The 288,358-nt window shown below is 34.5% G+C and overlaps 3 protein-coding genes across 16 annotated transcripts; 2 read left to right on the top strand and 1 right to left on the bottom strand.

Annotated features, from left to right (window-relative positions):
* Nucleotides 1–12,252: 12,252 nt before the first annotated feature.
* LOC123558177 (armadillo repeat-containing protein 3-like) lies at nt 12,253–45,360 on the bottom strand. Of its 12 annotated transcripts, XM_053542855.1 has the most exons (26): nt 45,231–45,360; nt 42,587–42,656; nt 41,894–42,011; nt 40,849–40,974; nt 39,730–39,801; nt 37,373–37,548; nt 36,779–36,905; nt 36,335–36,474; nt 35,883–36,027; nt 31,847–31,879; nt 31,075–31,191; nt 30,566–30,718; nt 30,020–30,128; nt 28,068–28,244; nt 27,767–27,839; nt 27,307–27,443; nt 26,636–26,760; nt 26,098–26,236; nt 25,615–25,722; nt 24,613–24,627; nt 22,226–22,237; nt 19,836–20,045; nt 18,004–18,166; nt 17,202–17,297; nt 15,548–15,580; nt 12,253–14,597 (listed from the first exon to the last, which is right to left on the bottom strand). In XM_053542855.1, the coding sequence occupies exons 2-26, from the start codon at nt 42,632–42,634 to the stop codon at nt 14,487–14,489; spliced, it is 2,763 nt and encodes a 920-aa protein (XP_053398830.1). In that variant the 5' UTR covers nt 42,635–42,656; nt 45,231–45,360; the 3' UTR covers nt 12,253–14,486. The 12 variants fall into 12 exon arrangements, with proteins under 12 accessions (XP_053398830.1, XP_053398833.1, XP_053398824.1 ...); XM_053542858.1 differs by lacking the exon at nt 22,226–22,237; XM_053542849.1 differs by lacking the exons at nt 22,226–22,237; nt 24,613–24,627 and adding an exon at nt 23,714–23,764.
* A 22,066-nt stretch (nt 45,361–67,426) lies between these two features.
* LOC123556589 (uncharacterized) lies at nt 67,427–239,106 on the top strand. 2 transcript variants are annotated; one of them, XM_045347419.2, is made up of 21 exons: nt 67,427–67,616; nt 86,382–86,464; nt 89,743–89,853; nt 100,697–100,802; nt 106,875–109,445; nt 133,379–135,067; nt 146,035–146,062; nt 210,349–210,420; nt 221,394–221,475; nt 227,621–227,681; nt 229,900–231,031; nt 232,413–232,686; nt 232,980–233,398; nt 233,662–233,787; nt 234,078–234,208; nt 234,650–234,847; nt 235,084–235,221; nt 235,487–235,650; nt 236,140–236,265; nt 238,307–238,483; nt 238,935–239,106. In XM_045347419.2, the coding sequence occupies exons 4-21, from the start codon at nt 100,743–100,745 to the stop codon at nt 239,047–239,049; spliced, it is 7,563 nt and encodes a 2,520-aa protein (XP_045203354.2). In that variant the 5' UTR covers nt 67,427–67,616; nt 86,382–86,464; nt 89,743–89,853; nt 100,697–100,742; the 3' UTR covers nt 239,050–239,106. The 2 variants fall into 2 exon arrangements, with proteins under 2 accessions (XP_045203354.2, XP_045203355.2); XM_045347420.2 differs by lacking the exons at nt 67,427–67,616; nt 86,382–86,464; nt 89,743–89,853 and adding an exon at nt 95,820–95,973.
* Nucleotides 239,107–261,532: 22,426 nt separating this feature from the next.
* Nucleotides 261,533–283,084, top strand: LOC123556588 (alpha-N-acetylgalactosaminidase-like). Of its 2 annotated transcripts, none has more exons than XM_045347416.2 (9): nt 261,533–261,678; nt 266,209–266,385; nt 269,388–269,562; nt 272,677–272,854; nt 275,711–275,796; nt 278,108–278,183; nt 279,633–279,718; nt 280,712–280,909; nt 281,326–283,084. In XM_045347416.2, the coding sequence occupies exons 2-9, from the start codon at nt 266,228–266,230 to the stop codon at nt 281,596–281,598; spliced, it is 1,230 nt and encodes a 409-aa protein (XP_045203351.1). In that variant the 5' UTR covers nt 261,533–261,678; nt 266,209–266,227; the 3' UTR covers nt 281,599–283,084. The 2 variants fall into 2 exon arrangements, with proteins under 2 accessions (XP_045203351.1, XP_045203352.1); XM_045347417.2 differs by having other exon boundaries at nt 261,640–261,795.
* Nucleotides 283,085–288,358: the final 5,274 nt, after the last annotated feature.

Here is a 288,358-nt window from a genome sequence, read left to right as displayed (position 1 = left end):
CATTATTTAACAGCAAAATATCCAACTTATTTGTTTGTTAGTGCTGCAACAATGTTATTCTGCGACCTCTTTACATTTTATCAGCGTAGAATTGTTTACAAAGCGTCCAGAAAACACCGATCAGCCAATTGAATGGTCCTGTGATTTTTCCGATAAATTGCAACCTGTTCTGCAGTAATGTATAACCAGGCAGTTGTCTAGCAGTTAAAGTCGCGTACCAGTTCTAGTAATAAGGAAAATGCGATATGCAAGCGACTTTTTATCAATTGGGTATTAGGAATTTTAATTGCGTTTCAGTACGCACGCTGTATGAATTCAATTGGATTTTCTGCAATCTTAATTGCGGAAATACGCAAATATGCAGCTTAGCTGGAGCTCTGACATTGACCCAGAACAGTAGATTTTTTTTGCAGGGTTGACAGATTTATATCATTTTTGATACACGGGTGTAACATCATCAAATATAGGACAAGTTCGACTTTGACATTGGCTTACTTCTGTGACAAAGCTGTATTGAGGTGGTATAATTCGTCACTCCTGTGACATTTCTAGTTTTGAATAATTTGGGAGGTCTATGAAAGAGCAAACTTTCATAAAAAAATTTCAGTGATAGGAAACCTGTAGAAATTCTCTTTAATTCATTTGATGTTTTTAATATATATTTTGTTTGTGCTATAAATGTTTAAAAAAAATATGACTTAAAAAATTATGGTATATTGAAAATATGCATTGTTTAAAGCTTAATTTTGTGTCAGCCAGAGAGTTAATCCATGTAGCAAAATTATTTTTACCTAGTTTTACATTTTGCATAGCCTTATTTAGATAAATGTCAAAAATGGATATGTAAATTTCAAATACTTTTAAAGATATGGTATCTGAATACATGTATGTAATGGTCACCATTTTCATGTATATATTTTCTGTCTTTGTTGTTTCATATTGTTGGAAAAGTAGATAATACTTACTAGTACATGTATATTGTTAAACTTGTTGAAATTATGTCTTGCAGGTAAATAGTAATAGACATGTCGTGCTTAATGCCATCTGAATAAATAGTTCTGACCATTTTCAAGCAAGCTATATAACTTGTATATGTTTCTTTACATGCCTCCTAAAGTCACCAGCTGATAGTTTTGATGACAGCACGTCTACAGTTCAATACTAAATTTTGCAGGACTTAAGTCAAAAATTGAGAAAAAACAATTTTGAAGTACATTCTTGTTGTCATGTAATAAAGCACTTATTGAATGACCTGAAGGTCAATAGCCAAAAGTATTAGCCTCCGGACCTCTGGCAATAGTTTTGACTGTTGACTGGCAAGCCATTTGTTAAGTGTAACTTGCATGGCCTTCGAAATAGATTTGTTCTCTCACATTTCAATTTAAGCTTGAATAACTTTTCTGATATATAACTCCATTTTTAGCTCACCTGTCACAAAGTGACAAGGTGAGCTTTTGTGATCGCCCGGTGTCCGTCGTCCGTCCGTGCGTCAGTGCGTGCATCCGTAAACTTTTGCTTGTGACCACTCTAGAGGTCACAAGTTCATGGGATCTTTATGAAAGTTGGTCAGAATGTTTATCTTGATAATATCTAGGTCAAGTTTGAAACTGGGTCACGTGCCATCAAAAACTAGGTCAGTAGGTCTAAAAATAGAAAAACCTTGTGACCTCTCTAGAGGCCATATATTTCACAAGATCTTCATGAAAATTGGTCAGAATGTTTATCTTGATAATATCTAGGTCAAGTTTGAAACTGGGTCACGTGCCGTCAAAAACTAGGTCAGTAGGTCTAAAAATAGAAAAACCTTGTGACCTCCCTAGAGGCCATATATTTCACAAGATCTTCATAAAAATTGGTCAGAATGTTCACCTTGATGATATCTAGGTCAAGTTCGAAACTGGGTCATGTGCTGTCAAAATCTAGGTCAGTAGGTCTAAAAATAGAAAAACCTTGTGACCTCTCTAGAGGCCATATATTTCACAAGATCTTCATGAAATTGGTCAGAATGCGTCTTGATGATATCTAGGTCAGGTTCAAAACTAGGTCACGTGCCGTCAAAAACTAGGTCAGTAGGTCTAAAAATAGAAAAACCTTGTGACCTCTCTAAAGGCCATATTTTTCATGGGATCTGTATGAAAATTGGTCTGAATGTTCATCTTGATGATATCTAGGTCAAGTTCGAAACAGGGTCATGTGCGGTCAAAAACTAGGTCAGTAGGTCTAAAAATAGAAAAACCTTGTGACCTCTCTAGAGGCCATACTTGTGAATGGATCTCCATAAAAATTGGTCAGAATGTTTACCTTGATGATATCTAGGCCAGATTTGAAACTGGGTCACGTGCCTTCAAAAACTAGGTCAGTAGGTCAAATAATAAAAAAACCTTTGACCTCTCTAGAGGCCATACTTTTCATGGGATCTGTATGAAAGTTGGTCTGACTGTTCATCTTGATGATATCTAGATCAAGTTTGAAACTGGGTCAACTGCGTTCAAAAACTAGGTCAGTAGGTCTAAAATTATTAAAATCTTTTGACCTCTCTAGAGGCCATATTTTCCAATGAATCTTCATGAAAATTAATCTGAATGTTCACCTTGATGATATCTAGGTCAGGTTCGAAACTGGGTCACGTGCGGTCAAAAACTAGGCCAGTAGGTATAAAAATGAAAAACCTTGTGACCTCTCTAAAGGCCATATTTTTCATGAGATCTTCATGAAAATTAGTGAGAATGTTCACCTTGATGATATCTAGATAAAGTTCAAAACAGGGTCACGTACCTTCGAAAACTAGGTCAATAGGTCAAATAATAGAAAAACCTTATGACCTCTCTAGAGACCATATTTTTCAATGGATCTTCATGAAAATTGGTCAGAATTTTTATCTTGTTTATCTAAATGAATACACCTTAGCAGCTTCTAATGAGATTGGTTTGAACAATCGTATCATTTGGTACTCAGGTGAGCGACACAGGGCCATGATGGCCCTCTTGTTTAAAGCTTACCAGTTAGTCTATCATTGCATGTTCTCTCAAAGTGTTGTATATACATTGTTTATGTCACATAACACTAGTCGCTGCATAATATTGTTAAGTACTGTACATTTAAGGACATTTCATAGAATATTTTTCTACAGACGGATTTTTAAAAAAATTACACTTGACTACTTTGACATTTACTCTTGTCAGTTTCAACAATCATTAGGTTATGTCACTATGCTTGTTAGCTCACCTGTCATGTAGTGACAGGGTGAGCTTTTGTTATCGCCCTTCGTCTGTCGTCCATCCGTCCGTCCACAATTTTTTGTGAACAGGATAGAGACCACATTTTGCAAGCAATTTTGATCAAACTTGTACAAAACTTGTATTGGCATGATATCTCGGTTCCTTTCAAAAATTGGCCAGATCCCATCATGGGTTCTAGAGTTATTGCCCCTTAAAGGGCCAGCAATTGCTATGGTTTCATTTATGATTTTATTTTAACCAAACTTGTACACAACTTGTATCACCATAAGATCTTGGTTCCTTTCTTGAACTGGCCAGATCCCATTATGGGTTCCAGAGTTATGGCTCCTGAAAGGGTCAAAATTAACTATTTTGACATTGTCAGCTTTATTTATTTGATTTTTACCAAATTTGCACACAACTTGTATCACCATAAGATCTTGGTTCCTTTCATGATCTGGCCAGATTCCGTTATGGGTTCCAGAGTTATGGCCCCTGAAAGGGCCAGAATTAGCTATTTTGACCTTGTCTGCACAATAGCAGCTTCATTTATGATTTGAATTTAATCAAACTTGCACAAAACTTGTGTCACCATAAGATCTGGTTTCCTTTTTTGAACTGGCCAGATCCCATTATGGGTTCTAGAGTTATGACCCCTGTAAAGGCCAAAATTAGCTATTTTGACCTTGTCTTCACAATAGCAGCTTTATTTATGATTTGACTTTAACCAAACTTGCACACAACTTGTATCGCCAGAAGGTCTTGGTTCCTTTCTTGAACTGGCCAGATTCCTTTATGGGTTCCAGAGTTATGGCCCCTGATAGGGCCAGAATTAGCTATTTTGACCTTGTCTGCACAAGAGCAGCTTCATTATTGATTTGAATTTAATCAGACTTGCACAAAACTTGTGTCACCATACGATCTTGGTCCTTTCTTGAACCAGCCAGATCCCATAATTGGTTCCAGAGTTATGGCCCCTGAAAGGGCCAAAATTAGCTATTTTGACATCTGCACAATAGCTGCTTTATTTATAATTTGATTTTAACCAAACTTGCACACCACTTGTATCACCGTAAGATCTCGATTCCTTTTTATACGCCCAAAGGGCTGTATTATGTTATTGCCTCAGTGTCTGTCCGCCTGTCTTTCTGTTGGTTAGCAATTTCCCTTCCGCTCTGTAACTCTTGAACCCCTTGAAGGATTTCAAAGAAACCCAACACAAATGTTCACCTTATCGAAACGACATGCAAAGCGCATGTTTCGGATGGCTCACTTCAAGGTCAAGGTCACACTTAGGGGTCAAAGGTCATGTGACTTTGTTTTGTTTGTATATTGCTCTGCATTTGCATTGCATTGCAGTGCTCTTGTTTTTATTTGGCAGATCTTTCTTTTGTTTACTTACAATATTTTTTAAGCCCCCAGCATCTACTGATGCGGGAGGCATATAGTGATCATCCTGTCCGTCTGTTTGTTCGTTCGTCCATCCGTACGAGGTTAACCAAATTGGACCGTTTCATCTAGCATCAATACCCCTTACTAGAATGACTTGATACTAATGCAGATGTAACCTGTGACCATTCCTTATCTTCAGACATCACCTGACCTCAGTTTGACCTTGACCTTGACCTCATTTTGTACTTAGGTTGCTTTATATGGGCCATCTCTTGGTTAACCAAATGGGACCGTTTCGTCTAGCATCAATAACGCTTACAAGAATGAATGATACTAATACAGATGTAACCTGTGACCATTCCTCATCTTCAAACATCACCTGACCTCAGTTTGACCTTGACCTCATTTTGGACTTGGGTTGCTTTATATGGGCCATCTCTTGGTTAACCAAATGGGACCATTCCGTCTAGCATTAATACCGCTTTAATACCACTTACAAGAATGAAATGATACTAATACAGATGTAACCTGTGACCATTCCTCATCTTCAAACATCACCAGGCCTCAGTTTAACCTTGACCTCGTTTTGGACTTTTGTTGCTTTGTATCGACAAGGATGCCACCAGGGACTTCAAGCGTTTATTGAACGCAGCTCCTTGTTTTTTTAATTACTTCCCTTTTATCTTACTATAAATGCTTATTTAGTAACTTTTTTATTATTGGCTGTAGGGAAAAACTGAGAGCACTTTTCGGTGGTACAACATGGATTGTACTTCCAATTTTTAGGTGTATTTTGACATATCTGTACCTTGTAAGAATTTTTTTTTCTTCATGGTTAAATTTCTTCCCTTTGTTGTTCCTGTCCTTTGGACTTAGATATTTTTTCTGAGGACTTAGATTTATTTTAATTTCTTCCCTTTGTTATTCCTGTCCTTTGGGCTTCATCAGTCAAAATTTTGCACCTATCCTTGTCTGATGTGATCCTCCAAGCATGAAACTACTGGCCTAATTTGAAAATAATTTTATTTGAAGTAACTTTAAGTAAATTTCAACTGTATTTTCTCATAATTCTTTTGATAGATCTTGATTATGATTTTTGACCTTCTTGTCCTTAAGTGCAATGATAACAGGTGAGCGATATAGGGCCATTATGGCCCTATTGTTTTTAAGGTATAGACAGCATAAATGAACAACCAGTTAGAAATAGAAATTGATATTCAATATAATAGGCAAAATATGGATTTAAATTAATGGCTAAAATGCTTAAAATTTTTAAATTTACTGACAGTTTTTTAACTTATTTTTGTACTAAAAATGTAAGAAAACTTGCTCATTCTTTATCACAACTTTTTTTCCAACAGATAACTTTTTTACTATATAAGTAGCTTACATTATTATACAAAACAGAACAAAAACATAAAAATCATGGGTATTCGTGCTTTTTTCTGAGTAAATATTTGGATAAAAAACTCAGATATAGTAATATTTCAACAAATATTTTTCTTTTGCTTATTTCTGATAGACTATATTGTTAAAATTTAATATAATTGTCAATACATATATTTAATATAGATACATTCATAAAGTTTAACTATAGCATGCATTTATCTTGCAAAAATAATAAACAGTATTTTCATTTAAATACAGACACCTTTGTTTTTCATTGCATTTGCCTTACATAGAAAGAGGCTTTTTAGCTCACCTGAGCAATGCTCAGGTGAGTTTTTCTGATCGCTCGATGTCCGACGTCTGTCTGTCTGTCGTCTGTCACCTTAAGCTTGTGTATGCGATAAATGCTGTATTTTTCAACTGATCTTCATGAAATTTGGTCAGAATGATAACATTGATGAAATCTAGGCCGAGTTCGAAAATGGATCATCTGGGGTCAAAAACTAGGTCACTAGGTCAAATCAAAGAAAAACCTTGCGTATGTGATAAAGGCTGTATTTTTCAATTAATCTTCATGAATTTTGGTCAGAATGATTATCTTGATGAATTCTAGGCCGAGTTCGAAAAGGGGTCATCTGGGTCAAAAACTAGGTCTCTAGGTCAAATCAAGGAAAAACGTTATGTATGCGATAGAGGCTGTATTTTTCAATTGAGGTTCATGAATTTTGGTCAGAATGATTACCTTGATGAAATCTAGGTCAGGTTCGAATATGGGTAATCTGGGTTCAAAAAATAGGTCACTAGGTCAAATCAAAGGAAAAGGTTGTATATGCTATAGAGGCTGTATTTTTCAATTGATCTTCCTGAAATTAAGTCAAAATGATAAACTTTATGAAATCTAGGCAGAGTTTGAAAATGGGTCATCTTGGGTCAAAAAGTAGGTCACTAGGTCAAATCAAAGAAAAACCTGTATGCAATAGAGGCTGTATTTTTCAATTGATCTTCATGAAATTTGGTCAGAATGATTGCATTGATGAAATCTAGGTCAGGTTTGAATATGGATCATTTGGGGTTAAAAATTAGGTCACTAGGTCAAATCAAAGAAAAACCTTGTGTTTGCGATAGAGGCTAATTGTTTTCAACTGATCTTCATGAAATTTTGTCAGAATAATAGCCTTGATGAAGTCAAGGTCAAGTCCGAATATGGGGTATGCTAGAATTCCTGTATTGAGATGGGTGAATTTTTTCCCAGTGATAGAATTTCTTCAAACTTTGGATATTGAAGGACAGTCATCTAAGAAACAAAAATATGCAATAAAAGTCATGTCACCAGTATTTAAAAAGAGTTATCTGCCCTTGAAAATGGCAGTTTTAAACAACACACATGCCTAAGAATCTAAGATGTGGTTAAATTTGCAAATTGGATATTTTAACCATCCTGCATGACTATGCTTTATTTGATATAGAAATTTATGCCCGCCAGTATGCAATGGAGATGTAGAAAAGAATATAAAAAAAATATATGTAGTATTTTTGCTGGGATCAATTTCTTGGCAATAAAACTAGCTAACATTAAACCTTCATCAATATATGAGAAGCCGATCAAAAAAATATGTAAGCTTATTAGGCTTGTTTGGATAAAAGTGGAATTCATTAATCCCCTGTCACGAGTGGTGGTAGTACTGGCGCCAGACCAGAAAGAAAATGCCTCTGTACATGTTATACCCTACCCCTAGGTATTCTATAAGAACCATGGTCATGAAGGGGAAAATATACTAACCCGTTTCAATCGCGTATTTCATACCTAAAACACGCAGTTCGGTAAATGTGTACTATGGATATCAAACAAGTGGTAATTTATCTTCCATTGTGTACTGGTCGCATTTCTCCAATACTTCTTATCTTACAAAAACAACGCGTAGTTTATAGTTTTTTCAACGTTGCACAAAAAACTAGCTTGACCTTCCCTGGTAAAGTTCCGTTCTAGATTACAAAACCATTCTGATTGGTTGTTGTGAAAATGTCTGTCAGTCGTCATTTTACTACACGTGTTCGCTAATATGTGAAAATGCAGCATAAATGTGCAAAATGAATAAATAAACAGAACAGATGTAGACCAATGTATGATTTCAAATTAAAAATCATATACAAGATGAATTTCATTCATCATTTCGAGTTTTAGTGTAAAATTGTGATTTTTTTTAAATTCTGTTTTTGTTTGTTTACGTTTCGCCTAACATGTGCACACTGTTGTGACCTCTAGACCGGATGTTCACGCAAGTTTTTTCTGTAACGTTGACGAAAGCATAAAATTTGTTGATAACCTCAGCAATATGGAATATTGCACGTTGGAAGATAAATTATCGCTTGTTCAATGTACTAGGTACCCATTCACCAAACTGCGCGTTTAAGTTGAGAAATGTACGATTGAAACGGGTTAGTATATTTTCCCGTTCATGACCGTGGTTCTTATAGAATACCTAGGGATAGGGTATAACATGTAAGAGGCATTTTCTTTCTGGTCGGCGCCAGTGGGTGGTAGGTTATAGGAATGGTCACCGTCCATCCATCTTTCCGTCTTCTGTCCTTCCGTCTGTCCATAACATTTTGTGTCTGCTCTGTATCTCCTAAACGCCTTGAAGGATTTTCATGAAACTTAGTCAAATGATCACTTCATCAAGATGATGTGCAGAACTCAACCATGTTGGCTCAAGGTCAAAGTTACAATTTAAGGTCAAAGATTAGAGCTCTGTATCTTCAAAACCCCTTGAAGGATTTTCATGAAACTTGGAACAAATGATCACCTCATCAAGACGATGTGCAGCACTCACGAGTCAGCCATGTCGGCTCAAGGTCAAAGTTACAATTTAAGGTTTGAGCTTTGTATCTCCAAAACCGCTTGAAGGATTTTCATTAAATTTACAGACTGTGTGTATGGAAACTGATGAAATTACATTTATTCTCAAAACAGCATCTTGAAATTAATTGGTTTTTTACAATATGCATTAATTAAGGTCAATTGTGAGTTTCAGCCATTTTTCTTGACTTTGATTTTTAAGCATTTTCAGAAAAATCAAAGTCGACAGAAATGACTGAAAGTTACAATAATTATTGACCTTTATTTATGCATACCATAAGTAACTCAACTAATTTCAAGTTGCGATTTTGAATCTAAATACGATTTTAGCAGTTTTTAAACACTTGATCTGTAAATTCATAAGATTGAAAAATCTGTAAATTATAGATAAATTTTACAGATAATCTGTAAATTATAGATTTACAGATAATCTGTAAATTATAAATTTACAGATAATCTGTAAATTATAGATTTACAGATAATCTGTAAATATACCACTTTCCTAGACCTGGTTAAGAGCTTAATTCTTCACATGCCATCTAAGCCAATTTTTAGCTCACCTGTCACAAAGTGACAAGGTGAGCTTTTGTGATCGAGCGGTGTCCACCGTCCAGCCATGCGTCCGTCCATTAACGTTCGCTTTTGACCACTCTAGAGGTCACATTTTTCATGGGATCTTTATGGAAGTTGGTCAGTATGTTCATTTTGATGATATCTAGGTCAGGTTCTAAACTTGGTCACGTGCGGTCAAAAACTAGGTCAGTAGGTCTAAAAATAGAAAAACCTTGTGACCTCTCTAGAGGCCATATTTTTCATGAGATCTTCATGAAAATTGGTGAGAATGTTCACCTTGATGATATCTAGATCAAGTTGGAAACTGGGTCATGTACGGTCAAAAACTAGGTCAGTAGGTCTAAAAATATAAAAACCTTGAGACCTCTCTACAGGCCGTATTTTTCAATCGATCTTCATGAAAATTGGTCAGAATGTTTACCCTAATGCTATCTAGTTTTAAACTGGGTCACATGCTGTCAAAAACTAAGTCAGTAGGTCAAATAATAGAAAAACCTTGTGACCTCTAGAGGCCATATTTTTCAAGTTGGTCTAAATATTCATCTTGATGATATCTAGGTCAAGTTTGAAACTGGGTCATGTTCGGTCCAAAACTAGGTCAGTAGGTCTAAAAATAGAAAAACCTTGTGACTCTCTAGAGGCCATATCTTTCAATGGATCTTCATGAAAATTGGTCAGAATTTTCAACTTGATGATATTTAGGTCAAGTTCAAAACTGGGTCAACTGTGGTCCAAAACTAGATCAGTAGGTCTAAAAATAGAAAAACCTTGTGACCTCTCTAGAGGCCATATCTTTCAATGGATCTTCATGAAAATTGGTCATAATGTTCATCTTGATGATATCTAGGTAAAGTTCGAAACTGAGTCAGGTGCGGTCAAAAACTAGGTCAGTAGGTCTAAAAATGGAAAAACCTTGTGACCTCTCTAGAGGCCATACTTTTCAATGGATCTTCATGAAAATTGGTCAGAATGTTGATTTTCAATGAAACTTAGCCACAATGAACTGGGTTTCGTGTGGACAGGTGAGCGATTCAGGACCAACATGGTCCTCTTGTTCAGATATATTAGCAGACTGAGAGCCAAAATTAGAAAAAAAACCTTTAAATAACTTATAAAAAATCTGTTTCATTTATAATCTGTTTCCTTTATCTTCAGCAAACTTGATCTATATTATCTGTGCATGGACCTCTCTCAACTCTCCAGCTTGACCCCTTTTAGGATCTGCCAGAGCTAAAAACAGAAAATCCTTAAATTGATTACTTGTGAACCATTTTATTCACCAGACCTGGACTGAGGCATCCTTGTACAGACCTCTCAAGTTTGTTAAAAAAGTTTGCCTTGACACCTTTAACAAGCTGCTATGCTGATACTACTCATGCCCCACACATTGGGCCTTCACTAATTCTGGTATACCTATATAGTCATTGAATAGAGTGGCTGTGTTTGGTATACCTATATAGTCATTGAATAGAGTGGCTGTGTTTGGGACATTTTGGTCCTCTAATTTGCCCACGTGCAACATGTCGAGCTGCAGCTGTCAAAAGGACTAGGAGTTGCACATGACACCCTGTCTCATTGAGGCAAACATTTATGCCAAATAAAAAATGATTGCAAAAAGTTACAATATAAGTTATTTATAGTAACAACAAAGGGAAGTAAATCTTTAAAAAAATCTAAGTCCACACAAAAATCCTTACCAGTTAGAGATAGGTCAAAATTGGATGTAACATGCATATTATACTACAGAAAAGTGGTCATTTTTCCCTACGACCAGTATTAAATAAATAAAAAAGTTACGAATATAAGCTATTTATAGTTACAACAAAGGGAAGTAATTCTAGGTTCTTGCACATAACACTCCGTCTCATAATGGTGAACAATTGTGCCAAGTTACATCAAAACCCCTCCATGCATGAAAAAGAAATGCTCCAGACAGTCATTCTTGTATCTGACCTTTAACCTCTAAGTGTGACCTTGACCTTAGACCTATGGTCCTGGTTCTTGCGTACGACAATCTGTCACATGATTGTGAACATTTGTGCCAAGTTAATCAAAATTCCTCCATGCATGAAGAAGAAATGCTCCGGACAGTCATTATTGAATTTAACCTTTGACCTCCAAGTGTGACCTTGACCTTTGAGATAGGAACCTGCGGTTTGCGCATGACACTCCATCTCACTGAGGTTAACATTCATGCCAAATATAAACGAGATTGCTCCATGCATGTCAAAGTTATGGCCTGGACAAACAAATCCAGACGGATGCACATACACCAAACAGTCATTTGGACAACTGTCTTCGCTTTCACAAGCGGGCTTGACAAAAATTAGGGTTGGGACGTCAATAAGTTTTTCCTTTTTTGGATTTTTTTTTATTAAGTGGGACTTTTTCGGAAATTATTTGTGTCAAAAAATGAATACAAATACGGGGGTTATGCCCTTAGAGCACTGTAAGTCTATTTCTAACATCACTGACCATGTTTAAAGCATGTTAAAAAGTTGAAAAAATTCTCCAAGGCCATAAAAACATTAGGGTCGGGCCAAAAATTTAGGGTAGGTTGGCATACCGGAAACAATTTTTTTTTATGCCTAGTGGCTTGATTGATGTTCACCAAACTTGGTCAGAAGCATCGACCTTTCTGAATTTTACATATGAGATCAAAATATCATTCAATCAGCTACATCAGTTTACACTTTTACTTGTGGCAGTACCACTGAAAAACGACTATCTTAGGAAGGGTAAAAAATACTGATGGTTGGGAAATATTGAAAAGGAGATAGTAGGAAAATATTTTCTGACAAGTATTGAAAACAACCAGACAAATATTTTTTTTTTTGTATTTTATTGCATTTCCTTTTTTTTAGTGTACTTTCTTCTATATTTACCAAAGATAGAAATTCACATTGCAGACAAGAAACAATCATTTCACTGTACATTTTTAAAAAACCAGGCAGTCTGAAAGACAGCTAAATCCCCCGCCACTGCTATGGATAGTGAAAGGGTAAAACCTTTGATTTTAGCTGTGACCTTGACCTTGAACTGACATGGCTGACTCATGAATTCTGCACAACGTCTTGATGAGGTGATCATTTGACCAAAGTTTCATGAAAATCCTTCAAGGGGTTTAGGAGATACAGAGCTGAAACCTTTGACCTTCAGTTGTGACCTTGACCTTGAGGTGACATGGCTGACTCATGAGTTCTTGATGAGGTGATCATTTGACCCAAGTTTAATGAAAACCCTTCAAGGGGTTAAGGAGAATCAGAGTGGACACCAAATGGAAGGCTCAAACCTTCGACCCTTAGCTGTGACCTTGACCTTGAGCTGGCATGGCTGACTCATAATTCCTGCACATAGTTCTGATGAGGTAATGAAGTTTTATAAAATTCCTTCAAGAGGTTTAGGAGATATAGAGCGGACACGAAATGGAAGGCTCAAACCTATGACCTTCAGTTGTGACCTTGATCTTGAGCCGACATGGCTGACTCATAAGTTCTGCATATCGCCTTGATGAGGTGATCATTTGACCAAAGTTGATGAAAATCCTTCAAGGGGTTAAGGAGATATAGAGTGGACACAAAATGGAAGGTTCAAACCTTTGACCCTAAGTTGTGACCTTGACCTTGAGCCGGCATGACTGACTCATGGGTTCTGCACATCGTCTTGATGAGGTGATCATTTGACCCAAGTTTTATAAAATTCCTTCAAGGGGTTTAGGAGATATAGAGCGGACACAAAATGGCAGGCTCAAACCTTTGACCTTGAGTTGTGACCTTGACCCGACAAGGCTGACTCATGGGTTCAGCACATCGTCTTGATGAGGTGATCATTTGACCCAAGTTTCATGAAAATCCTTCAAGGGATTTAGGAGATATGGACCGGACACGATTTTGTTACGGACGGAAGAATTGACGGAAGGACAGACGCAGATCATTCCTATAATCCCTCCCCCACGGCGGGGAATTAATAAAATCTAGAGAAACAATGTCTTGACTGGAGAAATATCCAAACTCTGTTTTATCTTCCAGTGAAATTTGACTGTTATAAATACAATGTAGATTTCTATCCCAGCATATAAATCTATCTCAGATTTTATCATTATAATATATTCATAAAAATGTACAAAACAATAAACAAAAACAATGTAAATGGCATTAAAATAAATAAGAACATCCTTTTTAGTAGCAAAATTTTCAGGTAAATCTATTCTGGCTTCATATAGATATTTATATCTTAAAATTCTGTGATTATTTGGTATAATATCTAAATGAATAAATGTTTTGCTTTTTTCAATTCTTCAAACCATTGTAGGCAAACAGTTTTCAATAAATTTACATATTATCTGACCAGATGTGGTGAAAAACAATTGATTTATAGATTAACTATAGTAACAGGACAATAATGACCATACTCGGCAAAACCGAAACTGTCGTTCAACATCATGTGTAGATTACTTCATAACAGAATGAAAGAACACTTGAGATTTTGCTATGGAAGAATACATGTGTCACTCTATAAGGTTGTTCCGCATGTTTGGATCAAATCTGTTTCTACAATGTAAAATTTGTTTATTCCTTACTTTTTTAAAAAAACTCAGAATATAGTACCAGATTTCAACAAATTAAAACTTATATTTAATGAAAACTGCATATATCATGAAGAATTTAAAACTTTATTTTGAATTTCGTGGTGGTCAAGATACCAGTAATTATTTCTAAATTAACCCTCGGTGGTGGTGGTGGTGGGGGTGGGGGGTGTCATAAATTTACAGAAAAATTTCTGGTTCAAGTTTATCAAACATGCAGAAGTACTGTAATTGGATTAAGTTTCAACAAGGCTATGACAGCTATAAATATGTATGTGTTACATAAGAAAGCCCTTGTCTCAAACAAGTATGGATTCTGATTTCTACGTGAGTAGCTGACTGTAAAGAAGAGAAAAAACAAAATTGCAACAAGTACTTTTATCATGATTTCTGTTTTTAAATTTGCTTAAAATATACTGATTCTAAAATATTTGAGAGTATAACAGTAACAAATATAACTGCACAATGTTCACTATATTTTTTTGTAAGTCTGTGCCTCAGGAGTGTCAAATGGTAACAAATTTCCTGGCTCATGTATCAGGTCAACAATGAAAGTCTTTGGTGGGAACTTCGGTGCTCCAGGCTGAAAAAAAAAATAAAATAAAATTATAAACTTGTTATGAGCTTAACAAACTGTTTCACTCTGAAAATGCTGCAATGCATATTGAAATAAGTTGGTACATTTAAATGCTCTAGTTTGACACTTGCAATGTTTGTAATGAAATTTTTACATAGACTGAATTAGCACATCCCTGTTCAAATTGTAAATTACCAGTTCCTTTGAAATCCTTTATTACTATCAATATTTTACATTAAGATAAAAGAAATCTGTCTTTCAAAAAAAAGTGACAAAACAGGCTTCAAAAGTATTTTATTGCATTTTATTGTACTGGTAATTGCTATTTCTAAGAATAAAGATATGCAGAATAATTCAGAACACTCTTTTGAACTGACCATTTTACTTGTATTTCTTTAAGTTTTTTTTTACTTATGGTTAAAAACAATTCATATCAGTCACATGCCCTTTGTTTAAGCAAAGATGGAAGAACTTCCAATGAGATTGAGAAGTGTAAGAATGCACAGATTTAGGGTGTGTTTGCTGCAGGACTTAAGAGCTGTCTGAGACATTGCCATATAGATTAAGTCGTCGTACCAGGTTGTAGGACAGGAATTAAATGAGAATGTCTTGGATGAATTAGCTGAACTTTAACATATACAAGTACATGGAATGTTGTTATTTTGAACCAACAACTAAATGGAATATTATTTACTGAAGTTATTTTTATGAGTACAAACAACTGACATTTTTTAACAAAATTGTTAATATAATGAAATTTTCAATGCAATATGACAACGTAAACGATTAAAATTTCCATTTAAAAGAAATTTCTGACAAATACTCCATTTTACACATACTAAAAATGTAAGTAAAGACATTAAGTGGGTGAAATATTACTGTCCATATGAACAAGGATGAAATCTAGAGTTAGAAAATGGTAGATTAAGAACCATGTCCGTAACAAATCAACTTACGGTAGGGCTAAACGCAAACAAACTATCCTCTAGCTGAAATTGTGCACAAAATATACTACAGCTGTGACAAAACCAAACACATCACTCAACTGTATTTATTAATAATCTTTATTGGTATATATATATATATTTTTTGTGTCACTTCTAACCTTACTTTTTTGAAAAGTTGGGAAAGATAATAAAGTTTGCCAGGTCTTTATTTGGTTTAAAGCATTTTTTGGATGACCAATTGAAATCCACTTCACAATAATGCTTAGAACTTTTAAAACACAAAAATTGTCAGTTTGCATACAGCACACCTTTTCACTATTAAAATATAATTTTGCCAAATAAACTCTCAAGTTCCAGAATGAACCACCCTGTATCTACAAAATACAAAATGTATCTGGTGAACATGTAGAAACATTGTATAGAAGCAGGACAAAATTACACCCTCCACCCCTCTGCTTGAAAGCAGACAAAATCTCCCTTTTGATTTTATTTTGATTAAGATATAAAAACAAATATTATTCTATATCATAACAAATTGCAATACCATACTTATCCATCTTTAAATTAGAATGAATTGAATTTGAAACAAGGCTATTGCCCAGCAATGAAAGTCCCCTACCACATATGGGCATTTTTTACATTTATCCATGGTTTTATATTGAACCTTAATAGAAGGACCTGCATACTCTCTAAATAACCCTCTATCTACCAGCAATGGTTCCATGAAACCTTCTTATATTAAAAGAAACTTGCCCAAAAATTGCTAGGTAAAACTGGCATAATTTTGTAAAAAAGCAAAACAATGTTACGGAACCTGAGCAATGTAATCACAGTGAATAACTATGTGAAGTTACAATCCATTCCCACAAGTGATTACTGAGATAACAGCTTACATATAAAAACTTAACCAAACTGCGATGCCAGCACAAATGCACATAACAGTCCAACAGCTCTACCTATCATTTGAATAGTCAAGCTAAACATTTTACTTCTTTTAAAGTTATTGCTGGATCTGTCTTTAGTGACTGACTGACAAGTGGATAGACAGAAGCCAGCCAAAATGGACAGACAAAATAAAGTGATCTACATATTCTATATATAGCAATCTATCTATCTTCCTAGTTTCATTAAAAAACTTGTAAAGTTATGGCACAATCCACCACTTGTGACTGATTGAAGGACAGACATATGCATGCATGGATAGACAAAATGATGAAATAAAAAAAAACTGTAATGTTCTTCACATTTTTCTATCTATGTAATCTCTTTGTGCTTCTTATGTTATTGCAGAATCCACTTTGGACTATTTGTTTCCATTCGACACAACAACAAAATAAAAGAACAAGCATATTCTTCATATTGCCATCTAGCCATGAACTAAGTTACACAAAAAATATCATGTACTTATAAGGTTACCAAAGGATCTAATTTTGTGAACAGACCCATGGATGGGGGACATATCAGTAGTGCCATCTGTTGAAACACCAGTTGGGGACTATAACAAAGGTCAACAGAGAGGTTTTGTCTACCCTGGTCAAGTTAAGCAGAGAGGATTTTTCCATGTTTAATTGGACCAATTTGGCAACTATATCTTCTATTATTTACATAAAGTCTAGTTTTCAAGTTATATCTACAGTTGAGCAGATAAAAGATAAAGACTTACAGAGTAATCTTCCTCAGGCAGTAAAACCTCATTCCAAGCACGGTTATATTCTCCTCGTACTAATGAACAACTAACTGCTATTTTGTCTGCAAGGGTCTGAAATACAACAAAAACTTCTGTTGAAACACATTATGCAAGAACAGTCCTTTGAATTCATATGCAATATAAAGACAAGAGCAAAACAATAATTCAAGTTTATGAATACATGAAATAATTTTTAATATTATTTTACCTTGTATTTATTAAGATCTTTTTAGGGAACTAAGATTCACACCAGATTTGGTTATATAGATACATATAGCTGAATGGTCCCACTTTAACATAAAACATAAAATTTGTTCTTAAAAAGAGCTTGACTAGTAAAAACTTTAAAACATTAACCAAACATTTCTAAGTTAAAAAGGGGCATAACTGTGTTAAAATTCAAATCAGAGTTATGGACATTGTTTCTCATGATGTAGACTTTGACAGTAAATAACTATTTTAAGTTTCAAGTCAAAAGCTTTGATTGTAACAGAGGTATTTGACTTTATCGAAAACCTTAACCAAAAATTTCAAAGTTAAAAAGGGGCATAACTCTGTCAAAATTTCAATCAGAGTTATGGGGATTGTTTCTCCTGGTGTAGACTTTAATAGTAAATAACTATTTTAAGTTTCAAGTCAAAAGTTTTGACAGTAACAGAGATATTTGACTTTATCAAAAACTTTAAGCAGTGCCGATGCTGGAGTGAGTGCAATAGCTCTACTTTTTCTTTGAAAAGTCGAGCTAAAAATGTTCCACTACTGTAGTTAAAAAACTTACCTTAAACAATAATGCTCTGTGTACATGTATTCCAGCTTTTATTTTACCAAGAGGCACTACATTAGATTTGAGTTCAAATTTTATCTGACTAAGTGGTAATTCCCAGCCAAAATTACTTAGCTGGCCTCTTTCTATAGGCCCACCCATTTTTTCTGCAACAAATCTGAAATAAATTGAAGCAAAAATGAATGTGAAAGACATGAAATTTTCATTGCCTCAGTAAAAGAATATCATTGGACAAATACCTTAGCAGTTCAGAAATAATCTAGCACTGCAATATGCATGTTTAGTTGAGTGGTCACTGTAACACTGCTCAAGGGCAGCAACTTTATTGTTATGGGTTACACAACTTGGCCCAGAAAAAAGAAGTACCGGTATACTGTAAAATCATTTAATTTAGTGGGCATGAAATTTCATGGTTTTGGTCAAAATGGCAATTTCGTGGGGATATGAATTTGTGGATTTCAACTTTTGAACATAAAATGAATGGGAATTTTACTTGTTTGTTGGGATTAAATTTTGTGGATTGATTCAACCACGAAATCCACAAAAATCAGTCCCCCACAAATATAAATGATTTCACAGTATATATCAGCACATCATATCTACGTTTCACAACTTTGAGAACAGAAAGCCCCGAGTGTTACAATTATACAACTTAGCAGGAGGACTGAAAATCAAAGGCCTGAATGGCCTGAGTCGGCTAATGATTGATGTACTGACAGTATAGTCTACCAGTTTCAGTTTGTTTTTAGTTTTTTTCTTAAAATTTCATAACACAGCTTGATATTTACCCAAAATATTATATCCGGATACGATTACACTTTTCTCCAGTTTGAACAATATATTTTACAAATTGTGATGATACGAAGACATTTAGCAGCAATTGGCAGTATCTGACATTGAAGTTTACGGTTAAATTACCTCTTATTTAAATCTTTTCATAAAAAAGTTGTTTCGTTTCGCCAAACATAGACGATCTACTTTCGATTTCAAAAACTACAAGAAAATACAATTTAATGTTTCGCCGATTTGTTTATTTCTCGAAAAATAAGAATTAAAATCATTTTTAATATCAGTAGTAACTAAACAAACCAGTAAGAGCTTCTTCTTCCGATAATTTATCCGTTTACTGACTGCAAAATTCAACCCACGCAAAGTTTATAGAAATCATACGATGCGTGTTTACGTTCAATGTGGGAGAATTAAGGCTGATCGGCTATGTTACCTAACGCATCCAGACGATTCAGATTTTGTTTTTAAAAAAGCATTGTGTGCGTTTCTGTAATTTTATATACGTTTTTATACGCTTAGAAATTATTAGACATGCGTATTTGCATTATTTCTATACGTAATTTACGCTAATACGCATCTTATCTGGAGCCCTGCAGTGGAACTATTTTTTGTCTTTCGCTGGATGTTACCCAAGCTTTGTAAGCCTGCGCAATTCTTAAAATGCACATTTATGCTTAATGAGTTACATTCGAGAATTGCACAATTACAAGTCATAAATATGACAGATTACATCGTATATTGGTCATAGCAAAGGGAATTGACACAACTTAACTTCATTCATGCAGTGAACTGTTTGAAATTTGAGAAATCTAATGGAACTACATCCCTTCACATGTTATTCGGTCCATTTAGAGAATCGTTGGATAGCAAGGACTCGTCAAAAGGCTTTCAGCCTTTAGCCGACTCAAAAATGAAAAACAAAATGTCATTTTAAACCACTCATTAACAGGGGAAACTTTAGTCTGGAACTGAACCCCTAGCTCTGACCATAAAATTCTCCATAGCAAAACATTTGAACTATATTTATAAAGACTTACGCAGCTAAAGCTTTCACTTGCTCTCTAGTAGTAGGAAGAGGCTGTATTTTTTCTACCACTTCATCTATGAACTTAAGGAGTGTGGAATCACATGGTGGCTCATATGGTTTGTTCTCGGCCGCGGAGATTGCCTCTGCCTCACGCTGTAGTTGTGCCTGTAACTCCTCCTCACGCTGTTTCTCTTCTCGTTCTTGCTGTTTCCGAGTTTTCCTATACATTTTAAGAAAATGTCAGTAAATTTGCTACAAATATTGGATTATTTTCTTTCAGAGCTTATGGCAAAAACGTCTGGCTCTAGATTGGCTACACCTCATCGATTTGGCTTGGACTGTTTATTTTTCTTCAAGTTAAGCTGCATTTAACTTCACCTCAAACCTTTTTCTTGAAGTATAAGAATGAAAACTTTAAATTTCAATATGCCATACAATAAATGTAAAGTTGATATTTTAGGTAAAAATGTCACTACGTTAAAGAAGTTTTTTTTTCAAAAAGCAACAACAAAAATAAAACACTGTACTGTTGCTTTTGATTTGGATGCCCAAAGAGACTGAAATTTATGTTTCCCTTATAGACAATAGTACTCTTAGTAAGAAGGCCAAGCAGCACCAAAATTTTAGCTGTTTATGAATTAAAAGCAAATAATCTGCATGTTAATTTTCAAGCTTATGTGTCCATAGATGACAATACAAGGCAAAAATACAATCACATACATTATACAAAAATGGTTACAATAAAATAAAACCAAGGGCATGCTCTTTCACAATTCTATTTCTATTTTTACAACACTCATGCTTTTAACATTTAGAAAACAGCTAGAATGACACGCTTGAACATTTTCAAAACATTGCTAAATACAAAAAAAAACATTAAAGATACAATTTATGATATATTATAACATAATCATTTGTGGATGAGAGCAAGAAAATCTTGAAACACTGTATGAACAATATTAGAAAACTGAATGAAAACAGATTTAGCAAGTACATAAGTACTTTTCCTTCTTTTTTTCAACATCTGAAGCTTTGATAGAAGATGTCTTAATTAAAACCAAATATGATGATGTACTTTTTGTAACAACTGCACTGAAAGCAAGTGGAGAACATACCTAATGCTTAACTAATCCTTCTGTGCTTTTTACAGGCAGAAGAAACACTACTGTATGTGTAAAACATACCAGGTCACCACATTACAACAAAATACAATTCTGAGACAAAATAGTTCTCAAAGAAATACACCAAAAAGTCCAAAAAGTGTTTTTGCACAGTGCATAGTATCTTACTTAGCGGAAGTGGACAGTCGGCTCATCATACCGGCTACCATTTGTTCTCTATTCAACAAAACAAGTTTCAAACATTAGTTTAGGTTTCTTAATTAAGGCCTAGTTGCTCTATCAGCTTGCCAATGACAAAGTACCTCTTCACTTACTGAGAACTAACCAGCACATCTACTGGCTTATTATGACTGTGACAAAGGTTTAAACCTGCAACCTACTACACTGAAAGACCAACACCAAATCTACCACATAACTCCCTCCCTGTATTATTTCTACTTCAAGAGAATATGAAAAAGTGTCTTCAGAAAGTATTCAAGATTTACCATCACCAATCAATTAGTAGACTTACAGATTTTAAGTGTTCATGTATCCATGTTGAAAATACCATAAAAAGTGAACAGAATTTTCTTCCATGTGAATAAGAGGTCCATAGCACAAAGAAATTTTAACCCCAACACCAATAGTAACAATTCTTAACTAAGGCCAAAATAAATTTCCTGACTATAGAAAACAACAATTAAAAGGTCTGTTCTAAATAACAAGGACTTACTGCAACCATTGATACTAAGAAAGGGACCAAACTTTCACCAAATCCCTGTTTATAATTTGTTAAAATCTCACTTGAAAGCTGTTAATGTTGCCACTGAATCTCGCCTTGCAAAGAATCTGCATTTGATAGTATACATTTTAAAATCATCCAAATGTCTATCAGACAAGAAGCTTACAATTCCCAGAGCCAATTGTAGAGAAAGATCAACCAAGTAATCACAGCTGACAAAGATCTTGACAAATAAGGTAACGTAAAATTATGGTAATACAGATATGGTGACATAAATATGGTAAAGTAAACTTTGAAAAAAAACAAAGCATGGTTAGTTATTTTTAAAAAAATGCTAAAATGCAATTAAGCCAAAAACTTGCAAAGCTTCATGCATATTATCAAGTATACACACATAATTGTAATACATGTACGATGCTGTGATTACTTGATATAATAAAATTTGAGTACTACGTTTATTTCACAAAATAAATAATTGGGCGGGGCAGCATTATGCATGAGATACAATATGTAACACAACCTATACATGTATATGTTCACACACTCTGTGCTACTTACGTAGGGGAATGTCTGCAAACACAGGGAAATCAGTTAATGAAACTCTGCTATCATGACACAAGTTATATGACTTTTATATCTTCCCAAAAACTTAAAATCATTAAAAATGTATACGGTGTTTCATAGTTTCATAAAAAAGAAATGTTTAGTATATAAAGACAAGTCTATTTACCAACAAGAGCTGTCAGTTGACAGCGCTCGACTATTCTCAGTGCTTGATAGTATAATATAAGTTATGAGTAAAACTTTAACATTACAATAAGCATATTCTAAGTCAAAAATGGGCCATAATTCAGTCAAAATGCTTGATAGAGTTGCCTCCTCCCTTTTACAGACTGGGGTCATGATGGTAAACAAGTATGCAAAATATGAAAGCAATATCTCAATGGACTTGAAAATATTTGGGGTGGTACGCAAACTTTAACATTTATTCTAAGTCGAAAAGGGGCCATAATTCAGTCAAAATGCTCGATAGACTTGCCTCCTCCTTTTTACAGACTGGGGTCATGATGGTAAAAAAGTATGCAAAATATGAAAGCAATATCTCAATGGAATTTGAAAATATTTGGGGTGGTACGCAAACTTAAACATTTATTCTAAGTCAAAAAGGGGCCATAATTCAGTCAAAATGCTTGATAGAGTTGCCTCCTCCTTTTTTACAGACTGGGGTCATGATGGTAAACAAGAATGCAAAGTATCAAAGCAATATCTCAATGGACTTTGAAAATATTTGGGGTGGTATGCAAACTTTAACATTTATTCTAAGTCAAAAAGGGGCCATAATTCAGTCAAAATGCTTGATAGAGTTGCCTCCTCCTTTTCACAGACTGGGGTCATGATGGTAAACAAGTATGCAAAATATCAAAGCAATATCTCAATGGACTTTGAAAATATTTGGGGTGGTACGCAAACTTAAACATTTGTGTGACGCTCACGCTAACGCCGACGCCGGGGCGAGTAGGATAGCTCCCCTATTCTTCGAATAGTCGAGCTACAAATTACAGTAAGAAGTGTGATTAAGAATATTACATACAAGGTAAGTGAATAACATAAGATAACTATAGAATCTGATGTTGAATTAAAATCATTTAGACAAAATCTAAGTTCATTTTTTTGCAAAATTGATGGAAAAAATTACTTCTTGGGAATGACATCACTGCAAAGATTATTCAATAGTGATTTAAGTTATTAATGTAGACAGGACTGTACATGAAGTAAGATAGAAAATTGGTCAAATTTCAAACTTCCTGCCTGGTTTTTTTATGTATGAAAATTATTTATACATGTACTAACTTAATCCAGCAAATAGATCCTTGAAACAATTGATCACAAATAATTTTACTCCACAACAAATTAAGCAAAAACCAATTAACTGCTGACAGCGGTAAGCAAAATTTGACCAGTAAATGTTAGGATTGTTACTTGTACTGGGAGAATTCTGTAAAATGAAATGTGTCAAGAGTGAATTAGATCTTTGTAGCAACCTACTTCGAAACCCTGGGTGATTTCTTATGTTCGAAATCGTTCTTCCGTATAATACTGCGAAAAATAAAGCATTTCTTAAACACACAGACCATAAAAAGCGATACACTTACCAGACTATTATATATTTTCAGGAAAATTTCCAACAATTTTAAAGAAATAGATAAAGCGAAGAACTAACTCCAGAAATATACTTTTTACTTCAAAACTAACATGTTTCGTCCATTGGACTTCATCAGAGTATAATGAAGTTTGTAGAATCTATAAAGTAAAAGCAACACAATACTTATGCCAAGTTTCAACTTCATATGCTGTCTGGGACTCTGTATTCAAAATTTACTAATGTAATTTGATAAAAAGCTCCTTAATTGCTGGAAATTTTTCTATATTCAATATATAATGGTCATGTATAACATTAAATATGAGAGCTGAAATAAATCTGTGTTCCAGAATTCTAAACTGATATGCATGTTCTAACCCTCTTCAGCCTTGTTTCTTTACCACTGTGAATCTGTGATGTTAAAGCACTGTTAAAGGGAATGAACTCTTACAAGGCTGAAGATCTCTAATGAAAACAAAAAATGAAAATAAAAAGTTTTTATTATACACAACACAGTTATTAGAGAGAAGTTGCAACTTCATACTTGTAAGAGTACACCTATATGTAAGATTCTGCTCTTTATTTCAATACATTTTTAAGGTGTTAAAACTCAATTTGTACAAAATTTAGTGGTATTTTTCTTCTGTAGACTGCAAATAGACAGGAAATACAAAAGTTTTCATAGCAGTTGCAGGAATCTGTTTCCTCCCGACAAAATTTCCAATTAGTATTTGAGAAGATGCATATCAATTCAGACAGAACATGACATCATGTTACATCACACTCTTGTCACTCAGGTACTTACGATCTGCCCTCACTTCTTCATATAAAAAATGGATAAGCTCAATGAATATATCACATAAATCTAATCCGTACTGCGTAAAAGACACATTGTTTTTATTCATCGCTTGTTCTCTAAATTGCTTTCAAATTGGAAAAACCTAATAAAATTTAGTGGTTAAAAAATCAGGTGAAAGTGATATAAATTTTCATTGACTGCAAACAGCAGTTCGTGCGTTTGATGTTTACTTATAACAATGTTATAGTACAATCACGCAAGTCAAAATGTGAATTATACTCATGAAAATGAAATGTCAGGGATAAAATCCCCTTATGCGATATCAAAATGTATTTGAGCTTAATTGTTACTGAAATATTGTGCGACATTAATTTTTAAGTAGAATGAGTTGAGGTAAGATATAGACAGTTACAGTGAAATATTGTAATATTAGTGTGGTGCAAAGTTGTGCTCTTAATAGTTCAACACACAATACTGGGAAGAGAAAGATGAAAATTTGATACTGAAATTACAGGACAGATGATGAACAAATGTAGAATGTCTTTAAACTAGCAAAATACTTGATCAAAAATATAACATTGTCCCTGGTTATATCATAATAAGGGCTTTTCTCTAATAACAGGAAAATAAAAAACAATATTTTATTACTGAACTGCTTGTAAGTGTAAAAATAACATTTAGAAATACAGAGTTTAATTACTTTTTAATTTGTGAACAGAAACAAGAGACAGACAATACTGACCATGTTTCTTCCATTATGATGTTTAAGAATACAATGTACTTGCAACCTGTGTTACTTTACTTAGCATTGTCTGCTACCCAAAAGCCTTTTAACAGTAATTACTTCACTAGCTTGCAGCAACACCTGGCATACCTACAACTCTCAAATTGTTTTCATTATGCACTGTATAAATATACTATAGATAGTCTTAAGACTTTGGGTAGCTGACAATATTATTTACTTAAAGTCTGATTATCAGATCTCAAGATGGACAATACGGTACTTACGTTTTAGAATCACGCCCTGTTCTTGACGATTTTCCAGTAACACTGGTTTTTGATGCCTCTTGTTTAGCATCAAGTTCTGCTTGAGACTGTGCCTGTGATATAGTTGGACTGAAGGAGAGAAACAAATAAAATGTAGATCTATGTATGTGTAAAATAAAATCTATAAAACAATGAAATGGATATTGTATCAACAGTCAAGTCCTGGAAGTATTATACAGAGAAGTCAAAAGTAACTGAGTAGGTTACTGCAATAGTACATGTACAGTTAATGTAAACTTACTTAATACATTCCTGTATTTCAAATTACAAGAGAAGTGTTCTGAGAAAGAAAATGTCTATTTAAACACACATATTACAGGTGGCGGACAAGAAACTTCGCATCTAAACCAACTGTTATCTCATTAAAATAAAAATAAAAAAAGATAAATGCCCAAGTCGGGAACTAAATCTATAAAATACATTGCTATGACATCTTCTACTTACTCTGGTTTAGCATTGACAATGATAATGGGCCTCTTATCATTCATTTCCTGTTTGGCATACTCCACAACAGTGAGGAATTTGGTACCCGGTCTAAGTTGTCCCACATCATAGAAACCATTCTCAATGAAGTTTGTAGAACCTGGTTAAAGTATAGGTAAAATTGTTAAAAGGAGGTAATTCAAATTTAAGTGCACAATACTTGTTATATTTTATATTGAAATTACATATTTTTATACAGACTATTAAAATGCAACAGTACCATGCTAATATGCAACAACTGCACATATATCTAACAATACAAACCACCTCTTAAATTCATGATATAAGTGAGTGTCATGATTTACATTAAACAAAATTTAGCAGCAGATTTAAAAAATGGAGGTTACTTTGTTTAAATATAATATGTCAAATGTATGTAGCGGAGAAAATCATGATAATATGTAAAATATACTATGTTAAAATCTAATATTAAGCCACACAGAATGTAACATACATAACATACAAGATGTAAAAGTAACGTAAGATATAAGCGACTTACTGAGACATCCAGTGAGGGCATATTTTGCTGAGAGATTACTGTCTAACAGTTTCTGTAGAGCAGCTTCAGCAAATGGACTTTTCCTTGTGCTTGAAGTCTGTATCTCTTGTAACAATTCCATACCACTGAAACAGGAAAACAACTTCGTAAAAATATATTATTACAGAAAAACAATCTCAACAATATAATAAACAGTATATTTTCTGCCTCTCTTCTGAAATTATATTTGATGTAAAAATAACTTTGATCTAACTAGTGTATTCTTCATTTCTTTTTTTTTGTGGTCAAATTTTTAATTTCAAACTGAATTAAAAACCTTCTTGATGGCAATTACTGAAAAAGTATACATCTCAGCAAACTGTTGTGGTATTCCTTGTAATATGACAATCCTTTGAGTGGTTTAGAAAACACCGAGTGGGTACAAAATTTTGCTATTTGACATTAGACCTCCATGAGTGGTCTTGACCTTCATTTGTGTAATTATTGTAGTATTACAACTGTGAACTCATTTGTGTAGTGATTTGAAAATCCATTGGTTTTAGAAATATGACTTTAGGAAGGAATTACAGATGGACAAGTGGACCAACTGACAGACATGTGTGACTCATATTTAGCCCCAAGATATGGCAATCAACAAGTTTATAACTCTTATAATAACTCTGAAGTATTACCCCAGTTTACATATTTCTGTAGCTGTGGGTTCATCAACAGCACATACAGTGATGGCCCAGGCTGCGTTCCTTCTCACTTCATCATTACCAGATCTCAGTAGAGCAACCAGAGGTGTGAGACCATCTGATAGTCGAAACTGAAATTGTCAAAGTCATTTTGAAATAGTAAGTAATTTACCTTGGGACACCATGAGAATTTTTTAACAATCTGAGCGAACATTGTGCAATAAACATTGCCTTAAATATATCTCATAGATTTATTCTTTCCTCTTTTTTTATTAGAATCATGTTAAATGGTTGTCTTGTATTGTGTTTAGTTTAATCAAAATGTTACTTTGATATGTGATGATTACAGTTAATCAAACTTTATATTCATGACATTGTCACAAGGATTTTAAAGGCATTACGTTAAGCATACAAAGTAGGCATACTGTGCAGAGATATTTAACTGAACACTTACATTTTCTCTTGATTCAGCATCACAGACAAAGGCTGCCACTGCCAGGGCTGTTTTACTCTGAACTGTTGTATTTCTGAAATCAAAAATATGAGCTATCAGTCAGTCTTTAAAAAGTGTATTTTGAGAGGGTTTTTTGTTTTGTTATTCAAACTGTTTCATTTTGTCTATTCAAAATGAGGTGAAATGATTTAAAATGTACTGGAAAAAACTCCTAATCTAACTTCTTTTTACAAGGTTGTTGTCGTTTAATCCATGTTATTTCATTTATGCAAGGTAAAATAAAAAAATTCTCCTAACTCACCTTGAGTTCAATGGTTCTATCAAAGCTCTGACAACTCCCTTGTTTTGTGCATCAACTCTGAGAACTTCTATCTGTGCAAGATTTGTTAGAACACATGCTGAATTGGCCACCGCTTCCTCTCTAGTATCTACCAGACAGTTTATTAGTGGTTCTATACCATTCAAATTCTGGATCTCTCTAAAAATACATAATTATTTCAATAATTTCATACAGATATGTTGAAGCACATGCTCAAGGTTTGTTAACTTCTGTATTTTTGCTATTTTCAATCACCATAATGAGCCGTGCCATGAGAAAACCAACATAGTGGGTTTACGACCAGCATGGATCCAGACCAGCCTGCGCATCTGCGCAGTCTGGTCAGGATCCATGCTGTTCGCTTTCAACGCCTACTGGAATTAGAAAAACTGTTAGTGAACAGCATGGATCCTGACCAGACTGCGCGGACGCGCAGGCTGGTCTGGATCCATGCTGGTCGCAAACCCACTATGTTGGTTTTCTCATGGCACGGCTCATATAATCAAATGCCCTGATGAAAATCAAGCTAAAAGTACTGTGATTATTTTATCAAATTACTTTTGTAATTTTAGAAGTTTAAAGACCTAAAATGTTTACGTAAAAGCAACTTTTTACCTCTGACAACTTAAAAGAAACCACTTCTTATTGAAACTGCAAATGATTGCAACAGTATAAGAACAACATGCAATATAATTAGGGATGGCAACGAATATTTGAATATTTGTTCATAACACGAATATTCGAATACCGATTCACTATTCGAATATTCGAAAAAAAAAAATAAAGTCATGAATAATAAAAGTCAAATGAAAGAACAAAATATGTTCGTTTATCTTATTTGCCCAAATCTGTTTTCATTACAAATTTGCGCGAAAATAACTTCTGTCATTGTCAGACATGTCATTTTGTATATTAGCGTGCCGAGATTGTACATCGCCATGGTGATGACACTGTATCCCGTATTTAATATCGCTAATTGCCTACCTTTAGAAAATTTTAATAGTCACAAACTGATGTAAATCCATTACAACTCGCCTTGTTTTCGGTAGGTGCGAACCGTGTGCAATTAAAATTGATCAGGCATCACTTGAAATAAACACTTGGATTTCAATCAAAGTCGATAATTGATGTGTTTGAGTAAAAGAAAAATGCAGAAAAGTATAGAAATCAAGTTAAACAGGACGCATATATTCCTTTTTTATGTAAGTCGGATTATCTGACTGAAATTACGAATATTAAATGCATTTCGTATGGTTAACTTTTTTATAAAAAATCATTACTCAATTTTCAAAGATAGACGTAAAGTTAAGCAAAAAATTTCTTTTTCTGTATTTTACCTCCAATTAGACTCCCCTACCCCGCAGTGAATATCTACTCTCAAAATGCCAGCAGTGTTTCCTGCCGTTTTGAGGTATTTCAGGCGACCATCCAATAAAAATTCGGTTACGTGTAATATGCGTTGAAAGACCTCACTTACGCAGGGGCTTTATCCCTATAAGGAATAAATAATATGTCTATGAAGGCAAATAACGAATACTTTTATCTCTGCAAAAGATGTAACAAGCGTATAGAATGATTTGTCAGTTTTAATTCGTCAATGTTTGAATCTATACCGGAGTATAACGAAAGTAGAATTAATGCAGATCGCTGATTGGGTAGGTAACACTATTTTGAGTTGAATTTTAGATCGTTGATGCCCGAATATCTAATATTCGTTCGAAGCTGACCGAATATTGATACAAAATGGTATTCGTGCATCCTAAATTATATGAACTTATGGACTAATTATGTGACTTATCAGGACTGGTATTTCGACAGCGATGCTTCCAAATATCACTAAGTAAAGCAAGATGTTTGTCATGAAAAGGACGCTATAAAATCCTGATATAATGATAATAATGAGCTGGAACAATGGAGCTGTATAAATAACTTACTGGCAGTTGTTACTGTTGGCTGTTGTAAGGTTCGCCAGTGCCAGCGTCGCTGCCTCCTTCACTTCACTGTTCTCTGAACTAACCATCTTAATGAGAGGTGCAAGACCATCTGTAATATTTGTAGATACTGTCTTACAGTAAGATCATCTATTTTCAAACCACTTCTCAACTCAAGTTGAATGACACAGCACATAAAAGAATATTTTAATTCTCTTACAGTACAATGAAAAGTAGTTATAGTTTTGTATCTATAGACACAAGCAGATTCTTCAACCCAACTGGATGGCTTTCTTATATCCTGCACAGACTGGTATTGAGGTTAAAACGTTTGTCTTTGGTCAATTTCAAGATTTAGCTCAAAATGAACCAATCAGATGGTCTTGAGACTGGTCTCCACACTCAGTTTCATAACCTTAGGCCCTGGTCTAACAGTGCTGAAGGTCAAATACCATAAAATAAAGTAACCTTTAGTATTTTCCCCCATGAACTTATTGTATTACATCAGTTCCTGAATTCATTTTTTATCTTTAAGATTAAAACCCTTACCCCACTCTCTGATGGAGTCTCTGCTGGAGAGGTTTTCAGCCATGATGGCCAGTGCCTGTGCAGCTGAGGTTTGAACCTCAGTGGACTCGTGACTCAGTAAGTGAATCAACATTTTCTCTGTCTCTTGCTCATGTAGAATTTTCCTGTTCTCAGCTGTAAAATATACAGGATAGTTGCAAGGGTTCTATCTCAACACTCCTCATTTTGCCTAATGGTTTAGGTTCAGATGTAATATAAACTTTTTGACATATTTTTTAACAGCACTAGATGGAATTTTGTAGAGAGAGCATCGCAAATTCCTTTTGTTTTGTTTTTTGTTGCTGCACGATTATCAAAACCATTTCAGTTCAATAAAAGACATCAGTGAACAAGAAAATGCGGTAGTTTATTTGATAACAAAACATACTACATAATTATTAAAGAAGATATTTCATTGAAAATGCTGAACCAAAAAAAAAAAAAAAAGAAATAATCATTGGTGTATGATGTAAATTTAGAAAAAAAATTACCACTTCTAGCAGATCTAGCGATAGCTTTGGCTGCACACATCTTCACATCTGGGAGTGTGGGGATAATAGCCTCCCCTGGTGGAGGTTCCGAGCTATCAGCAGACTCTTGTTTCTTTGCTGAAACAACACACATGATTGTTTTATAAATCTTGAGATATACATTATGATGTGGATTTTCCAAGTTTAAGTCTTACTGGAACATGTGGCTAGTATAAAAGGGTAAATATCATAATAACTTCAGACCAATATTTAAACAAATTCCTCCACGCCTTTATCAAGATTAAATGTGCAAGTCTCTAAGACTGAACATTTAGAAAACAATTAAGTCATGCAAATAAATGAATGCAATTATACTGACAAACAATACATATTGAAGTAAGCAATTTATCTCCAACACTTTGATGAATTGCAAAGAGAAAAGAAAAATTCGAGATAGGAATAGAACTGTGCCATTGTAAACTGGAAAATAAACTGTTGTCTAATCTTTTTCTTCTCCTTCAAAACTATTTCATTTACTTAATACAATTATATGAACATATTGTTTAAAAATACAAAAGAATAGACTACGTAACAGGTAGAGAATATGTAAACAGTAACTCATTTGTTAACTCAACACTTCTTTAGGTTGAAGAAATAGATTGAAACAAAATAGAACAGAACAGAACAGAATGAAACATGTTCACAACAAATTACGAATTAACAGTGTGCTACCAAAGTTTTCCAATTATTCAGGTTTATATGCAGGAAATGCACATTGTGTATTATATTTTACCTGATGAACCATGACTACATTTTTGACTTGCTGCTACGATGAACAAAAAAATCAGATTTTTATGAAGGCTAAAAGGATGTCTATGTTAACTGACATCACATTGGCCTACTTTCATGCCTATGAGTTACAAATAAGTAAAATCAAAATATTTCATTTCAAGAAATCATAAAAACACCAGTGACATAAATAAAATCCAAAAGTGATCTAATAAAAACTTTTTCAAGTAAGGTTTCATTTTTTTACATTCTAATTTCTATCTTTAACAACTCACTTACAAAATGGCAAGAGAAACTTATTTTTCATTCAGCAACAAAGATACTTAACCCCTTCTTCTTGCTGATTTTTTTCCTCCTTTACCTGAAGACAACAGCAAAGCCTTTAACTTGTCAAGACCATGTAAGTAGTTATAACCAGTACATATTTTGTCATCAGTGAAATCTAATATCTAACATATTTGATCACATCAACTGATGGTTTGTGGCTTTTTCTGTGACTTGAAAATATTTTGTTATACTCAATTAACATTTTAAAACTGTCTGTGTAATATGAATTTAAATGATTTCTCATATATCTTTTAGCAAATCTATCATATTTAACATCACATATTTCTGTCTAATTCAGATCTAATTGTTTTACTTGGTCACTGTGACATTTGCCAGCAATAGTTATTTATAAAGTCCTGTGCCAGCAATGGTAACTCAAACAGTCCTTTGCCAGCAATGGTTACTCATAGAGTCCTGTGCCAACAAAAGTTACACATAGAGTTCTGTGCCAGCAGTGGTTACTCAGAGTTCTTTGCCAGCAATGGTAACTCATAGGGTCATGTGCCAGCAATAGTTACTCATATAGTCCTGTGCCAACAAAGGTTACACATAGAGTTCTGTGTCAGCAATGGTTATTCATAGTCATTTGCAAGCAATGGTTCCTTATAGAGTCCTGTGCAAGCAATGGTTACTCATACAGTCAAGTGTAAGCAATGGTTACTCATAAAGTCCTGAGCCAGCAATAATTACTCATACAGTCTTTTGCCAGCAATGGTTATTCAAAAAGTCATGTGCCAGCAATGGTTACTCATAAAGTCATGTACAAGCAATGGTTTACTCATAAAGTGCTGAGCCAGCAATGTTTACTCATAGTCTTGTGCCAGCAATGGTTACTCAAACAGTCCTGTGCAAGCAATGGTTGCTTATAGAGTCCTGTGGCAGCAATGGTATTTCAAACAGTCCTGTGCAAGCAAGGTGACGGAAACAGTCCTGTGCAAGCAATGGTTACTTAGAGAGTCCTGTGCCAGCAATGGTTACTCAAACAGTCCTGTGCCAGCAATGGTTATTCACAAAGTTATGTGCCAGCAATGGTTACTCATAAAGTCCTGTGCAAGCAATGGTTACTCATAAAGTCCTGAGCCAGCAATGGTTACTCAAACAGTCCTGGCCAGCAATGGTTATTCAAAATGTCCTGTGCCAGCAATGGTTGCTTATACAGTCCTGCAAGCAATGGTTACTCCTAAAGTCCTGTGCCAGCAACGGTTGCTTATATAGTCCTGTGCCAACAATGGTTACTCATAAAGTCATGCGCTAGCAATTGTTACTCATACAGTCCTGTGCCAGCGATGGTTACTCATACAGTCCTGTGCCAGCAATAGTTATTCAAACAGTCATGTGCAAGCAATGGATACTCATAAAGTCATGTGCCAGTAATGGTTACTTATTAAGTCCTGAGCAAGCAATGGTTACTCATACAGTCCTGTGCCAGCAACGGTCATTCAAAAAGTCATGTGCAAGCAACGGTCATTCAAAAAGTCCTGTGCCAGCAATGGTTATTCACAAAGTTATGTGCAAGCAATGGTTACTCATAAAGTCCTGTGCAAGCAATGGTTACTCAGTCCTGAGCCGGCAATGGTTACTCAAACAGTCCTGGCCAGCAATGGTTATTCAAAATGTCCTGTGCCAGTATTGTTGTTTATACAGTCATATGCAAGCAATGGTTACTCCTAAAGTCCTGTGCCAGCAATGGTTGCTTATATAGTCCTGTGCCAACAATGGTTTCCCATAAAGTCATGCGCCAGCAATTGTTACTCATACAGTCCTGTGCCAGCAATTGTTACTCATAAAGTCCTGTGCCAGCAATGGTTGCTTATACAGTCCTGTGCCAGCAATTGTTACTCATATAGTCCTGTGCCAGCAGTTGTTACTCATAAAGTCTTGTGCCAGCAATTGTTACTCATACAGTCCTGTGCCAGCAATTGTTACTCATACAGTCCTGTGCCAGCAATGGTTACTCCTAAAGTCCTGTGCCAGCAATGGTTGCTTATATAGTCCTGTGCCAACAATGGTTACTCATACAGTCCTGTGCCAGCAATTGTTACTCATACAGTCCTGTGTCAGCAGTTGTTACTCATACAGTCCTGTGCCAGCAATGGTTGCTTATATAGTCCTGTGCCAACAATGGTTACTCATACAGTCCTGTGCCAGCAATGGTTACTCATACAGTCCTGTGCCAGCAATTGTTACTCATACAGTCCTGTGGCAGCAATGGTTACTCATACAGTCCTGTGCCAGCAATGGTTATTCATACAGTCCTGTGCCAGCAATTGTTACTCCTAAAGTCCTGTGCTAGCAATGGTTGCTTATATAGTCCTGTGCCAACAATGGTTACTCATACAGTCCTGTGCCAACAATGGTTACTCATACAGTCCTGTGCCAGCAATTGTTACTCATACAGTCCTGTGCCAGCAATGGTTACTCATACAGTCCTGTGCCAGCAATGGTTACTCATACAGTCCTGTGCCAGCAATGGTTATTCAAACAGTCATGTGCAAGCAATGGATACTCAAAAAGTCATGTGCCAGTAATGGTTACTCATTAAAGTCCTTAGCCAGCAATAGTTACTCATAAAGTCATGTGCCAGCAATGGTTACTCATACAGTCCTGTCCTGTGCAAGCAATGGTTACTGATAAAGTCCTGTGCCAGCAATGGTTGCTTATAAAGTCATGTGCCTGCAATGGTTACTCATACAGTCCTGTGCCAGCAATGGTTACTCCTAAAGTCCTGTGCCAGCAATAGTTGCTTATACAGTCCTGTGCCAGCAATGGTGACTCAAACAGTCCTGTGCCAGCAATGGTTACTCATACAGTCCTGCGCCAGTAATGGTTACTCATAGTTCTGTGCCAGCAATGGCGTCTCAAACAGTCCTGTGCCAGCAATGGTTACTCATAGAGTGTCTGCCAACAATGATTACATGTAGAGTCCTGTGCCAGCGATGGTTATTCATAGAGTCCTGTGCCAGCAATTGTTATTCATAGAGTCCTGTGCCAGCAATTGTTACTCAAAGAGTCCTTGGCCAGCAATGTTACAGTACTTATAGTCATGTGACATCAAGGAACTACTGCCAAACAGTTTGTTCAAAGACACTGACATGTCAAAGTTCTGGTCACCTTCTTTCATACAACATACAATGATTGAAATAAACAGTGGCCATTCTTTTCAATGCTTTCAACTGTATTTCTTAGAAAATGATGTCCTTGAAAACAGCTTTTTTCTACATAACTAAGAAATATGACAACAAATGTACAATGTAGTATTACCAGAGGGGTTCTGATAATATTCAGCTGCAAAAATAAATGTCTAATCAGAAGAACATGCAAAAAAATATAAAACCTATCTTTCTATGATTGTTATTGTCATATCTCTTATCTCATTTTCTACATGAAATATTCATTGCTCTGCAGATGCCTAAGCAATAACTGGGGGAAAAACTAGTATCTCATATAAATGAAAAAAAGATCCCTCTTAAATACATACTTTAAAAGTAATTGATATAGCATTTATAGCAAATATAAAACACCACAACTTTCAAATGACAATGTATAAGTTGAGATATTTTCCTTCAGAAGATGACAAATACCTGAATAACAACACAATATTATATCAATTTTTTTTTCAAAAGAGAACATGTTATTAGTAAGCAGTTTCCAGTCATTTCAGAATTTTATAGTATCTTAGTGAAGTGTCTATAATTTAATTACAGGATACTTACATTCCTTTGCACTCTTTTTTGCCTGCCTAGATCCTTTCCCGCCTTTATCTGGTGCTCCTTTCCCTCCTTTGGCCTCCTCTTCTGTGGGTACCTGGTCTGTGATCACAGCAACAAGTCTCTTCAAACCTCCTGTCTCTTTGATTAACTAAAAATTATAAAATAATCAGTTCTGAGTAAGTCATGGCATTGACTTTTCAATTTTATATCTAAATTTCCCCAAAATTAAAATTAGGTAAATAAAGAAATAACCTAACAATAAATCACTTTCTGTGGATTATACATTTTAAAGACAATTTAAATGAAATTCCATATATATGTGGGATTTAATTTGTAAATGACACAAACATGGAATCCATTTCAACAGTGAAGAAATATTAATTTCGCTGTAGTCCTTACTTGCAAAATGTAGCACATATCAAGCACAAATTATTTTCTCAGAAACAGTAACTTACCTCTAAACTTTCCAAGTCCTCTAAGAGGTTAGAGAGTACCATGACAGCCATTACATGCAGATCATTCCATTCTGGATGTGCTACAAAGTCTATCAACTTCGATATAGCCTCTAATTCACGAAGGGCTGATCTATTCTCACCTGAAGACAATATTTCATGTTAAAAGAGTGAAAACTTTTGTGCTTACTTTATTTGATATAAACTAGGAGATCATGTTGTCTATCAATATACACCTTTTAGTTGGTTTGCTCATTTAACAACAGGATGCTTTTATGTACATCTTACCAACTGGTGCAGGGCTTGCAACATTAAAAATGGAAAATTAAGACAGTGTTTATTTTTTTTCAACATACTGCCAATTTTTAGTTAGTGCATAATAGTCTTAGAGGAACATATCTCCCCACAGTCTTTAAATCCTGAAATGCGCAATGTAAAGAAACTCACCATCTTGTGATGCCCTTTCTAAAGCGAGCAGAGCCAGTTTTTGTATGGCAGCATACTCAGACTTCAGACATTCTAACATCGGATTTAAACCATCTACATCTCTAATAGCAGTCCTTGTCTGATAATCCTGAAAAACAAAACACAACAGGTTTACTGACATAAAACTTTGAAATAAAGGTACAGAGCTTAATCAATTTTTATGATTTTAAATAAGGTTTTAAAGTAGTGTATTTGAACAAAGCATAGGAAATTAATGTCAGAAAATATATGTGAGATCATAACATTTAAATGATGCACAACAAAAAATTTCCAGTTCGTTTTATTGTTTGTGGCGTAACGTCATGTTTTCTTCGTTAAATAGCTTATTTTGAATCAAGAAATACAATAAATTGAAAGGAAAATAACTTTAAAAGCATTTTATCTCTTTTTTCTATTTTACATAAACAATATATAGTCTATATACAAATCACTGGACACACATACATAAACAGCAAGGCAACTTGGAATTTTAAGAAACCGGATTATCTTTCCATTGTGATGCATACAAGCTTGTAATATAAATTCATCCAAATGTAATACGTAGAAGAATCTTACCATCAGTAACAAGGCAAGTGCCTCAATTCCATTTTTCTGTACATCAGGATCATGTGACAACAAACATCTGACCAATGGCTCAACACCTCCGTTATCATAGATTGTCGCTTTAGAGCTGAATTCTGTGGCCATGTTAGACATGGCAAGGGCAGAGAACTCATGGCATACTGAATCCTCTATAATAAAGATTGTAATACGAGTTATAAAACATTACTTACTTCTTCTTACCAATTTAGTTAGTAGTTCTCTAAATTTAGTGTTTATATAGGTTGTCTTTTCTAGAATTTTTATAACATTAATCACCTCTCTATAGAAAAATTCTAAGAAAGCCTAGCCTGTATTAGTTGCTTACTTGAAAATGAAATGGCAGACTAAATTTGTTTTTTGTTTGTTTTGGGTTTAGCACTGTTTTTCAATAGTTGTTCAGTTAAGCAAAGAACTAACAAGAAACGCGGCAATGCCACGAAACCAGGTTTTCAACACTTTTCATAAGAATAAACAAGAGTGCCTGAATGTCACAATATACACCCGTCACAGCAAATTTCTTTACTCTAGCACCTGTATTTGCAGATGAAATTTTAATTTTGTGGTTGTTTAGTAATCATTGTAATTCTTTGTTTTTCTAAGTCCACAAAAAAACTCCTTACCAGGTAGAGATACCTTAAAATACACCTAAAATTAGAAAGTAACAACTATGTTGTACCACAGAAAAGTGGTCTTGGTTTTTCCCTACAGTCAATTATAAAAAAAGTTACAATATAAGTTATTTATAGTAACAACTAAGGGAAGTTAATCTTTAAAAAAAAAAAAAAAAAAAAAAATACAAAAAAAAAAAAATTGTAAGTCCACACAGAAATCCTTACCAGGTAGAGATTGGTCAAAATAAACCTCAAAATTGGATGTAACATGCATGTTGTACTACAGAAAAGTGGTCTCGATTTTTCCCTACGTCTAGTAATGAAAAAGTTACAATATAAGCTATTTATAGTAACAACAAAGGGAAGTAATTCTAAAGAAGGGAACTGCGCAAGACACTTCGTCTCATGATGGTGTATAATTGTGCCAAGTTACATCAAAATCCCTCTATGCATGAAGAAGATATGCTCCGGACAAAGTTTTCATTCTTGTATCCTTTGACCTCTAAGTGTGACCTTGACCTTAGACCTAGGGACCTGGTTCTTGTGCATGACACTCCGTCTCATGATGGTGAACAATTGTGCCAACTTTCATCAAAATCCCTCCATGCATGTAGAAGATATGCTAACCCTAACCCTAACCTAACCCTAACCCTATTTTTAGTAACAATGACCTTGACCTTGATCCCAGAAACCCCAAAATCAATCCCAAGCTACAACTTTATATAAGTTTTCTATACACCAAGTTTCATCATGATAGCTTATTCCTAAGTTGAGTTATTGACCGGAAAACCTTTTTCTATTTTAAGTAACAGTGACCTTGACCTTGACCCCAGAAACCCCAAAATCAATCCCAGCCTTTGTCTTGATATAAGCTACATACATACCAAGTTTTATTCAAATATGTTAACCGAAACAAAAGTTATTGACCGGAAACACCAGTTTGACGCCGCTGCCGCCCGCCCGCCCGACCGACATCTACCCCAATCTAATTACTCAGGTTTTCGTTGAAAACCTGGTTAAAAATACACAGAATGGCAACTGGGGATAATCCCGTGTCATCTCGTGTTAGAGCGTTATCTTATTTCAAAGCGTTTGCCGACTTGATCAATCGTGATCAAATCAACAGACGCTTACTGAAGTATAAAATTTGCAGTACGCCCGGCGCGTAATAAACCGAATCGAGTCCTTTTTTCAAATGAAAACTGTTGATTTCTTAGACTTCCAATCATAAATTCATTCCTTCCCCGTGTAGAAAATACTAATAACATTAAAAAAGCACCATTATCATTATAAACAATCGATCCGAAAGTAACCTTATTTAAAAGCATTTGCCGACTTGATGAATCGTGATCAACAGACGCTTACAACGAGATCTCATTCAGTTGTCACGGGATGTTGACAAGATTTGCTCTATATGCCTTTCAAGTTGCCGATCTATTTATTTTTATAGCTCTTTGAGTTAAGTGATGACAAGCATTTAATCTAACCTGTGTTCCTGGATTCTATACCAGTACTAACTTGTTCACTACAAGTAACTGCCAACTACACAATATAAATCACAGCAGGAGACAGAATATTTATCTTATCAATGCATCATGGAGAACATGCTCTTTGACAAGGGATTGAATGCAGAACTCTGATCCCTTTGTTCATCTGATTTGTTTTATCTTAAGCTCTCTAGACAAGATAGGAAAGTAGACATAATGAAATTAAATTTACCTTCCGGTGCCAGCAGGTTCACTAGTGCCGGGATTGTGGCTTCTTGCTTCCTTAAGTACTTCCTTACATCAGCTAAAATGGGCAAAAAAACCTGGTAACAAAAACTGATCAATAGCTAAAAGTGTTTCATATAAACTTTTCTCTAAATATATTGTGTTCCTAAACATAAGACAAATTCAGTGGACCTTGTAGGTCACACTTGTTATATACTTTGTCTTAGCATCAAGTAAAGAAATATTGTTGGAAAATCAAATTTATCAAAGTCAAATATCCCCCTCAGCATGAAGATAAAAATAAAACATGAAATGTCACTTGCTTTTTGGTTCAGGTTTATCCAGCTACCAAAGTTAAAGTGTATTTCCAGGCCTTTTTTTCATCAATTTGGGAATGCCACCGACACCGGGGGAATTGGGAAAATGCTCTCGGAAATTGTCCTAATTGGGACAATTTGCAAATTACCAAAAATCTACGTAAATGTGTTTTTGTGTGAAATATTAATGAACTGCATTTCAGTAATTGTTCAACAGTATTATAATTTACCTAAATATATATACAAATTAGCAAAACTATCTTAAAACAGCAAAAACCCTAAAAGGTATAATCATTTGGGAATTTTAAATTCAACTTTGGGAAAAAAACATACTTTTTTGAATTGGGATTACCTCCTTTTACCGGAGGTAGATTTACAGGAGAAAAAAGCCCTGATTTCTGACAATCATATCATCTTTATTTGATTCCGAATCACACCCAAAGGATGTTCATGTGCTACACAAAATAGTCCCATTCATGAACAATGCGGATGAATTTTCAATGAACAAGCAGTTCTTATTCAACCTGTATACACTTGCACTGACCATTTAGATTATATAAGATCTATCAATGATAAGGTATTCCAGTCCATGGTTACATCACAAGCTGGGTCAGGCAGAGTTCATCTTAGATATGAGGCACAATAAATTTGTATTTGTTTCTCATTCATGTATATGTATATAGACTAGCATTTAAACAGAAATTAAATCTACCAAAAACCCGCAACCATCAGACATTTCAAGGCTTTGATTATAACTGTACTAAGTGGCTACTGAGAATTTTACAGTTTGAGAAATCTAAAACACTTACGATGAGCTGTCATGACACCTACTGCCATACAAGCATTTCTGCGTACAATTTTGTCCTCACTCTGCATAAGAGCTAAAAGGTGTTCAACAGCATTCAGGTCCAATAACTGCTTCTTGTTTTCATCACCTAAAAGTTTTAATTATTATATAAATTCATAAACCAATGTGCATTAACAATAATGTCTAAAAGTTATAAAGTAATCTGAAACATCAATATTTTGCCTTATATACACCTATAAATAGTAACAAATCTGCATAGGAAAAGATCCCGTAACCCAGGCAAAATAACTGGAAGCTGGTATTGTAACTATAGTTACTGGCCCGCCATGGATGAGTGACATAATTTTTACATCATTTTTACCCTGTGTTAGTGTGATAAAAAAAATTGTTACGTTGATATTTGATATGATAAACTGATTCAAGTAATCACTGTATTTAAGTATTATAATAAACAACTTATCAGATGGCACTGATGTTCCTTACATGGTTATAAGCACACCTAAACCTATATTGGTATTCTGGCTAAAAAAGTTAAGTCATACAAATAACTTCATTTAATAAGTGTATAATACTTATGTCCAACTTTCATATTGGGTGTGTGACCTCATTAATTTTGTGATGTCAGTTTCATATAATTATGTGTCATCACAATTAGAAGTTCTTCAATGACAACATTTTCAACAGAACAGATTTTTATCATTTGTAAAATTAGGGTAGATGCATATTTGATAAAAAAATTATAAAAAAAATTGTGATTTATACGAAGATATATGCACTTGTTCTTTCGCGGAATAAAATTTTGTTCTTAGAGTAGCACAATTTTTCTGCTGCAGAACTTGTGCATATTTCTTGATACAAATTTATAACCTATATAATTATAATAAAGATGATGGTAACATATGATCATTATCATTATAATTATCATTATTATTATAAACTCTTTAGTTTACAAAGATAACTTATTACCATAGAACAAAAATACAATGAAAATATAAAAACCATGAGGCTTTCAAACACAACAAATAAAATAAATAAAGGTTACATACATTTGTCAACAAATTTGTAGATAGCTTCACATGCTTTAGACTGGACATCTTCTTCTGGACTACTCAACATCAGCACCACTGTACCTGCCTGTCTGCTCTCCACCAATAATGTGTCAAACTAAAAATCAATTAGTATATCAAACTTAATCAAAGACCACATCTTAAAATTGTAGGAAGTCACATAAAAATGGAATGAATTATTCAATATGCACCACACAAGTTATATTATAATACAACTTCATAATGATACAATCAAATTTACAATGGGCTCCGCCTCTTGATTTCCTGAAGGATCAACAGATTCTATCCAACCCTAGCAACACTTTCTTAAAATGTACAACAGAAAAAAGATTTATGGCAATATTTTCAAAATAAAACAAAAATATAAATTATAAAGCCAGTTTTAAAGTTTTGACAGGTTATGTTAACCTTTAGCCTGCTGGTGGCAAGTAATTTTGCCTTTGCGAACATTGCAGACCAAGATCAGCCTGCATGGATGGTTTGCAGTGCTCGCTATTCAGTCTGTAAATTTTCAGTGAACACCCCTTTGAATAATAAATGGTACTGCCCAAATTGAATGATGGACCAGTCCATTTTAAAATATAGCAGGGTAAAGGCTAGTGAATGACTAATAACAGCTAACAGCCAATAAAATATATAAAACAGTTCATAATTCTGCAGCAGCAAACATACCACATCATCTGGAGGTGGCTTTTCATCCTTCTTTACCTTCTTCCCCATTTCAGTTTATCAGTAAAACAGTCTGAAATCCAAAATCAAAATTTGTGCTAATTATTATGCTTGTTCTGATCCTTCAAATAAGAATCAGTGGTATTAAACTAAAACAATTTAGTTAAAGCCACACTTAACACTTTAAATAAAATATGATATAAGCACTTGCCCGAAATATATTGCAGCATTTTGTTTTTATATTAAAGTAAAGAAAATATTGACAAAAATGTTATGGGACCACTATGCTATTTCCGCACGTTCAACAATGGACAGATCCAAATGTTTACATAAAACAGACTGTCCAATCGAGACCATTAAATATGATTGACCTAGTTTACACAATAGACCACGTGCGTTTCGTTTTTGATACCGCTAGTGAGCACTTGACCTTGGTATGAATAGAATAACAACTGAGTGAGGAGTTAGATGCAATTTATTGACAAAAACTGGAACTGTCCATGGACCAAGCAACTGAATACAAATTAACTTCAACTGTATTTTTTCAACAGTATTTCAGTTATGTAACAGTAACCTAACCATTGTTCCTGGATTCTGAGCCAGTAATTTACCTGTTCTCTGCAAGTAACTGTCAAATTCTCCACATGTATCAGTGGTGGAGGACTATATGGCATCAGGCACAATGCCTTTTATCAAATTGTAACAGAGAACATATGTCTCACCGGGGACCATATGATCCTTGGATCTGCAGTCTCCCTATTGAGCTAAATGGTCGGTCTCTGTGTCACTCTGATCAGGGCAACGAAATGATACATGTGCAGCTTAATAACTAATCTCATAAACACTTGAAAGACTTTGCTAATTAAGCTTATTAGAGCCCAGTATTTCTGCTTAATAGCTCTAAAACATCAAATTAGAATTATACACAAAGTCATAGGTGCTTATTTGGTGTATGCCCATGTAAGACTCTGCTTATTTAACCTTGAAACAAACATGCATGCAGCATGGTCTACAGCTAAATTCACTGACAAAGAATCAATAAAGATTATGACTAGACGTTGTTTAGCTGTTTAGACTGAATAGAAACTAAGCATAATCTGGGACAGATCAATGGCTAAAATATTATGGGAAAACCCATCAGGTGCTAAGTTAAAAAGAACTAAGAATGAAGATTTGAAGGTTACAGTTGCCTACCACTCAGTGCAGAAAGCCAAACTGGGGCTGACAATATGGTATTTTTCTTTGAAAGACAGAGTTTGCATGGTAAAGAGTGTAAGATTGCAGTATCTTGAGTATGTTAATGTTCCTTTGAGTATGAGAAAGTATTAAATCAATCAGCTGCATCAAGGCTAGTCTAACCAATAAGATGTTTGGGACAGTGTGATAACGTTTGACTGTCGCTGTCCCGTCATGTCCAAACTTATTCTGCATATTTCTGTTAGGAAATCCCCAATAAAATCCATTGGGAAAGTTTTTGACTACATGTACAATGTATTTGTAATGATTACATCTCTGATAATGAATTTATACCGACATTAAAGGATAAAATTGCCTTGCTGTCATTTTTTAAATGTATATTTTGTGTATTGTTTCTACAATTTAGTGTCATTGGCAGTCCACTGTGTCGGGTAGATATCTCTTTGCATCTGTTCACAACTGAAGTCTCTTATTTAAATTTATGAGTTATATTCAACTCATCTGAAGTTTCCGCATGAATATTAATGTTTAACTTCTTTGAGCAAGTATGTCTGACCATTATTTTATTACTTTTTTGGATTTTAAATATGTTTTCATTTTTCAAACAGTAAAATGCAGATACAGGTAAGGCTTAGAGGGATGACAATATAAATTATTAGATCAAAAATAAGTCATCCCGATAAGCCAAATGAGTGTAGTGCCTGTGTACGGTCTGGTCCGGTCTACCCATCAATTATAAGTAAGACTACATCAAGGCTATACTTTATTTTTCAGATATTATAACAGCAGTTTGGATACAGGAAAGATATTCAAGTGATTACCATTTAAATTCTGCACAGGATTTTGGTGAATTAAAGTCACTGAAAAAGTGCAGACTCCAATGGCAAAACAAGTCCATAATTTGATGATAGTGAGGTTAATTTGAACTTAAATAAGACACAAATGCATTCAGTTGCAATGTGACGCAAAGTAAATGATAATAATTACGTGACACTTTATTACTTTTTTGGATTTTATTTTTCATTCTTCATTTTTCAAACAGTAAAATGCAGATATGTGTAAGGCTTAGTGGAATGACAATATAAATTATTAGATCAAAAATAAGTCATCCCCATAAGCCAAATGAGCTTGTATAGTGCCTGTGTACGGTCTGGTCCGGTCTACCCATCAATTCTATACTTTATTTTTCAGATATTATAACAAAGTTTGGATACAGGAGAGTTATTCAAGTGATTACCATTTAAATTCTGCACAGGGTTTTGGTGAATAAAAGTCGCTGAAAAAGTGCAGTCTCCAAAGGCAAAACAGGTCCATAATTTGACGATAGTGAGGTTATTTGAACTTAAAAATAAGACACAAATGCATTCAATTGCAATGTGACGCAAAGTAAATGATCATAAGTGACACCCTATGTTTTGTAATAAGAAAGGAAAATAGTTTAAATAACTACCTAACTACCTGTCCTAAATTAGCAAAAATTCGGGAAAAACTGTCAGTCAAATTGCAACCAATTTCCCGTTGTGACAGACAACATGTGTATGTTGCTATATGACGTCATAGAAATCTGTGTTCAAGCTTAATAAACTCCCGTCCGTACCGTACCTTTTCCATATACGGACTATCTATCTATCTTCCATAACCGTCCAACCCCTTGCGGGGACGTAGACGTTTTGCGCGTCAAAATCATAAAGAGAAAGAATATAGTGATAAAAACTTATTTAGAGTGGAAGAAACTAAAAAAAAATAACTTTGGTGAAATAAAAGGTTAAAACTTGAGTTAGCAGGATAACTAGGGCGAGACATGTTCAAGGCTGCAAACTGCGGCACTGAACTGCTCTAGGGTAGGGAGGTGGGCGACACGAGGGGGAAGTTGGTTCCAATGGTACACCGTTCTCGGAAAATAAGAAAACTTGTAATAGTCAGTGGTTGCAGTAATTAACCTATAACTTAGGGAATGGCCATAGCGGACACATCGGGTCATTGGGGTAAGGTAATCTACGATTGGGATAGCAACCAGATCATGATGAATCTTATAGAAGAGTGATAACCTAGAATCTATACGCCTTAAATCCAGTCGACGAATGTTTAGGGAGTGTAGCATATCTGTTACACTAGAAGTAAGGCCGTAATCAGTCTTGATCCAACGGGCGGCTCTCCTTCGGACGCTTTCAATTTGGTCTATCTGGGTTTGGGTGTGGGGCGACCATACCTTGGAGGCATATTCAAGCTGAGGTCGGACTAGAGTCTGGTAAGCAATGGTCTCAATGGGTTGGGATTTGACCTTAATGTTTCTTCGTAAGAACCCTAGGGGGTTTGGTTAGCTTTTTTGGTTGACCTATTTATGTGATTGTCCCATGATAGGTCATTTGAGATATCCACGCCTAGGTATTTAGTGGGCTGACCGATTCAAGTTGGACTCCATGTAGGTAATACTGGGTAGGGATAGGATGTTTCCTTCTAGTGGCGTGGATCACTTGACACTTGGAGGGGTTGAACTCCATATCCCACTCCAACTCCCACTTTTCTAGAAGTTTTAGGTCATTTTGGAGAGTGACAGATTGGTCTGCAGATGACAATGTTAGATATATTGCCGTGTCATCTGCAAACAGATGGACTTTGGAACTGATGTTTTGTGGGAGGTCATTTATGTAAGCTAGGAAGAGCAGGGGACCAAGTACAGACCCCTGCGGGACATCTGATGATACTGGGATGGCATCAGAGGTATTGCCATTTAGGACTACTGATTGGATCCTATTATCTAAGAAGCCTTTGACCCATCTTAGTGTGTTACCTCTGACTCCATATTCATGCATTTTTAGTAGGACTTTCTCATGGCTAACCTTGTCGAAAGCCTTACTAGAATCTAGAAGTATAAGATCTACTTGTTTCTTATTGTAGACTGAGGTGACCAGATCATTTACTAACATAACTAACTGAGTAACGCATGACCATGCTGTAGGTCATACAGAATACCATGGTTGGTGAAGTGCTTAACAATTGATGAGGAAACAATGTGTTCAAGAACTTTGCATAGCATACAACAGGCTAAAAACTAAAGCTAAAAAAAAAAGAACAAGGATTGCACACACAGAAATAAAAAAATATATATAACATTCTAACACGATCCGATTCATTTCCCTATTAAACAAAGAAGGCAGAAAACAGTGAATTATTATACAACAAATCACTGTTCTGATGTCACTATCATTACGTCATGGCGTCAAAGGGCATAGCGGCGCGCTGGAAAAGAAACCGATTGAAAACGGGCAAATATTTAATGAATGTCATCAAGGATGTACTTGAAAATCCTTGGTAACGTGTTAGAATCGAAATAATATAGATTTACCTCATTTAGTGATTTGCTCTTGAATAAATCATTGCTTGTCGTTCAGATGCGTATCATTATATCACTCGGGCTTCGCCCTCGTGATATAATTCCTTCGCATCTGCATGAACTCTAAACAATGATTTATTCAACGACAAATCACTGTATGAGATATATCATTTCTTAATTTAAAAGCACTGGTATCATATAAATACATGCCATGCGACGACAAAGCAAGCAAGCACAACAGAAACTAAACAAACAAAAACACAAGGAAAGCAGCTAAATCAGAAACTATAAACATATGACATATTTACATTTGCGGACAAGTCTGACAAATTCTTTGTAATTACCAATGGTTTTAATATAATCTGGCAAATTGTTCCACAACCTGACGGCCTCAAACTTAAATGATTTTTGCCATACCTGACAGTCTTCACCCTTGGTACTTTTAATGTATTTACATACCTGCAATTGTAAGAAGAGTCTTTAACATTTATTGGAGATCTTAAACTTTCTGGTGACTTGTTATGAAATAATTTAAATGTTTCAGTAGCAATTGTTTTGAGCCTACCTAAATGAAGTGATTTCATATGAACTTTGTTTAATAATTGGTCGTATGAGGAAGAATAATCCATTAAAAACAATCCTAAGTTGTTTCCCTTTTTTCTGTATCACTTTTGCAACAGAAGTGCCAAAGTAATGAAAATAATTAAAGTTGGACTTAATAAATGCTTTAAAAATACTAATCTAGTATCAAAATTTAAGAATTTGCTAAATCTTTGCAAGACATTTAGTTCTTTTGATTTCTTTTGACATAAATTAGTAACCTGAATTACCTCAAAATTTAAAGAGGTAATCAAGATTAATTCTTAAAAATTTAACTTCATCTTCACATAAAAAATTATGATGTCATTAAAATGTATTGTCAATTTGAAAAGATTTTATTACCTTATTTGATTTGCTTCCTACGCAAATAGACTGAAATTTTCTGGATGTGTTTACATCTCGTTAATGTCGACCCATGTTTTTTTTTTTACTTTTCGTTTCTAAAGTATCTTTGAAAGTGTTATAGATCTACTTGACTGAAGGACAAGGACATCTGCTGTTAAAGATGTTAAAGATAAGAGGTCCTAGAATTGATCCTTGGGGCACTCCTTTAATGGTTTCTAACCAGTCGCTTTTAACATTATAAATTGTAACTTTTTGGCATCTATTTGTCAGGTAACTATCTATTAATTTACATGCATTATTTGTAAGACCGTATGCTCTTAGCTATGGGGCAGATAGTCAAAAGCCTTAGACAGAGATCCATTAGCACCGCACCCACATACTAGTATTTGTTCTCATATAGAGCTTCTTTCCAGTCTTTAACCAGCCACAGAAGAGTGGCCTGGCAGCCAAAAGATGTTCGAAATTCTACTGCCAGCGGCTTACGCCCAAAGAAAACCTTAATACAAAATTTATTTATATGTTTTGGTGCTCTCAAAATGCTGTATTTTTCATCCAAACGATGAACTCGAGTCAAGATTTCATCACCCTAGGTCAACGTCGCGAACTGTATGAGGAACATATGCAATTAGTTTCAGCAGCTAAGGCATTATGTATCATCAAAAAGAAGGTATCATGTGTGTGAAATCGTAATTTTGTTTATTGTTCATGTGTAAGAAAATGGACTCGATTCCATGTTACTACTGTGATTCACAACGTTCCAAAAGGCTTGAGGATGCAATAAAGCATATGAATACATTGCTGGTATGTATGTACAAAAAGAACATATGATATTTTCAGGATGGCAGCGGCATACATCCAAAGAAGGCCTCATTACAAAATTCGAACATGCTTTGGTGCTTAGATGCTGCCGTGTTCTGCACTGTTATGATGACTTGGGCCATTGAGGTCCTCGTCGGAGTCTTTATGAGATACACTGTAAAGTAAATTTTAGTAATTTGCGCATTTTGTGCCGGCTAAGAACAGTAAAATCTATCAGGAGTCATTATCTTGGATATTTTTACTTGTCAGAATATAAGCTGGAATCCTTGTTACTGCTGTTAAGGTCCTTAATGATGCATTATACCATGTCGGTATTCTGCATGCTTATATATTTGTTCAATAAATACTACAAATTACATTTTTGACGATTTTTTAATGTTTGCCGACTGCATACGTTCAAAGAATAAATGCCTAAATACGAAAACTCAACATGTATTCTGCATCAAAACGATGTTTTCGATCAAAGAACCTTAGGTCATCGTCGAGAACTGTTTGAGCAACTAACGCATTACTAGTATGTACTAACGAAACACGATCTAGACAGTGTGAAATCGAAATTTTGGTATAAAATATGAACAAAATTGGCACGAAAAAATGACTACTTATCTTTCCTTATGTCACAAATACAAGACTATGTTAGGGATTCAGCTGGCGAGGATACCTTATCGTCCAAAGTGCTGGAAAACTGATACTACAGTAGTACCACGATGAACGTCATTGAAACTGTGCCGAAAGGAAAACAAATGCGAAGCTAGTAATACAGTTCATATCTTGTCTTATGTTACAAATACGCAACTGAGTTAGATTCAACTGGCGAGAATACCTTCGATTTACACTTTTAAGTAACTTTGAAATATGGTGAGGTTTCGGACATTTAACCTGTTAAACCCTCTACTGTCGGTTTAGCGACTGACTATTGTATTTAAAGTACCGCCACACTGTGTTCCTTTAAAAATGTCTTCACCCCTGTGTAGACATCACATGTCTATGCCAATACACAGTTTCAAGGGTTTGCTTTAAAAGGACCGTTCCTTTAGTATCACTGTTTTGTTGGGGTTTTTTTTCTCCCCAAACAAGCCATATTTTATTTAGAACTATCAGATATTTTTGACACTACTGTAAAATAGAGAAACACAGTCTATGTGAAGCCAAACAGAGCCAAACCAACTCCACATAATTTTCTTTGTAAATGTTTGGACTAGCAAAGACCATTTTCCCAGCCTCCGTTAGCGGTCACCTTAGTTAATCAGCCACTTGCCTTAAGCAGCCAGAAAGCAAACTTCCGAAATGAGTTTTTGTATAGTATCAACTTGGCCATCTGCCTTAAGCAGCCAGATTGTCGCTCCCTTGACTGACTGCAAAATATAGGTTTGAAGGTATGACTGTATTTACAACAGACATCACCGTTAAAGCTAAGACTTGCAAGTACATCTAAAAGCTCTCTCAGATTGGCCTTTTCTCCTTTCTTTACTGTTATTTCTGTGAAGAATCATTGTTAAACAAAATGTTGGGAAGGGACTCAGCATATGCTATCCCCACCACCTAAGTTAAGTTGGGGACAAACCCCAGCTCCTATGCCTATGAGTCACAACACTAGGGATGGGGCTAGAAAAAACACATGTTTATAAGTAAAATCAACGTTTTAGAACCAGCGAGAAGTAGTAGAGCTCCAGTCTTGCAGTTTCTTTCGGAAAATTGATAACACCAAAACATACAATCAGTCAATTAATATCAATTAGTGCTAACTAAAACATGTATGTTTAATGCAGAGATATTGGGTATGTTTTCTAAAAAAAAGCGTAAATTATCACCGGCGTCCCAGTCTGTAGAGCAGTAACAAAAGTTATAGCAATTCCAGTTTTTGCACTTGCTGCTACAACTACCAACAACATAAAGAACAGTATTTTTGCTACGACTGCTAAATAACTGCTCGAATTTCCCCTATTAAACAAAGAAGATTGAAACTGTAGCGTTCTCATGCAACAAAACTGTTTGTATGTCCTAATTTGTATCAAGTCATAGCGTCACATGGCAAATATTTGGTGGAAGTCGTCAGGATGTGGATAATTATCCTTGATATTGTGTTTGGTGATTTTATCAACCTAGTCGTCCAGACGTGGCGTTTCTTTCACTGTGAAGAAACTATTCAGCTTGCCGATGGAAGGTATGTGGCCCTCCACATATGCATGTCCTTCCCACCAGGAAAATCAACTGAAAATCATCATTATACATATTCATCTAATTGTAATTCAGACATCACATAAATAATCAATTACAGCACGACCACCTAGAAAAGGAACTGAAATTGGTCCCTTAATAGAAATGGTCTCTTTATACAACATAGTTTGTTCAAGAATCTTAAAAGGTGGTCTTAAAATGCAAGTGGTCTCTCAAGCAAGTTTGCTTATAGTCCCATTTCAGACTAGTGCAGTTTATAACCCAACATCAGCTTTGCATTTCTTGGCATTTTATATCATTTTGGCAACTGTTCAGGGCCGATAGCATCGCCTAAATGGTGAATTCCTTCAGAAACATACTGTTCATACTGTTGTAGAGGCCACATATGAATCAACTCCATATAAACATAAGACGTTTCTGACGGCCCTTTTCTTCTGTGTTCTCCTAAACATTTCCGTATACTTGATGCACCATTCACATACGTTTTACTCATATAAACTCATAGTCATCATAATGTCACAACGTCAATGATAGCGAATGGCCTTAAATTTTATGGAAAGACCCACCCAATGTTTGTTCAAACGCGATTTAAATGTATACCCTTGTTCAACTTCGCAAGTGAAAGAAAAGTTATTTTTCTGTCTGCAAATGTAGTCTCTGTTGCAAGTCATTTTCACTGACATGCACAGTCAAGTGCCTGAGTCTCAGTGAAGAAATGAATAATGTCACCTGTGATAGCTGAGGTAAGAGACTAATAATAATCACTTACCTCGTCGGCGTGGTACTTGTCAAGAATTGTGGAAGTTTCGCAAATACGCACATAAAGCAACTCTTTTTTTTTTTAATTTACAAATAAAAAGGTAGAAGGCATATTATGCTACTTGCTACATAACATGTATCTGTGGTAGCTTTGTTCTTCGCAGATCAGGGGCGTATGGACGATTTAAGCATTGGGGCGGCGAAGGGGGTGGGTTTGGGAAGGAGTATTCAGGCCCAGGTCCAGGAATATTTGACTTGGGGGTGGGGTGGCGTGAGGGGGGGGGGGGGGGGGGGCACCAGTCTAGAACGAAGACATTTCTGCCGAGGCTCGTAGCGCCGAGAGCGGGTAGGTACGGGAGGGGAGCTTTTGTCCATGTTAATAGTTTCAGGGTCTTCCCACTGGCGCTTTTTTGCAATACAGGTATGAAATGTTGGCTTCTGGTGCATTTACTGGCGAGGGTACTGCCCTCAATTTATTGACGGGTCAGGGGGTTTTCCCCCTGAAATTTTTTGAAGTACAGGCATGTAATGGCGGCCTCTGATGCATTTTTAGGTCTAAATATAGTTACTCCCTCTTGATGGTTGGGGAGGGGGTCAGGGGGCTCTCCCCCTGGAAATTTTTTAAATATATGTGTGAAATGGTGGCCTCTGGTACGTTTCTGAGTCTAAATTTTGAGAAAATATTATTCCTTTGCAAAAATAGTAGGGTGCATCTTTGATGAGTTTAGGTCACTTCTCATCCAACTGGGGTTGGGGGGGGGGGGGGGGGGGGGGGGGGGCACGGGCGCCCTCGACCCGGGCCTGGTATTACCCTCGCATCAACGGGATCCGGGGTGGCACCGGATAAAAATTCATAAAGCTAGAGTAAATGGTGCAATCTGGCGACTCCTTGGGCTGAACATACTCGTTTTCACACCTATTTACAGTTTACTGCGTTTAAACACTGTAATGGTTGTACGATGTTAGATACGGACATGTCTTGCCAGGGTAGAACCAGTAATGTCTAAGTAGGGGATAAAGCACAAGACCCTGATTAAAGGCGTAATCCAATCCTTATGGCATTTTAGTCATTAAATGACATTATAAAGGTAACAGATTGGACGTCTGGTACAGTTAGGGATTCTTGTAAATTTAAATCATTATATGAACAATTCTTGGAAAATCTCACAAATTTCAACTTGGATCAGGTAGTAAAAGAACCGACAAGAGAAAACAATGTTCTTGATTTATTCTTGACAATTCAACCTTCTCAAGTTCATTCCACCAAAATATTACCTAGTCTTGGATCGTCAGTTCATAATACTGTCTTTCATGAAATGAACATCAAAATTGGCAGACCTCGGCAAGTAAAACGTGAAATCAAACAATTTAAAAAAGCCAACTGGGATTCATTCAAGTCTGATCTCAATGAATACTTTAATAATGTTTTTGTTAAACTCTCATCTAATGACCCAAACATATTGTGGGGAAAATTTAAAAATAATATCAATGAATTATCGAGTAAATATATACCAACTAAAATGACTAAACCCAGAAGTGATCTTCCCTGAGTGACAAAAAAGATCATTAAAATGATACATAAAAGAGATAAATTACATACTAAATGTAAAAACGCTAAAGGAAAAGAACGTTACAGCAAAATGAGACAGCAACTTGCTATTCTTAAAGCCACCATCCAAAGAGAAATACGCAAATCTTATTGGGAATATTTAGAATCGGTAATCTTTTCTAATGACTCAGAATCTGGTAAAAACAAAAAATTCTATTCTTTTGTAAAACATAAAAAAAACAGACAATCATGGTGTAGCACCTTTAAAATCTGAAGGTAAAACTTATACCAAACCATATGATAAAGCAACAATTCTTAACAAACTATTTGAATCTGTTTTCCCAAAACCTAAACCAGTCAGTCTTAAACCTCTTTGAAAGTGACAAACTTCAACAAGTTAATAAAATGTCTAACATTGATATAACTGTAGAAGGTGTTTTGAAAATGCTCAAGGATCTAAATCCAAACAAGGCGTCTGGTCCGGATCAGCTGTCGCCAAGATTACTTAAAGAACTTTCTCTCGAAACAGCTCCTTTTCTCACTAAAGTCTTCCAGAACTCACTGAGAACTGGTATAGTTCCAGAGGACTGGAAAACTGCTATTGTTGCATCTGTATACAAAAAGGGTCCTAAATATAAAGCCAGCAACTATCGACCAATTTCTTTGACTTGCATAGCTTCCAAACTAATGGAGCATATCATGGTCTCAAACATCATGCGCCATCTCGACAATAACAATCTTCTCACACCTTTCCAACATGGCTTCCGTTCTAAACATAGCTGTGAGACTCAACTTTTATCCTTCACACAGGAAATTTTTGACAATCTCCAATCTGGAAAGCAAACAGATCTCATTGTAATGGATTTCTCGAAAGCTTTTGATAAAGTCGATCATCAACTTCTTCTCTATAAACTTATGAAACTTGGTGTCAACAAAACATCTTTATCCTGGATTCAGTCTTTCCTTAGTAATCGTTCTCAGTCTGTAGTAGTTGAAGGCTCACACTCTGATTCTTTACCAGTTCTTTCAGGGGTTCCCCAAGGTTCAGTGTTGGGGTCCTTGGCTCTTCCTTTGTTTCATCAATGACCTTCCCGACTCTGTTAAAAGTAGAATACGCTTATTTGCTGATGACACCATCATATACCTCACTATCGACTCATTAGTAGACTCCCATAAACTTCAAGATGATTTGACAAAATTAGAAGATGGGAACGTAAGTGATCTATGGAATTTAATCCTGGTAAATGTGAAATCATAAGAATCTCTAAAAAAAGAAAAAATATCATCTTTCCATATAAATTACATAATCAAGAACTAAAAACCACAGAAAATGCTAAATATCTTGGGATTACTATTAGTGATGACTTTAGTTGGAAGAAACCTATTGAATTTACATCTTCAAAAGCTAGTAACACCCTCAGATTTATAAAAAGAAATGTACAATGTAATAACCGTGATATCAAAGAAACTGCCTAAAAACATACGTTCGCCCACAACTAGAATACTGTAACACCATATGGCATCAATGGCAGAAAAACTTATGAAATAGAAAAGGTACAAAGAGCTGCAGCCAGATAATGACTACTCATACCAAAGCAGCGTAACATCAATGCTTGAAACTCTTAAATGGCAGACACTAGAACAAAGAAGAATACATGCATCTTTAATTATATTGTATAAAATATCACACAACCTCGTCTCTGTAGATCATAACCACCTGACAACCTCTAGAAATTTAAACTTTATCATTCCATCTTCAAGAACACAATATCATATGAACTCCTTTTTCCCCGCACAATCAGATACTGGAACGCCTTACCTGATAACATCAAGGACAGTGTGAACCTTTGAACAGTGCTTCACATCTGACTAGATTCGTATATGTTATAATGTCATCATCCTGTTTTTATTTTTAACAAGCTGTATATATTACTGCTCTCACTCTTTTAACAACATGAATATCATGTATCATGTAACATAGCAACACGCTTTTAACAACTGCCCCGACCTCCCAGTTATGATCAGAGATTGATTGTTGGGAGTATCTCCGTAGATGTAGATGTAGATTTCCATTTTTATGTAGAAGCTACCTTTTTCGGCAGAATTTGTTCGGCAGTAAGCAATTAAATACGATTAACTTTCATTAATTAATGTATCGCCTATATTCTGAGTCTGTGGGGCGTGAAAATACAGCGACCTTGGTCGTTGCGGTTTATCGATTTTGCACAATCACACTGGCCATAGCTTTATCAGATCAAGTGGTTCCAACGTTGTTTGAGCGGTGAATTTTACGCCGATCAGATGGAGAAATATGGCTGATACTACAAATTTCCGGAATTATAAGTATGATTTAAAGAAATTTCTACCCGTTAAATAACGAATCAAATGAAAACAATGGGTGCACCTGGAGCGCAAATGTGTCTATATTTTAGCACATGTGTCTATTTAGCTGAGATTTGTGCCGTTTATTCAAACACTTCTGTACAATCCGGCGGGGGAAGGAAATTTTTGACAGTTTTTGACAATATCGTCTCATATATAGTGTTTTATCGGGAGCAAGTAACTGTTAAAACACTTTTTATGTAAAGGGCTACCTCTTAAAACAAAGCGTGTGTATTTTTATAGAATTATTCAGGGTTGTTTCTGAACAATCGGCCGAAAACCTAATGCAACGCCGTTTCGAGTGGGTCGCTATGCAACGCAATCAAGTGGATACCGTTCTGTGTCTTACTTGCGAAGTCTTATCCGTCTTAAAAACAGTCATTTTTTTCAAAGCCTAACAATGAATAAATTAATTTGGAGAGTTTTATATCATCATAACGATCCCGCCGTTTCTAATATATTGTACGTTTATAGTTTTATGCTCGCTTAACAATTAACATATTTTTGCGGACATTGTCAAAAAACATCAACACATAAACATAAACATAAAGAAAGGATGAACATCGAACAATATCATTAAGTAAATAATAGTAATAGTAAAAAACAAGAACCAGCTCACGGATATCTATCTGCTCCACGAATGGTACTGAACTGCATACTAAAAGTGGGTTGGCTCTTTAAATCAGTATAGTTACAGTTGGTTACTTTTATTCCCTAAAAACCAATACATTGCGATTTCATTACTGATTTGTTGTGCATTTAAAAGCTGTTCATACAAAATAAATAAAGTTTGGTCCATGATAAAAGTACTGATCAGTTGTTTGTATATATTTTCATTCATATTCCTGGTGGAACGTTCATTTATTTTCAGAGAGATAAATCACAGAGACCGTTAAAATTGGCCAGGGAAAAGGCAAGATTTTATTTGTCCTCCATAAAACAGAAACGATGTAATAAAACTCTATGGTCGCCGTTTAAAAATGAAAATACAAATGAAATACAGACACCAATGAAAAAAAGTTTTGTTGGAGACAGTTAAATAGTACAACTGTAACACGTCTCTCTTAGTATTGCTAGTCCGTTTATTTTCTTTCATTGGTGTCTGTATTTCATTTGTACATTTATACATTGATACCACACCCATTTAAATCCGTTCACTTTAGCTGTGTCTATCGTTCGCTAAACATTGCCTACTCGTGTATACTAATACAAAAATGTCGGAAGAAGGTGAGCGTACGCCGTTGAAATACAGTCCTATATTAAGAATCGTTGTATTCTTGGCGTAGGGTGTAAAGACATTTTTGATGAAATATGTTCTGTTTATGGGCATAATAAAATATCTTTTTCGACAGTTATTCGTTTATTTAAGAAATTCAAATGTGGATTAGTTTCAACAGATATACACCACATGGCCGTCGGCCGAAAACAGCAACGTCTGCCAAGATGGTTGCTAGAGTGAAAGAAATAGTTGTTTACTGATGCAAGATACACCGCTAGGCAAATAGCTAGTATGGTTGGCATCTCATAAGAGCAGCTCATACAATTCTGAAACGTAATTTGAAAATGAGAAAGATCTGTGCTAGATGGATTCCCGTCTGTTGACAGATAAGCAGAAAAAGGCACGCGTGCAATGCGCAAACTTGTTGCTTAAACAGTTTCCAAATTACAATGCACGATCTTTCGCAAATGTCGTCACTGGTGACGAGATATGGGTTCACCTTTTTGAGCCCAAACTAAAGATTCGGAACAAAATATGGGCAACAAAGTCTGGCAAAAGACCATACATTACAAAGCGGACCACGAGTGTCAAGAAGGTAATGTATGCCATATTCTTCACAACAGGTTGCTGTACCTAAAGACAAATCCGTAAATTCGAAGTTTAACAAGACTAAAGATCATACAACGATTCTTAATATAGGACCGTATTTCAACGGCGTACGCTGACCTTCTTCCAACCATTTTTGTATTAGTATACATGAGTAGGCAATGTTTAGCGAGCGATAGACACAGTTAAAGTGAACGGAGTTTAATGGGTATGGTATCAATGTATAAATGTACAAATGAAATACAGACAGCAATGAAAGAAAATAAACGGACTAGAATATTCGCCTGACCTTGCCCCGTGTGACTTCTTTTTGTTCCCAAGGCTTCTGGCCGAAACTTTGTGCAGCGCAAACACCTCGGTTCTGCAATATTCCAGTGTCTTCATAGCATACCTAGAAAATACTACAAAAAAGGTTTCAAGGATTGGATTAGAAGACTGAAAATTTGCAAATCAGTTGGAGGTGAATACTTCGAGGGGACCAAATAAAATTTTCATTGAAATCTATCAAGGATACATTTTTATGTGCTCAGATGCATTCATATTTGAACAATCCTCATAAAGAGTCAACCCGCTTTTGGCATGCTGTTCAGTACCATTCGTGGAGGAGATAAATGTCCTTGAACTGGTTCTTGTTTTTACGAACTATTACTATTATTTACTTAATGATATTGTTCGATGTTCATCCTTGCTTTATGTTTATGTTTATGTGTTGATGTTTTTTGACAATGTCCGCAAAAATATGTTAATTGTTAAGCGAGCATAAAACTATAAACGTACAATATATTAGAACGGCGGGATCGTTATGATGATATAAAACTCTCCAAATTAATTTATTCATTGTTAGGCTTTAATGATTGTTTTAAAGACGGATAAGACTTCGCAAGTAAGACACAGAACGGTATCCACTTGATTGCGTTGCATAGCGACCCACTCGAAACGGCGTTGCATTAGGTTTTCGGCCGATTGTTCAGAAACAACCCTGAATAATTCTATGAATATACACACGCTTTGTTTTAAGAGGTAGCCCTTTACATAAAAAGTGTTTTAACAGTTACTTGCTCCCGATAAACACTATATTTGAGGCGATATTGTCAAAAACTGTAAAAAATTTTCTTCCCCCGCCGGATTGTACAGAAGTGTTTGAATAAACGGCACAAATCTCAGCTAAATAGACACATGTGCTAAAATATAGACACATTTGCGCTCCAGGTGCACCCATCGTTTTCATTTGATTCGTTATTTAACGGGTAGAAATTCCTTTAAATCATACTTACAATACCGGAAATGTGTAGTATCGGCCATATTTCTCCACCTGATCGGCGTAAAATTCACCGCTCAAACAACGTTGGAACCACTTGATCTGATAAAGCTATGGCCAGTGTGACAATACCCTGTAACCAAGGTCCAGCAAGGTGTCAGCGATATGACAAGATTCTGTGTACATATCAGTCGCCGATGCACTTCATGATAAATTGACAATTGGCAAGGGAGGACCGCAGTTTTATTCTCAATTATATTTTCTAGCCTTTTAAAAAATTACGAGTTCGGCATTTCGCCGCTCCTCGAAATATTGGGCGCCGCCCCTGCCGCCCCAGCTCCTACGCCCTTCAGATAATAATTAATGACGGTTGTTTTTGAGCAGACGATCACGTGTATGTGGTGGCGTAACATACCAACGTCGGGATTCTACAGTAGAGGCTAGAAGCAGACTGGTGTAGGTCGTCAATGTAACATTTTTAGCGTCACAGTCGAGACATCAATTGCTGTTCACCTATAAAGGTAAAGGTAAGCTTTATTTAACGTCGCACGTAACCATGGTAACACAAGCTACAAAGCTATCGATGCTCAACGTGCAGGCTCTGTAATTAACTCCCCTTACATAAAGCACGCCATTTGCAAAGAGACGCGCACATTGCCTTGATAATACTAAAGTATTCCAGCGTTTATATTAATTAACCGAACCTGTTTTCAAAAAGGTAAAGGTAAATTTTATTCACAGTCGCTTTGTGAAACAATGAACATAAGCTCTGTTGAGGTTTTGATTGACCCTATTTTAAGAACAGTTAAAACCAGTTATCAGGCCTGAGACTTCCCCTGGCGGCCCTGGATTTAGACAGACACCTGGGGTTCAGCACACCGCCCAGCCGCCCCTGCCAACCTTCAGCCAATATATTTTCGCCTTTTAAAACAAACTGAGCACATGTCTCGATCATACAACAACTTTTGTTACAATTTCAGCATATTTTAAAAACTCCCATATTTTACCAATGCTTAGAAAAACTAAAGACAACTTACTCCGATCACAGGGTTCGAATTTAAGCTCGCATACTCGCAAAATGCGAGTGCAAATTTCAAACTGCGAGGTGAGATTTCAGACACCAGCATTTTCTTGCGAGTGAAAATTTTTGGCCAGATAATGTGCATTTCTAACGGTCGTCTCCATCTTACACTGTTCTTTCTTTAACAACTCGCAGTCATTGCAGCGCATTGTCATTTGCAGAACGAATTTCGGAGCACTCTTTCATCTTTCGTCGTAAACAGAAGTTTACACTCGATACATGTCCCGTGCGCATGTCTTTTCAACTGCTGACAAGTTCATGCGCCAATTTTGATGACGTTTACCGCATCCCGTGGTTTTTTTGGTAATCTATAATAAGTTACTATTTATATAGCGCAAATTGGATTGGCTGGACTCGCCACGTGGATGTTTGTGTTGATGTTCTAATAAAGTGACAAGTCAGCAAGTTAAAAAAAATACCACTTGCGAAAAAATGCAAGTAGAAAATCTGGCTAAATTCGAACCCTGGATCATTTCAACACATATTGCTTGGCCAAGGAATACGAGAATAGATTCAAGCTTGATGTTGTGCACAGAAATTTACCAGCAGAGCCAGGACAGAGACAATATCATCAGTGGTAATAATAAAATACTCCTATAAATATCAACAGAGGGTAAAGGCGCTGGTTTAGAATAGATCTAGATCTACTCTGTTTTTTGTCAGGGCGCAGGTTCGCTCCCCGCTATGGACAATCTTTTTTTTCTTTTTTAATGATTTTTTTTTTTATCTTGAGATTATATAGTTAAAAGGTATATGAAAATATTACATTTAAAAAAATTTTTTTTTTTAATTCGCTCAAAGCGGGGAGCGTACCGGCGCCCTGACAAAAACAGAGTATTCTAAACCAGCGCCTTTACCCTCTCGGCAACCGTGGCAGTTGATATTTATAGCGGGTATTCTTATAACCACTGAGGATATCGTCTGTGTCCCGGCTCTGTTGGTAAATTTCTGTACACAACATCGAGCTTGGATCTATTCTCGTATTCCTTGGACAAGCAATTTTCTTAGATAACGAATTGCAATTCAAAAGGAATTCAAAAGGTAATCAAGTAAGATTTATGGTTCTTTTACAACTGACATTTCATTCACATGCCCAATGATAGTTTTTGTTTTAGAGCAAAGCATCTATTATCGACCCTTTTAGCTGTAATATAATGTGCTTCGTAAATTTGTCATCCGATTTTCTGCCAAATAGTACCATTTGAAAGAACGTTTTTCATTGGTCATCTTCAGTACTTCCAGTAACTGTTTAAGAAAATATATCCAATGAAAAGCTTTGCTATATTTTATACAATAACTGTAGCATATATCGACCCTTGTATCTTTTATCGACCCCCAATTATTTTTAAAAAAAAAATGTCAAGCTAAAGAACTTTATTTTGCGACAAACAGATAAAAATTCATAACAATACAATTCAGAATACACACAGATAATATTTCATTCTTATACCATTTGGAATCTTGCATGAAACCTTTGTTTTTAACCAATTTTGGACATGCACATACAAGGAGATTCTCATGAGCACGCGCTGATGGTAAACGTTTTGGATATGCTGTTGCGGGTCAAACGTTTTTTAAGCAAGTTATGGGTCCTGAATCAGTTTTGGCCGAAGTCGAAAGGTCTGAGATCTATAATATCTTTTCATCCGCCTTATTTTTAATTTATTTGTAGATCTCATGAACTATGCTGTTTGGGTTTAATCTAATCTGAGTTGCTAATATTGATGTTGGTAAATTCAAATTCTTGTGTTTTCAAACTTTGATCGAGACGGGGCAGGGTGGAAAGCAAAATTTTTTAAGTTGATTTAAAAAAGTAAAAAAGGCGTAGATATTTCATTAAGGGTATACTTATGAAGGTTGTGTGTAGCGATTTCCATCATACAGTAATGTTAACATTTAATAAGTGCAAGGGACCGAATGAACCACACAGCACCTCTCGGTACCTGTATGTTGTGTATTAGGATGCTGTAGTGCTGAGTAAAGCTAGAGTTTTCATTATAGATCTATACCGAATATAGGCCTATCGATGAACGCGGGACTCGCGCTTAGTTTCCATAACTAATGTTATGGTCACATTAGGGAAATGTCACTTTCTCTTGTTGGCCTCAGTCATTGTTTGAATAGTTACAGAGTTATAATTCAGCCAGACTGTGGCACAGATGAATGTACACATGGACAGATAGATGTATTGAGACCATTACCACATCTCCTCTGTCTGTTGGTGAGGGGGAATAACAAGGCACATAGTGGTTTTTTGTTGTTTTTTTTGCACATTTCTGCCAGGCATTTGCATCATAGGTGGCAAAAGTTAAAAACACATTAAGGATTGGACAAATTTGCTAGAAATTGTCAGAAATGGAGACATGCAATTTATAGAGAGCATCTTCTCTAAGGTCATTGAAGTTTCTGTATTAGTTCAGTGGGAACAGAAGCTTTATTCACTAGTGAGTCTAAATTAGAGATGCATGGGCATATGGTGGACATTCATCAGTATCCAAATATAGTTGCAACTAATTGTACATAATGACCAATTAACTTGGCAGGATCTTCTGAAAACAGCCCAGCAAAATAGCCATAACCCCTTAATTGATTTAAATTGATATGCAAAATGGTTACTGCATTTGACTGCAACAGGCCACTGGACCATCGTCATTCCTTTAATTGGCTGCCCAGGGTGTGCTTTTATGGTAATTATTGTAAATTGATACATGAAATAAAAATTATTTTGACTTTTGCCATATTGCTGAAGACCATTGTTCCCCTTGGGGAGGCAAGAAAGCCGTGAAAATGAATGACTCATAGTTACATAGACATATTTTGTTTCCAAACTAATATCATCGGCATTATCAGTTTACACTTTCTGCCCTCCCAGTTGTCCTATTCTGAGTGATACTCATTTCTTTGACCAATTGCATGATAAATTACTGTGAATACACTTTTGGCATTTCATTAGAACATGTCAGATAGTGTTCCACAAACTCTGGCTGCTTTCTCCCCATCAGACACTGTATTGTTAAGAGCACTATGGGAAAGGCGCTGAAATGTATGCATAATTTAGTAGCCCAGTAGTATTTCTATTTCCTTTGCATTTTCTTCATAAGAAGTATCAAAATTTTTGAATTTCAGGTTGACATTAATTTTGATCAGTAAATAAAACAAATGTTTCTGATAACTCATGATGATTGTGGCCCACACTAAGGCCTGGTTGAATGAAATGTTTCTTTTTCCAATTTTATCACATACATGTATTAAATACCGGCCTTTGCAAGTGTTCTGGACCCTCTTCCACAAGTAACCTTCCAATTGTTGGATTTAACAATTAAACAGTTGTTGCCTTTAAAGGTTCAGTAATTATAAGGTTTATCAACCTGGGAAACAGTATATTCAGAAAACTGAAAAAACAAGTTAAATATATATTAATGAAGTAATGGATTCTAGAGAATGCAATGAAACTGTTCTTCCTACAGGATTAGACTGATATGCATGATTATAAAGATTTTCAGATCAACTGTCAAAGATTTCAGAGTCTGTGTTGATAACATCACATTCCTGGGATGCACATTTGCAGTTTAGTTAAAATTTTACAGATTTGTGAGAGTGTTTACTACACATTTGTCTCCCTTACATTGCTTGCTTAATATTGAATAATTATGTATATCTTGGTAATTATGTAGCAAACAAATATATGTTGACATTTCTGTAGACCATACATATTTTTAGCTCGACTTTTCGAAGAATAGGGGAGCTATCCTACTCGCCCCGGCGTCGACGTTAGCGTGATTGTCACACAAATGTTAAAGTTTGCGTATCACCCCAAATATTTTCAAAGTCCATTGAGATATTGATTTCATATTTTGCGTACTTGTTTACCATCATGACCCCAGTCTGTAAAAAATAGGAGGCAACTCTATCAAGCATTTTGACTGAATTATGGCCCCTTTTAGACTTAGAATAAATGTTAAAGTTTGCGTACCATCCAAACATTTTCAAAGTCCATTGAGATATTGCTTTCATATTTTGCATACTTGTTTACCATCATGACCCCAGTCTGTAAAAAGGAAGAGGCAACTCTGTCAAGCATTTTGACTGAATTATGGCCCCTTTTCAACTTAGAATAAATGTTAAAGTTTGCATACCACCCCAAATATTTTCAAAGTCCATTGAGATATTGCTTTCATATTTTGCATACTTGTTTACCATCATGACCCCAGTCTGTAAAAAGGAGGAGGCAACTATATCAAGCATTTGAATTATGGCCCCTTTTCGACTTAGAATAGAATAAATGTTAAAGTTTGCGTACCACCCCAAATATTTGTAAAGTCCATTGAGATATTGCTTTCATATTTTGCATACTTGTTTACCATCATGACCCCAGTCTGTAAAAAGGAGGAGGCAGCTATATCAAGCATTTTGACTGAATTATGGCCCCTTTTCGACATAGAATATGCTTATTGTAATGTTAAAGTTTTACTCATTGCTTATATTATACTATATAGCACTGAGAATAGTCGAGCGCGCTGTCCACTGACAGCTCTTGTTTATGTATTTACTGGAGTTAATGAAACAGGATTAATTTACTGGAAATGACAAGTCTGTTAAATGCAGATTAGTGTTTTATTTTTTCTTGTGAAAAAAGCCTAATTTATCATTATTCCATATTTCAGATATGTATGAAACAAGAACTGATGCTTGACATAATACTGTAGGAGAGTTATATATAAAGAGGTAAGTATCTTATATTTTTGTGGAGCCCGCTTGTGGTGAGCTTGATATAGTTGTCACTTTTGGCAGGTCGTTGTATGTGTGTGCGTGTATGCATCCATGTGTCCGTGCGTCCGTCCGATTTTTTCCGGAGCATAACTTTGACATGCATGGACCATGCTTGTTTATATTTGACATGAATGTTTACCTCAATGAGGAGTGTCATGTGCAAACCCCATGTTCCTATCTCAAAGGTCAAGGTCACAGTTGCACGTCAAAGGTCAAATTGAAGTTTGTCCAGACCATATCTTTGACATGCAATTGGACCAATTTTGTTTATATTTGGCAAAAATGTTTACCTCTATGAGAAGGAGTGTCATGCGCATACCCCATGTTCCTGTCTCAAAGGTCAAGGTCACAGTTGCAGGTCAAAGGTCAAATTGAAATTTGGCCTGAGCATTTCTTCTTCATACAAGGTGGGATTTTGATGTAACTTCGCATGAATGTTCACCATTATGAGGCGGAGTGTCATGCGCAAGAATTGGGTCCCTTAGACCTAGATCAAGGTCACACTTACAGGCCAAAGGCGCTGGCAGGCTTGACATCCTGCCCGTGGGTAGGTAGAATATATTTCTAGTTATATTTAAAGAAAATTTTTAAAAAATCTTTCAGCACAACTAAAACTTATTAATCTGGATAAGGAAATAATACATTCATGTTAATTTGACTTCATGAAGATTTTGTTCATTGTCTCTGAAGATAGTTTTTAAGTTAGATTAGATGAAAATGTTATAATTCCAAGATTGTTCCTTTGTCTCTAAAACTTAATATTAGACACGCTGACACTAACTTGCCCTGTAATGTTTTTAACAAATTTAGATGGTAATCAAGGAGATTCTGACTTGATTCTTGAATGAGATACTTAACTGACTGGCATATTTCCTGAAGATACTAGCACCAAAGAAATTCGATAAATCAAAAACATCTTTAAATCAAAGAATTTACAAAGCAATATTTTAGTAGGCTATCAGTACTACAGGAAGTGCCAAGTTTCCAACTAACAGGTCAATTTGATATGATCATAGAGCGAACTCAAGTTATCAAGAAGAAAAACACACAAATTTGCTGATATGTTTTATTAAAATGGTTTATGAATGAAGTTGATTATCAAAGAGTTCATGTCCATTTCCTGGGAAGCCAGGAACTGTAATGTCACTTGGGTCTCTAGATGCTGGCATCTTTCAGCTTGACTACTGACAAGAAAAAACTTTTATATTTTTTTTCAAAACATGTCTACTATCCGAACTCAATGTCATCTTAGCTCTGATTACCTGTTTTCAAGAGAAAAGGGACATAATTTAATAAAATTTGAATAGGTTAGATTAAGACACCCAATATAAAGTTGTTTGGATCTGCTAAAAGATTTGTTTTATACAGATTAATGTTTTATACTTTTGATCTTTAAGGCTGTTGTACCACTGTAATCTGTAACACAGGCATGTTTATAATAGTTACACTATATCTTATATTATTGTTTCAGAACTGCTTGCAAGTTTCAAATGAATAAACAACAGAAAAAGGTATGTTTATTCAGTCTGATATTGTGGAAATCTATACCTTTTGCATAGTAAAACTAGTTTGTTCCTAAAACAACTGTTAGAGCTTCACGGCAAAGGTTTCTCTTATCCATCTCTAGTTCATCTACTGTTAGAGCTTCACCGCAAGGGTTTCTGTTATCCATCTCTAGATCATCTACTGTTAGAGCTTCACGGCAAGGGTTTCTGTAATCCATCTCTAGATCATCTACTGTTAGAGCTTCACGGCAAAGTTTTCTCTTATCCATCTCTAGATCATCTACTGTTAGAGCTTCACGGCAAAGTTTTCTCTTATCCATCTCTAGTTCATCTTACTGTTAGAGCTTCACGGCAAAGGTTTCTCTTATCCATCTCTAGTTCATCTTACTGTTAGAGCTTCACGGCAAAGTTTTCTCTTATCCGTCTCTAGATTATCTACTGTTAGAGCTTCACGGCAAAGTTTTCTCTTATCCATCTCTAGTTCATCTACTGTTAGAGCTTCACGGCAAAGTTTTCTCTTATCCATCTCTAGTTCATCTTACTGTTAGAGCTTCACGGTAAAGTTTTCTCTTATCCATCTCTAGTTCATCTTACTGTTAGAGCTTCACGGCAAAGGTTTCTCTTATCCATCTCTAGTTCATCTACTGTTAGAGCTTCATGGCAAAGGTTTCTCTTATCCATCTCTAGTTCATCTAGTTCATGTAGGGAAGTTGTCACTTCTTTGTAGAGAAAAAACCCAGTAAATTCTGGTCCAATATTATGGAACATGATTGTTCAGTGCTGCTACAGTAGTACTGTGTTACTAGTATTATAGATAACTAAAATCCAGTGGCATTGGAATTAATATAAACAAAGAAAATAATAAATTGCTGGTTTCACAAAGAAGTGTTTCATGTCTTCTATTTTATAGTAAATGGATCTGTAGAACAAATTTATCATAATAAAGATAATCTAAAAGACTGGTAATCATAATATTATTTTATCTATAGCTGTGAAACATGTTCAAAGTCTGCGATTTCATCCTTATCTCTTGTTATATCCATAATAACATCTCCGTCATAGGATTTTATCAGAAGTTTCTTATCTTATTTTTTAGGATGGATGTTAATTTGCTTGGCTGTATTTTATATTTCAAGGCTTTTCAATAGTTTCATTCTGGGCTGTCAGTTTGCTAACTGAATTTCCAGGAAATTTATTTCGTAATGAGACACAAAGTTGGAATTATTTTTACGGTTCTGGAAATTTTCAGTTTCGAGAAACAGTAATTGGTATCATGTTGTTTGTTAAGTGAAAAGCATTGATTGATTTGGATGTAATTGCATTTTACAATAGTTATAGATTGTTTCTCGACTTTTTTTCAGTTTTACAGTTTGGTGTTGTCTTTTCGAAATGCATTGAAATTGGACTTAATATATAACAGAATACTGTCAGGTAAGACAGAACTCATTCTTGTTTTATATACCATACAGTGAAATCATTTGATTTTGTTGGCTTGAAGTTACGTGGTTAATGCCAGAATGGCTATTTCCGAGGGACATAAATTTGTGGACATTTTCTTCTGAACATTCTTGTAAAAGTGATGGAAATTTTTCTTGTTCCTTGTGATTTAATTGTGTGGAAAGCTAAACAAGTAAGTTCCCCAAGAATAGTTCTGATTTCATAGTGATGTTGTTATTGAGATGAAAGTTGTCTGGAAATGTTTGACAATTCATTGACTGTTGATTAGAATTATTGCTGTTTTATTTAATCTTAATGTGACTATAGACACCATACAAAGTGGTTGCGTCATTTTATAGTAGGTCATGTAGATATTGGATGTTATTTGGTGTTAAAAGTTTTATGGATTTCCGATACTTTTCTGACAATAAAATCACATGGGAGATGGCCAAAGTGCGGAAATGACTAAAAAGTTGTACAGTACTATAAGCCTGGTGTTAGTGTTTTATGTCATTAGCTAATCAGTCTTTGTTTGGTCAATTTCCCCTTAAGGTGATAAAAGTCGTGATTTAGGGCTGCACTTCAACATTGATCCCAGGCCGTTCAAGAGGGTTTAAAGTCTTGGTGGTGGTACTCGAGGGGACGCCTTAAAGTGGGTATGATGTAAATTATATGCAAGTTATGTAAACAATGGTGGGGAAGTTTGTTGGATGTTCAGACCAACCCATGTGAACTGTAAACATGAAGGTTATATTTTCAAACTCTATAATTATTCTGTTACTAAATAAAAATTTGGTTTCCAGTTGTTACTTAAACTAGAACAGAGCAGTTCATCTTGAAAATCCAACAATATGCTTTGACTTATGTATTAGAATTATAAATTTTCTGAAGATTTAAAGGGGTAAGGTTATCAGATGGAGCTTTTTGGGAACTGTAAACGTTGAAGACACCGTTGTTTCAAAATCCTATTTTAAAAACAATAATTGAATAACAATTACATAATCCAGTATTTTAGACTGATTACTTTAATGTAAATATATACTACACAAAACAATATGATGACACCACAAGGAGTCTTATTATACTGAAACTGTTCAAATTAAAGTCCAGCTTCATTCACTGTATCATTTGGTGTTATCTGCTCCACTACTACTAACCATCTTAATTAGTGAAATATAATTTTCTGTGGTTAAATGCAGTGAATTAGAAGAAATAATTTCCCTTCTTATTATTCCTAGCCAGGTAGACATGAGATGCTAGTGATCAACACATGTTTTCTCACATAGGGTTTGGACAGTGGATGGTATTAAGCAGTTGAGAAAAAAAATCTATGATTGACCTCTACAGATACCTTAGTAAGTTTACCTATGATATGCTAGAACTGTGTTTGGCTCCATCAACTGATGGCTTGAACAAATTTTAACCGTCCCCAAGAGTTCAAGCGAAAGAAGTTGGACTGAACTTGAAGTCAGATTTTGTTGTTATTATTTCTTTCCATATCTAACATAAAAAACTTTTGCTTAGACAGACTTTCCTACCTTCCTCAAAAGGTTGAATCACCTTCCAGCCCTCTGAGTGCTTTTCCCCGATTTCCCCATCCCCCTTGAAGCGCTTCTAGAGTCTTTATGTGGTTCCCTTGCCCCACCATAAAGCCCTCATCCTCCTAGATTCTTTGTGTTATATAATTTGCCATAATGATTTGACAATGGATAGCTTGTCATTATTTTATCTTAATTAAAAACAGCTGTATTTTTCGTTGCTGAATAAAATAATGTCTGTTCCTTAAATAAATGTTTAACAATTTTCCCTCTCTGTGTGTAGAAAATAAAGGTAGTATGGAAGCGTCCTGGTGCCAGCAGAGAGATTTAAATTTGTCTTACGTACGACTTACTATCTCCTACGTAGGAGTTAGTATCTCCTACGTAGGACTTAGTATCTCCTACGTAGGACATAGTATCTCCTATGTAGGACTTAGTATCTCCTACGTAGTACTTAATATCTCCTACGTAGGACATAATATCTCCTACGTAGGACATAATATCTCCTACGTAGGACATATTAAGTACTACGTAGGACATAGTATCTCCTACGTAGGAGATACTATCTCCTACGTAGGACTTAGTATCTCCTACGTAGGAGTTAGTATCTCCTACGTAGGACTTAGTATCTCCTACGTAGGACTTAGTATCTCCTACGTAGGAGTTAGTATCTCCTACGTAGTACTTAGTATCTCCTACGTAGGAGTTAGTAACTCGTACGTATGTCACTGACTAAAAGACTCTCAAGCATGCGCAGTGGAACAATATACTTGTGTGTACTATTATTTAGTAAGGATTATCTGATTATCTGATACCGTTAGATTACATATTTGTAAACAATTAAACATCTCCCTTCAAACTTCGTAAGTATGAATTAAAGACACATTTGACCAAGTTCTGAATTCGACAGATGAAGTAGTCAATAAATTTGTTTTAATAGATATTTTTGAACATTTTATTTTGTTGTTGTTTTTTTTTTCTTGTTTCTTGTTTGTTTTTTTGTTGGTTTTTTTTTGTTTGTATTTTTTTTTTTTGGGGGGGGGGGGGGGGGGGGGGACTATGTAGTTTGGGTATAGTCACACTGCGATACCCACAAGGTGCACTTCTAGGCATTGCTCCAGGCATGGGCAGACATCAGGTTATAACCGCCGACAATCCATAAGCCAACCGGGCAGTTTATGAGCATGAAGAATTGAAACATGTCATGTGAGGTTTCGAACCTTTACCATTCGGCTATGGAGGCCTCTCTTGAAATAATGTAGAGAGTTCAAAAGTATGATTAAAGTATATCATGAAAGTTACTAAATATAATGACGGCCAGTTATTGTTTTGACCGATTGTGTGATTTGATTAATAAACTTTCTCTCAATAAAGGCACTGACCTACAAATTTTGGCTAAAAATGGTCTTTCTTTAAAATTGAAGTTCGGTCATACATACTATGGACATTAAAATTCGAGTTTTTGTTTCTAAACTATCCTTAATCTACTCAATCAAGGAAAAAAGATACCAGAGCCGGGAATCGAACCCGGGCCACCACGGCAATGAAAATTTTCCTGCTGTCTTTAACAATATACACCACGGAGGAATATGTATACAATGACCCTTGAATGTAGATATTTAATAATTAGGCAGTTTACCTCAGTAAAACGTTACAAAGGTTTTTCAATTTCCAGTGTAAAAGTGAGTTAAGACAACTAGTTCTCATGTGTTTCAATAATATATAATCTGTCAGTAATTAATTCAAAGCTTTCTTAAGCGGTATTAGCATTAATTTCTTGATACTGGTACCTAAAATTTCTCTTTTTTCTGTTGTCGTATGATCTCAAGGACAGTGCCTTTAATAATCAATATCTATTAGGTGTTATCATCATTTGAGCTGCGCCATGAGAAAACCAACATAGTGGCTTTGCGACCAGCATGGATCCAGACCAGCCTGAGCATCCGCGCAGTCTGGTCAGGATCCATGCTGTCTGCTTCAAAGCCTATTGGAATTAGAGAGACATTAGTGAACAGCATGGATCCTGACCAGACTGAGCGGATGCACAGGCTGGTCTGGATCTATGCTGGTCGCAAAACCACTATGTTGGTTTTCTCATGGCACGGCTCAATTTTCTTTTTCTACATTCAGGTCAAGCATTAACTTGTTACAGTAAATCACCTTTACTGCATCTAAAGCATGATTTAACATGATAATAAACTATTGATACTTTTTTGTTTTAAACACTCATTTCTACTTGATTTGTATATTAAAGATGATACATTTATGAAGTTTATTAAGGTATAAAGTTCATTAACACCTCTCCCATTCATCTGGTAATAAAAGGTACTCGTTGGCAAGCACTTCATTATACAGACTGTGAAGGTCATAAAGGATGTTCTATGATCCAGGGCACTGGGGCCAATCAAGGGTTATGTTACATCATGAACACATTTGCAATGATCTCTAATGAGATGGTGATTATTAAAGCTGGGATGAAAACTGCTTACCTTGCATTTGTCCAGTCGTTAGAGTCAGAGGTAAGAGGTATTGATTTTTTTTTTTCAGAAATGGTATCAGAGAGGAAAGTGCTTTAGATTTAATGACTCTAACGACTGATGCGAGTCTATAGTGTTCCGAAAAACTAATGTCAAATCAACTTGTGGTCCGACGGTTTTGCTTTCTTTAACATGGTGTGTGTATCTTCTATATATTGTATAATTATGTTGTGAAAAAGAGGAAGAATAGAATAGTATTTAAATATAGTGAAGCATTTTTTGACAGTAAAATCTTTTAATTACCGAATATCACGGCGAATTTGTAGGTTTCAGACATTATATCTGGTTATCCTTTGTTTTGTTATGTGTATGCCTAGAGAGAAGAAATTAAGGACGAGTAACTTGGTAAACATGATTTATTCCCCTTTATCGCTCTTAACAGTAGAGGCTATTTTTTTTAAATATAAGAGCTAATTTCATGCGAAATAACCTTTACAATTTTGTTTAATCAGAGTGACTAGATAAAAGAATAATTGACTAGTTGAAACTAACTAAATGTTATAGAACATTGATAATCGTGTCATGCAATCAGGTTTATATAAATTCATTCTTTGTTATTGGTTAGAAACAGTGGTTAAGAGATAATTTCACTGATTGCAATGAAAAGTTATTTATTTAAGCCCCTTCTCGAGACAACACATAAAATACAAGAAGATAAATAGTTTAGAAAATAAATCAAATATTGCAGTAAATGCCATTTATCAGCACGCAATTAAAAAGTCAACCAGCAATGTTCCGTTAACACATCTACCGGAAACGCGAGTAGGACCACAGAACGCTGCAGCGCATCAAAATGGGAACCCTTACGTACGAGTTACTAAGTCCTACGTAGGAGATACTATGTCCTACGTAGGAGATACTAACTCCTACGTAGGAGATACTAAGTTCTACGTAGGAGATACTATGTCCTATGTAGGAGATATTAAGTACTACGTAGGAGATACTATGTCCTACGTAGGAGATACTAAGTCCTACGTAGGAGATACTAAGTCCTACGTAGGAGATAATAACTACTACGTAGGAGATACTAAGTCCTACGTAGGAGATATTAAGTACTACGTAGGAGATACTAAGTCCTACGTAGGAGATATTAAGTACTACGTAGGAGATACTATGTCCTACGTAGGAGATACTAAGTCCTACGTAGGAGATACTAAGTCCTACGTAGGAGATAATAACTACTACGTAGGCGATACTATGTCCTACGTAGGAGATACTAAGTCGTACGTAAGGCAAATTTAAATCTCTCTACTGGCACCAGGACGCTTCCATAAGGTAGTACTGTGGTGGATGAAGAAATAAAATATATATGTTTATAAACAATTTTATTATGCAATGATGAGCCTGGCATATGGTTTATGTAAGTTATAATTGTTCTAATTAGCCGAAACTTTATGATTTTGGGTCTAGGACAACTTTATGATAGAAGAAAACTTTCTGCCAACATCATTTCTGAGGTAAATATAAAATGAAAGTTTTTATTATTTAAAAATGTAAGAGTTAACTGTATTGTGAGATTTTATTTGTTTGTTTTGGGTTTAACGCTGGTTTTTACAGTACTTCAGTTATGTAAGGGCGTCAAACATCAGAGTGCATAGCTACTAAGGCTAGAATACATGTGCAAGCCATGCTGGCCCAGGATAGCTAGTATTCATGTGGCAAATCCAGCTTGTCTAGGACCAAAACTTACATTGGTGAAACACACTTTCTGAATATTTTATGCAGGCGCTTATGTTGAGCTACACCATCAGAAAACAGACAAATGAAAACCAGGTTATAACAAGCTAGAATGGTACCATTAGCAATAATTGAAATGAAACCCTCAAGTCCTAAATACCTAAATTCATTTGTATAATGAAGTAGATAATATCAAAGGCTATGTCATAATAAAGAATAAACAGAGCAATGTCTGAATACCAACTTCAACTAGAGACTAGTAAAGTGATACCGTTGTCCAACCGGGAAACAAAAACATAATTCATTAAATTGTAATAATGTCATATTTATGATGATATCATATTTTCTGATGTTATCCAACTTATTGATTACATCTTTTATATTCCTGTAATGGTATTGTTTCATTGGGGGGTAGACATTTTAATTTATTGCAGCATCGGGACATTAAATAAATGTACATTATTGTACAGTGTAACAAAGAATGAAAACATTGACTTGTATGGCTATTAAAGACATAAAAGATACTGCAGTGAAAATATCTTTCATGGATTGTTATCTAGGAACAATTATCGGTCCTCAACCAGTGGAACATCAAATGAGATTTTAGGAATGGACTCCATCCATCCGTCCGTCTGTCTATCTGTCCATCGGTCTGCTCAGATCTGGATCCTGCAATTACTCGAAAAGTATTCAAGCCAGGCTCTCTAAGTCGAATAGTTTTCATCTGATCTTCATCAAACTTGGTGACAATGTTTGTGGGCATAATATCTCGGCCAAGTTTGATAACCAGCAAAATCGCCTCGGGCACTCTTGAGTTATGGCCCTTGAATTACTCAAAATCTGCAAATTTAGCCTTGTCAGCTCTCTAAGTCAAACAGTTTTAATTACTCAAAAAACTGCAAATTTAGCCTTGTCCGCTCTCTAAGTCAAACAGTTTTCATCTGATCTTCCACAAACTTGCAGATAATGTTTGTTGGCATAATATTTCAGCCAAGTTTGATAACCAGCCAAATCGCCCCAGGCACTCTTGGATTATGGCCCTTGAATTACTTGAAATCTGCGAATTTAGCTGTGTCTGCTCTCTAAGTCGAACAGTTTTCATCTGATTTTCACCAAACTTGCTGACAATGTTTATGGGCATAATATCTTGGCCAGATTTGATAACCAGCGAAATCGCCCAAGGCAGTCTTGGATTAGGGCCCTTGAATAAGGTCAAGTTGGATGAAGGGTGTATTTTGTGACAGTCTGCCACTCTCGTTATTCTTAACACTGTTGCCAACAACCACAAGGGACGAACACATACAAAGTTTTTTACTGGCAGGGGACTTCCGTATTGCCACTACAGTACTCTGGCACTTGTTTATAATGTTTATGATCATGTCTTATAGATTCCTGCTGGTAGTTATTGCCAAATGAATATGTGGTATTTTCTTCTTATTGTTAAGCAGCAGGCAAGGAGGAGCTAGAACCATGTTTCTGGTATGACAGGGTGATCAACCTATGGCACTGAAAGTGAGTACTCTGCTACTAGTTACTGAAGCATTCTATCGAAGTCGCTCATAATTTATATATATACAAAGCAGGAAGCAGAAAGAAAATGAAGCTGTTTAGATAGTTTTCTGCTGTACAGTTTATAAGCCCCCTGATTTGATTAATACAATGTTTTGAGCATGTTCATTCAAGAGTGTCAAATTGACAATATTTGAGCTGTTTACATATTTTCGATAGTATTTTAATCATCAGATAAAGTTGTTTATCTTCTGCAGTTCAGTAGAATATGATCATTTCTATTCATATTCAATGCAGGAGAGATATAAACCTTCAACACCATGCTACTGTTGTATTGATATTCTCTGTTTAATTAATGATTGTATGAGAATTGTGTGACATTTCCAAGCTTAAATAGATTGCTTAATTAGTATTCAGGATTGTACTTTCTTGTATTTTTTTTTCAAAATGCATTCTACAAGAGAGGTGTTTTCAAAATATGGTGGTTAAGTTTAATTTAAAACTAAAGCTACTTGCTCGCAGGTGTCGTGAAAAGTGGAAACATTTATGTATAAAATGTATAATGTGTCATGAAAAATTTAATTTTTAGTCCCTCGTTTTATAGTAATGCATGTTTCTTTATATTATCAGCAGAATCCCCAGGGATTTCTTTGTGCCTGAGGCCCTCCCTGGTAGGGCCAGGAGGGATTCTGCATATGCTATAACACGAAACAAACATGTGCTAAAAAATTAATATGATGTCAGTTAGGGTCACTGAATTTTTATTCGCCTGAATGGAGCGTATCATGTTATGACGCTGGAGTATGTCTGTCTATCTGTCCGTTAGCAATTTTGTGTCCCCCTCAGTAACTCTTGAAATGCTTAAAGGATTTTGAAGAAACTTGACACAAATGTTCACCACAACTTACAGAGAGCATGTGTTGGATGGCTTGCTTCAAGGTCAGGGTCGCACTTAGAGGTCAAAGGTCATACCTGCGGGCATATATTAATACTCAGCATCGCGGTGCTCTTGTTATGAAATGTGCGGGAATATCAATGTTGTCTGATCACATTGACATTATTTTTGTTTGAATTCTACATTACAGGATTGCAATACGTATTCTCTGCACACGCATATGAAAAAGGTGTGTTAACAGTGTGCAAGCAGAAGAATATCTCTTTTAACGCATTTATTCTCCAGTTAAATGACCCCCTGAAAATGTCAGAAGTAGCAGTTTTATTCTAGATTGTAGATATTCAAATGCTTTGCAGATTTGCAGAGTTTTTTTTATTTTACTTTACATAGATACTTTGTAAAATAAAATGTCAACAAGTTTTAACCAAATGCAACTTTCTCGAAGTTTAAACAAATTTTGAGAAGACTTTCATTTTACATAAAATAAATGAATCAGTTGCTTTAACAGCAGGTTGTGATATTTATCACTTATATAAATTAAATCTTATATCTTTCACTGTCATTAAAATGTTTTAAGGTTTATTAACACATTAACACATATAAAATGTATTATAATTGTGATAATCTATGTTTTTATGATTAATGTGTGCAATTATTTATATTTTATGATAAAGGGAGGTAATTGTCTCAGCACTATGTACATGCTGGCAGCTATTTTCATTACAAAGGGAGATAATTTCAGCAGGAATCCTTGTTTGATGTCCTTAAGTCCATCGAATTTGATAAGATATCAAAGACAATAAGCATTTGAGGTTATCTCAACATAAGAGTAAAAGCTTGCATAAGCTTGATTTACTATGACTTTGTCGGTCACTATCAAGGCAGTTGGATGTCCGCAATAATCCTCGTTTGTTTGTCCACTACTTATGACATAGATTATTTTAATTATTGACCACAGTTCAAGAGGCTTTTTAATGGATATATGTAATATGTAGAGAGTGAACTAAGGTATGTTTTATTTTATCTGATTTAAGTCTTTTGTTTCTAATGTATGTATGGTATGATGTCTTGAAGAAGTTGCATGTTGACTAAAAAAAAGAAGATTGCAGATCTGAAAAAACATAACAAGGATTGTCTGTATGAACAATTTTAATTTAGCTTGGCATTGGATCTTTTCCTCTATTTCTATAGAGCTGGGTTAGAGTGAATTCAGTTTTTTTAATAGCATGTTTCATAAAATAAGTCTTGAGTTGTATTTCAGTTTTGGCACTAATCTAATTTCTGTTTAAAGGATTTTAAGGATAGTGTGTACACCACACTTAAGTACCTGCAAATGCATTATTGATTCTTGAATCTTCAGAATCCATTACCATTTTTCTGTGCCATTTTCTGTCCCATCAAAATTCTCGTTAAACATGAACCTTTAACTAAATCTCTTAAAACTCATTTAACTAAGTTTCCTATTCCTACCATTGTATATAATGCTGCCTGTCTGAGGTTTTCTTTTTGCACTTCTGGGATACCAAGTTACTCCCTAATGGACCATTGTCGTCATAAAACACATATCTCATCCTTCATCCCGGCATAAATCAGTGTGGAATAAAAACACTTGTTCATTGTGAGGCTGCACATTTCATGCCGATCATGAGAATTTCCCATCTATCAGACATCCAATCTCCCTGTCAGCTACGCATGTTCCACTCATAACAAGGATTGAAACTCTAAAACCTTTTTGTAACTCACTCAGTGATATATCAACAGTGTTTATGGAAGTTTTAAAAAAACTTCATCTGTATGCTGTTATTCACAAACTGAGCAAAGTAGAAAGTAGACTAGTCACACTAGACTGTTAATTATGTCTCTCCCTATATTGTTTTTGCCCTGTCCTTCCGTCTGTTTGTCCATCCATCCATCAGCCTGCATTTCCGACCAATAACTGGAAAACCATTTCACCTAGCTAGAACCTTCAGACTTCATGGGGTGATAGGGCTTATGGAGTAGATGACCCCTATTGTTTTTGGGGTCACTCTGGGGGTCACAGGGGCCCTGAATATGGAAAAACATTGCTGAACCACTTGAGCAAGAATGTTGTAACTTCATAGGGGGTAGATGATCCCTATTGATGTTTCGGTCACCACTTGACCCAGAATGTTGAAATTTCATAAGTTGATTACATATGAAGAGTAGTTGATCCCTATTGATTTTGGAGTCTCTTGTTCAAAGGTCAAGGTGACAGGGGCCCAAAAATGGAAAACCTTTTCTGATCAATAACTTGAGAACCTCTTGACCCAGAATGTTGAAACTTCAGGGGATAATTTGATATGCCAAGTAGATGACGCCTATTGATCTTGGGGGCCATTCTTTCAAAGGTCCAGGTCACAGGGGCCAGAACATGGAAAACTGTTTCCAGTGTGTAACTTGAGAACCACTTGACCCAGAACATTGGAACTACACAGGATCATTGGATTTGCCGAGTAGATATAGGGTATAGTGTCACTCAGAGTCAAACATCAGTGTCTGTTTGACTTTGCTCCTGTCCCATTTTGACTTATTGCATATTACTGCCATGCTTAGGGGGAGACATGTGCTTTTCTACAATAGCATCATCTATTTGAAGTCCTATTTTAGTGTAATTTCATAGAAGTCAAAAGTGAGTCTGTTCTTTAGATTTTCTTTGAGAAATGATTGTAAGACTGTCATGAACTAGGATAAAGACCGGCTTCTTTCACTAGAATTTAAATATAATAAAAAACTTAACTGAAAAAGCTCATCCAAGAAGAGAGTCACATTATCTCCAGACATATCCCTGCAGCTAGGAAACTGCAATTTCATGGCAACATAAATATGATTCTTGTGCATGTAATTGTAAAATTAAAGCATTCCCAAAACCTAATTTACAGAAACATGAATCTTTATCAGCACTGTTGCATTAATGCATTTTATGTCCTCACAGTTGTATCTGTTTCCATATTTCTGTTTGCAGTGAGGTGATAGTTTACACACTATTTGTTTGAATCTCTGTGAAAATGCAGTGCAAAGAGACTTTGTAATTACGTTTTCATAGATCCTGGTGGATTGTAAAACACTTGCTACTGAATTAGATCAGAATTTGCAAACTCTGGGGAATACAAAATCCAAAGCACAAAGACATTGTGTCTGCCAGATAAAGTTGTTAATTGATTGCAAATGATTTTTATGGAGTCTGAAAGTGTGATGCATTTGTTATGCAATGCAATTTGCTTTTTGATTTAAACATTAAGGCCTTTAAAACTTCATTCTCTTGATAAATTTTTTTATCTCAAACTCTAAGCAAAACTTATAGATTGGCATGTAGCCAAGGGTGTCAAGTTCAGTGTAGCCATTCACTGAAGCATCAAAGCACAGTGGAAGTGTAGAAGGGTGTCAAGTTCAGTATAGCCATTCACTGAAGCATCAAAGCACAGTGGAAGTGTAGAAGGGTGTCAAGTTCAGTATAGCCATTCACTGAAGCATCAAAGCAAAGTGGAACATGTAGAAGGGTGTCAAGTTCAGTGTAGCCATTCACTGAAGCATCAAAGCACAGTGGAAGTGTAGAAGGGTGTCAAGTTCAGTGTAGCCATTCACTGAAGCATCAAAGCACAGTGGAACGTGTAGAAGGGTGTCAAGTTCAGTATAGCCATTCACTGAAGCATCAAAGCACAGTGGAAGTGTAGAAGGGTGTCAAGTTCAGTGTAGCCATTCACTGAAGCATCAAAGCAAAGTGGAACATGTAGAAGGGTGTCAAGTTCAGTGTAGCCATTCACTGAAGCATCAAAGCACAGTGGAAGTGTAGAAGGGTGTCAAGTTCAGTGTAGCCATTCACTGAAGCATCAAAGCACAGTGGAACGTGTAGAAGGGTGTCAAGTTCAGTAAAGCCATTCACTGAAGCATCAAAGCAAAGTGGAACATGTAGAAGGGTGTCAAGTTCACCCCTGTGAAAAAGGTTCATGAATTTATTCATAAACAAATTCATGAAATAGTTCATGAATAAATATTCATGAGAATCAAAATTTATGTTTCATGAATTTCGATATTCATGAACTTATTCATGAATTAAAAATAATACATGAACAAGTCCATGAATATTGAAATTCATGAAACATAAATTTTGATTCTCATGAATATTTATTCATGAATTTAATGAAATTCATGAAACATAATTTATTCATGAACTATTTTTGTAAAAAAAAAGAAAAGAAAAAGTTCATGAAGTTATTCATGAACAAATTTATGAACTAGTCAAGGAAACCTGGTAGGAGTGTAACACTATGAAACCTGAGAGATCTGCATGTAATGGAATTCTTTTAACAATTTGGGTAGAGCTTGATACTAGAAAAAATCGTGTAGGACAAAGTGTTGTTCAGTTAGCCTGGCCAGAGACTGTGTTTCTTTTAGTCTCTGCTGAGTCACTGTGACAATGACATTTTCCACCCTCGACAAATGACATGTTGAGTAAAACAGTAAACTAGAGTGGGATTGGGAGCATAATAAGAAGTAAACAATTGCTGTATAAAATACAAAACATTTAGTTAAACAATGTATAATTTACTTTAATCTCAAGATTGAAATTTAGATACTAGCTTTGCTCAGGGTCGTGAAAACTTGTGACATTTTAAAAGGATTTTATTTTTTTTAAATGAACGATTTATGACAACACCATAATTACTTATTTGATTTTCAGTATACTCATTTATTATATGCTTATTGGTGAAATACTGGAAAATAACAGTGAGATATAAATCGATATCACTCACAGTGCCGAACTTCTTTTTTTTTCCAGATAAATTATCTCCCTTGAAATATATTCTTTAATTACCTCCCTTTGCTGCCTTTAAAATTACTGGATTATACTAATACTCAAGCCATACACGAGTCATGAACTGCTAGACAATCCTATATAGAACAGGCTAGCTATATAGTTAAATTTGCAAAAGAAATAATGTTACCTTTGTCAGCTTGCCATTCATGTAGCTACAGATATATGTGTGTTTCCTCGATACTTTTTTCCATTGGTTCACTATCGTGTGGTAGATATTACTGGCGACAGCACATTTAGCTGGTTGTTGTCTTAGTAAATTATCACAAGACATCAACTCAACCTTACGTAATATGCCAGCATTTTCGTCGAAGTACTTTCCCACTCCAACTCCAAGCCCAGCCAGTTGTGTTCAAACTTCCATCCATTTTGTTATGCTATGCAGCTCCTAGATCAACATTTCCTAGTTATTTCTATTTAATCTATGATATTTAATTCTACAGCTTGATTTTCCAAGGACTTACGCATATTCAACAGTTGTTTAGATTTTTCGTGTTGTTTTTTAATCTGAACTTCAGCGTGTGTTTTGGTAAACAAAGCAAGCTTCCGGTTATTCTACGAACTGACGGATTGACCCGAAAGGTTTTAAATATGCTTCTACTTAACTACACACATTTGTCAATGTCTCTGCGGATTGTGTATTTTTACACAAAATATTTAAATGCAGTTTTTGTTTTTAAAAATAAAATGGCGTCGTGTTGATTTAATGAACCTTATCACAAATATTCGATATTAATGTGCCTAAGTGTCCATGGTAATTTAGCGGTTGTATCATATGTAACACGGTAGCTTAAATAAATCCGAATTTCGTCATGATATATTGGATTTATATGAACATTTATGCACGTAATAAACAGAAAATTCATTGATCTTCACAAACTAGCATAAAATAAAAAGAAAATTTGTTTGTTTGCAGTGAGATATCGAAATATATCATCACCGATAAGGGAGACAATTCTGATATTTTCACTCAGGCTCCGCCTTCGTGAAAATATTCAATTGTCTCCCTTATCGGTGATGATATATTTCGATATCTCACTGCAAACAAACAAATATCCTCTATGTTCCTTTTAAACCATTCCTAACTGTAGTATGATAAGTATTTCCTTCTTATTTGCTGCACAAACTTCTCAAAAATTGCTGAATCCCATGTGCAAAAAATTTCCCAGCATGCAACAGAATAATGGAAACTGATCATGTGACATTGTGAATTTAATGTTCATGAACATTCATGAAAAGTTCATGAACTTATTCATTTATTGTAAAAGGTAATAAACCTAAGTTTTATGTTTAATGAATGAACAGTTCAGAAACTCACAATTGGCTTCAAGAACTGGTTACACTGAAGTAGAAAAAGGTTTTGAATTTTAGTACTTTTAATGAACCTGTGTTCATGAACAATTTTGGTTCTTAGTCTTAGTCTAGACCAACAGTAACTGTTCAGGAACTGGTAAAGTTCTATAAGTTCTTGAACTTTTGCAGTTTTTGAGAACTGTTATGCTGGTTCAAGAACAGTTCTTTAAGTTCTTCAGAAGTACTTGAATGTTCAAGAACTTAATACTAGTACTAGAACATTTTTTACAGGGTCATAACCCTGTAGTTCCTGAATCACAATTTCAATCATTATCTGAATTTCATAAATTATTTAATGGATTTTCTGAAATGTTCATGAACTACATTTACAAGTTCATGAAATGAAAGTAATATTCTTGAACTTGAGACTTCATGAATTTAAGTTAGTGAACTTTTCCTTGTAGTTCATGAACTTTTTTTTTGATAATTCATGAATTCTTAAAAATTCATGAATAAATTCATGAAGTTCATGAACCTTTTTCACAGGGGCAGTGTAGCCATTCACTGAAGCATCAAAGTAAAGTGGAACATGTAGAAGGGTGTCAAGTTCAGTGTAGCCATTCACTGAAGCATCAAAGTAAAGTGGAACATGTAGAAGGGTGTCAAGTTCAATGTAGCCATTCATTAAATGGAAGGTTGTCAAGGTCTGTGTAGCTGTTCACTGAAGCTTCAAAGTAAAGTGGAACATGTAGAGGGGTGTCAAGGTCAGTGTAACATGCAGAAGGGTGTTAAGGTCAGTGTAGCCATTCACTGAAGCATCAAAGTAAAGTGGAACATGCAGAGGGGTGTCAAGGTCAGTGTAACATGCAGAAGGGTGTCAAGGTCAGTGTAGATGTTCACTGAAGCATCAAAGTAAAGAGGAACATGCAGAAGGGTGTCAAGGTCAGTGTAGCATGTAGAAGGGTGTCAAGGTCTGTGTAGCTATTCACTGAAGCATCAGAGTAACATGCAGAAAGATGTCAAGGTCAGTGTAGCTGTTCACTGAAGAATCAAAGGAAAGTGGAACATGTGGAAGGGTGGCAAGGTCTGTGTAGCTGTACACTGAAGCTTCAAAGTGAAGTGGTACATGTAGAGGGGTTTCACGGTCAGTGTAAAATGCAGAAGGGTTTCAAGGTCAGTGCAGCAATTCACTGAAGCATCAAAGTAAAGTGGAACATGCAGAGGGGTGTTAAGGTCAGTGTAACATGCAGAAGGGTGTCAAGGTCAGTGAAGCATCAAAGTAACATGTAACATGCAGAAGGTGTCAAGGTCAGTGTAGCCATTCACTGAAGCATCAAAGTAAAGTGGAACATGCAGAAGGGTGGCAATGGTCAGTTTAGCCATTCGCTGAAGCATCAAAGTAAAGTGGAACATGCAGAGGGGTGTCAAGGTCAGTGTAACATGCAGAAGGGTGTCAAGGTCTGTGTAGCCATTCACTGAAGCATCAGAGTAACATGTAACACACAGAAAGGTGTCAAGGTCAGTGTAGTCGTTGACTGAAGCATCAAAGGAAAGTGGAACATGCAGAGGGGTGTCAAGGTCAGTGTAACATGTAGAAGGGTGTCAAGGTCATTGTAGCCGGTTACTGAAGCATCAGAGTAAAGTGGAACATGCAGAAGGTGTCAATGTCAGTGTTACTTTTCACTGAAGCATCAACATGCAACATGCAGAAGGGTGTAGCCATTTACTAGTGATGGGACATCGGTTGGAAAACTCCAACCGATTATCGGTTGGAATCGGTTAGCAAACTGATGCGATGTATCGGAAAAATAATCGGTTGAATGTAATTTATTTTCATACTTGTTTATTCAGATAGTCATGTCTTTAAAGTGACTGTTTTTCTTAAAATTCATATGCTCTTTTGAAAAATATAGAACTACCATTAATCAGATGTTTTAAAGCTGGTTCATGGTAAACAGAAACTTGTTTAATAATGCCTAATTAGTTGCTGACAGGGAAACAACAATAAATTGCAATCTGGTTTACATACATGTATCACAGACTCATAGCTGTCATTTGTGACAGTTGACTGGTATACCTGTACCTGTAACATATCTAGCATACAGCAAGGAAGTACAGTCTTTCTCTGGCTGACAAAAATAGTGATTGTAGAAAATCATTAAATGAATTCAGTTATTTTTCGGTAATATTAATATTTTCATACAATGGTTACCATAGCCTGACACTACTGAGCACCATGTTCCAACTACTTGTTGCTATAATGGCATATAACAATGTCATGAAGCTTGGTAAAAAATGATCAGATAAAAATCAGAGTTTAATCTGTTTCCATATGTACACTGGTCAGCGATACTGGGTAAAACGGAATTTTGGCAGAACAAAATCATGACAACTCGATGACAACTGCAACTGCATAAAAACACCAAAGTTCTTTCCATTGAAATTACGTCATGGACACGGAAATTTGACGGCATTAGTGTCCAGTTTCAACAGATAAATTCCCTCGGGCATACCGTTGTAAAATACGAAAATTTATCAAGTTTCGCTAATTTTTTTGGCCCCACTTTTATTGACGCTATGGACGCCGCCATGTTAACAGCTGATCCTAACTGTAAGATGTTAAATCCATTTTCATTGGATAACTGAAACGAAATACTAACGTTTGAGTGTCGGCATACTTCTGTTTTATCCGTTATGCATGCAGGTAGTCCGTATTTCGGATATTTCTAAGGTAAACATAAATTCTCACGCACCGTATTTCCCTTCGGAAACCTTCGTTCATACCTGTGTAGATTCGTACCCGCTATCGACTCTGAGAAAACATAATCGATTATCGGAATCGGTTGGACTTTTCTAGCCGTCAATCGATTATATCCGCTAATCGGCCCATCACTACCATTTACTGAAGCATCAAAGTAACATTGAATATGCAGAAGGGCGTCCAGGTCAGTGTAGCACTTTACTGTAGTATCAAAGTGCCAGCTTTGCTGGGAACTTGTAAAAGGATGTTACAGACAGCATATTACATTACTGAAACATTATAGTGCAAGGGAACATTCAGGACACTACAGTGAAGAGTTGCTCTTTGCTGGAACCACATCAAGTACATGTACAGTCATAGCCAGGTAGCATGCAGAAGGACTCTTTAGTCAGTATAGAATTGCACTGAAGCATCAAAGTGTAGGTTAATACAAAGGGAAGCAACAGTCAGCATATCACTTAAAAGCCAAACAAAACAGAATAATACACTGGCAGTCACAAATATAAAACCTACTACCACTTTTAGGCAGTGCAATGCAATGATCATTTATGCACCTAACTAATTAGCAATCCAATTCTGTCCTTAAATACTAGTATTGCATAATATGTGGAAAATCTAATTCCATCTGGAAAACAATTATTTCAATTTTGATTGCCTGTAACCTTTGATTAGAAGCAGAGTTGAATGTACACCACATGTCTGCATGTTGGTGATTGAGAGTTAATTGTGCATGCTGTTGAACATAGTGCAGCCAGTGGCTTATCAGCACTTACAATCAGAATATATGGGAGAAAACTTTCAAGGAAATGAAGAATAAATATTTATGTGTTTTAGTTGTAGGCAAACATAAATAAATCACCTTTGAGAAAAGTCCATGAAAATGTTGTACCTTTTGTTTTGAGAGCTGAGTTTGTGTGATACAGAATACAGACTTCAAAGGGCTGTGAAATGGAGAGATTTGAATTCGGTGCTAGAATCAAAGAGGCTAGGGTTTATAAGTTTGAGTGATTAAGTTATTAGAGTAAACCAAAAGTTAAAGTGATAGATTTAACATAATGCAGATATGTTTGCATTTCTTAAGTAGATGTAATTAGGAATGTATTTGATGTTTATGTGGCCTTGAATGGATAGAACTTTTAGAAAGTGTGAATAAAGATACTGGTATATTTTACAATCACATAATGTTTAATTTCATTTTAATCTTAGAGCCAGTACAGTCAGTACTGTCTGCTATAGAAATATAATTTAAAAGTTGTTCTAAATGAAAATACTCTGAAAATCATTCTGTGTTACATTAATTGTAATCTTCAGTTTTCTTGATTTTTATGTAAGTATGGACAAAGTTACTACACCTCCCCTAATGAAGATTTTTCACATGACATATTGTTAAGAAGTCAAATGCACCACTGAAGATCAACCTCCTGTCCAGGAATTACAGGTCATAAGACCCTGTATGGATTGGGATCCACTTATAAGTGAAGCAGATAGACAGAATAGAAAAACAAAAATAATTACAGTATCTCGGTTTAGATTTTTCGTGAATTACTTGTAAGATTTTGAGTACAATGTTTAGACATGTGATATGTTCCATTAAATTTATTGTAAATAAGCTTACAGCAAATGTTTACTGTTTCCTCACTGATAGGATATATACAAAAGTTCCTTGGTTCTTAAAACATAAAAATGTATTGTTTTGCTTCTTTTCATTATTTCAGGTGAATATAGAGACATGGTGTGTGGCTGAGCATATGGTAACATACTGGGTCCCAGAGTAACCAGAAAGTTATGAAAAAACAAGGTACTGTTCAGTTAATAAGTAGATAATACTCTTTGTATACAATGAAAAGTGATGGACTCCAGATTTTGGCAAAAAATAAATCTTTCTATAAAGTTGAAGTTTGGTCATATTTATAATGAACATTGGAATATGAGTTTTTGTTTCCAAGCTAAAAAATGCGAAATAAAAAAAAATGCCCAAGCCGGGAATCGAACCCAGGCTACCTGCGCAATGAAAGCTTTTACCGAGTCCTACATTAAGGAACCATAGAGGAATACATTTGTTATGCCTATTTATAATAAAGCTTTATAAGTACCATAGATACCTGTGTATAATGCGCAGTTTTTTTACCCCTGGGACCACCCCAGAATAATGAGTGCACATTATACACAGGTATTGACGATTTTCCAACTTCAAAACAAGTTTTGTTTCGGATTTTCGCCATTTTGGTAAAGGGAAACTATTCTCCATGCTAACTGTCACCGCTAAAATCTAAGATTGCCGTTACGTTCCTTAAAAGTTCGAGTGGTTTATTTTTCTTTATTTCATATAAATTTAAAAGTATTTTGATGAAAGAAATATTTAAAAATCACAAAACTTATGATACTAATTAAAGATCCAGTATTATCTTTAACCGAGATCAAACTGTGAACAACAGAATTGACATGAAGTGACACACTAATTGCCAGTGATTACTGGCCATTTGATCATAACAAAAAGACTGTCACATCTTTTGTTATTGGTTTGGATTGAGAAGCTCATGTCATTTTTAAAGATAGCATACCGAAATATTGAAACAGTTGATTCTATTTATTCAAAATACTTAATTAAAAAAGAAAAAACAACAAATATAACAATATTTTACTGGTTTTATTTTTGAGAAAACAAAAATTGATAGTACCACGAGACCAATGCTGCTCTTCGCTGCAGAGGTAAAATTTATTACCAGTGTCGATGTAAACTCTACTTTCGTTTTCCATCCACCTCAAAATTGACCAAAAATGTTTTTTTCTCCAGGATTTTGGGCTAAAATCGGGGGTGCATATTATACACGGGTGCGCGCTATACATGGGAATCTACGGTAGGCAGTTTACCTCTGGTTACCTGCTACAAACACTTCAATTTTAATGGAAAAATTAGTAAAAACAGCTAATTTGTATGTGTTTCCATAATATATAATCTGTCTGTAACTAAGTTTCAAAGTCTTCTTAAGAAATATAACAAAAATTTTCTGATGTCTAAAAATGTTCTCTATTTTTTTGCTGTCCTATGATCTTGAGGTCAGTGCCTTTAATACTTTAGCTTCAGAGGGAAGATGTGTGTAAAGTAGATCTTGCATGTAAAAGAAACAAATTTCCATTTATTTCCTATCTTCTTTCAGTGCTTCTTCTTATCAAATTACCTTTTGATTTATTGAAAGAAAAGGTAATATACATTAATTTTTATGTTATTCAGATTTTAACATAAGAAAAATCAGAAAAAATCACAGATTTCTGACTGGTTAAATTACAATAACCTGTTTTAACATGAAGATTTTAGTGGAACAAGAATGCACCCATGGTTTTCATGCACTTTTCAAGTGTTTGTGTGTTTCCTTCATGTATTTTTTACACTTGCACGTGGTTGGGAACTATGCATTGGTGTAAAACTGTGATATCTGTGTCATTATCTATATACAAATACATTGTTTTAACCCGTACAGTCAGGATGATTGGTACAGAGTAAGTGGTTTCTACTGTAGTAAACATCAACAGGTGCAAAACTGAAATTTTACATGAATCTTGAGGAGCTAAAATTTGAACAGAAAATGTGTTGATAAGAAGATTGGCTCCAAACCAGAACCCTGGCAGATATTTACCTTTAAATGTTTTTGGCTATCTTCTCATTTTTTTAAAAAAACTTTAAAGAAAACATCCTTTGCCAATATTTCAAAGTGTGCCTGTGATAAACAACTTAAATTAATGTTTGTTTACTTGTTTGTTTGCATAAGACAGTAAAAATATGTCCACTAGGTGTTTTACTGAGCTGTTTTCATAAAAACCTATGTAAAGGAAAGTCAAAACAAAATGTCATCAGTTTCCAAAATATGAAAAAAGAAACAAGATTTATTATAAGATGTTCAAAGACCAACAAAAAAGGCCTGGTACATCACTTTAAAAAAATTTAAAGTCAGTTTATCGGAATTCAGTTAATATATGAAATTGAAACAACAATATTATAACAAAGTAGATTTTTCTAACAACAGGATCAATTTTGCTTTCAATACTTAAAGTAGGTAATTCCGGTATTAATTAAATTCGTACTTGCAGCTTATTGTAGAACTTGACGAGATCCTGTTTAATATGCATCCTTAAAATCTTCCTTGATATTCATTAAAACTTTCCATGAAAACAAAAAGAATTAGTATAAGAATTCAGATCCTTTAAAGGTTCATAATGCCTTTGTTTAAAATGTGTCTGCCACTTTTTCCATTATGAATGTAAAAAAATATCAGTTTCGTGTTAAATCCTATTTACCATGAATGTTTTCTCTAATATTTGTCAAAGATTTAAATACTAATAAGCAAAGTAGAAAGTTTTGTTGAATCTGTTGTTTTTATTACCTCCCTTTATGACACTTAACTGTAAAAGTTCATGTGCAGTATTGAAAATAGCACTTTTCTAACCATATAAATATGCATAACATCTATCTGGATAGCTGTTTCTTCTGGGGTTTTTTTAGCATAAAATTTATAGCCTTATGGAATTTTAAACCAATGTGATTTTCAACTTGAAGTTGATTATAATGCATTTAATTTCTACAAATGTTGTAGTTTGTGCGATTTGAAAGTTTTCTTGGTTTGTGAGTATTTTACGGAAAAATAAAACCACAGTGAACTCAGTGTATTACCAAATCAGCAGCATAACGTTATTGTTTTTGGCATAATGTGAATGAAGACTGCCTCCTGTCTTTAAAAAAAGAAGTTACATTTTTACAAAAAAATGCATTTCAGATTCAGAGACATTATGCATGATTACTTGTTACAAGGAAATGAAACTGATTGAGTGGAGCATGATGTTTTGGTATAAAGATATGAGGTAGTTTAATATTTGTAATGAATAGAAAATTACCAGGAGATATTGGAGGAAATACTCCTGCAAAAATATCCTGCTGTTTACAGTTATAAGTGGTTGCATATTGGTTTGCAATTTTATGGCTTAGAGCCAGAGCTGAATAGAGATGCTATGAAAAATTGGCACATTTATTCTTCTTTTGTGATACCAAGTTAAAATTTATCAATTTTAATTTATAAATTACAGAATTTAGATGTCTGTGTGTAATAAGGAAAATCTATTCGTAAACTGGAGATTGTTGGATTACCTGTCGGCAGAACATTGAAATCTCTTAGAATCTGGATTAGAGAACCGAAGGTATTTGAAATACTAATTATAAAACAAAAATAGAAGTAGTTAATTGATTAAGAATATTTAGTTGAAATTTGAAGACAGTTGCAGAAAGGAATGAAAATAATTGTTAATTAGTTTAATGCATTGGTTAGTGGTTTATTTAAGATTCTGATATAAATAAATCTTTATTTTCATTAAAAACATGGCAGTACTGACAACACGTCACATGCTGGTGCCGGGAAAGGCAATATTGAAAACTGTATCAAAGGCATTTTAAAATTAAGATTATATTATAGAAGAGTGTTACACTTGAATTGAGTAGATGATTAGGTAGTATTCAGTTTGCACTATGCAAAATATTCATTAGAATCTGATGTCTATGTATTCCTATATTATTATGCGGGATGTGTAAAACTTCAATTTAAGTAACACACTTTCGCGTTGACGTTACATCAACTTACTATTAGGTGCCATTATATGCTCCAGTAAACAGCGCTCCGCTTTTAACATATTGAAACAATATATAGCAGAGGATATATGAATATATTTAAATGCTCCTTCGAACTGGTTATACACACTACAGAATCGTAGAATAATTCTCACTGGTTATATTCTTGTGAAATTATTCCACAAGCATGTAATGTCTATATATTAAAACATGGTTCAGCTTTATCTTGTTTCCTAAGTCATGAAAACAGTAGATTTTAGAAGTTTTGAATGTGAATTTTCTAGACAAGCTGATCGACATAGTTGCATGGAATGAATTTTTTAATATTGAGTATTAAAGGCAATGCCTCATAACATGAGAACTTATGTATAGACTCAAATATGTGATGACCTTCATGCATACTTTAACTTCCCAATTTATTCCTACATTCACTGATTAAATGTTGAATGCTTGATGAAGAAATAAATCACTAAAACAACACAATCATCAGACAATAACTGCCGGAATAGCAAACATTCTAATATATCAAATTACAACACATAATTTCAAGGGGCAAATTAAGAGAAGATACAGGATTTTGATTTTTTTTTTGAAGACACATGATTCATGTGAATATGATATGTAGAAGCTGTGAATAGCTTTAAGGTACCATATTTCAGCTGCAAATATTATCTATTATTCTGTTTAAAAAAAGCTGTGTTAAAATACATAATGTATAGCAGCTCCGTCATTTTGTTATGCACTTTACTCGTGTACATGTTGAAGTTACATTAACTGCAAATTATATTTTCAAAATCAAAATATGTAAATATTTTATGATGTTATATCTTCCAATTGAAATGCTAAATTTGTTTGAATAGAAAATTTAATGTGAGGGATATCCTGTTCATTGAAATTGTGAAATGAAGTTTGAGGAATTAAATAACATAAAAGTAAGAGCTTAATTTCATTTTAATTGCTTTGAGGAAAACAGGCTGTAGTTATAAACTAATGTCAGCCTAAAATCAAACTTGAATGTTATGTTTGTGATAAAAAGGGAACTGCACTTTGGCATAGTTCTCACTCTTTTTGTCTTCAAAATCTTTTTAATAAATCTTGAATAAATTTATTATATATTAGGAAAATTTTGAGGAACTTTTCTAACTCTTTGATAACATATTGTACAAGAAACATTTATTGGTTCTTGTGTAAATGTAAATGAAAACTTCACAGAATCTTCAGTGTAATATATATACAGCAATATTGGAACTTGTATATTTGACATTGACAAGATGAAGCATGTTCTGAATATTCATGAAATCTGTACAAGTTGGCTTTGTTTATAATTTCTAAAGCATCTTTGATTCTTAAATACCCCTTTCAAGACATTATTTTTTTCATTATACATTATTATGCCAAACATTTTATTCAGTGTGGCTCTGTATAACAAAATATAAACTTATATAGGTTTTAGGAGATTTCAGTTTTATCGTGTAAGTGTGCCAACATATCTGACTTTGAAAGGAAACATGAACAGACCAGGGATACAAAATTTGAACTGGTAAACTTGGGTTGTAAAAGATGATAATATATTGATCACAGTCCTACTTTATGAAGCTAGATATAGGAAGGAATGCACTAAATTTAATATTTCTAATCTCAGAGTGGATTTCTATTTAAATTTAAACTATTAAATTAGATATGTCGTAATCCTTTGTAAATAATTGAACACTTCAGATGTTCATTTTGAGGGTGGAATTTGTACTATTGGGAGTAAATTATGTAATAAAGTCTCCAAAAATAATAACATGTTTATCAATAGAAAATTTATTTTAAGCAACCTTTTTATTACGTCCTCCTTCAAAGAAGTGGGTGTATAGTGCTCAGTTTCTGAACTCAAGAAAGCTTGGGCCTAGGATTATGAAAGTTGATATACAGCAGATGACCCCCACTGAATTTGAAATCAATTGGTCAAAGGTCAAGGTCACAGTGACCCAAACAGTTAAAACAGTTTGCAGACGATGACTTTAGAACACTTTGGCCTAGGATCACGAAACTTGATAGGGAGGTTGATCATGACCAACAGATGACCCCTACTGATTTTGAGATCAGTAGTTCAAAGGTCAAGGTCACAGAGGCCTGAAACAGTTTAACCTTTCCGGACGATAACTTGAGAACGCTTGAGCCTAGAATCACGAAACTTAATAGGGAGGATGATCATGACCAGCAAATGACTCCTATTGATTTTGAGATCAGTAGGTCATAGTTCAAGGTCACAGTGACCCAGAACAGTCCAACACTTTCTGAACGATAACTTGAGAATGCTTGGGCCTAGGATCAGTAAACTTAATAGGGAGGTTGATCTTGACAAGCAGATGACCCCTGCTGATTTTGAGATCAGTAGGTCAAAGGTCAAGGTCACAGTGACACGGAACAGTTAAACGGTTTCCAGACAATAACTTGAGAATACTTTGGCCTATGATCAAGAAACTTGATAGGAAGGTTAATCATGACCAGCAGATGACTCCTACTGATTTTGAGATCAGTAGGTCAGAGGTCAAGGTCACAGAGACTCGGAACTGTTAAACAATTTATGGGAGATAACTTGAGAACACTTGGGCCTAGGATCACACAACTTAATAGGGAGGTTGGTCATGACCAGCAGATGACCCCTATTGATTTTGAGGTCATTAGGTAAATGTCAAGGTTAGATTGACCCAGAACCTTTTTTGCCTAATAACTAGAGAATGTTTTGGTCTAAGGTCACATTTGATACAGAGGTCACGTATGACTGGTAAATGACCCATAATTATTGATTTGAGGTCAGTATGTCAAACATCTAGTGTACAGTGACCAAATAATTTCTATTCCTTGTGCAGTTACTGAATGCATCAAGGTTGGCATTTCTTGTTCTACAAGCACTGTTTCTGTAAAATTTATATAGATCATGGTTTCAACTTCCAGGACAGACAAAAAATATTCAATTCTGGTACCTTTAATTTAACCATCATGTACGTCAGTAGTATAGAAGGGAATAAAATCATCTTGTCTGTGTAAAAGGTATGGGTAATGCTTTTTTGCTTTTAATATTTTAAGATATTTCTGAAGTGTCATAAAATGAAACTTGTCCATTACATGTTTTTTTTCTTTTTGTTAATCGGTGCAGTGAAATTTGTTTTGCTATTTAGCATTTTCTCATTAAGATGTTGCATGTTTGATCATGGTAATTAAGATGTGCATTTCAACATTCAAACCCAGGGCCATACATTAAAATTCAATCTCCCTTTTCAATCTGCTTAGTGAAGTAGGAAAACTGTTAATGGCATTTGCTGCAAATATTTTACATAAAGTCAGTATGTGCTATAGAAGCTTGGATAATTTTGTACAATAGTAACAAAACAATTGGTAAGACTTTGATTAACCCTGCTAAATTTTTATAATGAACTTGTCCATCTTTCAATTTGGACAGTACTATTAATTGTTAAAAGGGGTGTTTACCAGAAAAATACTGATTGAATGGCGAACAGTGCAGATCATGATCAGACTGCACAGATGTGCAGGCTTATCATGATCTGCATTGGTCGCAAAGGCAGAATCCATCGTGTTTAGAACCGCCTCGGTAGCCAAGTGGTAGAGTGTCCACTTCGAGTGCGGGAGGTCGTGGGTTCGATCCCTGGCCGCGTCATACCAAAGACGTAAAAAATGGTACTAGCAGCTTGACGCCCAGCATGAAGGGGATAGTTCTAGGACTGGTCAGCCCAGTGTCAGTATAATGTGACTGAGTGGGGTATCATGCCACGTGTCTGTGGCGTGATATTCTAGTGAGGCAGCACTATAAAGTTGGGCATTGTGCTTACTGCTACAAGTAGACACCGTCGTTTATATGACTGAAAAATTGTTGAAAAAGACGTTAAACCCAGACACACACACACACACCATCGTGTTTAGCATGATAGGGGTTAATGCGAAACATTTATGATATTTTTTGAAAAGTTTAACAGAGAAAATACCAATATAACAAAGTTTAAGTTTAAAGTATGGAATCTTGATTTTTGACCGCCACTTTGCTAGACTATTGATGAGGAATGACTGTGAAAATTTTGTATATAATAAACATTTTCAGTTAAAATCGGTCCAAAATTTGACTGTATCCCACTGGTTATGCCATAAATTTTAATGTTATTGTCAGCATATTAACATTTTAGTCGTAAAGGGAGGGGTATTATGATTTATAATGTCTTGTGCCGAAATCTTAAATTGCTATGATCATAATGATGAAAAAAACATAAATCACTTTGAAACGGAGAGACATAATTGTTACAAACAGTTTTAGCGTGTGCTTGCAATTCACAGGTAGATTAAGCGATAATTCAGACAAAAAAGGTTTTAACAGATTTAAGACCCTAATGAGTTTCCAGCTAGACTGATCTGTAAAGAAAATAATTATGTTAGTTATCAATGTCAAGCTTGTTTTGTTCAGGTACAAACAGAAGTTTCCTGTGATCTAACGTTTTAAAAGGTATTTTTGACAGCAGGAGGTCAGAGGTCATCGGCAACAGATGATTTACTTATAAGGTTCCCAATAATCATAGCTGTTTTAAGAAAAGAGTAATTGGTAAAGGTCATTGATAAACTACAGAAGCTTTTTTGTGCATTTCCATTGAAATTCTACTTAAACAATTTAGTTTGTGGTTCAAAGGGCCTCTTGGTTCCTGTAAGAGAGGTTTACAGTGCGACTTTCACAGCAGTTCTTTGGGTGTGACTATCTCTGAATATAATAGGATAAGTATTTGGTCTGGAGAGGTTATTTACTAATAAAATGTTCAGGTAAAAAGCCTTTGCATGGAGGTCATAGCTTTTCAGTATATTATAGTGTTTTACCAAAAGAGCCAAGTTGGAATATGTAACAAAGTAAAAATATTTTCTCCACAGATAGATGCAGGTGAACAAGACTGCTCATTAAAGAAAGATTTTTAGTCTCCATCTTTTTTCGACCTGCCCGGTGGCTAGTGGTTAGTTTAAAAAACCCGTAGAATGCTAATTATATGATACAACAAGAAGGTAAATCTAAATAAAAATATTGTTGTTGACTTGAAAGGTGCCATTTTAAAGGAAAAAGACATTCTATTTTGAATTAATAATTTGTCAATACATTCTAACCAGAGGTCAGTCTTTACAAAATTACTTCCTGTAATTATTAAATTAAAGTTTAAAACTAGAGATGTGATCAATATAGCATGTTCTGTGATCACTAAATGAATCAGCAGAAATTGGTTAATTGCGAAGTTACCTTTGCGGTCAGTGTTCTTTTAAAAAAATTGTTTATTGTTTGTGTTTTTAAACACGCCAATGGAATATAATAATTGGGAAGTATTTTAAGACATTATGAATAGTTTGTTTGGACAAATTTGTTGCATGTGTAACTGTGGATATTTTAGAAGATAAAAAAGGTTAATCTGAGGTGTGTCCCAAAATAAATGGGGAAGATATTACATGAAATGTGTCTTTGAGTTAATCAGTTAATTTCTGTATTTAATGTAACATGTTCTTTTCCTGAGGAGTCTAGTAAGGGCAGGGATATATATTTGGATGTGTCAAATGAGAATTTTTCACTAGAGTAATTCTAGCATTGTTAATTTTGTATTTTGGACTATGAAAATTGTCAGGATGTCTGAAAGGAAGTAATATTTAGGTGTATATTTCTCCCTAACAGGAAGGTAAGATAGAATATCTGTGCCAACAATGTTTATCCATCAGTCCAAATTTATGATGTAAGATGATACAATTATTTATTTAACTGTTTTCGTTGTGTAATCCATCATTCTCATCCATCAGAGGTTCGTCAAAATCCCGAGACGAACCTCTGATTTATTTCCATCGTTTACTTGGTGAGCATGCGCACTCGTAATTACTATCGGGAGTGGTTTCAGCCAATCATTGTTCGCCATTATTTGGAACTCCGAATTGAAACTTCAAAAAATATGTAAACAAGATACTTGCTTACGATGGATAAAGGCTGTATTCCATGATTGCGATAAATAAAGATTTATTCCTGTAATTCGACGTTAAGAGATTTACATCAAGAAATAATAATATTCGTCGTAAATGGACATGGTATTCCCTCGATAATACGGAAAGGACGCGGTCACGCTTTTCACGGACGATTTTGATTGGTTCGCTACGATTTGTCGCGAAATGACGCTGATTGGCTGAGACGTTTTACCTGTATTGTAACCAAACCATAAATATCGGCGAAATGTGCCAGAGGTTCATCCGGGGAACCACGGTAGACCTCTGGTATGCGAGAATGGTAATCCATATGTTACACACCAAAAAGCAACATCATAGAATTAATGTAGTCTGATTCCGTTATAGGAGTTTTTGTTAGAATAGTCTTTTTTTTTATCTCTACCAAATTGAATCACTTTTTCCTGCATTTTTGTCTGTCAATCTGTCCCAGAAGTGCAGAGCACAAGAACCATTACATTATTTTAGTTTTTAAAAAAAAATAATTTCTCTACCTTTTTTACGGTTTTTAGCTCAACTATTCATAGAATAAGTAGAGCTATCCTACTAACCACGGCGTTGGCTTTCGTGTTGGCATCTGTGCACAGTCGGCATCAGCATCACACCTTAGTTAAGTTTTTGGTACCAGTCAGTCATTTTGACAAAACCTTTTAAGATAAAGCTTTGAAACTTTCAACACTTGTGTACCATCAACATGTCCAGTTTTTGGCTAGAGTACATAACTCTGTCAAGGATTTTGGCTGAATTATGGCCCCTTTTAACTTACAAATCTTGGTTTAAGTTTTTCGTATCAGTTCATATTTTGAGTAAACTTCTGACATTATGGCTTTGAAACTTTTATCACTTGTTTTTTATAACAGTCTTTATCAGTAGGCCAGAGTATATAACTCTGCCAACTATTTTGGCTGATGATGGCCCTTTTTTGACTTTGATATTGGTACAATTTGTGTACAAGTCCACCTTTTGTCAAAACATTTTGACTTGTGGCTTTGAAACTTTGAACACTTGTTTATCATCTGTAGGCAGGAGTACATAACTCTGTCAACTATTTTGGCTGAATTATGGCCCTTTTTAGCTCAACTTTTGGAAGAAAAAGTAGAACTATTGTACTGGCCGTAGGCATCGCCGTTGATTAAAGTTTTTGATAAAGTCAAATATCTCTGGTACTGTCAAAACTTTTGACTTGAAACTTAAAATAGTTATTTACTATTCTAATATTCTTGCCTCTGTTAAAGCACTCTTACGCTAGAGTGACGTCACATTAACGTGCGGTGACGTCAAAGTTTTTGTTGCGACCAAGAAGGAGCGCTTCTATATTTGATCTACTGTTTTAGATTAAGGGCATATAAGAATCGAAATAATTTATACACTCGTGTGGTGATATATCGTTCAAATAATTATTATTAATTATATAAATTATATTATGCCCGACGTATAACCTCGCATCGTGCATAAATAGTGTTAAAGCACTCTTTTGCTATGAATTATTTCTTAATTAAAGTCTACACCAGGAGAAACAATCCCCATAATTCTGATTTGAATTTTGACAGAGTTGTGCCCCTTTTTAACTTAGAATGTTTTGGTCAATCTTTTATAAAGTTTTTATGGCCAAGCTCTAATTCAGAGTCAAGCACTGAGGAAAGTCGGGTGTGCTGTCTTATGGACAGTTCTTGCTTATTTTTGCTGCAGGACAGCTTGACCTAAAGTACTTGTACTATCATAATAGCAGACCCTCCCCATCCCTAGAAAAAAAATCTTGAAGAATTAACTTATCAATAATATCTGGCCTGAATCATTTCCTGTGTGTAAAACAGAAATGGTACTATCAAAATTTTCATTTATGAAAAATACCAGTCAGGAAGTTGTAATTAGACTTTGCTCCTGGCTGGAATCTGGTAGGATTCCAGGTTTTTTTCTTTCTCACTCATAAAAAAATAAATTTGGCATCTATGGATTACATTTATTGCTTGTAAGATTTAGGACTTAATAGAAGCCAAACTCTTTTCTGAGATTAAAACTTTGCAAAGGGTATGTTACATTATTTATGAGTATTTTTTGCAGAGATTTTTAGTGTTTAACCTTTGTGATGTCAGAGTCAACAGGTGAAATAATTATCACATTGATTTGATGGATTATTGGAACAGATTTTGATGCTCCCACCTGTATTTCTGTTTTAGTTCTGTTTAGTTAGCTGTTATTGATGCCATGGTCAAGCATCCATCTTTTGTCATTCTGTAGCAATTTTACTAAACCTCCCAGCTTTGTTCAAAATTCTTCTCATTGACTGTACAGTGGTGTTGCCCAAGCAAAAATGGAAAAACTCGTTTGGCCTCTGTCATCATATCTCTTGAAGGCTCTTCGCCAAAATGGACCTCCCTGTACTGTAGATACCCGTGTAGAATGGGTACCCATGTACAGTTTGTTTAAATAGTTATGCTTGGCTGCTAGAGCTGAAAAAAGAAAACAAGTTTAAACAACTTCTTCATATGAACCATTCGAAGAATCTTCACCAAACTTTTTACGCAACATCCTTGTTCAAGGGCTTCTCTTTACTGCTTTTAGGTGCCACTAGAGTGCTGAAAATAGGAAATATTTATAAATTACTTCCTCTGAAAACAATTTGTGGATATTCAACAAAGAATAAGATCTTATGTCAAGGTCCTCCTCATGTGAGCGACTTAGGCCAATTGGAGCCTCTAGTTTATTAACATGCTGCTGTTTCCTACATACTCTGCTTACTGTAAGTTGTCTTTAATATAAGGGATTGATTTTAGGATTTGTAAAGTTGAAAAATAAAACGTCCTTGAATGCATTTTACTTGAATTTCTAATCAGTATAACATAATATAAAACAGGATAAAACAGTGTGTCAGCAATGACAGTATGTCCTGCAGTCAATCCCAATCTCATTAGTCTGCTGGACATCGGATTGTAATCCCTCTCTCACCCACTGTTTGTACTGTTATTTCTTGATATATATCTCTGTTTTTCCAACTCTACTAATTAATAAAGCACCTGCGGCCCGCGACAGTCATTAAGCAGATTGCTTTATTTCTATGAAATAGTTGGTATAAATAGATTTCTGTTATAATGCCATGTTTGGTGACAGAATCCAATCCGATATTATTTTCAGGGAGTATTTGAAACATTGATTTAATAAGTTTTTCGTGCTCTTTTATTTACTGTGTTTTTCTCTGAGTTTACTTAGTGATGATTTCAAGGTGTTAATTAATAAACCACCTGTGACTGGAGAAATTACTTCATGCCAAGTTCCATTCATAACAGAGTGATTGATATATACATTCTGTAGTACTTGCTGTCTATACTCATAGTATGTTTATTACTTTCTTATTGCTAGGAAATACCATCATTTGTCTTGCTCTTCTTTCATCCAGAAAATGTAGGTCTGGAGCCTAATGTATCATCAACAGAAACAGTCAGTTTGTGAGTGAAAAGTAGTACTGAGAAAATATTAATATTCATGGGAGACTGATCTTTGTGGAATCTGTGGTTTAGTGAATCCATGAAATTAAATTTAAAGAAAAAAAAAGACAAAGAAACAAACAAACAAAATTTCCATTCATTTTTTTTTGTGTTCAAAAAGCACAAATTCAGATACGAAAAAAACAGCTTTTGTCCTACACCATAAAATTCCAAGTCCAAAAAATTTAAATGATTTCACAGAAGTATCGGACATTTCTTATTTTTCTTTTTCAGGGATCAAAACTTAATATTCGGTAATTTTTCTGCTGTTTTTGTTGATTTATCATAGAATCTGTTATTTTAGGTAAATTTCTGTCTTATTAAAGATTTTTCTGCCCTTTACTGATGTGGGAACAGCTAGAGCTTCACTTACGGTGTAGAATTCTTCATGTGTGGAAGGCTGAGGTTCTAACTAAGGTTCTTGGTTCTAACCAGGTGTCTGTCCGTGCCTGAAACACTACCTGGAGGGGCACCCGGGGTCTTGGAGGGGCACCTGGGGTCTTCCTCCATCATTAAAAGCTGGAAAAGTCGTCTTATAGCCTGAAGTCAGAAAGTCACAGTTCTTGTCTTCAATCATTAATGTTTTAACAAACTAAACTTGCAGTGTCCTAGCCTGAAATGTTTTACTTTAATTATTGATGATTATGCACCATTTAGTACAGGTTTACTTTGCTAATGATCAATCTCTGTTGTCAAGAACATGTTCTTAGATTGTAGTTTTGTTTTTATCCTATTAGTGATTCTGGTGATTAAGAAATACAAAGAATTGATTAAAAACAAAGGAATAGTGAAACATGAAATAGTAGGTCTATAATTTGATGTTGTCTTCTGAGAGATTTCTTGCAGTAAGTTCTATAATAGATCAAAATGTCTGATTAAAAGATTAATTTGTATAAAAGCAAAACTAAGCTGAGCAACTTGTCTTTTCCAGGATGCAGAACAAAATTCACCAAACAGCCTGAAGATGTGAAACTATCATGAGCAAAAAAGGACAGAATGACTTTGAAGAGCTTGAGCTCTACTTACAGAAAGCTCAGGTATGTCATAGCTCAGAAAGCTCAGGTATGTCATAGCTCAAAAAGCTCAGGTATGTCATAGCTCAGAAAGCTCAGGTATGTAATAGCTCAGAAAGCTCAGGTATGTCATAGCTCAGAAAGCTCAGGTATGTCATAGCTCAGAAAGCTCGAGTTGATCAAAAGCCAATAATTTATCATTCGCTGAGAAATCTTTGTCTTAGATTAAGGGAGTTGAAAATTGTCAACAGTTTAAAGGGATAAACTAAGCTCTAGAATTGTCATTAGCTCAGGTTTGTTTAAAAGTTCAGAAAACTCTGGTTAGAGAGCTCAAGTTGTCATAAAAGCTCAGAAATCTTGTTTGTTGTAAACTTAAAAAGCTCTGGTCTAGCTGTCATAGTCCAGGTAGCTCAGCTTGTCTTAAGCTGTGAAATCTCAAACTTTTCATGAGCTTTTATTGTTCACGGATTGTTTAAAGCTCAAGGGTGTTAAGTTTTTCATTTGCTTAGAAAGCTCAGATATTTCATAAGCTCCAAACTCAGTTTTATCACAAGCTCAGCTCAAGTTTGTCACAAGCCAAAAAGAGCTCAGATATGTTATAGGCCTAGGAATCTCATATTAGAAATCTTGAGTTTCTCATAAGTTTATAATTGTCAGGTTTGTCACCATTTCAGAAAGCTAAATCATGACAAAACTAGTTACTGACTTCTACATGAACATGACTAATAAACCTTCAGAAATGTGAGAAAATAGTATTTTATATTTTTTCTTGCCTGTAATTGTGTATTTATCTGTCTGATTTTTCAAAAAAAATATTCATGCTATTTTGCACATGGTTCTTTTGGCTCTGTCATACAAACCGTATTTGTAATGTAGGTGGGAGATATTGTTTGATTTTCGACTGTATTTCAGAAAACAGTAGCATGATAACCACCCAAAAACCACAAATTATGATAATAGCTTCTTTTTTTCTAACATGTAATATAATGCATGACAATTAGAAGATAATATCTTATGTCATCAGGTGTTCTATTTCAATTTGGGAACAAGAATTTCTTTGAAGTTAATTGCCAAAACAAATTAAATTGCTTAAGTATTGCAAAACATCTGTGCATTGGACACAAGATTTTGCAAGGAGTGAAATCTGAACTGTTATGAAAAAAATAATTTGCACTAGTCATGCAAAGTTAGGAAGGAAAATTGAGCCATTGTGCTTTCACACAACAAAGTACATAAAACATTTGTTTTTGCGCACATTAAATTTAATCGTGACACAGCTTTTCATAAAAAACGATACCCTGTAGACTTGTTGTCTTATGCAAGTATACCAGCCTCCTGTATTTCAGTTAAATATTTGTGTAAATATTTACAGTTTTCACGAAATTTTGTTGCATATATTTGAACAGAATGTTCTTGAAATTGATTTTAAAGTTTTGTTTTCATTAGGAATATTGAAATATGATGATAATAATACCAAACCAACAATTTTTTTGAAAGGCCATGCAGAGATATCCCTTATATCAACAATTATGATTGACCTCACTCCTATAGAAGTGTGCAAGAGTTATACATGTAAATAAGGTGAATTACCCCAAATATTGACAATTAGAATTAAATTAGACCTCAAATTACCAAATTAGCCATGACACAACTAATTAAAGTGCTGTAAAGTGGCCGTGATGAATTGATCTGTATTGGTTAAGGCCATGCAATGTTTTGTTTTGGGCCATACCCAATGTGTCAAACAATTAATGTAGACAAAAGGGACATTTATAAACTAATATGTTATTAATGATGATTGTACACAAGGTTTAAAGATTTAAATCTTTTTTTATTATTGTTAAATCTTTATCAAAGTAATCACTGAATTTATGACATTAATGAAAGAAGTCAGTATTGGTTACAGTCAAATCTCAATATCTCGGCTTTGTCGGGACCAAGGAAAAAAAGTCGACATATCGAAACATCGAGATAACCGAAGTTAGGTCAACTTCGGTTGATAGGTACGATAATGTAGATTTATGTTCATAAAAAGAAGTTTTTTTAGACAAAATATGTGTATTTGTACATAAATATTATGTTTACATATTAATTGGTCATTACTTGTTGAAATGATGATAATTTTTCAACCTTCTTCCTAATTTCTAACACCTTTTCCACCATCTTGTGTTTTGTGCAATGCACATGATGTGAAATTCACTCATAGATTTAAACCTAAATACCATGTAAATTAAATAGAATGTTCATTTCTTTTTGTTTATAATTGCAATTAAATTCATTAAATTTCGAATATTCAATATAAATTACTCAATTAGCATTGCATACAGCTTGCGTTGCAAACAAACAATTAATGAAACATGAGCGCCGGTTAATTGGCTGTGGGTTGTAAGCAGGACGATTGAGTGAATAACTGCGCATGTTGTTGTTTGCACCTACGGCGGCAGATGACAATTGAGGGAATGTAAGTGCGTGCAGCTTTTCACACCTGCGTTCGGTGGACAATTAATGTCCACTCGAGATAACTGAAGTCAAAATAGAGTAAATTTAAATGTCGGGAACTGAAAATTTTGTCGAGATATTGAAAAAATCAAAATATTCAAATCGAGATATCCGTAGTTGATTTATATGAAATTAGAAGGGAAAAAATCGAGACCGAGAAAATCCACTCGAGATATCGAAATATTGAAATAACTGATGTCAAGATAATGGATTTTGACTTTATATCAATGTGCAATTCTGTGTTGGTTCTCTTGACAAAGAGAGCATGAATATAAAAGGTTAGGTAATTCATGTATTATTTATTTTTCCTTTATAATTTACTTGATCCGGCACAGACTTTTCCATATATATAAAATCAGATAAAAGTCAAATATATTAGTAGTTCCTCCCTCTTTATTCCTAATATAGTATATTTCATAACTCAGCTGATGAGTTTGTCTTTTAAACATCATTTTGTCTTCCCTGTTTATGTACACTACTGAAGGAAAGTAGTGCTATATAGAAAGTCATTCTTACTGTTATTTGTTGAACAGCATGTGAAAGAAAGATTTTATTGCCAGTTGTAGCTGCAGCTGAGAATATCAATCTCTCATGTAACTGTTACCCCTCAAGCTACATATTCCCATCTGCATCTACAGCCAGTGTCTTACAAGAACATTTCAACCTGGCAGACAGTATGAGCAAAGTATATGTCACAATATGTCACAGTATCACCAGAAAGTCATACTAAATGCTGATCACTAGGCAGCCAATTTCCTTTTTGTATTGCATGGAAAACAATAATAATATTCTTGGCCTTTCCTTGCCAGTTTATTTCCGTGTCAGTTCAGTGGTACAAGAGAGCACAGTAGCAGAGTGATGGTAGTTCACATGGAATATGCACTTAATTAAAGAAGGCTAGATGTTAATTGGCATGAAGCATGACTTTATCTTCCTCACCTGGTGGTTGTCTGTAAGCCTGTAATTGATTTACTGATATATTTTGTATCCTACCTATTAGTACAAACAGTAGCCTTTAAGTTTTTTTGGCATGCTGAACTAGGGCTGTCATCGATAGAAACGATATCGATGTATCAACGATATTTTTTTGTCGATCGATTATCGATTCCCATTTTCAAAAATCGATATTTTACAGAGAGAAAAAGCTATCCAGATAAATACTCAGACCCTAAAAAAGTTCACAAAGTTGTAAATTTGGATAAATGCAAAAGAGAAGTGAAGAAAAAATAAAAATGAAAGATTTTATTAATTTTTATTTATTTCTTTTATTTCATAAATACAAATACAACACAAACAGTAATATGAAAAATAGGCAATAAAACTAAAAATAGCATTTACAGGAAGGTATATAGTATGCATACGAACAAATAGATTGTTAATCTAACTTAATAATCGATATATCGATGTATCGTTGATATTTGTCTTCTGATATATCGGTATCGTCGATATGCCTAAGACCCAATCAATGACAGCCCTATGCTGAACATTCATGAACATAAAAAGAAGTTATTTACTTACGCAAATAAAAACAAGTTGTTCAGATGCATCACATCATTTACAAAGGATATGTTAATCTGATTATTGATGGATCCATAAATGTGTACAGGCTTTTTAGTCTGTGAGAAATATGTAACCACCTTTGTCTGTTAAATGTTTGTATCAAACTCTATTTATTTTTGCATCAAGGGGCCAATTATGTTAGCAACTTCTTCAACAGAGTGCAAGTAATTTTAAGGTTTTTTTGGAGGATAGTTGAAGATACAGAAGATGCTCCCATTCCATGCAAGGTTCACTGGTTAGAATGTGCATGTAATAAAGCTCCAAACACAGGTCACATCCAAAGACAATCAGATATTTTAATGGATATATATTCTAGTCTCCAGGTACAGATTGAATCTGCAGATCTGCCTAGTTGTTGGAAGAAAAAAGTAGGTCACTAGGTCATTGTTAAAGAAGAACTTCACAGTCATGTTTCTGATAGCTAGGTTATTACAAAAGCCTAAATTTATTTTACTTATCAGTTAGCTCCTAATATAAATTCTTGTTATCCCTGCAGTAAGTAATAGTTATAGTATGTGTGAGAGTGTGTTACCAGGATATATCAGAGCTAGGGGTACATCGAGGGTATTTTTCTCTGCACATATCGTCGAGGCCGGTATATTGCAAATTCTGTTGTTGAAAATGTTATTCCTGAGTTCATTAATGTAGGAATATTTGGACCTAATGTTTACCAGTTTTGTACAAAGCTACAGTACCATCTGAATGGTTTGGTAAAGTGGAATAAAAGACAAATTACCCTGGGAATAGCCACTTACCTGGTCCGATAATTACTTCTAGAGAAACACTTTCTGTCTTGTATACACAAATTATACCTGATAAATTCCTGCCATTGTTATATGGAAAGATAAATATTTACATCTGATCTAAACACACTTGCTGCAAGGTCAGTCCATTAGGCTGCTGTCTGTACAATATGAAAGAGCATCATTGATTAACAATAATATGGCAGGTAACTAAGGAACAATATTCAATGAAATTGACTTGAAAATCTCTTTATTTTGTTATACATGTAAGTTGCTTTAAGCCTGGCAATTTTTTTTTTTTAAAGTTTTGTGTCATTTTAGATTTTTGTGTAAGAGTATACCAGGATTTGTTGACGGTTTCTTCAGGGATTTGTCTGCATGGTCAGAAGTAATTCAAATAAACTTTTTGTAAGAGGCAGTGTTAAAGTGTATGGGAAACATGTTTTGCAGGATAAAGCACATGGTCATGCATACTATACCTGAATCAGTTCAACAACAAAGATGAATCACCATAAAGATGTATTTGTGAAAAAAATACTTAATTATGAATTAAATAGATATTAAAGTGAAAACCATACTTTCGACTGGGGTGTCAATTTACACTTAATCAGCTCCCATGATAGACTGGCTCCTGTTCCTGTTTGTTCTGTCGTATTTCTCATAATTAACAGTGGAAGTAACTGCAGCAGGTTGTTTATGTATTGACATTTCTCCGAACATGGTTTAGCTGTGAGACAAAAATGTGCTATTTTAGAGGCTTAAAATTTATGGTACCTGTAAAGCGATTTGCAGTATTAAAAACAAAACAAAAAAAAACATGCAGCCAGGGACCCAGGCTACTCCCATGATTCAGCATGATGTTTGTTTCTGCTAATTGGTTTTAAATTGAGCATCAAATGACTGTACATGATGTAATGGCATTTACGGTTTGTAAATTTCATATCAATTAGATTATGTCAATTTATGGAGACATTTATCATTTGTATTCTTTAGCCATTAGCTTTTAATGTATCATTGTATATATTATATAGATTTGCTAATTAAATTTTTTTTTTTCTTGCAGTGTAGATTTATTTTACATTTAACAAGGAAATAAATTATCCATTTCGTGTAGAATTTTATGTATTCAAATTAGATGAATTCTTAGATTTTATGATTGTAAAAGTTTTCTCATGTAAGAAAATACAATGTATTACATTCATTTGAAGTTTATTCGTAATTTATGCATGTCATATCTGCAATATATAATATTGTATTTTAAGTGATACAGTGATTTAATTGTTCTTTATTTCAGGAAGATCTGTTAAGGACCTTCAAGGTAGACGAGAATGACACTGAGATTGAACATAAAACTTTGAAAAGCCAGGAGACAGAAAGGGAAAAAGTTGACTTTGAAGGACAAACTGTGATTGCGGACAAAGACAGGGACTCCTTCAGTGATATACTGGATTTATATGACAATGTAGAATTTTATAAAGAGAAGAAGTTTAACGAATTGAAAAGTAATGATGTTGAAGAAGTTAAACATGATTTCACGGATGACAAGAATAATAATACCATAAATGGTAATGAAAATGTTAAAAATGCTCAGATTTCGGAATCCACTGATGTTGAAGAAATAGAAATGAGTAAAGATTTTGGAGAAAATAGATTTTCCAGAAAAGGTAAATGTAATTTTATGAGTAGTACATCAAAGAAGGCTGAAAGTAATACTTCAAGAGAAAGTAATAAGCAACAAGTGGCAGATTTAGAGGGTAATCTCAGTGAGCCATTGACCTGTAAAGATGTTAAAAACAGATCTCAAGGTTCACAGGTTGTTAAGAAAACAGGCAACCAAAATCACATAGATGATTTAAGGGATTGTAATAAATCACCAAATGTTTCATGTACCAGATCTGCTATTAGCAAGAATTTGAACACCAGAACAACTGACAGAAAATCCTCTTCAAAACCTTGCCAGGAAGTTTTAGCTCATTTAGAGTTAGCAGGAAAGGATCATGTATCTGGGTCACTGATTGAGGTCACCCAAGAAAATTCCTCTTCATTCATAGAGGCTGATATGCAAATTGAAGGCAAACAGCCGTCTTATCTCACAGGTGATAACAGTCAATTGGATAATGGGGAAAGTGATATAGAAGTAGAGGGTGGTACATTAATGAGTTTACAGCCAAGAGATGTGTCAATATTGGAAAGTGATGGATATTTAGGTAATAAATTGGAGAATCTGAGTGATAGAAATTCAGGAAATTATGAAAGGGATGGAATTATAGAGAAAAATGGTGATAAAATAAGTTTGTATAAAAATGGGATATCTGAGAATGTTGAACTTAATAGCAAGATTAGTGATAATAAGAAGGATTCAGTTATAAATTACAGTTATTTAGATAGTGAAAAACCCATAAAAGATGATTTAGAGGAATTTCTGGAAGAAATCAATGAATCAATTGATGAGCTGATTAGCGAAGGTAAAAATGAAATGTCTGACAGCTGTTGTTCAGTGAGTGCTAAAAGTGGGATTTCTGACAGTGGAATATCTTGTATAAGTAAAAGTGATATTTCAGATAGTGCAGTATTTAGTACTAACAAAAATATCATGTCCGATAGTGGTGTTTCATTCATATCTAGAAGTGACATTTCGGAAAGCTGTATTTCGTACACTAGTACAGATAGCGGTTTTAGTAACAGCCACATTTGTCAGAGTAGTTCTGATCAAAGAAAAGATGGTATTGAAAGAAATTGTGGTAAAGGGAGTGAATGTAGTAGTATGAAAAATACTGTGGGTGAAGCAAAAGATAGTGTAGCAAAGTTGAAGGATGGAAAAGATATAATGAAGGGTAAAGCAAATGAAATGAAGGGTAAGGGAAATGAAATGAAAGCTGAAGTTGATGAAATAAAGGATAGAAAAGATAGAGGGAAGGATAAAGTTGTAGACAAAGAAAAATCTGTTAAAGATGTTGATGAAGTAGTTGAAACTAATGAAGGATTTTATTGGGTGACATGTTCTATTGAGGAGGGAGATGGTACAGCAGGATCTGACTGGAATGATTGTGTTAAAGCTCCAGATGATATGAAACAACAGTGTAGAAAAGTGATTGGTGGACCAGGTGTAGAAATGAATTCCAATAATAGTTATGAAGATAAACTGACAAGTCATTTGGCTGTTAATGCCTCTAAAAATGATAATAAATGGAACCAAGTAGTTGATACTGAAGATAGTATCGAAATTAAAACAGATGATCAGTACAAGGCTGTCAGTAGCAAAAATGCAGAAAAGAAAGCTGAAATTCTGATTGCAGACAAAAGAAATGACCAGAGTGGTATTCATTCGGAATCCAAGAAGATCACTGTCAAAACCCTATTGAAATTACCAGGTGGAAGTCAAGGTATGAAAGACTCAGTTGCAACTAATATTACTGATAAAGCAGACCAAGACATTATTGCTAAAGATGACTGCATTCTTGATAAATTGAATAGAATTAATAATACTAAACTGAAAAGGAAATATTCATGTCCACCAGCCATGTTCAGAGTTTTCAAAGTTGTAAGTGTAGATATTCCAAAAATTGACACAGCTAGAAAAAGTGGGTCACATGAAAATGTTAAGAGGTTGTCTTTGAAAAGTCATGAAAAAAGGCATTCAAAACATTCTAAAGAAGAAAATGAAGGTAAAGAGCCTAAACGTCACTCATTAGAGGCCCTGTTATCAAAAAGGAAAGAAGAACATGAAAATAAAAAGCATCTCCATAAAAAGTTAGATAAGAATGGACTAAAGATGAGAATTGAGCCGCCAGTGATGTTCAGAGACAAACAGGAAGAAGATGTAAACAATGGACCAATTTTAAAGCCGCCTCCTGACTTTGATACGGTAAGTATTTAAAACTGTTACAACCATTTTAGTAGCTATTTCTGTGGGGTTTTCTATCAGCGCTGTAGGTCTGATGATTGCAGAATCAGCAGATAAGACAAAAAGACTGTATTCCATGAAAACATGGTCTTAAAAAACTGTTTGAAGTTGTATAATGTAGCTACTACTTCAGTGTCTAGATTTTGTTTATACCTTCTGTTTCAAAGGCATCCTTATGACAGGAAAATTAAATGCGCATCATTACTTGCTACCTAAAGGCAACTTTGTGAGAACACTGATTTCTTTATGCAGTTTTGACTTGGGATTTAGTTTTAAAATTGCAAGGTATAGGTATATCCGCCAAAATATTTCTCTGTGTCAATGTTTCTAGGTGGATTTTCTAACCTACCTGAATAGATATAATTATGCAGATTTTCTTGGAATGAAGTTTAAATACATAGAATGTAATATCATGTCATGAAAATTCTAGAAAGATCTTGATTTTTGCATGGATGTGAGTTTGAATGCAGTTTTATTGAGGTTTGATGGTAAAACACCTATAAAATCTCCATCTAGACAAGACATGGAAGCAGATCTGGGTAATTGTTTCCAGAACTCTGCACTAATTGCTTTTTTCTACTAACAGAACAGGTGTCAGCACTGAGTATTTGGTACAACTCCAAACATATTGCAGTATCAGCAGCTGACATGTTTGCATTTTATTACCTGACAAAAATGTTTATTACAGATAAGATTAAGAAGGTTTAGGTGTAAATGCCAAACTTTTGTTCTGTTGCCTGTTTCTTTACTTCTGTAAAACAATACGAAAATGATAATTTCTAAGATTATGAGATAATTTCTTCAGGTAGATCTATATGAGAAATGTATGTTTTATAAATTGCATACTGTTGTAGATTTCAAAGTGAGATATTTTCCTCAAATGATCTACCTGTAAGACCTTTTTGTCATTAATGATAATATTAATATTGATTCATGTTTAATTTGCTGATTCTATTCTGTCATTCATTTCGCATGACCTCTAAAAAAATTCATTTATTTCAAGTATTTACATTATATTTAGTTTCCATTTGTAAACAAGGTTAAATTATAAAGTGCACAAATTTTGTTACATTTATTTGTCAAAACAAGGGCTATCACTATTATAAAACAGCATTGCTGTAACATTTGCTGTTCATAGAAAATGAACGCCATAATTTTCGATGTAAAAGATTAGGGCGAATGTAAGTAAGAAAATATGAATTGATACTAAGATACTTCTATTCAGGTAGTGGTACTAGAACACTGTCTTGCTTTTATAAAATATGGTAATTTGTGTGCTCAGTCTTCTGGTAGGACAACGTTTTATTGTGGTTAAAGATAAATAACTTGTACATATATCTTTTTATGGAATTTTATTTTGTTGATTGATGTAACAGTAAATCAGTGAAAATTTGTAGGTCATAAATATTAATGATTTTAAAGTAATGTGTAACGTAAACAGCACTATAGATCAAGAAGCAAGCTTTAAAAAGTTGTAAAGATGTTTTAATTTACAAATTAAATTATAACTTGATATTAAATCTGCCAAGCTACCATATATTAAGGAAAAATGATCCTACTGTATTTAGACTGCACAGTGGGTAAAAGAAAAGGATCCGTTCAGATCAAAATTACATTATACATTATAAAACTTGGGACAATTGGATGTTTTTTGACAAGATATCTGTTGAAAAGCTTTTTGTGTAGGATATCAGATTTTAGGCCAGGTAATGTAGACATAGTGAACAACAAGGCCATGTCAGTTTCTTTTTAACTTGATATTTTTGTTGACAATTGTGTTGCACATTGGAGTGAAAGAAAAAAAATAGCTGTCATTTTTAGTCGACATGCATGAGAAAGGTGGTGTGAACTAAGGTCATAGTTATGCTCATTAGGGCAGTATAAAATGGATGGCCTGAATTTATAGGAGAAATTAATGTGATGAAAAATGTGTAAAATACAGAAATGACTGATTATATTTTCAGTTTATATCATTAATGCATGAATTAATAGAAGATTGTTTGATAAATGTTCTCTATACTGTTTTTACCAGTCATACTGACATTGTCTCTTCCATGTTGGCTCAAGTTTAATTATGGGTTTACAGTGCAGGTTATATTGAGATGACATGACAAATAATGTTGTATATATAACTTATTTTTTAAAGGGACTTCATGCACAGGCATAGTGACAACACATAATGCAAGCTTAGAACAGGCATGATTAGTGCAACATTAAGTGCAAGATTTTAGCTGAAATTTCAGTATAAAATGAAATGATATTGAAAAATGATGCATAAAAATGCTCATCAAAGACTAAAAGAGTAAAGTAGGTATATAATATTATTATACATCAGTAAAATGCCTTTAACTCACCAAAGATTTTGTCAGTTGTTTTCAAGATCATCCAGATTTGTAGTAATAGCAGTGATACAGCCCATGTGCAGAGAGACTTTTGGTGAGGACCTGTTGACATCTTCAAGGCAAATGCTGCATGGACCTATTGTTTCTACAGAAGTATGAAAGTACCAAAACATTACCTTTGACTGTTGAATGGATATATGCAATAAAATACAGATATGTGTGAAAGCAGGTGCATGTGAATGGGACCTGAATATCACCTGCCTTGACTGATTACATGTTCTTTACAGTTTCTTGATTTAACATGCTTTGATAGAGATAAATCACCCTCTTCAACAGGTAGTTTCTATACTCATTAATTTGTGACCTAGGTAACAAGTTTGTCAACCACACAACAACTACTCCCTAGGAAAAGTTGACAGACTGGGGATAAAGTTTACTGATCATGCCAATCAAAAACTCATTTGAAACTACAGTTTGGACATAAATTTGGCATGTTAATGGTTCAAGTGATTTGTTTTTCCATTTCAACTTAACACTTTGATAGATTTTAAAGTTTTACAACTGCCTGATAAATTTTGTAGAGAATGTGCTGCCAAGATTGTGAGTACTGAAAGATTTTAGTTACCCATTACTTTTCAGTAGTGGTGGTCAGTCTGTCGAAAATTTCATGAACTATTCTAAATTATTCATGAGCAAATTTTCTTAAATGTGTTCATGAACAGTTTATGAGATGTGAAACCAAAATTTGTAGTCCTGTTTGGCGCCATATAACCTATACTGTGTTGGTGCGCTGTAAAACCCAAATAAATAAATAAATAAATAAATTAACAACTGGATATTGTCCCATTTTCAAATGATTGATATTTCATGAAAGTTCATGAACTCATAAAATTCATCTTACTGGGAAGTTATGTATAGATGTCAGTATATATGGCAGTCAATTACATTATAGCAGTCACTATATGGTGGTCAGTTCATGATGACAATCAGTTTTATATTGCCGTCAGTTACATATAATGTTCAGTTTATAGGCAGTGAGATATATATGGCTTACAGTTTATATGGCAATTAATTCATATGACTTTCAGTTTTATATGGCAGTCAGTTACATATGACTTTCAGTTTATATGACAGTCAGTTACATAATGGCAGTCAGTTTATATGGAGGTTGGTTATTATTGGCAGTCAGTTTATATTGGGTCAGATATATGGCAGTTAGTTTATGTGGGGGGCCTCCGTGACTGAATGGTTAAGGTTGCTGACTTTAAATCACTTGCCCCTAACCGATTTGTGTTTGAGCCTCACCTAGGGTATTGAATGCTTCATGTGAGGAAACCATCTAGCTGGCTTGTGAAAAGTCTGTGGTTCTACCCAGGTACCAGCCCGTTACAAAACAATGCACAGACGGCACCAGGGGTCTTCCTCTACCATCAAAGCTGGAAAGTCGCCATATGACCTATAATTGTGTCCGTGCAATGATAAACCAAACAAAACAAAACAAACAAACACTTTATGTGGCTGTCAATTTATATGGCAGTAGGTTTATGTGGCGGTCAGTGTATGTGGTGGTCAGTTTATATGGCAGTCAGTTTATGTGGCCATTAGTTTATATGGCAGTCAGTTTATGTGGCTGTCAGTTTATGTAATGGTCGGTTTATGTGGCAGTCAGTTTATGTGACAGTCAGTTTATGTAATGGTCAGTTTATGTGGCAGTCAGTTTATGTGGTGGTGAGTTTATATGGCAGTCAGTTTATGTGGCCATTAGTTTATATGGCAGTCAGTTTATGTGGCTGTTAGTTTATGTGGCAGTCGATTATGTAATGGTCGGTTTATGTGGTGGTCGGTTTATGTGGCTGTTAGATTATGTGACAGTCAGTTTATGTAATGGTTGGTTTATGTGGCAGTCAGTTTATGTGGTGGTCGGTTTATGTGACAGTCAGTTTATGTAATGGTCAGTTTATGTCAGTGTACCAGGGGTCTTCCTCTGCCATCAAAGCTGGAAAGTCGCCATATGACCTATAATTGTGTCCGTGCAATGATAAACCAAACAAAACAAATCAAACAAACAGTTCATATGGGGTCGGTTTATGTGGCAGTAAGTTTATATAGTGGTCAGTTTATGTAGCAGTCAGTTTACATTTGTGGCTGTCAATTTATATGGCAGTAGGTTTATGTGGCGGTCAGTGTATGTGGTGGTCAATTTGTAAGGCAGTCAGTTTATGTGGTGTTGTCAGTTTATGTAGTGGTCAGTTTATATAGTGGTCAGTTTATGTGACAGTCAGTTTATGTGGCAGTCAGTTCATATGGGGTCGGTTTATGTGGCAGTAAGTTTATATAGTGGTCAGTTTATGTAGCAGTCAGTTTATGTGGTGGTCATTTTATATGGTGGTCAGTTTATGTGGCAGTCATTTCATATGGTGTCAGTTTATGTGGCAGTCAGTTTATATAGTGGTCAGTTTATGTGGTGGTCAGTATATGTGGTAGTCAGTTTATGTGGAAGTCAGTTTATGTGGAGGTCAGTATATGTGGTGGTCAGTTTATATGGCAGTCAGTTTATGTGGCAGTCAGTTTATGTGGCAGTCAGTTTATGTGGTGGTCAGTATATGTGGTGGTCAGTTTATATGGCAGTCAGTTTATGTGGCAGTTAGTTTATATGGCAGTCAGTTTATGTAATGGTTAGTTTATGTGGCAGTCAGATTATGTGGTGGTCAGTTTATATGGCAGTCAGTTTAAGTGGCCATTAGTTTATATGGCAGTCAGTTTATGTGGCTGTTAGTTTATGTGACAGTCAGTTTATGTAATGGTCAGTTTATGTGGTGATTGGTTTATGTGACAGTCAGTTTATGTAATGGTCAGTTTATGTGGCAGTCAGTTTATGTAACGGTCAGTTTATGTGGCCATTAGTTTATATGGCAGTCAGTTTATATAGTTGTCAGTTTATTTGGCAGTCAGTTTATGTGGCAGTTAGTTTATATGGCAGTCAGTTTATGTTGCGGTCAGTTTATGTGGTGGTCAGCTTGTTTTATATGGCAGTTTATATGGTGGTCAGTTTATGTGGCAATCGGTATGTATGGCAGTCAGTTTATTTTTGATGTGGCAGTCAGTTTATGTGGCGGTCTGATTATAATATTATGGTAGCCACTTAAATATTGTGGTCAGTTAACCTAACCAGTTGTTCCTGAATACCATGCAAGTTTGAATGGCTTCTCTTTCCAGTGGTGGAGAATGAGTTATCAGCTTTTTGAACATACACCTCAGCATGGATTTGAACCTATGACTTTGAAAGTTACCTGACTTGGCAGGCTTGGATATATCTTGAAATTTACCCAGCCCTTGAAAAAATTATTTTAAATGGAATACAGAAAATATTTCATGAACTATTGTGTTTGCCTGTGATCCATTGAAAATGAGCATGCCCTTGCATATACTTTGTAAAGAATTATAGTTTTATTAACCACAAAAATTTAATAATACATTTATATAAGATATTTTGAGGGTGTGTTACAAACAGGGTGTGATAGAAATAGATCATACTTAAATTTTTTTTAATGCAATTTGATTTTAAATATTCAATACATAGTTTATGTCATTATTTTGGGTATCAGTATCAATATAATGGATCATTTCCAGTCAGACTTTATGGTTACCATTGCTCCACAAAGTTTTCTTAAGTTAAAATATTTCCATTTGATTTTAATTGCCAGTGTATTTGCATGTGCTTTTCTTACATCATTTCTAGTTGCAAATCCAAAATTATTACTTATGAAAATGTATTATCATATTCATTAAGAAAAAAGAGGATATTTGATCAAATTGACTGCCTACCTAGTTTCCTCATAACACCAGTACTGTTTGTTGGATAACAAAAGATGGCGGATATGTCTGAAATAATTCTTCACACTTTGTTCATGTAGGGTTGTTCATGTAGGGTAGTTGTCAATTACTTGTGGAGAATATTATAGAGCAGAGTCCAAAATGCTAGTATGTACTATTCTCATGTTTTCTCCAGCACTTAGGCCTCTTGTAAAAGAAGAAGAAAAACAAGTGGTCCTTTTCTGTGTTGCTGTGCAAAACCTTTGGAATTATTATAGTCTTTCAGCTCTTGGGGGTAGGGTGGGGGGGTCGATGTGTGTGTGACATATTTATTTCTGCTAGGGTGGGCAGAGGTGGGGGACACACATAACCTCCCCTCCTTCCCTGCACCAAACAAAAACTTCTTTCTTCTTTTGAATTTCATGAAGTACCAGGGTAAAGTTTAAAAATCTTGATCAGCAAGATCCTTTATGAAAATTTTACTGTTTACTAATTAATCAAGATTATTTTTTGTTAAAGTCTCTCAATGAAGTGTCACATTTGGCAGTTTAAAAGCATTATTTGTGATAGGATTAGTTTTATAATAACGGGATTAATTTTTTAATACTGATTATCTCCCTTGAGTGGATTAACTATCCACTTAATTTTGTATATAATTGATTATGATGTTCATTATTTAAGCACTTTGATCTTGATTTTGGAAGAATTTTGTGAAAATCCGTGCTCAAGTAGGGGATAAAGAACTGCTGTGTAAATAAGAAAAGCGCTTGTCTTTTTTTCATAATCCAGAAAAGAGTTTCTAAACTCGTGATGAAAGCTATGTTTTGAAATTGAATTAGCTATGAAGATTTTGGTGGTTTAATGTTATTTTATGCCCTTGAGGATTCAAAAAAGGCATAAATTAGTTTTGTAATCTTGCAAAATGGTACAATTTTAAGGATAATGCTATTTTAACTACATTTTAGCACTCAGTCAACAAGCTGTAACAGTTCACTCCCTGATTGGAAAGCATAGCTTAGAGTATTTATAAACTAGTAATCCAACAACTCTGTCTTTGAATAGAATTATAAAAATATGCCGAGATTTTGTTATTTTACAATGGGTCATCTGGAGTCAAAAACTAGGTCACTAGGTCAATCAAAGAAAAACCTTGTGTATGCAATAGAGGCTATATTTTTCAGTTGATCTTCATGAATTTTGGTCAGAATTATTACCTTGATGAAATCTAGGCCAAGTTAGAAAATGGGTCATCTAGGATCAAAAACTAGGTCACTAAGTCAAATCAAAGAAAAACCTTGTGTATGCGATAGAGGCTGTATTTTTCAACTGCTCATGATATTTTGTCAGAATGATTACCTTGATGAAATCTAGGTCAAGTTCGAAAATGGGTCATCTTGGCTCAAAAACTAGGTCAGAATGATTGCCTTGATGAAATTTAGGTCAAGTTTGAATATTGGTCATCTGGGGTTAAAAACTAGTCACTAGATCAAATCAAAGAAAAACCTTGTGCATACAGTAGGAGCTGCATTGTACACCGGATCTTTATGAAATTTTATTAGAATGTTTGTCTGTATGAAATCTAGGTCGAGTTTGAATAGGTCACTAGGTCAAATCAAAGAAAAACCTTGTGTGTGCAATAGGGGCTGCATTTTACACTGGATATTCATAAAATTTAGTCAGAATGATTACCTTGATGAAATCTACGTCAAGTTAGAATATGGGTCATTTGGGGTCAAAAACTAGGTCACTAGGTCAAATCAAAGAAAAACCTTGTGTATGCAATAGAGACTGTATTTTTCAATTGATCTTCATGAAATTTGGTCAGAATGATAGCTTTGATGAAATGATGGTCAAGATTGAATATGGGTCATCTGGAGTCCAAAACTAGGTCGTTAGGACAAATCAAAGAATAACGTTTTGTATGCGATAGAGGCTGTATTTTTCAATTGAGGTTCATGATATTTGGTGAGAATGATTGCCGTGATCCAATCTAGGTCAAGTTCAGATGTAGGTCATCTTGGCTCAAAAACTAGGTCAAATTGAAGAAAATACTTGTTTACATATAAGAGACCTGACATTTTTGGTCCAGTCTTAATGAAAATTGGTCAGAATATTTGTTTCCATGAAATCACTTGGTCAAACATGTTTACACTGTTATGATTTGCTTCTCAGGTGAGTGACCTAGGGCCATCTTGGCCCTCTTGTTTGAAATCTTTGGCACTGGAATAATTTCTGTAAAATGGAAAAGAGGTAGAATCAGTCTTACATAAAAAAGTAGGGGGTGAAATGTAACAGCCAATCATATTTTATCTTTGAATCATACATAGGCTGTCTTCATTTAGCAATTGCTGTGGATCATGTTAGAATCCCATATCCATTAAAAAATGGGGGAAATGATTAATTTTAATGGCGTGTAGTCCAGAATATTTGATCCATTAGTCAGGGTATAGAACAATTTCATAGTTATCTGACTTTTATTCACATTTATCTGATACTGTTTTCAATACTAACAATGCTAAGTTCAGATGTGTTTTTATGTCATGGTAAAATGGTATTAAAGTTCAATCTTTTGGTCATAAATCCCGTTTTTATATTGTTTAATTGAGCAAAATGAGATTAGGTCTACTGGGCTTTATGGGTTTTATTAATATATCTGCATGCATTAGATCCCTTGTGGTTAAGCGGTATTCAGAATAAAAATGTTTATTGTAGGGGAAGAAAATAAGTATGTGAGAAATTTTAAATTTCCTTGTATACAATAAAAATTGATGTTTGTTTGGTGTATCTGTTTTTTTGTAAGCTGATATTGAATATTTATACCCATATGTTAGCTAACCACTATTCACTTAGGTCTTTGCTATCTTATTTAATGTTCTTTGTCATTGCTTTCTGGGGCATTTAACATTTTTCTTTGGGTTGGGGCCGGGTATATATTAAGGCCTTAAAAATTTTTTTTCATATTTTATAGTACAGTGAAACACCGCTCGCTCGAGGTCGCAAGGGGATGAGCAACATGCTTGAGTTATCCATGGTTTCGAGCGACCCAAACATTGACCAACATACGAAGGAAAATTGAAGTTTTATTGTATCAATTGTCATCGGTACCATTTGCAGAGGAAACGGTGATACATGATAATAACAAACCCGTGACATTTAAAAAAAAAAACGTATCACAAACGTTATCTATGATGTAATAAGTAACTACATGCTTGCTTTAATCTAAAGCAAACAGTAATTGATCAATATTTGATCAATAAAACTTTTCTTTAACCTTTCATTAATAATTAATCTCATTATCAAATCAAATATACCGACAAATAAACATTTAAGATAGTCGGGGAATAGACAACGCAATTTTCACTTTGTGCGAAAATTTTTAATTAACCGATACATTCTGATCGCCGAAGCTGCAAAAAATTTTGACACCTCTGCTCGAGTTAGCCAGAAGCAACAAAGAGTAAGTTAATACAAAGGGACCAGGTGTCATGCTCGAGCGATCGAGTTACCGATGCTCGACCCAGCCATGGTAATTTCAGATAGAAAATAGAAGGAAATCGGCCGGGACCACATGAATTGCTCGAGCGAGCCCGGGTGCTCGAGTCATCGATGCTCGAGCGAGCGGTGTTTCACTGTAAATAATTATAAACTATCTAACTTTTAATGGATGAATTTTAGCAATTACAACACTGCCACAGTGCTGGCATTTCACTTTTGTGTGTGTGTGTATGAGAGGGGTGGGGGTGGGGAGTGGGGGGGGGGGCACGTTTATTAGAGGGACTCGGGGAGGATGTTAATAGGGAAAATGTGGTAAAATGCAGAAAAGGTGATTTGAAGATGTATTCTGAGTATGGTCTTTTTTTAATGAGACACATTGCATGTTTTGGTCTTTTTCTGCTACTGGATCATTTGATAAGACAAAAAATTTGTCTCTACATTTGTGCAACGTCAATCTTTCAGTACTGCCTGAATTGAAAAAAAAAATTCTTACAGAACTTTTACTTATTTGGTTCTGTCAGCATCCTTTATTACTATCTTTGCTCACTACCAGGCCTTTTGCAACGTCTCCATTCAGGGCTACTCTCTACCATGCAAAACATTGTTCATTCACATTTCAGCTTTTTGCTCCTTTGTTGTTGTTTTTCCTTTGTTGTTTTTAGTTTTTCTCAGCATGATTTATTCCAGTATTGAGTTAACAATAGCAAACGGACATCAGTTACTATGGCTATGGTCAGTGTGTGACCATTCATTATCTAAATTGATACAAATTGAGAAACATACAAAAGGACCAAACCACAGGGGGGTTGACGCTAAATTTAAGCTCATTAAAATTTCAGTAAGTGCCCATACCCAGTAATTTCACTGATTTACTTAGTTATTTACAAATCAAATGATCATTTGGTGGGTAAATTATTCCCATCGCTATTGAGAACTCCTATGTAATTACTGTGCCTTTCCGGTCAACAGAATTCATTTAAATTCAACCGATCTAAACCTCTAAACCGTATGGGTGACAAGTAACATTTCATCCGGATAATAAGTTACCTGTTCAAACAAACTGATGGTTCAGTTGCGACTCAGTAGCAACTGGAGTTTTCATGATTAAAGAATGCCTATCTATAATTTTGGCAAGCTGTGATTTTAATGGGTCATCCTTTTTAAAGGTTGTTTAACTGATGAATTGTAGATATAGTTTAGGTGTTGTTGTTTCTTAACGTTTTCAGTTTTCATAGGTTAACTGAATACACAGTGTAACTAACTTGTTCTCTGTAAAAGCTATGATGCTTAAGGCAAATAAATCATAAGACCCACCAGTCCTGGCGCTGACAGATCTGTAAAAGAACATTTGAATTGAAATAGGAGCAAAACTGAATATCAATGTCAATGTAGTCATTTAGAATAAGATAAAAAAAAATTATGCGATCATTTTCAATAATGTGAAATAAGTTGCCAAAATTTGTTTTTATGCAAAACAAAATAAATCAACCTGTGTTGTCAAAATATCTCCTTTCTGTTTATTAGTTACTAAGTGACACAAAGTATAGTTCATGATTCATTTGCATCAGTACGTAACAGTAATTGCTTATGACCATATATATGGTCTTCTACCAAGTTGATAATTTGGAAAAAACATTTTATGCTGCCAGCTGGCTGTGCAAAAAAAATGTTGCTAATAGCTATAAAAATTATATCCATCAAGGAAAAACAAGCAAACTGAATTAAGACATTGTGCTTTCCAATGATAAACAGAACTTTCAGAAATACTCAAAATGTCCACTCATTAGCTCTTGCAATTTATGAATACTCCATTATTTAAAAAACAAAACAAAAAACAAGTAACATTATACTGTATTAGTTAAACCTTATCTGAAATTGCAGGTTAGTGTGTCATTTAGGACTCGGTCATCATTTAATTTGCCCATCTTGCGTCTGCTTTTGGCAAGAAGATGAGTAAAGCAATAGAAAATAAGAAATCTGTTAGAATAGGAAGAAATAAGGGAGCTTAAAGGAAGAGTGTATTTGGACAACTTCGGTACTCTCAGCAACAGCCACCTGTAACCAGTAATACCACAGATTAAAAAAAGATCATAACATTTTTTTTTTAATCTTATAAGTCTAAGTACCTTTAAATATTTATACTGTTCAAATATAATACCTGAGTATTTAAAATAGTGACTACATAGATACTTGTTGACAAAAGAAGGAAATTCTTTAGCGGTAAAATGATATGTCGAATTCCCTTGTTGAATGTCACCGTAGATTACTATTATTTCCGATTATTGGTGTCCTTGCGGCTACGTTTGTTTGTTTGCATTGCACTCGTTCATTGAAGACTTTGGATTTAAGATGACTCCGTGACATTACAAAAATATTGGACAATAATCTTTCAGTAACTGATAACGTAAAAATTTGGCCAATAAAGATGTGGAATAGGTCGTTGGAAAACTATGATTAGTTATGAGGATTTAATAAAACTGTGCAGGAGGCAGTAATTTTTCGTACCAAATTTATTTGATTTTCACAACTTTTGAATATTATTTCATGAAGTATACAGTAAAGAAAATTAAAAATACCTTTGGTGGACTTGAATTAAAGTTAAATGTGTTTTTAATTTGACATGGAAAGGTCGTAAGGTTAATTTGTTTTCTAATGGGTAGAAGTAGTAAAAGTGTGGTGTTTACATTGAAATGATGTGAAAAAGCATGTTCTTTTTACCTGAATAAACTTTCAGAAGAGTGGATTTATGCTGATAAACATTGAAGGATTATGATAAACTTTTAAAGGCAAACATCGAAAAAGAAAGTTTCAATTTTTGACACATTTTTCATTATTTGAGAAGTTTACCGTGTTTAAGGATTAGTGGAACTTGTGAAAAGGCTTTTGAGAGGATTTATAGAAGTAATATGATTGGAAATACAGTGATCTTCCTAGGATTTATAACGATTTCAAAGGATGTGTAAATCAATTGGAATACAAATTTGAAGATTACATAGGTAAATGAATGATAGTTTTTGAGATGTTAGAACTGTTTTATCTTATTGTTGGTAAGATATTTGATTTATTTTTATAGAGGTTTTGTGGCTTATGGATCTCCCCTAAGCTGCTGTTTTCTGTTGGGTAGCAGCAGATTTGTTTGTTTTACTGGGTTCATAGTGTTTTTCACGTTATTTTAGTGCTTTCTAGAATGATTAACAATGCCACCATACATTAACTTCCAGAATAATGCCACCATAACTTCCAAAGCAATGCCACCATACATTAACTTCCAGAAAAATGCCACCATACATTAACTTCCAGAATAATGCCACCATAACTTCCACAGCAATGCCACCATACATTAACTTCCAGAGCAATGCCACCATACATTAACTTCCAGAATAATGCCACCATAACTTCCACAGCAATGCCACCATACATTAACTTCCAGAATGATGCCACCATACATTAACTTCCAGAACAGTGCCACCATGCATTAACTTCCAGAATAATGCCACCATACATTAACTTCCAGAGTAATGCCACCATACATTAACTTCCAGAACAATGCCACCATACATTAACTTCCAGAGCAATGCCACCATACATTAACTTCCAGAGCAATGCCACCATACATTAACTTCCAGAATAATGCCACCATAACTTCCACAACAATGCCACCATACATTAACTTCCAGAGCAATGCCACCATACATTAACTTCCAGAACAATGCCACCATACATAAACTTCCAGAATAATGCCACCATACATTAGAACAATGCCACCATAACTTCCAGAACAGTGCCACCATACATTAACTTCCAGAATAATGCCACCATACATTAACTTCCAGAATAATGCCACCATACATTAACTTCCAGAATAATGCCACCATACATTAACTTCCAGAACAATGCCACCATACATTAACTTCCAGAGCAATGCCACCATACATTAACTTCCAGAATAATGCCACCATAACTTCCACAGCAATGCCACCATACATTAACTTCCAGAGCAATGCCACCATACATTAACTTCCAGAACAATGCCACCATACATAAACTTCCAGAATAATGCCACCATACATTAGAACAATGCCACCGTAACTTCCAGAACAGTGCCACCATACATTAACTTCCAGAATAATGCCACCATACATTAACTTTTAGAGTAATGCCACCATACATTAACTTCCAGAATAATGCCACCATACATTAACTTCCAGAGTAATGCCACCATACATTAACTTCCAGAACAGTGCCACCATACATTAACTTCCAGAGCAATGCCACCATACATTAACTTCCAGAATAATGCCACCATAACTTCCACAGCAATACCACCATACATTAACTTCCAGAGCAATGCCACCATACACTAACTTCCAGAACAATGCCACCATACATAAACTTCCAGAATAATGCCACCATACATTAGAACAATGCCACCATAACTTCCAGAGCAATGCCACCATGCATTAACTTCCAGAATGATGCCACCATAACTTCCACAGCAATGCCACCATACATTAACTTCCAGAGCAATGCCACCATACATTAACTTCCAGAATAATGCCACCATACATTAACTCCAGAATAATGCCAACATACATTAACTTCCAGAACAGTGCCATCATACATTAACTTCCAGAATAATGCCACCATACATTAACTTCCAGAATAATGCCAGCATAACTTCCAGAGCAATGCCACCATACATTAACTTCCAGAGCAATGCCACCATACATTAACTTCCAGAGCAATGCCACCATACATTAACTTCCAGAATAATGCCACCATACATTAACTTCCAGAACAGTGCCACCATACATTAACTTCCAGAATAATGCCACCATACATTAACTTCCAGAATAATGCCACCATACATTAACTTCCAGAACAGTGCCACCATACATTAACTTCCAGAATAATGCCACCATACATTAACTTCCAGAATAATGCCACCATACATTAACTTCCAGAACAGTGCCACCATACATTAACTTCCACAGCAATGCCACCATACATTATCTTCCAGAACAGTGCCACCATACATTTACTTCCAAAACAATTTCCCCATATTTAAGCACTAAGTAACTGGATCAAACTTTTGATGGATATATCTCCTCTTATGCACACTGCTGTCTCAGACATATGTAAATTGAGTTACCAGTTTAACTGTTCTATGACAGATATTTTATACGTACAATACTAATGGATTGGGACTCAAGGGTAGCCCTTCTACTACCACAGTGGCATTGATACGCCATTCAAGTCCTAAAACATGCAAGTGAATAAAATTTTCAATTCTTTCAATGACTTTAGAATATGATATTGTTGTACTGAATGTGTCTCTGATCAGTCATTATAACGATACTATATATCTAAATATGGGCGTTGCATCTTCATTGCATATAAGCCTCGCACCGTTAAAAATTCTACCAGTTTCCCATTCTTTTAAACTGCCATGATTTGGAGAGTATTGAGAGCAGTTTATCATCTTTTTGATCGATAGTTTTGTTTTCTAAAGTATACATTGATATGAAACAAAAATAAGAAAAATATGTATGGCCTAAATTAACATGCCTTTCTCAACCAGGTAGTACAAATCATGAGAAAAAGAAATTATAGTGATAAATTTTAAAATTAACAAAACGACAGAAGATATTAAAAGGATCTGTATTATTCACAGGAAGTCACTAAAGCAGAACAAAACCATCTACATTATCTTAATAATGTGTCAGAGGCTGGTGAAAATTGGATGGTATATCAGTCTAAAGATGACCAGAGGCAAGGCAAACCTGTTTGATGTGTGATAACAAATAGCTGCTGATGGGCTGAAAAAGCATTTTAAAGTGGCCATTGATCTACCTTTTTGATAACATGTATTAAAATAGCATGTTTGTGTTAAAATGTCTTTTTCGATTTATGTTCAAGAAGTACAGACACAGTTCAAGTTTTTATCAAGTAATACTCTTGTAAAATGCAAACTGAATTATATGTACAGAAACCACAGAGCATGTTGACTGCCAGGATTTCCTGATCACCCACCATGCATCAAGATTTACTGAACACCTACTGTACAGCTTGTTCACTGTAAAGGCTTCCTGGTAACTCACAACCACAGCTTGTTAACTGTAAGAATTTCCTGGTCACTCACCACACAGCTTGTTCACTGTAAAGATTTCCTGATCACCCACCACACAGCTTGTTCATTGTAAGGATTTTCTGGTCACCCACCACACAGCTTGTTAACTGTAAAGATTTCCTGATCACCTACCACACAGCTTGTTCACTGTAAGGTGTTCCTGATCACCCACCACACAGCTTGATCACTGTAAAGATTTCCTGGTCACCCGCCACACAGCTTGTTCACTGTATAGATTTCCTGATCACCCGCCACACAGCTTGTTCACTGTAAAGATTTCCTGATCACCTACCACACAGCTTCATCACTGTAAGGATTTCCTGATCACCTGCCACACAGCTTGTTCACTGTAAGGATTTCCTGATCACCTGCCACGCAGCTTGTTCACTGTAAGGTGTTCCTGATCACCCACCACACAGCTTGATCACTGTAAAGATTTCCTGATCACCTACCACACAGCTTGTTCACTGTAAGGTGTTCCTGATCATCCACCACACAGCTTGTTCACTGTAAAGATTTCCTGATCACCTACCACACAGCTTGTTCACTGTAAGGTGTTCCTGATCACCCACCACACAGCTTGTTGACTGTAAAGATTTCCTGATCACCCACCACACAGCTTGGTCACTGTAAAGATTTCCTGATCACCCGTCACACAGCTTGTTCACTGTAAAGATTTCCTGATCACCTACCACACAGCTTGTTCACTGTAAGGTGTTCCTGATCACCCACCACACAGCTTGTTCACTGTAAGGATTTCCTGATCACCTGCCACACAGCTTGTTTACTGTAAAGATTTCCTGATCACCTACCACACAGCTTGTTCACTGTAAGGTGTTCCTGATCACCCACCACACAGCTTGTTCACTGTATAGATTTCCTGATCACTCGCCACACAGCTTGTTCACTGTAAAGATTTCCTGATCACCTGCCACACAGTTTGTTCACTGTAAAGATTTCCTGATCACCCGCCACACAGCTTGTTCACTGTAAAGATTTCCTGATCACCCTCAACACAGCTTGTTAACTGTATAGATTTCCTGATCACCCACCGCAAAGCTTGTTCATTGTAAGGATTTCCTCATTACACACCACACACCTTGATCAGTGTAAGGATTTCCTAACCACCCACCACACAGCTTTTTCACTGTAAAGATTTCGTGTTTCACCCACCACACAGCTTGTTCGCTATAAAGATTTCCTGTTTCACCCACCACACAGCTTGTTTATTGTGAAAATTTAGTGAACACCTTTTACACAGTTTGTTCACTGTGAAGATTTAGTGAGCACCCACTACACAGCTTGTTCACTGTAAAGGTTTCTTGGTAACACAAAACACAACTTGTCCACTCTAAGGATTTCTTGAACTTAGTCAGTAAACAGTTACAGTGCTCAGCTGTAACCAACAGTGCATTGAACTTATCAGTAAATAGTTACAGAGTTAAACTGTAACAACAGCACAGTGAACATAGTCAGTGAACAGTTAAAGTGTTCAGCTGTAAGAAACAGCACAGTGAACTTAGTCAGCAAACAGTTACAGTGTTCAGCTGTAGTAAACAGCACTGTAAACTTAGTCAGTAAACAGCTGCAGTGCTCAGCTGTAGTAAACAGCATTGTGAACTTAGTCAGTAAGCAGTTACAGGGTTAAACTGTAACAACAGCACAGTGAACATAGTCAGTGAACAGTTAAAGTGTTAAGCTACAAGAAAAAGCGCTGTGAACTTAGTCAGTAAATAGTTACAGTGCTCAGCTGTACAGCATGTGAATTTAGTCAGTAAACAGTTACAGTGTTTAGCTGTAGCAAACAGCACTGTGAACTTAGTCAGTAAACAGTTACAGTGCTCAGCTGTACAAAACAGCACTGTGAACTTAGTCAGTAAACAGTTACAGTGCTCAGCTGTACAAAACAGCACTGTGAACTTAGTCAGTAAACAGTTACAGTGCTCAGCGTGAACTTAGTCATTAAACAGTTGCAGTGCTCAGCTGTACCATACAGCATGTGAACTTAGTCAGTAAACAGTTTCAGTGTTCAGATGTAGCAAACAGCACTGTGAACTTAGTCAGTAAACAGTTTCAGTGTTCAGCTGTAGCAAACAGCACTGTGAACTTAGTAAACAGTTTCAGTGTTCAGATGTAGCAAACAGCACTGTGAAATTAGTCAGTAAACAGTTACAGTGTTCAGCTGTAGCAAGCAGCACAGTGAAATTAGTCAATAAAATGTTACAGTGTTCAGCTGTAAACAGACAGCACAGTGCAATTAGTGTACAATAGACATAAAACAGAACGCGGTGTATTAAGTTGATAAACAGACACAGTGCTTAGCTGACAAAGAAACAGACCTCATCATGTCTGACAAATATACTAAGACAAATGACAACAGACACAACTGACTTAAACACATTTGTTACACTCTTAATGTTAGTCATTAACACTAATTCACAGTCAAGTTGGCAAATGAATAAAGCCCTCATTTTGTAAGCTTAACATTCATTGGGATTGCAAGACACAGTCACATAGCAAATGTAACAGACATAGATATAGAACAGTCATTTAAGTGCTAAGCAATACATTATTTTTGCCAAATTTTTGTTCGGACACATTTCCAGTTTTCATACAAAGAACTGGATTAGGCACATGAAATAAATAATATGCCAGCAAATTTCGTATAGTATTTGCAGTAAAATGATAATGTGTACAGTGCATAAAACAGAACTTTTCTAAACACAACTTTTCTTGTCATTTGTTTTATGCACTGTACACATTATCATTGATATTGTTGATGTAGATAGTCAGTGTTTTGAAATATTACTTTAAATAAACATTGAATCACTTGCCCCTCATCGATATAGATTCGAGCCTCACTCGGAGCGTTGAATTCTTCATGTGAGGAAGCCATCCAGCTGGTTTACGGAAGGTCAGTGGTTCTACCCAGGTACCCCCGCCCGTGATAAAATAATGCACGAAAGAGCACTTGGGGTCATCCTCCACCATCAAAGCTGGAAAGTCGCCATATGACCTATAATTGTGTCGGTGCAACGTTAAACCCAACAAAATAAATTCAATAAACATTGCTAATAATGGAAGTAAAATTGGTGTAATATGATCTTAAAGTATTGACTGTCTCTTTCGTTTTTGTTAAATGTATTATTTCACATGCAGAGACAGTAAATTAAGCTATATTGTAAACAATTTGCACATTTCAAAGACTGACAAGTCTATCTTGTAATTTAAAGTGTTGATTGCTTTATGGTTGAATAAGTTAATATGCACATTTTGTCAAATCAAATCATGAATCAAAGAAATCAATTACTTTTGGGTTGGTGAATTGTTCTATAAATGCAGACCTGTCACAAAAAATGTTGAGTGCCAAAAGTTCCTTCTACCTGATACCAGGTGCTTATTGGTATCAGATATACTTTAGCCTGTTGTATTTAATTTTAGCTTGAATAAAAAAGTAAATATGATGTTTTTATATAGTAACTTTTATTTTCTGGGAAGAAGCTGTACCTGTGTCCAATGAGAAAAGGTCAATATCACATTTAGATTCAAACCCATAACCTCTATGTTTGACCGCCAGCACCATGTGCACTTCACGACATTGTGAGCCTCTCACTATTCTTTGATACAAGGAAAGCCCTGTGTCCTCAATATCATTTACTGTCAAGGATAGCCCTGTATAGTGTTGTCTCAAGGAAACCCATGTACATTCAAACCTGTGTTAAACAGTCAGTCAAGGGAGCAGCATAATCTAGCTGCTAAAGTCAGGTGGTTGCTTATGAGAGGTTGAAATTAGAACAGAAAGTCAATTTGGGAAGTAAGTTGACTGTTTAAGGCAGGTGGCTGCTTAAAAGAGGTGACCACAGGTTCAGCTGTACCCTGTACTCCCAAGGAACTCCCAAGGAAATCCTGTATCATGTACTTTCAAGGAAACTACGTCTGGACATGGGCCAGCCAGAACATGGAAAACCGTTTCCACTTCATAACTTGAGAACCACTTGACCCAGAATGTTGAAACTTAATGGGATGATTGGACATGCCTAGTAGATGACCCCTAATGATCTTGGGGCCATTCTTTCAGAGGTCAAATCACAGGGGCCAGAATATAGAAAACCGTTTCTGATCCATAACTTGAGAACCGCTTGACCCAGATTGTTGAAACTTCATGGATTGATTTGACATGCCGAGTAGATGATCCCTATTTCGTTTCAGTCACTTAGCCAACCATCAGTGTCTCCTGTCCCCTATTGACTTTTTGCCTATTACTACTATACTTGGGGGAAACATGGGCTTTTCTACAAAAGCATTGTCTAGTTCCTTTTCACTTAGGTCTGTTATAAGAGTTGGTCATTCATTTGATTAACAACAATTATTCGAGGTTATAATTTATGCATGAAGGAGAAAGATTAGAATACAAAATACTGTATAGAAATTATTGTTTTGCCTATTTGTGCATATTTTATGTTGAGGCATGCAGAACGAATATTATAATAGACAGTTTAAAGTAAAGATTAACATGTTGTTTGACTTAATGACCTCAGATTGTTTTGGACATGTGAAGCAATTTTGGTCAGACACCCAGATTTGAAATAGAACAAGTGGTATCAATTTGACAGGGACTTTTGTCAAGTCACCTTGATAATAGGTCAGGTACAATAATAAAAATTTAAATGTCTCCTGTTTTATTTGTTTATTGCAGTTTGTCTAGTTGTTCAAGTAATTTTCTAGGTTTATTGCTGAATACTACATATTGAGAAGTCTGTGCTGGGCTAAAACATCTAAGACTTTTTGGCTGGCTGACATGCAGTTCTTACAAAATAATTGTGTTGTAATAGTTTTATTAGTTTTGCAATTTAGAAGAAATGTAAATGTTATTGTTTCAACTAATAATGTAAAGAAATAAAAGAAATCTTTCACTTTTTAAATTCTAGTTACTGTACCACCCTGTTGAGAAATTCATGAACAGTTCATGAATAATCCTTGAACTATTCCAGAACTTTGTTCATGAACAGTTCATGAAAGTTAATGAACTACAAATGGGACTTTTTACGGCATCAAAAATTCATGAACTTGGCGTGGTTCATCAAGTTCATGAACTGGACTGGTTCGTCAAATTCATGAACTGGATGTGTTCATCAAAGTTCATGAATTGATAGGTTCATGAATTTGATGAACCAGAAATTCGCGTACTTGATGAACAGTTCATGAATAAATCTTGAACTATTCATGAACTATTCATGAACAGTTCATCAACTACAAATGGGACTTTTTGCGGCATCAACTATTCATCAAGTTGATGAACCATATATAGTTCATGAACCAGGGGTTCATGAACTGAAAGTTACAAGATAAATGGAAAGTTGATGAACCCAGCTGAATTAGAAACAGTGATTTTGACAATAGTGACATTACTATAGCAACTGCCTGATAAAGCCTGTCTGAGAAAAGCAGGCTTTCTCAGGTCAGTGACTTGAGAACACTTTGCACTGTTTAAACCTGTGATTAAATCCAAGGACATCCGATTGTGTCCATTTTGCATTTAAAAATTATTAAGCCCTCATACGACACTGAAAAAGGTCTTTAAATTCCAAAATATAAAAAAGCGGAAAAAACAACAAAATTCCAAGTGAAATTTTATCCGAAATTCAGTTGCTAGCCGGTCTAATTTACTTTAATTTCAAGATTGACGTTCAGATTAGATACTAGCTTTGTTTCAGGGTCGTGAAAACATGTGACATTTTAAAAGGATTTATATTTTTTAAAATGAACAATTTATGACAACACCATAATTACTTATTTGATATTCAGTATACTCATGTTTCTTTTAAACCATTCCTTACTGTGGTATGATAAATATTTCCTTCTCATTTGCTGCACAAACTTCTAAAAAATTGCTGAATCACATGGCAAAAAATTTCCCAGCATGCAACAAAATAATGGAAACTGATCATGTGACATAAATTTAATGTTCATGAACATTCATGAACAGTTCATGAACTTATTCATTTATTGTAAAAGGAAAACCTAAGTTTTATGTTTAATGAGTGAACAGTTCAGAAACTCCTAATTGGGTTCAAGAACTGGTACTGAACTAGAAAAAGGTTTTGAATTTTTAGTACTTTTATTGAATCTTAGATGACTTTTTCTTAAGAACACATCAAGAATGTTTTAAGAATTTAATATTCTTAAACTGCTCATAAAATGTTCATCATTTTTTTTCAAGAATTTTTCTTGAATTCTATAGGTATATTGACATTCATGAAAAAATCTTGATTCATTCTTAAACAAGTTCATGAATATTTCCAGGATTTCTGGTATGAAATGAAAGACATCAATAAATTCACCAACCAAGTATCAGTGTACACCATTATTCTTTTCAGTGACATTTTCTAAATTGTCAAATAATGATGAAACTTCTGTTAGCTATCCCCAATGTTTAGTCAAAATTTTGTACAAATTGCAGACAACATAAAATACAAAATACATGTAGTAACATTCCTAGTCATATGTATGTTATCAGTAACTCTGGTATTAGCCTTCAGCTGTAAATACTAGAAGCTTTTACAAGTAAATGGATCTTGTTTTATGGATTTTATGAATTTCAGGCTTGATTGATCAATTCATTAATTTGAAGTTCATGAACAGTGTATTCAGGTTCATGAACCATCAGCATAATTGAAATAAAATCAAATACTGCACTGGAGTTCTGAATGAAGTCACTTGTTTGATTACTGAACTATTCGTGAACTTAAAATCATGCACCAAAGGTGAAATTTTTGAAGAACCAGTTCATGAATAATTCTTGAACTTTAGGTTCACAGACAGTTGGTAAACTTTTTCAGGAATAGTTTCATGAACAATTCATGAACTTTTGGTTCGTGAACAGTTCACAAACTTTTTGAGGAACATTCATAGCATTGTTCACGAATGGTTCAGGAATGTTCATGAACAGTTCATGAAAGTTCATCAGTTCATGAACTACAGCTCAACAGGGCTGAGTTTGAGCCAAAGACAGAAGAAAATTCTGAGGGTTAAGATTTTTTACTGAAGTTTTTATCCATTAACCATTAGCAGGTTATTTTTGTTAAGAAACTGAGTAATGATTCTAGCATAAGAAAGTGGGTCTTTAGGTCAAAACTTAGCTAAGAACTTCTTGCTGGCAAGTTCTGTTTAGACCGAAACTGTCGTAAAAGCTTGAAATAAACTTACAGAGATTTCTTACTGTATATGTAATAAACATGAATAATTACCTAGAAAAATGGCATTGTCTGGAATAAAGATATATTGATAGTGTCTTAAAAAAAGATATGAAAGTAGGACAAGAGAAGTGGGTGTAATTGCCCCAGATCTTGAAAAAAAAGTTTATGAGTTTACTGCTACCACATTTTTCTTGTACTTGTACATGAATTGTAAAAAACATCTTTCGCTCATTTTTTCTGATTGTTCCACTTTTCTACACTATGAAAAACATCTATAATGAGTTAGATCCTTGATTGTTTATTCTGATATGATAGTTTTAGCAGAGCTTCCTCTTCAGAAGTATGTTAACGGGATGCCAGACTCTGGTTTCTTAACATATATCCTAAATATTCAACCACCTGTGTTTAACATTTCCTAAGTATATCTTTCTGGTATTAATTATGCTTTTTTTTAATGAATTTGCAATTTTTCAGTGTTTTGGTAACAATATTATTGAATTTGGCAGTTTTCATAAAAGATTATCAGATGTCTTATAATGTTGTAATAATTTGAAAGCCTTATGGTCAAAAGACTTACTTTTACAACTTAGGCCTAAATTAGTTTATGGTAAAACTTTTAGACTTATTCATTCACCACTTTCTGAGTGATCATGAAGTTATAAAGCCATGATTTTGGAGACCATGATATTTTACGGAATATTTACAAGAGCATTGCTTTTCATCATTGATGTATTACTGGCTACATTATGAAACAGGCAGAATTCTCCAAAATAACACTAGTATAGCTAGAAAAGTCACTAATAGTAATAATTGATGATAATTTTTTTATCTTTCAATTTGTTAAAAGGTGTCTGAAATGATTTATTTTGTAGTTTCATTAATTCATTAATTAACAGTATTTCTAATTGTATATTTCAGAATAGTCAAGCTGCATTAATGGACACACAGCATTTACCTCCACCAGTCTGGGACCCTGGAGTAACTACCAGCATGCATTCAAGGGAGGTTAGTCTTGACCAGAAGTTAACGCAGCCATCAACACCACCCCCTCCGTCAGTTGATCGAACAGAAAAGCTGATTAGTATCACCCTTAATCAACATAAACACAGGAAACTCAGTGCTGATGCAAACAGTGGTTTGGTACTTTTAAAACCACCAGACTGTGTGAGGCGAAAAAGTGCAGATAGCGGAATTACGAGCGAATATGTTGATTTGGATTCATTTCAAACTTTAAGTTCCCAAACTTCCAGTTCGATAAAAGATGATAAAATTAGAGGAACAGGTGCCAGAGAATTCGAAACAGAAGACTGCAGATATAATTTAAGTCCGGATTTAGAATCTGATAGTTCCGAAATGCCAAACATTATAAGTGGTAATGTTAAAAGTGTGAACTGTAGTGAGTACCAGGAAATTTTACCTAACAATAAATTGAAGCATGAGGCTTCTGATGTGGAATTAGCAAAAATGCTGGATTTAATTGAATCGTATCACATAAGTGATCATAATGATTCTGAGAAAATTACTCAGAAAAGTGTGTCACCAAATAAGGAAAATGTGTGCCATAAGCAAGAACTATTGAACACTGAATCTTACAAATCACAGTCTCTAGACAGACGAAAAAGAGAGAAAAGTGAAAAAGGCGTACATAATTCTTTTAATGACATTGAAGATGATCCAAGTGCAATATATGCAACAGTTGATAAGTATAGGCCCAGAAAACCTACTCCTGAAAAAGTAGTTCCTGAGAACATTTCCCAAGACCCACCACCTGTCCCTCCAAAACCTAAACATTTGTCAGAAGCATTTAGTAGTAAAAACTTGGTGACTGATGCAGAACGTGCTCAGTCCTCTGATTTACAAGTGATGTTCAATTCTCTAAGTCCTGTTTTACTGCGTAGGAATAATTCAAATAGGTCCCACCGAAAACAGGGCAGTTCTACAGAAACTAGTCCCGATAGTACACCAGATGTTTCTCCGAGAGTAGTGCAGAGTCAGAAGAATAACTTTAATGATAAAAACCAAGACCAGTCTGGTAAGAATGGTCCAGTGGAATCCCTCTTCATGGACCCTGAAATGGCTAGAACTTGGCATGGGGCAACAAGCACAGATTGGTCACAATATTATGGCCCACAGATGAGAGCCATGATGAAAGAATTGAACAGGTTGAATAATGTCGAAAAGGCATCAAGTCATGACAACATCAACAAATCTGCAGAATCCTTAGATGAAAGCAAATCGAAAACTCTCCCATCGAAATCACTTCTAGATGAAATGCATAAAAAGTTTTGTGCTGATCAGTATATAAATGAAAAGGACATTGAAATGACAAGGGCCTTGGTTTTATTTCGACTGAAATCTCAACAACCTCCTACTAAAACAAGGCGTAGCCAGAGTTTTAATATTCGTATGGGAACTGGGGCTTCCTACAGTAGACTTGGCATGAATGCTTCTAGTTCTTCTGCAAGCTCGGAGTCGTCTCCCAGGATTCCAAGGTCAGCAGAGCGTCTTAGAATCAAGACCAGACCTGGTGTTCAGTATTCTCCAAAACCCATGAAAGTAAGGGGAGTAACTCCAGAGCCACTAAAGATTGAGGATTTAAGCAACCAGGTAAGGTTTTAAGAGTTGTCTTTCCTTAATTATCTTACTTTTAGTTGAGATTTGTTTCCTGGCAGTAAATGGCATTATGCAGGATTGAATCAGGTACGAATATATTAGAATTAGTTAGAAATAACTGAAATGATGTTTTTCAATAAAAAAAACAGAAATAACATTTTAAAACCTCAAAACCAAGACAAATGGGGAAGGTAATAAATAGTGAGCTGATATCCATCACTCACTGTAACTGATATGGTTATAAATGTCCAGCTGTTTAATCAAGATGATACATTTTACTTTGTTAATTTGCTTATCATCCTTGAATATTAGTTATTAAGAAATAATTTATAGCAAAAGAGTGTTTTAACGCACATTAACGTGACGTCATTCTAGCGTAAGAGTGTTTTAACAGAGACAAGCATATTAGAATGTAGGAGAAAAGGTGAAACATTTTTCGTTTTGTGGAAATGTTAATTGATACAAGTATTAGTGATGCTCTGTGTAAAGTCTCTGAATTTTGTCTTTCTTCGTCAATCCTGATGTCTTTAATTCAGTTCCCTGGCTAAAGCAGGTATTACATTGTCTGTTTTGACAACAAACATCACATATGAGACAGATATGAAAGTTATTGAAGACTGCAGGAATATTTGATTTAATCATATTTTATTGCTTCTGAACACATGATGATGCATAGTACATATACATAATGGGTAACGGGGCTACAAGTTCTATCAAGTATCATTAAATAAAAATATTATAATTATGAAAAACAGTATTTCCTCACTATTGGTAGTTGTCGTTTTATCACAGAGTACAGTGGGTAAAGAGAAAACCAGGAACAATGGAAATTGAAAATGACCTCCCATCATATGTAAGATGCTGTTCAAAAATTACAGTGACTCCCAACAACAGTTCAACTAACTAGGTCCTTTACATCTATATAAGGAATTTCTGTTCAGGTCTAGAGGTGATCTGCCTATTTTTAGTTTGTCATTTACTAAATTTAGATGCCCTTATTACATGTTTTTCATTGGATAATCAAAATTTATTAGCGTGAAATGTATTTGCTATTTTCATAGTATATTTTTTACTGTAAGAAACTATAAAATGGGTAAATTTAGTCAAAATGTGAAGTAAAAAGAAAATGTTTTTGTTTTACATGCAAGACCAACATTTCTTTCACTCATGAACATCATATCTTACATTTTCACTTGTGGTTATGCCACAAGCGAAAATATTGCATATGGAGTTCACTCGTGAAATATACTGTAAAAAACAAATATACTCTATTCAGGGCTTCGGAAATTTGCCGGTTTGTCGGTTTTGGACCGATTTTTGACTTTTCAGACCGAATCGTGAAGTGAAAAAACGAAAAACATCGGTCCCGTAAAAATGGAGAAAAGTATAAATTTCGGTCTGATATCTCAATACACGACCACCTGCCAAGCAGGAAATTGTTGGTCGCACCCTCAGATAATCAATAAACGTGTCAATCGGTCTGATTGTCACCTTGATAATCGGTCCGTAATTAGCACGTGACGCAATCAGCGCTCGCGCGGCACATCCTTTAATGTTTGCAGACAGCCGACTGCAATGTATTAAACATTTTTGACTGGTTTCCAAATGTTTCTGACTGGATCCAAATCATTTCGACGAGGATCCACTTCTTTTATTTAGAATCCGACGGATGGTTTATTTCAAAAGGTTAATTATGTCTGATCACGGGTAAAAAACAAATGGTCACTGCATTTTATTATATTTTTTATAATTACTTGATTTGAAAAAATTACATGATTCATTTGTTGGGGCTCCTGTTGAAACAAGTGCAGAAAATCGTCTTTGAAACCCGACTGTACAAAAAAGAAAAAGAAAAAAAAAAGAACCGGCAAACATGAATGATAAAGAAAACCGGAGTGGCGCTGTTTATCGAATTGGTCTTTTAAAAAAACGTTTCAAAATGAAATTTTGTTACATCAGAAGAGAACATAAAACTTTATAAAATGTAGCTGCTTATTGAAGTACAACGTAAGTGAAATGAAATATCCGTGGCCAACCCGCCTGATCTTTTGGTACTATACATGCGGGAAATTCGATCTCAGCGTTCACATAACGTACACATTCGGTCCGCGGCAGAGTATTCTTAAAATACAGAGGCTGTTTAGGAGAGAATATGTGTCGTGTAATTCACTTTGACGCATTGTATTTTATAGAATTCCGTCAAAGAATGAGGAAACATCACAAAGTATCTGCCGTGTATACGGTACCGAAGTCACGTGCGTTAGCTTTTAGACTAGTTACGTACACGATGTCAATGCCGGCAATTTTATCCTTGCAGGAAAAACATCGAAATTTAAACAAAGTAACGATCACACATAACACTAAATAACTGCCTTCATTGTATGGTAACTCGCGGTGACCGGTAACTCAGTTTTAATGAATGACATGCTTATTTCTTTACTCTATCACGTTTTACAAAATATGTAATATTGGGAATGCGGTGGGTGGGGTAGCGCCGATGTCAGGATTTTCGTTTCGGACCGATTGAGTTACCAAAATTTCCGGAGCCCTGACTCTATTTATTATGGTTAAATGAAGTGATCAACCGGCACCAGAGAGAATAAGCAGTACGCAGCATCACACTGCACATAATGCAAACTGAACTTGTAGTGGTTATGGTCAAGTCCTCTGAAGAAGTTCACAACTGTTGAACGAAACCAGTTAGGGAAGATGTCTAACCAACAAGAGAGCACATCCTCCATGGCTCACACCCAGTTAAATCATTCTATTTATTATGGTGTTGGACAGAGATACAGAATACTGCTGCTATACATAGTTAAGATTCCTTCTAAACTTGACGACACCTGCACGAGGGGAGATGTACTGAGATTCTTTACGTCATCCTAAACATAGATAGTCCCTTGTTTTGACAAACACTCTTGTTCGTTATTAGATTTTCTAAGTCCGTATAAGAAAAATCAAACAATATTTCACATTAAAGTATTAAGAAGAGACCCCCTCTGGTTATCATAAAAGTTTATGATGGCTGTTTTATAAATTTAAGGATAAAAACAATGAGATTCATTTGATATATAGGGGATAAATGAGGAATGCACCTAGATAGTGGCACAATTGTTAGAAAAGTTACTTGGTGGAAATAGGACATACTGAGGAAGGCGTATAATATGGTGACCTAGTTTCAATATCTTATCAACAAAGTTGTTCACATATTTCCAATATTGGATATTACTTTGTATTATTTCAGATATTTGACACATAAAAACTTCTTGTTATAGGTCCATATTGATCAGTTTTCTATTTTGAAATTGTTGATTTTCGTTGTGAAGGAGCACATGAACTTACATGAAAATTTAGTGGAGTGTTCCCTTGTTGGCGTCAGTAAATGTGCGCAACCCTCCCATATTATTCTGCAGTTGGATCACAAGACATGATTATGCAGATTATTGTTGCCTATATTAACCTTTAGCCTGCTGGCAGCAAGTGATTCTGCCTTTGTGGTGAGTGCAGACCAAGATCAACCTACACACCCGTGCAGACTAATTTTGGTTTGTACTGTTCGCTTTGTAATTCAGTCAGTACATTTTCAGTGAATGCCCCATCAAATAATAAATGGTACTGCCCATATTGAATGATGAACCAGTCCGTTTTTGTCGAGCCCGCTTGCGGTGAGCTCGATATAGTCGCCACTTTTGGCGGGTCGGTGTATGTGCATGCATCCATCCGATTTTGTCTGGACCATAACTTTTTTTTGAAAAATGCCCTTATATTTGGCGTGAATGTTTACCTCATTGAGAAAGAGTGTCATGCACAAATCCCATGTTCCTATCTCAAAGGTCAAGGTCACAGTTGGAGGTCAAAGGTCAAATTGAAGTTTGTACGGACCATAACTTTGACATGCATGGACCAATCTTGTTTATATTTGGCATGAATGTTAACCTCAATGAGAGGGAGTGTCATGTACAAACCCCATGTTCCTATCTCAAAGGTCAAGGTCACAGTTGGAGGTCAAAGGTCAAATTAAAGTTTATGCAGAGCATTTCTTCTTCATGCATGGTGGGATTTTGATGTAACATGGCATGAATTTTCACCATTATGAGACGGAGTGTCATGCGCAAGAACCAGGTCCCTAGGTCTAAAATCAAGGTCACACTTAGAGGCCAAAGCTGCTGGCGGGCTTGACATTCTTCCCATGGGCATGCAGAATGTATTTCTAGTTGAAATTTAGCAGAGTAAAGGTTAAGCTTCTCTAGTTATTCTATTCACCTGGACATTAATGTTAGCTTGGGCATCGCACCTTGTTCAAAATTTTGTTTGCACGGTCATATCGCAGTAACCATTGCATGTATTTGATTAGAACTTTACACAAGACTTACCAGTTATCAAACCTAATAAAAAAAAACTAAGTTAGGTAACTTTGTGTATGGTTCAGTTTAATGCCAGTTATGGTCCTTTTCCTGCTTGGAAAATTTGGTTTACATACTATCAAGCTGTATCTCAGTAACAAATATAATACTGGATTGAAACTTCACACAATGCTCTAAGTCAACAAACAGGAATTATTTTCCTTTTTTAACTTAACAGTTAAATTATTAAGTTAAGAGTTAAGTTATTAAAGTTTTACATACAACTTTGTTAAAACTGTTTTTGTTATACTGAAACTTCACACAAGGCCTTTTTTTTTCTCATCAGTTACACTTTCATACCTAATTTAGATAACTCTTGGTTGAAATCAATTCAAGTTATTGCCCTTTTCTTGATTTGGAAATTAATTCAAGTTGTGGCCATTATTTGTATTAGAAAATGTGTTTGAAGTTGTGCATGCAAGTTGTTATCATTTCCTTAAAAAAGTTTACATTGTCATAAGGTATAATAGAATAATTACATAAGTTTTGTAAAGTTATGGACTTTGTTCCACTTAGAATGAGTCAAATAATCAAGTATACTGTCTTATAGACAGCTCTTGTTTTTCAAACTGCTCAGGTGTTTCCCCTAAGTTTACTCTTAAACAAAAACTGAGTAATAAAAAATTAAATGAATTATTGGTCTGTAGCCTGAATTTGGTTTTTCCAACAGTATGATGTATTGTATAAATGATAAAAAAAAAGTTTCATCTGACACTGTTTGTCTACTTTTATGTATGCATGTGGGGAAGTTGTCTGTTGGTACTGGTATAAAATGCAGGATCACTGTTGATAAGGTACTACAACTCAGGTTTCTTATTTCTTGTGTGTAGTCAACCATGAATGGATTGTACAACTTATTAAGCCCCACTCTTCCCCCACCCCCCACCCCTTTGAAGAAGGAGGGGTATACTGTTTTGCAGATGTCGGCCGGTCTGTTGGTCTGTATGTAGACCAATCCCTTTTCGGATGATAACTCAAGAAAGTTTGGGCCTAGGATCATGAAAGTTAAAAGGGAGGTTGGTCATAACCAGGAGATGACCACTATTGATTTTGAGATCAGTAGGTCAAAGGTCAAGGTCACTGACCCTGAATAGTTAAACGGTTTCCAGATGATAACTTAAGAATGCTTGGGCCTAGGATAAGGAAAGTTGATTGGGAGATTGATCATAACCAGCAAATGACCCCTTTTGATTTTGAGGTCAGTAGGTCAAAGGTCAAGGTCACAGTGACCAGGTACAGTTAAGTGGTTTCCGGATGAAAACTAGAGAATGCTTGGGTCTAGGATTATGAAAGTTGATAGGGAGGTTTGTCATATCCAGCAGATGATCCCTATTGATTTTGAGATCAGTAGGTCAAAGGTTAAGGTCACAGTAACCCGGAACTGTTAATTGGTTTCCGAATGGTAACTCAAGAACGCTTTGGCCTAGGATCATGAAATTGATAAGATAGATTGGTCATAGCCAGTAGATGATCCCTATTGATTTTGAGGCCAGTTGGTCAAAGGTCAAGGTCACAGTGACCAGAAACAGTTATCTGGGTGATAACTCAAGAATGCACAGGCGTAGGATCATGAAAGTTGATAGGGATGTTAATCATGACCAGCAGATGACCCTATTGATTTTGAGGTGAAAGGTCAAGGTCTCAGTGACTCTGAACAGTTAAATGGTTTCAGGATGATAACTTGAGAACGCTTGGGCCTAGGATCAAGAAACTTGATAGGGAGGTTGATCATGATCAGCAGATGACCCCTATTGATTTTGAGATCAGTAGGTCAAAGGTCAAGGTCTCATTAACCCAGAACAGTAGAACTTTTGTGTACAGTGACCAAATAATTTCTGTTCCTTGTGCAATTACTGAATGCATCAAGGGGGGCATTATGTGTTCTACGAGCTCTTGTTTCCAATCAAGCCTATGTTTACCGCCCCAGCATCCAGTCAAGATCTATACTGCTGGAAGCAGTACCTTTTTAAGTTAATCACTGTATAATTAAAAGTGTTAAATTGCACCAACTGTAGAAGATATACAATTTTTAAAAAAATTAAAACATAAACAGATGCTATGCCTATGACCTTATCACAGCAGGCCACAAATCTTAAGAAACATAAGTGTATGTGTATCATAACAGAAATGTAAATTGTTTTAATGTATGTGTGTAAATCTTTTATTAGAGTTTATATAGTCATTGCTAATCAGTTCTCTTCTGGTCTGACCAGAGGTGATATTCGATCTTTTAAAATGTTTTTTATATGCGCACTAGTGCTCCAATTTACAGTTATCAGTCTCTTATTATATGTTAATTTTATGGCAGTTCTTAATAATTGGATTAGCAATGGCTATATAACTTTTATCTTGTAAATTTGCAATTTTGTTTCAATTTTTGTAATGATCTCATGCTAAATACACCTTTACATTTAGGATGCTGGCCAGGTCTGTATCAGGACACCTCATTTGATAATGTTTTAATACTATACATTTTCGGTTGCCAGTTGGGTGCCTGATATGGTTCTGGTCATCATCATGAATGTAATAGATAATAATAATATATATAATTCTGTGATATATATAGATTTTTAATTTGTTGTTTTTGTTTTTTATTACTGTCTCATATAGTTCAGTATTGAACAGCCATTAACATGTAATATAATATGTGCCATAGTTGTATATTGTGATGTTAACATGTATATTGGATGAGACAATAAACTAAATAAACTAAGTGACCATTTTTAGGCCTGAAAGTCACCCCACATCAGGTGATTTTGGACTCCAACAATGGACTCAGATTGAGTAAAAGCCTGTGTGAAAAATGTCAAACCAGTGCATGAAAAAGTTGTGATTTTAGGTAATATTTAAATCTGGGTGTAATTAAAATAACAGAACTGTCTTTGTTAACAGTGATTGTTTAAACAGTGGATCATTGTTATCTTTAGTAATCAAAGTTTACAGTTAAACACCTTGATTGCTGTTGAATGGAAAAATCATTTATAACAGCTTTTTTACAAAAAAATGGACAAAAAAACTACAGTTACTGTGTTGAGGACTTGCACTATGCTTATGGGACCATAAAGTCCCAAATTACAGGGGGCTAAATAAAAAAAAGTTAGTTCATGCACACATGCAGAATGAAACGTTGCAGTTATTGCATCAGACTAAAGGATATGTGGAGGATTTTACACGTGCTTTAGCTAAATAGTATAGGGATTGGTTTCCGTTTTTTTTTTAAGAAATGCTTTTTATTTTAACTTTAAATATCTTTTTTATTTTAGCTTTGAATGGCATTTTTATTTCTGATTTAAATAACAAAGTGTTTGAATAATTTATGCGAAACATGTATAGGAAAAAATCTGGTTCATTGTTTATTTTTGTTTTGAAATTTATATGACCTATTCTCAACTTTGATTTAAGTCACCCCGTGACTCCAAAATAGAGATGAAAGTAGACAATTTTGAAGATTACTTTGTGAACTACTTCTCGGTTAATCCAAGTTCTATTTCGCTAACATGAAAGAAGAAAATGACTAATAAGGAATAGTTGCGTATCTATGTATGAGTGAAACCTGCCTGTTTGATATCGTTTGATATTTATACAGGTTCAAAGTGGTCGATGATATAACTTCAAACAATCTTATGCAAATATAATAGTTTTTGAGGTACATATTATATGGATATCACTTTCGTTATAGGATATTTTGTGGGCAGTTTTTCATCTTTAAACGGATTTCTATTTTTTTGCTTTTTCAATATTTTTTTGTATAAAAAACAAGAATATCTTGAATGAATAATGATGTTACACAGTTGTCAAAACATGTAGAAAGTTTAATAAGGAACACAAGAATAGCGTTATGTTTCCTGTTATCTTGTTATTACCTGTAATTACATGGTATTGAGATCGTTTGACAAGATATAAGACGTAAATGTCACATCATTTTTACACGATTTTGACATTGCATGTTAAAAATGATGTAACTGTTTCAACTTTTTAGGGTGTTACATTTTTGTTCACTGTCAAGATATTTTGATTTACAAGAAATTGACAGTCAATTAATAAGAGATAAACAGTATTAACAATGTTGCAATAAAAGAGGAATACATTTATTGAGACTTATTTAATTAATATAAACTGCAGTTAAAAATGTGAAATTATGGATAGTGTAATGGGCATTTGATGAAAGATCTGATGAAAACGGATATAATAACATAAAGCTGACTTCTAAAAGATTTTGTGACAATGGATAGTTTATGTTACTTACTGAAGACAAAACCTTTCACAACGCTGCTAAATGTTACGACACCAGCAAGAAAGAAAACTGGCATGGTAAGCTCATTAAGTAGTAAATTTGTATGAGATGAGACTAAATAAAGAGAATGTATTGGCTTTAACTGATTTTAATAATTTACATGCATTATTTGTATACCAATTTCCTTATTTTTTATATTTTTTTACTGGAATTTGTAAATAAGGGAGGTTAGTAGGATTGTTGTTTTCACAAAGAAACTAGTTATGATTACTTCCCTTTGAAATAGCATATATCTCAGTTATGCACTCAAAAAAAAAACATGTTTTTGCAACATTTTTTCATCACACTATAGGTACAAAAATGTTATCTTTAAAATTTCACTGAGTTCATCTCAAATTATAACCTATATACTCTAAAACAAGATGAAGCTAATTTGGCATAAACTCACCATATCAGGTTACAAAGTTTTAAAATGGACACCTTTGTGTAAGTTCAAGTAGCAAGAAGTTTTAATTAAATTATCTACCTTTGTAATCAATTACAAGGTCAATTAAGCGAGAGAGAAATAAATGGTGGAATTATGTCTTAATGAATGAACTGAAGGGTGATATATTTTGGGGGGTCTGTGGTGTTCAGTTTTGCTGGAGCTGTCTTTTTGAAGCAGTAATTGGCAATATTTTATTTATTTGGTGACAAAAATGACAGATTTAAACAGTGGGCAGTATTAATTTTCTAATTCGTAAGGGAAGGAACCTATCTCCATGTTATGATCCTGTTTTGACACATGTGTCTTTAGTCATTTTGGAATTTTTGGAACATCATCAGAAAATTTGAAAGCCTTCGGAAAGTATCAATTATAGGAATATATTTTACACAAAATCTATATAAATTCACTCTTAATATACCAATTATGTTGTTACTAAACTTAACAAGGCAAACATTACCATTATACTGCCGCTTCGAGTGCGGGAGGTCGTGGGTTCGATCCCCGGCCGCGTCATACCAAAGATGTAAAAAATGGTACTAGTTACTTCCTCGCTTGGCGTCAGTATTTAGAGGGTAGTGCTAGGACTAGTCAGCCTGGTGTCAGTATAATGTGACTTGGTTGGGTATCATGTCACGTGTCTACGGCGTGATATTCCAGTGAGACAGCACTATAAAGTTGGGCATTGTGCTCACTGCTACAAGTAGACACTGTCGTTTATATGACTGAAAAATTGTTGAAAAAGACGTTAAACCCGAACACACACACACAGCATTATACTGAGTTATTTTGTCAATAGACATTAACAATTCTGTCATTTGCAGCAATATACATGATAGTGACAAATGGTTTCTACTTGTAACACATTGTAAGATAATTTTCTAGTTAATTAACATGTATCGTTAAAGGCAAATATAGAAAATGAATGGTGAAATAAGAAATAAAAAAAAGGAAGAATATGTTACTGTATATTTTATTGCAATTCAGCTTTTTTCAATTACAACTCCATGTAAAGTTTTGTTAAAATCTTCAATTAAAAAGCAGATTAAAAGTATTCAGTGTTAAATTCTGGAACTTGAGTGGCACACAAAATTGTAATATGCTTGGTCATGTTTGTTAGAGCAAGCATTTAGTGGAATGATACAAGTATGGGGTGGAGAGCGTAGGCAAATATACTTGTACAAACATTGCTAATAACAGCAGGCTTTTTATATCAAACAGCTCCTTTATAATAATCTTTTCATACTTCTTTGGCATGCGAGACATTTTCAAAATTTTGGATACCATAGTTCATGCTCTTTCATTTGTCATTATTGAAATCAGCACAAGAGGTTTGTAACATTTTTATCAGATTATTCTGGTTTCTAATGATGTTGTTTGTTATTTTTTCAAACATATTAGCAAGTATGTTAAAAATGTTTTGAATGAGTGCATGAATTAGATTCATATTTGGAAGTTTTAGATAGTGAAAATATCATTGGTGATCAGATTTGGAAAAAGAAAAGAAAGCATTTTGAACATGGAAGATTTTCAAAACTCTTCTTGGGTAAAAATTTGTTTTAAAATTATTTGGATAAGCTGTGAAGGCAGGTATTCCAGAACTGCAAGCTGTGAAGGCAGGTATTCCAGAACTGCGTAATTCAAGTCCTGAACTCTTGAGATTTAAACTCACTGTTATTTCAGACCTCTGAGGTACTGTGTATCTTACTATAATTGGACATTCAGGTACTGCTTTTTGAATGTTTTGACACAATGCTTTTTGGTGGCGGGTTTACCCTGCTACGAAAGTTACACGTGTGTTTCTGATAATCATAGAATTTTTATCTTTCTTTTATTTCAGGCACAGAATTCACAGAAAGAAGAAGCAGGTGAGTGACTTGTTCATTAATTAAATGCTAGCGGCAAGTGGTTTTGCCTTTGCGACCAGTGCACAATAAGATCAGCCTGCACATCCGTGCTGTCTGATCTTGGTCTGCACTGTTCGCTATTCAGTCATTAAATTTTCTGAACACCCATTCGAATAACAAATGGTACAGCCCAAATTGAATGATAGACCAGTCCATTTTAGAAATTCAGCAGGGTAAATGTTAATGCTCATTTGCTCATTCAAATGTTTGTTCAGTTGTCTTTTCTTATTCATTTCTTCGCATTCATTCATCCATTTGCTTGCTTGTTCATTCATTCATTCGTTTGTTTGTTCATTCGTTCCTTCGTTCGTTCATTCATTCATTCATTCATTCATTCATTCATTCGTTCATTCATTCGATGGTTCTGTTTCATGAAAAATTCATTAATTAATTAATTAATTCATTCATTCATTCATTCATTCATTCGATGGTTCTGTTTCATGAAAAATTCATTGGATGTACAGTACTAAACAATATGTAACCAAAACTGACATTTCATTAAAGTAAATATTTTCGCATAGTGACCAATACATCAAACATAAATTTCTTATTCAGTCCTAAATCTAGTGACCAACCATTTAATTTAAAAATTCCTTTGATAGTTTGAGCTTTCTATCAAATATAAAATGTACACTGAAACCTACGGTGTAAGTTATATTTGTAAATAGAACGGTCAAGAGTTACATACCTTGAATCAATAATGTTTACTTTGTGACCATTTAGTGGACATTCGTAATATTTGTTTACTTGTACTAAAGTTTTACTTTATGGTCATTTTAAAGATCGTAGATCATGAGATAAGTGGAATTGGATTTACATTTAAAAGAAAACATTTTCTTAAAGCATTATTAAGCTAACAAAACTAGTCTAAATTGAAGCAGTTTTAATTGAATTTGGTACAAAAGCAGCAGTATGCATAGTGAATTCAAAGCAGATGTGCTTTAGATATTTAAATACTGAAGCTGGGATTTCTGGATGGTCAGCTGAAATCCATGGGTATATTAAGATTAGAACACAAACTGCTCTTGAGAAACCGGGAAAGGCGTTAAAAGTGGGCATATTAAGATTTGGGCAGTAAGATAGGGATACTTTAATATCTGAATACAAGCAGGGGTGATATTAGGTTTGAACTGTTAGGAAATAATAGAAATGAATTATTTTTGCATCAAATCTGTTCAAGAGTTTCCAACACCATGAGTGCCATCAAAAAAAGATTTCTCCACTTTGGAATTATACGCAAAGGTAGGTGAATTATATGATAGGGCAAATTGTTGTTGTTTCAGGGAGAAATTTTAATTGCATTGTCAAATCAAATCCATATAAGCTGGTGGAAGTATATTTGGATTACTGGAATTGTTATTTCATAACTTTGTAAATTGGCACTTTTATTTTCAGTCAGAGCTCAGCTTCTATATTGACATCCATAGATCTGGAATGCATGAAATCTGAAAGTTTAGCTGTACATTAGACACTGAAAAGTGGAAATAAAGAGTATATATAAGTTGGAAAAACATGAAATATTGCAGTTTCAGTTCTTAATTTTAATTAATTAATATTGCAGTTAGATTTAACACCTTTAAAAGTATGGTCAGTGCATTCTTATATTATTTTTTCATGCAAACTAAAAATGATGAGAGAGTATTTACTGTTAGATAATATTTGTATTATAGTTGTGCACGTTTTTTGTTAAAGTACTTTCAGTGACAATCCTTCAAGCTGTCCAAAGTTTGAATGGGTAAATGGTTTATAAAATAGAACTATAGGAACATCAGGATTCTTTTGCTTAGCAAGATGCTTAGTTCAGCCCCCACCCACCTGTGAACCTTTAATAAATATATTTTACAGGTATCCTATGTTTACATAGCCCCATACAGGTGCCAATTATGATGTGTTTTTCTCCATAAAAACTGAAAAATTGTTCCTTATCATAGAGATATGAACTTCATTATTGCCTCATTTATAAGAAAACATGATTAATACCCCAAGTATGATTTCTCTTATCTTCTTTTTGCCAGATAAAATAACTAAAGTTTTTTGTTTTCTGCATGATTTAATGCTGAATGTGGGTTTACTGAAGGGTTATATTAGAACATTGAACTTGCAGGTACCAGGAGGTGCCCAAACATTGTTTGTTTTTTGTCATAATTGTTACTTGATATCATAAATTGTGAAAATAAGACTTGACAAGATCAAATTGGCCAAAAAATCTTATTATGTAAATACAGCCTGTAAAATTTCCCTGTCTGTTATAGTAAAGTGGTTTGTTTGTAAAATCTGTGTTTGTTTGTAAAACAGTGGCAGAAAATGTATAATGTCACAATATAGATAGTAGCCGAGCAGGTATAATGTCACAATCTTGACAGTAGCAGAGCAAGTTATTATTATTATTATTATTATTATTATTATTATACCAGATTTGTATAGCACCCTTTTCATGACCAATTTCACGTTCAAAGGCGCTTTACATAGTTCAAATGCAGCCACACAGGGCGCATAGTTCATTCTCTACTAGTGCAGACACAGAGCGATCTGACCAGAGGGACAGACTGAGACAAAGCCCCCATGACAGAGAGATCAGAAATCAGATACAGGCTTGTCCGGCTAACTTAGCCTAGCTTGTTGCGAATAGACAGCCTAGTTCTTTAACATGCCCAGTGTATAGCACTGATACACGCAAGGATTGCCTGGGTTCCTGACCAGTACACCTCCAGTTGGGTGGGAAACACTGAAAAGCGTTTCTGAAAATTCCCGAGTAGCTGCCGGGGATTGAACCCCAGACCTCAGGATTGGAAGGCCAGTGTGCAAACCACTGAGCTATATTTATGTCTGCTAAAGGGAGTGGTGGTCTAGTGGATAAGGTGTTGGCCACTCAATCCAGGGGTCATGGGTTCGAGCCCCACTGGGGTCAGGACCATGACTTCTCATATGACACCAGTACTGGTTTTTCCAGGAAGCGGACTCGAGAGTGGTTCCAGTAAGCTTGAAGCTTTCATCATAATCGAGCTAAAACAAATAAGTATAAACTAAGTTATGTCACAATCTAGACAGTAGCAGAGCAAGTTATGTCACAATCTAGACAGTAGCAGAACAACTATATAGTATTACAATCTAGACAGTAGCAGAGCAGGTATAATATCACAATTTTCTGCTGATGGAATTACTAACAAATGGAATCAGTACCATTGATGATACAAGTGGCCAGTTTATTACACTGTTTTGGCATACACAGTTAAAAATTCCTCTGGTTTCCTGGCCCTGCGTAGCTTTATCTGGTAGAAGCATATATGTACCAGGCTTCTATGATGGGCTAAGAGGCATTATCATATATTTTCAAGATATAAATTCGGATAATCTTTTGGAAATTTAGGGTAATACCAGCATATGCCTGAAAATGCCTGGAGGGACACCTGTGATCTTCCTTCACTATCAAAAGCTAGAAAAGGTCAGCATATGACTTTGACTCGAAATCCCTTTAAAATACAGAAAAAGAAAGAGTTAATGTAATAGTAGAGTTGATGTAACTGTAGATTTAGTTTGAAGAAGCAGCCAATCAGACTTTGAAGAAGCAGCCAGTCAAAGTTGATGTAACTGTAGATGTAGTTTGAAGAAGCAACCAGTCAGAGTGTATGTAACTGTAGATGTAGTTTGAAGAAGCAACCAGTCAGAGTGTATGTAACAGTGGATACAGTAGAAAAAGTAGCCAATAGAAATGATGTAACAGTAGATGGTGTATAAAGAAGCAGCCAATCAATGATGGTGTAAATCTGGAATCAACTTGTGTCAAAAATGCTATACACAAAAGCATCCAGTTAAAGATGGCAGCTACAACGACAAATACATTTGGATCAGAAATAGTATTTGGACAACATTATAAATCTTTTAAGCAACATCTAGTATGTTAGGAATCTGATGATGATACCTAAAGAAATTACTAAGATTGTTTTAAATATTCTTGTATCATGACCTTTGGTTCACCTGTATCCAGTGAGACATTATGTTTATCTCATTGTTTATTAGGCATTGTTTTTCAGTGATTACAGGGTAGGGCATATTTTCATATGTCAAGTGTCTGTTTATTCCAGGTCTATGTTTGATCTATACAGGTGACCAGTTGGTTCAGAGTTTCAGCTTTTCTCTCAAGTGTTAGTTTAGGTTATCTGCTAGCTACAGTGTTACTGGTCTTTGACCTCTTCAGATTGGGCCTCAGTTATTCTCCATTCTCTTGGTATACTGATGCAGCCTATCTTGTTGTTTGTCTTAGAAATGTTTTCTCTTTTGCTGAAAATGAAAAGCTTAGTCATCTTTTGCTTTTGAAGTGTTGTTGTCTTTGATAATAATGGAGTGCAGCCTCCTTCCTTTTGCTGGAAATTAATGTTAATTATTAATTATGGTATAGGAAAGTGTTTTGAGGAAATTATAACATGCATTTTGTTGATGAAGTTGAAAAAAATATGTTGCAAAGGAAGATTTTATGCAGATACCTCTTGAAACTTTATATTTAATAAAAGAATGATACAGGAAATTTATGAATAATTAAAAAGTATGGAAAGTCATGACCTGAACACTGATGCAAAGTCTAAGTTCTACATTTTGGACTTCGACTAATTTTAATTAAAAGTATGAAAAGACTTTTTAATGTTACAGTTGGTGGTAATGAGATATACTGAATTATTGTTACATCTGTGAAAGGAGTGTATCAAGTGGAGTAAATATGAAGTCGCTAATGAACGCTTGATTAGATTTAAGTAAAAGGAAGATACTTTCATATGGTAGAACAATTTCGATGGGCTCGACCCGGTGGTATGGAAAATTTTTTGAATGTGGCAACAGGTCGACCACACGCTGGTCGCAGTATTGGTGAGAATGTTCCCCTGGGTGGCGACACAATGTAGCGGAACTTGATGGATTATGGGGATTATGTAAATGTTACGCACTGGAATGTACAATAATGACAATAGAAGGATATGATATTATATAGTGTCAACAATTTTTTTTATCACTCTTGGCTATTTAGATTGCTATCCCTTTGAAAAGAGAATATGGATGGAGTGTAAAATGCTTTTATGTCAATCTGTCCTTTGAAAATGTTTTATTTATCCAAGGGATTAGATTATTAAACTTGATGGATGTATAAGTACTGAATCTGGTGAATGTGAAATAGTGTATTTATTACTTTGAAATTTTCAGTGATTCTGTGTAAGAATAGATTTCTGCAAACAATTATGTTGTGTGTTTTGCATATTGCTGAAATTGTACATGACGAGGAATATTATGTGTGGAGCACCATCTGTTTCCTTGTTTACAGTAAAAGTTTCATTTAATATAAATTGTATTACATTGAGGACACATTTATCTGACTGTTGCTTACATATACATGTAGTGATACTACATGTCTTCCTGTAAATTGCTGATGGTTTTTGCAACATTTGTTTCCCCTTACTATGGGAGATAAAATGTTTGTCTCATCTAAGACTGCAGACTTACATAAAACTTCACAGCAGTAAAATCTTAAAAGTTTTCTGGACTATTCTCTTATATTGTTGTTGAGCTTTATATGTAATATATTTTAGGATGACTGGTATAAAACCTAGTTGCACCATTTTTTATGGGTTTTACAGTCAATGATTTTTAGCTACCAGAGCACGAAGTGCTCAAGGTGAGCTGTTGTGACCAGTCATTGTCCGGCATGCGTCGTTCAGCGTCTGTTGTCCAGCGTCCGTCAGCATTTGCCTTGTGAACACTACAGGGCACATTTGTGACCCAGTCTTTATGAAGCTTGGTCAGAATGTTAGTCTTGATGATCTCTAGGTCAGGTTCGAAACTGGGTCATGTAGGGTCAAAAACTAGGTCAGTAGGTCAGATCAAAGGAAAAGTTTGTGAACACTCTAGAGACCACATTTGTGACCCAATCTTTATGAAACTTGGTCAGAATGTTAGTCTTGATGATCTCTAGGTCAAGTTCGAAACTGGGTCATATGGGGTCAAAAACTAGGTCACCCGGTCAGATCAAAGGAAAAGCTTGTGAACACTCTAGAGACCACATTTGTGACCCAATCGTTATGAAACTTGGTCAGAATGTTAGTCTTAATGATCTCTAGGTCAAGTTCGAAACTGGGTCATGTGGGGGTCAAAAACTAGGTCACCCGGTAGATCAAAGGAAAAGCTTGTGAACACTCTTAGAGACCATATTTGTGACTGAAACTGGGTCATGTGGGATTAAAAACTAGGACGAGTTCGAAAATGGGTCACCTGGGGTCAAAAACTAGGTCACTAGGTCAAATCAAGGAAAAACCTTGTGTATGCGATAGAGCCTGTATTTTTCAACTTATCTTCATGAATTTTGGCCAGAATGATTACCTTGATGAAATCTAGGCTGAGTTCGAAAATGGGTTATCTGGGGTTAAAAAGTAGGTCACTAGGTCAAATCAAAGAAAAACCTTGTGTATGCGATAGAGGCTGTATTTTTCAACTGATCTTCATGAAATTTTGTCAGAATGATCATCTTGATAAAATCTAGGCAAAGTTCGAAAATGGGTCATCCGGGGTCAAAAACTAGGTCACTAGGTCAAATCAAAGAAAAACCTTGTGTATGCAATATTTTTCAGTTGATTTTCATGAATTTTGGTCAAAATGATTGCTTTGATAAAATCTAGGTCAAGTTTGAATATGGGTCATCCGGGATCAAAAACTAGGTCACTAGGTCAAATCAAATAAAAACCTTGTGTATGCAATAGGGGCTGCATTTTACACCGGACCTTCATGAAATGTAATCAGAAGGTTTGTCTATATGAATTCTAGGTGGAATTTGAATATGGCTCATCTAGGGTCAAAATCTAGGTCACCTGGTCAAATCAAAGAAAAACATTGTGTATGCAATAGAGACTGTATTTTTCAATTGATCTTCATGAAATATGGTCAGAATGCTAGCCTTGATGAAATTAAGGTCAAGTTTGAATATGGGTCATCTGGGGTCAAAAACTAGGTCGCTAGGATATATCAAAGAAAAATGTTTTGTATGCTATAGTGGCTGTATTTTTCAATCGAGGTTGATGAAATTTAGTCAGAATGATTGCCTTGATCAAATCTAGGTCAAATTCGAATGTAGGTCATCTTAGCTCAAAAACTAGGTCACTAGGTCAAATTGAAGAAAATGCTTGTTTACACTTAAGAGACCACATTTTTGATACAATCTTAATGAAAATTGGTCGGAATATTTGTTTCCATGAAATCATTATGTCAAACATGTTTACACTGTTATGGTGTGTTTCTCAGGTGAGCGACCTAGGGCCATCTTGGCAGAGGGCCAAAAAAGAAACAACCTTTTGTAGAGTCTAGGGAGGAAGTGTATAAGTACTTAAAAGTGGCCTGTCAGTTTTTCCTCTAAAAAATGACAGTTTCACACTGTTTACCAGTCACAGAAAACCACTATAATTTTGTACATAAGAAAAATAACTACTTTGTTGAAAAAAAAATATATCACAATGCTTTTTATGTTCAAGATAGACTATAAGTCTTTTATCAAAGTAGGATATTTCCATTTTGGCAGCATTTTCAATAATGTTGTTTAATAAGATTTTAAAGGGAGGTAATAAGAAAAGATTAATTTAGCAGTTTTGTTTAATCAAACTTTTGACAAATAATCAGACCAGTTTTAAAATAATAAGAAAGCTGATGTACAAGCTGTAACAAATGAAAAGAAATATAAAGAACTTAATACATTACCTGATTTTGCATGTTTCACCTTGACAGTTTTTATGTCACAAACCTTAGAACATTCCAGATTCATCAAAAGGTCTAAAATAAAATTCTGAGTTTTTTAGCTCGACTATTCATAGAATAGTGAGCTATTGCACTCGCCCATGCGTCCGCGTCCGCGTCCCGATTTTGGTTAAGGTTTTGTATGTAAGCTGTTATCTCAGTAACCACTTGTGGGAATGGATTGAAACTTCACACACTTATTCACTGTGACAAACTGACTTACATTGCACAGGTTCCATAACTCTATTTTGCTTTTTTACAAAATTATGCCCCTTTTTCGACTTAGAAATTTTTGGTTAAGGTTTTGTATGTAAGCTGGTAACTCAGTAACCACTTGTGGGAATGGATTGAAACTTCACACACTTATTCACTGTGATGAACTGATCTACATTGCACAGGTTCCATAACTCTATTTGGCTTTTTTACAAAATTATGCCCCTTTTTCGACTTAGAAATTTTTGGTTAAGGTTTTGTATGTAAGCTGATATCTCAGTACTTACTAATGGGAATGGATTGAAACTTCACATACTTGTTCACTATCATGATCTGACATGCACTAAGCAAGTCCCATAACTCTACTCTCTTTTTTTTTCAAAATTATGCCCCTTTTTCGACTAAGCAGTTTTTAGTTAAATTTTTGTATGTAATCTGATATCTCAGTATCCACTAATTGGAATGGATTGAAACTTCACACACTTGTTCACTGTCATGATCTAACATGCACTGTGAAGGTCCCATAACTCTACTTGGCATTTTTACAAAATTATGCCCCTTTGACTTAGCAGTTTTTTGTTAGGTTTTTGTATGTAAGCTGGTATCTCAGTATCCACAAATTAGAAAGGATTGAAACTTCACACACTTGTTCACTGTCATGATATGACATGCAGTACAGAGGTTCAATACCTCTACTTTGCATTTTACAAAATTATGCCCCTTTTTCAACTTTTGTATTCATTCAATTGACAAGGCTGTTGAATTGTCGAGCGTTGCTGTCCTCCGACAGCTCTTGTTTTTTAGCTTGTTGAGATCCTAATGAGACATAGTACTTTATTTGAAGTTGGACAATATTTAGTGCAATGATGTTGTTTGCAAGTCTTTTTCTTCCTTTGTGTGTAAAGCATACATAGCTAGAACCATATGTTGTATTTTCTTTCTTTAATATAAAATGCATGTTTAAATGCTGAAGAAATATTCAAGATGAGGGTAACTGATGTTTTAATGATTGTAAGATAAATGTTATTGCCTTGAGAGTTATAGTAATTTAGATAAAGTATTTTTATTGCCTAAGCAGTAATCAGCAGTGAATTATGGCATGTGTGAGAAAAAGATAAAAATGAACACATTGCTAATTCATAAGGAACTTGCATATATTATGGAGCAATGTTAAAATTTAGAATGCATGTGCTTCCAAACTGTATACAGGTGTTATGTAGTTCAATATCTCAAAGTCAAAGCATTCACATTGTCTATTCAGGAGAGCTCAAACATGCTTATTTGCATGGTCCTTGACATTTGCTGATTCCAGAGAGCGTAATGCTGGATTCGCTAATGCCTATTGACCTTCGTCACATTGTCCATTCCTGGATAGTCCCATCCTGTTATCTTAAGTTGCATTGTCTGTTCCAGAAAGCTTAATGCTGGATAGACCCATTCTTCTTTACATAGGTCACATTGCCCTTTCCGGAGTGCTAAATGCTGGATGCCTGTTTACATAGGTTACATTGTCCATTCTGTAGTGCTAAATGCCTGTTTACATAGGTTATATTGTCCATTCCATAGTGCTAAATGCCGGATGCCTGTTTACATAGGTTGCATTGTCTGTTCCTGAGTGCTGATTGCTGGATGCCTGTTTACATAGGTTACATTGTCCATTCCAGAGTGCTATGCTAAATGCCTGTTTACATAGGTTACACCCTCATATGATAAATATATAAATTATTTTTGAGAATGTTGCCTGTGAAAAACAACTGATGTTGCACAATGTCATTCAATCAATTGCTGTTCTGTTTAAAAAAATTTAGCAACATAGTCAAATAGGATGAAAAATAATACTTTAAAATCAATGTAAAAATTACTTATTAGAAATTAGGTTTAAGCAATTTTCATAATGCTTTAACTATGATTTTTTATTATTTACATAAATGAAATTGTTGCCCAACACCACAGTTTATTTCAAAATAGAACATTTCCACTGCTATATTCTGTTGTTGTTGTTTTATTTGATGTCTGAAACCAAAAACAATGGATTGGGAAATTGTGCATGAAAGTTTGTTAGGAAGAATGAGGGGTTATTAATGTTGAGAAGTATAGTACTTTAAGACTCATTATTTTGCAGTTTGTTTATATAGCAAGCATTTTTTTTCACATGCTATATAAATTATTCTTTTAATGAAGCTTTCGCCATTAGTGAGGTAATTGTTTCATGTATATAATAATGAATCAGCAAGAAATATATACATTTCTGAACAGGTGTTTTGTTTTTGCTCTTTCATTACTATGAAAATCTGCAATGCAATCAACTATTTTTGCTCTCTAAAAACATATTAATTTGATGCTAAGGATTGGGAAGTCTGACAAGATTTGTATACTATACAACTTATAAAATAAATAAGTTATTTTGCACATTGCTCCTTATCAATGTAAAGTTTGAACTAAGGGGGATAAGGGTGGGTGGGGTGGAGGGTATAAGAATAGTAGAAATTCAGAAGTTTTAGATGTTTTTTAACTTAATTTTAAGGAAATTTTGTTAGCATTTCCGCGTTGCTTTTAGTTTTGTAAGCCAAATTTGTTGTAAATTTTAATTATATAAAATCTCTTCTCAGTTACTTCCCTTTGTTTCTTGGTGCTTCAGAATAAAACTAAATAAATGCAAACAAAAGTGACAGGCCACAGTTAACATGGTAATATTATGCATCATATAAATGGAAAAAAATATATATTAAAACCATGAACCATAAAAAATGTGTCAGCTCAGATATATCTCACTGAATACAATGTCATAATGATCCGCTGAAAGATTAATGGCCGGTGTCATCTTAAAGAATTTTTTGAATAGTCAAATTAAGGTGTGAGGCAATATAATTTTCATAAAGTATGAAAATACACATTTTTCTATGAGTATCTGTTACAAATTATGTTTCAAATATTTTTGAAAATTCCTTTATTTCTATTATAAACATAAACAAGAAAAAATAGGTCATATATGTTGTTCATTGTAAGGATTTGAAAACCATGCTGTTTATTGGGAAAAAAAATGCTGTTAAAACTTTAAAATCTAATGGCATACTTTATATTACATATTCTTTTGTTGTTGTTGTTTATTTTAATTGTTTGATGCTTCAGAGGTTTATTGTTATTTATAAGCATTATATTATTATTTGAAAATGTTATGCGTAAAAAACATTTTTGTTTTACAATTCTATGCTGGACCAGTGACTTTTATGTAGTTACAAATTTTAAAGGGAGGTATTTTACAGTATTTCTCATAATTTATCATTACAATATTTTAAGATGTGAACAATACCAGATCAGTCTACGAAAAATAATTGAGTATTTCTTATAAAGAAATAGGGGCTATTTCTTGACTTCTTAGAAAATGAATATATACCCTCTTAACTCATTAGGAAATTACACAGATCTACTGATTTTTGGGAGTCATGTGTTTGTTCCATGGGCAAGGCTTTAAATGTTCTCTATGATTGTCAATAGAAGACTGTTTGTCTGGAGACATTTGTCCTTCACCTCTAATTTATGTGTGGAAGTTGGTTACATGTTATTAGTTACTTGTGAAGCAGTTGGAAGTTATTTGCAGAGGAGAGGTTAGTTCTGGTACAGATTCCAGGAACACTGGTTACATTTAGGTGTACTGCCTGTAATTACATAACTGAAGTACTATTGAAAAATGGCGCTAAAACCCCAAAACAAAAGGCAAAACATAAAACATGTGACATTATTCTACTACAGTATTCATGCGCCATAAAAATGTTGATATGATTTATAAAGGTGAGGCTAATATAACTTTTATGGCTGACCTAAAAGTTATCATTTTATGAATTTTAGTTAGAAGATGGTGTCGTATATCGTTTGGGTCACCAATTTCATTTTGTTTTCATTTTTTCTCATTCATCAAACTAGATTTTTGTAATATATAAAGTACGAAAATTCATTTATTTAAAAAGTAGTCTCCTATAAGGATATAATTTATTATATAGATTTTGCTGGTCATAAATCAACTTGAAGACTTTTGTATTTGGGAAGGAAGAAAAAATATGCTTTGTGAAAAAAAAGTGGATTTAATTGAGAAAAAATGTACCAGAGGAAAAAAAAATACAATTTTTGATAGTAGTTGAAATACATAAAAATGTCATATGTAATTTTAAAACATACAAATGGTTTTAAGGTTTTAACTTTAAGTAATTTAAAGGGCAAATAATCTTGAAGTTGAACAGATATTTTAAAGCGTAATAATATTTAAGACCTTTGTTTAAATTTTTCAGATGAAATCTAATTTGTGATTGATTTCTAGATTAGATGACAGTATTAATTGTGAAAGGGGAGATAACTGTGTTAAGTGATGATACTTGACAGTGAATGGCGGATTTCCTGCACATCTGTTCATAATTGATATGGTTTTAGTTTGTGCGAAATGAAATACGGTAATTATAACTTAATTATTGGAAAAAGAAAGTTTTGGATTTGATGTTTTAATTGGTTTAATCAGGATATTATGTTTTAAAGGTTAGTGTAGATCCTCCTCCTCTTATGGGACCTGTACTCTCTTGGTAAAATCTGACAAAAGAGAATTCGAACTAGGTACTGTGTTGCCGTGTCCTTTTTTTGGACAATATCTGCATTAATTGTCTCTCTTCTACTTTTTGTAGAAAGAAACATGTCAGCCCAGGTGCTATTGCAGGTCAAATATAATACCCTGGAGCGACTTTCTTGCCAAGTTGTAAGAACATTTATTGGTCCAGGATCAGATGCACAAACTCTAGCCTGCCTAGGTGTAAACTAAAGACCCAAACAGTACTTCTTGTTAGCCCAGATGCTTATTGGATCAAATGTATTGAGCTCCTGCCCTGCAGGTTAAATGCAATTTATAAGTTCTTGGCAAGGATTCTTGCCTGCCTAGGTGTAAACTCTAGACCCAAGCAATAGTCCTTCTCAGCCCGGGTTCTCAGTTTTTGGATCAAATATATTGAACTCCTGCCTGCCTAGGTGTTAACTGCAGGTTAAATGCAAGATAAAGTTCTTGTTAATCAGTATGTACTTACTGAATCAAATACAAGAACTCTTGCCTGCCTATGGTATTTACAAACAGGTCTTGCCAGCCTTAGGTGCAAACTTTGTTAAATACAAGAGAAGTTTTTACAAGTCATATACAGTAAGGTGCGTCTGCTTAGGCATAAGCTTGGTCAACTGCTGTAGCTCATGTATACCTAGGTGCTGAGAGTATATCTGATTTGATCATTCTTGCCAGCTCAAGCAAATTCAATATAGGTCTTGCTAGTTATATGTTGCCTGCCCGGAGCGGCTAGCAAGTTAAAACATGTGATCATGTGCTGACACTTCCAACTTAATTCCAGGAGCTTACTGGAACAACTTTGTTAGTTCTTGGTACCCAGATTTCTTAACAAAAGTATAGCTTGCACATTTGACTGTTTCTTAAAGTTAAATTATTTCCTTAAATATAGCCACAGATACTTTATCCGCTTTTAGAATTACCATAAGATGCAAGTCATTTTGAAGGATATTTGAAAGGGACTTATAAGGGTCTTAAGATTTTGTAAGTTGATAAGATAGGAAGGTCACTATAATATATCTCATCTTTCATGTATAGTGGTTTGAGTTAAAAGCTGAGGACATTAAAAAAATTGCAGGTTTTCTGTTAAATTTGAGAAGTATTTGGAGCGCTACTGGTATTTTCTATGGTTATTTAACCAGTTATATTGTAACAGACTTATTGCTGAAATATTGCTTGAGTAACTATGGAAATACTTAATGTGTTGATTTTCTGTAATTTGTACAAAGCAAATATGTATAAGATTTTATTAGATTTTTATTGAAGACTGCTAGATACGTTCTGAGAAAGTTGATACAGTCGAAACCGGATGATAACCACTTGAACACAATGAGGAAATAAATATTTGTTAATTACAATGAAAATATTAATGTTTCAAACTGGACTCTGTGCCAAGATGTGTTAATTACGTAAAATTGCTATTTAATGTTTGGATCAAAACATACAGCCTGTTACATTTCTGGGCGTTTTATTTAGACAAGGAAGATTTAGCAAGCCCTAGAGGCTTTGGAAATATATGGAAAATCTGTGCAGGAAAGTGGTTTTCATGATGTGAAAATAAAAACAGTCACATGGATTTGTCTTGAAGGGATAAATGTGATGCATCATTTTAGGCTGTTCAAAATAAAATGTTAGATTTTTTTATGTAATTATATGGCTGAAATTTCCAAATAAGGCAGAAAATTGTTGTTTTTTTTTAAAACCTGAAATACCAGAGTAATTGTTTAGATGTTTAAGACATTCATACTTTAAGAAAAGGGGTTCAGAATCCTTATATATTTTGCTATTGAGGAAAGTTTTAGGTCACAGGCACAAGCTAGCAAACTTTTTTTCAATGGCTTAAAGCTATTTTTTCCTTATCCTTATCTGTCAGTGGTTTCATGGGATTTGGTTTAACTTGTTGTTTTCTTTTTCCACAGAAAATAAATATATATCTGACTGTTTGAAACACAAAATGACTAATTATGTATAACGTTATAGATACCATCATGTAATTTGTACATAATTAGTACATAACAACATGCTCTTTAGCTAGACAGTTTAGGAAATGTGAGGCAACAGTACGCCAGTGTTACAGTTTGTTGCTGCATACTGCAAAATATACTGAGCACATAAAAATTACTTTATGGAATATGCATGCGGATGTTTGATGGAATTATATGTGTTTGAAAGAGGATTAATGATGGAAAAAGTATATTTTGAAAATCAAGGGAAATAACTGTGCACTATTGACAAATGGCAAAGGCTGCTCCCCAAAAGTCTTCTTCCTCTTCATCTGCCAGGTATAAAACTTGGGGTCGTAGTTTTAGTGAGAGAGTCCGCTGGATGGGAATGCCTTTCGAAGATCGGTTCAAGTCTATGAGGAGGAAAAAAGTTAAAGGTAGGTGAAGGAAAAATGTAACTTACTTTCTTATCTAAAGATTATATATTTTTTGTCAGCGAATAGGCAAGTGATGCTGTAATACAATACATGTGGTTTGAGCAAATGACATTGAACAAAGATGTCAGTCAGTGCACATGAATTCTTTCACTTTAATATTTTATACCTCCTGGTCATCGCACTCGTTCCCACTACATCCTCAAAAAACTGGCAGGAGGCAGTAAGAACTTGAATACAACGTAGAAGGAATGCAGTAGACACCCATAAGGACGTGATATGGTCTCCATGGACGTTGAGGACGTGGTCAGACTTTGGACATGTTAGTAGTAACATCGTAACTAAAACCTACAAGTAGGAACTTAATTGACGTAGTACAAGTGTAGTGCGGAGGGGGAAAGATTGTATGGCATTCTCATTGCATGATGTTGGGGGTGGGGGGATGCATTAACTTCTTTGTTATATTGATGAGAAGTAAGGGTTTATATATTTAAGTCTGGTTGTAAATGACATAATAACTAACTTGGAGGTTACCTTTATCACTTATTATAAGTGGTTAATATGAAATACTCCTATCATAGATAGATACTTATCTTCTGTTATCTCACAGGTTATCTCCCTTTATCTCCCAGGGTATCTATGCTGTAAATGGTTTAATCAGCCAGATGTTATACAACTCAGTTGATAAAATGAGAATCATGGGTATACATCTAGACAGTGGATTGTTTTTGCAAATATTTGATTTCTGGTGATTACTGAATATGTTTACATTTGTGCAGAGAAACACACTATAATCTTATTGCTTTGCACTGAAGAGTTTACTTGCTCTATTAAAATGCTTCCTAAGCTGAAATTAAGTTGTCTGCAGTTTATAACAACTGTACCTCATGAGCCTTAGTAACACAGAATGCTTAACTGAGGCAATGATAATGTCTGTTGGTCATCCTTAAGACTTGAGAAACACTTAAACTTGAATTTGCCATGAAACTTTGTTTATAATCTGTACTTGCTGATGAGACGCTTTTCATTTGTAACTTTCTTAACGTAGCTTAAAATTACTTATACAAAAATGGCCAAGTTATAAACATACAGTGGTGTGGTTGTGTTTTGACAGCCATTTGTACTTTGATGGTATACATCAGTTTCTTGGAGAGAACATTAGTTACTGATCATAGCATTTCAAGTTGTCAGAAAAAAAAATGTTGCAAAATGTATGACATTCATCATAACAAAAAAGATAAAGCAGCAAAACATTAATTTTTTGGCTCCTCTATTTTAGATCATTTTCTCTGGCTGCAGAATTCAGTTTGTAAATGTTTGTAAGCTGTATGAATTTGCCTTGTCATACTACCCTTCTTTCCTTACAAGAAAAAGTCTTTAGTTGCTATGGTCACGTAGTTTTGACAGCGGTAATGTAAGTGACAGCGCATGTTTGTTTATCAGCTGTCACAATATCACTTATATGTCATTATTTTTACACCTTAGAGCAACAACAAATATTAAACGGTCACCGTCTTATACATGTGTGTACATTACATAGCAATAAAACAACAGTAAACAGTAATTATAGATTGTTTTTTTTTTTTGTTGACAGTGTAAATGTTTAATATTTGCACAGTGTTTATCAATGACTTCGTGTTAGAAATGATGAGAAGGAATTTAGTTTATTAAACGGATTGATAATATTGTTCTAGGACATTGAACATTATGACCGGTAGGTTATCTTTTGTCATTATTTTATGGGTGTTGGCTTTAGACAGAAGACAACAGAGGGCATAGTGTAGTTCTTTGTACAGTTACTAAACATCGTAAAAATTATGGACGTGACAAATGCAAATGGATTTCAGAAAGTAAAAGCTTCAGTAAGGAAGAAGCAAGTCTGTATCATTTATCTCACCTGAGTTCAGGGTGAGTTGGTAATAGTTGTTTACTCAAAGTGCCACTTGAGCTTCCATTGTCATGCACAGTCGCAGCACCTACAGCTACTCTCGCAGCAGCATGTTTATATAATCCTTCGATTGTTATGGTTCTCATGCATCGTTGAACTCGAAAAGGTTGTCAATGATAGAGAAGTTAAGTGCATACTGTAATGTTATACAAAAATATTTTCTGTATTGAAACAATTTAATGAAGAAAAATCATAATTATCAAACATGTTATCGTGCGGGATTTATTCAACATTTCTGTAAATAACATCATCTTGTTAGCTATTAGATAGATTTTCAACAAACTTTTATCATCTAGCAGGAATAAATCTGCTCTTTGCAGGCAACAACACACTCTGACTGGACATCATTGCTTTTCTGTGAAAAACTGTTTACTAAAACAAATTTTGATCACTATTATTGTTCTGCTGATATTGTTAATATTACATACAGGTTGAATTATTTTCTGTATTTTTGGAGCAAAAGTCTTGGTATTAATTAAAACAGTCTGTTAACAGTTCTTTGATCTATAGATAGACTATAAATGATTTAATGTTCATATAAGATCAGGCTGTTATAAAATATTGCAGACAATCTGTTAGCTATTATGAAACTGTCTGCAAACAAATTTTCATTAATTAATAGACAGAAAACTTACAATTTGAATACTGGTACACGCTGTTAGGCCATGTAATTCTAGGATTTGTTTCAGCATTTAGGTTTTGTTCGCCTATTATAGGGACCATTTATAAGTCTCTTGCTCAGAAAATTTCTGTAAAATCATGCATTTTTCTCAAAAAGTTGCCTTTATGTCAGGTTTTTATTCCCTTTTGCCCAGCCCAAATACTGAGCTAAAATCACAGATTTGGGCTTCTTCTCCACTTAATAAAAATACATTCTAGCTGGTATACAAGACACTTGATCAGAATGTTTGTCTTGATGAAATAAAGGCTGAGCTGGATACATACGCTCGAAGGTATGACCTTTGACCCCTAAGTGTGACCTTGACCTTGAAGTGAGACATCCAGAACATGCGCTCTGCATGATGTGGTGAACATTTGTGTCAAGTTTCTTTGAAATCCTCCAAGGGGTTCAAGAGCTACAGAGTGATGACCTTCGACCCCTAAGTGTGACCTTGACCTTGATTCGAGACATCCAGAACATGGGCTCTGCTCGTCGTCTCAATGTGGTGAACATTTGTGCCAAGTTTCTTTACAATCCTTTCAGTAGTTCAAGAGTTACAGAGAGGACACAAAACCAACTCATATGACTATTGATCCCTAAGTGTGACCTTGACCTTGAAGCAAACCATCCAGAAAATGACTGTGCTCTGCACGTTGTCTGGATGTGATGAACATTTTTGTCAAGTTTCTTTTAAATCCTTCAAGGGGGTCAAGAGTTACAGAGCGGACACGAAACACACTCACATGACCTTTGACCCCTAAGTGTGATCTTGACCTTGAAGCAAGCCATCCAGAACATGCGCTCTGCACGTCGTCTCAATGTGGTGAACATTTGTGTCAAGTTTCTTTGAAATCCTTCGAGGGGTTCAAGAGTTACAGAGCAGACACGAATTGCTAACGGACAGACAGACGGATACTGTGGGTATAACATTATACGTCTCTCCGGGCGTATAAAAATTGGTATTTCTCAATCTTGTCCACTTTACTATAAGTTAACAGCTATAATAGATTTCATTAAGTGGTTCAAGAACCATAACTCTATTGCAGCTTGTCAGAATTATGGCCCTTTTGAACTTCGAAAGTTGGTATTTCATGGTTACACTTCTTAGGTCCCTCACTTTTCTTGAATGTTTTTGAAATTTTATAATTTTTTATCAACAGTGGGTAAGTAAGAAGGATAACTCTTTTCTTGCTTATTGTTTATTGCATTATGTCAAACATATAAAACACAGTTGAGCATTGGTACCAGCAGGCAATGCTCTTGTTAAAGTGTATAAAGGTGCAAAATCTACATTTCAAACTTTGACAATACTTTGTTGCATTGTAATGTAAATATGTAGAACTTACAAGTGATAGCCTCACTTGGTAAGGGTTATCATTTTATGGTTCAACCCAAATACCAGAAATACCAGTTCTTTGTAATATAAATTGGTGCAGTATTAATTTATACCATTAATTATTTGCATCTGATTAGCCTTTCTATCCATATGTATTTTGCATTGAATAAAGTAAGTGTATTTATTTAATTTCCTCATTCACAAGTCCAGAATTACATTGTGTCAAAAATAATAATTTTAATTTGTTGCACTGAAATACCAGTTTTGGCTAGTTGGACCGTTTTACATATTTCTTCTAAAATACCAGTATGCTGAAAACCCGAGCCATACTAAATAGTTTTACATTAAAACAAGAGCTCAATAAATCAGTATAGATTAAGACCTCTTTTCTCATAAATCTCTTGGTCTTTTGATATTTGTGAATTTATTGCCACTTACATATCTACAAAAATATTGACATGCATAAATCATTTACAACTTCTTGAATAGCTGAAGGTATTTCCGATTTCAGACAAGTTGCAGATATAGGCCACAACAAATAAATCACTTTCTGAACCTTTAAATTACATTATGTATGGTATGGCAACGACTTTTGTTAGTCTTGTTGTTGAAAGTTATACTATGCAGTAATGACTTACGTTAGTGATGTTGTATGGCAATGATTTTTGTAAGTGAAACTGGATGGCAATAACTTTCGTGAGTGATACTGTATGGCAATCACTTTTGTAAGTGATACTGTAATGGCAATTACTTTTGTTGTAAGTGAAAGTGTATGGCAATTACTTTTGTAAGTGATTTTGTATGGCAATCACTTTTCTAAGTGATACTGTATGGCAATTACTTTTGTAAGTGATACTGTATGGTAATTACTTTTCTAAGTGTATGACAATTACTTTTCTAAGTGATACTGTATGGCAATCACTTTGTAAGTGATACTGTATGGCAATCACTTTTGTAAGTGATACTGTATGGCAATCACTTTTGTAAGTGATACTGTATGGCAATCACTTTTGTAAATGATACTGTATGACAATTACTTTTGTAAGTGATACTGTATGGCAATCACTTTTGTAAGTGAAAGTGTATGGCAATTACATTTGTAAGTGGTACTGTATAGCAATCACTTTTGTAAGTGAAAGTGTATGCCAATTACTTTTGTAAGTGAAACTGTATGGCAATGACTATTGTGAGTGAAACTGTTTGGCAATGACTTTTGTGAGTGATACTGTAAGGCAGTGAATTTTGTTAGTCTTCTTGTTGAAAGTCATACTTCATGGCAATGACTTTTGCAAGTCATACTGTATGCCAATAAATTTTATGAGTGATACTGACTTTTGTAAGTGATACTGTATGGCAATGACTTTTATATGTGAATCTGTATGTCAATGACTTTTGTGAGTGATACTGTATGGCAATGACTTTTATATGTTAATCTGTATGGCAATGACTTTTGTGAGTGATACTGTATGGCAATGACTTTTGTTAGTCTTCTTGTTGAAAGTCATACTTCACAGCAATGACTTTTGCAAGTAATACTGTGTGGCAATTGTAAGTCATATCATAATGGCAATGACTTATAAGTCATACTTCATGACAATGACTCCTTGATATTTTATGGCAATAAGTTCTAAGTCATACTGTATGCCAATAAATTTTATGAATGATATTATGCATGGCAATGACTTTTGTAAGTCATCCTGCATGGCAGTGACTTCTGTAAGTCATCCTGCATGGCAGTGACTTCTGTAAGTTATACTGCATGGCAATGACTTTTGTAAGTCATACTGCATGGCAATGACTTTTGTAAGTCATCCTGCATGGCAATGACTTCTGTAAGTCATCCTGTATGGCAATGACTTCTGTAAGCTATACTGTACATATGGCAATGACTTCTGTAAGCCATACTGCATAGCAATGACTTCTATAAGCCATACTGCATTGCAATGACTTTTGTAAGTCATACTGCATGGCAATGACTTCTGTAAGTCATACTGCACGGCAGTCACTTCTAAGTCATACTGCATGGCAATGACTTTTGTAAGTTATACTGTATGGCAAGTACATTTGTATGTTATACTATATGGCAATAACTTCTATGTCATATTTTGTATGGCTATCACTTTTGTAAGTCATACTGTATGGCAATTACTTTTGTAAGCTCATATTGTATGGCTATGACTTTTGTAAATCATACTGCAAAAAAAAAAATGAAACTGGGATTAAGTGTGCCTCTAGGGACAGTCTACAGGAGGAAGGGGGTCATGGGATTTTGTCCAAGATCTGTCATACTATGAAAAAGAATCTAAAATCATGGAGTGACTTCATTTTAATAGGTTATTGTTTACTACAGCTGTTTATATGTACACTGTAAATCCTAGAGATTAAAGATTACTTTGTGGAAAAATTTGAATTTGTTTGCAAACATCTTTACGGAAATAAAGGCAGTTAACACTTTACATCACAGGGGTCATGTGAAATGTTGACTTAAGGAAACTGATTTGTTTACACTTGATTTAAGTACTTATATTCAAAAGCACTTTGGTATGTAGATTTTATTTTTGCCTGCATTATACTGGTGTACAAGTCATTTTGCTGATAAACAAAAAAATGTTGAAAAAGAAAAATCCCCTGTTTTCATAACATTTAGACTTAATGAAGTTAATATAAGATCGTTGAACTTTTTCTTTAAATAAATAATCAATATATAAATAATGTCACTATTTCATGAAAAGTTTTGTTCATACGTGTGTTTTGTGAATATTAAAAATTAGCAGATACTGGTGTAAAAAGTAGACAGCATCTAGAAAAAATTCTTAAAACCGAAACAAAGTTGGGTTTTTTTTCTTCAAATTTTTCAATTTATCAGTAATTCCACATACATGATATACAATATTTAGGTACTGTTAGTATCCAAGGGGAGCAACTCTTCGAAGAATTTGGCAGAGTTGGTAGAGATTGTCCTTTAATGCTAGAATCTTGTTTGGTGGCAGAAATCAAGAAAAAAGCAAGATTGTTTAATTGGTGTGATTGAAATGCCAAGATGTTTTGCCATCAGTTTGGTACTATAAATTATAGATGTTTTAGAGCGAAGGTATGATACAAGCTGATTGTCTTGTATACAAGATAATTGTTTCTTTATGCAAAAAACAAACAAGAATATTATTTTATGCAAAAAACATAAACAAGAATATTACTTTACTAACTGCCTCCTGTAATAGAGGTTTAACAGATTTATCTTATCAATATTTTGTAAATATTAGTTTAGTTTAAAAAAAAATTCAGATCTTAAAAAGAGGAAGAACTCTTTTATTTGATTAATATCAAACCATTTACTCTGTTCCCAGTTTTTAGCTCACCTGTCACAAAGTGACAAGGTGAGCTTTTGTGATCATGCAGCGTCTGTCGTCCGTGCATAAACTTTTGCTTGTGACCACTCTAGAGGACACAGTTTTCATGAGATCTTTATGAAAATTAGTCAGAATGTTCACCTTGATGATATCTAGGTCAAGTTCGAAACTGGGTCACGTGCAGTCAAAAACTAGGTCAGTAGGTCTAAAAATAGAAAAACCTTGTGACCTCTCTAGAGGCCATATTTTTCATAAGATCTTCATGAAAATTGGTCAGAATGTTCATCTTGATGATATCTAGGTCAAGTTCGAAACTGGGTCACATCGGTCCAAAACTAGGTCAGTAGGTCAAATAATAGAAAAACCTTGTGACCTCTGTAGCTGCCGTATTTTTCATGGGATCTGCATGAAAATTGGGCAGAATGTTCATCTTGATGATATCTAGGTTAAGTTCGAAACTGGGTCAACTGTGGTCAAAAACTAGGTCAGTAGGTCAAATAATAGAAAAACCTTATGACCTCTCTAGAGGCCATATTTTTCACAAGATCTTCATGAAAATTGATCAGAATGTTCATCTTGATGATATCTAGATCAGGTTCGAAACTGGGTCACGTCCAGTCCAAAACTAGGTCAGTAGGTCAAATAATAGAAAAACCTTGTGACCTTTGTAGAGGCAGTATTTTTCATGGGATCTGCATGAAAATTGGTTAGAATGTTCATCTTGATGATATCTAGGCCAAGTTTGAAACTGGGTCAACTGCAGTCCAAAACTAGGTCAGTAGGTCTAAAAATAGAAAATCCTTGTGACCTCCCTAGAGGCCATATTTTTCAATGTATCTTCATGAAAATTGGTCAGAATGTTCACTTTGATGATATCTAGGTCAAGTTAGAAACTGGTTCACGTGCGGTCTAAAAGTAGGTCATTAGGTCAAATAATACAAAAACTTTGTCACCTCTCTAGAGGTCATATTTTTCATGGGATCTGCATGAAAATTGGTCAGATTGTTCACCTTGATGATATCTAGGTCAAGTTTGAAACTGGGTCACGTGCCCTAAAAAACTAGGTCAGTAGGTCAAATAATAGAAAAACCTTGTGACCTCTGTAGAGGCCATATTTTTCATGATATCTGCATGAAAATTGGTCAGAATGTTCATCTTAATGATATCTAGGTCATGTTCGAAATTAGGTCAGTAGGTCAAATAATAGAAAAACCTTGTGACCACTCTAGAGGCCATATTTTCCATGGGATCTGTATGAAAGTTGGTCTGAGTGTTCATCTTGATGATATCTAGGTCAAGCTTGAAACCGGGTCAACTGCGTTCAAAAACTAGGTCACTAGGTCTAAACATAGAAAAACCTTTTGACCTCTCTAGAGGCCATATTTTTCAATGGATCTTCATGAAAATTGATGAGAATGTTCACCTTGATGATATCTAGGTCAAGTTCGAAACTGGGTCACATGCGGTCAAAAAGTAGGTCAGTAGGTCTAAAAATAGAAAAACCTTGTGACCTCTCTGAAGGCCATATTTTTCATGAGATCTTCATGAAAATTGGGGAGAGTGTTCACCTTGATGATATCTAGGTCAAGTACAAAACTGGGTCACATGCCTTCAAAAACTAGGTCATTATTTGACCTTCTTGTCCTTAAGTGCAATGATAACAGGTGAGCGATATAGGGCCATTTTGGCCCTCTTGTTCTTCTTGGAATTGTTTTTGATTCCTATTAAAATGGTGATGGTGCCTAGTAAAAAATATAATAAATAAATAATTTTATATTTAGCATGCAAAGATAGATATACAGACATATGGACAGATAGATATAGGAAATTCATGACCTGTCCCTTTGTTGAAGCCATAATTTTTTATGTGTCGTAAAATGAGGAAAATGACATATGTTCATATTGTTAAGATTAATAATAAAGAAAACGACTCCCATTTATGATGAAAATGTGTTTAATTCTCATATTGTGGTTCCTTTAAAGTGTAATTCACGGGAGTCATAAACTCACACATTTACGGCCATTTATGGTCGGAATACTAAATGTCCATTTGTCAAAGTGGACATTGACATTGTAGGGAAATGTAGCCCAGGTCAGTTTTTGCAGGTCAAACAAGATTCAGACTGACCATTCATTTCAACCTTAGTGACCAAAGATTGCATATTCATGTATATAAATTTAAACACGAACACTATACATTCAAGCACATGCAATGACTGTGGTAATGGATGTTATAATATGTGAATATATGTTCGGATTTACAAATATTTGGCTACAATTATTTACTTATTTTAATTTTCTCTAATATCTGTACATGTATGTTGGAGTTCATTCTTTTGTGAATTTTTCAAAAACTTGTAAAATCTTGTGAAAACCATTTTTTTGTGTTGTTGTGCTTGGGTATAAATATTTACGATTGATGTTTGTAGAGCTGAAAAGACTTGAAATGAAATGAAACATTTCTCTAATGAAAGCTCATAACTTTTTTGCAACAAAAACAAAATTCTAAATATTTTTAAATAGGCTTTCATTGCAGAGTTCAGTGACCTTTTTCTGTAAGAAATGTGTTTATTTAATAATGATATTTAAATTTATTCAATATGAAATAAAACTCACTGAGTTTGAATGCTAAGCTCCCTTGATCATTAAGCCAAATTAAAATAATGTACTAGGTAGCATTAAACTTTTGCTAAATTATTCTTTAAGTTTTAATGATTCCTAGTAAAAAGAAAATACATGATTCGAGTTTCTTAAGAATTTTGGAAGACAGAGAAGGAAGATGTCATTTAAATGTAAATAATGTATTGGTAGATGAGTGTTACTTTGGGCACAATCAATTAATAGCATGCAACCATTTATTGTAGTTTAACTTTTCTTGATGGACTTGAGCCACCACTTTAATAATCCAGTGAGTCATTTTGTAGTACTGAAAAAAAGGCAGCTTTTCTATCAAAGTTCAGTTTAAACATGGTGTAGGACTTTATGAAATACTAAGTGTACACTTCTTGAATGCCTCTGACTGAATATTTAGACCTAATTCCTTCATTTTCTTCTACTAATTGTCAGATACCCGAAACTTCACTGTGCCATACCTGTAATTAATGATTCTGATTACATTAATTATGAAACCTGGCAACATCAAGTGGAAATGATCATGAAATCTGTCAGTTAAATGATTTGTGATGTGTGAGAACAAGATTTCTGTGATATTTACAAGATTTTGATGATGTTAACAGAATCTTACATGTGGTTCATTACCAGGTAGATAGGGTAATACCTGGAGACAGTTTCATTAGGAGAGGCTTATAGTGGAATTAATTGGAATTATTTAATAAAATCATATAATTAACATTCATTGAACTTTCTGTTTTCATTTCTAAGTTTAGAGAAATATAGCAGAATTTTCTATTTACAATAATAAATAATAAAATACAATTAAGTTGTTGTTTTTTTCTCTGGCAAACTTGTGCATTATCTAATTAATATTTTATGACAGATTGGATTAAATGGAGAAAGAGAGGAGAATTATAAGGCTGGTGCAAGTAGAAGATTTTCGGAATATGTTCTGTATGTTATGTAGACAAGTAAATCATTACTCCCCACCCCATTTCTAAAATTCTGTAGAAATAACCATAATCCAAAATGTTTGCACTTTAATTTAGATTATGTTTGAAGAAGTTGACATTCTGACTTTGAAATGAAAATAGATTATAATATTCAGATGCATATTGCTTTTTGCAAATTATTCAACGTTTGTTTATATGAGACTATTTTTGCCTTTGAAAGTGTAATTTTGGAATTATGTTATTTTTGTGTCAAAGCTGTTAGGATATTATAACATTCCTACGAAAATAAAGAAAATTTCTTGAAATAATGATAAAATTGGCATATACGACAAATTACAGCACAGTTTTACTTTGAGCACCAGTCCTAGTTTCCTCTGGTTTTTCCTCCTCAAACAAATGGATAAGTACTTTATAGAAGGAAAATAAATAACAAAAAAACTGTTTTTAGAAGAACAAGTAATAGTTCTACCATAAATAAAATGGAAAGAAAAGCAATAAATATAACATCTTCATCTTTTGATTCTGGCAGGAACCGATGAAAATGAAGGAATTACAAAAAGAAGGTTACTTTTTAGTTTGTATTGACTCACTTTGTACCCAAGAATAAGATCAATTATAAGAACATATGTTGTTGTAAAACAGTTACTTTTCTGTGAGATATATTTAGTACAGTTTTGTTTGTTGCATTATATCATTGGAATAACATCTTTTGTATACCATTAAAGTTTCTTAAGCATGGAGAAAAGTAACTACATTTTTGTTTTCTTCAAAAAAGCAAAATAGAAAAAAAAGATCTTGTGAATCATGAATCAGTTCAATCAAGTACAAAAAATGAGGATTCACCCTAAAGTATTATATCAGTGATGTTTGTTTGTGGAAAGAAGATGTTTTGATGTTCCAGGGAGTTAATTTTCACAATATTGTGGATTGTTTTGGAAATCTGACCAAAGGTTGGACTATCTGCTGATAAGCCTTTGGCTTTAGAGTATTTATTCCAAATTCCATCTCCAGGATATGATAAAATGGTTGAGTGGATATTTTGATTTAAAAAGTATGTATGTGTGCAAGGTCTGGTAGACTTCATTGCATAAGTAAAATATGCCATAAGATGTGAGTAAAGTAATGGTACAGAAACACTGGAAACATATACATAAGGATTAATACAAAATTGTGAAAAAATAAATATATTTTGATAATTATGATAGGATACCGAATTATGTAGAAACAACATACCTAACTTTCTTCTGCACTGCCACAGAGGTACTCAGAACTCTTGTATTTAGAAATATATAAAGAATGTTTGTGCTGTGAAGGAGGAAAATAAAGCTATTATGGATGTATTTGATAATCGTGAGAAGACAAAGTTCAGGTTGGCACAGCGGCGCTCCAGTTGTCCCTGTATCACTGGTAGTAATCAAAGGTTCTCTCTAGGTAAGTAAGTGGTCAGCAGAAGACTGAGGTTTCATATTATATAAAATGTTTCAGCAACTAGTTCATTGTAACAGTTTCAAGCACTATGACTGCATGCAATTTGGCAGTAGATTTTTTAGTTCACCAGAGCAGGAAGTGCTCAAGTTGAGCTATTTTGACTTGGGATTATCTGGCATCCGTTGTCGTCCATCGTGTGTCATCCGTCGTGCGGTGTCCATCAACATTTGCCTTCCCCTGCGAAATAATCTGGAACAGTTCTAGAACTATACTAACATTGTTCTAGAATAAGTGCTCTAGAACAGTACTAGGACAACGCTCATTAGTTCTAGAACATTTAAAGAACAGTTCTATTACGTTAAATGAGACAAATCTGTCCCTGGAATGTTCTAGAACTGTTATGTTACTTTTTTTTTTTATCTGTTGTTCTAGAACAGTTCTATAACATTTCAGGGACAGATGTTCTAGAACTGTTCTGACCAATTGTTCTAGAACAGTTCTACAACGTTAAATGGGACAAATCTGTCCCTGTAATGTTCTAGAACTGTTCTGTTACCTTTTTTTTATCAGTTGTTCTAGAACAGTTCTAACATTTCAGGGACAGATGTTCTAAAACTGTTCTGACCAATTGTTCTAGAACATTTCTACAACGTTAAATGGGACAGATCTTCCCTCATTGACATGTTGAGTAAAACAGTAAACTAGAGGTGGGATTGGGAGTATAATAAGAAGTAAACAATTGCTGTATAAAATACAAAACATTAAGTTAAACAATGTATAATTTACTTTAATCTCAAGATTGAAATTCAGATGCATGTACTAGCTTTGCTTCAGGGTCGTGAAAACTTGTGACATTTTAAAAAGACTTTATTTTTTTAAAATGAATGATTTATGACAACACCATAGTTACATATTTGATTTTCAGTATACTCATGTTCCTTTTAAACAATTCCTAACTGTAGTATGATAGTTATTTCCTTCTTATTTGCTGCACAAACTTCTCAAAAGTTGCTGAATCACATGTGCAAAAAATTTCCCAGCATGCAACAAAATAATGGAAACTGATCATGTGACATAATGAATTTAATGTTCATGAACATTAATGAAAAGTTCATGAAGATATTCATTTATTGTAAAAGGTAATAAACCTAAGTTTTATGTTTAATGAATGAACAGGTCAGAAGTTAAAGTTATACAGGTTTTTTTTTAATTTTTGTGTAACAATTATTGTATAGAACATTTGAAGAACACAAATCCCTTAACTGTTCTAAAAGTGTACTGGAATTCTGTTGCAGATCGTTTCTAGAACATATGCAGAACTTGGTTTGACAAAATCTTCTAGAATTTTGTTTCGGAACATTTGCAGAACATTTGAAGAAATTGATATTTACTTGAAATGTTCTAAAAATGTTCTACAAATAAGTTGTGGAACATTTGTAGAACTTGTAAATCACAGAATAGGTCATGAACTTATTTTGGAACATTTTAAGAACACTTTTAGAACCAAATATTGTTCTGCAAATGTTCTTGATTTGTACAATAAAATGTTCCAGAACAGTTCTATAGTAATTGTTCTAGAACTGAGTTATGGAACACTTCTAGTACTGTTCTGTTACGTTCGGAAACAGTTCTAGAACTGTACTGATTTCTAGAACAGATTTTCGCAGAGGTTGTTAACACACTAGAGGCCACATTTGAGGCCCAATCTTAATGAAACTTGGTCAGAATGTTTGTCTTGATGATCTCTAGGTCAGGTTTGGAACTCAGGGTCATGTTGGGTCAGAAAGAAGGTCAGTAGGCCAGATCAAAGGAAAATCTTGTTAACACTCTTAGAGTCAAACACTCTTAGAGTCCACAGTTTTAAGTTGGAAACTCATTAGAACTGGTCAGAGCAAAATTTGTCTTGATGACCTCTAGGTCAAGTCGGCCGGGGTCAGAAACTAGGTCACCTGGTCAGATCAAAGAAAAAGCTTGTTAACACTCTAGAGGCCACAGTTATAACTAGGTCAGTAGGCCAGATCAAAGGAAAATCTTGTAAACACTCTATAGAGTCCATAATTTAAGTATGAAACTCATGAGAATTAGTCAGAATGTTTGTCTTGATGACCCCTAGGCCAAGTTTGAATCTGTGTCTTGTGGGATCAAAAACAAGGTCACCTGGTCAAATCAAAGGAAAATCTTGTTAACATTTTGAGGCCACAGTTGTAACCCAATCTTTATGAAACTTAGTCAGAATATTTGTATATATTATCTCTAGGTCAAGTTTGAAACTGGGTCATTTGGGTTAAAAACTAGGTCAGTAGGCCAGATCAAAGGAAAATCTTGTTAACACTTTAGAGTCCACAGTTTAATATTGAAACTTATGAGAATTGGTCAGAATGTTTGTCTTGATCTCTAGGTCCGATTCGAATCTGGGTCAGAAACTAGGTCACCTGGTCAAATCAAAAGAAAAACTTGTTAACAACTAGAGGCCACAGTTGTGAGCCAATCTTTATGAAACTTGGTCAGAATATTTGTCTTGATGATCTCTAGGTCAGGTTTGAAAATGGGTCATGTGAGGTCAAAAACTAGGTCAGTAGGCCAGATCAACTATGGTGAGCGATAAAGGGCCATCATGGCCCTCATGTTTTTAGTTTTCTACAGATTAATGTTACAGCACCATTAGCTTCGATTAAAATCACAAAGAAGTTCTATGTTGTTCTATCAACACATTGTGGATGTATACACGGTTTAAATCTTCCTGTCATTTTGTGTGTGAACCTAGCAATTAAAACCAGTACATATAAGTTATTTAAGGTATAAATGAGCTCAACTTTGTCAACTTGGCATGCCATTAGTATAAAGAATAAAGTAACTGATAGCATACTTCAGTTTCTTTTTCTTTCTTCTTCTTTTTAGCTACAATATAAAATAGTGTCATCATTAATAAGTGACAGGGTTTAAGCGCTAATGGCTCTCGTCCCTATTGTTGTATATTTGCAATATCATTATAAGTTAAATATGAAACCCTCAAATATATAATAAATATTATATATCACCTTTCACTGCAAAATGTAGGCAAATAAATCTATAATGTTAATTACCCTACTTGAAAGGTATTTGTGTGGAAGATAATATTTTCAGTGAAAAGTGGAGAAGGTACTTCATTTTAATAAATGTTGATATTAGTATGTTTTAAAGTGATGTTCTCACTAATGGTCTGATGGTGTTGTATTGCTTTCCAGTTACTTTATAGCTCAATGGAATGACCTTAGTTTTCATACTATATCAATTCATTGTCAGCAGCTGGTTGGTAACCTACAACCTCTGATGGTTTTTTTTGTATCATCTGTAGATTCATTTATACATGTAGATTATTTTATTGTAGTTTGAAATGTTGCTGAAGAATTATTGCATTTTGTTTTAGCAGATGGCCAATGACAAGTTCACACTATCCTGTTGCAAGTTAATTCGTTCTGCAAGATTATTCTTGTTGCAAGATTGCCTATGACAAGTTCTGACTGTCCTGTTGCAAGATCAGTCCTGTTGTAAGATTGCCTGTGACAAGTTCTCACTGTTCTGTTGCAAGATTGCCTGAGACAAGTTCTCACTGTCCTGTTGCATGATTGCCTATAGCAAGATCTGACTGTCATGTTACAAGATTAATCCCTTTGCAAGATTGCTTATGACAAGTTCTCATCATCCTTTGCAAGATTATTCCTGTTGCAAGATTGCCTGTGACAAGTTCTCACTGTCCTGTTGCAAGATTGCCTATGACAAAATCTGACTGTCATGTTGCAAGATTAATCCCTTTGCAAGATTGCTTATGACAAGTTCTCATCACCCTGTTGCAAGATTATTCCTGTTGCAAAATTGCCTTTGACAGGCTCTCACTGTCCTGTTGCAAGATTTCTTGCAACAAGCACTCTTGTAATGTTAGTCCTGTAATGCTATGTGTGATGTTACATCCTGTAGGAACAGATATCTTGTTGTTTCATTTTTAAAACTGTACAGATTATTCAGTTCTGTCACTAACAGTTTGTCTGTTACTGTATTTTAGGACATTGTTATCTTGTTGTAACTGATCCCAATTAATTGTTTACCTGCAGTCAGTTTTTTTCATGCTCCATTCCCAGACATGACAGCATGTCTTGTTGCAAGTTTTCATTGTCTTTTTAGAGCCTCAATCTTCAGTGATTCCTTAGAAGTGTTAGTGCTGGTGTATATAGGAAAAAAAACTAATTTAAAGAGATTTTATATAAATAATTAAGAGTTGACGTTCATACCTTACACGTTGACATGAAAGAAATAAATGGTATATTTTATGAATAATATATCTTGAAATGTTTTATGTATAAATAATTGAGATCAAATGCTATTTCAATAGTCAGTCACTTCATGGATATTTTTTGCATTAGCGTATTTATGCTACAGGCATATATGATATAAAAGGACATTTAGTATAATAGTCAACGAGCCTGAATTGTAGTTCACTGAGGCGAGAAACTTTTTTTCCCTCCAAAATGTTGATTTCACAAAAATGTAGAAAAGTAGTACCACATGTGAAGAAATTTGAATGGTCGCTTAATTTGGCCGAAGAAGTTGTTACCTTTAGAAGTGCTATCGTTGGGTTTATATTCAAAATTTTCATTTCACACTCATTCTTGGTTCATGTTGTAGAATGACATCATTTTGTGTGGAAAGATAAACATATATTCACATTTTTTTAACAGAAAATACGTTGAATAAGCTTTGGAAATATTTATAAAGCTAGGGTCACGTGATGTATATACCTCATATTCAATGAAACTTTAGATTTCTTACATCGTATCAAATTATATGATATAGAAATTAATGTTTTCAACATTTCGTAAGTCAAATGCATATAACTTGATAAAGCTACAGGAATTAGATACTTGATGTACACCCGCGTGTTAAGATGCGATTAAGAAACAGTCGTACGTTAATATATTGGTGTTAAAATTATTTTGGATAAACTATGGGAGATATGGATATAAGTATTGAAATAACGCTGGAGGCATTAAACGGTAGTATTGACAACTTTCCAACTTTGAAATGATTTTTATTTTCGTTTATTTTAGCTGTTACAGGTATGTTAGTTTGTCAAAATGATAGAAAATTGAAGATAATTTATGATCTATTAAGTGATGAAATTGTAAGATGATGAGTGTTTTACTGCAGATTATAAGGATAGGGAGAGAAATTTTGATGCAAGTGAGATTTCGCAAACAAGTCAGGTGTATATCCCATCACTTCTGGGTCGCGGACCAAACGTTTTCGTAAAATTTTATGGGGAAAAAAACTAATTGAACTTTGATTAAAATGAGTGATTACATGATGTTGTTTCATTTGTTAGAACCTAAAAAAAATTTATAATGTTTGAGAGAATTTCGTTCACAAAACTTTTAGATAGTTAGAAGCAATATTAGGACAAGACAAGGTGGGCAACTTTGGTCCTTCCCTTATGAAAAACCTTCCCTATTGTCAGTGTATGGTCAGTTTATGTCCAGTGTGTTTCCAGTGAAAAATACTCTAAAATCCAGTTACTTGCCAGCCTATTTCCAGAGCTGACAATATACTGACCCAGTGTGTTGCCATTGAATAACCATCATGTGTCCATGTACTTGTCCGTTTATTTCCAGACCTGAAAACCAGCTGTAAAATTTAACTTCCAGTCTGCTGTCAGTTTATATACAGTTTGTTGTCAGTGATGTTTGTAATGCCATTTTAACAAAATTTCCTTGATTTTTCATATAAAATTATTTGAAGGAGCTAAATTATATAGAGGTATCTGGAAATAAAACACTGACAACAAACTCGCAACAGACTGGTATGCAGTGTCAATCTGGCAACACACTGGATACACAACTGACAACAAGCGGCTTTTTGGACTTTCCAGTCTGTTGTCCTTGTATTGTCAGTGCACAGCCAGTCAACTGGAAATATTTTTCTGACAACACGCCAGTGTGTGTTGACATTGTATTGTCAGTGTATAGTCAGTCACAACAAGCCAGGCTCTCTTACATGGACAAGAGAAACACTTTAGCAAACTGGAATCATTATTTAAAGTTTTAACTAAATTCCTTTATGCAGTACAAAGTTATGAGCACTTTATAAGTGTGGCAGATGGACTAGTTTTGTTTGTTTGTTTTGGGTTTAACGCTGTTTTTCAACAGTATTTCAGTCATGTTATAGGGGGCAGTTAACCTAACCAGTGTTCCTGGATTCTGTACCAGTACAAACCTGTTCTCCGCAAGTAACTGCCAACTTCCCCACATGAATCAGAGGTGGAGGAGTAATGATTTCAGATACAATGTCGTTTATCAAATAGTCACGGAGAACATAAACCCCGTCTGAAGATCGAACTCACGACCCCGTGATCTGTAGATCGACACTCTACCTACTGAGCTTAAGATGGACTAGTATCCCAATATATCGCTTGCTACTCAGTGTTACTAATCTTATTTATTTCCCCCTAGGAAAATTGTCTTTATTACCATTGTATTGTCATAGCATTGTCAGTGTATGGGAAGTTTGTTTCCAGTTTAGTGTCAGTATATATTTTTTTCTATTTATCCTTATTAATGTTTAAAATATGAATTTTAATGTGACTTAAAACCTTCATTTGCTTTTGACTCAATTTTAATATCAATTAAGATTTATCAATAATATAATATTGAAACCAAAGGAACTTTGACGGGGATTATGGTAAATTTGCAAGTTTAATTTTACGGGGTAGCGAAAATACATGACTTTTAAAATTTCTGTATCTGTTTAGCAAAAATACTTGTTGCGGACAGAATCTGTGTTACAATTAAAACAGATAACTGTAAAATGATGAAAAAGTACCTTTACAATGTGCCCATCAATGCTGGAAAACTATTGAAAACTGAAAATAATTTTGGAGGGAAAAACGCAATACTCAGCCATTATGATAAGGTGTCTTGTAATATTTGTTTTGCTGTCAAAATTGCTAAGATGGGGCAGTGTATTGCCAGTGTGTAGCCAGTGCATTGTCAGAATCTGCTCTGAGTAATTTAATTTCCATTGTACTGTCAGACAGACAGAAAATCCATACAATATTTTCACTTATGTAATTTTTATCTCGACTATTCAAAGAATAGTAGAGTTATTGGACATGCCCGTATGTTGTTTTTTTTACAAAATTATGGCCTTTTTTCAACTTAGAAGGTTAAGGTTTTGTATGTAAGCTGGTATCTCAGTACTCACTTATGGGAATGGATTGAAACTAATTACACGCTTATTCACTGTCATGATCTGACATGCACTAAGCAGGTCCCATATCTTTTTTTTTTCAAAATTATGCCCCTTTTTCCACATACAATGTAGCATTTTTTGCTTAAGTTTTTGTATGTAAGCTGGAATCTCAGTACTCACTTATGGGAATGGATTGAAACTTCACACACTTGTCCACTTTCATAAGCTGATATGCACTGTGCAGGTTCCATAATCCTGTTTTGCATTTTTACAAGATTATTCCCCTTTTCCGACTTTTGTCTTCATTCAATTGACAAGGCTGTTGAGGCATAATTTGCTGTCCTACAACAGTCCAGTGTGTTGCCATATCAATTTGGTTATATAAATTATGTTTTTTATTTCCAGTTTCTTGCCATTTTCCTGCCAGATTTCTTCCAGACACTGGAAACAAGCTGACAATATTGTCAGTGTGTTTACATACTGATTGTTATGAGCCAGTTTATTGTCATATAGTTTGCAGGTTATTCCCAGAAACTGGAAATAATATGGAAATAGTGTCCATGTTATTTTCAGATAGACTTTTTTTCTTGGAAGTTTGTTCCCCTGTAGGAGTCAGATTATTTCCAGTTACTTTTTTTTTTTTACAGACTGTTACCAGATCATTGACAGTTACCTTGCAGCTTAATGCCAGCTTGTTTCCATATTTCATTTTCGTAAGGGTTGACATAGCCTTTGTTTTTCTAAAGGGGAAAGGAAAATATTGAATATATAAAAAAAACCAGTATAGATATACTTTGGCATTATAGTATTAGGTATGTTCATCCCTCATTAACTACTGTTATATATATAAGTATTTGTTAAAGTAACAGTATTAGATTGTTTACTTGTTGTTCTTAGAAAATTATTAGCTATAAATGTCATCCGAACATAATCTATTAATGTTTTGGATGTAAAGTTTTTGAAAAAAAATGAATTATTAAGGTGTTTTAGATTGTGCTTGGTTTTTCGGTTGATGAACATCAGCCGTTAATGTCTTAGTACATACTTAGTTCAGCAGTTAAACCAATTTTTGTTGGTTTTTGTGAAATATTTAACTGAAATTTCAGAAGCATATGTGACAGCTATCTAGCTGGTTTATTGTTGGTCGTAATTAAAATTCATGAAGATTTTTCCAGTCTGTATTGTTAGATGACTTAAATCTTAACATGTCATTTTGATATTTAGTACTGTCCCCGCAGGTTGTTGATTTGTTTGCAATGAAATATACATAAATTTAATAGGAAACTTTTTTATTCAATAAAATGAAGGCAAATGACTAAACAATAAAGATTAATAAAAAAGAATTTTAGAAATGCAAATTAAACAACTAAAAACATGATACAGTTTTGCAGACGCAAAGTAACTAATGTTATAAAAACCTATTCAGAGCAGGGGCTAACACTGTCCCGTAAATATGACAAGTGGGAAGACAGTAGTGTACTTGCTTGTATACAATAATGCTCACACAATATAGAAAGTAAAAGGGCAGTAACTCTTATAATGTGTAGATATCTAAGTATGTTTTTGTTATTACGGTAGGCATCCTCTAGCTGACATAAACATTAAAATATCTGTTGATAATACCTGCAAAAGCCTATATATACATACTATTCCCATGATGTTTTAAACAAAAGAGGGGCAATAACTCTAGTAATGCTGCATATATTTTCCCAAATATAGCTGGGAATCAGCTTTTATGTGAAAACAAACACTCCCCAAATGTCAAAATAATGTGACTAACCATTTATAGATTATACAAATTATGGCTGTAGAAGGACAGACATACAGGCGGACAATACAAACAGTCCTAAAATTATACCCACAAAAAGTAACTTAGGTGTAAGGATTGGTATTTCATCGGTGAATGTTGTGCAGAACTTGATATGCAAAAATGTGTTCACCAAAAACCAACAGATGTCAGTTATGTTAATAGTAATACAAATTCATTTAACCTAGAGAGAGAATTTTTATCAGATAGGAAGTTATTTAAAATATTAAAAAAAGTTGAGGAAGATGATATGTTTGATCTTGCAGAAACTGATATAACAAAGTCTTTATAATTTTGACATGAAAATATAGCTTTTCATATTAATGTGAGATCATATTTAAGAAAACTGCAAATGTCATGTTGCTAATGTAAATATAACTTTTCATGATGGATCACATTCATTCATTCATTCATTTGCTCATTCATTCTGTATTATCTACTTATTTACATACATGTATCGATCCAGTCTTTCATTTATATTTTTCCATAACAATATGTTATTTGGCATGATCAGCCAAAGAAAAGATTTTTTTCTGGGCTGCAGTTCCATGTTAATGTTTTTTCTTTATGTGTAATTTATGTTGTGTCAGAGGGACTATGTTATTTTATGTTAAAGCAAGCAGTGGTTTAACATACTTATGTCCCTTATTTTCTGAACATTGTAGTACTGGTCCTAAGAGTTTTGGGGACTGCAGGATTGCACTTCTGTCATTCAGTCAATCCACAACTCATTAATTGGGAATTTTTTATATTTCATGGCACAACTTATCCCCTTACTCAGACAATGTGTCATGCACAATTCCCAAAGCCATAGCTCAAAGGTCAAGGTCACTCTTGGAGGTCCAAGGGTTAACAGGGTCTAATGTGTGAGCAATATAAGTCTGTGATCCATTACGGGATTTTAATATCACTTGGTACATATTTTCCCTGTAAACAGTTGACTTATTAATGTCTTGGCATGAAACCCAGGCCCCTAGTTCAAAGGTCAAAGCTCACTTGGAGTTCATAAATTAACAGTACCTGATTTGTAGCCTCTCATTAACTGTTTCATCCATCATTACAAAATTTTAACTTTACACAAATGCTCCATGTCTTGTGAGAAACCCAGACCCCTAGCTCAAAGGTCAAGGTCACACTTATAAGTCAAGGATTTATTAGCAGTTTTTCTCATCCAGACAGTCGCTTTTTCATGCATATGTTAATAAATGTAAAAAGCAATTAACTACAATCAACTGCTGATTTTTCAACATGCAAATTCAAATTGTATAATATACATAGCATAGTATTGTATATACTCAGATCATTGTGTTATGTGACAGTCCCTTTTGGTGTTGCCTGATTAAAGTTATATGCCCGAAGGGACGTATTATGTTATACTCCGGTATCCGTCCGTCTGTGCGTTAGCAATTTCGTGTCTGCTCTGTAACTCTGGAACCCCTTGAATGATTTCGAAGAAACTTGACACAAATGTTCATCACATCAAGACGACATGCAGAGCTTATGTTTTGGATGGCTCACTTCAAGATCAAGGTCACACTTAGGGGTCAAAGCTCATATAAGTTTGTTTCGTGTCCGCTCTGTAACTCTTGAACTGCTTGATGGATTTTAAAGAAACTTGGCACAATTAAATGTTCACCACATCGAGATGATGTGTAGAGCGCTGCTTCGGATGGCTTGCTTCAAGGTCAAGGTTACATTTAGGGGTCAAAGGTCATGACTTTGTTTTGTGTGCATATTGCTCTGCATTGCAGTGCTCTTGTTTTTATTTGGCAGATCCCTTTTTGGTTCACTTACAATAATTTTTTTTTAATTACTTCCCTTTTATGTTACTATAAATAGCTTATTTTGTAACTTTTTTTATTATTGGCCATAGGGAAAAACCAAGACCACTTTTCTGTGGTACAACATGGATGGTACCTCCAATTTTTAGGTGTATTTTGACATATCTGTACCTGGTAAGGATTTTTGCGGACTTTGAATTTTTTTTGTGGACTCTGATATAAACCTTCGGGTATAAATTGTCCCACTTGGCTCTTGTTTAATATTTAATATTCTGTATCTGCTGTTTCTCATGTGATTATTCTTTTTTTCTCTTTTCATATCGTGTGTGCTGCAAAACTCGGTTACTTCAATATAACAGGTAAGAACATATATAATATAACATATCATTGATAAAACTGCAATGATGGTATATTTATCTTTTTGATATAAAGTTGCAGCTGCCTGAAGTGCAAGCTGGTGTATATTGCAAGTCTCTGTACATAGATCCAATGTTTACCACTTCTTGCAAGATGCCTTTTTGATTACACACATTTTGTAATTGTGGCAATTTTATGGTTTTGCTGTCGAGTTTAAAAAAGAAAAAAAAAACATTTACCCAAGATATCCCTCTTCAAATAAGGAAGCAATCCTTATTAGCAAAATACTCATAATAGCTTTATAGTTCACTTCAAAAATCTGCAAGCAGAAAACTTCCTTAATTTGTGAAAAAATAATTTATTTATATTTATTTTGATATTAAAGTTTTGTTAAAATAAGTATTAAAAAATATTCGTGTCTTCTAGTACTTTTTACACCAAAGATTGAAGGGACTGATATTGTAAAAGGACAATTATTCTTTTATATAATAATATTATTGGCAGTGCACATGAAAATATTGACAAAGATGGTAATCTATAATTGATAATCAAGTTTGCCACTGATCAGGTAGGAGATTATTATAAGAATATGTTCTCAGTGTGGTTTTGACCGGGTTTTGTCATATTGTTGATCTATCGAGTAAATATGATAGGTGCGACTCCCTACTGGGCTGAACAAAAAAGGTTTTAAATTCCTTGACAGATTTTGAAAATAATCTGGCTTTAAAATGTGTTTGAAAACTTGCTTTTTAATATATAATATTTATTGTGATAGTAAATTAAACTACAAAATGTATTGAAGGGTTTAGTCAAAAATAGGTGTTTATGATAAAGACTGTATTTTTTGCATTATATGATTGGTGATAATAGAAGCATGTGACATTATTCGTTTTATATGTGGTTTCATTCAAAAGAATTTCTTTCGGATGTTTTATGTACGACAGTTTATGATTTTTAGCTAACTTCACAGTTGGTTTACGCAGCATTTACATTCTTAAATTCATTCAGATTTTAACCAACACGTATCCTGTAGGATGTAACATATGTTATTAACACTCGTTAACGTACCACCTGGCATAAAAAAGGGCTACTGTTGACCGATTTAATTACCAAATTTGTAATGAAAGTCTTTCTTTGGACCATTGAAGCTGGTTTAATGAAGACTCGTGTTTCAACAAAATGTTTCGCGATTGGTAGTGTTCAATAATGGGCAGGTGATACAGTTTTTACACAGATTATAAGATTTCAATTACATGATGGAATTACTAGGTTTGAACAAAGAAGAACAATCAGGATAGAAATTAATCATTTAACTCTGAAGTTTGATGCAAAAATAGTAATGAACTATGTGTGACTCTGCAGTTTCATGTTTAGTTTCAAATTTTTTGGCACACTTTCATATTTGACTCAGATGATCCAAATTTAAGTTAAATCTTTTGACGCCGATGTTGTAAAATAGTGTTGTGTGTGATGTTGTATTGAAATATAAATTCACATGGATTAGTCGTTTAAAAGAAGGATGTATTGTTGTGGGACGTCTCCTGGTGTTGTCCCGATTGTTCCAGGATCTTATGCACGTCGATACAGAAAGGTTCAGCATGATCCAAACAATCAAACTGTGAAAAAGGTTGTTAAATTTCACAGAGGTAGGTATCTTGTAATTTTAACCTGTATATTTTACAATGGCTGTCCCTGATCAAGCACTGTGACAGCTTCCAGGCTTTTGTACCAGTACCAGCCCTTGGAAAAGGATCATTGTGGATTCTATCCTTGAATGTCTTTGAATCTGCGACCTCAGGGTCAGGGATCCTGCACTCTACCTGCTTGTACAACTTTGCATCTCATGAAATTTGTGTGTTACCAGATATGAATTATTTATAACTCAGAAAGTATAACAATAGAAATTCAAGAAGAAAGTGTAGAAGTTATATTTTTGTCTTGAACCTAAATGCACTTTGTCATTTCTGTTTCCAAATAAGAATTGAAACACCCGAAGTTGGCCCTTAAACCTTGGCCTTAGAAGTAGAACACCAGAAATAAGGTTTAATTCTAAATACCTTTTGAAAGTGTGTCACCTTTACTTTGTAACTTTAATACTTGTTTTTGAAATTTGGATTCCTAATGTGTCTTTTGAAATTTGTTGTCTTACAAAATACAAAGAAAATCTAATGCAAGTTGAAAAATTGTCTGTGAAGGGAATTTTTGTTTTACTGAAATATAAGTTACTAACAAAACTTCATGTAAGTGATACAGCAGCCAACAAAGATAGAATTAAGGCAAATAGACCCTGTAATTCATACAATATAATATTTGGCGTCTTGCGTCCTGTGTTCTTCAGAGAGCTAGTGCAACACTATAAGGTTCACTCAATTTTATAGACATTTTTATTGTATTATGGCATAAAACAGTTTACAGTTTTAACAGTTTTTCATTTTAATAATGCCAAAAGTTTGACCTTGCTACCTACATCTTTGGAGTGTTTGAATTTGATGAATCTCTGATGAGAGTTTTATACCTTTTAGAAAATGATAAATGATTTAAAACTTTTTCTCCATGGTTACGCCTTTTTGTACTCTCTGAATTAATTACAAATGCAAATTAAGTTTTACATTAAGGAAGAGGTTGAAGTAACATTGCATACCTAATTTTACGACTGTTTTAATACTTTAATCTTGAATATCACACAGTTGTTTTTGGCAACTTGTCTAATTTTGGTGTGTTCTCAGTGACATTATGTAAAACATTATTTTTGCATCAATTTATAAATGTTTTGAAAGTGTAAATATGAATACTTATAGAAACTGAATTTAAATCCAACTGAAATATCTGTGGTAGTGCTGTTTGCAGTTAGAAATAATGTTCATGTTAAGATATATACGTTCATCTAGTTCATTTCATCATCAAATACGATGTGTTAGTTTTAGTTTTACATTCAGGTCATGTTTTGTTTATTTACCTGTGAAATAAAATAGATTTAAATAAAACTTATTTATTTTTAGCAACAATTACTTTAATTGATACAAAAATATGTGCTGTTCATTGACTCCCAGCACTTATTAACTTCTAAGAAGTGAATGTCTTCTGCAGCAAGTGGCCAAGTCATTCAGCTGCCAAAATGGGCAAACAATACTTCTGTAGAATTCAACATGTTGACACATGAACTACATCAAGGACCTTGAGCATTGTCTGTTGACTGGTTTATGGCACATTCTTGATCAATTTCATACATTCTGAGCATTCAGTGCACTATAATGCATTTTGAGTTAACATGAAAGACTTACATTTACATGCATGCTCCACCCATATGCATAAATTAGATTTGCAAACAATGTTATTGATATATAAGGCATTTCTTCTGCTTAGCAGCTCTTTGGTTCAATTGACAAAATTGTGTTCTTTTATTACCCATTTGACTCTTTAACCCTTGGTATTTGAACCAATTGTTGTAGGTTACTGAAATTTGTTCCGAGATTGACACAAATTGTTGATATTTGCTTAAATGTATTAAAATATGCAGATTATCATTTCATACTCCATGACAGTCGACAAAAGCGGTCCTATTGTACGCGATTTCGAGAGGTTGTCTCGATCATATCTTCATTTTCATAGTTTGAAGTACGGAGTGTAACTGATCGTACACAAATACAATAGTGTTAGGTCAAGTGTCTATTAGTTGCGGTCCAGGACAAAAAATATGTTCGAGTTCAAACTGCTGAATGTATAAAAAGGTATTTCCTGGATGACTGTTTGATTTGAACTAAAGAGGATTAAGGCAAACAACTCATTTCCATGATATTTTGATACCTCAAAAACAAATTTAGCAACATGAATGGTCTCCATGATAATATTTCGAATGAATATACAAAAATTGGCAGTACAGCAAAGCTACTTTTAGCTTGTCTAAGCTGGCTCTGATGGAATAGAAGCAGGTTTGTTAACAGTAAGAAACAAGTACCGACAAGAGACGGTCCTGGTTAATGTGCTGTGAACAAGTCAGTAATCTCTGAAAAATTAGTCCTATAACATAAATTTTATAGGTAACGCTTCAATATCTTTAGTCCTGTAACAATTTCATGGGCAAAAAGGTGAATAAATTGATATAATCTAATAAATATTAGCTTACTGTACATGTATATTTTTATGCCCCCAAAGGGAGGCATATAGTTTTTGAACCGTCTGTCGGTCCGTCGGTCTGTCCGTCTGTCAGTATGTCCGCAATTTTCGTGTCCGGTCCATATCTTTGTCATCGATGGATGGATTTTCAAATAACTTGGCATGAATGTGTACCACAGTAAGACGACGTGTCGCGGGCAAGACCCAGGTCGGTAGCTCAAAGGTCAAGGTCACACTTAGACATTAAAGGATAGTGCATTGATGGGCGTGTCCGGTCCATATCTTTGTCATCGATGGATGGATTTTCAAATAACTTGGCATGAATGTGTACTACAGTAAGACGACATGTCGCGCGCAAGACCCAGGTCTGTAGCTCAAAGGTCAAGGTCACACTTAGACTTAAAGGATAGTGCATTGATGGGCGTGTCCGGTCCATATCTTTGTCATCCATTGATGGATTTTCAAATAACTTGGCATGAATGTGTACCACAGTAAGACGACGTGTCGCGCGCATTACCCAGGTCCGTAGCTCAAAGGTCAAGGTCACACTTAGATGTTAAAGGATAGTGCATTGATGGGCGTGTCCGGTCCATATCTTTGTCATCCAATGATGGATTTTCAAATAACTTGGCATGAATGTGTACCACAGTAAGACGACGTGTCATGCGCAAGACCCAGGTCCGTAGCTCAAAGGTCAAGGTCACACTTAGACGTTAATGGTCATTTTTCATGATAGTGCATTGATGGGTGTGTCCAGTCCATATCTTTGTCATTCATGCATGGATTTTAAAATAACTTGGCATGAATGTGTGACACAGTAAGACGACGTGTCACGCGCAAGACCCAGCTCCGTAGGTCAAAGGTCCTAAACTCTATCATCGGCCATAACTATTTATTCAAAGTGCCATCGGGGGCATGTGTCATCCTATGGAGACAGCTCTTGTTATTTAAGTATTTGACATTTTTGTGCATGTAGTGCAAAACACCATATTGCTTTGAAATAAACTTAAGCAGTGTTACGAAAGTGGAGGAAATCATAAAGTTTTCGACTATGATTATCATTTCATTGGTGTAAAAGCGCTCGTAAGAGTATGTTAATGTCCTCATTGTAATGCTAGACCGCATTTTAAGGAGTACGCTATTTGGCATTTAAAAAAACATCTAAAGCATTTGATGGGTATGCTGGGTTTTTTTGTGGTTTTATAAAATTGAGTGATTGCTAAGTGTCAACTATGGGGTTAACAGTTTGGTATGTAAACAAACTACCAAAATAAAATGATTATTATTTTTAGAATTGATGCTTTCAGATTTAAAACTACTATATTAGACTAACCGGTTCATGAACACATTATGGAATTTGTTCATTAAGAGTTCATGAACAGATTATGAACTGGATACAGTTTTAGTTCATAATTATACAGTTCATGAATTTTTTAAGCTCATGAAATTTCCAACAGGGTGTGTTTAATATTCATAATTTAATGCTAATTTTTGGCTTAAATAATCAGTATTCAGTGTTACTGTATAGTGTTTTCTCCCATCTGTTAAATTAAAATTGACATGTCAACATGTGAAGTGTGTTTCATATTACAAAATGTAAGCAACATTATTTACGACCACCCAATTTTGTAATATTGGCTACTGTTTTGAATTTCAAAACTTTGTATTTTGGCAACCTTGGGTCAATCTCTTTGAGCTAGGAATGTAGTTTATGTAATACAATAGGTCAAATACTAAGTTGGGGATATATTTCTATAACATTCTTGTTATAACATGCAAAAAGGTTATTGTCAAACTAAACTGTTAAGTGCAATTAACAAAAAGTGGCAGCAAGGGAAAGATGTTGCCCAATTCAGCATCAGGTGTAGCATTAAATTTTAGCTGCAAAATAATGTTTGATAAATGAGAAATATTCACTATTTCAGGTTACATAAATTATCTGTTTTATAAAACTGTAAATTTCAAAAATGTGTTATTTCATACTGTTTTATTTATGATATATTTAAAAGATCACTGCACTGCTGAAAACTATGGACATAAAATAGTTCTGTTATAAAGAAACATTTAAAAAATCCTGCTTATTATTCTCAGAAAGCAAAGAGCCACAGAGTAACTTAACCCTTACCATGCTGGACACGATTTATTCTGCCTTTGCGACCAGTGTAGATCATGATCAGCCTGCACATCCATGCAGTCTGATCATGATCTGCACTGTTCGCTATTCAGCCAGTATCTTTTTGGTAAGCACCCCTTTTAACAGTTAATGGTACTGTCCAAATTGGAAGATGGACAAGTTCATAATAGAAATTTAGCAAGGTAAGGGTTAAATGTAAGGTGAACAATAGAAAGGATTGCTGATAATGATGTTTCTCATAAGATAGTGGAGAGATAGGGGGAGATAAAGAGGTCATCATCAAAAATGACCACCAGGGACAGACATGTTGTATGAAAGATGGGGCTGTAGTTCTAAACTGATTAAAAAAGAATAAGGAATTGATGATATTTTTGTGGCAAGAGTCATCAGTTATATTGGCAGGTATAATGTTTTGAGCTGATAAAATGAACACAATTTTTAATAATAATATTATATCACTTTAGACAAATGATTTTTCAAACATAATTATGTTTCTGTTATTTTATCATGTTTAAAAATAATAGCTTTTCCTTTAGAAATTTCAATGATTGTATTTGTATTTCTAAAATTGACTGTTTTGCCCGTTCATGTTACTGTTGATTAACAGACAGGTAGGGTGTGATGTGTAAAAGTATCCTCAGTCTGGGTATGCCCCTGCTGACCACTGACCTTCAGTATTTGACATTGTCCATGTCAGCTATCATGACGATTGTGTGCATACCTGAGAGAGTGCATTGTCTTTACACTGATAGCAGATAATAACTTGGTTCAAGATGCTCTAAAATTTCACCCTTCAGATTGTGTGTGAGGATTTTATCTTCTAACTCGCTGGTGAAATTACATTGAAATTGAGTGAAAATTGAATTGTGTGCAGCAGATCTGATTCATAATCTAATAATTTTAAATGCAGAAACTAAGGTTTGTGATTATTAAATTAGATAAAAAAAAAACTCTTAGGAAACCTATGTTTAGAAAGACATACAAAAAACACCATGTAAAACAAGGCGCACTGGCAAAGTTTTAAAGTGTGTTTTTTCCTGAAGTTCAAAAGATTTTTGTTTTAGAATCTTGCGAATAGGACAGAGGAGCAACCAAAATGTTAAGTGCAATAATTTGCTTAGAAATTATGGATATAGACTAAAGAACAACTGCAGAAGATGAAGAGAATAAGCTAATTATTACAGTTCTTGCAAAGGACAGAAGGGCAACTACCAGGATGAAAATAGCGCAGTAATGTGAATTGCCTAAATTATGCAAAATTGCTTATTTCAATCAAAAACCAAGAGTATGAAGGAATGTGTGATTAATGGACTGGCTAGTATATAATCCTACAGGCTTGCTTTTCATTATACACAGCAAAAAAAAATCACACAAGTTTTGATGTAACCGGAGACTTTTTGGTGTGACAGTGAAAAAGATAAGTGAAAAGCTGGTAGTGTAAATGAGTCAGCCTTGATGTTGGTTTATATGTGTAACACATTCTTGTGAGATTTGATCAAAATCTGGAGGCCAGATGGATTTACACTGCATTTTGGATAATTTTGAAAATTCTTTGAATTCAGAAACTCTAAAGGACAAGTTGATTATTTGAATGTTCAGCAGATAATTGGGTTTAAAAACTTGATAATTGTTTGATACAAACCTTTTCTATATTTTACAGTACATGTAACAGTTACTGTTGTTCTGAAGCTTTTAAGACAATTTTTCATAAACTCTACTTTTAAAAAGAAGACATTTTTTATCTTGACTTTCAATTTACTGTTTAACATTGTTGCCAAAAAAGGGTCCTTTGTTGAATGTTACTATTGTTAAGGACTGGTCAATGAAAAAATTAAAATATTTGGTTAGAGGGATGAAAATTTTTATGGAAATATGATAGGTGAGACTGTCAACTGGGATTATTATTAGGTGTGTGACTGGTGAGCAATAGTGAGGACAAGCTTGGAAACTGCAGAGGTGGTTTGTGGTTTCTGATGTTGTTATGATGTGTTGAGAAAGTGAAAACTGAGGGAATGACTATAGCAAAGTAACTGAAACTGGTAATTGATACAGTTCACGATGATGCAATGCTGACACAAAATATTCTAAAAACTTCAGGATATGTTTTTTTTTTAACTGTTAGAATATTATAGTACATTTTCATGAAGAAGGAATCAGGATGCAGGCTTGGTCTAAAATAGTTATTTAGTTACAGACTATAGGAGAAAAGTGCACCATCGGGGAAGTTATATTCACATCTCATTTAGATGGGACAGTTGGTATTTTTAGCAGGGAGACTGGACAGAGGAATTCACAGCCAGGAGACTGAAATTTGATCATTAAGTACACATGTATTAGATCAGCTGGTCAGTTTGAAGAGTTAGTCAGGGAGGAAGTTTATGTCAGGATTTGTTTGTTTTGGTTTAGTCAAGATGTTAATGCCCTGTGTTGAAATTACTGACCATGTGGTTTCAGTTTGACTTTAGGATTATACAGATAATTTCGCGTGGACTGTGTTAGGTTTCTAACTGTATACCAGTGATATGTTACGTGTGGCTTATCCTTTTGTGTGTTATTAAATACTGAAATACTTGTTGAAGCTATTGTATATATGGATGTTATGTGACTGAATCATTTCCTACTGACAATGGCTTTAACTAGTAAGTATTAGTACTTAATATTTCCGATAAGTCTATGTAATTGTTTGTACCTCTTTTTAACTAGAATTGTTGCCATTTGCTTTCAGTTTTAGTCATTCAAGATTTTATAAGGAAGTGCAAATAATACAGAAGATGCTCTGATTTTAATCTGGTTTAATCTTTGGTTCTTTAATGTGGCAAAAGCCTAGACCTACATGAGATTTCACATCCAAAAGGCTGTTGGTAGTCGTAGAGCGTGGAATCAAACTGGCGACTGCTATTTTCACAGTCTGGCCTAGCCTTACTTATTTGGTTTATCAGGATGACTTATTTTATGATCTGTTATTTTATAGTCATCATCACTCTCATAAGCCTTTACCATATCTGCATTTAATTACTGTTATAAGGAAAACAAAGATGTTAAAAAAGTCATAAAATACTGGTCAAACTTCCTTGCTCCATGAATTAAACATGCATATTTATATAGAAACTTCAAACTCATAATTTTAAACAAGAGACTTAAATTTTCGGAAATATGTGTACACAGTTGTGAGGAGATATCTACCCTGATACTGGTTTCAATACACAGTGGACTGCCGATGATACTAAATTGCAGAAATTACAAAACACAAAATATGCATTCAAAAAATGTTAGGGAGGCAAGGCAACATAAAGTCATTATCAGAGATGTAATCATTACAGATACATTGTACATGTACCAGAAAACATTCCCAATGGATTTCCTTGGGGATTTAAAATCCTATTATAGTAACAGAAATTTGCAGAATAAGGTTGGACGTGACAGGACAGCAACAATCAAAAGTTATCACGCTGTCCCAAAACGTCCTATTATTTGGACTAAGTCTGGCCCATATCTTCCACTCTAATCTGTATTATCATTATTATAATAATTTATATTCACAAGTACATAATATTACAAGTATACTAGAAAATAGTCCTTTAAGAACTCTTACCCTGACTGTACCTGAAAATGTGTCTTGGGAATTTGCAAACTAGAAAGATTGCTGAACATGACAAAGGTATGTGGTGTTAACATAGACATGTCTGATATGCTTTTTGTAAAATGTAGAAAGGAAGTGAAAAATTGACATTGTTTGTTAAAGAGTGACAGTATATTTGTTACAATATGGATATATATATATATGTCATGCATGTCAGTTTAAACAAAAGTATAACCTATTTGCATTAGTGAATTTCCTTGAAATTGAATGTATTCGTTTTTACATGATTTTGTACTCATTTTATAACATTTATTGTATTTTAACAGTAAACCAATATTATAAAGTTATAAAACAAAAAGTAAAAATTAAAAGTATGCCTTTAATATGTAAATGAGGTGGTGTGAAGCTTGAGGCAATGAAATTTGCTCAGATAATTATGTAAATAGACCAGACTATAGGTAGGCAAATTTAATTGCATGTTAATTTATTTGCATCTTGGTTTGACATTCAAAGTAGCAAGAAACAATGTGACCTGTAAATTACAATGACTTTGCCATAAATAAATAAAGCAAATGTTATGATGTTAATGTTTTATAGCGGCCATTAGGTAGATAAAGGGAGACAATTTAATAAGATTGTTGATTAATGAAGGGAGGTAATTTGATAAAATAAGCTTTGTTGTGGTTTGATGGGTGTACACTCTTTTCATTTTTCATGAATCAGCTGATTATGTTGTATAATTTTTTGTACATTATAACATACCAAACTCCTGATTAGCTAGGTATGTGGGGAGGCGGAAATAGGACTTGCAAAATTCAGTTTTTTTAAAGCATATGTTCCGCCAGTAGTGCAAAAGTGTCGTTAATCTCCAAATTCCTGCAGCATAATTACAGTTCCTGATTGCGCTTTTATAGAATACCATTGTTGCAGAATTTATTGCATAATAACCAGTTTGATTGCAGTAGGAGTTATTTTCGGTAATTTTGACAGGCGTGCACACTAATTAGTAGCTGCTATTAACTGCATATCACACATTTAGTTTGAATGATTGACATTTCCCCTTCATCATATTGACTTTTGTTGATTTTATACTGCTGGGTAGCTGTCAGTCTGCCCTGTGCAGTACAAATAATCCTAATAGAAATAATTGCAAACTGTTTCTGCTTCTTTTTATAGGTGCCAGATCTGTGTTCTGGCACTTAGTTTTATTACTGGTTACAGATTTCGTGCAGAAGATTGTAAAAGAAATGAATTTTTGAAATTAAATGCCCTGTGAAGGTTCTTCTCTTTTTTTTTTTGTTGGATTAACAAGAAACAGACACAGTTGTTGGATTTAAACAACTTTTCAGCTTTTCATGGTGGAGAAAGACACCAGATGCTCTGCTAGGGATTGTTGCAGCATTTATGGGGCACCTGAGTAGAACAACATATCTGGATGGCTTCCTCAAATGATATAATTTCTTCATGCCAAGCAAAGTTGCGAACCCCACAGCGATGAGGGGCAAGTGATTTTGAGTGCCCCATCCCCACTAAAGGTTCAGTCATGTATTTTCCTGATTTTATTAAACTGATTTTTGATTATTTTCACGGTATAAATTAAATTTTGATTTGAAATTTGATAAGGTAGTTATATTTGGTAATGGCCGCATAGTTGAATGATATACCATAAATCTACATGGCGGCAGTGAATTATCTGACTGGTCATTTATCTATATCATGTTACCATGATCTTGTTTATAATCAATCGACATTGACAGAGTTGGTAATTTTCTTGTAATGAAAATTGAAGTTTTTGACAGTTTTGGTGAGGTGATGGTGATTTACAGAGACACAAAATACAGCTACTGCTAATAAATATTGCCAGTTAATTTATATGTTACTTGAAATTTTTTAGGTTTATTATTCAATTTTGATCCATTTTGTTTTTAATATTTCAACAATAAAATATCATGACTTATGTGTCCAAATTTATTACAGAGCAAGTCCTATAAGCCTTTACCATGCTGGACAGGATGATTCTGTCTTTGCAACCATTGCAGATCTTGATCAGCCTGCAAATCTGTGCAGTCCGATCATGATCTGCACTGTTTGCTATTCAGTCAGTATCTTTTTGGTAAACCACAGATAATGGTACTTTCTAAATTGTAAGGTGGACAAGTTCATTATAGAAATTTAGTTAGTGCAGCTACTGTAACTGCGTCCATTACACTGTCAGAATCTGAAATGAAAACATGGATCACTATATTCAGCTTAATATTTTAGCACATTTTGATATCCACATAAAATCATGTTTTCATATCCTGTTTTTATATCTGTCCAGGTGTGAAAGTTAACGCCTATCAATATTTATACCAACACTAACCTCCTGCAGGCTATTTTCTACGTGATAGTTATCTCCCTTAAAGAGCCAAAGGGACTTCGAGTGCAAATTTTGATTTAGATTGTAACTAATATTTACATAATTTATGATACTGAAGCCTGGAGGGTGGGAAATGCATAACTTTATTGTAGGTCAATAGAATAATCAAGTTTGCCACCAAAAGTTATGAAAGTTTGATCTAGATAGGTCACTTGGACAATAACTGTAATGAAAATATGTGCGCAATATTGCAAGATGAAATAGATATCAAATTAGAGCATCGGAACAACATTGTTATAGCATGATTTATTGTGATATATCAGCTTGTCATTCACATAATTAGCGATAGATGGATTGCCCGTTTTATTAATGTTGTGCATTCACTCGGTTAATGAACAAGCTCAGAAGCAGTAAAATTTTGCGGATTATTACGCAATTATACATGTAAGTTTTTTTGTTGTTTTTTTTCCCAGATTTTTTTGCTTGTGCAGTGTTTAATCAAAATATTGTAAATTAGGTATGTGCACAGCAGCAGACATATTTCGTATTTAAAGGTCTGTCCTGGCTAAGAGTTTGAATCATAAAAATTGCTGAATTTGGTCAACTTACTAGGAGGAGGAAAGGAGAAACTGTTCCATGATGTACTGATTGGTAGTCAGCTATTTTTATAGCCAGAAAATTACATGGTCAATAACTTAGTGAAAGTTTTCACATATCATCAAATTGTTACTTACGGTATAACAAGGGAAGTAATGGCAAGGTTCACCTCACAGCAGAGATAGTAATGACAAGCTTCCCTACTAGTAACTAACCTGTAATTATATAGTCATTATTGATATGGTTTGATAGTAATAAAACTATTTATTCAACAATGTGTGCCTGGTTTACAAACATCAGGATTTATTTGAAGTCAATTGATGCTGTGAGGGATTGTGGGAAAAAACTGTCAGGTCAACTACGTGATATAGAGAATGAAGCAAGAAGAATGAAAGAAGGTACTGAAAGATTTCAGGGACATTCTTATTGAAGCTTGGTCCACAGAATGATTATAATAATATTTACATAGATTACTCTAGATACTCCTACATCTATTGCTGAGAGGTTAAAATGATATGCAAAAAAGGTTTTGGATTCCATTTTGCCTATAGTGAATCGTCTCTATCTCTGCAATCTACTAGGCCATTTACGTTAATGTGTGAAAAAGCAATTAACTGCCAGTCCATCAGGAGTCCTTCAATCTATCTAGTGTGGCTTCTTGTCTCACTGGAGGTATGTTGTACTGCTCCTGGTATGTTGTAGTCTGTATAAAAAGTTTGTTAGGTACATTAACCTGAAGGTTAAAATCAATGAAACACTCATGAATTTTTAAAATCTGTAGTCACAGCGACTGACACATGAACAGTGACATTTGAAAATTATTTTCTGTTCAGAAACCTAATGTTCCCCATAAAGTCTTTATTTGCACCTTTAATGGCAGTTGTGGGGGGCCTCCGTGGCCAAGTGGTTAAGGTTGCTGAAATCACTTGCCCCTCATCGATGTGGGTTTGAACTTCACTCGGGGTGTTGAATTCTTCAGGTGGTTCTACTCAGGTGCCCACATGTGATGAAATAATGCACGGAGGGGCACAGGGTCTTCCTCCACCATCAGCTGAAAAGTTGCCATAATTATGACCTATAATTGTGTCAGTGCGGCATTAAATCCGACAAATAAATGTAATGGCAATTGAAATAATGCTGATGCTTGTTTCCATTTCTCCTCCGATTTAGAAATTGCTGTGTTACAATGTTGTATTAAAGAATAAGTCACCACAGTACTGGTCCCCTGTAATGTACTTGATGTCAAGTAAAGATATTTTTGCAATGTGCCTGTAGGAGTTATAATATTTTGATACCCCTTAATTTTCTGCTTGCATTAAATGTATTCTTTTGAAGTGACATTGTAATAAGCCTGACCTGTTTTTTTACTCCCAGAATTAAGAAAATTACATATAATCAGGCAAATAGGCATAGAGAAAGTTGAAAATTACATGTTTCAGAGCTTTTAGTAGCTTTTAATCATAACAAAGGTTCTAGTCTAATTGTGAATGATATGGCAACATTATGTTTTATTGAGATTTACAGAAGGTTATGATGAAGAGAATCTGAGACAGAAAATGTCTCCACTTTTTACTGGTTTATACCGACAAGCTGAGTGGGAGAAAGGACTGCAACCGAGAGGTCACGGTGACAAAAAAAATTGACTACATCTGGAGGATCAACTAGTACAGATTGCAGACATGAGAACTGAGAGAAAGAGAAACCAAATAATTCTTTACCTTCATGGATAATATACCAGTTATTGTTAGCACTTCAGAATTAAATCATTCCTTCACTACTAGTATGAGGACATTAGGATAGGTGGAGGAGATCAGTCAAACTTATACATTCAGTTTCATATTTAATTTAGAATATTTTGATCTATCTTGCAGATTATTGCTTTGAAATAATCAAGGATTGAATGCAGATCTGAATTTTAGTATAGCAAACGTTTTTATACCCCCTCCAAACATGTTTGGGGTGGTGCGGGGGGGCTATATAGGAGTCAGTTTTGTCCCGTCCCATCCTGTCCTGTCCCGAAATCTATTATCTCAGTTAAAATTACTACTACATGGATTGGATTCAAACTTATAATAATTAGATGTATCACCTTATCACCCACATCATGTGAAACAAGGTACATAACTCTGACACCAATTTTTCATGAATTATGCTCCTTTTACTTAGAATTTAAGGCTAATTTTGATGCATTTTCACTATATCTCAATTATTACTAGATGGATTTGATTCAGACTTAAAATAGATGTTCCATCTTATCACCCACATCATGTGACACAAGGTGCATAACTCTGACACCAATTTTTCATGAATTATACCCCCTTTTACTTAGAATTTAAGGTTAATTTTGATGCATTTTCACTATATTTCAGTTATTGCTAAATGGATTTGATTCAGACTTAAAATAGATGTTCCACCTTATCACCCACATCATGTGACACAAGGTGCATAACTCTGACACCAACTTTTCATGAATTATGCCTCTTTTTACTAAGAATTTAAGGTAAATTTTGATGCATTTTCACTATATCTCATTTATTACTAAATGGAATTGATTCAAATAAAAATAGATATTCCACCGCATCACCCACATCATGTGACACAAGATGTATAACTCTGACACCAATTTTTCATGAATTTTTCCCCCTTTTACTTAGAATTTAAGACTAATTTTGATGCATTTTCACTATAATTATTATATCATTCTGATTGGCTTAGAGCCAGAGGGAAGTAACCTTTTTTTTTAAACTTTTCTACAGAGTTACTTCGCCTTATATTCCATGGATTAGTCTATTTTTAGAAATTCTATTTTTAGATTTTCAATATTTTAGGTATTTTTCTAACTTTTTTATTATTAGTCCTGTGTAAAAAGTGAAAAAAAACATTTTTCTGTGGTAACATGTGTCAGTAACACACTTTTTTGTATTCATCTTTAGTGTATCTCTTATATTAGAGATTTTCATATTTACCTCATCTCTCATCCTGGGCATATATAGGAGTGATCGCCCTGACGTCACGCATCAACACCTGTTTATCTGGTGGTGGGTAAAACAAAATATTTTTACATCGTTTGTGTATGGGATCGGAATTTTCAATTTTTAACAACTTCTTCGTTCATTTATGGATTTTAAAAATTCAAAAAGTTTTGAAATGCTTACGATTTTCATATTTTCTTATTTAAATATCTTTTGAAAATGAATAACCGTTTTAAATGACATATGATTTTAATAGCGGCGTAGCGATGCTCCAAACTTTTAGAAAAAACACTGTAAGTTAAGCGTTCATAATTAATCCATTTTATTTCGAAATAATGATTAAAAGTTATCAATAAATTGCTTGTTTTATATCCTTTCCATTGATCAAAAAATTATTGATATTATTTGTATTTAAAGAAAGTTTAAGCCGTTAGAAAAACATCACTGTTAACAAAAAAAGCATGGACGCTCGGCGTCTGCCCACCCGACCTTTGTCTTATCAGTTCTAAAAATAGAATATACAACGGATTTGTGTACAAACACGATCTCTCCTATACTAGTATTACCTATATGTGCCGAGGAATCCGAGTATGAAGTACTCCAAAGATGAGTAAAATTTTGTTTTAAGTATTAAGTTTTTTTTTTACGTTTTATATTATTCTAAGTATTTTTTAAAAAATTTATGGTTGATGGTTGCCATTCTTCTGTGACAAGACCCTATGGTGGGGATTTAAGTCACTCCTGTGACAGTTCTAGTTTGTTTTGATTTTTGGATATTTTGTTACCATGCAAGCATTTAGACATCATTTTAAACTATTTTAAAAGTTCATTTGACATAATTTGTAGGAAAATTGCTGTTATTATGTTTAAGCAAGCATCTTCAGTGCTGTTATTTTGATAACAAATTAAACTTGAACCAGATTTGTATTTTTTTTGGGTTACATTTTGTTTTCAATTTTAGTATAAAGTTTGTTTAATTTATTAGGTCAGTAGCGAACTTGGGTCTTCATTTCACGAATAACCACCTATAGCTGTGGTCAAATAAATAGCGTATGTCAAACATTCAGGCAGGTGGTAAAAACTATATTCATGACAAAGTATTAAAATGAAGAATCTAAATACGGACAATGTATTCAAAATCACTAACGTCCATATTTACTCTTAAGGTCATAACTTAATTTAACTTGTGCTATAAATATTTCTTTTATTTAGAGAGACCATTTTTAAGGTTTACAAAACCTTTGATTTTATTCTTCAGGGGTAAAAAGCTCTGTGGCCTAAGTTTAAGATCTTTTTACTTGTTTTGTTTTTATACGCCCGTTTGAAAAACGGGACGTATTATGGAACGCCCCTGGCGGGCGGGCGGGTTGGCGGGCGGGCGGGCGGGCGGGCGGGCGGCGGTGTCCACAGACCTTGTCCGGAGCATATCTTCTACATGCATGAAGGGATTTTGATGAAACTTGGCACAGTTGTTCACCATCATGAGACGGAGTGTCATGCGCAAGAACCAGGTCCCTCGGTCTAAGGTCAAGGTCACACTTAGAGGTCAAAGGTCAAATTCAAGAATGACTTTGTCCGGAGCATATCTTCTTCATGCATAGAGGGATTTTGATGAAAGTTGGCACAATTGTTCATCATCATGAGAAGGAGTGTCATGCGCAAGAAACAGGTCCCTAGGTCTAAGGTCAAGGTCACACTTAGAGGTCAAGGATACAAGAATGAAAACTTTGTCCGGAGCATTTCTTCTTCATGCATAGAGGGATTTTGATATAACTTGGCACAAATGTTCCACCAGCATGAGGCGGAGTGTCATGCGCAAGAACCAGGTCTCTAGGTCTAAGGTCAAGGTCACACTTAGAGTCAAAGGATACAAGAATGAAAACCTTGTCCGGAGCATTTCTTCTTCATGCGTAGAGGGATTTTGATATAACTTGGCACAATGTTCACCACCACGAGACCGTAGTGTCATGCGCAAGAACCAGGTCCTAGGTCAAGGTCAGTCACACTTAGAGGCCAAAGGTCAGATACAAGAATGACTGTGTCCGAAGCATTTTCTTCTTCATGCATGGAGGGATTTTGATGTAACTTGACACAATTATACATCATCATGAGACGAAGTGTCATGTGCAGTTACCTTCTTTAGAATTACTTCCCTTTGTTGTTACTATAAATAGCTTATATTGTAATTTTCATTACTAGTCGTAGGGAAAATCGAGACCACTTTCTGTAGTACAACATGCATGCTACATCCAATTTTGAGGTGTATTTTGACCAGTCTCTACCTGGTAAAGATTTTGTGAGGACTTAACATTTTTTTTTTTTTTTTTTTTTTTTAAGATTAACTTCCCTTAGTTGTTACTATAAATAACTATATTGTAACTTTTTTATAATTGAGCATAGGGAAAAACCAAGACCACTTTTCTGTGGTACAACATAGATGTTACTTTCCAATTTTAGGTGTATTTTAAGGTATCTCTACCTGGTAAGGAGTTTTTTTGTGAACTAAGAAAAACAAAACACTTAGTTATTACAAAAATTACCACAAAATTAAAATTCCATTTGCAAATACAGGTGCTAGAGTAAAGAAATTTGCTGTGACGGGCGTATATTGTGACATTCTTGCACTCTTGTTTTAATTTAATATCAGCTTGCAGTTTAAGTTACCAAGGTTAATAGTTCAAACTTGAAATAATGCTCAATCCCCACCTCCCCTTCAGACATGAATTTGCTGATAGGGACTCATGATTACATATACAGGCACAGTTTCAGCTTTTGGTTTATTTTCTTGCCAGGGTTCTGTGCCAGTAATAATGCTTGTTTGGTTATGAACATAAAATATATTATCCTGTTCGTAGGCTGAATTTAAATTAACATGGTAGAATTTTGTATTATGTCTCTAACTGTACAGATCATGTGTAATTATAGAAGTAATAGCATTTTGAACCTTTGAGTCTATTTTATTATTTAATGTGCTCTCTGCCTTTCTTCAGCAATCAAAACATCAATTATTTTTGGAAAAAGTAAAAAAATTAAGTGACCTTCTAACTTGAATGCTGAAAGAACATGTCATGTGACCAACAAAAAATGCAGGCCTCTGATCTAAGTAAATACTGAAATGCAAACAGTTTGGAGCAGTATTACGGTTTTAATCAAATAAATGTTATTCTAGTGGTTTATTATATCATGAAGTGCATTTTTGTGTATTTTTGCACTGACATTGGTTCAAAAATGTGAAGTTATAAAATTTGCTTTTGGATTACCTTGTACTCTTTTAAACTTTATCTTGAGAAAGTGTATTGTTAATCAACATTTAATGTAAAATTGGAAAGATGGCTTTCTATAATGATCAAAGAACAAATTTGAATTTAAAATGACCATCATTACATTGCAAATTGTGACGGGACATGAGGCCTGTTTGACAATGTTTGCTTGAAGTTTAGAGGTAATCCACAACTTTATTGGGCGTGGGTCGACATTTTGAAGTATCGTAAGCAATATTATTAGCGTGATTGTTGACCAAGTGGATAAGAACAGTTTGATTTTGTGAAAATATTGCAGTTTGAAAACTAGCGATTGGTCATTTCATGGCGGGATATACGTTACTAATCGGAAATTTGAAAGTCTTATCGTTATCTAGTCGTGAACCTTATTTGAATCAATGTCAGAATTACAGTCTTATAGTGTAGTCGTGAACCTTATTTGAATCAATGTGAGAATTACAGTCTCATGGTGTGACACATATTTTTTTTGTTATTTAACATGTGATGTCTATTTTGAGGAAAAAGTTCTGGTTTAAAAAGACTGTGGCAAAATTCATAGCAATATATCATTTTGCTGCTACCTGAAATCAGGTGTGAATCGTTAGTTATTTTGGATACAAGGGATTGTTTAATTGTCTGCAAGGTTATTGTTCTGGGAATAAGATTTTTATCATGCCTTCTGATAAATCTGTAAAATTCATGATTGGAACATTAAATATATAGTTACAATGACTCACAAAAGCTGACAGCATAATTTATGATAGCCGCAGACAAAGGTATATATTATTTTTGGAGTTCATGATGAAGCTGGAAAGTATTTTCATGCTTTAAGATAAGACACAGAATATTTGACATGAAAAACGAAAAACCCACATCTGTGAAATAATCATTTTCACATTTGAGTTATATATTGTACCATTATGATGTTAGGACAGAATGTCATTTTAAATATAATCTTATTCTGGATTAAATTTCTTCTATTTTGGAAGCTTTTGAAAGTAATTTTAGGCATCACAACAGTTGCAATTTATTCGTTACTAAGTAAAAGTGACCAGAAGGCCAATGGAAATTGTTCCACTGTAATTTAAAGTGCCGTAAAGTTGAAGGAGTTAGTTACCCAGGGCTTGAACCTTGGAAAGATTGGAAGTACTGATAAATTGGACAGGAAATTCAGAAATTAAATTTTGCTTTGAAGATCTAGATAAAAGGTAGTCTGGCAGAGTTCTTACTGTTACATCTGTAACATTGGGATAAAAGCAGATGTTAGTATACAGTAAGGATAATTATTGGTACTGGTATATAGTTTGTAAAAAATATCTTTTTAAAGGTGCTCTCTAAAAAGGATTTTATTTCTTTGGTATGTAAATGACATTTACTAATGTTACATTCATCTGTTTGTCCGTTAATTCAAATTATTTTGAAAAATTATGAGATGAATTTTGTTCGATTGAAATTTAGGCCATTGTTTTTATGACATGTAAACAAGCTAGACAATCTTTGCAAAATGTTGTTTGGGTTTGAATGATTCTGTTTAATTTTATAAGAACTGGTGGTTGGCAGAACATGATCAGTGGTTATTTCCTGCAGCTTGCTAATGGAACAATTAGCCATCAAGGGATTTCAAGTAACAGATTCCGTGACAATACCTTCATTATAGCTATTTTTTTCTGAGATTCCCAGAGTAATGACCATATTTTTTAAGTAGGATAATTGAAGCAAAGTCAGGAGACATTTTCTTACTTTTCTAGACCTGATATAGAATACAAGTGTGACTTCAATGGCACATGTCTTTAGTTATGTACTCTTCATTCATGTTTTATGTCAGGAAGATTGGTATTACGCCTTTGAAAGCATAATAACTCATTGGTTGTCCATTCTAGGCAAATTTTCTGTTATTGTGTAAAGCTATTTTTTACTTACATTTTTATATCGGTTAAGAGACTTGCCTGTGTCAGAAGTTCACTTATAACCCTATGATGAGTAAATAATGATCAAAGAAAATTTCAACAAAAATTACTTCTTACATTTCAGAAGATGTACTTTAGTGATACAGTGATTAAATATTTGATACAGTTATTTTGGGATAGCAGTTGAGGTATGGTTGCCTATTCTGGTCCATAAATCACTATAGAGTCTCCATTCTTTGGTGCATTCACCTTTGGGTAAGGTTACTTGATAATTGCCAGGTAAAGGTAAGCTACTCAGCTGGCAACTGACCCCTCGATCAGTCACTACTGGGAAAAAAACCTAATATATACATAGGTTCATTTTGTAACTTTGCATCAAAATGTACAATTCTTTGACTAGAAATGTTTACAGGAGGTATCATGTGTAACTCTTTTAATGAAATATTTCTTGCTACATCATCCTTGCAACAGTTATTGCCATAGCAATACCAGCTGTACAAGGTGAATTTTTACAACATATAATTAATTATTATTGCGCAAGGTATTGTGTTTGGAATTGTCTGAGTGAGGCGGTGATCAATAGGGAGATCTGCTTCCTTGTATGGTATTCATTAGCAACAGTGACTTTGCTCAGTATGTCTATTGATTTTAACGGTATTATATTAATTGAGCAATACTTCAAATTAAAGAGCGACACAGGTGACTCACTGTTAATAAGAGGCTTGCATGTTGCAAGACAAACTCTGGCGGGAGATTGATTATTCTTGGATTAATTGGTTGTGTCTGCGGGGTATTGTTGCATTTTCTAGCAAGTAATAATCATTACAGTAGTAATTGCTATTTTGGAATTTTTTTTTTTTTTTAAATTTTCGATTTTGTTATTTCAAGGTTGTGATAGTTTCACTGTATTTGGTAATGTTTTTCTTTGTTATTGCATAACATTTTCAAGTACTGACCTCCTGGGTACATCTAGCATAGTCCGAGCTTTAATTATCAAAACAAATTTGAAGTTAACAGCTTTTACTACAATGATTCTACATGAATAAGTAAAATGTTAAAAACACCTTTAAGCGATTACATAAAATCCAATACTTGAAACACAATTGAAAATTTTAATATTGAAAGGCAGTTTTAATATTGCCGAAACAGTTACGTATTTCTTAAAGGACAGTTTCAGGTCATGAAATTTTGAAGATCTTATCCTTGTATTAAAGATTACAGATCGAGCGTTTTAGGATTTATTTTAATCCGACTTATTTTCAGAGATATCTACATTCTCTTTGCTTGTTCAAATATTTCAGTCACCGAATTGTAGCATTCCAGTCACTATCTCGTATTTGAATGATAGACTGTGTTAATGTACAGTCGCGGATATATTAAAACATTTCTGTTCGAGCATCGTCATCACAATAAACATAGACATTGATTATTTGGAAGGCGTGGATTCATTTTCTTGCTTATTGTTTCAGACATGAAAAGTTTGTTTGAAAATGCAGTATGATTAAACATTTTTAATAACATGATGTTAAGTATCTTTTCTGTATAGAATTGATTGAACGGTGACAGGCTCCGCCAATGTATTATGTGTTATTAATGGAAGATTACATTAATGAACTAAAACATTATTTCTTGGACTACATAAATGTAGAAAATCATTTGGAATGAATCGTGTGAAGCAGTTTGAGATATTTATTATGGATATTCATCAAGTTTTTGAGGCACTGTGTTTGAGGAATCGTAAAAAAGGAAATGGCCGCAAAAAGAAAATTACAAAAGGTGAGGTTTTTGTGATTGAATGATTTCAGGTAATTCATTTTGATTTATAATTATTGCAAGTGAGGTCACTAAAACACCCCACCCCCATAGATGACGACACAGTTTTTCTTCTTTACAGAATATGATATTTTATTTCAATCATTTAAATTCAGGATAAAGTGAAGGGACAAAAAATGCTATTTTGTTAAAAGCATCTTATTGTCACTTGTTTCAAAGTATTTAGAGTGGATTTTGACAGTTTTGTATATATAATAATCATGATTGTGCAACCTGACACACTGTTTTGTATAGGAGGGTACTTTGTCTCTGCATAGTTTTTGCCGCCATCAAAGTGCTTGTTTTATTCGTAGTGCTGTTGATTGTCATGTCGTCAGATATCCCACATTGTGATAATCTACTACACCTGCAATATTGCTGCCAGATAATAGTAAACCACTAATACAGCTAAAATCCTTCACAAACAAACAAAATCGGGTATCGCTTTAATCATTCTAAAAGCTAGCCGTTAATCCATATTTAACCTAGCTCAAGAAGAAAAACACTAGAACTAAAGGAATTTCATGCGTAAACGCCTCTCACGATGGCCTCCATTTGCATCGCGCTGATGACAATGATTGTGATGCCTCAAGAGAACTTCTTCTCGTTATATTTCAGCATAAAAACAATATTAGTTGCTAATGCCGACAAATTAACACCCACACATATGACACTAGAAATGACATTAATCACGATAAAAAACAGATTTCTGAGACAAAATGAAATTTTGCCTGATTAATTTTATTATCTTAGCAAAAACATGGTGTTTTATTGATGTGTCCTACTTTTAAATGTCAAGTAGCATGTTAGTGCTCATTAAGCCAAGGTCGTCGATCGGAGAGAAAAGCCCATAGATGGAAATTAAGAAGTACATAACTGTAAAGTTCCTTGCACTACTTCTCTAATCTTCCCTCTTTATGGCAGCATGTTTCTTTTAGAGCTTCCTGTCAGAAAGGGCAATAGAAGAAAAACAATAAGCAGATATTGATTCTGCGGGTTTTTCTTTCCATTCCTTTCTCGAAAAAGAGTTGATCAGTAAGAATGTTGCATGGAGGCTGTCATGATTCATACAACATTGTACAATTTAAACTGGCAAACTCTATGTAAAAGCTTGTCTGAAAGCTTATATCCAGTCTACAACGTATCATTTTAGTCACTTGTTTGCTTTTGTGGTCATGAAATTCGCTTTGAAGCTTGAAAATCCAATCGATTGACTCAGTTTGTAAACATATTTATAATCGATTGTTTGGTAAACTTGACCAGATACCAACTTGACATAGTAGAGAATTGTTTATCTTTGTCAAGTATCGGACACGGCAACAAAATGAAAGTTTGATCGAAAACGGAGAACCCTATCAGTGCTTATTGGAGACCTACTATGGCCTGAATGTTGGAGCAGCCTTGTAAATTGGGAAAAAGTTACAATTTTATCACATTTTGTTGAACTTTTGCCTGATTGTTGCTTACAAACTTGGCGATAAAGTAATCATAAACTATCATAATTTCATGAAACAACTTAGGTAAATTGTTAGTGAAACTTTGATAAACTTATAAACTTTGACAAATCTTCTCAATGTGTGACCAGATTAAAAAATGGAAATTATAGTAAGCATTTACATAAAGGGAGGTCATTCATGACAATAATTAATTCATCTAAAAGAAAGTAGTTGTCATGCAGATCGTTGGTAATGCAGTCTTTGAGTATTTTTATGACACAGTTTTTATGTGTGTTGTCATATTAAATTGGATTTCATCATAGAACAGCCCAGGATTTGATTTGTTGACAATCAGTAACCTATATGAACATTATAGAGCTATCAGTTGCAAATGAAAAATGTGATTATATCCAGTTTTCACTATACTTTTCAGCTTGGAAATATTTTGTTCCACAATAGAAATCTAGATTAATTTTTTGTTATCGCTCAATGAAAAGAAATCTTTAGCATAGAACCAACTGGTAACATTGTCGTAGATACCAGGGACCACAAATGGTTGTGCAGAATTTGTCAAGACACTTGGGTGGTATGACATGCACACTTAAACAAAATGTAAACAAGTATTTTCCATTAAATAAAACAGTAGTTAGGATGTACTGTTAGGATGTCACTATTAAAATGATAAACAGATCTTCACAATTTGACACCAGATAATGAAATATAATGACATATCAGTGTTTAATATCAGGGTGTGCCTTTATGTAGTATCATATCATTCATAACCCAAAGTACATCAACAACTTTAATCTTTATTAGTTGTTTATTTTATATTAGTTTACACAATCTGCATTAGAACTTTACTTAATAGTTTAAACCCAAATTAGCACATAAATATGATATATTGTATATAATTGTGTAGTTACAATAGGATAGATAAATCTAAGTATGAAGTTCTGTTGGAATTTTGGATAAATATCAAGGTTTTCCATTCATCATTGAACACATCATTAATTTTCATGATCATGAAACTGTGTTTCTCAGGTAAGACACCTGAATGATATATCTGAATACACTATAAAACAGCAAAATAAACAGCAGTTTTATGGCAAAACGTATATAAATACCTACTTTAATTAGATATGCACATACCATAGATTCATGACTGACCCAGGAATTGTAGAATCCTCATTATTTGTAATTCTAAAGAAATAAATCAAATTTTACTGTTTTCAGTGCAAAACTTACCTGAAAAACAGAGCCTGACATCAAACATTGACATCAAAATTTTTGCTTTTTTAGACAGAATTTCAAGCTTTCTTGCAATTTCACTGGTTATAATACAATACTGATAAAATATGGGACCTGTATTCATCAACATTTAAGTTTGAAATTTAGATTAAGACTTTAAACCTCTAAAATTCAAATTTCTATGACTTCTATAATAAATCTATGTTGGTGAAACTTTGCATGGCTTTTTGTTATAGTATATGCCATATGCAAATGTAAGTAAGTTCCGCTGGGCCAATTCATAATGAAAACAGAAAATGTACAGAGACTTGCAATATACACATCATGATCTTGTTATAGAATTGTGAATATATATGTATTAAACATGATGCATTTAATGTACTTTCTCTTGCTCTACAGCAAGTAACACCATTTCTTATATTTCTTTAATGATTATATTTTCAGAAATTGAAGCAATAGAAGCTTGTCGATGGCTGCGAGAGACTGGATTTCCTCAGTATGCGCAGCTGTATGAAGGTAAGCTACATTTTACATCATTGACAAAATGAATATATTGAGAGTACTATTCAAAAGATGATTGAATAGCAGTAGTTTACAATGAATATCTCCTTCAGTCAATTTCCTGTTATTCCTATAAATGCTTTGTAATATCGGCAGTCAGATTAGCAGCACATTCTATGAAAATTGTGTGTAGGTGTAGATAGATGTAACTGAAGATACAAGGAAAGTACTTTGAATGCACACCTGGAATCATTGGACAGTTGTATTAGAAAATTCCTGATGATCAAGAAGCTGGTCTACAAAACCTTTACTCAAAACCTTTCCGCAGTTGGAGAATTTTTCGAGATTCATCTCCTGGTATGGTAGCTATAATGGGTGACAGTGAAATTGCGTGTTTTGAAATCTGATATGTGGGTAAAGTCTTGAATAAAGCCTGAAGGTCTTTAGTGTGATTATGGTGTACTGTTTGAATAATGACAGGAAGGTCATGTTAAACACCCAACACACAAGGATTGGTAAATGTTTTTGAGCTAATTATATTATCCGACAATGAAGACCATGTTCTAGGGTAGGGGTTTGAGGTGACGCACTCAGTTAAAAGATCTATTTGCACCCAAAGTCGGGTCATTCTTTAGATCCATCACTTAGTTCATGGGGTAACTCGTACTTACAGTTAACCGACATTAACTTGTGGCCATAATGATTTAAATTGAAACAAAACCTGTATGGTACTTCTTGTACAGTGATGTGTAGATGGCTGTTCACTTTTGTACTCAGTACTCTTAGTTTCCGGTGAATTTTGATGTCACTAAGTTCTTTCAAATGGCATTCACAAGGAGTTAATCTTGCTTCTTAAGAAGAGATAGTTAATATTTCCTCTTTATGTAGTTTTACCAAAATCTCTTTAAGCATGCTTGGTAAAGTTATGGTTTCAACTCACTTTCTGTATGTGAAAAGCAATAGTTTGTCATTGAGGGACATATTGTTGAGCTTGATAAAATAATAGATTGCTTGACACGACCATTAGTAGGTGGACACCTTGTTTTCATGGAATTTTTGATGGTTCTTGGATGTACTCAATCAAATATAAAAGGATGAAAATTGTGTTAATAATGTTGACAAGATATAAGATTTGCTCTAAAAATAGCTTAATGTTACGTCAAAAATAATAATTGCTTCCCAATTACGCCTTTTGCTAACTATAATTAACGTCAAGTGTATGCTAATTGTTTTTCATATTTTTTCCCTAATAAGGCCATAACATGTTAATGTACTAAATTTAACTATCACATGCAGTGTTCAACAAGGAAAGTATTTACAAGTGTTGTATTATTTTTTCCGGAATTTTACATGCGATATGAAATACGGCCTTTGATGTGAAGGGTTTGTTTGTATGGTCGAGTTCTTGTCTTTCATGTTATTCAATTTGTACGATATACAGGGATTTTTAAAGGATTAGGCATTCAATATTTAAATAATAAAAGCTGAAGACATTGTGTCAAGTTATCAAAAATTTACCAATAAAGGTTTGTAGCTAGGATTATGGAATTAGAGCAGTGAAAGTTATTTTATTGACATGGTTTTGGGCAATGACTTCCAAAGTTTGTTTTTACCCAGTTTTAATGTGCTGGGTATCGGATTTTGAAAAAAGAAAAAGGTTGGTGATTCTATGTCTGTTTATTTAGAAGAAGTCAGTCAACTTTTTAAAACGTAAAAGTAATGAAATCACTATGCACTGTAAATTTACGAAGATTCTTTTTCAGTCCAATGAATTCCTGCATTATGTAAGTGTTATTAGAAAATAAAAATATTTCTTAAATGTTGATTGGTCGAAGATTTTTCTGTATTTTCCTGATTTTGCAGGATTCAAGGGGATGCATTATCACTTGAATTAAAGATAATTATCTCTATGTAAAGGAAATGAAAACAAAGACGTTTAAGGAAATTTAAAATCCAAACCTATGTGCTTGGGGATATTTTTCTTGTATTTCATTCTGATATGGCAAATTAAGCTTATTCAGTGATCTTTAGTTAGATAACTTTTCCTTCAATTGATATACATTTCGTAGATTTCTTATCGGTCATACACAAATATTATTTGATAAAATCTTACGATATGTGATATTTAACCAGATATGTGCACTATTTTCTTAAGCCGTTTGACATTCTTGTTAACCAGTTGATATATCGAATACAATTAAATAGTTATTTTTTGCCTCAGTTTGGTGCTCAACAGAATATATGTAACTTTTGTCAACGTAATTGTGGTGAAAAAAAATCGTATTTCATGTCATGACCGGATGTTACGATTTTTTATATAGGAAAGTGTTCTTTAAGTAATTATGTTACCTATTAGCACAGACAAAAATAAGAGGATGTTAAAGAAAGATGTAAATTTTTGTTTAATCATGTAATTGTGGTTAAATTATCCGGTTGTTTCGGCAGAATATCATGCAATCTTGCAAGTCGATCTTCAAACATGATAGTCATTTATGGAATTATATACAACTTAAGCAGGTTTGTATGTTATTTGATAATGTAGACTTCTTAAAATTCATGATTTGTTGTCTTGTAAGTTGAACTTGAAATCATGGAAATTATTTGATATGGACAGGTAAGCAAACTTCTAACAGTTAAATATTGCCTTTGTATATTAACTTCGAAATATCATTTTTAACTCTTTTGTTTTAGACTGACTAATCTCTTTATTTTCATTCCAGCCAAATAGAAATGAAAATAAGCATTGAAACTGCATGCACTTAATAAAATATATAAAGATTTCCAGCATTGTAAAATAAAATTGTATGTTGGAGTTTTTCACTTTCAAAGATATGGTGAAAAAATTGGATGTAAAAAAATATAAATTTTTACCAAGAGCAAAGAACTTCCTTCAGTAGCTATTACAGACAGACAGATAGTTTGGCTGCAGAAGTCAGCTTTGCAAGCAATCTTTATAAATTATGCAGGTCTGTTGCAGAAACTGCAATATCAATACTTTGTCTTTTCAAGGTTTATTGACTTCAATGTTTAATAGTTACATGATTTTCTAGCTGGATTAATACAAAAAGGTGGGTGTTTGTCAATGAAAACTTTGTACGGCAGCTGTTGAATCACATTGATTTTCCATAACCGCCAAGCTGATACAATACGTATAACAGGGAGATATTGGAATATTAAACATCTCTCCTTCGCCTCGCTTCTTGTTCCCATGTCCTTGTTTGGATTCTGTTGCTTATTTTTTATGGAAGCGTTTCGGGAGATGTTGAAGATGTTGTTATATACATTCGTGCAATGTCGTCAAATTTAAATGGAATTGCTATTAGCTGTTGGTATGTAAATTTTGCCTTCATTTGTTTTCAGGTGCGTAACTTTGCTGCAGCTTTTCCTGATTTGCATATTGTCTGTTAAGTTTGAACATGTATATAATTAAATTTATTTTCCTCTGCATTAAATTATGCATAATGATGGCTATAGTGTTGCTTTATTAGGTAACAGCTTCTCCAAGCTTTTCAAAACTGTATTCAGTTTATTTATCAGATACCTCCAAAAGCTAAATCAGGATTGGTTTGTTGCATTTTGTATTTACATGATATCCATTGATAAGCTACATTTAACTCTGTTGGAACTAGAACAATATTACTGTTGACGAACTGGGTCTCATGAGCATTACAGGATGATTTTTCTAGGAATTGTTTTCCTTTTATGTGCATTAGTTCAAAAAGTTCACTGTAGGATGGTTACATTAAATTGACCCAAAAAGTTTTAGTACAGCAAATTAGAAAATGATCACTAACGTTACCTGAGTATCTTGCTGCATCTTGTTACACAATGTAGATTTCCTTAAATCTTGTAATATTTACTAAAAAGTAAAGGTTGGTAGTTAAATAGGTTAATGGAAAACAGTTTTTTCAAGTGGTTCTTGTAACATTACGGACACTAGAAAAAGTAGGATTGGAGGTAGGCGTATCTACATTTTTGTAAATATTTACAACTCTTGGACAGTAAAGATAGATTTGAACTTTATAAAGCACCTACATGTATGAAAGATATCAGCTGACCATTTGACCAAATTCTTGTTCATAATAGCTAGTTTCTTACACTTGCAGTTATTTGAGAAGTGAGACATTAGTCACATAGGAGACTCGTGGGTGTTGATGATGTTGTAACCATTGGCAGATTGGTCATGCCCTCTCTAAAAACAATAGTAAAATCTTGAGTGTCATCTATTTATATGACAGGAAAGAATATCATCCTCTTTCTGTCTTTACACAATTTACATGATAATGTTTTTTAACATGTGTACACGTGATGTAAAATATGAGTTTTCAAAGTGGTTGGATGTGTTTGCCATGTCACATTGAGTTCAGGGAAAGTTCAGTGCTTATTTAGACAAGTTATTTGAAGATGGTAGATAGGCATACTTATTTGTTCAAAAGAAATCTGACAACAAGGATTTCTTGTTGCTGTGACATGTAGCAAGAAATACTACAAATGTTGGACAGCCAATCCTGGCAACCACTCCCATTCATGCACCATTTGGTACAAATTGCCACAGAACAGCTGGTCAAGTAATATAGAGAAAACTTAATTTAAAAGTATGTATTGCATGGGTGAAAGTTTTCCGTATTATGACGGAATTCCGTATTTTGGACCTTCCCAAAGGTCATTTTTCCAAATCGTGTAAATCCGATGAGATTTTCGGGGGGGGGGGGGGGGGGGGCATCAAGTCAACTCGTCCCGTTCCCGTAGCCATTGTTCCAGTGCGGTCGTCTATCAATGGCAAAATAATGGCATTCATATTTTCCAGGATGCTAAAAATAGCGCTGATTGCAACACTTGCATAGTCCTTTTCCGTTAGGAATACCGTATGTAACATTATTCTATAGCCGAAAATAACCGAACGCTGGCGATTATTCATCCAAAAATAGACTGTAGATCGGTTATTTCCGCGGATATGAGTGAAGATTCTATTTGAAATTTCCGTGTGTAACCGTTTGTAACCGATGGTTAACGAATCATTTCAGCACGCGTGATACTTTATGACCTCCTTATACGACAACCAAAAACCTGTTGATTACGGCTAATCGGAGGCAGAAATTTTCGATTGTTCACAATATTGGAGAAAATGACCGATCTGACCATCATGAAGTTTCTACCAACGGATTAAAACACCAAGGAGATTGAGAAACAAGCCAAGAACAAAATTTAACGGCGATGGCAGTTGTCCGAGTTAGATTCTGAGAGGTTGAAATGGTCTGATAGTGAGACCTAGAAGGCTAGATAGATATTTGATGTGTTGCATATTGCACAAACGATTAATTACAAATCCAATGAAAGAAAGGTATCAGACTTCACTGCGAGGACGGCAAACACCAGAAAAAAAACACTCGAGTTGTGAAAACTGAGGTGAGATGATTTTTCGTTATCTGTTTATAAATGCTTAATCTATATGGAAGATGTACTAAAACTCACAAGCATCCATGACAAGTATGCTTCAAATTCAAATAAAAATAAGGGTATTAAACATACTCCAAAATACTGAAACACAGTTTTTAACAGTGTTACCTGAACTTCATACATTATTGTATCCTTAATTCAGGCAATTTTGGCATGGATGTGACCCCACCCTCTTCCTTTCTTCTGTCTTCTCCTTGCTTTACTGGCCATATACACTGTTGCTTGCTGGGACTGGTCTGTTAATTCAGAGTAAATATTAGTTTAGCTTTCCCTGAACTTATGAGCCCAGCAGCAAAGTGTCAGTTTAAACCAAAGAAACCAATTTCTTAGGGGAACCCATGCCCAATTTTTTTTTAATATATATATATTTATATGTCTAAATTTGGGACTGTTCTTGATGTCTTTTATGGCTCTTCTGTATAGTTTTGTATGTCATTTAATATTTGGTCCATTTGTTTACTTTCAGGTTCTGCCGGGTTCTTCTAATGGTACTAAGAACACTGAATCTATGCAAGACAGGGTGGATAAACAACATGCCATAACCAGTGGCACATACGTAAACACACAGCATTGCCAAAAGTTAGAAGGATGACCTAAAGAAAAACCTTAAAGGACAGATCTTATCACTGTATACCAATGAGGCAACAAACAATAACAATGATAAGAATTTGAATGTAATCGCATTGTATATTGTGAAATAATGTGGAAATAATAAAATTACAAATTAATTTTTGAAAAATAAGGTCTTGAATTGTTGTTTGCAGAAGTCTCCAAAACTGAAATACAGAGGACTCTACTTATCAGGAAAAGCTTTGTACAGTACTTGGAAATTGCTGTATTTCAGGAGCTTCCGGGGGCCGCTGGCCCCCTGGACCCCTAGCCAGGGCTTTGCCCTGGACCCACCGGGGGCCCTATCGGCCCCCAGGCCCCCAGATATTTCTTTCAGTATTTTCAGTTTTTCTAACTTTCACCCATGGTATTGTAATATGAAAATATATGGGAAAACATCCTTTTAAGGTTTTGTTTCACTTAAAAGACAATATCACACTGAAATTGTTTCCATTAAAGAAACAAAAACTGGCAGATAAAGACAAAGTATTGCTATGAAAAATTCATTGGAAGTTTGAAAAGACGCAGGTTGACAGATGGGTAAACCCAGTTTTATGAAGACACAAGACAATAACACTATAATGTTACTTTGAAGGAGGATGTGTATGATTAATATGTAATGACGAAATGACTGTCACACAATGGTGACAGAATCGCCGCGGCATAAATTAGTAAACTGGGTATAACTTCTGTTGATTAGTCATCTAGAACGACCAGCTGCTCTAGGATAAAAACAAAGGAGAGGCTGGTACCCATAAAGCAGAACTGGTACCTGAGTGAAATGAGGTAATCGCTTCTTTAACTCAATCAATGAGGTGTCTTATTGTCTGTGGACTATTATTGTCTTCACTATAAATGCAAACAAACGTAAATGATTATAGGGACAATGGGGAATGCTGCACCTTTCAAGAATTGAACTGCTATTGCAAACTAGTGCCAAGATTGCACACAACTAAAAAGCTGCAGAGGGTAAAAGAACAATTTACTGATTAAGCAGATATATATATTTAAATATAGTCTCATTTAATTCCTCTCGGGATGTTTTGGAGCCAATTGTTCTCTTAATAAACATAAATGTAGACATTGACGTAAGAAATTGGTTAGCCAAATAGCTACAAGTACAGCTTTGGGAAAAGAACAATAAAGTAAATACAGAATTCACTGACCGGTGTGGTACATATTGATGAAAGGCTTTAATGATTGTTTACATTGACCGATATAAGGACAAAATGTTTACTTTCTTCCAGAAATAATTAGATATGGCACTGTTTTCATGACTTGCTTTTGTTTTGATAATTCGTGGATAAAACTGGACACTCTTATGATTTTTTTTTTTTCAGTTTATTTACCATATCACAATTTATTATTTGTCATGGTTCAGGTACATTAAGGTACAACAGTATAAATGAAACATTTCCATGTACAGGACTAGCACGTACACTCAATATTACTTACAAGAACTGTATAAACCAGTGGAATGTAGGACGTTTTGGCCCGGACCAGTGATATGGAGAATGAGGTGTGTTTCATTGCCGCAAACTGAGTCTGCTATTATTATGTCTCCCCAGGAGACATATTGTTTTTGCCCTGTCCGTCCGTCCGTACGTCACACTTCATTTCCGAGCAATAACTGGAGAACCATTTGATCTAGAACCTTCAAACTTCATAGGGTTGTAGGGCTGCTGGAGTAGACGACACCTATTGTTTTTGGGGTCACTCCGTCAAAGGTCAAGGTCACAGGGGCCTGAACATTGAAAACCATTTCCGATCAATAACAAGAGAACCACTTGACCCAGAATGTTGAAACTTCATAGGATGATTGATCATGAAGAGTAGATGACCCCTATCGATTTTTGGGTCACTCCATCAAAGGTCAAGGTCACAGGGGTCTGAACATTGAAAACCATTTCCGATCAATAACTAGAGAACCACTTGACACAGAATGTTGAAACTTCACAGGATGATTGGTCATGAAGAGTAGATGACCCCTATTGATTTTGGGATCACTCCGTCAAAGGTCAAGGTCACAGGGGCCTGAACATTGAAAACCATTTCCGATCAATAACTAGAGAACCACTTGACCCAGAATGTTGAAACTTCATAGGATGATTGTTCATAAAGAGTAGATGACCCCTATGGATTTTGGGGTCACTCCATCAAAGGTCAAGGTCACAGGGGCCTGAACATGGAAAACCATTTCCGATCAATAACTAGAGAACCACTTGACCCAGAATGTTGAAACTTCATAGGATGATTGTACATGCAAAGTAAATGACCCCTATCAATTTTGGGGTCACTCCATTAAAGGTCAAGGTCACAGGGGCCTGAACATTGAGAACCATTTCCGGTCAGTAACTTGAGAACCACTTGACCCAGAATGTTGAAACTTAATAGGATGATTAGTCATGCAGAGTAGATGACCCCTAACGATTTTGGGGTCACTCTGTGAAAGGTCAAGGTCACAGGGGCCTGAACATTGAAAACCATTTCCAGTCAGTAACTTGAGAACCACTTGACCCAGAATGTTGAAACTTCATAGGATGATTGAACATGCAGAGTAGATGACCCCTATTGATTTTGGGGTCAGTCTATTAAAGGTCAAGGTCACAGTGGCCTGTTCATGTAAAATCATTTTTGGAAATAACTTGAGAACCACTTGACCTACAGACTTAATAGGATGATTGGACATGCAGAGTAGATGACCCCTATTTATTTCGAGGTCACTTGATCAAAGGTCAAGGTCACAGGAGCCTGAACAGTGACTTGAGAACCACTAGGCCAAGAGTGTTGAAATTTATTGGGATGACTGGACATGCCAAGTAGATGATCCCTATTGCGGCCAACCATCAGTGTCTCTTTGACTTTTGCTCCTGACCCCTATTTACTTCTTGCCTATAGGACTTTGCATTGGGGGAGACATGCGCTTTTTTACAAAAGCATTTTCTAGTTTTACTTGGTTTTGAAGGTTCTTCTTTGAAGCTTGATAAAAGTTCTTGATACAGCCCCATGCAACAAACACACCTTCCTTACTTCCTTGTCCTTCCTAGTCGAATCTATGCTTCAGTCTATTGCCACATTGGTCAACTGTCATCTCGAGAACCAGCTCCTATGACAAGTCTTTTGACCATTGGCTCAAAATGTGTATAACTACACTGACATCAAGAAGCAGTAAACCATTTTTTGCATGTTGGTGAGGTGTATGTCATCCATGGCTTTGAAGATTTGCTGCAGCATCATCAACTTGCATCATGTCCCAAGACGTCATTGGCAATTTTTTGTTATCTCTGTCATTGTTAGATCAAAGCCACACATATGGAGGTCATAATCAACACCTAAAATAATATTAAATTATTTACCTAATCACTGTTAAGTGTGCCGGTGTCATCCATAGACAATAAAACTGTCAATCAGTATCATAAGGCAAAATAATTAGCATGGCTATTTTTAGATTTTTGACACTTGCACTGAATAAACTCTTTGAATGACCACACAATTAATTGATAATAATTCAAAGTTTTCATTATTTTGATAATAGATATTTCTTTTTCATTGGTTGCATTTATAAATATCAAGAAAAAAATTCACATGAAATAGAAAATTGTTCTTTTTCACTGTTAATTGATTTATCTTATGATGTCAGAGAGTGAAATTAAAACATTATATATGGGTCATGGCTGTCAGTGTCGGAGCAATGAAATATTGTACAAGTAATGCTAATCGTCTTTGAGTTGTCCAAAACTACGTAATTAGTGCATGTACGTAATCAGATGCGGTGTTATTGTGAAACAGTTGTTGCATAGTCACATTCTGCAATTAGCTTTGCATGTATTTGCACGAAAATGTCATATTAGATCAATTCTATTTAAATTGGTTTTCGATAACAGGGCAAAAAATTAATTATGGCGACATCATTTCTTTGGATGTTATATTCTGACAGAGTTGTGGAAATTGTTTTATTGTTTTGGGTGCAAAAATATTTCAGAGGTTTGTGAATACATTTTATCTAAGCTTTTGTTGAATGTTTCTTTGTAAGTTGTTTTCACGCCTTTCAAACTATTGCATTATTGCAATTTGATCTAGTTACTGTTTATAATTATAACACTGGTATTGAACATTCAAATTTCCTTATTCAGATATGTTCGAATTTTGTCATGTGATCAATTTCAGGTCTAAAAACTGTTTCATTGATGTGATGGTCAGAAACTGTCAAGAAAAGAGCATGACTTGTATTCTAAATAGTTTTCCTGGAAATCCTTGCGGAATGTGACAATTGTTGTGGCTGACTATGACAGCGTTTCAAGTCTATTTTTGTAAAAGCATTTATTGCTAGTCATGATTTCATTCAGAAAAAATATTGTTGATACAATTATCAGCTGCTTTTGTACACTAATAGACCCTCTCATGTCAGAAACATGTTTTCACCACTAGGAACGGCTTTCTTTTTTAGTTTTTGCGTCATCTTTGGTAGCATCTATGTCAAGGAAAGCGGAATTGCGTGTTGTTTTTGTTTCGATTTTGGTCATCAAGTAGTATATAAACGTTTTTAACTTCCTGAAGATTCAGTCACTTCTATGACTTCCAGTTGTTTGTGATGAAAATCTGTTGTAAGCTAAGTGTAAGCACATTGTTGATGCAGCGCTGGCCTTAGTGCAATGTCTTTGATAATTAATACTATGTATAATTATAGTTCACAATCATCTTGGTGGATGTTATATAATGATTACTATTAGTTTGGGAGCATAGTTCACCAATATCTTGGATATTGAATTATGATGATTAATGAAGATATGATGTTAACTGCTAAGTTCTAATGTGTTATTCAGTTGCAGGGTTTAGTGCTGTGTAAAAGGCTTGAAACCTTCAACAATGATTATGCATCTATAAACAATTTGCAGTATATGATATAATTTTATATTTTTCAGATGGTCAGTTTCCACTGGACATAGAATCTGTAGAGAAGGACCATGATTTCCTGGACAAGGAGGACATACAGTCGCTGTTCAGGTAAAATATCTTCTAAACATCTTCTTGAGGCTTCTTGATATAAATATCAAAACAAAATAGTCAGTCAGCCCCAGGTTTCTTCTACAGAGGGTAAAAAATATGCTTGAGTGCTCTGAATATATCATTTTACTTTATTTTTCTTATTTTGCTTTCTACTAACCCCAATTTCATAAAATATTGACAATAGTATTTAGGTTACAATTGTTTATATTCGTCATTCTAACACTACAGAGATAAGAAAATAAATGTTACATCGGGTATCAGGTTTTCTCATTACTTATTCATTAATGAACTTAAAACAATGAAAATGAAAGTCTATATATGGACGAAATAAAGAGTTCTTTTGATCTGTGTCCGATTATATTACTGTGTTAATGAAATTGAGTGTTTTTTAACAAAATATGTAATCAGGCGATTGATTGGTTGCAAATTAGGTTTCTTTGTTTTCGCTGTTTATGAGTCAATAAAAAAAAAGTCAGTCTTGTAATTTGAAAGGTTGTTCAGTTACTTAGATACAAGAGCTTGTTCTGTTGAAAGTAAGTGAAGAAATTGTTTTCTTGAACTTGAAGGATATACATTTCTTCACAGATGTTACTTTCAATTAGGATTTTTGTAAAAAGGTAATACTAGACTTTTATCATCCTCTTCTTATACAGGTAATCATTGTAAAGGTATTTTAAATGGTTGATTTTTTTTAAAGTATTTTAAATACTTTGTTTACAAAATCCCTTTCTTGAAAAGGAAAATGATGAAAAAAATCAACAGAAAATCAAATTTGTTTGTTGGGGTCGTGAAGGTTAATAAAGAGGCAAGACCTCCAAAGTTGACAGTTTCCTTAATGTTGACGACTATTTTTGTGTCACGTTTTCTGGTCGGCTATATCAGCTTCCGTTTTGATCATTTTAGATTACCATAGTGTCATTGCTTCTTGTTGAACATGATCAGGAATATAAATGACCACTTAAACGTTCAGTCAGACTGGACATTGTGTGACATTTAACATCCTGACAGTATAATGAAGTTCAGGTTTTAAATTGATGAAACAGGAAGGTACGATGAGTGATGAATACAGTTGGTGAGACTTGGTTTGATAATGTTGACTAACATGATGATGTGCTGGTGATGATGATGACAATGATGTTTCGATGATTATGATGATGGCAAAAATGTATATTAAAGAAACAGTATGAATATTATGAACTGTGATAATAATAAACAAAGTTGAACACCAAGCAAGATGTTCTTCTTGATGTTGGAAAGGTCATTTTGATTAATCAAAAATAATTTGCATAGAGAAGGCGTGTATCTTAAATTAGCATCTTTCGTAATTTAAAGACTGCGTGTTCTACATCAGGTTCAGATTACTTCTGTATAAGAAGACTTGCATGTTAATAAAATCCCCTACGTGATGATTTCAGCATATTCTGTAAGAAGGTCGTAGTAGTAGAATTAATGTCATTAAGGTTAATATGGTATTATAGGATGTTCATTGGTTTCTGTGTAGGTTCTGCAGGAGAGTCTGATATTAAAGTCATCGTATGTAGGTGTCCCGGACAACAACAAAATATATTGCACAGACTTTTTAAATGTCATGAAGCTATAAGACTTGAATGTATATATTATCATGGTATCACTTGAAAATCAGTTTTGTCAGTCATTTGTTGTTCTAGCAAAAAGCTCTTATTTAGCCTAAGTTTAGCCTGCTGGTGGCAAGTGATTCTTCCTTTGCGACCCGTGCAGACCAAGATCAGCCTGCACGTCCATGCAGGCCGATCTTGATCTGCACTGTTCGCTATAATTTTCAGTGAACACTCATTTGAAAAGTAAGTGGGCAGGCAGTTAACCTAACAGGTGTTCCTGGATTCTATACACAAACCTGTTCTCCGCAAGTAACTGTCAACTTCCACACATGAAACAGAGGTGGAGGACAAATGATATCAGACACAATGTCTTATATCAAATAATCAAGAAAGAACATACGCCCCGCCTGGGGATGGAACTCGCAACCCCGAGATCCATAGATCTGCGCTCTCCCTATTGAGCTTGAAGCGGGCGGGTTTTGACAATGTTTACCACTTACTATAACTGAGGGTTGCTTTAACAATTTTATCAGACAGAATAATGAAACAATACATACTTATAAATGCTGCACAATATATTTAGTGTCCATGACATTCTTTATTTAATTTCTTTTGCGGCTGTTAAGGATAAAACAAGACATGGGGTATCTTGGATTTTTACATAGAAGTTGACCATTTCCCACATACCTCCTTTATAGAGATGGCAATTTTTCATTTCAGCCTGACTCTGTTGAAGTGTCACATGTTCTTTACATCTAGTGACCATTTGCCTATTTCAGTACAAGCGTAAATTGTTTTTCTATAAATATATGGAGTATGTAGTTATCTGCAGTTACAGATTGGAATGGACTCGTTAAGTATGTTGACAATATATTCCAGGGGAGCACTGTTTGTTATTGATGGTGAAGAGTTGTTTGTCATGGTAAAACATGGTCATTTTCGTAAAACTGAACAACAGATTCTAGGTTTCTCATTTGACATGGCTGTAGGATGCAAGTTTACATTTTTATTTTGTGCATCTTTTTTTAAGGAACAAAGATTAATTTTTTGTACTGGACTTTGTCTTACATTTCATTTCGATGGTTTCGGTTTGTTCTTTGGTATCTAAATGCAGAGTAATAATTCTATAGTAAGAAATGTAATGATCATTCATGTATAGACTTAAAATGTAAACTTGTGAAGTTTCCTGGACAGGTCACAGAAATGGGCCTATTTATTAAAATGTTAGCATACATTTTAGATAAACAGATTTTATATGAATAAAGTCAGTCACTGGGACAGCAAAGAAAACAGACATTTGTTTCTAGTTTATGTTTTATTTAAACTAATGTATTGAAAAATGGCTTCAAGATACGAAAAGATTAAAAATAAAGATAAACAATCATTTGTGGCCTTTGAAGCTTGGTTTATTTTATGGATATTTTTAGTTGATGTTTTATCATATAAAAACAAAAAAGATGTGGTTTTCTTTGTTTCAGTTTAGTTATAATTACTTTAGGGACATTCTTTACAAGGTGATTTAACTGTGGACATTTTGTCCCTGGTCTGGTTGATCTGGCAGATATTGATGGTCATCTAGACATTTGATTGACAGGAAGTGACAGAAATGAAAAGTTCCTGGATCTCAAGTATTTGAGAAACAGTCATTTTTATAGGGGTATTGCCAATACTGGTTTAGCTGAATAGAATAAACCTGATGTTGTTGTTGTATTATATTCCATATTTTAATGGAAAAATGGATATGGGAGTTTCAAGGGATATTGAAGTGTGATACACCTTTCTTCTGATTGATGGTACACCAAAAGTATAAGCGGTTTATGTGATATTTTATTGACCACTCCTGACTTACTGGACTTGAACTATAGCAAACATTATCTGAAATTTGACCAGTGCAACAGCTTGTATAGATTTCCTTCCAGATCATTTTGTTGTCACATTTACTTGATAAATCAGTACAGAAATACAGGAACTTTCAAAAATGTTAAATTGTCCATAAAATGCAGGACACAGTCCATAAAATCTGTTTTGTTGTTCAGTTGATATATGCCAATCTTAAGGGAATTAGTGATCTTACTGTTGCATGCTTTGACACCTAACTGGGCCAATAAACATCTAAACTTTATTTTAGTGTCCTGCAATATTATTTTCCTACTATTATTTAAATAAGTAGGTAATTGAGGGCTGTAAATTATATGACTTGATTTTTATGTTCTGTTTTATTACTTAATTATTTAACTGACCAAAATGAACTCCATTGTTACCAACATGTCAATAACTTATGGGATAAGTAAGAGTTGTGGCCCTTAGGGTAAACTTGATTGTAAAAAATTAAAGGTTTTATGACAACATGTAATATGAACATGTTCTTTTTGTTCATCACTTTGTCTCTTCTCTACATGTGATCAGGTTAATGTCCCCGTTTTAAACATTTTAAAGATTTTTATCTTTTGGAAGTGTTTTTTATTGATAAAATCTGGAAAGTAAGTGAAGGAAATTACTTTTTTTGCCATTTTTGATTCTGCCTTTGAAAGTGTTAAGTGAAAACAATGAATTGAGATAACTTAAAAACTGACTATACAATGACATTAACCTTTCTGTTCAGTGCTAAATCATTGTCAGTTCTAAATTGTTGTACTTCAAAAGGTAACACTAAAAAAATGAAGAAGAAAATGTGCAAAAGGAAATTGAACCTAAAGCAGGATTTTGTGTTAGTGGAAAATAATAATGTTGACCTGGTATTTGTAAGGTATGATGTTTTTGTTTTAATTTGGTAGTTTTTATATTTTTTGCTTTAATTACTGTAAAAATTTCATCGCCTCAACGCAAAAACTTGATAACTGCTTGCATTGACTTAACGAAAAATGCGGAGGTGACTAATTGTGCTGGTCTTCTTTTATGGAGAATGTTCTTTTCATCTTAAAAACCTGTGAGTTAATGCATCCATATATAGAAACACTTCACACAGTTGATAACATAGTGCTTTTATTTGAGATTAATTAATAGATCAGATTTTATTTCATTTGATTCTGTTATCGAAATATTTTGAACTTGTAAGACCTAAGTATCAGCGAAACAACTTTCAGTTTAGACAAATTGTGTAGATAACAACTTACTATCAGTGCCAGTGACGTCAATTTCCTTCCTCAGAAGTTGTTCACGATTAAAGTGAGTGTTAAAGTTTTAAATGTGTGACCACAGCGGCTATGAACTGGTCATTTATTTTAAACACTTACTTGAAGGGAAGGTGTCTGTTATAAGGTTTCTGTTGATTTCTTTAGGATATTATCCGTTACATTGAAGTATTAGGTGACATAAAATAGAAGCCCTACAAAATCGGACAGCAAATAAGGCAAAGTGTGATTATGGTTTAAGAATAATGATAATTATGGTTTGTGGACCAAGGCAGTACTATGAGTAACAAATCTAAGCTGGATATCATAGTTACAAAGGATCGTCAACAACAGAACATGTGCCGAATCGGAGTACAATTTTGTAACAATAACACTTGACTATGTAACACTGACTGAGCTCTATAGGTTGTTGGTCATTAGCTAGAGATTTGTACTGGCATCAGCTGGAAATCTGTAACGCTGAAGTGGACAGTTGTTCAGTTGTTGGCAATTATTAGCTATATACAGTTTTTTTTGTTGACTGAAAAAGCTTGGGGGATGAACAGGAAAATGGAATAGTTATCAGATACACTGATGGATTAACAGAAAAATATAAAATGTTGTTGTTTGATGACGATTTTTCAGCATGGTAAGGGAACAATGGAAATGATTTTATATTTTGATAAAGATTTTTTGTTGTCGTGTTTATTTCTAAATTCTAAGCTATAGAGATTGTTATGGAAAAGTTTTTTTGTTTTTTTTTTCTTTAAAAAATTATAGTTTCTTATGATGATAGATGGTCTTAATTAAGACTGTCCAACTCCGGAACTATCGATTATACAGAAAAATGGAAATACGTACTGTATTTTATCTTGATTAATAACCACACTTTGACATTTTGAGGAAAAAAATAGAGGGCAATGATGAATGGAAATAAGCAATACAAATGCATACTACCATACACGAATAAGGTGAAAAATGGTGGGCAGTGGTCTTGTGGGTTGCTCGCTATTATAATCTGCTATAGATAGGACTGTTATATAATTATAATCTATTCCGATAAAAGACTTTTTATCATATTGGGAATGGAGGAATTGGCATTGTGCTGATGGCTCTCTATATCTATGTCTGTGGAACCTTTAATGTCATTAAGTGAGTTGGCAGTTTTATTAGGAAGATTTAACCCACGCACACCTTTAAGCAACAGTGTATATATTATATTAATTAATTCTAATAAAAGACCTTGTAAAAGCAATATGAAAGAAGCATGCAAATGTCAAATACTAAAAAAACAGTAGCTAAAGTTTCAGCGCTGTATACTTGACATTTTTATGTCATGTTATGAAATTATGAATAGAAAGGCTGCGTGCAACTGAATTTTGTAACAACCTCTAGTGCTTTATATGAGAAAAATCATAATCAATGGCTACATTATGTTCTTTTTTCTCTTTTCAGGCGACTCAACACCTTGAACAAATGTGCAATAATGAAAATAGGTACACCTACCAAAAAAGAGGTAAGTCTTAATTCTACAGTTTCTGCGTTTATTTTGTAAAATTTACTTATTCTTTTAAAAGGTGTGTATCAATTAACTTCGACATAACAATGACATTGTAATATATTCCAGTATAAGGATTTTACAGATTATTGAAAACCATTACACACACTTATATTGTCCCTAATCTGGAATAATTGGCAAATCTACAAGACCTGTTGGCCGGCCATAAGTTATCTGTAAGCACATGTTTTTTCATAACTTCTTTGCATGCTGCTGACACTTTGACTTGACACTGTTTTAGCATCATAAATTATAAATTTTTCAAGACAAGATAAAAAATCACAACCCATCATAATGTTGCTGTGTCTAAACAGATAGAAACAAACCAGTTCTTATCTAAACAGATCCTTTTTATCTTTATTATCTTTATTCCAAAGAATTTTTATCAACCGGAAATGTCCTGTTGATTTTTTTTTTAAGAATGTAAAATACATCACATACACAAACTAGATCCAGCCAGTGTATAAAAGTATACATAAAATCAAGACGCACAAATCACCAATAAAAGTTTTTGACATATATTACTATAAAATAGCAAGTTTATTCCAAGGTGTCATGTTCAGTGTTTGTTGCCATTGAGTAACCTTGACACTAGTTATTCTGGCAATGTCTTTGGAAACAAGATTATGGCATTTGTAGCATGACTGGTATTGCCAAGTGTTTGTTCCTGTTGATCATATCTGGATCAAACTTGGCACATAGGAATGCTATATTGTCATAGATTATTTCAGCAATTTGTACAGTTGTCATGATGACAGGTAGAATCTTAATCTTCAGCTTTCTTTAGATTTGTTTTTCATTTCAGCAAAATTGCTGAAATTATTCCTAAAAGTTTGGGGGGTGGGGAGGGGGTTGTATAATATATACTAATAAAGTTTTTACTTTAAAATAACTGCGTTTTTGCTGTTTATGTACTTGATGTTCAAAGGATATATGCTAATTAAATATGTTAAAAAAGAAAATAACAATTTATCTGTTTCATTGGGCATACTGCATGAAAAGTGGTTAGGTTGAGAAAATAGCAATATTAAAAACTTCAGTTCTAAATATCAGTCAGAAAAACAAAGAAACGTCGGAGAAGTATTTACAATTTTCAGTTTAATTTTATCTGTTAATGAATATTTCTTTGGCCTTGTTAATCATCCAATACCATACATTAAAAAGGGCAGCTGTCGTAGATTAATTTTGTTGATATATCTTTTATAATTTGATTTATTTTAAAATTGATTACAACAGATAAATTCTCTGTCATATGTTGTATTTACAAGATACCAGAAGCTTAATCTATTCAGTAGTTAAAGATTGGCTTTAGTTCTTATTTCGTCAAGGGGTCATGGAAAAGACGGAGGAGTTAAGGCTTAGTAGGATTAAGAAACTGTATTTGATAACAAATTAAAAGAAAAATGGATTAGGAACTAGAGGTGATAATTTAAATTTACAAGACTGGAAAATAGGATTAAAATTTATTAATATTTCTTACACTCTTTGTTTGATTAGATAAGAAATGAAATTGATTGGAAAATATCAAGTAGGTTTTAATCTTTTATTTATCATGGTTTTGTTTGATCTGTTGGGCAAGCTGTTAATATGCCGGACCATAATAAGTTTGTTACATAAGGTTTGTATAGTAATTTGACTTTGGCAAGTTGGTTTTGTTAAGTCATTGATATGGATTTGGTATGCTGACATAGGATATCTTTTCAAGGGGATACAGAAATGGGTAGGGCTAATACAATTTGGTTTTAATTTTGAAGAAATTGGCAAAATTAATTTTGATTTCAGATAGTTGTAGGTTAGGAGATAGGGTAGGGTACAGGCGTCAGATGAAGACAATGAAAGTTACTAGACTAGTATCTAGAATGTAAAAATAGTTGAATATATTAATTTTCTCCTGTATCGTATATATTTGCATCAAATGCATTGGCTAACTGCAGTGTTTGTTTTCTCATAGGAATAATTTTAGCTATATTTATCATCTCAAATTGGGCAGTGTTTCAAAACAACAAATATCAATAGGTCTATAATAGATAATAGAACATATCTCTTAACTTTTTTTGTTCATTTGTTTATATTCAATAGCACCCACGTTATTTGTTGTTTAGGGAGAATTGGATAGTAATATTAAGTTAAATACATTGATTATAGTTTATGAAAAATTGTTTGTTTGATATTTCAGTCTGAAGAATCTGATGAAGAAGATCTTTGTGCACTGAGTGACAAGTGGAAATATCAGCGAAGTAGTCGACGCTGGTCTCGGAAGGACTTAGATTGTCCAGTCATAGAAAACCGAAATGGTCAACCAGTGTTAAAGTCTGCATCAAGTCACGACAGTTTGTTAGCAGACCAAAATAGTAGTAGTGAAACTGGGGACAGTCCTGTTTTAGACAGTAAAATGCTTCATACTAGTGAAGATATGGTGTTCAAAACGTCAACACCTGCATATGATGCAAATGGTAATACTACAACTGGAGTAAGTCCAAGGGTAATAAGAAGAGCAGCAAGTGACAGAATAAAGGGAGCTAAAAGCTTCCTAAAAAGAATGGAAAGTTTAAAAGGAAAAAGGACAAGAAAGAATAAAACTATCACAGAAATAAGTGGACCTGTAGTTACGGACAATGCTGATATGCAGGCGAAAATTAAGCATTTAAATTGTAGGGATATCAACTTGCCTGTTGATGCAAATTCGAATATTCCAGAAACATCAGAACTGTTGGTGAATGGTGATTCTAAAGGAAATGTAGCTATAACGTCACCAGAACTTATTACCTCCCCTAGAAATGAGGCTCTTACCGTAGGAACTCCTCATAGAAAATCTGACGAATCTAGTGCTTTAAACACAACAAATTCTAGTGCTTTAAATTCTGATACTGGAAACAACAATACAGAAAAAAGTTCAGACTTGTCGCATATTTCGACAAATGGTGCTTTAGGTTTAGACTTGTCAGTTCGCAGTCGTCACAGTAACTGCAGTGATGGGACAAACTCGTCAGAAGATACACTTTTCATTCCAGTCGAATATCGTCCGGGAAAGTTTCCGACTCTTTTAGATGACTCACTCTTCACTAGTGATAGTAACGTTAGAACTAGAAGTTTTAGTTATGCGGATGACAATAGTACACATGAAAACACAAAGCAAACACGACGAGGGTCACATGACCCGAGGAAACAAATGAATAGAGTTAGCATTTACGATAACGTTCCTATTGAAGAGGATTTAGCGACTGCACAGCAAGAGTTGGATATTATTCTTTCGGAACTTTTCCAAAATATAAATGGACTTAACAAAGCAATAAATGGAGAAAATGCAGGTCAGTATTTTATTTCAACAGTTTACGTATCATTTATTATACCTATATGTCAATGGGGTATTCTTATTTCAAAATTTAAAAAGTTATGAAAACTATGAGGCTGCTATATAAAACTGCTATAGAAATATGAAAAGAAATGTTTATGTAAAATGATTTTTTTACCCAGTTTTAAGTAAAACAATGATTTTCAAGCCATAGTAATGTAATAAATATCTTTGTCTGTGTAATGAAATCCTTGGCAAGGCATATCGTCACCTTGGCACCAAAGCTTTATGTCAGTGCAGTTTTTCACTCTCTCCTCTGAGGTGACAAGTTATGTTCATTTACCCTCCGCCTCTAGTTGACAGTTTCTGAAAGAAATTTAGGAACACTTGTTATATGAACTGAAATACAGTTTAGTGAAAACATAAAAAAAATGTTAAAAACAAAAGCGTGTAATGTGTGACATAACCTTGCAGTTTATTTAGATTGCAATTTTAAGAAACCTTTTTTCAGTTGCTTTTCTTCTTTCTTTGCCAGGAAAGCTTTCGAAAAAATTCTCCAAGATTTGATTCAGTGAGCAATGTGCTTAAAGCATGCAAAATGTAGTTTTGGCAAAATCTTGTGCTTGTTTATAACAATCTTGTGTCTAACCAATTCAACTTGCTATCAGAGTGTAATATATTACTTTGTCTCTTCCCCCAGCTTATACAATTAGATGTTGTTTTTAGTAAAAGGTAGCTTTGAAGAACACATATGTCCATGCAGAATAATGTGTAGAATATATGGCACTGCCGTGCATTTTGTGTCCAAACTAGAAAATTGTGTCCAAAGTAGATGCAAATGTCAGCATGTTGTCTAAGGGAAGGAACTTAAGTAAGCTATAAATGTCAGCATGTTGTCAAAGGGGAGTAACTGGATTAAAAAATCCTGTTTTTCTAGTACAGCAAATAGATTTATATTAGAGCAGCTGTTAGGATTTTGTGTCTACAATATTTTTTTCATTATATATTTAATGAAATACAACATTACTGCAATCATTTTGTACCTATAAAGTAATGGCGGATTTAGTTTCCACACAAGTACTGTGCAGTTACGTTTAAATAGAAAATATCTTAAAGTGACTTGTACCTTTTTTACATTGTTTTGTTTAAAATGTCAACATATAACCTAATTACACTTAGTTTATTGTTTTGTTTTGAAAGAAACGGTAGTTTTCTTGGAAAAACTATTCTTTGAAAAAGTGTCACAGAAGTTGTTTACACTTCGCATGGGCATTCACACTTGAAACAGCTGCTTGTCTTTCATACCTGATACAATATCCTTAGAATGATTTGCTTGTTTTCATGTCAAAATGATAAAGAAATATGATGATATTTTTACTGTCATTTTATCTATACAGAGTTATTAGAGCCTCCAGTATCGGACAGTTTCTTGGACGACTCCAGTGTTAGCATTGATTCCCAAAGTCCAGAAATCGAAGCCAATCTAGACAGCCCTAGTGAAACCACACAACATGATGAAAACGAATTAATCAGTGGCACATTATCATCACCTGATATCAGTGATCACGAGACACAGTTGGAAGATATGTCACATGACGATTCTGCAGAACATATTGTTGTACGAGAACGTCGTGACTCTGGTGTTGGCTCATCTTTGACAAGAACCAACAGGTTTGCTCTTTACCTAAAAGTTTTACATGTATGCAATATTACCATTTGAAATATAATAATTATGTTTTATACCTTAATGTATAGTTTCCAAAAATTTTCAAGAATGAAACTTTATTTTATAAAAATAAAATCTATCTAGACTAATTGAACGTAAATTGCTATAAAATTTGATAATTGCTGTAGCAGAATAGTTGATTGAAATCATATTCTTTTCTTACATTTTTCCTATTCTATTCTGTATGATACTAGAACATTCATTTTAACTTACTGGTATGATATGTGTTGTTTTACAGTGAAAGAAGAAAATACAGAATCAGATGGCATAGTTTTCAGAAGTCACATCGTCCAACATCGGAGAGTCGCAACTTACAGTTATGTAATCTTTCTGCTGGTCAGATCCTGGTGCTACGAAAACTTTCACTTCTTAAATTGACTGCATTAATAGAAAAATATGCGCCCAATCGTTCAGGGTGGTCATTGACTGTTCCGAGATTCATGAAACGTAACAAAGTGCCAGATTACAAGGACAAGAATGTTTTTGGTGTTCCATTTTCTGTGATGATTCAAAGGAGTGGTCAGGCTTTACCACAGTGTATTTTACACGCAATGAGATTCTTACGACGCACTGCAGGAGATGCCCTTGGAATATTTCGGAAGTCTGGAGTTAGATCAAGAATCCAGAAATTGCGGAATGACATTGAGGCTGATCCAGGTATTTCAGTTTTAACTACCTTAGATGAAACTGTAAACAGCAAAAAAAAAAAAGGAACTGCATAAAGCACATAAGAATTATCGTTATGCAGTTTTATGAAGCGTTAAAATTACTTGGCCCTAAAATCACTACTTTGTAATTGATCATTGATATACAGATACACACGTCTTATTGATTGATTAAATTTAAATACTTGATTCCTGAAATATTTGTTACACAGACTGTAATTTTATAATTTATATTTCTCTTTCTCTGTATTACAGAAGCAGTAGACTTTGAGGACCTGCAAGCGTATGATGTCGCAGACCTGGTGAAGCAGTATTTTCGAGAGCTTCCAGAGTGTCTCCTTACAAACAAACTTTCTGATATCTTCATTTCAATATTTATATGTAAGTACACAATTTATAACCTGTGAATTTTTTCTTAGCAGAGAAATAAGAGATAATTCGTCAGGTACTTAGATTTTATTATTTAGTATTTCCATGGCAACAAAATTTGTTTAGCAAAGAATTAGAATATTGCAAAACTTTATAAATGTTCCATTTCATGCAAGTTAGGCCATTTTTGTACCTGAACTGTTTTTGAACGGTTAAGTCACTTGTGGTAAAACATTTTCAGCTCTGCTTTGATTTTCTATAACTAAGTTGAAGTTGAACAATGTACATGCTATTTTTTCCAGACGTTCCAACAGAGTTACGACTTGAGGCCCTGCAGGCTGCTGTTGTATTGATGGCAGATGAAAACAGGGACGTGCTCCAATCCTTGCTGCTCTTTCTCAGTGATATAGCTAAACAAGCCAGCAAACATCAGGTACACTTGGTTTGATTATATGTAAGGGTAGAGGGATTTAAGTAGTTGGATTTGTATGAAAGTTTATAATTTCAGTGGTTTTGGTAGACTTGCTTAAATTTCTAAATCTTTTTCTTTCCCCTCACCTTCAGTAAATCTGATGGTCATGTGCATTCTTTTATAGTGCAACTTTATATAAACAACTGCACATAACAAATTTTACTTTTTATGTAAGAGAAAATAACAGAGGTTGACAGCCTTGAAATCTTCAGTCATGCTTTAAATAACATAAAAAATGAACCTAGTTAGATAAATTGAACTGTTTGATGTCTCTATTAACTAAGTTGTTAATTACCATAATGATGTTAATGTTTTGTCATTTTCATTGCGGTAGAGCAAAGGTCATCCTTTGTTTTTGCGACACAGAAAGGAAATGTGACATTGTGCGTTTTTCAATTGTAGATGACAGCTAGTAACTTAGCTGTTTGTTTTGCTCCTTCACTTTTCAACATGGGAGGCGCTAGAAGTATCAATCAGACCCCAAGTCCAAGAAGGAACCGTAAAAACCCTGGGATCCCAGATGCACGTGAACTTATGGAGCAGAAAGCTGCTCACGAGTGTCTTACAGTCATGATAAATGAGTGCAAGAAGTTGTTCACAGTAAGTACATCCATCTAGTGTTTAGATGATTAGATATTTATGTGCATTTGAATGCCAGTTGTCCATCAGAAACTTACAATGGTCTCTACATATTTTGATTTGTTAACTGCACTAGCTTAAAGCTAACCCGTAATATAAAATTGGTTTCTGACATAAAATTGAGATGTGAAAATAGATTGATGTTGCTGACTTGATTGATTTAAAGTGTTGTCTTAATTTCATTATTTTCTTTGCAGGTACCTGCAGTTACTCTGAGCAAGTGCCGTGTTTTACACGAGGATCCAGTCACCCTTGAGGAATTAAATAAACAGTCCGAGGATGGCAGCCAGGGATACAACGCCCATATTGAGTCATGCATACAGGGGCTCCTTAAGGTACTCATACTTCTTTGTTTGAAGTCTTACTGGACTTTTATTTAAGTGAATTTTAAAAATCACACTGTCATAGCTACCAGTGCTGTAATTTCAGATGCTGAAGCAGAAAAAAAATGACACCCTTAATAGTTTATGTGGTAACATTTGACCATTTTCATTTTAGTACACCATGCTTTTCTATCACTTGACTGTGTCAGAGAGATTACAAGTACTTTATTGTAGGATGCATAAACATAACTTTAAAGATAAAAATTTACCTTTACAGGAGTCGCGAGAGAAGTTCCGAGGCTGGGTATCGGTGTCTGCCCCAACTGATGTGGATGTTTCTTACAAGAAAGTTGGTGATGGACACCCTCTGAGGCTGTATAAGTGTGCGGTAGATGTTGAAGCCCCACCCAGTGAGGTTCTCAACAGGGTGTTAAATGAAAGGTAAAACAATTTATTAATACCCAATATAGAGATTGTTATATAAATGAAATGCTTTTCAACAGTTTTATGTTTAAAGACTATGACTGTTTGCATATTAGTATAAATCATAAAGTAAGTCACTACTATTTGTAATACATTCAGATAAAATACAGACACAAAAACTAGTTGTTTTGAAAACTTCAGTGCTGAATATTTCTCATTGGATTTTGATATTAAGCTTTACTACTTGTTTCATAAGAACTGTGAATATCCAAGGATTTGCCATGTTGAATAAATTAAGTAGTATAGCTTTTTTGCTCTTGATGTAAACTAAACAATATGTCAGTTTGTATTGATATTTGATACAGAGTTCATTGCCAGATCAGTTGATATTTTCAAAGTTCAAGGAACGATTGAAGTGAGATGGCCTTGAGGGATATATACCAAATTTATGTGTTTTTTCAGCCACATGTTGTATAACAGATCAATATTGTGTTTTATCATTTTCAGACAAAAATGGGATGAAGATTTACTGCAGTGGAACACCGTAGAGAAACTAGATCAGCAAACAGAAGTTTTCCAGTATGTACGCAACAGTATGGCACCGCACCCGACCAGAGATTACTGTGTTCTCAGGTATACATCGCTTTGTATCTCTTGCTCTTATTCGTAAAATGGAACATAAATTGTAGAATAGCGCATAATTGTTGTCATTTTAACATTCAATGTGGTGCAACTTTTTGAGCCTTGAGGATTTTTCAACAGTTATTTATCCCCCCACCAAAGGTGAAGGGGATATTAGAAATGCTCTCCGTCCGTGCGTCCGTCTGTCCGTGCGTCCGTCCGTCCGTGCGTCCGCAACGATATTTGTCCGGAGCATAACTCCAAAAGTACTTGAGGGATTTTCTTCAAACTTCATACACTGATAGAACACATTGGGAGGAAGTGCAGTGTGCAAGAACAATAACTCTACCTTGCCTATTTTTTGAGTTATTCCCCTTTATCTTATTTTCTTAAAAAAATTTGTCCGGAGCATAACTCCAAAAGTACTGGAGGGATTTTCTTCAAACTTCATACACTGATAGAACACATTGGTAGGAAGTGCAGTGTGCAAGAACAATAACTCTACCTTGCCTATTTTTTGAGTTATTCCCCCCTTTCATATTTTCTTAAAACATTTTGTCCGGAGCATAACCCCAAAAGTACTGGAGGGATTTTCTTCAAACTTCATACACTGATAGAACACATTGGGAGGAAGTGCAGTGTGCAAGAACAATAACTCTACCTTGCCTATTTTTTGAGTTATTCCCCTTTATCATATTTTCTTAAAGAAATTTGTCCGAGCATATCTTCTTCATGCATGGAGGGATTTTGATATATCTTGGCACAAATGTTTACCACCACGATGCGGAGTGTCATACGCAAGAACTAGGTCTAAGGTCAAGGTCACACTTAGAGGTCAAAGGATACAAGAATAAAAACCTTGTCCGGAGCATTTCTTCTTCATGCATTGAGGGATTTTGATATAACTTGGCACAAATGTTTACCACCACGAGACGGAGTGTCATGCGCAAGATCCAGGTCACTAGGCCTAAGGTCAAGGTCACACTTAGAGGCCAAAGGTCAGATACAAGAATGACTTTGTCCGAAGCATTTCTTCTTCATGCATGGAGGGATTTTGATGTAACTTGGCACAATTATACACCATCATGAGACGAAGTGTCATGCGCAGTTCCCTTCTTTAGAATTACTTCCCTTTGTTGTTACTTTAAATAGCTTTTATTGTAACTTTTTCATTACTAGTCGTAGGGAAAAATCAAGACCACTTTTCTGTAATACAACAAACATGCTAAATCCAATTTTGAGGTGTATTTTGACCAGTCTCTTCCTGATAAAGATTTTTGTGTGGACTTGTAATTTTTTTTTTTTTTTTTTTTTTTTTTTTTTTTTTTTTAAAGATTAACTTCCCTTAGTTGTTACTATAAATAACTTATATTGTAACATTTTTATAATTGACCCTAGGGAAAAAACAAGACCACTTTTCTGTGGTACAGCATAAATGTTACTCTCCAGTTTTAGGTGTATTTTATTAAATTTATTATATATAAGGTATCTCTACCTAGTAAGGAGTTTTTTTGTGGACTTTAAAAAACAAAAGACTTACAATGATTACTAAACAACCACAAAATTAACATTCCATTTGCAAATACAGCTGCTAGAGTAAAGAAATTTGCTTTGACGGGCATATATTGTGACATTCTGGCACTCTTGTTCCCTGTTAGCTTTCCATTCCTTCTTTTTACAGTAGCCATATAGAAAAACATCATAGTTATACTCTTCATGAAAATTAGTAAAATTTAGCAGTAAACCACCTCACTACTGACTTATTCTTTCTTCCACATCTTAAAACCCCTGATGCGGACCACATCCTTCAATTATGATATGCCCGGTGGGGGGATTAGCCATGTCTGACATGGCTCTTGTTGAAGTTAAAGAAAAGTGTCCTTTCATTCCATTTCTATTAGAAAACTACAATTATCCTTTACATAGATTAAAATCATTTCTGCTAAGCGTGAAGAAAAACTGGAAGATGATTTTATTTTATTTTCATAGTTTACACAGATTGTGCACATGCCAACATTGCACTCTTTAATATTGAACATTTTGTAATGAACAGATCTTGGAGAACAGACTTACCTAAAGGAGCGTGTGTGTTAATTTCCACATCAATAGACCATAAAGAATCAGACCTTCTTGGTGGTATTAGAGGGGTAGAATTAGCTTCACGTTATCTCATAGAGCCATGTGGCACTGGCAAGTCAAGACTTACACACATCAGCAGGGTTGACTTAAGGTAGATGGTCTTTATTTACGCATGTGCACATTATCACTGGTATAAAAAGGACAGGGAGAACTGAAGATAAACTTTTCTGTCTTAATGTTGTATTTATACATATTAGTACTATTGATATTCTCAGTCATGAAGAGGGAAAAAATTAAGCTTATTTCTTATATAACTTTTATACATAACTTTGGAAAATATGAAATCTTTTATCACATATCCTTTAAACTTTAGTAGTTATGTCTGAAATTGATGTTTTGTGAGACTTGTTATGAATATAAAATGAACTGGATTGCATTGTATTACATGCTTGTTAGGATTAGATTTCATGGATTTGCTTAAGTACAAAACCCATGAAAAGTCATTCCCCATGAACATTGTGTATTTTACAGCATTAGAATTAATCGTTATATTTGATCATTTCAAATCCGCTATTACAATAACATTTTGTTGTGTATTCCAGGGGGCACAGTCCAGAATGGTACAAGAAAGTGTATGGACACATTTGTGCCAATTTTATGGATCGCATTCGAGCATCTTTCCATTGTAATTCCGAGGGCCCAGAAACTAAAGTCTGATCATGTGACCTATAACATAGTGGGACCAATGAAATGGAACTTTACAAGTCAAGTATCTGATCATCTTGGATCTTACAGCCAATGACAGAACTACAAATAGGTCATGTGACTAATTACATTATGTGACTGATAATGACCAATGAAAATGCTGGAGTCAACCAGAGACGTATGGGACCAAACAAGCAATATTTGGAGGCATTTATACAGAGAGGATATTACGTAAATTTCTATTTAGAAATTTATCAAAGAAATCCAGTTAAACATGATATTGTTCTATTGTAGTATACAGACTATTTGTTGTACAGTAACTTGTCCTAAGGATACTCAATCTAGTGCTATTCCAGTCTTAGATATATGTTCTCTAATTGGTACATATATGTTCTCTAATTAGTACATATTTATATTTTATGTACGTGTGAGCTCTTAAAATGAGCTATTTTTCACATCTGGTAAACTTTACAGACTTTTTTTATTGATGTTTGAATGCATTTTAAAATAGCAACATTATTTTGTACTTTAGTTGCATTTTAATAAGTCAGAACATTTACAGCTGTCATTTTTTAAACTATTTTTGGACAATTTAAACATACTGAAGACTATTACATAAATATTTTGAATGTATATTTTGAATATTGAAGACTTACCGAGATTCACAAATGCCAGTTCGTCTAGCTTTATTTAGTAATGCGCATTACAATATAGAAAACATGAATATAAAATTATTCTCTTATGGAGTAAGGTGGCAGGTCCAATAGAGCTTCAGTGTTGTTGTTGTTGTTGTTGTTTTCACTTCAACATTCCGAAGGCAAAACAGATTATTGTTTGTTTCTCTATTATTGACCAGTGTTTTATGATTTTATGGAAAAAGTGTAAAGAAAAGAATATAACTTGTTAGTGTCAATGAAAGTGGTAAACAAGCAGTATTTTAGTTTTGGCCTAATCAGAATAATGTTTTCACTTGCTGTATACATGTTTGAGAGATGTCATAGAGTTATTGTATAAAGTGTAGCACTTAAATGTTGTAGATATATTTACAAATATGATACCAGTACATAAGACTGCAATCAATTTGCGAAATCATGTTTATTTTGTAATACGGGATATTTACAAGTAGCAGTTCTGAAAGATTCCCAGCAAAGTAAGGGAATTAACTCTTCTTACCTGTCCTTGGAATATAGGAAAAGGAATTTAATCATTTTTGGGGTTCTGTTAATAAATTATTTACATTATATTGCATCCTTATGAATATTGAATTAGTCAGAAATTAACAAAACAACAGATTAAATCTTCTAGTTATGAAGAAAATTAAAAACTTTAAACTGTAGTAGAAATTCTATTAGATATTTAATGATGGGGATGTGGAGTGAAATAGACATGATTTGCCAAATGTTTGCATACATCATCAGGGATAACAAAATGCACCTCATATATCAAGCTATTTATTTCTGTTGCACGATGCTGTAAAAAGTGTTTTTTTTTTTCTTTTTTTATTTCCTTGTAAAAATGGAAGAAAATGGCAGCTTCTCGGGTAGCTAGTGGAGAAATTACTTGCAGTAAATTTCTTTTTTTTTAGCTGATACATAGAAATGTTCCGATCAGGTATTAATATCTAGAGCGTCTTTTTACTATGTAGAATATTGCATTTTTTTATTGCTTATAACTATTACAGAAAGAAATAGTTTTTGCTAAAATTATCATATTTTGTTGCGGAAATAATCAGAAAAGTTAAAGAATACTCCGTTCTTGCATACCTCATAGGTGAGATGTTCTTGCCATATCATTATGATATTATAATTATGTTGTAGAAAATATTTGCATCATTTTAAAACTTACTGCTACAGGTGAGCTACATAACAGGTTGCTTACCAGTATCACAGTTGTTTTTTAGTCAGTTTCTTATCCAAAAATATGAACATGTTACAGAATTTGATGTCAGAATATATGAAAATATAATAGAATTCAAGTCAGAATATATGAATATATTGCAGAATTGGATGCCAGAATATATGAAAATACTTGAAATACATTCTGTTACCAGATTAAGAAGATTTACTTTTATTTCTCCACTATCAGTGAAATAAACATGAAATCTGATAATAGTTATGTTAAAGGTTTTTTTCACAGACAGATGAATATACAAGTACAGATTATCATGTTACTTTATTCATACTGTAGCAAATGTTAACATAATAAATAAGAAATCTTGATCTTAACTAACATGAAAGGGATACTACCAAACATAATAAATACACTTTGTATGAAAAACGTTTTCACAGATTCACCTTGTTCCACAGATTCACCTTCGCGTGTATGTGTCATAGAACACATATACAGTTACATTTTACAAACTGTGTATGATAATTAATGGTTCTATTTAATGCATTTAACTTGTAGCCTCTTTAAGTTTTGATGATATGAAATGTATATTGTTGAAAAAATGATATTCAAACTGTTGCACTTTTAAATGGTGAATGTTTGTGTTAATGAAAACGGTTTTGTATAAGAATTCTGAATTATAAAACATTTTAGATAAACATATATTAATATTAGATTACTTCATATCATTCTGTACAATACTGATATATATTTGGAAAAGTATTTGAAAAATCATAGGACGAGCCAATTGGCAAATCCGGTAAGTTTGCACAGGATATGTGAAATATATCTCGTATTGTACATGATATGTGAAATAATTTTATTCTAAGCTTATTTTTCTCAGTTAAAAAAAAGAAAACAATACTGACTGACACACTTCTCTGCAATAAATGTTCACAGAAATGTTAGTTTTATGTAGATACTTCTAGTGTTCAGTGGTTAACATGCACATACAAACCAAAGTTGTTGAATGTCAGATATGGAATATATAATAGGAGTTTCTGATATGAAAATATATTGGACAGCCACATAGTGCAAATGTGAGTTGCTGACTGGAAGAGAAAAATATGTAAAGAACAATTGTATTAAAACCTACTAAAAATATATTACAGTTACCTCATATAAGATTAATCCAGTTCTGTAACGATATGATTTCTGAAAAGAAACTTTTATTGTTGTAAATGAGAAACCTGTTATATTGTATGTATTATTATGTTGCCATGGTTACGTATAATTCTGGTCTATTTTAAAGATGTATTAAACTATTATAATTATTATTATTATAACTGCATCACTGAGGTATAAACTTCATTGTTCTGTTATTATTTCATCTAAATATGACAAATAATAAAATGATAAAAAACATAAAAATAAATAGTTTGTGTTATTTTCAACAGTCTGACAGTTATAGCAATATAACTTCTCCTGACATGCTGCAAAGTATTGTGTTACTTCAGTTGAACCTGAGTGACCTTCATTGCCGAGTGGTGGCTGACTTCACTTGCTCCTCATCGCTGTGGGTTTGGAACCAGGTTTAGGGTGTAGAATTCTTTCATGTAAGAAAGCCATCCGACTGGACTACAGAAGGTTGATGGTGCTACCCAGGTTCCAGCCGGTGATGAAATAATCCTCAGTGGGTCACCTGAAATCTTCCATCACTATCAAGACCTGGAAAGTCGCTACAAATGTATTTGTGTTAGTGTGACACTAAACCCAACAAAAATATCACTGCACAATGCGAGTCATTTTGGTATACTGTGAAATCATTCGTATTTGTCAGGGACTGATTTTTTAGCTCAGCTTTTCGAAGAAAAAGTAGAGCTATTGCACTCACCCCGGCGTCGGTGTCGCCATTAGTTAAAGTTTTTGATAAGTCAAATATCTCTGTTACTATCAAAGCTATTGACTTGAAACTTAAAATAGTTATTTACTATCAAAGACTACACCAGGAGAAACAATCCCCATAACTCTGGTTTGAATTTTGACAGAATTATGCCCCATTTTAACTTAGAATTTTTGGTTAAAGTTTTTGATAAAGTCGGATATCTCTGTTACTATCAATGCTATTGACTTGAAACTTAAAATACTTATTTACCATCAAAGGTTACACCAGAAGAAACAATTCACATAACTCTGGTTTGAATTTTGACAGAATTATGCCCCTTTTTAACTTAGGAATTTTTAAAAAAAATTTCGATAGTCAAATATCGCTGTTACTGTTAAAGCTTTTGACTTGAAACTCAAAATAGTTATATACAATCAAAATATGCACCAAGAGACACCATTCCCATAACTCTGATTTGAATTTTGACAGAATTATGCCCCTTTTTAACTTAAGAATTTTTTTTTAAATTTTGATAAAGTCAAATATCTCTGTTACTGTTAAAGCTTTTGACTTGAAACTCAACATAGTTATTTACTATCAAAGTCTACACCAGGAGACACAATTCCCATAACCTGGTTTGAATTTTGACGAATTAGCCCCTTTTAACTTAGAATTTTTTGTTAAAAGTCAAATACTCTTTTACTGTTAAAGCTTTTGATTTGAAAACTCAAACAGTTATTTACATCAAGGTCTACACCAGAGACACAATTCCCATAACTCTGATTTGAATTTGACAGAGTTATGTCCTTTTTTAACTTAGAATTTTTTTTTACTGGCAAAGCTCTAATTCAGAGTCAAGCACTGAGAAAATCGAGCGCGCTGTTTTATGGACACTCTTGTTTTATTAGCTCACCTGCACAAGTGACAAGGTGACTTTTGTGATCGGGGGTGTCCGTCATCCGTGCGTCCGTAAACTTTTGCTTGGGACCACTCTAGAGGTCACATTTTTTGTGGGATCTTTATGAAAGTTGGTCAGAATGTTCAACTTGATGATATCTAGGTCAAGTTCGAAACTGGGTCACGTGCCATCAAAAACTAGGTCAGAAGGTATAAAAATAGAAAAACCTTGTGACCTCTCTAGAGGGCATATATTTCACAAGATCATCATGAAAATGGTCCAAATGTTCAACTTGAGATATCTAGGTCCAGTTTGAAACTGGTCACGTGCCGTCAAAAACTAGGTCATAGTTCAAATAATAGAAAAACCTTGTGACCTCTCTAAAGGCCATATTTCAGGGGATCTGTATGAAAGTTGGTCTGAATGTTCATCTTGAAAATATCTAGGCAAGTTCGAAACTGGGTCACGTGCGATCAAAACTAGGTCAGTAGGTCTAAAAATAGAAAAACCTTGTGACCTCTCTAGGGGCCATATATTTCATGAGATCTTAAAGAAAATTGGTCAGAATGTTCATCTTGATGATATCTAGGTCAAGTTTGAAAGTGGGTCACGTGCCCTCAAAACAGGTCAGAGTCAAATAATAGAAAAAACCTGTGACCTCTTTTAGAGTCCATATTTTTCATGGGATCTGTATGAAAGTTGGTCTGATTTTTTCATCTTGATGATATCTAATCAAGTTCGAAAGGGGGTCACATGCCTTCAAAAACTAGTCAGTAGGTTCAAATAATAGAAAAACCTTGGGGATCTCTCTGAAGGCCATATTTTCAGGGGATCTGTATGAAAGTTGGTCAGAATGTTCATCTTGATGAAATCTAGGTTAAGTTTAAACGGGGTCATTTTTCGGTCAAAAACTAGGACAGTAGGTCTAAAAATAGAAAAACCTTGTGACCTCTCTAGAGGCCATACTTGTGAATGGATATCCATAAAAACTGGTAAGAATGTTCATCTTGATGATATCTAGGTCAAGTTCGAAAGTGGGTCACGTGCCTTCAAAAAGTAGGTCAGTAGGTCAAATAATGAAAAAACGTTGTGACCTCTCTAGAGGCCATATTTTTCGGGGATCTGTATAAAAGTTGGTCTGAATGTTTATCTTGATGATATAGGTCAAGTTGAAACTGGGTAAACTGCGATCAAAACTAGGTCAGTGGGTCTTGAAATAGAAAAACCTTGTGACCTCTCTAGAGGCCATACCCTTGAATGGATCTTCATGAAAATTGGTCAGAATGTTCACCTTGATGATATCTAGGTCAAGTTCAAAACTGGGTCAAGTGCCTTAAAAAACTAGGTCAGTAGGTCAAATAATAAAAAAACCTCTCTAGAGGCCATATTTTTCATGGGATCTGTATGAAAATTGGTCTGAATGTTCATCTTGATGATATCTGGTCAAGTTGAAACTGGGTCAATTTCGGTCAAAAACTAGTCAGTAGGTCTAAAATTAGAAAAATTTTTTAAACCTCTCTAAGGCCATATTTTTCAATGGATTTTCATGAAAATTGATCTGAATTTTTCATCTTATGATATCTAGATCTGTTCGAAACGGGGTCACATGCGGTGTAAACTAGGCCAGTAGGATAAAATAGAAAAACCCTTTGTGACCTCTCTAGAGGCCATATTTTTTCATGAGATCTTCATGAAAATTGGTCAGAATGTTCACCTTGATGATATCTAGATAAAGTTCAAAACAGGGTCATGTACCTACGAAAACTAGGTCAATAGGTCAAATAACAGAAAAACCTTATGACCTCTCTAGAGACCATATTTTTCAATGGATGTTCATGAAAATTGGTCAGAATTTTTATGTTGATAATATCTAGGTCAAGTTCAAAACTGGGTCACATGAGCTCAAAAACTAGGTCACTGTGTCAAATAATAGAAAAAACGACATCATACTTAAAACTGGGTCATGTGGGAAGAGGTGAGCAATTTAGGACCATCATGGTCCTCTTGTTTTATGATTCCATCAATCCACGAAATTACTGGTAAGTCCTAATGAACAAATTCACTTTATTTTCAATGATGAATTCATATTCAAATGAAATTACCACTTTAATAAAGACCATGAAATTTCATGCCCGTGAAACAAAATGATTCTACAGTAATCAAGAAACAGAAAAAACTGTAAGAGTTATTGATATATTTATGTAAACGCCCTCTTAAATGGTAGCCAATCAGGTATTGGACCGCTTATTGTTCAACATTATATTTTCATTTAATGTCAAGTTTGGTGTAATCTAGAAAAACTGATCCAGAAATGCTAGCTAAATCCAAAGATCTGAAATTATTTCTTTGCGTGGTCATAGAAAATGAGTGATTCACAACTGACCTACTCCACCCAAAATTATCATTATGTATAGATCTCTGTCCTGTTAGCACATAATCAATAGAAGCCTTTAAGAGGTCACAAGTTAAGTTTTGAGCCCACAACCCCAAGTACTCTCAAGCTATTTATCACTGTTGTGCTCATTTACCTCTAAAGGTTATTTGCTTCTGCAAGATCACTACAATATCATTACATATTGTTATATAGTGGAAGACTTGTCCAGTTCCAATGTCTTACCTAAGTTTCTTCTTTTGTCTGAAAGTCTCTGGTAATATTTTGACCCCATACTTACATCAATTCTTTGAATAGTTGAGCACAGCTGTCAACAGACAGCTCTTGTTTACTGTATAATCTGCACACCTAAATCATAAATTACATAGATCTAGTAGTATTACAAATTTGAGAATAATAATAATTCTAATATGCTTGTTTCTGTTAAAACGCATTTGCGCTAAAATGGCGTCACGTTAACGTGCAATGACGTCAATGTTTTTGTTGCGATAAAGAAAGGGCGCTACTATGTCTTTTCTACTGTTTTAGATTAAGGGCATATTAGAATCAAAATAACGTGTTTTATGTAAATTCTTACACTCAAAATGGGTTATATGTCACCAGAATCATTAAAATGGCATTTTGTTTTTCACCTATAACTGAATATAATGAATTGCACACAACTGTCTTGACAGCAGATCTCCACCTGGTTTTTATTAACTCACCTGAACTAGAGGTTCAGATGGTCCATTATAAACAATTGATTTAAACATCTTAGCCTCTGCAACTACTGATCAAAATGACACTAAATTTGGTCTACAGCATTCTTGCACACTGGAATGGCGTTCTTTCTTGCAAGATGAATTTTATGAACAAAATTGAGAGTGGACCAAACAATAAAGCTCAAAGACCATGGTAAAGATCCATTACTACAGTAAACGGCTCACGAGAAGAAATTGTTAAAAGTTTCTTTTCTATTTTAAGCTTTGGAAGGCTGTAAAAGGGGTCAAGTGGAATCATCTGGAAAAATTTGAGAGTGGACTTTACCTAAAATAAACATGATGTAAAAAACTGAGAGGCAAAACTGGCGCAAAAAGCTGAATAAAAAAATATGCTAAACGAGAATATCACCTCAGATCTGAAATAGTAACAATAGCACACAGAGAACATAAAAAGCATGCAAATTATTACATAAAAATAATATAAAGACAGGTGTGCAATTAAAGCAACAAAACAAAGAAACTAGCTAAAGCAGCTAAACATGGAGAACAAGGCATTCGGTTGTTTTCATTTTATAAAAAGGCTTAAACAAATCTTTTGGATCTTCAATGAAGTCATCAATAATAGCTGACAAGTTTTCCCTGTGTTCTTGTAGGGATCCTCTGCTGTATTTACAAGAAAAAGTTCAGCTATTTATGTACAAACGACGTGAAATCGACAAAGGGAAACAAATCAGTTTTAACTCTCAGTTTTTTACATCATGTTTATTTTAGGTAGTTCTTAGGCTTTTGGTCAAGAGCAGCAGGTCTTTCACAGGTTTAACTTCATATTGTACTGCTACATGTAATTTTGTATAATCCTATCTCTTATTTTACAGCTTGCTTACTATATGTTTTAACTGTTTATCTTTGTTATATATAGTCGGTTAAAAAGCGCCTGTCGCTGATGTTGTATTGTTTCTCTTTCTTGCCGACTTAAAATAAAATTTATCTTATCTTATCTTATGTATTTGGATGAGGCTAGAAACTGATAGGTGGTTCAGTTGATGCCTGGTCCTTCAATGTTAAAGAGGACAGGAGTGTAGTGGTTGTAGGTATATAAGGCCACTTCCAACAGCCTTGCTGTTGGGTTAACCCTTTAGCGGCATATTAGTGTCCATCTACAATTCACGATGTCCAAGGTCCAGGGCTCAATCCTCGGTAAAGACATAGGTATTTTACTACAGTCACATAACTGTCAACGGGTATAAATGGATGTGTGACAAATTTTATAATAGAGAACTGTATAAAACCACAGACACTTGTAGGTCAAGCCCCCCCTCCCTCATCCCTCACCTCTTCACCACTGCCAAATATCATCCAACATTTTAAGTCTTTTAAAACACACTGAGCATATATCTCAAATATTGAATATGTTTTGTTACAAAGTCAGCATGTCTTGAAAATTATCATGTAGAGTAACGTTGGGTAATACCGACAGTCGACAGTTATCGACACCGTAATTGCAAGTGTCCATTAATGAAACTGCCATAGTCTTAAACATTTTCTGCAACGTTGTTATGACATCACAAGTTCTTCCTTAAAGTCTGCAAGTCTAAGCGGAACTTCTGCACACTATTGTTTTACATCAAGATATTGTTCTTACTGATGGAACGTTTATCCCACAGCAAGAGTTATCGCAAGTTAGGGCTGTCATTGATTTGGTCTTAGGCGTATCGGCGATACCGATATATCAGAAGACAAATATCGACGATACATCGATATATTGATTATTAAGTTAGATTAACGACCTATTTGTTCATATGCATACTATATACCTTCCTGTAAATGCTATTTGTAGTTTTATTGCCTGTTATCTGTTTGATTGTGTTGTATTTGTATTTATAAAAAAAGAAATACATAAAAATTAATAACATCTTTCATTTTTTATTTTGCCTTCACTCCTTTTTTTTGCATTTATCCCCAAATTTACAATTTTTGTGAACTTTATTGTTTTTTAGGGTCTGAGTGTTTATTTGGTAGTTTTTTTTCTCTCTGTAAATATCGATTTTGAAAAAAGGGAATCGATAACGATCGACAAAAAATAACATTGATACATCGTATCGTTTCTATCGATGACAGCCCCATCGCAAGTCGTAAGGTGGATAGTGTTTTCCCACTTTAAATTGCTTTTGAAAATTCAGTCATCGTTGAGTTGGGACATATGGAAAAGATGTCCTTGGAAGCATGTAATAGTAAAATATTACAAAGATGCCAAGGATATAGGACAGAATGGGGTGTCGATATCTGCCAACATAAAAACATGATGAGACTAAGTGTCGGCAGTTTTCGACCCTAGTAAAAACATTCATACATTGTTTCTTTAACTTGTCGATCTAGATCTTTTATGCTTCTTTCAGAACAGAATACCCGGTATATTGAGACTTTTAGAACTTCCCTTATTCAAACCATAAGTGCCATAAGGGCTTGACCTAGTTTCTTAGAAAAAGTGGCAGGATTCTGTCTGTCAGTTTATAAATATTTCAGTCCATCTGGCAGTCTAATTGGCTGAAAAACTTTTTCGGTAAGAATTGATAAAAGACGGCAAAAACAAGCTCAAGCAACAGCTATTTTGGAGGAAAATTGACGCAGAGACAAGTGTTACTGAAAATGCCATAAAACCTTGAAACTGATTTTTATCAAACTGAAACTTAGGGAAATTTTTTATGCAAATAATATGTTACTGGTACTACATAAATGATATTGGGACTATTACAGAAAAAACAATTTTTAGCTTGTTTATTCGAAGAATATAGGGAGAGCTATTGGACTTACCTGAGTGTCACAAAAGCATAATCACTTGCTGCCAGCAGGCTAATTCACTTATTTATTTTATTTATTCCATTTTGTAGAATATGGTATGCAAGAAAAATATTGCAGGTTGAAGCCTAGTTTCTGTATAAACAGTTACCTCCAACCCTTTTATTCTGATCTGCAGCTAAAACCAATCACAGAGTTTTAGTGTAGTTTATATCAAATCATCTTGAAAACATATCATACTGTATATTGGATGTTCAAATATTTACATGCTAAATTATTTTCAGGTTAAAGACTACCACAAGAATGGCAAATTTGTTTAACTTTGCCTTCCTGCTGTTGATGCTATCTGCCGCGGAATCACTAGACAATGGTCTGGCCGTACACCACCAATGGGCTGGATGCAGTGGGAGAGGTTTAGATGTGACACAAACTGCACAAAGGGCCCAAAACAAACTGTATCGGGGAAAAAATTTTTTCAGAATGACTTCATCATCTTGTTTCCAGAACCATATTTTAAGTTCTTGTTGCTGCCAAACAACGGACCCCTAGCTCGTAGTAAAGGCACACTTCAGGATTTTTAAGGCTGATTTTGGGGCCGAATAATGGGCCCCATCCCAATTTCAAAAATTTGCTTATTTTCCCAATTCTTGGTTTAAATTTCCAAAATTGTACTGACTGTTGAGTGTCTGTGAGTTTCTGATGGTAAAACTTATTTTTTATATTTCCCAATTTTCAGGTTTTACGCGCCATTTTTCCCACTCAGTGGGCACCGGGCTCCAGTTTTCTAAACGGTAGAAAAAACTCTGCACTTGAAGGTCAAAGGTCACTGTTTTTTTCCTGCCTATGTGTAACTTGAATACCATCCAAAGGGGTTTTTAAATCATTTATCACATATAATTTCCCCTTTTAGACAACTTATCTTGCACAATACCCATACTCTTAGCTAAAAAGGGCATGGTTGCATTTGAAGGTCCAAATGTTAGCATGTTTGTGTACGCTCCGTAACTGTGCTGTCCATCAAGGGTCCTAAATATTACTTGGCACAAATGCTCTCCATAATGAGATGATGTATCACATACGGGAGCCAGTCCCTAGCTTCAAGGCCGAGGTCACACAAGTTAAATACTTTAGGAAATTTTTCTTGCTTTGTAGCGTGCATGTTTAGATAACTTGGCATAAACATTCAACATAGCAAGCTGATAAAATAATGCCATGTTTCTTCAGAATTGCTACATTCAATATTATGAAGTACCTCATTCCATTTTTTTTACGCCTGGAACAACAAAGTTGTAAGGTGGGTATACTGGTTTCAGGTTGTCTGTCTGGTTGTCTGTCCGTCCGTCCATAGACACAATCTTGTGTGCACCATCTACTCATCCTCTTGACACAATTTAATGAAACTTAACACAAGTGATCAGAAGTAACCCTAGTTGTGCATGGTGCATGTTAGGTTCTTTCAGAAAAATATTCGCACAGTTATGGGACTTTGTTTTTTGTTAATATACTTATACATACAGCTGCATATGCAATCTTGTGTGCACCTAATCTCCCAACCCTTGCACACAATTTAATGAACTTCACACAAGTGATCAGTAAACCAAACCCCTTTTGCATGTGCATGTTACGTTCTTTTAGATAAATATTCTGCAGAGTTATGGGACTTTTTTTGTTACTATACTATATACATAGAGTCTTTATACTTACAGTCCACATAATTATGCAGTCTTGAGTGCGTCAAATTGCAATGTACTGTGTCAGTGCATGCGGGGGGTACATTCATCACCTTCAGTGATAGCTCTAGTTCTCTAGATATTTTCCCACAGATTTAAAATTGAAATATTATTTAAATATTTTTATATTAATTGATCAATGTTAAAAGCAAATATCTGTAGATTTTCATATATTCAATTTTAAAACATTTTGTGTTATAATATTCATGATTTCATGAGAAAATTGCCAGTAATGATTGTGTTGTTTGTTATTAATTTGCATACATTTATTTGTACATTTAATGAAAAATCTGAATATATCTTCATTTATGCTGGTTTTGGTGTGAAATATGTATCTGATACAGAAATAAAAGAAGTGAAGTCTGGCATCAAATATTTGCAGACTAAAGGTTATTTCAGAGAGATTTTGTTTTATTTCCTAAATTAGCATGGTTAGGTAGTTTGGTTGACTATCTCAGTTTGATGCTTATGTTCCTGATCATAAATTTGAAAGAATACTTTATCTAATTATTTTAGGATTTCCTAACATTTGTCACTTCTTGACTGTTGTCATTCTAGTGAAACTGTTCAAGCAGATAGCAGATGTGATGGTTTCTGATGGCTACAAAGCTGCGGGTACTAGTATGGGTTTTTTTTTTGATGACTGTTGATGGCACCAGAAAGGGACCAGATGAAGACTTAGGCCAGATCCTGAAAGATTTCCAAATGGCATGAAAGCATTAGCAGACTATGTGAGCTACTTTAATGATAATATTATAAACAGACATATAACACCATGCTGACTTATTGTGCCCCCCCAAGAGTGGTGGTGGCATATAGATTTGGTCTTGTCCATGCGTCCGTCCGTCCGTCCGTCCATCCATCCATCCGTCTGTCCGTCCATCCGAAGTTCGTGACGCACCTAGCTCGAAAAGTATTTGATATAAATTGATGAAACCTTGCATGAGTCTTTATCATGATATGAACTTGCGCACCTCCTATTTTTCATCTGGCTACGCCCCCTATTTTCAGAGTTACGGCCCCTGAAATAGTAAAAAATGCACATTTTTACCTTGTGACACGCCTAGCTCAAAAAGTATTTGATATAGATTCATGAAACGTTGCATGAGTCTTAATCATGATATGAACTTGCGATCCTCCTATTTTTCATCTGGCTCCGCCCCCTATTTTTAGAGTTATGGCCCCTGAAATAGTCAAAAATGCACATTTTTACCTTGTGACATGCCTAGCTCAAAAAGTATTTGATATAGATTCATGAAACCTTGCATGAGTCTTAATCATGATATGAACTTGCGCACATTCTATTTTTCATCTGGCTCCACCCCCTATTTTCAGAGTTATGGCCCCTGAAATAGTCAAAAATGCACATTTTCATCTTGTGACATGCCTAGCTCAAAACATATTTGATATAGATCCTGATTCGGTCACACATAGGGTCACTTCCATTGGTATTAGTCACTGGAAAAATTAGGAGCACCAGTTTTAGTTTCTCAGGTTGATATTTATTAATGTTTTTGCTGAAATTAAGCCAGTTTGGAACATTCAGCAGGCATGATGTATATTAAAATCATTCTTTAAAAGATTAGGTTTGTTTTGCCGGAATGCTCAGCTGTGACACACGTGTAAGATTTTGTTTCAGTGTAAATGTCATGGTGTGCATGTTTCATTACAGATGCACTGAATGCCTGTAAACTGTAAGATTTGAGTGAAATATTCATTCCAGAAAGACTCATAAGCTTTTTAGTAAGCTCACATATTGGACTTTTCAGAGCTGTTTTGCTCATTTTACCTAGGGTAGTCATAAATGAATGATCACTGAAAAGTATAAAGACACATAATGTACAAAGCTTTTCATTCTCATATTTGCCAAAATACTGGCTGCTTAAAAGGGCAAATTTGACAGCTACAGGATTTTTCTTAGTTCACATTTTTTCTTTTTTTGTGTGAGTAACTACGTGTTTTGACATGCTTTTTGTAATATGAAAAAGTTTTCCTTAAATGGAACAGTGATGTTGTAAAACAGACTTGAAGTGGCTCTTAATTTGGAAAAGATGTATAATAAGGAAACATGCTGTTTTTTATTCTGGGTGAAAATCTCATCAAAAAAAAAAGTTATAGAATTTGCGTTTTTTTTCATCTGAAAAGTACGTGAATTTTTTTTTGCTCAGATTTGACTGATACCATGTGTAACTTTTGGAAGCTGTCAAATTTTAGTGCATTGTTCAACAGAGGTGTAACTTTCAGATTTGATTTGCTATACATCTGAGATTGTACTGGTAAAATATTTTATCAGTTTGAAGAGAAAAATAGGTATTATATAGATGATAATAACTATTACTTTATAGTTATAATAATAATAATAATAATAATTATTATTATTATTATTATATTACATATAGGATGATAAAAGATACAGTATAATATTGAAAATAATTATGATAATAAAACACAAGTATAATGAAAACTTCATGAGTTCTTTGTGCTGACAAAAAATTAATAAATTAATTTATTATCAAATAAATGTATTTATGGATACGTTTAACCTTACTTCTTAACCTTATTATGATAACGCGAATAATAGGTCGAACCATTCTGAGGGCGAATCATGTTACAGACAAGTATTAGTAAGCACAATAAAGTCCGATTAGTATTATCATAATTTATGCATAAATCTTTATTACCAATTTTGTCATGGGGTTAAGGACCTCTGACAATCTTCTTGAATGTGCTCGCACCAATCTTAAAAAATGTTGCTTCCGTCTAGTTTTACTGTATGAATAGCTTAGGGTGTTGTAAATATGTTTAATATTACAAGGATCATTTTGGTTACTGTTTACAGTTTTGTCTTGAGGTTAATTGCTTTGTAACTTTGAAATGCACATACTGTTTTCAATTTTAGACAAATGTTATCTACAGTATTCTGCCAGCTTTAGATGAGTGAAAGTCACATTTTTCTGAAATATCACATTTCTCCAGACAGAATTTACAGAAAATAAAAACTTGCATATTTCTTTAAGAAAGTTTCTCATTATTTTATTATTATGAAAATAAGTTTCTGATTATTTTATTATTGCGTTTGATCAACAATATTTTTCTTTACATAGAAATGCCAATCACTAATTGATACACTTGAAAGGTAGACTGACTCTCCAATAAACAATGACCCTTGTTTATTTTAACCATACTGTGATGGTCATTAGCCTCCAACTGTGCTGGTGAAGACAGAAATCCCTTAGCCCACTGCCAAAATCTAGGCCTTTAATTTTGTGGTATGTGGAAGCAGTCAATGGGGATAATAAGCCAGCTACTCACTAGGTGGCGCTAGTAAAATAAGGGGTAAACAGTGCTGACCCAGATTCTTATCTCAAATGGATTCTTAGAGGAAATCAAAATATTTTGGATGGAAACTTATACAATTACAGAGAGAATTAATAAAAAGAAGGGCATCAATCAAATGCAGAAAGGAAGATTTGTTAACAAGGTTTGTTTTTATGTTGTTATAATCAAATAATTCTCAGACAATAGTATTAATCCATTTAAACCTTGAGAAACCAGTACACAGAGGCAAATTATTATGTCTTATATTAAATACATGTAGGCCATGGTGTGCATTGCAAGTTGTATTGGTGCTATCTTTATTGCATCTCATTATTTGTAGATTTAGTGTTGCTTATATAAAGCAATAATACTGGAGAGTAGCCCTTTGGATAACATTTTACAGGTTAATGACTTATGCTAGCACTATATCTTGTTTGAGGAATTTATGGTGTCTATCTTTTTCTTACTTTCAGACCTGAAGCATATGACAGAAATCAAGACTTCAGGGATGAACCTATTCTCCTACCAGAACCTCAGGATTCAGACTGGTCCACTGAAGGGTTTCATCAACTGCAAGCAGACCATAGGATCCACTTCCTTAAATTGGGAAGCAATATGAAAAAAACAGCAATTAAGAAATTTGAAAAGCATACCGGATATAGTGTCAACAACTGCGGTTTAGTCACATGTAGAAAAAGTCCTTATCTGGCTGCAACACCCGACGGAGTCATCAATGAACAAACAATAGTTGAGGTGAAATGTCCATATGCTTGGAAAGAGGCAATTATCCAACCTTGAAAATTTTTTCCATACTTGGATTATACGGACGAAAAAATGGAGCTAAAGAAAACTTCAAACTACTATTATCAGATACAGTGACAGATGTATATATATTGCTTTTTCATTGTGTATACATTCAAGGATATGTTTGTACAAAAAGTTGAACTAGATCATGCGTACTGTAAACACAATATTTTACCAAGGCTAGAGCTGTTCTACAAAATGTATCTGTGGAAATATATAGCTGAACATTTGTGAAATAACATTGATGATGATTAATTAATGTAGACATTTGCAGTACAATATGATGTTCAGTCTATAAAAAGCTATTATGCATTTGATAAATAATTGTTTGTAGTTGAAATAAATATATAATAGTCCAGCATCAAAAGTTCATATTTCTTGGTATTTCTGCACAAAACAATAATAGTTAAGCAAGTTTACCAACAATACATCTACGGAAATTAGCTACCGTATGTTGAAGTACACAAATGTAATCCTTGATTAAGTTTTGTTTTTGGCAAGTTCAAGATCTTAATATTTTGAAACAATATCGTGTTTACTAGGTTGCCACAGTTTTGTCTTATTCCCAGGATCTGCTATTTTTACTGCTACTCTCCATAAATCCTTTAAATGTTGTTCTTTTGGAAAATGAATTCCTCCATAACCCTTACATAGTGGTACACAACAATACCGAACCATAATCAAATTTTTATTCGTTTCATCTATGAACTACTCAAAAATCCTTTAAATAAATGTATTTAAGTATTTATTTGACTATTTTCTAAGATTTTATTTTGTTCTGGGTCAAATACCAAGGAAATTGCAAATTAATTAGTGTTTAAGGTCGAATACCTAGGAAATTACAAATTAATTAGTGTTTATTATGCAGAATCTCTACTACATTCTATAGTAAATCTAAGGTCAGGCGGGATAATGTTTACCCTTTATTTCACCAGCGCCCTCTGTGGAGATAACCAGAGGTAACTCTGTTCTTATTATCCCCATTGACCTTACGCCAGATAGCCTGTAGCCACGCCTACCAGTTTTCAGGGGGAACAATTCATGCTAGGCCCGACAAACAAAGGAATCAAATGGCGACGGCGGAAATATTTTGCCGGACATTCTAGTTGATTTCGGCGTACGCTACCTCAATTCACACGTATTTCTAAAATGAAAAGACAAAACACAAAACACGTTGATAAGTGGATGTTCTGTAGCGAAACATAAATTCTACAATCAAAGCCTTGAGATGTCTGTTGGTTGCGGGTTTTGTTAGATTTATTTTCTGTTTAAATAGCAATCTGTAAATATACATGAATGAAAAACAAATACAAATGTGCCTCATATCTAAGATGAACTCTGTCTGACCTAGCTTGTGATGTAACTATGGGCTGGAAAACCTTATCATTGATAGATCTTATATAATCTTAAACAATCTATGAATGGATACAGATTGAATCAGAACTGCTTGATCATTGATAATTAATCCGCATTGTTCATGAATGGGACTATTTTGTGAAGCACATGAACATCCTTTGGATGTGATTTGGAATCAAATAAAGATGCTATATGATTGTCAGAATTACACTTAAGTTTGGTCGCGGGTAAACCCTTAACCAAAAAACAACGATACGTTGTTGTTAAAAGCCGGGAACTGCACCCGAGTATGAGGAAAACTAAACAAGGCAGGGGGCCGAGCGGAAAACACGTAAAAAATACGGAAATCTCTGAAACCATTATAGCTGATTTTGTGGGGTTTTTTAATTGTCCGTTTCATTATAGAAACGTCAAATTTCGATCTCCCGGAAATCATGTAGGGTATGACTATATTAAGCAGACCAGAACATTGATTTTTATTAATTAAGGTTGAAATCAGACTGTGGATTCTGAATCCTATTTCAAAATAATTAGATAAATTAAATTAGGTAATTTACATGTAAAAATTGTCACTTGTGTCATTTAAGAAACGTCGGATTTCGAAACACCGGAACTCATTTAAGATGCTCATATCATTGTTCAACATTATTCAGATACATAGCATATAATGTCTAATACTTAGACATGATGTGTTTTAAGTATAAGTAAAGAAAGTTCTCTTATTAGAATTAAAACGTGTAAATGATAAATAAATAAGATATAGTCCAAGGCAATGATATAGTCCATACTCATATTTCAAGACATATACCGGCGCATCGCAGCTTAAAACAATGTTTGAGCCTACCAAATTTCTTTATAAAGTATACAGAATGAATGTATAATTTTTTGTTTAAGAACATATCTTCTTTATACGAAATATGATATTTTTTCTGGAATTTTAGACGAAGTTTACGCTGTCTATTAAAATGAAATTTAGAACGAAAGCACACACCGAGTGCTAAGTCAAAACTTTGAGCGCCTGGAAAATTGTTGATTAGACTCATTAAAAATAATCTTATATTAATCATAGTTTTTTTATCATGTTTATTATTTGTTGTATTATCACCCAGGTATGACTTAACATACACCAGTGGGAGATTGATGTAAACCATAAAAAATGCATAAATCGTGTTTCCGGTACATTAAAGCATAATATTTACACGTTACCATTCAAATAATATAGAACATCAAATACTTGTGTCTTATCAGTACATACCAGTTACTCTGGTAACTGATGGAATATTTTTACTATTGAATAAAGAATACTAGGCACTTTTGTTAAATAAGAAAGTTAATTTTCATAGAATTTTACACTGATTTAAATGAAATAATTAAAACGTTATAACACAATGAGTGCTAAGTCGAATTGCTTTGCTTTTAAACACTCTTATAAGATTTTTAAGATCAACTATTCTTGAGGACGTCCACAGAGCCTGATACATCGTTGACAATATTCGAGGTCTGAGAGTGGATTTGGAAAAGGGAAGCGCTCTAGTATTACACTCTCTTCCCTGTGTCTGATGTAAAGGTGCCGTAACGTCACCTTTTTACCATTTTGGGCGACTTTTCGGTGGTATTTATATTCTTTGACTGGCGAGTCCGGCACTAAGTTTGACGGACAAAATGGCGGCTAACAACAAGGCTTATCAGTTCTGTTATCTGATTGGTCAGTTGGAACCTGTCAATCAACACTGACGTAAGGTCAATTGTGACAGTCTAACAATTAACAAAAAGAAAAAAATGGATATTGAAAACTACAAGATATGACTAACATTATTCTAGACAAAACGTGCAAATTATCGTTCTCAGTTTTAAATAATTGACAAAACAGAGATCAGTATTTATTTTAGTATTTTCGTAATTGGAAGTCATCAGTTTATTGATACGTCCTGGCTTTTCGTAAAAAAAGAAACTAGCATGCAGTTATTATATATATCATTTCATCTCCGCGTGTAACACAGTAGCTCTAGATGTCATATTACATTTAAAACGACTGTAACATATAAAAACCGCTTTGTGTTATAAATGCTATTGTGATCCTGATACGCTTCAAGGGAGAAAAAAATCCCTTCTCCAGTATTTACGCATAATGTGCTATTAAGCTTTAAATTATGACACCTCTCATTAAATTTCATACGAATCAGAATTTAGGTAAGAGGTGTTGATTTGATTAAATTTGGAGTGACGGAATCACTTTTAACACCACAGTATAAGATATCTGGCTTTCAGAACTATTTTAATGGCAGGCTACTAAATAGAACGAGAAAAGTGAAACGGATGGAGAAACCTAATTAGACGAACCAGATTTTCTGTTTTATTTACTTTAAAAAGACCTCCGATTTTTTAAATTATAATTTTCATCCAGTCCGTCATATGCAAATATGAGACCTTGCAGCTTACACGGATCAATGATGAATATAACGTCTGAAACCTAAAAAAGAAAGGTTTCTTTCTCGGGAGTGATTTCTGGAACATCATGCTACATTATAAATTCACTGGCTTATTAATATTGCCCAAAATTTTACTTTAAGCAAAGAAAAACAACCAGCACTAGTGAAACATGGAACACTTTTCAATTACAATTTAGCGTTGGCTGTCACCCCCGCTTGTTGCTACGCAACGCGATATGCTGAAGTGCCCGGATATTCGACCTGATCAATGCAGCTAAACATACAATTGTATCTATAATGCTACAAGAAGAGGTTGTTATGGAAGAAACAAGACGCTGATGCCAAATACACCTCCGCACTTTAAAAACTCAGAAAATGGGTCATAAAATTTTATTTTATATGACAATTCCATTATTTTTATGTGATTACATAAATTCATTATCTGGTACACAAACAAGGAAAATTTAACAAAAATCGGTTAAAAAAACTGTTCATTTCGTCCTATTAAACAACACCACCCTCCAAGTCAAAATTCGCAGACGACCAGTATGTCAGTATCTAGTATGTCCTCCGAGAGCTGCCACGCACGCCACGCATCTTCTCCTCATTGAATATTATCCGGAAGTCGGGGCATATTGTGAACTTGTTATTTATACAAAATGAAACAATTGTTGATCTTATAGTTACGTTTTTATTAGAGATCACGAATTTATCAATTTTATATTGTTTGACAACTCACATGTACAGTGCACATGCAAAACGTGCTAAACGTCTTACCTGTGCATAATAAGTCACGGATGAGTAGTTTTGAATAATACAAGTGACTAGTGTATTGGAAAAAGACATTTGTTATCATTTAAATTAATATTGGAAGACTTTATGCGTGAAATAAGTAATAAAAAATCTCAAAATTCTATTTTGTGAATTTTGAAACTGAAGGGTACCAGATATAAACATCTTAAATAAGTAGTATTTATTTATAGATCTTTTTCATTTTTGCACATCTTATGGAAGAAATATTGAGATTACTATATAATACAAGAATGAATAAATTGGTCCACTCAGAAAGTGTAATTTGTGTATCTATTAAGTGGTGCGTTTTTAAAGTGCGGAGGTGTATCAGTGTGCGCAAAAATACATAATATTATATATATCCCTGGCAAAGCTTTTCAAAAATAAGAATCATGTATTAACAGCACGTGAATTGCCTTGTTTGCACACGATTTTTCTCTCGTTTATACATGGGCGGATCCAGTGAAAAAAGTAGTTTTTATGCAAGAATGGATGGTCTTATATCATGGTTGTTCAGCTGGTTAGGCGTGACCCCTTTAGGGGATACCAAAATCAAAATTAGAAAATCCTTCATTACCCATGTTATTGATATCTAGCGAACTTTGTGTATGGAATCCTTAGAGCGTCCTGTCTAAGTTGTTCAACTGTTTGTGCTTGGTCCCTTGAAGGGGTCACCGCAAATTCAGAAAATCCTTAAAACAAAAAATCTGACATAGCTCTACTAAAAGTGACTGTTGCATAATAACACACAATCTTTAACAGTCTCATTGTTTTAAATTTTAATAGGAAAATAAATCGGGTTGTGTTGGAATTAGGTAGCAGGGTACACTTTCGAATTTTGGCCCCCGTCAATATTTGTTATAAAGAGAACATCGTGATTTTGGATGTCTGTAAATTAAGGTGAGAGATAATGATTATTAATTCTTTAGAAAATTTATACAGCCGATACATGTAAAATTCTGATGTCAGTTGGAAAACTAACTGCTGGTAGCTTTGTATGATCAATGAGACACCATTTCGCGGAAAAATTCAATTCACGGAAGGGTTCTGTGCTTGTTGATTGATACTCAGGAACATTTTCGTTATTTTCCGAAAAAACGAGCTGGATGGGCACCCATTCCGTTTATGTCCTGACGTTCAGTAAGGACTATTAAATTAAGAAATGCAATAAAATTGGACAGTGTTCTTGCAGCGGGATCATTGTAGACTGTTCAAAAGGTGCAAAATTGATGATTTTGGCATGCAATTTTTCATGGATGATGTAAACCTCTCGCTTTGATAACTTTCTTTATTCTTGTATGAGAATCCTGATCTTGTCATTAATTAAAAGCACAAAACATGCACGCAATTTATAAAATAGCCACCCAAAATTTGCTCATAGGGGAAGTGCAATATTGCGACTCGCTACATGTAAGACCGTCCGTGCCCAAAATTTTCGCATCTAAGTGTACCTTGCTACCTTAGTCACAAAACGTGCAAGGTGATTCATATTATTCGATACCAGTAGCTTTAACTAAGTTATTTCCCTTTGATCGAATATACTGTAGTGTGTGTCCTAACTGATTTGTTTCCCTTTGTCTATTCCACGCCGTTTGTACATAAATAGCTTCCTTATAAATAATATATGTTGAGCAAGGTGAAATAAATCGAGTCTCCTATTTTACTTGTTGTCAGTGCTTCCAAAAGATCGAATGCAGTAAGAATACATGTACTGTAAGTACTGTCAAGGAACTTAGTTCTGGTTGCCGTAATTGAACTGACGCTATTTTTGGAAGTGTCGGTAACCGGATACCCAGGCTACTGTGTGTCCTAGGTTTTTCTAGGCGTCAGGTAGATCTATGCATTTTTTAGGAATACTGTAATGAATGAATGAATTAATTAAATTTATCATTTAATTTTTTGTTTTACCTAAGATGGCAATATTTACTTGTAAACAAATCCTAGGGCCTAGGCTAAATTCAAGCCTTGGTCATGTAGTGGTTGTAGGTATAAGACACTTTTGCTAAGATAAGATAAGATTAATAATATCAGTCATGTGTTTACGAAGCGGATAGAAATATCTGTCTCGAGGGCACCTGCGCATTGGGCGGTAATGAGGCTTGCCGAATTGCCGCCCATGCGCAGGTGGCCAAGGGACGGATATTTCCATCCGATTCGTAAACACATGACTGATATTTTTTCTTGCATATCTTATACATGTTAGCATTTTATTCTGGCAAATTATTATGCCCCTCTTCAAAGAAGGAGGGGTATATTGTTTTGCAGATGTCGGTCGGTCGGTCGGAATGTAGACCAATCCGTTTCTGGATGATAACTCAAGAACGCTTGGGCCTAGGATCATGAAAGTTGATAGGGAGGTTGGTCATCACCAGCAGATGACCCCTATTGATTTTGAGGTCTGTATGTCAAAGGTCAAGGTCGCAGTGACCCTGAATAGTAAAACAGTTTCCGGATGATAACTCAAGAACCCTTGGGCCTAGGATCATGAAAGTTGATAGGGAAGTTGGTCATGACCAGCAGATGACCCCTATTGATTTTGAGGTTAGTATGTTAAAGGTCAAGGTAACAGTGACCCTGAACAGTTAAACGGTTTCCAGATGATAACTCAAGAACACTTAGGCCTAGGGTCACAAAAGTTGATAATGAGATTGGTCATGACCAGCAGATGACCCGTATTGATTTTGAGGTCAGTATATCAAAGGTCAAGGTCACAGTGACCAGGAACAGTAAAATGGTTTCCGGGCAATAACTCAAGAATGCTTTGGCCTAGTTTCAGGAAAATTGATAGTTAGGTTGGCCATGACCAGCAGATGACCCCTACTGATTTTGAGGTCATTAGGTCAAAGGTCAAGGTCACATTGGCCAGGAACAGTTAAACGGTTTCTGATCTTCTTGTCCAAAACCATAGGGCCTAGGGCTTTAATATTTGGTATGAAGCACAATCTAGTGGTCCTCTAGCAAGATTGTTCAGATTATTTCCCTGGGGTCAAATATGGCCCCACCCTGGGGGTCACATGGTTTATATAGACTTATATAGGAAAAAACTTTGAAAAACCTCTTGTCCAAAACCACAGGGCCGAAGGCTTTGATATTTTGTTTATGAAATCATCTAGTGGTCCTCTACTAAGATTGGTCAAATTATTCCCCTAGGGTCAAAAATGGCTCCGCCCTGGGGGTCACATGGTTTACATAGACTTATTTAGGGAGAAACTTTGAAAATCTTCTTGTCGAAACCACAAAGACTATGGCTTTGATATGTTGTAATGTAGCATCATCTAGTGGTTCTCTACCAAATTTGTTCAAATAATCCCTCTAGGGTCAAATATGGCTCCGCCCCAGGGGTCACATGGTTCATATAGACTTATTTAGGGAAAAACTTAAAATCTTTATGTCCATAACTTATATCATTCAGATTTGGACCACATGTATAGTTTTGATTGGCAAGATGAACCTTGACATGAGTTGATGTTAATCTTGACCTAGTGACCTACGTTCACATTTCTGTAGCTACAGCCTTCAAATTTGGACTACATGCATAGGTTTGTGTACCGAAAAAAACTTTGACCTTGTTATTGACCTAGTGACCTACTTCCACATTTTTGAAGGTACATGCTTCAAATTTGGACCACATACATAGTTTTTTGTTCAAAAATAAAATTTGACCTTGATTTTGACCTAGTGACCTACTGAATGCATCAAGGGGGGCATTTCGTGTTCGATGAGCTCTTGTTTTTCTTGCATACCGTATTTTACAAATAACAGGTAGAAATACTTCCTTTGTAGCACTCTTTCTTGTAGTAAAGCGCGGGAAATTAACGTTCGTAAGCAGAAGTGACGTGACGTCATGATGTTTTGCGTTATGCACAATAACAAAGTTCCGCTTTAGTTTTATCATTTGTAGCGTAACGTTATGTTCTTATGGTAAACTAACATATTTTGAATCGAGAAATATACTATAAAGAACTGAGAGAAACTATCAAGGTACCTGCTTTTTTCGTATTTTTACATAAACAATGAATTATCAGTGCATGAACCACTATAGTTGTCCTTAACAGCACAAGAGTCATCTGGCATGGGGGGTGCCAGATGGGTTTTGCTGGCATGGGTAAAATCACCGGAAACGCCAGTCTGGTATGCAAGAAAATCTTATTTAGTGTCAGTTATAACAAACATGTTGGGTTAACCCTTTAGCAATGTGGTTAGAGTGTCTGCCTACAGATCACGAGGTCTGGGGTTCCATCCTCGATAGAGACTGGGTTATTTTACTACAATTTGACGACGAGGATGTTTGACATGTATTTGGATGAGGCTAGAAACTGGTAGGTGGTACAGTTGATGCCTGGTCCTTCAATGTCAAAGAGGACAGGAGTGTTGTGGTTGTAGGTATATAAGGCCACTTCCAACAGCCTTGCTGTTGGGTTAACCCTTTAGCGACGTATTAGTGTCCATCTACAATTCACGATGTCCAAGGTCCAGGGCTCAATCCTCGGTAAAGACATAGGTATTTTACTACAGTCACATAACTGTCAACCGGTATAAATGGATGTGTGACAAATTTTATAATAGAGAATTGTATTAAACCACAGACACTTGTAGGTCAAGCCCCCTCCCTCATCCCTCACCTCTTCACCACTGCCAAATATCATCCAACATTTTTAGTCTTTTAAGGTATTAGATCACAAATAGCGAACCTCCTTTTTGAAGAGTCTTCAATTCCTACCATAAACCTACTTTTACTGCAATTCTTAGGGGGGGCGTAAGTTCAAGCCCTACTGGGACCAATTTTTTTTCCTTATTTTCCTTTTTTTCTAGTAAGTTTTTACTTCTCTTAAGACTTTGATTTCTTGCGTCTGCCCTAAGGTTATTTGTAAATGGAGTAAGCAAAATTCAAAACAGAAACACAGCATTTGACCTTATTTTTTCATTGTTGAAGTATGAATTCTGTCTCATAAAATCCATTTACTTGAGGCACCATAGAAAAATGATAAAACACACTGAGCATATATCTCAAATATTGAATATGTTTTGTTACAAAGTCAGCATGCCTTGAAAATTACCATGTAGAGTAACGTTGGGTAATACCGACAGTCGTCAGTTATCGACACCGTAATTGTAAGTGTCCATTAATGAAACTGCAATAGTCTTAAACATTTTCTGCAACGTTGTTCTGACATCACAAGTTCTTCCTTAAAGTCTGCAAGTGTAAGGGGATCTTCGGCACGCTATTGTTTTACATCAAGATATTGTTCTTACTGATGGAACGTTTATCCCACAGCAATATTTGGAAAAGTTATCGCAAGTCGTAAGGTGGATAGTGTTCTCCCACTTGAAATTGCTTTTGAAAATTCATCGTTGAGTTGGGACATATGGAAAAGATGTCCTTGGAAGCATGTAATAGTAAAATATTACGAAGATGCCAAGGATATAGGACAGAATGAGGTGTCGATATCTGCCAACATAAAAACATGATGAGACTAAGTGTCGGCAGTTTTCGACCCCAGTAAAAACATTCATACATTGTTTCCTTAACTTGCCGATCTAGATCTTTTATGCTTCTTTCAGAACAGAATACCCGGTATATTGAGACTTTCAGAACTTCCCTTATTCAAACCATAAGTGCCATAGAGGGCTTGACCTAGTTTCTTAGAAAAAGTGGCAGGGATTCTGTCTGTCAGTTTATTAATATTTCAGTCCATCTGTCAGTCTAATTGGCTGAAAAACTTTTTTGGTAAGAATTGATAAAAGACGGCAAAAACAAGCTCAAGCAACAGCTATTTTGGAGGAAAATTGACGCAGAGACAAGTGTTACTGAAAATGCCATAAAACCTTGAAAACTGATTTCATCAAGCTGAAACTTAGGAATTTTCATGCAAATAATATGTTACTGGTACTACATAAATGAAATTGGGACTATTACAGAAAAAACAATTTTTAGCTTGTTTATTCGAAGAATAGGGAGAGCTATTGGACTTACCTGTGTGTCGCAAAGGCATAATCACTTGCTGCCAGCAGGCTAATTCACTTACTTATTTTATTTATTCCATTTTGTAGAATATGGTATGCAAGAAAAATATTGCAGGTTGAAGCCTAGTTTCTGTATAAACAGTTACCTCCAACCCTGATATTCTGATCTGCAGCTAAAACCAGTCACATATTTTTAGTGTAGTTTATATTAAATCATCTTGAAAACATATCATACTGTATATTGGATGTTCAAATATTTACATGCTAAATTATTTTCAGGTTAAAGACTACCACAAGAATGGCAAATTTGTTTAACTTTGCCTTCCTGCTGTTGATGCTATCTGCCGCGGAATCACTAGACAATGGTCTGGCACGTACACCACCAATGGGCTGGATGCAGTGGGAGAGGTTTAGATGTGACACAAACTGCACAAAGGACCCAGACAACTGTATCGGGTAAAAATTTATTCAGAATGACTTCATCATCTTGTTACCAAGAACCATATTTTAAGTTCTTGTTGCTGCCAAACAACCGGACCCCTAGCTCAATAGTAAAGGTCACACTTCAGGGATTTTTTTAAGGCTGATTTTGGGGCCGAATATGGGCCCCATCCCAATTTCAAAAATTTGCTTATTTTCCCAATTCTTGGGTTTAAATTTCCCAAAATTGTACTGACTGTTGAGTGTCTGTGAGTTTCTGATGGTAAAACTTATTTTTTATATTTCCCAATTTTCAGGTTTTACGCGCCATTTTTCCCAACTCAGTGGGCCCCGGGCTCCAGTTTCTAAACGGTAGAAAAATCTCTGCACTTGAAGGTCAAAGGTCACTGTATTTTTTCCTGTCCTATGTGTAACTCGAATATCCATCAAGGGATTTTTAGATCATTTATCACATATATTCCCCTTATAGACAACTTATCTTGCACAATACCCATACCCTTAGCTAAAAGGTCATGGTTGCATTTGAAGGTCAAATGTTAGCAGTGTTTGTGTACGCTCCGTAACTGTGCTGTCCATCAAGGGTCCTAAATATTACTTGGCACAAATGCTCTCCATAATGAGATGATGTATCACATACGGGAGCCAGTCCCTAGCTTCAAGGCCGAGGTCACACAAGTTAATTTTTCTTGCTTTGTAGCATGCATGTTTAGATAACTTGGCATAAACATTCAACATAGCAAGCTGATAAAATAATGCCATGTTTCTTCAGAATTGCTACATTCAATATTATGAAGTACCTCATTCCATTTTTTGTACCCCCGGAACAACAAAGTTGTAAGGTGGGTATACTGGTTTCAGGTTGTCTGTCTGGTTGTCCGTTCGTCCGTCCATAGACACAATCTTGTGTGCACCATCTCTCCTCATCCTCTTGACACAATTTAGTGAAACATCACACAAGTGATCAGTAACAACAGTAGTTGTGCATGGTGCATGTTAGATTCTTTGAGAGAAAAAAATTGCAGAGTTATGAGACTTTGATTTTTGTTACTATACTGGGTATATACATAGAGTCTGCATATGCAATTTTGTGCGCTCCTAATCACCTGAACCCATGCACACTCAATTTAATGAAACTTAACATAAGTGATCAGTAGTAACCTTAGTTGTGCATGGTGCATGTTAGGTTCTTTCAGAAAAAAAATCTGCACAGTTATGAGACTTTGTTTTTTGTTAACATACTATATACATACAGTCTGCATATGCAGTCTTGTGTGCACCTGATCTTCAGAACCCTTGCACACAATTTAATGAAACTACACATAAGTGATCAGTAACCAACCCTAGTTGTGTATGGTGTATGTTGCTTTCTTTTATATACATATTCTGCAGAGTTATGGGACTTTGTGTTTTGTTACTATACTATATACATAGAGTCTATATACATACAGTCCACATAATTATGCAATCTTATGTGCGTCAGATTGCAATGTACTGTGTCAGTGCATGCGGGGGGAGGGGGGGGGGTACATTCATCACCTTTAGTGATAGCTCTAGTTCTCTCTATTTCCCCACAGATTTAGAATTGAAATATTATTTAAATATTTTTATATTAATTGATGTTAAAACACGGGTGGTAAACGCGCAATCCAATTCCCACTGGGAATACGCTAAAAATCGGTTGCGCGACTTCCGGTGCTGGTGTTGCGCATCAATATATACAAAATCGAGGTAGGTGGGTTTTTGTTTTTGTAAATAATTACACATTTACGAGTGCTTTCGAAAAAAAGCAAAATGCTATTCGACACAAAAATGAATAAGGATTATATGTGTGAAATACCAACTTATTAATTTAAGAATCGGCTCTGTTATCACGAAAACTCTGATGGCTCGAGCTGTCAAAAAAATATGGAATCATGAAAAATGCAAATTTTCTAACTCTTGTGCCTTCTTTCTGGAAATGTGACGCTTCGAATGATCAAACACGTGTAAAACAGTCATGAATATTACATACACTTGAATGAAATGTTGCTTTTAGGGGAAAGATTGGCAAAAAAATAATCGGGAATGGGGCTGTGCCCCGGAATGTAGTTGCACGTATACATTATACACATTATGATGTATATGAGCAACTCCATTCCCGGTGCGCAACCCCATTCCCGATGATTATTTTGTCAATTATGTCCCCGTAAGCAGGATTTGAAACAAATAATTTTGATATTCGTTACTTTATAACAGTTGAGTTATCATAAAAAGCATCAGATGTCCTCAGATTAGGCATATGAGGTCAGAAACTGCCATTTTTGTTGATTTCATACTTTTTTCACGTTTCGTGTCGCCAGAGTTTTTGTGATAATAGAGGCGAATCATATATTACAAACCAGATATTTTACACATATGATGTATTATCATATCTGTGTCGAATAGCATTTTGCTTTTTTCGAGAAAATTTATTCTTGTCTCATACTAAGCAAAATGATAACTTCACATACCTAAATTTCGTCTTTTTTTACGCGCAACACCAGCACCGGACGTTGCGCAACCCATTTTAAGCGTATTCCCGGTGGGAATTGGATTGCGCGTTTACCACCCGTGTAAAAGCAATTATCTGTAGATTTTCAGATATTCAAATTTAAATCCAAACATTTTGTGTTATAACATTCTTGATTTGATGAGAAAATTGCCAGTAATGATTGTGTTGTTTGTTATTAATTTGCATACATTTATTTGTACATTTAATGAAAAATCTGAATATATCTTCATTTATGCTGGTTTTGGTGTAAAATATGTATCTGATACAGAAATAAAAGAAGTGAAGTCTGGCATCAAATATTTCAGACTAAAGGTTATTCCAGAGAGATTTTGTTTTATTTCCTAAATTAGTATTGGTTTAGATAGTTTGCTTAGAGTATCTCAGTTTGATGGCGCATGTTCCTGATGCATAAATTTGAAAGAATACTTTATCTAATTATTTTAGGATTTCCTAACATTTTGTCACTTCTTGACTGTTGTCATTCTAGTGAGAAACTGTTCAAGCAGATAGCAGATGTGATGGTTTCTGATGGCTACAAAGCTGCTGGGTACCAGTATGTTTCTATTGACGACTGTTGGATGGCACCAGAAAGGGGACCAGATGGAAGACTTAGGCCAGATCCTGAAAGATTTCCAAATGGCATGAAAGCTTTAGCAGACTATGTGAGCTACTTTAATGATAATATTATAAACAGACATATAACACCATGCTGACCTATGTAAACTATGTCTTGCAGAGAAAAATGACAGAAAATTGCACCTGGGTGACTGTACATCTATCTGACCCATTGTACAGCATGTCTGTGATGTACTCATAACTACCGTCTGAACAGATGTACAGCATGTCTGTGATATACTCATAACTACCGTCTGAACAGCTGTACAGCATGTCTGTGATATACGCATAACTACCGTCTGAACAGCTGTACAGCATGTCTGTGATATACGCATAACTACCGTCTGAACAGCTGTACAGCATGTCTGTGATATACGCATAACTACCGTCTGAACAGCTGTACAGCATGTCTGTGATATACGCATAACTACCGTCTGAACAGCTGTACAGCATGGCTGTGATATACGCATAACTACCGTCTGAACAGCTGTACAGCATGTCTGTGATATACTCATAACTACCGTCTGAACAGCTGTACAGCATGGCTGTGATATACGCATAACTACCGTCTGAACAGCTGTACAGCATGTCTGTGATATACTCATAACTACCGTCTGAACAGCTGTACAGCATGTCTGTGATATACTCATAACTACCGTCTGAACAGCTGTACAGCATGTCTGTGATATACGCATAACTACCGTCTGAACAGCTGTACAGCATGTCTCTTATTTACTTACAAACTCTACCTGACCCAATAGAGAGCCTACCTGTACTTTACTGGTAAAATCTACCTGACCCACTAAACAGTCTATCAGATTTACTCACAAAATCTACCCAGCCCACTGTACAGCCTATCTATTGTATATCAGTAAACTCTACCTGACCCACTATACAGCCTATCTGTTGTATATCAGTAAACTCTACCTGACCCACTAAACAGCCTATCTATTGTATATCAATTAACTCTACCTGACCCACTGTACAGCCTATCTATTGTATATCAGTAAACTCTTCCTGACCCACTGTACAGCCTATCTATTGTATATCAGTAAACTCTACCTGACCCACTAAACAGCCTATCTATTGTATATCAATTAACTCTACCTGACCCACTGTACAGCCTATCTATTGTATATCAGTAAACTCCACCTGACCCACTAAACAGCCTATCTATTGTATATCAGTAAACTCTACCTGACCCACTGTACAACCTATCTATTGTATATCAGTAAACTCTACCTGACCCACTATACAGCCTATCTGTTGTATATCAGTAAACTCTACCTGACCCACTAAACAGCCTATCTGTTGTATATCAATTAACTCTACCAGACCCACTATGCAGCCTATCTCTTGTGTACTCGTAAATGTTACCTGACCCGCTGTACATTCTATCTCTTGTTTACTCATAAATGTTACCTGACCTGCTGTACAGCCTGTCCCTTGTATACTCATAAACTGTATCTGACCCGCTGTACATCCTGTCTCTTGTATACTCGTAAATGTTACCTGACCCGCTGTACATCCTGTCTCTTGTATACTCGTAAATGTTACCTGACCTGCTGTACAGCCTGTCTCTTGTATACTCATAAACTCTACCTGACCCGCTGTACAGCCTGTCTCTTGTATACTCGTAAACATTACCTGACCCGTTGTATAGCCTATCATTTGTATACTCATAAACTATAGCTGACCCGCTGTACAGGCTATCTTGTATACTCATAAATGTTACCTGACTCGCTGTATACAGCCTATCTCTTGTATACACATAAACTATAGCTGACCTGCTGTACATTCTATCTCTTATATACTCATAAATGTTACCTGACCCACTGTACAGCCTATGTCTGTATACTCATAAACTCCACCTGACCCGCTGTATGGCCTATCTCTTGTATACTCATGCCTATCTCTTGTATACTCATAAACTCTAACTGAACTGCTGTACAGCCTATCTCTTGTATACTCATAAACTCTACCTGACCCGCTATACAACCTATATTTTGTATACTCATAAACTCATAAATACTCATAAATGTTACCTGACCTCTGTACATTCTATCTCTTGAAAACTCATAAATGTTATCTGACCCGCTGTACAGCCTGTCTCTTGTATACTCATAAACTCTACCTGATCCGCTGTACAGCCTATCTCTTGTATACTCGTAAACATTACCTGACCCGTTGTATAGCCTATCATTTGTATACTCATAAACTATAGCTGACCCGCTGTACAGGCTATCTCTTGTATACTCATAAATGTTACCTGACTCGCTGTATACAGCCTATCTCTTGTATACACATAAACTATAGCTGACCTGCTGTACATTCTATCTCTTGTATACTCATAAATGTTACCTGACCCACTGTACAGCCTATGTCTGTATACTCATAAACTCCACCTGACCCGCTGTATGGCCTATCTCTTGTATACTCATGCCTATCTCTTGTATACTCATAAACTCTAACTGAACTGCTGTACAGCCTATCTCTTGTATACTCATAAACTCTACCTGACCCACTATACAACCTATATTTTGTATACTCATAAACTCTACCTGACCCACTATACAGCCTATATCTTGTATATTCATAAACTCTACCTGATGCACTATACAACCTATATCTTGTATATTCATAAACTCTACCTGACCGACTATACAGCCTATATCTTGTATATTCATAAACTCTACCTGATGCACTATACAGCCTGTATCTTGTATATTCATAAACTCTACCTGACCCACTATACAGCCTATATCTTGTATATTCATAAACTGTACCTGACCGACTATACAGCCTGTATCTTGTATATTCATAAACTCTACCTGACCGACTATACAGCCTATATCTTGTATATTCATAAACTCTACCTGACGCACTATACAGCCTTTATCTTGTATATTCATAAACTATACAGCTTATTTCTTGTATATTCACAAACTCTACCTGACCCACTATACAGTGTATCTCTTATATACCAATAAACTTTACCTAACCCACTATACAGCCTTTTTCATCTGATAAGACTTATTCAGCGTGGTCTTCACTACTTCTCTCTTATTTTATTCCTCAAGGTGTCTAGTACTCTACTTAATTTTGTCCCTTATGTAGTATTGCCTTGTAATCTAAGAGCTTTCTATCAATATTTTTTGCAGATTCATGCCAAGGGTTTAAAGCTGGGTATATATGCTGCCATGGGAACAGCGACATGTAAGAAGTACCCAGGTAGCAAGTTTTACCTGCAGCTTGATGCACAGACATTTGCAGACTGGGAAGTTGATATGCTCAAACTAGATTGTTGCTATTCCGGTGACCTCGCTGATATTAATGAAGGTAAGTTTCCATGACAACCATTTACAATCTGACTTTGATTCTTGAAGTCTTAAGCTCAAATTACTTATCATAGTATAAAATCCTTTTAGCACTAATATCTTCCCTTTAATTGGTGTTTACAAATAATTTAGGGAAGGTTTTACTATGGTACTCTTACATTGTGTAAATTCAAAACCATGATTTTATTCATGGTTTTGAGAAAGCCATTTCTAGGGTTACGATTATGGACATTGTTAACCTTAGTATTATTGTAAGGTATTCTCCATTTCGACATAATAGAATAAATCCCATCATCCAGTATTTCCGTAAAAAGGACAGGTAGGGCTGGCAACATTAACAGATATAGCGGTAGTTTACAACATTTAGCGATTATTTTTTGCGAGAAGATAAGCATTTATGATAATTCTTACTGTCTCACATTGAAAATATTATTTTACGACCTTGACAACAAATCTTTGTACAAATAATTTGTTTACCTTGAAAAAATGCGAATATTTCACACGACTGCTATCAAACTATGGAAGCAGCAGTGTAGAATAAAAGATTAGATTTCAAAATAATGTAAACTTTGGGGAAATTTTTGCTGCATCTTAATTACAACAATGTGTTTACGATAATCTGCATAAGGTTAGCTTTTGTGATAGCCCTGTGTCCGTCGTCTGTCATTTCGTCTGTCAGCGTCGTCAACAATTTGACTGTTAACACTCTAGAGGTCACAATTTTGGCCAAATCTTAATGAAATTTGTTCAGAATGTTACTCTTAATAAAATCTTGGATGAGTTCGATATTGGGTCATCTGTGGTCAAAAACTAGGTCACCAGGTCAGATCAAAGGAAAAGCTTGTTAACACTCTGGAGGTCACAATTTTCGCCTAATCTTAATGAAGCTTGGTCAGAATGTTACTCTCAATAAAATCTTGGACGAGTTCGATATTGGGTCATCTGGGGTCAAAAACTAGGTCACCAGGTCAAATCTAAGGAAAAGCTTGTTAACACTCTAGAGGTCACAATTTTGGCCCAATCTTAATGAAACTTGGTCAGAATGTTACCCTCAATAAAATCTTGGACGAGTTTGATATTGGGTCATCTGGGATCAAAAACTAGGTCACCAGGTCAGATGAAAGGAAAAGCTTGTTAACACTCTAGAGGCCACATTTATGACTGTATCTTCATGAAACTTGGTCAGAATGTTAATCTTAATGATCTCAAGGTCCAGTTTGAATCTGGGTCATGTAGGGTCACCAGGTCAAATCAAAGGAAAAGCTAGTTAACATTTTAGAGGCCACATTTATGATCATATTTTAATGAAACTTGGTCAGAATGTTAATCTTGATGATCTATAGGTCAAGTTCAAATGTGGGTCAGATGGAGTCAAAAACTAGGTCACTAGGTCAAATCAAAGGAAAAGCTTTTTAACACTCTAGAGGCCACATTGATGACTGTATCTTCATGAATCTTTTTCAGAATGTTAATCTTGATGATCTATAGGTCAAGTTCAAATCTGGGTCAGGTGGGGTCAAAAACTAGGTCACTAGGTCATACCAAAGGAAAAGCTTGTTAACACTGTAGAGACCACATTTATGACTGTATCTTCATGAAACTTGGTCAAAATGTTAATCTTGATAATCTCAAGGTCCAGTTTGAATCTGGGCCATGTTGGGTCAAAAACTAGATCACCGGGTCAAATCAAAGGAAAAGCTAGGCCACATTTATGATCATATCTTAATGAAACTTGGTCAGAATGTTAATCTTGATGATCTATAGGTCAAGTTCAAATCTGGGTCAGGTGGGGTCAAAAACTAGGTCATTAGGTCAAATCAAAGGAAAAGCTTGTTAACACTGTAGAGGCCACATTTATGACTGTATCTTCATGAAACTTAGTCAGAATGTTAATCTTGATGATATTTAGGTCAATTTCGAATCTAGGTCATGTTGGGTCAAAAACTAGGTCACCGGGTCAGATCAAAGGAAAAGCTAGTTAAGACTTTAGAGGCCACATTTATGACCATATCTTAATGAAACTTGGTCAGAATGTTAATCTTGATAATTCCTAGGTCAGATGAGCGATATAGAGCCGTCATGGCCCTCTTGTTTATACCATTACTTTGTTTAAACCTTGAACAAAGGATAATACTAAACACTACCGCTATATAGTATAATGGCCGATACCCCCATTAATGTAAAACCGTAAACGGGTATTTATTGGTGGCTAATACCAGAAAAGGGGATTTATCCTATAACGTCAAAAAGGTCAATAAAGGATAGAAACATTTAGACTTTTCTTACTTTAAGGAAACAGAATGTGAAGTTTACTCATTATTATATACACAGAGCCATGTAGATTATCTATCCGATTGTTTTATACATAATGAATTATTTGTTACAAACATGACCTTGATAAATATAAACCAGAAAAAAACAACATTAGAGTTATTTCTAGACACATTATTGCTCACACAACTTTTAAACATACTAACATAATTGTTGAAGTTCTCAGAAAATATGTAGTAATTTGATTACTGTAATGTCAGGTTTTATTGCAAAATCAGAACTTGCTATTCTTTGAATAGACATTGGCTAGCAACATGATATAACAGTGATATATATGACCATAATAGCACTTCAGTAAGCTTTTATTTTTGTGTTTAAAAACAGCAAATGTAATGAAAATGTATCCATCATGAAAACTGCTCATTTTACAGTGCAATATGATGTCAGCTGTGATTAAGGAAGGATGTTGAGCAAATCCTCACACACAACTAACTAGTTAGTTATTTTGCAAGTTTACTTGATTTTTGTGAAAATGTTTATGGTACAGGTAGTATGCCTTTGAAACATGCACATTTACTTTTGTCAGGTTTTCAAGTGATGACACTATACCTGAACCTGACAGGACGACCTATAGTCTATGGTTGTAGCTGGCCATTATGTACTGAGCCAAAGGTATGATACAGCTCATTTGACCAAAAGTCATGTTTTATCTGTTGTCATTACAATCTGTATGTTCTTTAACCTTTAGCCTGCTAAATTTCTAAAATGGACTGGTCCATCATTCAATTTTGGCAGTACCATTTATTATTTGAAGGAGTGTTCTCTGAACATTTACTGACTGAATAGCGAACAGTGCAGACCATGATCAGGCTGATCTTGGTCTGCGCTGGTTTCAAAGGCATAATCACTTGCCGCCAGCAGGCTAAAGGATAAAGGCACTCTTGAAGGTAAGGAGTAACAAGTTAAGTGGATGTAGGAACACCCAGGGGAACTTAAACTGGTCAACAGATGATATGACAATATGCAAATCAGAATAAATCACTAATATTTAGCACTGCAGACTGTTTATCTATGCAGGATTTCCAGCAATCAGCCTGTATTTGAATCTAACACAAAAGCCCTTACTGTATGTGTGTTGCTGGGTGTCTTGTGAAGTCTGATACTACAAGCATAAAGTACTAGACTAGATGTCAAATCAACTACTGTATTGTCATCTCTTCTTGCTGTGTGGACTGGTCGATCATAAAAGATATCTTCTGTCTGCTCGTATTTGCAAATCAAAAAGATTAGTTTTTCATGTTTACATTATACATTGTAAAGGAGTTATACAGTGTGAGATGTCAATAGCTTATTCCAGATGTCATTATTACAAGCCCTAGTGGTACCATAAATGGTCATTAGGAAATAATATATCCAAAACAGTGATTTTATTGTTTGAGTTCAGATGCATAGAAGTTATAACACAAGGGCAAAGTCCAAGTGATGTGATACACATCTTAAAGGGACTAACCTGCACATTTTAGGCAAAAAAATAATTGCTCTCAAAAATCCATAAAAGTGAGTACTCTGAAAGTGACTAGTGGTACAAACTAATTGACAAAAGATTTTTGCAAGATATTCTTATAAATAACCAAAAATATTGTGCAGAAGGTAGTATACTGTTGCAACACTTTTGAAATAGTGCAGACAATCTACATTCTTCTTACGTATTTTCCAATATCTAACTTTTATTTTCACCCACTTTATCATTTTTCAATGTCATATATCGAGGGTTCAACGCAATAAGGGCGTATCTACATATAATAATCATATGTAGATACGCCCTTATTGCGTTGAACCCTAGATATACATTCTATGCCAAACTTAGTGGAAATGAACATGTTGAAAAATTTCACCCAAACTGTGGGTGAGTAGCTTTAAACAACAATGATTTTATTCTATGATAAAAACAGTTTTTAGGTTATGACATATTATTTCGATTCTAACATGCAATCATCACTTATTGCCTATTTGTGTTGTATGAACTTTGATGCTGTGACATATTTACTGCGACATTCAAACAATGATAATGATTTTAATGCGTAATAACATCACACTTCCAATCTGTTTTATTTAACAGGCCGGGACATAAATGAAGTCATGTTAGAATACATTTTTCCTGGAAGCAGACCAAAATGAGTGAAATAAACCTTTAGCCTGCTGGCAACAAGTGATTTTGCCTTTGCAATCAGTGTAGACTAAGATCAGCCAGAATGGATGTGCAGGCACTGTTTGCTATTCAGTCAGTACATTTTCAGTTAACACCCCTTTGAATAATAAGTGGTGCTGCCCAAATTGAATGATGGACCAGTCCATTTTAGAAATTATGCAGCATTCAAACAGACAAACTGAAATGAATTAGTTTTAGCTGAACATACTTTCAGCAGGTTTGTTTCTATCCTATATATAAATTGTCAATTAGCCGAGTGGTTAAGGTCGCTGACTTTGAATCATTGGCCTTCACCTGTTTTGGTTCAAGCCTTACTTAGTTTGTTCTATGAGAAAATGAATCATTGGCCTTCACCTGTTTTGGTTCAAGCTTTACTTAGGTTGTTCTATGAGAAAGCCATTAAGCTTGTGTGCACAATTTCATTGGTTCTACTTAATGCCTGAAATAATTCCTGAAAGAGCACAACACCCACTGACTGAACTCTACCAGTGTGACTTAAAAGCAACAAAACAATTGAACAGTTTTAATGCAATTTGTATATACACAAGTAAGCAACAGGGGTAAGATGGGAGTATTAGTAAAGTACAAAATATATATGTCATTGCATCATTCTTCATCAACATTGATGATAATATATCTGCCAATAGCTATATATAGCTATAGTTTTGTCTATTCATGTAACACTGGACTCCAAATTAAATTTGTATCTGTGTCTGTATTGGTAGCTTAATGTATGTAAATGTTACCCCACAATGGTTAACTTGTAAATTTCAGCCAGATTATAAGGCAGCTGCAAAACACTGCAACATGTGGAGAAACTACAATGATCTGAGGGACTCATGGGACTATGGTAACATTGTTTTCACTATATATCTTTTCCATTTCATTCTAATGTAATAAATTTTCTACTGCTTTATCTTATTTGAGAAAGATGTTTATAAAGCAAAACACCCATCATATGCTTCAGTAAGTCGTATTCTGTGTCAGAAAGTTCTTATGCCCTCAGAGGTGGGCATATTAAAATCGCACTGTCCGTCCATCCATCCGTCAGTCCATCCATGTGTGCATGGCATAAGTGTTCACCATAATGAGACAACATGTCATGTGCAAGATCCAGACCATAGCTCCAAGGTCAAGGTCACGCTAGGAGGTCAAATGTAAACAGGGTCTGTTTTGTGTCCGGTCCATAACTCTGCTATCCATAAAGAGATTTTGAAATATCTTGGCTTAAATGTTTACCATAATGGAACGATGTGTCATGCGCAAGACCCAGACCCCTAGCTCCAAGGTCACACTTAGAAGTCAAGGGTTAACAGGGTCTGTTTCATGTCTGGTCCATAACTCTGCCATTTATCAAGGGATTTGAATATACTTTGCATAAATGTTCCACATAATGAGACAACATGTCATGCGCAAGATCCAGACCCCTAGCTCTTAGGTCAAGGTCACAGTATTGTGAGAGGTAAAACAGTTTGTTATATTGAAAAGACATACATCTCATTCATCTTTACTGAAATAAGCATTAGCACTGGTAGTATATGTACATAAGCAATACATGGCATTAGGACTCCCTGAATTTAGATTGAATTAAGGCTTGTTCTGGTTAGTTCATTAGGTAGAGCATGAAACTTTGAATCAAAAACTGCAAGTTTGATCCTTTGGCAGAGCACAGTTTGATAGTTGACAGCCAGTCTTAAGTTACTCATTCTCCACCTCTGATTTATTTTGTGAAGTTGCCCTTCACTTATGGAGAACTAGGGGCCTCTGGTTGAATGAACTTTAAATCACTTGTGCCTCACAGATGAGGGTTCAAAAGCTATCAAGCTTGTTTATAGAAGATTTGTGGTTCTACCAATGGTGCCTGCCAATGCCTAAAATCATAGCCAGAGAGGCACCTTGGGTTTTCATCCACCATCAGAAGCTTGAAGCTGGAAAAATGGCTATATGACCTTTTTGCTGGCATGAGTCTAAATCAAACAAAACGAGCAAATTTAGTGAATTTATATTCCCCTATGAAACAGTTGTTTTGTGAGTGACGGGACTATATTTTGAAAGATACATGTACTTGATTTCCAGATATATACAAGTTTTGTACGAAAGGACAGTGCAACAGCTTAAATACTCATTGAATTATGAGCATTTTCAATTTTGGACAGACATAAGCAAAAAATAGCCGGACGGACAATGTCAAAACAATATCCCTCTGCCTTTGGCAGGGACTAAAAATACTTGCGGACATAAAGTCAGTACTGGTGCATAATCCAAGAAAAATAGTTCATGATGCATGTTTGTTTTACAGTATATGCAGCCATTGATTTCTATGGAAACAACACAGAGCACTTTCAGGAGGTTGCAGGTCCTGGAGGCTGGAATGATCCAGATGAGGTATGTGTAAGCTACCAGACAGTATGCAATATCTCTGACTTGGAAACATACAAGGATATTTTAAGAAGTATATACTGGTATATATACAATCAAACCTGTGTTAGGATACATCAGATATATCTGTTATCAAATCACATGATTGTTTATGTTCTCCTGTTCTGTGATTTTATAGGTAAGTAAGAGATTTGCTTGAGACTTGCAATAGAAGATCGAAATCTACATCCAAAAAATCTAAATTGTGGAATTTTTTCCAACTGTGAAAGTGCAATTTTCCTGTAGAAGTCCTTTGAGAAAATTATCAGGAGGACCAACATCAAACCAGTCTTAAACAAAATATCGAATCTCCTTTGGTTTAATGATACTTTGAAAGTTATGGGCTCAGCACATGTATATCTGTTTTGCAGGAAATATTTCTTCTTTTTACAGTGTAATAGTTTTTCAGGTGATGCCATAATATTGACAATTTTTAATTTTGTTGGTATTTGTGACCTCGGGAAGCTTGTAATGTAATTATATATATATTCAACAATGAACCTTATTTGTTAAATAAACTTTCTGTTCTGTTCTTTACAGAGAATTCTACATTGTAGAACAATTGTTTTAAATGTGCAGATCTACCTTAAGTTCACTTTTGTATGGAATATATGATTGTCATGTTATCATATTTGTTCACATGATTTTCTGATTTCATGTTTCAATTCAACTGCATCTTTTTTTTTATGAAAATAAGATACTGTTAAATAACTATGATAATAAATTTAAATAATATTTTTTCTGGGTTTGTTTCCTTGGATTTTATGGTTGTGTCCATCCACAAATTAAATTCCTACAAAAAAGAATAAATTTTTGATTCATTCCATCTTCAAAAGTTGAGTTTTACAAATTACAGTAGCTGTTTTTTTTGTCCAAACAGCAGAATTGTGTGTGCACAAAGTTTGATGAATTGACAATATTGCTTTTCTGTGTGTATAATTGCCTGTGACTTGATTTCAGTTAGTTGTCGGTGATTTTGGTCTCAGTTATGATCAGGAACGTGCACATTTCGGGATGTGGTGTATGATGGCCTCCCCTCTGTTTATGTCGGTAGATCTGCGCAATATCCGAAAGACATCCAAAGATCTGTTACTGAACAAGAATCTCCTTAGGATACACAGTGATGAGCTAGGTGTACAAGCATACAGAATCTCTAAGGTATATCTTATAATTCTTTAGATCAGTTTGATCATTGAAAGCAATGTGTAAAATGTATATAATGTTCTGTAATCTTTCTTAGCCTTGAAAATATATAAAGCAGTTACATGTTCTTTCATATTGCTTGCTCTGTTTATTTACCAATTTTGTTTTTATTATACCTTCAGAATAGTTTCGGAGAAAACATTTTGTTTTTGAAGTATTTCTCTGTGTGTGTTTGTCTGTCACAGAAGTTACTCCTTGTTAACTTTCGATTTTTATGACTGAACACAACAGTTCTGTAATTATGTAATAAGGATTACATATTTAAATGTTGCATTAAGACAGTGCACGTATAATAAATACAACACTATATGGATATATACTTATTTTTATCCCATTCAGCTTATATTTGATAGATATGTATTATTAAACAGGGAAATGGTACAGAGGTGTGGCTTAGACCATTAAGGAGCCAGTATTTCCGTGCAGGAAGTTACGCCATTGCAGTTCTACAATACTACAACTATGGTGGACCTCTCCCGTTTTCCTCAAGTCTGCAGAACCTTGGAATGAACAATAAATCAGGATATAAAGTGACAGAAGCTTTTGACGGCAAAGATATGGGAAAACTCCTGCCCAAGGACCAGTTGAATTTTAATGTGGATCCTACAGGAATATATATGGTTACAGCTGTCCCTCTTAGTTAATTTGGTTTTCAACCAGTGTAACAGTCAGATGTTCATTGTGTCAGATTTGATTGTTCGACAGTAAATGAATGGAAATACTTTTTGTTGAAAATTTGTTGTGCTATAGTATGTATTTTTATTTAAAGCTGTATACATTTTATCCATACATTTATCCATTTGTTAAACTTGATTTTGTAAACACATACCATTTATAATGATGGAATTTATTATAAGTAGCTTAACTACCGGGACTTACCAATACAAACAGTGATTACTTGGGCTTCTTTTGATAGGCCTTTTAGAGGGGTCTGTTTGGCTGCATGGTTACCAGTAAGTTTGCTGGCTTAAAACCACTTACCCCTTACTGTTGTGGATTCAGAATCTCACTTTGGTTGTAGAGTTGTTTCATGCGAGGAAACCTGCCTGCTGGTGTGTTGAAGATCAGTGGTTTTGTCCAAGTGCCTGACTGTGTTAGAAATAATGTCAGAATGTTTGAAAAGTCATCATATGCCATACAGCTGTGTCATTATGATGTTAAAATGAACAAAAACTCAATATAGAAACGATTTACCTTTATGGATACATAATGTAATATTAAACAGAACTAAATTTTATGTAACCCTTTATTACATTTTGAGATTTATACTTTGCATTTGTACTGTACATACATGTAGTAACAATGTTTTAAGCAGCAGGTTGTATGATTTTTTTTGCAATTAATGTACTCCAATGATTTATGAATTTGAAAGAATTCAGAAAAGGCTAGAGTTCAAATGTTTAACCATCATGAACAGTATGATCGTATTCATTAAATTAGTTTTCTAGTCCTTTTGAGGGCAGATTCAGGATTAAGGGTTTGAGGGGAGGGGGGCAGGGGCAGGCTGAAGTGCCTGGGTAAGATGATTGGAACATTTAGTAGATATATGTCAAATACTGTCGTCTGATTTATATTTTAGCATAACTGTTTGGTTTCATATCTGTTTCAATGTTGGTTTCGAAACCCTTCTTGCTGGTGTATCAATGGTCCATTTAGCACCAATAAGTTCACTAAAACAATAAAGCTGGTTTCCTTTTGTTTTACCTATATTTTTTGTTTGGATCACTTAAAGATGTTTTTCACAATTATTTCTAGCGGACAGATTTTTTTGTAACTTTGCATATTTATAGACTGATGTATGACAAGTTAAAATAAAAAATAAGAATGATAGGTACCCGTGCTTCTTTTTTCAATATTTAAAGTTTATTAAGAACACCAAATCGGTATTTTTGTCTGAAGAAACAATACATACATGTCATAATAAAACTACTGCAAACAACTATTTATTTAAAGTTTCACTCTGATGTTACTGTTTATGCATCGCAATTAATGAAACCACTATAACTATGCATAAAATGTCAACATATAGATATATTAACTCAGAAAAATTACTCTTGACAGATGTCGAAAGTATCTGAAACTGAGAAAAACACGAAGTATTTCTTAATGATATGAAAAATCTAGCGGACGAATTTTACAAATTTATATTATGTAAGCTAGAACTAAAAACAAAAAATCTAAATAAAAAAATAATATCATCCCGTGCTTGTTTTCAAGAAAAATTAAAAAATATTCACTCCACCCACAAAAGTATTTTTTCATTACCCCACCCACCTAAATATTATGAACATTTTTTTCTTACAAAACAAATTGCACAATGTTATTATCAGTTTCTTAACCAGTTTTCTTACTCATGCGGAATAATGCTCCTTTAAGGTTGCATGCTTCTAGGTCAAATACTTTTGAGATATGTGCTACACAAACTTTCACATGCCATTTACGTATATATTTGACCATGTCAAGGGACATAAATCTGTTTTTACTGAGTGAAACCTCAAATAAAAGCACTGGTGCACAACTTCGCATGCTGAAATTTAATTCTTGTGTGGTTTCATGACTCTTGGCGCATATACTTTTGAGGTACATGCGACACAAATGTTTAGACCCTTTATGTACATTTGACTGTCAAGGCCATAACTCTGGTCTTACTACGTGAAATGCGGGATGGGCACAAAAAGTATAACAAATTTTAGGAAGTCACATTTGAACTTGAAGGAGATAGATCTACGTTAAGATTTTCTGAATTTTATTGACTTGGAGTCGCTGCATCATTATGGACGAAATAGTTTACTTTCAAATTGGCTGTCCAGAATGTATTCCATTCGAGTACTTCCTACGACTACTCCTCCAATAAAACACCATCACTTTTAAAGGTAAAGTATGGATGCACGACCTATATTGTCAGTACATACGATATTTTTTTGCGTGAGTGTGCTGCATATCCGACAATTATACACTTTCGGCGGCGAATCCTGAACTTTACAGTGGTTATCGCTTGCTGCGCGATTGAGCTGCGCACAAAATATTGTGATGAACTCCTTTAAAATTCTTGAAGTTTTGAGTATTTTGCTCTTGACATTGTAACCTTCTGTGATCTTTGTTTCATTGATTTCTAAAGTGCCTTTGAAGGTATTTATCATGAAAAGGGCACTGTATAAATCTGATGTAATAATATTTTTCCACCAATATAGAAGTTTAGATTTAATTTACGAGGGTCAAAATGGTCATGTGCATCATGCCTGACTGAAGATTTAGTGAGAAATTAACTAGATCTTCTTCTCTCAGAAATTGTTTTGCTTTTGAAGCTAAAAGGTATTGAACTTTCCATCTACATTTAAATATTTTTTGTAAATATTTATCTCAACTTATAATATATTGCATAACATTCCATGAGATTATTCTTGTACCATTCTTTTACATACTTATGTTGAAATGAAATAATACAAGTTATTGTTTCATACCTGGTTCTTCTCTTCCAGTCAGCAGTTCACATTTGTGCCTCATGTCCATCCTTTATATTTCTATATTGGATACATCATATTCAGCAAAGTTCCAAGTTTATTAAATGATAAAAGTTTATTACCTATAAAAATACTCACATGAGATTCAACATCAATAAATGTTTGATGTACTGTTGTTTTTGCATGCTAAGTTTTTGTTATCAGTTGTTTCGATCGCCTAGAATATAGATGGAATAATGCAAATCTGTGATGTTTTTTATATTCATGGAGAAAAATAAGCATTGAATAAAAAGATTATCTAACATTTTCCTATACAATATGGGATATATCTGGACTTGTACACATCTAGAAAACAGCTTTTCCAATGGGTATTCATCCAAATGTGTCACCATATTGTACCGAATAATGTTCAATAATGAAAAACTAATGTTAAAAATACATTTACATATATTTCTAAATGGAGTTTGAGTTATAAATATCCTTACATTATACAAGCAATTGTTAAGCTAGCTCAAATATATAAATTAATTTAGCATTTTACAGGCTCATTCTTATGTTGCCATGTTTAGCTATTGTTGTTCCTAATGCATAGTTGTAAACATGTATTTGATGTAATATTTTATATTTACCTTCCCAAATTCTGAGGAAAGCACTTTGTTTTGTCAGGCTGTTTGCCTGTCTGTCTGTCTGTGACTAAACTGAATCATCTGTGTATGTTTTTACCACTTTAAAGGATTTTTGAATTGCTTAGTGGGGTAATGTGCAGAAATCCAGATTATTAGCTCACCTGTCACAAAGTGACAAGGTGAGCTTTTGTGATCGCGCGGTGTCCGTCGTCCGTGCGTGCGTCCGTCCGTAAACTTTTGCTTGTGACCACTCTAGAGGTCACATTTTTCATGGGATCTTTATGAAAGTTGGTCAGAATGTTCACCTTGATGATATCTAGGTCAAGTTCGAAACTGGGTCACATGCCTTCAAAAACTAGGTCAGTAGGTCTAAAAATAGAAAAACCTTGTGACCTCTCTAGAGGCCATAATTTTCAATGGATCTTCATGAAAATTGGTCAGAATGTTCACCTTGATAATATCTAGGTCAAGTTCGAAACTGGAACACGTGCCTTCAAAAACTAGGTCAGTAGGTCTAAAAATAGAAAAAGCTTGTGACCTCTCTAGAGGCCATTTATTTCAAAAGATCTTTATGAAAATTGATCAGAACGTTCACCTTGATGATATCTAGGTCAAGTTCGAAACTGGGTCACGTGCCGTCAAAAACTAGGTCAGTAGGTCAAATAATAGAAAAACCTTGTGACCTCTCTAACGCCCATATTTTTCATGGGATCTGTATGAAAGTTGGTCTGAATGTTCATCTTGATGATATCTAGGTCAAGTTCGAAACTGGGTCATGTGTGGTCAAAAACTAGGTCAGTAGGTCTAAAAAAAGAAAAACCTTGTGACCTTTCTAGAGGCTATATATTTCACAAGATCTTCATGAAAATTGGTCAGAACATTCACCTTGATAATATCTAGGTCAAGTTCAAAACTGGATCACGTGCCTTCAAAAACTAGGTCAGTAGGTCAAATAATAAAAAAAACTTGACCTCTCTAGAGGCCATATTTTTCAAAGGATCTGTATGAAAGTTGGTCTGAATGTTCATCTTGATGATATCTAGGTCAGGTTCGAAACTGCGTCAACTGCGGTCAAAAACTAGGTCAGTAAGTCTAAAAATAGAAAAAACCTTTTGACCTCTCTAGAGGCCATATTTTTCAATGGATCTTCCTGAAAATTTGTCTGAATGTTCACCTTGATGATATCTAGATAAAGTTCAAAACTGGGTCATGTGTGCTCAAAAACTAGGTCAGTAGGTACAAAAATAGAAAAACCTTATGACCTTTCTAGAGACCATATTTTTCATGAGATCTTCATGAAAATTCGTGAGAATGTTCACCTTGATGATATCTAGGTCAAATTCAAAACTGGGTCATGTGCCTTTAAAAACTAGGTCATTAGGTCAAATAATAGAAAAACCTTGTGACCTCTCTAAAGGCCATATTTTTCATGAGATCTTCATGAAAATTGATCAGAATTTTTATCTTGATAATATCTAGGTCAAGTTCAAAACGGGGTCACATGAGCTCAAAAACTAGGTCACTATGTCAAATAATAGAAAAAACAATGTCATAGTCAGTTCAAAACTGGGTCATGTGGGGACAGGTGAGCGATTCAGGACCATCATGGTCCTCTTGTGTTTGTTTGAGGTTGCTTGGTTGGAACAGGGGTCAGTTATACATGTTTTCATTTCATTCAGTTCTGTATCTTTCAACTTCTGAAAAGATTTTGAAATTAAGTGATATAAATGTTTGCTATAAAAACATAACCAGGGTAAACACATCTCTTTGTGCTATGTCCATGTTACATACTTGTGCAGTCTTCTGTATTTAAATGAAGCAGTATGGGAACACATGCAATTTTATTGTAGTCAGAAATTCTTGTTTAAACAAGCTTCTCTCAACAATGTAGATGCTTTAATTTTTATTTGCTCTGTAATGTATCACATGAAGGTCAGCAATCTCAGTGTTTTTATACTGTTGAGTAAAAGCAATTACAGCATACATTGTAATCTGATAGTTGTTTAAGAACCATCCTACGGATTTTTTTTTTTTTAGTGAAATGATTTCAAAGTTTATTTCTTATAATTTCATGGCTATATTTTAGTTGGCCACCTTTTGTAAAATACATGTTTAAAAATAGACCATCGTTGTGGAGTGATTAGTAGTTGTGGAATTTGGCTGTCATTTGGTGACTTGCTAATGACATTTTCATGTAGAACGTCAGTCATGAATGTCATGCAGTTACATCTATTTATTTGAAAAAGACTTCTTAGTAGAAATCTGTGTTAAGTGATATGTATTAGTATGTTATGTTTGAGATATGCCACAAACACATTTAATTTGATGTTTACATAATATTTTCATAGAACCTGTGTAGTAATTGTTCATATTTTTAAATTAGAAGTGTGTGCATAATACATCCTTTTTACTAGTTCACTCAATTTTTTATAAAAATGTAAACCTATATAAACAATCACATTGTGTTTGTAACAGTTAACTAACTGGCATAATTTTTTTAAGAATTTCTGTAAAGAACAAAATAATCATTCTGAAAGAAGTAAAATGTCAGACATAAAGAAAATGTTTAACAAAGTCAGCTTGTGAGCTTTTAACCAATTTTCAGTATAAGTTTTCATGTATAATCAGTATAGATTTTCACCTCAAATTTCCAATACAGGAGTCGACCACAAATTCCAATACAGGTTACCACCACGAAAACAGGTTCTCACTTGTTCTATTGTTTCTCAGTTTCACATAAATTTTTCTATATTTATTCTGCGTAGGCAAATTTTTATATTTATTCTGTGTACACATGTTTTTCATCCCAACTGAATGAGTAGCTTTAAGGAAAGTTTCATGCTAAAACTTTGTTATTCTTCATGAAGCTTTTACTAAACTTTTCCATGTCTAATAAGATGAAAAAAAGACTCAAACAGAATTCATAATGTCAGAACAGAATAGAACAGAACAGATCAGAACATACATTTAAATTGTGGGAGACATTGATCACAAAATGCTAGTATTTTGTAATAACATGTGAACAAATAAGTATACAGAATTTTATATTACCGGTATTAACAGCTGACTGCAATAATATCATTTTAATTAATATACATGTAATCAGAATTTCTGAAAGTATCTACACAAACTTAAACACTGTAGAAAGAGAGATATCAAAGAAAATTACAAGGTTTAGATATGTGCTCCTTATGAAGGAATGTTAAGTAAAAAAAAAAGATATTTTGTAATTTTATACATAAACAAGCTTTCATCTCAATAGAGCTTATATAAATTAGTATGAATTAAAACTAAATTAAACTAACTAATTAACAGTG

The sequence above is a fragment of the Mercenaria mercenaria genome, chromosome 5 (assembly GCF_021730395.1).
Source record: "Mercenaria mercenaria strain notata chromosome 5, MADL_Memer_1, whole genome shotgun sequence".
Taxonomy (NCBI): Eukaryota; Metazoa; Mollusca; class Bivalvia; order Venerida; family Veneridae; genus Mercenaria; species Mercenaria mercenaria.
Note: the sequence above shows the minus strand (reverse complement) of the source record. Positions and strands in the feature narration are given on the sequence as shown.

Excerpts from the sequence above, each read along its gene's own strand:
- LOC123558177 (XM_053542849.1), bottom strand. The coding sequence starts at position 42,634 with ATGGGGAAGAAGGTAAAGAAGGATGAAAAGCCACCTCCAGATGATGTG. Across the intron at positions 25,723-26,097 it reads ATTGTCAATGCTAAACCAGA|TCCAACTATATCACAGGCAC; the intron begins GTAAGTAGAAGA and ends TCTCTCCTTCAG. Across the intron at positions 20,046-23,713 it reads AAATCACCCAGGGTTTCGAA|GAAAACTCGGAAACAGCAAG; the intron begins GTAGGTTGCTAC and ends TAAAATGTATAG.
- LOC123556589 (XM_045347419.2), top strand. The coding sequence starts at position 100,743 with ATGAGCAAAAAAGGACAGAATGACTTTGAAGAGCTTGAGCTCTACTTA. Across the intron at positions 100,803-106,874 it reads TCTACTTACAGAAAGCTCAG|GAAGATCTGTTAAGGACCTT; the intron begins GTATGTCATAGC and ends TCTTTATTTCAG. Across the intron at positions 233,788-234,077 it reads CTTCATTTCAATATTTATAT|ACGTTCCAACAGAGTTACGA; the intron begins GTAAGTACACAA and ends TATTTTTTCCAG.
- LOC123556588 (XM_045347416.2), top strand. The coding sequence starts at position 266,228 with ATGGCAAATTTGTTTAACTTTGCCTTCCTGCTGTTGATGCTATCTGCC. Across the intron at positions 266,386-269,387 it reads GACCCAGACAACTGTATCGG|TGAGAAACTGTTCAAGCAGA; the intron begins GTAAAAATTTAT and ends TTGTCATTCTAG. Across the intron at positions 279,719-280,711 it reads GCTGGAATGATCCAGATGAG|TTAGTTGTCGGTGATTTTGG; the intron begins GTATGTGTAAGC and ends ACTTGATTTCAG.